The sequence below is a fragment of the Drosophila ficusphila genome, unplaced genomic scaffold (assembly GCF_018152265.1).
Source record: "Drosophila ficusphila isolate 14025-0441.05 unplaced genomic scaffold, ASM1815226v1 contig_256, whole genome shotgun sequence".
Taxonomy (NCBI): Eukaryota; Metazoa; Arthropoda; class Insecta; order Diptera; family Drosophilidae; genus Drosophila; species Drosophila ficusphila.
Window position 1 is genome coordinate 732,437 of NW_025064156.1, and position 288,358 is coordinate 1,020,794.

The 288,358-nt window shown below is 39.8% G+C and overlaps 3 protein-coding genes and 1 pseudogene across 3 annotated transcripts; 3 read left to right on the forward strand and 1 right to left on the reverse strand.

The window, feature by feature from the left end:
- Positions 1-12,552: 12,552 nt before the first annotated feature.
- On the reverse strand, positions 12,553-137,389 carry LOC108093560 (nipped-B protein). Its single transcript, XM_043207650.1, is given in 25 exon segments — positions 12,553-13,404; positions 20,593-20,760; positions 20,809-21,463; positions 21,525-21,682; positions 21,739-21,974; positions 25,109-25,396; positions 28,808-28,956; positions 41,196-41,689; positions 41,742-41,834; positions 42,909-43,103; positions 43,165-43,393; positions 43,460-43,484; positions 43,487-43,777; positions 51,223-51,454; positions 51,520-52,206; positions 78,037-78,477; positions 99,193-99,371; positions 134,840-135,004; positions 135,079-135,331; positions 135,392-135,959; positions 136,022-136,184; positions 136,240-136,358; positions 136,410-136,581; positions 136,662-136,841; positions 136,996-137,389. Coding segments are annotated over 24 exon segments (6,174 nt in total). The 5' UTR covers positions 136,729-136,841; positions 136,996-137,389; the 3' UTR covers positions 12,553-13,257.
- Positions 137,390-151,047: 13,658 nt separating this feature from the next.
- On the forward strand, positions 151,048-154,481 carry LOC122319867 (annotated as a pseudogene).
- Positions 154,482-155,226: 745 nt separating this feature from the next.
- Positions 155,227-157,248, forward strand: LOC122319868. The gene has a single exon (XM_043207662.1). The coding sequence runs from the start codon at positions 155,227-155,229 to the stop codon at positions 157,246-157,248; it is 2,022 nt and encodes a 673-aa protein (XP_043063597.1).
- A 42,221-nt stretch (positions 157,249-199,469) lies between these two features.
- LOC122319869 lies at positions 199,470-201,897 on the forward strand. Its single transcript, XM_043207663.1, has 4 exons — positions 199,470-199,547; positions 200,136-201,585; positions 201,679-201,758; positions 201,823-201,897. The coding sequence occupies exons 1-4, from the start codon at positions 199,470-199,472 to the stop codon at positions 201,895-201,897; spliced, it is 1,683 nt and encodes a 560-aa protein (XP_043063598.1).
- Positions 201,898-288,358: the final 86,461 nt, after the last annotated feature.

Here is a 288,358-nt window from a genome sequence, read left to right on the forward strand (position 1 = left end):
CAACCAAGACGATCGAATCTTTCCCGACAAAGCCGTAATTCAAGAAGACTGCTGTTCGGAGCAGAACCCCTAATTTGTAAATTTTATCCTAAATTCAAATGTCCAACTGATAATGAAACGTAACGTAAACATAAAGTTGTTTACCAACACCCGCATAATTGCAATCGCGCCTAACTTTGCTTATCTTGTTTTATCTATCTTCTTTATCATCTCATTCTTTTCGCAACTCTTAACCGAATTAAATACTTTTCGTTCGATCTCGCAAAACCCTCGCAAGCAAGTTGTCGGTCGCGATCTTGTATACGCAAAACACATAAGCATTGTACACAAGAACAAACAAAAAACACTCAGAGACACAAATATAAAACCACATCTCATTTAAATCACAAACATTGGCCTATAGTGCATATATAAGCCGTGTTAGGTCAGTGAACGCTTGCGAATTTGTTCCGTTGCATTTTCGTCTCTTGCATTCAATTTCGTGCAGTTGCATCGGCAGCTTACGGTGATAGTGACTTTCGTATACTCTTTTTGAAAATGATGGCTGAAAGTGATTCGGTTGGTGCAAGATCCGCGGCGGTACCAAGTGACTTGGACTTTTATAAAGCAAAGTCTGATGCTACCTTAAGACAGGTAGAAGCTTTAAAAAGCTACCTGGAGTCAGATGAGGCGGTCAACTTCGACGAGACTGATCTTCAAGTGCGACTTGATTTTATCGATCAAATGCAAGTGGACTTTGATAAAAGTCAAACCGCGGTCGAAAGGTTAGACTTGCAGGAGTTGTACAGTGACTCTCGGTCAAAGTTCGCAAACATCTACCTCGCGGTAAAATCGCAAATTTCGGGTGAGCTTGGCAAGCAGCGTAGATTTTCAGTCGTGAATTCTACAGCCCTTCCACATGTCGGTGGTGATTCGAGACCCGCTGCGCGTGCCACAAGGCTCCCAGAGTTCAAGTTGCCAAGGTTCAGCGGTGCCTATATCGATTGGCCTGATTTTTACGCAATGTACAACACCATTGTGGGCAATAATGATGACCTGAGCAACGTGGAAAAGTTCCAGCACCTTCGGTCATGCTTGGATGGCACAGCTTTGGACACAATTCGTTCACTGGAGCCCACGGAAGCTAACTATGAGAAGGCTAGCGAATTACTAGTTTCGAGATTTGATAACAAACTTTTGCATTTTCAGGCACACATACGGTCAATCTGCGGGATTTCAGGTGTTGAGCAAGGATCGGCAGCAAGCTTACGACGCTTAAGCGACCAGATGAATTCGCATCTGCGTGCGCTGAATACCATGGCAACGACACAGGAGATCATGGACGGTCTTCTGATCTATCTGGTAGCTTCGAAGTTGGATCGCCACACTCGAGAGAAATGGGAAGAGGGTCTGCAGGCAAACAAGCTGCTGAAGTGGAAGGATATGGCTACATTCCTGGAAAAGAGGGGCCGCATGTTGGAGAATCTTGAAAATGCTATGGTAATCCAGACACCTAGCAAACAGGTGGGAAAGCCAAACACTAACAAAAACATTCATAACGCACTCGTAGCATCATCACTAAACACCTCATCATGTAGCATGTGTGAAAGTAGAGATCACTTCATTTCTAAATGCGCTCAGTTTTTAAACCTCAGTCCCACCTTGCGATATAAGGAGGCTAAAAGGCTGCACTTATGTCTTAATTGTTTGCGCAAAGGCCATGGTATGCAACAGTGCAAGTCTGGTTCTTGCAAACGCTGCCATTCGAAGCATAATTCGTTGCTTCACATCGATTCTAATGCCATCGCCGCACCCTTTCCTCCAACTACCACTACTAACAGTAAAAATGTCGTTTCGCTCTTATCATCATCATTCTCTGAAGCTCCACCTGTTGTCTCGTCAGATAGTAAGACCGACTATGTGCTGCTTGCAACTGCCATCGTATACATCAGAAATCGATCTGGTGCATTTGTTCCCTGCAGAGCCTTGTTAGATTCTTGTGCTCAAATCAACATCGTCACTTCTCGTTTCGTTAAGCGGTTGCAGCTCACTACTCGTCAAGCTAACACATCTGTATCTGGAGTTGGTGAATCATCATTTTCATCAAACGCAACCGTCGATCTCGAAGCACACTCCAGGGATAGAAAATATCGCACAGCACTGACAGCAGTAATTAGTGGCAAAATTACAGATTATCAGCCTCATTTCGATTTAAACGCCCTAGGGTGGAACATACCACCAAATCTTGTTCTTGCTGATCCGTGGTTCTACAATAGTCAGCGTATCGATTTGTTAATAGGGGCTGGCATCTTTTACGAATTGCTTTGCGTTGGGCAAATGCGATTAGCCGAAAATCTGCCCATTTTGCAAAAGACGCGTCTTGGCTGGATCGCATCTGGAGGGATTTCGTTCTCAAACATGAAGCGTTCAGCACTTGCGGTGACCACTGAGCCCGTCATCCAATCGGAAACCGATTCCTTGCCAGACATTGTCAAACGGTTTTGGGAAATCGACAGCTACTGTGGATCTCCAATTGTCGCAACTGATGAGATGTATTGTGCGAGCAGCTGTTCCAGAATACCTTTTTTCGTCTCAGTTCAGGGCAATACTCAGTTCGTTTTCCTGCCAAAGCCAGTTTTGACATGCTCGGTGATTCTTACGGTCGTGCCTTACGTCGATTTAAGACGCTAGAGGGCAAATTGCTCAAGGATGTGGAATTGAAGTCGCAATACGCTGCATTCATCAAGGAATACATCGATCTACAGCATTTGTCGCTTGCTTCTTAGCAATCAGTAGCCTCGCAATACTACTTGCCTCATCATTGCGTGCAGAAGCCAGATAGTACAACCACAAAGTTACGAGTTGTATTCGACGGTTCAGCTAAAACGACCTCAGGTTACTCTCTAAATGATTTGTTGTTTGCAGGTCCCTCAATACAGCCCAAAATCTTCAGCACACTGCTTCGTTTTCGTTTTTTCAAAGTTGCATTATGCGGGGACATCTGCAAAATGTATCGATGTGTCCGTGTCACTAGCCCTGATAACTATTTGCAGTCTATCTTATGGCGTGACGACCCAAATCAACAGGTTAAGGCTTATACGCTCGATACGGTTACCTACGGCACTAAGCCGGCTGCATTTCTGGCAATTCGTGCTATGCAGCAGCTATCATATGATGAGGAAGCTGAGTTCCCGTTGGCAGCCAAAATAGTTCGCCGAGACTTTTATGTAGACGATCTCATTTCTGGAGGTGACTCGATCGAGGAGGCAGCTCAAATTCGTGAGCAGGTGAAGGAATTGCTATCCAAGGGTCATTTCCAATTCGAAAATAGTGTTCAAATGAGGCAGCAGCTTTAGAAGGCGAGTTAGAAATTGACCGCGAGAAAACGCTCAGGTTTCATGATGGAACTGATGTCCTCAAAGCACTCGGCTTATATTGGGATGCAAAATCGGATCACTTGCTTTTCTCGTTGTCTGGAACCATGACAGAAAGCGGTTCAACGAAAAGATCGATTTTATCGGCCGTTGCCAAGTTCTACGACCCTCTCGGATTGATAGCACCAATTGTTACAAAATTGAAAATATTTCTGCAAATTCTTTGGAAAGACAAACTGGATTGGGACGAGTCGCTTCCGCAATCTTTGCATTCCTCATGGCTGGAGCACATGAAGCAGATGTCAGCGGTCAATCATCTAAAATTTCCTCGTTTCGTTATGCAGCCCAACTCGTCGTTGGAGATACACGCTTTTTTTTTTTTTTTTTTTTAAAAGCTTTGCTCTGTTTATTGAATCTTCTCCTTACGAGACTAACAATAAGTGTATCAAATCTTATACTATAACCTAACTATCAGTCATATAGACTGGAACAGTTAAAATGGCCCTGACAAATTATGGCTGGGTTGGAAGGTCGTTACGTTTCAGGCGGGTTCTTCTGGAAACCCGAGTCAGATCCCTTGCAAGAGGATTTGGGTGTGCTGAGAGTTTTTCCTTGTATGACGCTTTTTGCTTTTCTATTTCATTTTTTACTGCGAGAATGCCAAGGTCCCTGTGGATGTTTTTGTTTCGAATATACCATGGTGCCCCAGTGATAGTTCTCAGGATCTTTGCTTGAGCGCGCTGTATGATGTCTATGTTAGTTTTGCTCGCGTTTCCCCAGAGCTGGGAGCCATACGTCCAGATTGGTTTAAGAGTGGAGTTGTAGAGCAGTACCTTGTAGTCCAGACACATGGGCGATCGGGCGTTTATAATCCAGTGGAGGCTGCTGGCTTTTAGTTTTAAATGTAGTTTCTTGCATTCGATGTGTCTACGCCATGTTAGACGTCTGTCGAGGTGGACGCCGAGATACGTCACTTCGTTGACTTGGGGGATCATTGTGCTATTCAAGTGGATCGGAGGGCATGTTTGTCTGTTGAGAGTAAACGTTACGTGCTTACACTTCTATTCGTTTATTTTGATACGTCAGTCGGATAGCCACTTCTCTACTACCGTGAGGTGGTAGGCTAATTGGGATGTTGCACGGGCTGGGCATCTGGAGCGGCTGAGGATCGCAGTATCGTCAGCGAAGGTGGATGTTAGTAGTCCCTCGCTCGTGGGAATATCCGCTGTGTAGAGGACGAATAGAGTTGGTCCAAGTGCGCTTCCTTGTGGGACTCCAGCTTCGATTTTATAGTTTTCGGATGTTGTTGTGTTGCACCTCACTGCGAAGACTCTGTTGTAGAGATACGACTCGAGTAATTTGTGAGTGTACCCGGGAAAGTGTGTTTTAATTTTATGCATAAGACCGGTGAGCCAGACGCGGTCGAATGCTTGGGATACGTCGAGGAATATCGCGCTGCAGTATTCTCTATGTTCGAAGGCTGTGCGAATCTCTGATGTTATTCTGTTTACTTGCTCGATAGTTCCATGTTTTTCTCTGAAGCCAAATTGATGGGCTGGGATAATGTTATGAGCTCCCATATATGGTAAAATGCGTGTTAGAAGGCATCGAACAGTTTCGACAGGCATGATAAAAGACTTATTGGTCTGTAAGAGGACGGAATCGTGGGATCTTTTCCGGCCTTTGGTATCATTATAATTATTGACTTTTTCCATTTTTTTGGATAGTAGCCAAGACTTATGATCCCATTGAAGAGTTTACAGATGACCTCAATAGCACAGTTTGGAAGTTCAATTATCATTTTTGGAGTTATTTGGTCACCGCCGGGAGCCTTTTTCGGTTTTAGCCTCCGGATGACTTTGGTGATCTCATTCGGTCGAAACGATGGTATTGTGGATTCGCTTTCAGTTTGGATTTCCGGTAGAACGAAAGGACTTGGGGCGGGATTCGGTTGGAAGACGCCCCTGAGATGTGAGGCAAATGTTTCGGCTCTGTCTGTGTCGCTGCGCGCCCAGCCACCTGAAGAATTTCTTATCGGGGAGACGGTTTCAGCCGGAGAGCTTAGATTTGGGTGAGCCCTCCACAAAGGATGCTTTGCACTTGTTGGAGAGAGTTTCTCGATATATCTCAGTTGTGCGTTTTCGGCATCTTGCTTCAGAACCCGGTTTAGTTTGCGGGTGGCTTCATTTAGACGTTGCTTTGAGCATGGCGATCTGCTGGTTTGCCACACCCTTCGCAGACGCCTCTTTTCCAGAACGAGCTGTTCGATTTGCAGGTTGGTTTTGAACTTCTTTATTTGCACATCATGTCGTTGTGGTGTTGAGATCCTGGCTGCTGTGACGAGTACCTCTTCCAGGGCGGCGGTAGAGCAGTCGATGTCCCCTTCGATATTGAGCTGGGTGTTAAGCTCAATGTGGGAACTGACGTACTTCCTATATTTCATCCAGTCAGTTCTGTGCGACGTCAGCCTGTAGGTGTAGTCCGTAATTTCTGGGCTTTGAAGAAGGGTTATCAACAATGGAGAGTGGTCTGATGAGAGATCGGGTAGGGCCGTGGCGCTTATTAGGTTGCGTGGGATGTTTTTTGTAACCGCGAGATCAATTAGATCTGGGATCTTTCTAGGATCTGCTGGCCAATATGTGGGGCTACCAGGAGAAACGTAGTCCAACTTATTTCTCACATTTATAAGTGCATTATAAAGTTGCCTTCCCTTGGGAGTAACGAGGCGTGATCCCCAGTGCGTATGCTTTGCGTTGTAATCTCCAGCAGCTATGAAGCGATCCCCAAGTGAGTTGTAGAAATCCATGAATTGACCTTCAGAGATTGTAAAGCGAGGTGGGCAGTAGACAGCGGCGATGCAAAGGTTGTCGTTTCCTGACTGCACTTTTATAGACGTGGCTTGCAAGTAATTTGTTGCAAACCTTTGGTGAAAATGGTGTTTGATGCGTTCTCTAATTAAGATGCCGGTGCCGCCGTGGGCTTTACCATCGGGATGATCTGTGCGGTAGAAGGTATACCCCCGTATATGGAAGTTATATTTGCTTGTGAGGTGAGTTTCAACCAGCAACATGGCGTCGATGTGATTTGCATTTAGGAATTGTGTTATTTCCAGTTTATGCCGTGAAATGCCGTTGGCATTCCACATGGATATTCTTAGATTGGTCATTTATTATTTGGACTGCTGTGATACAAGCAGCTGCATCACCATATTCTGGTTCTGGACCAGCGTTTGCATGGTCGCTTTCATAAATGACATGAACTCCATCATACTTTGTTGCATGGTAAACATCATAGTTTCCAAATTGCTTTGCGGCTGGGGTGGTACCTGTTTAGCGTTTTCTGAGTGTGGATGGAGTGGTTTTTCCATGCCCGTTCGTAGAGCATCAGCGTAGGAGATGCCGTTTGTGGTACTGAGCGGACCGAACGAAGATCTGGCTGCCTTGGCGAAAAATACGTCTGGCGTAGTTTTTGATTTAAAATACACATTTTGTGTATTTTGTTGACGCGTAGCTGTCGCTTGTCGCATGCGACTCTTCAGCTCCTTGTAGACCAGACAGCCTCTGTAGTTTGCCGTATGGTTTCCTCCGCAGTTCCCACATTTTTTTGTGTGGGGATCTTCTTTGTTAACAGAGCAGTGTGTGGAATTGTGGAAGTATCCGCAGACTACACAAACTGACCGAAGTGTGCAGTATGTCCTGGTGTGCCCAAACTCCGGGCAATTTGTACATTGCACTGGGCCGTTCCGTTTGTGTGGTTCTTCCACTGTGATCCTCCGGTGCAGTAAGAACTGCAGCTTGTAGATCGGGTGCACTTCATTTTTCCTTAGGGTTTTGCTATCTGGCTCGAGCTCGACCTTAAAGAGAGGTTGCGGCTTTTTATTTTTGTTGATAATATTGCTAACATTCTTAGCAAAGAATCCCTTGTCTTTAAGGGCTTCTAGTATCTCAGAGGGGGAGACGTCGGGTTCGATTCCTTTTAGTAGTACCTGTAGCCCTTTGCTACTTTTTAGTTGGTAGGTGTAAAAATTCTTTTTCGTTTCCTCCAGGTATTTGGAAACAGCTCGGAAGTGTTCTTCATATTTCGTCTGAACTTTGGTTTCGTGGATGTTCCCTTTAATAAGCGGAACAACATGAAAATTTTCGTTCCCGACCAGCGCAACAATTTTGTTGACCAGGGCGTTTGAGCTTTTTTCCCTAATGTAAATAGGTGGGGGCTTTGGTTTCTTTTGGGTCACTTGCTCCGGCTCAGCTTGGGTCTCACCATCTGCTAAGAGGGAAAATCTATTGCTGTTGTTTGAAATACTGGTTTTTCCTTGGCTTGGATTGTACGGTTGATCTTTGGTTTGTTACCAACCGTGTTCTGCGGACTAAGCTTACGCTTTATCTGGATGTAGCGATCCATACCGGTCTGTATGGCCGGAACCGCTTGTTGCTTATCAAAGCTTACGGTTTTTGTTGCTGTTGCAGTTTGCGATGGAGCCGTTGACACCGTTTTCGCAATATTGGTCGTTGCTTTAGTTGTTGCCGTTACTTTTGCTGAGGTAGTAGAAATTAAAGCACTGCTTGTTGATGGTGCGTCTCCCATAGAAGCCGGTGGTGGTGGGGTCTGGCATTGATAACTCCAAGATGTAGGAATTGGAATGAGTAGGGCTGGTGATAGAGAGCGGGCTCTCGTGCTTTCGACGGTCAGTAGGGCCGGGTTGCTCTTTATAGACGTTTTCTCTACTTCGGTATCGCGGGTTGAGAAATAAGCATAACAAGCGTTTCTTTGGTTTACGGAGCTTCTACGGTCATTATTTTGCTCGCCGCTCATTTATTTGAGCTTATCGCGCGTGGCAAAATTTGTGAACCCACGCGTACCCTGAGCGAATTTCGCGAAATAGAAATCTGATATTTCCGATGTATTTTTAGTTACTCGGCGGAGCGATATAAAAACACGTCTGTTGTCAATAACAGTTGATTGAAAACGCTTTTTGTGACGCAAGTTTAGCAGCGTATGGCGCCTGCGTTTACGTCAGATCTGAAACTCATGGCTGTATCTCAACTCATTTACTTTGTTCCAAATCTAGAGTTTCGCCTCTAAAAACCCTCACCATACCCAAATTGGAATTATGCGCAGCGCTATTGTTATCAGAGCTCATCTCAAACATTACCCTAACCATTTCATCTGATTGCAACTTTTATTGTTGGTCTGATTCAACCATAACGCTTTCTTGGATTCGTAAACCTCCATCAGATTTTAATATATTTGTATCCAACAGAATTGCGCAGATTCAGGATCGCACCAAGAGCATGACATGGCGTCATGTACCCACACACTGGAACCCTGCCGATATATTATCGCGTGGATGTTCACCTCTCGAGCTCTTGGAGTCTAACCTGTGGCGAGAGAGACCTCCATTTTTACGTTCGGATTCATCGTGCTGGCCAAATATAGCGCCTATTGTGGACGACTTGCCTGAACGTCTCGCATGGTTTTAGTTGTAACCGAGAAGCAGGATATCTCATACGATTGCAAATTTCAAAACTCATTTGGAAAGCTGCAGCGAGTTTTTGGATACATATACCGGTTCTGGCTTCTCAAATTCCAAAATCAAACGCGTCGCAAAGGACCACTCACAGTCGATGACGTCAAAGGTGGCACACATCTACTCATCAAAGGGATCCAGCGTGTTTTCTTCGCAGAGGACTACAAAGCATTGCGAAAGAACAAGCAGGTTGCATCAAATAGCAAGCTCTCGTCGTTGCATCCTATTCTAGATGACTCAGGATTAATTCGTGTTGGTGGTCGCTTGCAAAACTCGCTTCTGGACTACGATGCGAGACATCCCATTTTGCTGCCAAAGGATCATCCTGTAACTCAAGCAATCGTCGCTCATTTTCATCACAAGTTTTTGCACGCAGGACCGCAAAGTCTACTAGCTGCCTTGCGCCAGAGGTTTTGGCCAATTAGAGGCAGAAAAACAGTCGCAACTATCGTTAACAAATGCATCAGGTGTTTCAGACTGAAGGCGAGAATGATGGAACATATCATGGCCCCCTTGCCGGCCAGCCGAGTGGAACCATGTCGTCCTTTTACAACGACTGGAATCGACTTTTGTGGCCCATTCTTCTCGAAATCGAAAGTCAGGAATCGACCCCCTGCGAAGTGTTACGTGGCAGTTTTTATTTGCTTCGCAACTAAGGGTCTCACTTGGAGTTAGTAGAGGATTTATCAACCGCATCGTTTCTCGCCGCTCTCAAGCGTTTCACCAGCATCAGGGGCAAGCCCAACACGATCTGGTCGGACAACGCAACAAACTTTGTTGGTGCGAGAAACGAGTTGCAAGAGCTCAGGCAAATCTTCCTCGCTGATCCTCCAAATATCGAGCTTCGCAATTACCTGTTGTCTAACGGAATTAATTGGCAGTTCATACCCCCTCGCTCGCCTCATTTTGGTGGCTTGTGGGAGGCCGCAGTAAAAGCAGCCAAATATCATTTTCATAGGGTGGTTGGAAGATCGGTTTTGACTTTTCATGAACTTCGTACTCTCGTTTGCGAAGTGTCTGCCATGCTTAATTCTCGACCACTCTGCCCCATTTCAGAAAATCCTAGCGACTTGGAGGTTCTCACGCCTGGACATTTTCTTATTGGCACCGCTTTCAACGCCATAGACGAACCCGACATCACCCATCTCAGCATCAATCGGCTAAGTCGCTGGCAGCGAGTTTGCCAGATGCAGCAGGCGATTTGGCACAAGTGGAGCACTGCCTACCTATCGCTACTCCAGGAACGTGGGAAATGGCGATCAGAAAAGGCAAATTTGTCGCCCGGCAGTATAGTCATCATTAAGGACGACAATCTTCCTTCACTCCAATGGCGCATGGGCAGAGTTGAGAGCATCGTACTTGGACCAGATGGTGTGGCCCGTGTTGCAGTTATTCGAACAGCTGCAGGCATCATCCGAAGAGCTGTTGGCAAGTTAGCCGTTCTGCCCTTTGAGACCACCTCGTCTGTCAGCGTGACTCTTCCAGCGGGGGGAGCATGTTCGGAGCAGAACCCCTAATTTGTAAATTTTATCCTAAATTCAAATGTCCAACTGATAATGTAACGTAACGTAACGTAAACGTAAAGTTGTTTACCAACACCCGCATAATTGCAATCGCGCCTAACTTTGCTTATCTTGTTTTATCTATCTTCTTTATCATCTCATTCTTTTCGCAACTCTTAACCGAATTAAATACTTTTCGTTCGATCTCGCAAAACCCTCGCAAGCAAGTTGTCGGTCGCGATCTTGTATACGCAAAACACATAAGCATTGTACACAAGAACAAACAAATAACACTCAGAGACACAAATATAAAACCACATCTCATTTAAATCACAAACATTGACCTTTTTTTGGAAGTGCACAAAGCGGTAGCAACAAATTAGTTGCATTCCTCTGAACAACTACAAAATACTGCAAATGAAAGGACTGAAGGAGAACAAAACATTGCACGTGAACAGCGCCGCGTTAGTATGGGTCGACTTCGTGCTTCTCAATAAGAAGAACAAAGTGAGGCAACCCGTAACACGGCTCGGTTGACAATGCAGAATTGTCGAGCTTACAACAGAGGTCAAGAAATAGATAATTTGCGACGCAAAAGATATTTATCAAGTGCTGATTTGAATCGAGCAGTGTTTCAATACGATTGCATCACTGATTACAGCTTGCATATGTTAGGCAGAATCAGCTTAGCTAGAGATTCGTGAAAATCGATACCGGGTCACCTACGCACAACATCCACCAACTGCGTCGTTCCTCAAACTCGTTGACGCACCTTACTTGCACCCTCTGGATCTCAGCTTGTCAGTCTTAGCTTATGTGGACGTGACCGTCGTTGGGCATCTTGATTTGGCGATCTTGATCCGGATGATTCTGGCACTTCGTATTCACTGGGTTTCCACTCGCGTTGGTACGACTTTCTCCTCTAGGCGAGGGTCTTCGATATGACCATCCTCGGTGGCTGTTCCTTTCTAGAACCCGTGCTGGCCCCGTTATCCTCTCCAGCTGGCTCACGTGATCGGGTCCAAAGTACATCGAGGTCCCGTTAATTCACGGAGTCTCCTCATTGCGCGGGTCCGAAGTCCGCAGATTCAACGTTACATCGGATCAAAGTCTTCGGATTCAATGTTCGACCCGGATGCCCTTGCCGACTGGATTCCAAGGTCCGGAGCGATACCGTTATTTCCCTGTTTGGTACCTGCTATTCCGCAAGCAGCTCCTCCCGCTGTTACTATGCGGAGTTTCGCCTGCACCTGCATTTTTGGGGAGTTTTACAAACCGAGGGTTTCGCGCTGCTGCGTGACCGGAGCTCATTCCGAATGACAGTCAAGGCGAGCGAAACTTCAAGCGAACAAACCGAAGCCAAGGATCCAAAGAGTAAGTTAAGAGCAAAGAAATCATTGATAGCCCAGTCTGAGTGCATGTTATGGAATAAGTAAAAAGATCAAGAATGGGAAATAAAATCACAAAAGAAATTAAGAAAAATGCTTCTCCTTTTTGTATGTGACCACGTGCAGAAATTTGTTACTGCTGGGAATCGTGTTGCGCCAGAACTGTTTTCTCACTGCAACGCGGATGCCGAGCTGCCCACAAAAGCACAGGAAAAGGATAGCCTCCGGTATCCTCTATTTTCAGTGACCACGTGCAAAAATTTGTGTCGGGCGGGAACCGTGTTGCGCCAGAGCTGCATTTCTCAGTGCAACGCGGAGACCCAGCTGCTCACAAGGAGCACAGGAAAAGAATCGCCTTCGGCATCCTTTCCTCGGGTCACTAGTCCTTAGCTCATCAGTTTTAGTCGATAACCCAGAAGCGCCCACATTTTTTCGGAGAAAGGACCCGTCCAGACTTTCTACATTTCTAGTCACCGCGGTCCTTAAAAATTTAATAGTACGATATATTACTGATGTAGTGATTTTTCGAAAAATAAATAATAATATTAATTAGTATTTTTCATTCAAAATTTTTTTATTCGCCAGGAGGACTGGTATAACGCTCCCCTTAGACCAGACAAGCAACCGTCAGTAAATGCCAGGTTATACGTTTGGCAAGCAGACCCTGGACAGCGACAGCATAGAAATAAAGAAGAAGACTGAGACTTTCAACATTTTTTTATTTTATAGTTACCTGTTAAAAAGTTTTTTGACTTTTTTGCGATAAAGGATATGCTAAAGGCTTCGAAAACGATCATCACTTCTCTAAGGCTATTTTATTTGTGTCTTAAAAGCAATATGCCAAGATAACCCCACATACGACAGTATATTTTTATAAGCTTAAATTAAATAAATAAAACACAATTACAACAAGAAGTTCAATTTTTCTACTGAATCTAAAATGACCTTAAAATTAAAAATACACAAATTAAGAATGATTTCTTACGTTCTTACGTTAAAAATTATGTAAAATAAACTCAAGTTTATTAAATTTTTCTTAAACTAAAAAAATTCCATCAGTTTAAAAATAAATTAATTACTAGCTTTCATTTAATAAGATAAACTGTTGAGCAGATGATTTGATATATAACATTTATTGTTAAAAATTCAGTTTACTTAACTTTTTTATAAAAACAAAAATATTATTTTTACTGAAACCATAAAATATATAATATTAATTCAATTAATTACAATTTAATACAGAAAAACGACTTTATATCGGCTTACAAATTTTATTTGAATCTTAAAATATCGATAGAATATGTGTTATAAATTATTGCTAATAGTGGAACATTTTGTGTTCTCATTTTGTTATTTATTATACATACATTATTATTTTTTTTTAATTTGACTTTATACTTAAGAAAGCAAAGTTCTTTTTATATATAGATGTACCAAAACAATTCAATTATACAAAGAAATTTTTAAACTAGAAAATTATATTTTGCTCACGCAATTTCTGTGTCACTAGTCTCATCGTCGGACGACTCCAGCTTTCTTCGTTTTTTTTTGCTTCTCACATGGTTTGGTTTGCGGCCACTCGGTTTGGAAGGTGAAATGGAAACTTTTCTGACTTGGGATAAATCAATTACGTCCTAAAAACGAGTCGTTTTATTGCATTAATAATAAATAAACCCTTGTAATTTAAACAAAAAAACAGGAAAGGAAGCTAGCTTTGGTAAGCTGAAGCTTAATTACCCTTGCAGTCATCAAATATGCCAAACAATATCGAAAATATGACGATTTTTGTATTAATTTTTTATATTTTCGACAATTGTTTATATGATAGCTGTATGCTATTGTATGCTATTGGTCCGATTAGATAAAAATTTCATTCGAAATCTATTTTCCAAAAATTATAGTTGTCCGATAAAACACAACGATTTTATCATTTTTTTTATATTTTTTTTTTCTACTATGGCAGCTATACGATATAGTTTTTCGATTCTTATGACCAGGCGATGTTTTAAAAATCATGCTCCATTATTTATATATATATTTTTCAATTTTTCATATTGCATCATATTTTGATCAAATTTTATTCGAAATTCAAAAGTAGTTAAAAACACCATCTGGAAGAAATCAAGTCGATATGATCAAAAACAATGGCGTACGAGGTGTGTTCAAAAAGTACCGCGAATTTTGAATTTTCGCGGGTTACCTCGTATCGAATTTCGATTTTTTGTAGCGTTATGTTGGTCCTCATGTCTCTTACTTATGCCGACAAGCTCGGCCATTTTGAATGTTCACTTAATGGTTGACAGCTGCTTTGCTTACACGTGTTTTAGACAGAGCTCGCAAATAACAGTCGACCGTTTTTCATCTTGTGCCCTCGATGCGAGCACAACCGAAAAAGTTCATACTCTCTCGCTCTCGCTCTGAGCAAGAGACCCTTGCTGTCATCATTTGTGTTCTCTGCTGAGCGCTTTTCGATGAGCTCTTTGTATTTCGGTCTTTCAATGAGCAGTGCGTAAGGAGCAGATCGAGAAACACTCGCACAATGAGAGTCAGCAAAAGACCGATTGACCGAAAAACTCAACGCAAACGGTCTTCGCATTTACACACACACGTTCAATTCACGAAGACGATTAATATATTTCGTCCGCAAAACCGATGTTTAACGATTTGCTTGCCTATACGTGCACTGTATACCAATACATATGCAAAAGACCTTTTGCTTCACTGACAAAACGGTCTTGGAGCAACCAGAACAAAACCGAATAGATAAAAACGGTTTCAGTCTGAGCGCAACCGAACCCATTCACGAACCCATAAATCGGTCGTTCTCTGAGCCTTTTCGTAAAGAGTAGAGAAGACTGTTATTAGCAGACAACGAGAAACTCTGGTTTTAGATCGTATTCGATTTTTACCTATTCAAAAAAAATGGATCAAAGAACCTGTATCAAATTTTGTGTGAAAAACGAGGACCTAACCATATCGATTAGCTCGTGCCATTCGATTTTTATCAATGATTTGAGCATGAGACGGGTCGCCGCGAATTTCGTACCAAAATTGCTCAATTGCGACCAAAAATAGCATCGCATGAACATTGCTAATGAGATGTTTAACTCTGTCCGCGACGACCCAAATTTGCTCAAGAGGGTCATAACTGGTGACGAATCGTGGGTTTATGGTTACGACGCGGGAACCAAAGCTCAATCATCTCAATGCCGCACGAACCAAGACCAAAAAAAGCGCGCCAAGTTCGGTCGAATGTGAAAGTTTTGCTGACAGTTTTCTTCGATTGCAGGGGCGTGGTGCATCATGAGTTCTTGCCACAGGGAAGAACGGTCAATAAGGAATATTACCTGCAAGTTATGCGCAATTTGCGCGAAGCAATCCGCCAGAAACGCCCGGATTTGTGGAAGAACAAAAATTGGTTTTTGCACCACGATAACGCCCCTGCTCACACATCGTTGCTTATGCGCGACTTTTTGGCCAAAACCAACACACTAATGATGCCGCAGCCACCGTATTCCCCAGATCTGGCCCCCTGTGATTTTTTCTTGTTTCCTAAACTGAAGAGGCCCATGAAAGGACGACGTTACGCTACACTTGACGAGATAAAGACGAGATGAAGTGCTTCAAAGATTGGAAAAACCGTTGGCACAAGCGCATATCTCATGTGGATTACTTTGAAGGGGATAAAACAGATATTCATGAATAAATAAATAATTTTTGAAAAAAACACACAATTCGCGATACTTTTTGAACACACCTCGTACATATATGTAGAACAATATAACAATAAAATCAAATATGTACCTATGTATCTTGTTTTCCTTCGAACTTCGTACAAGAAAAAAATGTCAAAATACAATTTTTGCACTAACACATTTTAGTTATCGGGGCAGCAGGGTTTAGGGTGAAAAGTAAACTAATTGCATTCATAAATTATTTTTACATTGGGAATCATTTTCATACAGCTCCATACCAAAATTATATTTTAAAACTTTTTAAAATATTAGGTTTTTTCAAATTATTTGTTGTCCCACGGCCCACAATCCCGCCCACCGACCGAGGGGCGACCGCCGTGTATCGTACGGCACGATTCGCGATAAATTTTGACGCGATTTTTAAAAGAAAAAAAATTAAAAAACGAAAGGTAAGGAAAGAAAGTTAAATGTTATTTTAATTTTAAATTTAACGATCTAATTTGGTGCCAGAAATGTTAGAATTGATCTCATGCATGCGTGCTCATGCACGTCGTAATTAGATCTACAAGGATTTAAAACTAAAGGAGCATAATTTTTAGTAAATCTACTTAGTACCGAGAAATTTAGTCTACTCAGCAAGTAAGGACAGTCAATTTCACCACGTATAAGGTTATGAATAAATACAGTACCAAGCATCGTTCTACGGTTTGTAAGGGAGGGCAAGTTAATGAGGAGCAATCTATGAGAATATGAGGGTAGGAATAGGTTTGCATTCCAGTTTAGGCGGCGTAGGGTAAAAATTAAAAAGTTTTTTTGTACTGATTCTATGCGATCAGCATGTACTCCGTATTGAGGACTCCAAACGGGTGCCCCATACTCAAGGATTGGCCGGACCAACGATATAAATAAAGCCTTGGTAACATAAGGATCCTCAAATTCCTTCGACCATCGTTTAATAAATCCAAGCATTCCAAGCATGTTATTAAACATGTTCGAAATATGAGCAGAGAATTTAAGTTTGGGGTCCAATTGGACGCTAAGATCGTCAACAAGCGCTATTCTTTCCAAGGCACCACCACTTAGTGAATAGGTGACATTTTGTGGATTGACCCGACAAAACGTCATCAGCTTGCATTTAGAGCTGTTTAATTTCAGTAAATTTTCGTGACACCAGTTTTGAAAATTGTTTAGGTCTGCTTGAAGGTTTAAGTGACGGGAGTAATCATTATACTGCAGACACAGTTTTACATCGTCCGCGTACATAAATACGCGGGAATGCGCAATGATCGATGGAAGATCATTGATAAACAAGGTAAAAAGTAATGGTCCCAGATGGCTTCCTTGTGGTACACCAGAGGTAACTCTGAGGATACTACTTAAGGAATTTTTGAAAAGGACTCTTTGAGATAACTAAAGATCCAACTTAAAAGATCTGCTGGAAACCCCATCATGTCAAGTTTGCGAATCATTAGGAAGTGATTTACAGAGTCAAATGCTTTACTAAAGTTTGTGTAAATGACATCAGTTTGGAAATTATTTTTAAAGCCATCTATCACGAAGGATGTGAGCTCTAAAAGATTTGTTGTGGTAGACCTGCGTTTCATAAATCCGTGTTGGCATGGAGATATGATTGATCTACAAAGGTGCTGCAAGTGGGGGGTTACTGCACGTTCGAAAAGCTTTGGAATTTCTGACAATTTAGAAATACCTCTATAATTGCAAGCATCCGACTTGCTTCCCATTTTATGAAGGGGAATAACAAATGACAAAGTTTGTAGGGATAGGGTAAACAGTTTGAGAAGGGGTTTACACAATGCATTTGCACAGTGTTTAAGAACACGCCCAGGAATCCCGTTAGGACCTGGGGAGTAAACTGGTGTAACACGTTGAAGATCCAAAAGTAGGGAGCTTTCGTTTAAGGTGGAACGAAATATTAGGTTCGACTTAGGTATTGCGTATAAATATTGCTCACTTGAATGAGACACTGTTGAGTAAGTTGTTTGAAAGAATTGGGCAAACAGATCGGCTATTGCCTGATCAGTGTTAGCCGTCCTACTTTCAAACGAAAGCGAAGGCGGAAAGGAACATGATCTGCGCTTAGTGTTGACAAAATTATAGAACTGTTTGGGATCCCGTAAAAACTGGGACCTGCAACGGACTAAATAATTCTTGTAACACTGAGCGTTAAGCACGGTAAAAACAGACTGACAACCTGAAATTTTATATTTTTTATAAAGTCTGGACTTTAAATTCCTAAGGTGTGTCAACTTTTTGCTAAACCAAGGTGGTTTATGGGATGTTGACGGGTTATATAGCGGAACACACAAGTTAAAAAACAGTTTGATTGCCAAATAAAAAATTGTAATGGCGTCTTCCATATTATTGCAGGAATAGAGATCGGACCAGTCATTGCCAGATATAAGATGATTAAGTCTCAGAAAGTTAGCCTTGCGAAAACAATGAATTCGCTTGGCTGGCTTTATAGCGTTATTTTTAATCATTTCATACCGCTCCATACCAAAATTATATTTTAAAACTTTTTAAAACATTAGGTTTTTTTCAAATTATTTGTTGAGAATGAAAATATATATTAAGGGGGGCTTCTCATGTAACATTTCAAAAAGTAGTTGTTTTTTGGGAATTTTTTTCACTTGGAAAATGAAAACTTACACGAATAATTTTTTGCATATATTTGAAGACATGTTTAAAGTATGAGAAAAACATTTTTTGAAAATTCTAAAAAACAAAATGGCGGACTTATTCAAGGTCGCGTGTGGCTCGACGCGGCTGAGGGACTTATTGCGGTACAGTGTGGAGCCCAAAGTTTATTTTTTTTTTTACAAAAAATTTTTTTTTATTCAGAAAGGCCCCCCCGAGTGCCTGAATGTCTGCAACTTCAAAAAATTCGATTTTAAAATATTGAAATCACGTCTTGAAAAAAAGTGCCATTTTTTCGTCTTTTTTTTTGCTGAATTGGGCTAAAAAGTGTATAAAATAACTTTTTTCACAATTTCAGATATTCATGCACTCGTTCAATGTATAATCTGCAAAACACTTTTTAGAAATCAGAAATCGGTTCAGTAGTTTTTTCGTAATCGTGTACCGCGTTTTTAAAATCATAGTTTTCAGAAAAAACGATTTAAACTTTTGAGTTAGCACACAAAGCGCGCCCGAGCGCGCTCGTTCAATCACTCATTTTTTCCATAATATTGAGAGTTGAGTCATAAAACTTCGGGAAAATACTCTCAAGACGTTATTCTATCGATCTATGAAAAAAATTCGATTTTTTTTAAATTTTACATGAGAAGCCCACCTTAACGTATACATATGTGGACTGGCACATTGGCGCTACCTCTCTATAGTTTCTATACCAGGTGATGATCTTACTTATTCCGAGCCATTTCTTCCCATTTAAAAGGCAATGAAAATTTAGCTGATGTAATTCGAAAAGCTGTAGTTAGTTAGTTGTTGGCCGATGCAATGTTTTATACTTCTGACTCTAAATAATATTATATCCTATCGCATTTGGTACGACGTCCGAACTGATTGGCTATTTGTTTTCAAGTTCGCCAGAATACAAATTTTATTGCCAAATCTGACAGAGAGGCAACTATCATGCTGCGCATTCTAAATTATATCAAACTAAAGAATAAGTATAAATAAAAATAAGTTAAAATTTTAATGAACCAAAGAAAAATGCAGCTTTTTTTACGCTTGATGCTTGCATTCAAAGAACATGGTCAAGTTATCATTTCCTTGGTCGCGTTTTACAATTTTCCAAAAATCCATCTCCGGTTCTTAAAAATTTTTTATTGGTAAGGATGATGAAGCAGAAGAGTTTAAGGTGTCATAGCTACTGGGTGTTAAAAAATGAATTGGTTAAAGCACTATACATTCTAGATTTTTAAACTGCTTTTACAAAAGTTTACCAATCGAAGACAACACAGGCTTTTTCGATCTTTGTAAAATGGTCCCAATTACAAGGGCACTTCTTTATGTGCCTTGAAGTGCCTTCCTTCTATTTTTCGTGAAATAATAAAAAATTCAAAAAAAAAAAAACCGTAATATGATCAAAAACAGTGGGATATTATTTTTTATCTCTCGTATGGGATATAGCCGCCCGATCCGGCTTATATGCTGCGTGCAATAACTACGCAATTTTTGGTAAAGTTTTAGCAAGATAGCTTTAAAACTGAGAGACTAGTTTACATAGAAACAGAAAGGAGGACAGACGGACAGACGTACAGACGTATTTCGATTCAGATCGTGTTGCTGATTAAGAATATATGTACAGTAGAATCCTGTTATAACGACTCCGCTTATAGTGTCAGTCCGGTTTTTGCGACGAATACTCCATGGCTTGATTGGTCTCTTTACAGACTTATACACTTAAATCCTTCTGCTTAGTGCGTCTTCCGGGTATAACGACGAAAAATCGTCGGTCCCTTGAAGTCGCTATAAGCGGATTCTACTGTATATACTTTATGGGGTTTGAGGTGTCTCCTTCACTGCGTTGCAAACGTCTGACTGAAATTATAATACCCTCTGAAAGAGTACCTATAAAAAACATGCCAATGTGTTTAAAAAAAACGGTGAACAAATTTTTTTCCCGGTATTTTTGCGATCTCCTCTTTGTGAGCTTCCCAATATAGTCGTCTGATCTGACCCAACTTTTGGTAATGTGTTATAGAGATAGCTTTAAAGGCAGGACTAGGGTCCCATAGAAAAAGACCAAGTCCGTACAAGTCTACATCTATTTAGATGGTGATGCTGACCAAGACCTCTTTATTGGGACTGAGATATCGCCTCATTACGTTGTAAACTTCTGACTGATATTATAGTACCCTCTGCAAGAGTATAACAAGAGAAAAAATCTGGTTAAATTGGTGATAACTGCAAGGGTATATAAGCTTTGGCTCCATTATTTTTGCGATCTTTCCTATGAAGTTATATGAAATAGCAACTGCAATAGCTACAAAACCTTTGGTAGAGTTTAAGCCAAATATACTTAAAAATGAAGACTATTTTGCGTAGAAACGGCCCTTCACTCCTCTGCAAACTTTTGACTAAATTTGTAATACCTTCTGCAAGCGTTTTCTAAACTAATTGTGTGTGTGTTATACTTACCGAAGAGTTAAAAAAGCATTCATCATTGGTTGTATGAACATTTTTTGTTGAATTGGAATTAACTACACCGTCGGAAAAAGTTGAAATATTTAAAACTGATTTATCGCGGGATTCGTCAGCTTCTGAGTCTGCTTCCTCTGGGTCCAGTTTTAACATAAGTTGCTTAAACTAAAACCAAGTTAAAACACAGAAAATTAATTTTTATGTTATACCTACATCAAGGTACTTAATCACAAGGTCCAGTTTCTCCTCGCTGGAAAGTGGAAAATGGCTGTCCGTGATCGAAATCTGTTGTGACATCTGTTTTTTAATTACATCAATGGTTGTTTTCGGATTAAAGTCAGCAACGTTTTTACGTGTTACAGCCTTTTCATATAATTTTGGTTCGGATGGCGAATATCTTGCAATTTTACTATCTGTAATTCCGTACATGTCCTTTAAATGATCTTTTAGTATTAAAAGAAGCATACACGCTTGGGCGGACGTTATACATTTTTTTATTTCTGTCATATCTTCGGGCAATCGGTGAAAGAGAAGCTGTGGATCTTCTACATCATCATCATCTTCTAAAACATCTTCATCTTTGTCTTTTGGTTTTAAATGTTCTTTAAACGTAGCAAGTAAATGGGTTCCAGCCATTGAGATGAGTAGATCAATTTGATGTATAAGATATAGAGGTTCATCTTGAACTACATAGGGAAAATAAGCTAAATTATCGGCTATGTACAACATTTGTTGTAATGATGTTTTCTGGTCATCGAATTGTTTTGTAACTGTTTGCACCAATGCACGCCTTTGTGGCTTAGTAGTCCGAAGTAGAGAATAAAGAAAGTCGTTTAGAGCTGTTGTTACTTGATCTGGTCCACGACTCCTTAAATGTTAAAATTTATCCTTTAATTATGATTTCTGCATATATTATTTAAGATACTTACGCATAACCTCTTATTATTTCAAGTCTCCCTCTATTATTTATTTGTAAAACTTTTTGTAACTTAAAGCAAAGTTGTAATCCAAATTGAACTTTCATGTTTACAAATCCAGAATACGTTTTATCAATGTCTTTCAATAAAGCATCAGCTCTGTGGGCGGACTAAAAATATTGAACTTTAATATTTGTTAGGCAAAAATAAGCAATTCATTACTAACCTCCACCTTAGGATCAGTACTCAGACAAATTAAATACGGTACCATTCTAACTGGGTGAACCAATCCTTGACGAAGAACAATCTGTATAACTTTTACAGCCCACAACCGTACATTATCATCTCGATTAAGAAAGCATTCGAGAATTTCTTCTAGGTAAAGTTGAATTATTCGACTCGCCATCCCAGAGGTAACATCGTTCATTTCCTTAAGATCTTCGTGCTTTGATTGTTTTTCCCCTACAAATTTAGAACATTCAAAAATCATTAAAAAAAACAAGAAAAGAAATTAGCTTCGGGATGTCGAAGCTTATATACCCTTGAAGTCATCAAATATATCGAACAAAATACAAGAAAGCTAAATGAAATTTATTTCATTAGAAAACTCTATATGTATTTAAAAAATGTACATTTTCTGATGAAAAACAACGATGTTTTTTTTTATTAATTCTATAAAGATTTTTCCATCTTTCCTATGGCAGCTATATGATGTATTGGGTTGGCAAGAAAGTCATGTCGTTTTTTTTCAATATTTTCAAAGATGATTTATTTCTATCAAGACTTATAATTAATAAATTATGTATTGGCCGTTTTGTTCGACCACTAATGACCATCTTTCGGGCAGCTGCATAATTCCGCGCTCGAAGAACTTTTGGTCTTTTCCAGCAAAGAATCGAGACAAGTGGTTTTCGACAGCCTCATCTGAATCAAAGTTTTTACCATTCAAAGAGTTTTGAAGAGAGCGAAACAAATGGTAATCTGAAGGTGCTAAGTCCGGACTATAAGGTGGATGTGGTAGCACTTCCCAATTCAGCTCCGTTAATTTTTGCCGAGTGACCAAAGATGTGTGGGGCCTAGCGTTGTCATGGTGAAAGACTATACCCTTGCGATTAGCTAGTGCCGGCTCCTTTTCTTTAATTTTTTCCGCCAAATTGAATAGCTGGCGACAGTACACATCTGAATTGATGGTTTCATTCCGTCCCAGCAGCTCAAAGTGCACTACACCCTTCCAATTCCACCAAACGGACAGCATAACTTTCCTCTGATGGATATCGGCCTTTGATGTGGCTTGGGCTGGCTCATCTTTCTTGCTCCATGATCTTTTTCGTTGGACATTATTGTAAACAACCCACTTTTCGTCGCCAGTAATGATCCGCTTCAAAAAAGGATCGTTTTTAGTCCGTTGCAGCAGAGAATAGCAGATGTTGATACGCTTAGTTAGGTGAATTTCCTTTAAGTTATGCGGAACCCAAACATCGAGCTTGCTTACGTAGCCAAGTTTCTTCAAATGGTTTTCAACCGTTGTATGCGACACTTTGAGCTTCTCTGACATCTCCCGCGTTGAACAACGCCTGTTTTCATCCAGCAAAGCCTGAATTTGTTCGTCAAAAACGGCCGATGGTCGACCAGAACGTGGGGCGTCTTTAACTCCAAAATCTCCAAGCCTGAATTTGGCAAACCAGCGCTGACATTGGCGATCACTCATGGCATCTTTACCATACACTTCGCACAATTTTTCGCGAGCTTCGACCGCTTTTTTTCCTTTTTCGAAGTAAAAAAGCAAAATATGCCGAAAATGCTCACGTTGGTCCTCCATGTTTAATTTGCTATAGCTTCCACAAATGTTATCGAGTAATTACCAAATTTTCGTCGATAGTACCTAAGACAATAAGCTTTAAAACGATACTAAAAAGTATGAGTCGTAAATAAATTAGATTAAAAACGATTACTAAAAAAAACGACATGACTTTCTTGCCAACCCAATAATTATCCGATTTTGATAAATTTAATTCAAAATTTGATTGCAGTTAAAAATGTCTGGATGAAATCAAGTCGATATGATCAAAAACAACGGAGTAATCATTTTTTTTTTATCTCTTGTGTGGGAGCTATCCGATATAGTCGCCTGATCCGGCCCATTCCGACTTATATACTACCTGCAATAACTACACAACTTTTGGTAAAGTTTCATCAAAGAGCTTTAAAACTGAGAGACTAGTTTACATAGAAACGGACAGACGTACAGAAGTATTTCGATTGAGATCGTGATGCTGATCATGACCATATATATAGAAATTATATACATAGTGCGGCAGGCACTCGAAGTGTAACAAAATTTCACACCGCTCGTGCAACTGATGTATGGGCATCAGCTGACTGTAAGTTTGCCAAATGACAGTTAAAGGAATTGTTTACCACTTTTTGAAGGTGGTGGTCATCAAAAAACTGCAACGTCACGAATGATGGTTCAAAAGGTGAAGAAGCAACTTGAGCGAAAACTCCGATAAAGTGCCAATCAAATGGCGAAAGAACTAAAAATATCTGACCGTAGCATCCGCCGCATACTGAAAAATTATCTCATTAAGGCTCATGACCTTACACAGAAGCAAAAACAAGTCAGACTTAAGAGAGCAAAGAAGTTGCTTCGCTTGGCCGCAAGTGGGCAATTTCCGAACATTGTGTTTTCTGAGGAGAACATTTTTACAATTGAGCAATTTGTAAACACCCAAAACGATAGGGTTTACTTGACTGACTGTTCGTACGAACCACCCACCACAGGTAATGATTTGGGCCGCTGTAACCCCAGATGGGCGCTCTCCAATCGTTTTATCGAGCCTGGCGTCAATGTAAATGCAAAATATTATCAGGAAAGTATTTTGAAGGTTGCCTTGAAGCCGTGGGCAGACAAACATTTCGGTGGCAGACCATGGACATTTCAACAGGACTCAGCACCGTCTTATAAAGCCAGAGTGAACTAAGAATTGCTGGAAAACAATGTTCATAACGTCCACAAAATGGCCCTCGAATTCACCACATTTTGGAGAGCAAGGTCTGAACTAAAAAATACACCAGTCAAGTCACATTCGAGCAGCTTGCGATTCGTTCTTCGACCGTCTCAAGGCCATAGTCAAGGAAAAAGGTGGTAATATCGAGCAAAAATTAATTTTTCTTAAATTTTAGATTATTTTTACACATATTGAGCTGTGAATAAATAAAATTAACTTTCCAAACTTAATTTATAACCTTTTTTAATTGGTTGCACTTCGAGTGCCGGACCCTGTAATACCCTCTGTAGGAGTATAAAAAGTGTTACAGTCTTATGTTTTTCCTGCAATTGTCTTATATAGAACATGTTATAAAAACAATCCTTATTACAAATAATTTTGCAGCATCTTACATAATTGGGACTTTTGAATTTTTCGAAATCGTTCTCGTGAGACTTAAAGTTTTTATTTAAAAGAGGATATATTGAAATGTGTTGATCTTTAATTTTGTCTGACGGTTTCGACAATCCGCTCGAGTTTGCTTTGGTCGTTTTGCCGTTTGCTACAGGTCTCCCAAAAAATTATACCACTCTTATTGCATTTTCTTACATTCTTTTTCCTTGTTGTGCATAAACATTTCAGACTCTGTTAAGTAAATCCAAATATTTCGCATGCAGATTATTTTAAACCCGGCATCGTTTGTGTTTGCGCTTAATATATGACAATACATATTTTTAAGCTCGCATCTGGTAAGGTAGTTATCATTTAATACGCAAAAAGATCCAAGTGAGATGAGTGCCTGTTTTCGTATTTCCTGATTTGCGCAACTACAGAAGAACATCAAACAATCGAAAACGTCATCGCATATCGAAATAGGAAGTCCTCCACCTGTCTCACCTGAAAGTATAGAAACAAAATAATCCTTATTCAAACAAGAAAGTATCGACACGCCGAAGCCTACATACTTTAGCCAATAAAACGCCTACATCTGGCATTAAATGTCGTTGAAAATTATCTCTTAAGATCAGTGTATTTTATAGCTGTAATCCTACTGTAAACTATGCCTATGTAATGTGGTTATGGTTATTTCTATTATACATCTTATAATGTCGTAATACAGGTTTTGGTCCAGATTGTAAAATTTGTAGCTTGTAAAATTTGTTAAATTGTATTACAACAAGAAAAAAAGCTAGCTTTGTCGAGCAAAAGCCTATACACTTGGCTTAACACGGGGGATACGTTCCTAGAAATCCTCGTGTTAAGTGAAACATGGATTCAGTACAAACTAAGGGGTTACGTTCTCAAATTCAAAATTGGCAGCATACAAATTTTTTTTTTTTTTAAATTTGGTTTGTTTTTATTAAAGTTTCATACTTTTCCTTAAGGGGGGGGTGGGGGTAAGGTTTTAAAGGCCAAAAAAAGGGCCATGTTTGATTTTTTTTTGCGGCGAAATGAGTAAGTTTATTTTATTGAGCTTAATTACATGTTGTTGTTTAACTTTTGAAGAGTATTAGAAAAAAAAATTATTAAAAAATATTAAGAAATACGCCTGTGGCGGTTAATCTTCCGAAGCGCCCAAAGAAAAAGTTGTTTTGCGGTGAACATCATAGGGCGTTAACGGATCATCTTAAAAAAAAATGTGATATGCGTTGTAAAGATAATGAATTTACCGAGGTAATCAGAAAGAGATTTTTTTAAATTTATTTTTTGTCTATTTTTGGGAGCACTTGAAAGTGAAAAGTGCGATTTTAGCTTAAAAAATCGCTGTTAATTTATTTTTTAAAAATAGAAAAAAATTGAAAATTAAAAAAACTCTTCCTGATTACCTGCGTATTTATGTTGAGAATTTGTGTTAAAAATTTGAAAAGGATCGGTTCAGTAGATTTTGAGCTCTGATGTTCACCGACTTTCAAAATAGCGTCTTCGGCAAAATCGATTTAAAGTATTTTTAAACGTGAAAATACGTCCAAATACGGTTCTTTAAAACGCTGTAACTCCGTTAGTTTGACTTTAACTGACTCAAAATTTTTACACAATGTTCTCGACACATTGGTCATTCAGAAAAAAAAAAAAAAAAAAAAAAAAAAAAAGTAAAAAAAATTTTTTTAAAACCTTACCCCCCCCCTTAAAATTAACCAAAAGTTATTATGTATATGCCTTTAATAAATACATAACATTCATGTTTTCAAAATTAATTTATTAAAGTTGTTAAATTTAAAAAGTTGTTTCATATACAGTTCGTTTCATTTGGATAGGACACCTAGCAACTTTTATGGTTGATCGCTCGTGGCGAAGACAAAAATCTCTGTTATATTGTGATTCTAAAAAGCAGTTACATTTTTTCATTATTGCTTTCCCCACTTTTTTATTTGAGTTTTTGCACTGCTGCATTGTTTTTTGCATGTGGAAAATCGTTTCATTTGGATAGGACAGTTGTCAGTAATCACTTGTGTTCAGTGCGCAGTTTGTTTAAAACGTTTTTTTTTAATCTTGTGCTATTATTGATCAAATGAAACTAAAATAGGCCTTGAATCAGCACTCCAGGATAAAGATGGGAAAATGGATGGGGAAAATTGATGCATATTTGGATACAGGCCTTAATGTGAGCTAATTCGCCACGAAAATAAAAAAAATCGCAAAATGTTGCACACGATCTATTGGCAGATAATGAAAACTATAAATAAAATGAAGTATCTTTAAGCTTTAGACACCTTGCTGGCCTCATAATGAGCCAAACCGGCGCAGGACATGGTGGAATTTTTCACTATAAGCCGCTTATCTCGAACGTTTAACTTTGTTTTTTGGAGTCCTTTATATTTTTATTTTTTATTTTTTTCATTATCTGCCAATAAATCGTTTGCAACATTTCACGATTTTTTTTATTTTCATGGCGATTTAGCTCACATTAAGGCCTGTATCCAAATATGCATCAATTTTCCCCCATCCATTTTCCCATCTTTATCCTGGAGTGCCAATCCAAGGCCTATTTTAGTTTAATTTGATCAATAATAGCATCAGATTGGAAAAAAAAAAAAAAACGTTTTAAGCAAACTGCGCACTATACAAAAGTGATTACTGACAACTGTCCTATGCAAATGAATAGTTAATTAACAGGTTAAACTTTATAGAAACATAAAAATGTAAAAAAGTAAGCAGATCATGGTCAGTGGCTTCTATGCATATCAAATTTAAAATGCGTTAGATGGCATTTAGGTTTAATCTAGTTTGTTAAAATATTTTTTTTTTTTGTTGGCCCTTATCATAAGAAATTAGTCGTGCAATCGTGGAAGAACTAGGTTTTTAGCGTGTTAAAAGGGGGATAGGAACAAATTTGTAACCGTGTAAGACCGAGTTCGTGCTAAACGAGTCCGTGTTAAGCGAGGGCCAAGTGTATAGTCTCGCAGTCATCAAAAATGTCAAGTAAAATGTATAAGGTTTAAGGGGCACATCTAGTGTGACATTTCAAAAAATCTTTTTTTTTTCTAAAATAAAATAACATATTAAAATTTCAAATCGATATCTCAAATAGTTTTTGAGTTATAACAATTTAAAGAGCAGCCGCTCTCATAAAAGTGCACACGATCATTTTATTTTTAAACGCGTTTTTCTCGAAACAATATTTTCCGAATTTGCTGCAGTGATTACTCAATAACTAATGATCCGATCACTATCAAATTTTTTTTACATGTTCTATATATAGTTCTCCCTACAATGACCTATCGATTTTTTGATCCGATCAAAAATCAAATTTTGGCAGGCCAAAAACTACCAAAATTTTGGTTAAAATTCGATTTTTTTTTTTTTTAAACACCGCCATTTTGTCAATTTTTGATCTTTTTTATTTATCGTAGGTCATTGTATAGACAATATCATCTAGTTTAACGAGAATTTTTCATTTTTTGATTTCATCCACGGAGAGGGCCGAAATCACTGCAGCAGTTAAGGCACTTTTTTTTTTTTTTTGGGCCGTTGGAGATCGGTCCTAACTTAAAAAATATTTAATTTTTTTCTTTAAAAATTTCACTGTATATTCTTAAAACATGTATAAATATATTCTGAAAATTCTAAAATAATTGATCAAATAGTTTTTTTAATAAAAATTCCCAAAAATAACCTTTTTTAGGCCGTTACACTAGTTGTGCCCTTTAAACCAAAAAAATAATAATTTTAAAATGATGAAATTTGATCGAAAAAAAAATTATTAAATAATTATTATTATTAAATAATTATTTAGAAGCGAGAAATAACGAAAATAATTTTTAAATTGAATATCGAGGAACGAAGTAAAATTAACTATTAAATACTTACCTAACGCAATAGGAGTCTTAAAATCAAAGTAGCGCATTAATATTCCGATCGTAAACAAGCTCCGACGAAAGCTTGGTGTGTAAATATTATCGACACTGTAGTTTTTCTGTATAACTTGATTCCGAGAAACATCAAGCACACGATAAAACCTAAGGTAAATACAGAATTTAAAATTAAAAACTGTTTTAAAGGAAGGTATTTATTTTTAAAATATTGCCAAGAGCCTAAATTTTTCTACAGAATTAAAATCAGAACCTTAACAAGAAAGGACTGACTGGATGAAATACAGGAAGTACGTGAGTTCCCACATTGAGCTGACCACCCAGCTCAATATCGAAGCGGACATCGACTGGAAGAGGTACTCGTCACAGCAGCCAGGATCTCAACACCACAACAACATGACGTGCAAATAAAAAAGTTCAAAACCAAACTGCAAATTCGCCATGCTCAAAGCAACGTCTAAATAAAGCCACCCGGAAACTAAACCGGGTTCTGAAGCAAGATGAAAACGCTGAAAACGCACAACTGAGATATATTGAGAAACTCTCTCCAACTAGTGCAAAGCATCCCTTGTGGAAAGCTCACCCAAACCTAAGCTCTCCGGTTGAGCCCGTCTTCCCGATAAGAAACTCTGCAGGTGGCTGGGCGCGCAGCGCCACAGACAGAGCCGAAACATTTGCCTCACATCTAAGGGGCGTCTTCCATTCGAATCCCGCTGCAAATCCTTTTGTTCTACCGCAAATCCAAACTGAAAGTGAATCCATGATAACACCGTTTCGACCGAACGAGATCACCAAAGTCATCCAGGGGCTAAAACCGAAAAAGGCTCCTGGCGGTGACCAAATAACTCCAAAAATAATAATTGAACTTCCAAACTGTGCTATTGAGGTCATCTGTAAACTCTTCAATGGGATCATAAGTCTTGGCTACTACCCAAAAAAATGGAAAAAATCAATAATAATAATGATACCGAAGTCCGGAAAAGATCACACGATTCCGTCCTCTTACAGACCAATAAGTCTTTTGTCATGCCTGTCCAATCTGTTCGAAAAATGCCTTCTAACACGCATATTACCATATATGGGAGCTCATAACATTATCCCAGCCCATCAATTTGGCTTCAGAGAAAAACATGGAACTATCGAGCAAGTCACCAGACTAACATCAGAGATTCGCACAGCCTTCGAACATAGAGAATACTGCAGCGCGATATTCCTCGACGTATCCCAAGCATTCGACCGCGTCTGGCTCAACGGTCTCATGCATAAAATCAAAACACACTTTCCCGGATACACTCATAAATTACTTGAGTCGTATCTCTACCACAGAGTCTTCGCAGTGAGGTGCAACACAACAACATCCGAAAACCATAAAATCGAAGCTAGAGTCCCACAAGGAAGCGCACTTGGACCTACTGTACAGCGGATATTCCCACGAGCGACCGACTACTAACATCCACCTTCGCTGACGATACTGCGATCCTCAGCCGCTCCAGATGCCCAGTCCGTGGTTGCACGGACTACTAATTGGGGTGTTGATCCCAATTAGCCAACCACCTCACGGTAGTAGAGAAGTGGCTATCCGACTGGCGTATCAAAATAAATGAACAGAAGTGTAAACACATAACGTTTACTCTCAACAGACAAACATGCCCTCCGATCTACTTGAATAGCACACAGATCCCCCAAGTCAACGAAGTGACGTATCTCGGCGTCCACCTCGATAGACGCCTAACATGGCGTAGACACATCGAATGCAAGAAACTACATCTATAACTGAAAGCCAGCAGCCTCCACTGGATTATAAACGCCCGATCGCCCATGTGTCTGGACTACAAGGTACTGGTCTACAACTCCACTCTTAAACCAATATGGACGTATGGCTCCCAGCTCTGGGGAAACGCGAGCAAAATTAACATAGACATCATACAGCGCGCTCAAGCAAAGATCCTGAGAACTATCACTGGGGCACCATGGTATATTCGAAATGAAAACATCCACAGGGACCTTGGCATTCTCGCAGTAAAAGATGAAATAGAGAAGCAAAAAGCATCATAAAAGGAAAAACTCTCAGCACAACCAAATCTTCTCGCAAGGGATCTGACTCGGGTTTCCAGAAGAACCCGCCCACAACGTAACAACCTTCCAACCTAGCCATAATTTGTCAGGGCCATTTTTACTGTTTCAGTCTTTATGACTGATAGTTAGGTTATAGTATAAGATTTGATACACTTATTGTTAGTCTCGTAAGGAGAAGATTCAATAAACAAAGCTATGACGATTATTCGTTATTCGTCTATATTTTCGACGACTTTTTATATGACAGCTATATGATATAGTCGCCGACTTTTATGAAATTTAACTCGAAATTTGAGAGTCATTAGAAAACTCTATATGAAAAACAACGATTTTATAATTTTTTTTCGTTAATTTCCGTAAATTCTATATAGATTTTTTGATTTTTCATATGGTAGCTATATGATATAGTTGTCCGATTTTTATAAAAATTTTTTTTTAGATTCAAGGGCATTTAAAAAAATCTATGTGAAACACCGATCCCCTCATTTACAGGCAAGCTTTTGTATATCGAGATATGTTTCACAAAGAACATTTTCAAATTCGCTGTTGCCCAATTGGTTTCATCGCTAACAATCGAAAACGTAAAGATTGCTATAAACATTTTTCCACATCCAACGGACAAGTAGAGCGGCGTTTCCATTCTACACTAAGCGAATTAGCTAACACGGCTTGCTGACACGGTAGAACTCATTCCTCGTTACAAATAAGAGACCCGTCGACGTACTTCATTTCGGAACCGCCGAATTAAAAAAGATTTTAGAAACAAGTTGCAGAGAGCGCAGCACTAGAACAGATTACTGTCTGTTTTGATGTGGGAACAAATCTTGTAAGGAGCAACGTAAGGCTTGCCAACAAGATTATCCCCTTGTACGTTAAGACCATGTAGACATAAAGACCATAAAGACAATAATAGGGGAGAGTGGAGGTAGGTGACGCGCGATCGCGTCAAACAATTGCTGTCATTTCTATCACTAATCAAAGTTTTTGTGCGCCTTTCGCAGCTATTTGCGACCTTACGTTTTCTTGGGAAAAATTTATTGTGCTCCGCCTGTGGCATTGAACTCTAGAAAATTTTTTGTTAACTTAAATAGACGCAAATTATGTTATTTCCACGTATATCTCACGCATTTCAAAATATTCCATTAGCCTGAAAGATGGTTCAACTATCAAAAAACGTGACATATTATTTTCACAAAATACTTTAAATGCAAAGGAATGAATGCTCTTTTAGATTCCTATAAACAGCAGACCCTAACGTCGAATTGTTCAGACATAATAATGTTCAACAAAAAAAGTGGTTCACCTATCCCCACTCTCCCCTAAATAAGATCCTATTTGTACAGTACGCACAGGATTCATTCTCGTTGCAGGACCAGTGCTTTTATAACTGACGTGTGTAGAATTAACTCTTGCTCGTCTTTCACATTTCCAGTACATCCCTGTTGTAGATGCCGAGGTAGTTGTTTAAGGGGAGGTTCTTTTGTTTTTTTTCCGAAAATTAAGCAAACTTTGAGAATTGATTGCGGGAAAATGAAAAGACATACGAACTTATGCTTTCGAACTTTTGATTCGTTGTTTATTAACGATTAAAAAAAATATTCAATATTCAGGAAATTCAAAATGGCGGCTTCAAAATGGCGGATCTCGTAGACCTCTATTTTTCTGCATTGTCGAGTGTAGGGCCGCTGGTAGTGAACCGAAATTATAAATGTAAATTATTTATTAAAATTGATGGAATTTCCTAACATATGCCTTAACCTAAAAACAATCAATTTTGGTAAAAATAAACCAATTTCATGGACGTTTAAAAAAAATTGACTTTTTTTTTTTACTTTGATCTCGTTTAAAAATTAGAAATAAACAATTTTTTATGCCAATTTTAGGTATAAGGCATACAAAAAAGTATATAATATAAAAAAGTAATATAAAAAGTAATCGGATCAATAGAACGACCCCTGTGCGCGACAAGATGTTTGAAAACATGGTTCCGAGAAAAACGCGTTTAAAGTTTTTAGAGCGTACCACAGCGCGCTTGACATGGGTATGTTTGACACGCTCTAGCTCAAGAAATACGCGTCGTATCGAAATATCCCTTGGAACGTATGTATATTCTACACATTTGTAACTTTCATTTTATAAAAAAAAAAAAAAATCAATTTTAAAAAAAAAAAAAAAACAAAAGAACCTCCCCTTAAGGCCAGGTTCCTCTCAACAATTTTGAAAAAATGAAAATTTTTTTTTTCATAAATTGCTACTATATACTTGTCGAAATAGTATAAAATAAGTCCCGAAGGTCAGCAAGGCCGAGAAGTAGGTGTAAAAGAGTGAGGAGCGCTGCTGGTAGTACGGCCGCTCGAACGCCTTAAAAACTTTAAACTGATTTTTCTCCGTACCACGTTTTTTCGCATGGATGACACTCTCATTTCAAAACTATGGCCCTTATCGATTTGAACCAAACGGCATTTTACTCTTAATATGTCTGGCTGTGGCCGGTACCAGAATCAGAAATATTCATTATTTTTTAAAAAAGTTATAAACAATTATAAGTGAAAAAAAGGGTTAAAAAAATTCAAAAGTCCGCCATTTTTTTATTTTTCATGGAAAATTTTTCATTCTGGTACCGGCCATAGCTACTTCGATGCAGAACACGAAACTATTTTGGTTTTTGCATTCAGATAATTATTTTTCAAGTAATCGTGTCATCCATCAACGAATCGGACGAGTTTCAGCAGCCATTTTCAGGACCGCCATTTTGAAAAAAAAAATTTTAAAAATTTTTTTTAGTAATTTCATATACATACTTTCATATATAAAAAAATTGAATACTCAACATTTTTTGTTATGAAAATAAAATTAATTGAAAAAAGTACGTTTTTCAGAGGAACCTGGCCTTAAGGCAGGTGGTTCTCACCTTGTAGGGCCAAAAAATGGACATTTTTAAAAAAAAATTGTTTTGAGAAAACAGTTAAAGATAAAAATCTGAAATTTGTAACTTTATTTGAAAACATATTTATTTTGCGAAAAAAAATTCAAAATTGAAAAACTAAAAAAGGGGCGGGAGAGGGCGTTCCTCAGTTGCAACATTTCGGCAAAAAGGTGTCCCGCTTACGGAAGTGATTCAGCCAAAACGGGTATTCGGAAACACAAAAACCGAAAAGATTCTTAAAGTGTGCAGTACTGTGCATAAAATGAACTAGGATCAGAAAAAAAAATGAAAATTGCAAAAAAATTTCGATTTTCGCGCTTTTTTCTCACTAATTATTTTCTCAATTAAACAGTTTTCAATATTTTTGGATAATCCTAGTTCATTAGTTAAAGGAAACAATTAGGAACATTTAAAAAAATTTGATGACGATTGGTTAACCCCAACGCGTTCAATTACTTCCGTAAGGTCCGAAAACGTGGTTCTGAGATAAACGCGTTTAAAGTTTTGACTTCCAATGACCGGTGCTCGACATGTCCTCCATGTAACTTTTGTAATATTTCAAATTTGGATCTGAAATTTTTTGAGAACATTTTCGGAACATATATCTATACGATAAGCTAAAAAAAAAATCAACTTTTTTTTTGCCACCTTGTGGGGACAAAGAAATCGGTTTTTGTTTTTGCCTTATCGTGCATGTTTAAAAAAAGTGCTCCAGAAATTTCAAATCAAAATCTGGAAAAATACAAAAGTTACAGGCCTTTACATGGAACAGTGTTGATCACCGGCAGTGGTACGGTCCTGGTATCGCATATTAAACATAAGAGAAAAATTTTAATTTGACACTAAAATTGTTTAACCAAATTATTTTTACAATAATAACGCTCGATTTGTGATCAGCGACCCAAAAACCCCGGTATAAACATTTTCTTATCATTCGATTTTGACTATTTTTACGATGTTTTTTCATTGCCAAAACTTTAAATTAGGTTTTCTCTAAGCCATGTTTTTGGACCTAACGAAAGTGATTGAATGCGTTACAATAAGCCAATTGTCATACATTTTTTTTTTAATATTCATCTGAGTTTTTTCTGATAAACTAACTACGATCAGCCAAAAATATTGAACATTGTTTAATCAAAAAAATAATAAGTGAAAAAAAAAGCGAAAATCATAATTTTTTCAAAACCTCATAACTTTTGCAATTAAAATTTTTTTTCCATGATCGTTCATCAGAACATAATACGGAACTCATTAAGAAAGTGTTCGGTTTTTGTGTTTAAGGTAACGGATTTTGACGGAATTACTTTCGGTAGCGGGACACCTACACTCCGACATGCCGCCAATAATGGCCAATCAGTTTTAAAAATTGTTTTCTCTAAATAATAAAGTTGTGTTCACATCCAGAAAATTTTGAGCGTTGTATATTTAACCGTTTTCTCAACGAAAATAACAATAAGTACTGGGTGGTATTTAAATTGTATCAATGTCCGAGGTGAGGCAGGGGGAAAAATAGTTTCGCTGTAATCGGGTATGGCTGCTGAGCCTCTTGTGCTGTCTCGCTAGTAGGTTTGTGTGTGATATTAATCTTGATTTATAGTTCATTTTTTTTCTTTCGATTTCTTCCTTAACGGGTTTTATGTCCAGATCTTTATGGATGTTGACATTCCGAATTTACCAAGGGGCCCCAGTGATTGTTCTCAGAATTTTCGATTGCGCACGTTGGATGATTTCTATATTGCTACTACTTGCGTTGGCCCAAAGTTCGGAGCCATAGGTCTAGATTGGTTTTAAACAGAAGTTTTAAATCTTACTTTATAGTCTAGTTAAAGAGAGGGCGAGAGTTAATTATCCATTGGAAACTGCTGGCCAGAAGTTTTAAGCAGGTCTTCTTTACTCCATGTGGTTCTCTAGGTATGTTGCCTGTCTAGGTGGATACCAAGGTAGGTGGCTTCGCAAACTTGTGGGATCGGTGTATTATTTAAGGTTAAATGTAAACGTTATGTGCTTAGATTTTTGCTAGGTGAATTGTATGCGCCAGTCAGCTATCCACTTTTCTACAGCCACTAGGTGGTTTTGTATATTTTCTGTTGCTGTGTTTTGAGATTTTAAGCGGCAGACAATTGCAGTGTCATCAGCCAAGGTTGATATAACCGTTTGGTGCCTCGTGGGAATGTCTGATGTGTACAGGATGTACAAGATTGATCCTAGAGCGCTTCCTTGAGGAACTCCAGCTACAATATTGTGCTCCTCACTTGTAAAATTTTTACGTCCTACAGTGTAGGACAGTCTATTGGTGTCCGGGGGTCCGGACCCCCAAAATTCCAGACTTTTTCAAATTCCCTTACAGCACACGGTCTTTCAACCATATAAACTAAAAAATTTTTTGATCGGACCCCCCCAAACAAAAAAAAATTTTTGCTATTACAGAAAGATGGAATATTCCTAAAAGCAAGGTCCATTTATGTACTTGTCCACGATATTGATTCTAATATCATAAAATGGGTGCGAGACTAAGGATACAATTCAGGCACTTCAGGACTGTTGATGACATGTGGGCCAAATTTCGTGTCAATGTCATTATCAGTACTATATTTACGCTTGTCTTTTCCAAACGACCAAGAGTGCATCTGTCGATTTTTACAAGGTCTGATTAAATTGAGCAGAGAAGTGCCATCAAATTTTGTTTGCGGAATGAAATTTCATCTGCGGAAACGTTGAGGATGTTGCGGAAGGCCTTTGGTGATTCTACCATGTCCCCGAAAAATGTTTATAAGTGGTACAAAGACTTCCAACACGTCAATGAAGTGAAGGAATTAGTGCTCAAAAATCGTCGGTTGACTGTTAGAGACCTTATTAATATGATCGGAATATCAGAAGGATCTCTGAAAACTATTTTGAAAGACCATTTGGGCCTACGAAAAGTCAAATCTCGTTTGGTACCGAAAACGCTCAATTTCTTACAATTTCTTCGTGACCATTTCGACAAGAATTCGACGCATATCGTTCCGCAACCACCGTATTCTTCTGATTTGGCTCCGTGTGACTTCTGGCTATTCCCAAAACTCAAGAGATCAAAGCGGAATCGACGAGGTCGATTTGGCCTGTTTCGAGGATTTGAAAAAGCGTTGGCATAAGTGTATTTTATCGGGAGGGAATTACTTTGAAGGGGATCAAATTGATTCAGGAGAATAAATAAAGAATTTTCACTTTACAAACAAATTCACCTTACTTTTTGCCCACAGTAGTACATAATAAAGCGATGCAAAAAAAAATTTAACGGCCTAATATTGTGCCAGAAATGTTAGTATCAATTGCTTTAGGAGCTGCAGAGAGTCAGTAGTAGATACTATAGAAAACAGACTATTATAGTCAGAACAAAGTACTCTGAAAGGCTCATGTACGTTATAATTAGATATACAATGATTTAAAACTAAAGGAAAATAATTTCTAGTAAATCTAATCTAACGCATGGTCAATGGGAACTAATGGAACAATGTATTAAACTTTTCAAACCATTCGAAGAGATTACAAAAATAACCAGCTTAGGTATCTTCTGCATCTCTGAAGTGATTACACATGCAGTTACGCTATTAAAATACCTAGGAAAGGCAGAGACAGCTGATAGAGTACCAAATTTAGTTGAAAAGCGATTTAATTTGAAAGAAAACAACAAATATTTGGTCGCTACGTTTCTTTACCCACGCTTCAAAACAAGTTTTTTAGGTGTTGTTCAAGCAGAAAGAGCAAGACAAAAGATTCTTTTCGAAGCTCTGAAACTATGTTGTGAACACTGTGGCAAATGAGATGGATTTTTTTTATCGCCTAAATCGGAAAGCTGATCCTTACAAGTGGTCGTCGCAAATAAAAAACAATACCCAAAACTCTCGAAATTTGCCAAAATGTACAGTGGTGGCCGTAAGTATTTTGTCAAAATAAAAGTGAAATATACTCGAAACCTGAACTTGCTTCTTTTAACTTTTGGTATCGATGGAAAGGTAATTCAAATGCCGTTTGAATGATACCATACTTTTCTCAACTTATTCGATATTTATTGAAAAGGGCCATTTTAAACAAAAAAGTCAAAAAAAAACTTTTTCCCTCGGCTTCAAAACTAAAATTTTTGGATGCAAAAAGTTTCTTTAAACAAAAATAATAGGAACTGCAAAAAGAATTTTTCAAAAATAATTTTTCTTCTTCAAGTTCAATATCTATTAATTAAAATGTATTAGGCTTTTATCACAATGCTTTAAAATTTTCTTCTCTTAGCTCTATACTCTGGGCGACTACGTATGGAACTTGTTACGCGAGGATACCTCTGAAAAAGCCAAAAAAAAATCATGAAAAAAATTCACTTTTAAAAAATAATAGTTTATTGAAAGTAAAAAAAATAATAATATTTTGTGTTAATTATTTTCATAATAATAAGTTCATAAAATTTACCATGAAAAAAGAAATCGTATCACTTAAAAGGTGGCATAGATATTTTTGTGCATAATTTATGCACCTTAACCGAAAACAATCAAAAAAGTAACTTAAACAAAGATTTTGTTATATTTTGTCGCACAGTGTTATTTCTGTAGAGTATTTAAATTTCGGTAAAAAAAAAGTTTAAGGTCACACATCTGACCTCTTTCTCTCTTTGACTTTAAAATAAAGGTCCCATTAAAAAGATTCAAAATAACTGTTTTTCAGTTAGGAATATTTTAGGCTGAAGGTTTTTTTAACGATTCTGGAATTACAAGAAAAAATTCTTGAAAAAATCGAAGGACATCATATAGCTGCCTCAAAAAAAATAAATAAAAACCAAAAAGAAAGCTAGCTTCCGCGTGCAGAAGAAGAAGTTATAGAAGAACGATATAAAGATTTCCCCTCTGAATACGATCAAATTGAATTGAACCCACCCCAAGGGGTAGCGTGCTTGGACGAACTCTGTATATAATTTAGACAGTAGACCTTCCGACTACCTCAAAAGATGCTAATGATACTGTCATTCTAAGTCAATCTAAGTGCCCCATAAGAGCAACGCAACATTTATCAAATAATAATCGATTCTACAGTTCCCATGAGATTATAGCTGGACTAAATGCAAAGAGTTTTGATGTCAAAATGGCTAGGAAAATATTGGATAATCGAAAAAATCGTTAAAAGGTATCGCTGAAGCCGTTCTCCATTGCTACCCATCACATTGTGTCACATCATATTTCCGTTCTGGAATTTTGAAAGGTGCCTTTCACCCCGAACGACCTATCGTTGAAAAAGTCGATGAAATTATGGATAAGATTTTCCATGACCGTCACATAAGCAGCCAAAACCACGCCAAGGAAGTAAACATTAATCATTAAACTGTTTTGAACCATTCAAAGGCTGGCTACAAAAAAAAGCTTGATGTTTGGGTGCCACATGAGTTGTATGTAAAAAATTTAATGGACCTCCTAATGAAAACTTAGTGCACTCTACGCGCAGTCTACGTTGCCTGCGGGGATGCACATTCAACCGAGGCCTGCCCTATAAATAAGGAGAACAATTCTGTCAAACAATGTAGTAATTGTGGGGGAAACCACATTGCAAATTATAGAGGTTGAAGGGTGGACTAGGCCAACATATAATTTCAGCTCCAAACATTTCTCCATATATACCATCGACCACGACCTCAGGAGTTCTTTTTGCACAGCCGTTAAATTAAATCATCGAGACTTACGCCTCAGCCTCTAAGCTAACAGGTCAGCAAGCCACTGTTGATTCAGTGCGGCAACAAACACTAAACCAGAGTCCAGAAGTTACTGCCCAACATATGACATATAACAACTGCCTAATGGTGTAGAAGCAATGCTAGTAACTATAACCAACACAATGGTAGCAAACGCTGCAGAAACTTATGCGCTTTGAAAATTTCCTTCTGGAGCTATCAATCAAACAAAACACTGTTTAGATGGTTTCCTTAAAAATACGTTTCTGGAATGCGAACACCATTTCACAGCACAAATACGAGCTCTCGCAGTTCCTAAATCAGTATGAGATATTGACGCCATGCTTATACCACAGACTTTATGAAATTTTTTTCAATTCAACTTGATATTCTAAAAATCATGCTCCTGGGATAAAAAACAACGACGTTATCAATTAGTTTCCATTAATTCTATATATATTTTTCGATGTTTCCTATGGCAGCTTTATGGTACAGTTATGCGATTTTGATAAAATTTAATTCGAAATTCAATAGTGGTTAGAAAACACCATCTGAAAGAAATCAAGTCGATTTAATTAAAAACAACGGCGTGATAATGTTTTTCCCGTAATTTTTTCGACCTCTAGTATGGGAGCTATCCAATATAGTCGCCCGATCCGGCCTGTTCCGATTTATATTCTGCGTGCAATAACTACACAAATTTTTGGTGCAATTTCATCAAGATAGCTTAAAAATTAGAGACTAGTTTACATAGAAACAGACAGCCGGTCAGTCCGTGATGTTGATCAAGAATAAATATACTTTATGGGGTCTGAGGTGTCTCCTTCACTGCGTTTCAAATTTTTTGACTGAAATTATAATACCCTTCGCTCTGCAAGCATATCGACGCATTTCTGCGAATGTATCGTATGTTGAAAAATCAAATTTTACAGAAGCTTTTTCTTTATTTTTGTATTTCGGTATTTTTGTGCGATTGCAGTATTTCCATGCAAATAAAAAAAAATTTGTACGGCCATACGATAATTTCGCGCCCACATTGTAACATACGATAAAATTGAAACTTCATTTTTATCGGAACTATAGGGCTTTCAGTTATAATATTTCACAGGGTAGTAAGACATTAGGTGCCTAACAGTTTTGCATTAAAATCTCAATTTCGAAAAAAGCGACATACGATACTTTCGCGGAAATGCGTCGATATAACGACGTGATAATTTTTTCCCGTTATTTTTCGATCCCTTTGGTAGGAGCTATCCAAAATTGTCGCCCGACTCGTTCCTACTTATAAACTGCCTGCAATTACTACTCAACTTGTGGTAAAGTTTTAAAAAGATAGCTTTAAAACTGAGAGACTAGTTTGCGTAGAAAGACAGACGGATAGACGTATTTCGATTCAGATCGTGATGCTGATCAAAAAAATGTATACTTTATAGGGTCTGAGATATCTCCTTTACTGCGTTGCAAATTTCTGACTGAAATTATAATGAACTCTGCTAGGGTATAATAACCTTATGGATAATTTTTAATTAGTATTGGTTAAGTTTAATCGAAATAGATTAAAAACTATTTACATAAAAAAAAATCAAAATACTCTCTGCAAGGGTATACTAAAAAAAAATTACGTTGCACCAGAACCAATTATAATGAAATAGTTATTTTGAAAAAAGAAGACCAAGCTTTATTTAAACATATACGTACTTTTGAAAACAATCACGGATCAGTTTGAAGTTTTGTGTAATTTTATTCACAAGTGCTCCCAAGCAAGAAACACAACTAGTAACTTCAGCTTGGTTGCGCGAAACAACCAACAGCATTAAATGCTCTTCCAAAGATGCTAAGAAAGATTCACTGGCATTGTTGACCAGTGGCACTACTTTTTCAAGAATATCCGCAACGGCACATATAAATTTTGCTGCTGTAGCCGAATGACATTTTATGTTGAGATAAGGCTCTATTGTCATAGCATGCCTAACCAGAAGTTGTGGCCGCACTTTAGCTAGCAAATGCAATGTAGTAATACAACCCAACATTCGCGCATTATCAGTATCTTCAAGTTCAATAAGTCGGTCAACTAGTCCATCAGCTAATTGTTGACATGCTAATACAATTTCCTGGGGAGGTTCTGTGTTTTTTTTTACGGGCTCTTGTACGCATCCATCAGATTTTAACAAACTGTCCTTGGGTTTGAAAATCTACATAAAAAAACGTCAGTATTGTCAATATTAAAAAAAAAAAATTACTTACACTCATGAGAAGACCTTCAAGCCAAGTGGTTCCAGTATCATGAGCAGTATTTACCACATCAATTATTTGATTTATTTTCCGCTGTATGCCAATCTACATTAAAAATAAGGGTACAAATTTGTTATCATAACGACAATAATATAAGTGTATAATAAGCCTTGCACAAGTAGATTTAAAAATACCTTCGACTCTGGCCAAAACCGTTTAAGTAGGTATATCAGCATACATAAATTTTCGGACCTAGTAGTTGAGCTTCTATGTTTTTACGCAAAAAAAAAAAAAAGAAAAGATAGAACAAACAAGAAAGGGAGCTAGCTCCGACAAGCTGATGCTAATATACCCTTGCAGACTTCAAACACGTCCAAAAAATACATAAAGCCTAAACATCATCGGAGCATTGACGATTTTTCTATTAATTTTTCATATTTTCGACGATTGTTCATATGACTGATTGTCTGATAACAACCACAGTGCTATCATTTTATTTCCAGGGTTATTAAAAAACCCCATATTCTAAAAATCGTGGTCGTGGGATTAAAAACAACGATGTTCACCGACTCCGAAAAAGTCTTCGGAAAAATCGATTTGAAGTTTTTCTATTAAAATACGTACAAATTCGGTCGTTGAAAACGCTGTAACTCCGTTAGTTTGACTCTGATTGACTCAATATTACACAATATTCTTGACATATTGGTCTTTGAGAAAAAAACATTTTTTTCCCCATCCCGCTTAAGGGAGTTTCAAAACATTCAAAAAAAAAAAAAAAAAAAAAAAAAAAACAAAAAAAAAAAAAAAAAAAAAAAAACTATCCAACAGTGTGTCCCTCAAATTTCAGAAACAAATTCAAAGTATTTTTGGAGTTACAGAAAAAAAAAGTGAGCCAGCATCAAAAAAAAAACTTAAAAAAAAACTTTTTAAAAAAAGAGAGAAAGAGAAAAAGTTTGTCCAATCTTCGAAGTTTTGCTCACTGTTTTTTTTATTACCATGCCGTAGTGCATTAGGAGTTCTTACCATATTACCGTACGATCAAGAAACAGTATTATCTGGAAGTTGTGCATCGAGAAGCAATACGAAGAAAAATTTGACCATGTCAACTTATTGCAACTTGGTTGCAAATCAACTAGTCTAAACCTTTGCAAAAAACATTTTTAACACATAGGTACTGACCCTGTCATTTTTTATACATGGTGTAAACCACATTTTCATAAAAACTTCGGTAACAAGTTTTTGAATGCCTTCTTCGTCATTTACACGTCGTATCATTTTAACGCAAATTTCCGGAATTTTTCCAAAATCTGGATACTCGATACATATATCTCTTAAAATTTTAATGACCCTTTTTCGTACAGAGACACCAGTATCCTAAAAAAAAAAAAAATGATTATTTAAGGGGTAAGACAATTATGAATTTAAGACATCTTACCAGTATCCGTGTCGATAGCATGTCATAATACTGATCGATTAATTCCTGATTACTAAGTACAAATTTTCCAACCAAATCTACCGCAGCTTCTCGTACTGAAATGGCTGTGTCTAAAAATTTTTGGTTTACTCCCATTTGCATATCCTTTCGTTTCAGAACTAAAGGATCAACTTCAACAATGTTAGCAAGGCATTTCATTGCACGTGTCCTCACTGCTATTGACGGTTCGCTAGGTTAAGTAATTGAAGGAAAAAGTAATAAAGTAATAAGAACTTTTTATAATCTATATACTCACTTAACGACTAAAATAATTTTTTTAAGCATCCATCAAAGGACTGGCTGAAAGGTCTTTTGGTGGCCAGATACTGCGCTATTAGCTGGGCATTGTTATAATCTATGTACGTTTTTATGTGCTGACTTGATGAATGGTTTTGTTCGCATAAAACAGCGAATGGTTTAATTTTGTTTATTAAGTATTGTTTTCTTGCATCCAAAACTTTAAACATTTCAATATTAAGTTTTGAATCACCAATCGAGGAGTTTCCATTTTTTTTTGTTTCTTCGGTATCAATTTCTTCACACGATCCAGAATCAGATGTGTCCAAGTATTCACCTAAAAAAATATGATTTAAATTATAATGGTTGTTGTTTGTAGTACGGATTGCAAAAAACAGATTCAGCCAGTATAAATCTGTTTACAAAGTTAGTTTACAATTAAAATTATTTTTTAATTATTTAAACAAATTGTTAGGAATTTTTTGTTTGGCTGTGCCGGTAGCTTTGTTGCCGAGTTCCCGAATTGCCCGCAGTCCATCAACAATAAATGTAGATCACTGTCTACGTTTCACAATTCAGAAACCTTCTAACTTTTCTAAAGTTCTATATAGTACTTCTCAAGAGTTGTCAAATTTACCTTTAATTTTTATGCAATATATTAGATCTTAGAGTATATAGTAGATCCTTATAGAAATAACATTTTAATATGCGTTGTTGTAACGGATTGCTTAATGTCGAGCAAAATGCATTTTGACTTAACAACATCCTAGCACATCAAACACAATAACAGCAAGCACAACATTATGCAATTAACTTAACCCGCAGACGTAATGCTCCTGTGATTCTTTAACAAGCTGTATTACACAATGATTCTGCAGTTGTTTATTGTGAAAAAAAAAATTTTTTATTGTTAACAAGAAAGGAAGATAGCTTTGGCACGCCGAAGCTTATATACCCTTGCAGTCATCAAATATATTGAAAAAAAGGCTATATAGGGCTGTATAGGCTATACAATATCGAAGCTATGACGACTTTTCTATTCATTTTTCATATTTTCGACAATTGTTAATATGACAGCTATATGATATACACTGCTGGTCTTGGGTTAGACGCACTCAGTTTTTCAAACAAATTTGATTTATGTTTATTATTTTAATGATTATTGAAAAAAAGTGAATATGCAAAAACATTGGCTATTTAATACTACTTCAATTATAATATTCAAAATATTATAAAAATATAACATTAGTTGTGTTTTCAAACATTTTCTTCAAGCAACTTAAAATAAGGCACATTTTTCTTGGTCAATAGAATAGACGCACTTAGACATAATATTTAAAAAAAAAAAAAAAACGAACTTATTTTTAACTTAAATTTTTAGTTGGTGTTAATATTTGATTTATTGGAAATAAAAAAAAAATATTTCAGTAGGGGAGGGTGGTCCCATACCGACCCCCTAAAAGGCAAAGGCGATAAAGGTGAGAAAAATCAATTTTTCAGTTCAGTTCAAAAATTTACTATGTAGAGGGATCAGTTTACTATACATCTAAATGATTAGTAAGTGCGTAGGTGCTTTGAAGCGTTAGATATTCAGGCAAATATAAAACTCTACTTTTTGGTCGTACTCAAAAGTAGTGGTCCGAAACCGACCCCCTATTTCTTAACAGAAAAATTTAATAACATAAAATAGAATTTAATGATTTTGACGTTTATTAAGAAATATATTGAAGGTTCTTTCCAGAAAATAAAAATTAATGTATGAAATAAAGGGCACTGTAGTCAATTCATGAAGTCTGAGTTGTCCTCTTTCTCATAGTAAGTTTTCGCGTTGTTTTCGCGTTGTTTTTCGAAAGCCGCTCGTTGATGACTGTCTCTTCGCTTTCTTCTGATGTTTTTTTTTGTTTCTGTTACTTTTCTTTACTGAATCTTGTTTACTTTTTCATATTTTCCCTCAAAAATACGCTATGACATATTAAGCTGCCAATAAATGGGGGTCGGTTTCGGACCATCACCTAGCGGTCGGTTTCGGACCACCACGACCTTTTCTGATTAACTGCTCGGCATTAACTAAAGACGCAAAGAGCGATGTAATTCTAATTATGTGAGTGAAAGCTAGGACTATCAACGATCAGAAAAATTTACTCTCCGATTTTTATGCGGAGAAAAAAAATTTAAGCTCAAGTTCAGTAAAGCTCAAAAATAAATGTCACAGGCGTTGAAACAAAACAAACGGAAAAATTGCAGTGAAACAAAATAAGTCAAAGTGGCTATCTATCTCCAAAATGTCTGTGTTATAACAGCTTTTCACTGAAGTTACCGACAATTCGGCTAGCATCGCCATCTCTGAGAAACATGGGGGGTCGGTATGGTACGACCGGTCGGTATGGGACCACCCTCCCCTAATGAGTCCTGCCTCCTTTGTTAGCAAATAACTTCATATATCCTGTCCTTCATAGAATAATACAGGGAATCTATGTATTTTAACGAAATCTCGCTCCAAGCACGTTTAATAGCTGCAGTTAATGTTTCCTTGTCTTCGTATTGCTTTCCTCCTTCGTATACCTTCCGCGTTAGCCAGCCCCAAACATTTTCAATTACGTTAAGATCTGGAGAATATGGTGGCCAGGTCATGATCTTAACGTTTTCACTTGGAAAAAACGACTTTACTTTTTAGTTTTTACTTTTTTACTTTACTATCAGAAATGCAGACCACCTAAAGCAGGGGTGCTCAACGCCTATGCACCGAGTGCACTTTTGTTTTTGTAGAGCTCTGTGCTTATGGGTAGTGCGCCCATAAGCACCGTGCATATGGGCTTCGATTTGCATGCGAAACAAAAACAATTTTGCTTGTTTCTTCATTACATCTCTGTCCGTCGTCACGCTTATCTGATCGCAATGTATTTTGTTTTTGGTTTTTACTCGAGCACATGCACTGAAACTTATCTTTCTGTCTGCGTTGGCTTTTGATTTATTTCGTGGTGGACCATCGAAAGTGTAAGGTTAAATTTTTTGGCGGATCAAAATGAGTGATGAATTAGAGAGCAGTTATTTTAGCATAAACTTTAAATGCGAAGTACAATGCGTAATATGCTTCGTAGTTCTGGAGGTAAAAACTTTTTTTTCTCTCAGTGCACAGCTGCGCCCCAACACAAACGCGCCGCTACATATGTACACGTTTTCTTGTGGATGTGTTAGTAAACGCACTGCCATAAGACGATCTTGAGCATCCCTGACCTAAAGCGTCTAAAAATCAAGAAAAAACCTCCACTGAATGCAATACGCAAAGAAAAACGGCTTCGATTCGCGAAAGAATACATGACGTGGGAAATTCAATCTGACACTCGGCCTAATGATTGGAGTTCTGTTGTTTTTACTGATGAAAAACGTTTTAATTTAGATGGCCCCAACGACTTTCAATATTATTATCACGATATGCGAAAAGATGAGCTATATTTAAGCCGCCACCACAGCCGAGAAGGTGGAGTAATGGTGTGGGGTGCCATCACGTTTTATGGAACAATTGACTTGATTTTTATCGATCAGAAGATGAACGGCGATCACTTCAAAACATTGTTGGAGTCCGTATTTCCAAAACTAAATGATCTCTTTGGACCAATTCCTTGGATTTTTCAACAAGACAATGCTCCTATTCATAACGCTCGAGAAGTAAAGTCGTTTTTTCCAAGTGAAAACGTTAAGATCATGACCTGGCCACCATATTCTCCAGATCTTAAGGTAATTGAAAATGTTTGGGGCTGGCTAACGCGGAAGGTATACGAAGGAGGAAAGCAATACGAAGACAAGGAAACATTAACTGCAGCTATTAAACGTGCTTGGAGCGAGATTTCGTTGAAATACATAGATTCCCTGTATTATTCTATGAAGGACAGGATATATGAAGTTATTGCTAACAAAGGAGGCAGGACTCATTACTGAAATATTTTTTTTTATTTCTAATAAATCAAATATTAACACCAACTAAAAATTTAAGTTAAAAATAAGTTCGTTTTTTTTTTTTTAAATATTATGTCTAAGTGCGTCTATTCTATTGACCAAGAAAAATGTGCCTTATTTTAAGTTGCTTGAAGAAAATGTTTGAAAACACAACTAATGTTATATTTTTATAATATTTTGAATATTATAGGGGAGAGTGGTCCCATACCGACCGGTCGTACCATACCGACCCCCCCCCATGTTTCTCAGAGATGGCGATGCTAGCCGAATTTTCGGTAACTTCAGTGAAAAGCTGTTATAACACAGACATTTTGGAGATAGAAAGCCAATTTGACTTCTTTTGTTTCACTGCAATTTTTCCGTTTGTTTTGTTTCAACGCCTGTGACATTCAGTTTTTTTTCGTTACTGAACTTGAGCTTAAATATTTTTAAAGTTTTTTTTCTTCGCATAAAAATCGGAGGGTAAGGTTTTCTGATAGTTGATAGTCCTAGCTGTCATTCACGCTATTAGAATTACATCGCTCTTTGCGTCATCAGATAATGGCGAGCAGTTAATTAGAAAAGGTTGTGGTGGTCCGAAACCGACCGCGAAGTGATGGTCCGAAACCGACCCCCATTTATAGGCAGCTTAATATGTCATAGCGTATTTTTGAGGGAAAATATGAAAAAGTAAACAAGATTCAGTAAAGAAAAGTAACAGAAACAAAAAAAAAACATCAGAAGAAAGCGAAGAGACAGTCATCAACGAGCGGCTTTCGAAAAACAACGCGAAAACAACGCGAAAACTTACTATGAGAAAGAGGACAACTCAGACTTCATCAATTGACTACAGTGCCCTTTATTTCATACATTAATTTTTATTTTCTGGAAAGAACCTTCAATATATTTCTTTATAAACGTCAAAATCATTAAATTCTATTTTATGTTATTAAATTTTTCTGTTAAGAAAAAAGGGGGTCGGTTTCGGACCACTACTTTTGAGTACGACCAAAAAGTGGAGTTTTATATTTGCCTGAATATCTAACGCTTCAAAGCACCTACGCACTTACTAATCATTTAGATGTATAGTAAACTGATCCCTCTACATAGTAAATTTTTGAACTGAACTGAAAAATTGATTTTTCTCACCTTTATCGCCTTTGCCTTTTAGGGGGTCGGTATGGGACCACCCTCCCCTAATTGAAGTATTATTAAATAGCCAATGTTTTTGCATATTCACTTTTTTTCAATAATCATTAAAATAATAAACATAAATCAAATTTGTTTGAAAAACTGAGTGCGTCTAACCCAAGACCAGCAGTGTAGTCGTACGACTTGGGTGAAACTAATTCGAAATACAAGAGTCATGAGAAAACCCTAAATTCCAAAAACTATGCTTTTCTGATAAAAAACAACGATGTTATCGTTTTCTTTCCGATAATTCTATACAGATTTTTCGATCTTTCCTATGGCAGCTCTATGATATACAGTGGTGGCCACGAGTTTAGCACACTATGCAATCCCCATTTTTGAACTCCAATTTCACCTTTCCCCGAAGATTTTTCGCCGAATTTTTTTTATATACGTTTGATCTATTTATAGGACAACATGCACCGTTAATTTTGTCCCATTCGCTTTTACCGTTTTCCTTTACCAAGCCTCTGAACCTAAATACCTCAAATTCAGGCTAGATACCAGTTTAGCACACTCTTCAAATTTTTTGTTTTTGACAACAGTGGTCTCGTATTTTTTGGTTAAAGTTAACTGATAATTCTTGTTGTCATTTAGAGAGTATAAAAAGATGTGTTTGCAATCCCACCAGCTTCTAAGTGCTTAGAAGGACAGCAGGAAGTCATCCAGACTCTTAAATCAGCTGGAAAAACGATTTTAGAGATTTCTGAAGACTTAAAATGTTCCCGCAAAATGGCTTACAATGCTCTAGGACATAAAAAAAATATAGCTGCCATAGGAAAGACCGAAAAATCTATATAGAATTAACGGAAATAATATGATACCATCGTTGTGATGATTTTTGGAATATAGAGTTTTCTAACGACTCTTGAATAACAAATAAAATTTCATCAAAATCGGACGACTATATCATTTAGCTGCCATATGAACAATAGTAAAAATATAGAAAATAAATAGAAAAGTCGTCATAGCTTCGATGTTGTTTAGCCTTTGTGTATTCTGTTCGAAATATTTGATGACTGCAAGGGTATATAAGCTTCGGCTTGCCGAAGCTAGCTTCCTTTCTTGTTTCCTATTCTTTGTGCAAATGAGTAAGCGTAAGAGAACCAACTCTCTCACACCAGGTTGGCATTTGAATGTGTGTTTTTTTTCCACTCATGCCGATGTCTAGTATGTAACATTGATCAGCGTCTAAATCCTAGTCGATATTACGTTGTCAGTTCAACCGTCTGTCTTTTTCTAAGAAAACTAGGTAATCATTTGTCGCTGAGACATTATCAAAAGACGAGTAGCCATTGCAGTTAAAATATAATTCGGGATCGGTCGAAAACCTTTATAAAATGTAATATACAAAATGTCAAAGTTTGGCTCACTGATTTCTTCGATTACCATGGCGTAATACATCAGGAGTTCATACCAATATGGTCGTACGGTCAATAAAAAGTATTATCTGGAAGTTATGCGCAGTTTGAAAAAAACCATACGAGGAAAACGCCTAGAATTGCGGAAAAACAATTTCGCATCATGTCACATCACAATGCCCTTGCTCACTCATCTTTGCTTGTGTGAAATTTTTTAGACAAAAACAACAACACAATCATGCCTTAGCCACCATATTAACCGGAGTTGGCCCCATGTGAGTTTTTCTTGTACCCATTACTTTTGGGATCTAAAAAATCTAAAAAAGGACATGGATTTGAAACGATTGAAGAGATAAAAACGAAATTAATGGAGGAACTCAAGGCTTTACCGAAAAGTGCTTATGGCAAAACTAACGGAGTGATAATTTTTTTCAATCTCTCGTATGGGAGCTATCCGATATAATCCCCCGATCCGGCCCGTTCCGACTGCATGCATGTACTGCATGCAATAACCACACAACTTTTGGGAAAGTTTTAGCAAGATAGCTTTAAAACTGAGAGACTAGTTAACATAGAATCAGACAGGATTCAGGTCGTGATGCTGATCAGGAATATATATAGTTTATGGGGTCTGAGGTGTGTCCTTCACTGCGTTGCAAACTTCTGATTGAAATTATAATACCCTTTGCTCTGCAAGGGTATAAAAGGACACGAATTGAATGAATTGAGAACGTTGAAAACAGAGAAGTTTAATTAGAATGATTCGAGTTGCAAATGTAAATAAAAGGAAATAAAAACAAATTAAATGCAGTGAATTTTCTTCGAGTCCGAAAAGGCTTTATATTTATGGATTTCTTTATTTAATTTATTTCGGCTTCTTTTATTAATTGGTTGTCCATATTTTCGTCCTTGTGCTGCAGTTCTCAAAAAAGGAATGTACCGAAATCCTAAGCAACAACTCGAATGATTCAAGTATACAAAGGCATTGACAAATCTTTCATTTCACTTTTCGTTTCGTTCATTCTCTCTCATTTCGTTTGACGGCTCAAATTATGAGAGGAACACAAGCTTTTACTCATACAATGTCATTTCATTTCTAGCTTTCAACTCACTCCATTCTTCTCCATTCGAATGCATTCATTAAGACGTATGTTATGAATGTAATCATGCAGATGTTTAGTACATACATACTTTAGGAAATCAGTGGTATCTGCTTCACTGAGTTGCAAACTTGCTGTAAATATAATACCCTGTGCAAGGGTAAACAAATTATGTTTTTTAATTATGGTTAACATACCATCATTTCTATGCTTAATACGACTTGTAGTATTTCTCAAAGTCAATCCTCTTTCGCCGTCCTTTATTCGACGTCTTTGATTATTTACATCCCGATACCATTGTGCCAAGTAAAAGTGTCGGGCATAGTCCCATATTAAATTTTCTTCTTGAGCGTTTACAGCCAAAAAATCGAGCAGAATTTGCTGGAGAAACTCAATTCTGTGCTCCTCCGGATGTAGTTTATAATGAGACTTTCAAAAATATAAAAATAAGATTATTTCTAAAGTGCAATACAAAATATATATATATTACTTACATTACTCGTAATTGAATCTCCCTCTTTTTCTTGTTCTAATTTTATTGATTTTATCATTGAATCGATTATGTTAACCTTACATCGAGACTCAACAGTGTCCTTACGCAGTCGAGCGGCCACTATGCCCAAGTAATCCAATGAAACTAAGCGAATACTCTGTTCTATACCTTTATCAGACACATAGCGAACTAGCATCGTTCCCAAAAGTGAAAGCAACAGTTCAGATGCGGGCCATTCGGGTTTGTTGACGGTGGCAAGTAAATCATGGATAAAATTTTCGAAAAGAGGTCGAAAATCAGTTTCATTAGACCGTGATTTGCATTTGTTTAAAAAGGTGGTTAAGAAATGCCCGCCAATACTGACAGCAACATCATACTTTTGGAGAACAAGTATATCCTGATTTGGTTGTAATATTTGTTTAGCAACACTTGGAAGTTCGTTGTCAATAGCAACATTAAGTTGAGTCTTATTACTTAGTTTTCCGTTATCACAAAGTGTGTCTGGTAAAATTGTAGCGCATTGAATCAATTGAAGCACAAGTGCTGTAACCATTTGAATATTTCCTCCGTTATTTGTTAGTTTGTATGGACGAAGATTTTTTTTGGATGAAGGTAAACGATCAATCGATGTCAAAATATCTCCTAAAATGCTGTTCCGAATTTTATCGTACCTTTCCTTGCGAAATATCTGAAAAGTAAAAAACATTTCTTCTGAAATATATTTATTTAAAAGTTGTAATTATAATATTAAATTTCTCATTTTTCCAATGGCAGAAATAAGATAAGTTTTTATATTTTCGACGATTGTTCATAACATATGACAGCTATATGATATAGTCGTCCAATTTTTATGAAATTTAATTCGAAATTCAATAGATCGATCATTAGTTAACTCTATATTCCAAAAATTATGCTTGTTTGATAAAAAAAAAAACAAGGTGTTATCATTTATATATAATACTTTTTGGGGTTTGAGGTGTCTCCTTCACTACGTTGCAAACTTCTGACTGAAATTATAATACCCTCTGAAAGGGTATAGACACAGCCAAAAATCGCTGCGCTGAAGCTCGTCTGCAGTTAAAAAAGATCATGCCATTTGGTGTAACCCAGAAACCCTTTACACCTTCATCAGCAGAGTGGACTATGTTATTTCACTCTATCTAACTAAACGACCAAGAGTGCATCTGTCGATTTTTTCAAGGTCTGATTAAATTGAGCAGAGAAGTGCCATCAAATTTTGTTTGCGGAATGAAATTTCGGCTGCGGAGACGTTGAGGATTTTGCGGAAGGCCTTTGGTGATTCTACCATGTCCCAGAAAAATGTTTATAAGTGGTACAAAGACTTCAAAGAAGGTCGGGAACGTGTTGTTGACTTGGAGCGCTCCGGACGACCATCGACGTCAACAGATGACCAACACGTCAATGAAGTAAAGGAATTAGTGCTCAAAAATCGTCGGTTGACTGTTAGAGACCTTATTAATATGATCGGAATATCAGAAGGATCTCTGAAAACCATTTTGAAAGACCATTTGGGCCTACGAAAAGTCAAATCTCGTTTGGTACCGAAAACGCTCAATTTCTTACAATTTCTTCGTGACCATTTCGACAAGAATTCGACGCATATCGTTCCGCAACCACCGTATTCTCCTGATTTGGCTCCGTGTGACTTCTGGCTATTCCCAAAACTCAAGAGATCAAAGCGGAATCGACGAGGTCGATTTGGACTGTTTCGAGGATTTGAAAAAGCGTTGGCATAAGTGTATTTTATCGGGAGGGGATTACTTTGAAGGGGATGAAATTGATTCAGGAGTATAAATAAAGAATTTTCACTTTACAAACAAATTCACCTTACATTTTGCCCACAGTAGTAAGTTTCAAATCCTCAAACAGCACGAAGGCTTAATAGAAATACATACCCTTAACCACAAGAACCCTCCAAATCTAAAATACTAACTTCCCTGTTACCAAAAGACTATGACAACCCATCCAAATAAAGGACGAACAGAATCAAAATAAATCAAAATCAAACAAAAATTTTTAATCATAGCGTCGGGCAACACCAATACATAGAAATAGCTTAAAAAGGTTGCACATACAAATGCCTTATAGACACTGGATCCACTTTTAATAATATGTTTTGAAATCCAATGGCTCTATTACATTGAAAAATTTGATTATATTACCCAGCAATTTTATTTTTTTTTAAACAAATGAACCATTTTTCCATATGTACTATACATAACTTTTCTAATACAGTTTCATTCCGAGTTTCAAAGAGTAAAGACGTGCGACAGACTTAATCTCCAACCAACAGCTTATCAGCTTGCGATCTATATTCAGATCAATCATCCGACTCGTGACTACCTCGTATCAACAACAAAAAAAAAAAAAGAAACAGATCAATAAGTAAGGAAAACTAACTCTCTGTGGCGCCCGAGCATAACGTTACCACGATGTCGCGACCACCCGACCTATTCCGGACAACGAACAGCACAATAACAACAGAACCAAAATATATTACCATCAGTAGAAAAGACAAGAAAACCTTTGAAAAGGTTTCTCCATTCGTTATTAAAAAAGTTGTAGACTTCGCCTGTAACGGAGCAGTCGAAACATGCAAAAAAAACAAGAGCAGGAACTCTCCTTATTAAAACGAAAAACACACTACAAGCCCAGACATTACTCAAACTAAATATCTTTCACGACTTCCCAGTCAGTGTAGAAGAACACAAAACGCTAAACACTTCTAAAGAAGTGATTTACTCCAATGACCTACGAAACATGGAAGAAAATGAAATCTTGGAAGAATTAAAACCACAAAACGTAGTTCAAGTTCGTAAAATTCTGAGGAAAAATAAAAATGAAATCACAGAAACCGGCTTAATCGGTAAGTACGATTTGGGACAATTACGATACCAAACAAATTATGGATAAGTTATGACGTCGATAATGTAAAACAATACGTCCCACCTCCATTGAGAAGTTACAACTGTCTCAAATTTGGACATCCCACTGCTTACTGCAAATCCGATAAAATATGCGCCAACTGCTCCGAAAAAAAAACACACAGAAGAGAACGAACCATGTACAAACACACAGACCTGCATCAATTGCAAATACGAGGAAGACGAGATCAAACATCACAACGCAATGGACAAAACCTGCCCCGCCTTCTTTAAACAAAAGGCACTAACTGCCATAAAGACGTTCGAAAAAGTCGACCACAAGACAGCCCGTTTCATCTACAACACTCGCTACATCCACCCACAAACTCCTTACTCTCTGAAAGCTGCGCTTCCACCCAAACCACACACTTCGGAAACAACAACAAATTCAACACCGAACACAAGGAAAATTATCAGCTACGTAGACTCTTTGGAACTCATGGACACCACGGCATCGACATCAAAACAATTCACACACTCTGAAACCGGTGAAAATTTAAAACTAAAAATATACTCAGCTAAAGAAAATAAACTAGGCATTCCCCTTAAATCAAAAGAAACAAGAAAGGAAGCTAGCTTCGGCAAGCTGAAGCCTATATACCCTTGCAGTCATCAAATATGTCGAAAAAAATACATAAAGGCTAAACAACATCGAAGCTAAGACGATTTTTCTATTCATTATACCCTTGCAGACAGACGGACCGACGTACAGATATATTTTGATTCAGATCGTGGTGCTGAGCAAGAATATGTATAAAATTCGATTTTTTTTTTTAACGCCGCCATTTTGTCAATTTTTGATATATTTTTTTTATCGTAGTTGATGGTATAGACAATATCATCTAGTTTAACGAGAATTCATTTTTTGATTTCATCCACGGAGAGGGCCGGAATCCATGCAGCAGTTAAGGCCCTTTTTTTAGCGCCGTAGGAGATCGACTTTAACTTAAAAAATATTTAATTTTTTTCTTTAAAAATTTCACAGTATATTCTTAAAACATGTATAAATATATTCTGAAAATTTGGAAATAATTGATCAAGTAGGTTTTTTTTAATAAAAATTCCCAAAAACCACCAAATTTCGCGCTTCGCTTGTGAAGTCAAATATAATCGTATCTGGCAATGCTGTATATCGATTAAAAGGTATTGGCAGGCGTCACCTTTAAAACAAGAAAGGAAGCTAGCTTCGGCAAGCCGAGATTATACCTATACCCTTGCAGTCATCAAATATGTCGAAAAAAAATACATAAAGGCTAAACAACATCGAAGCTAAGACGATTTTTCTATTCATTTTCCATATTTTCGACTATAGATCATATGGGAGCTATATGATATAGTTGTCCGATTTTGATCAAATTTAATTCGTAATTCAAGAGTCGTTAGAAAACTTTATATTCCAAAAATCATGCTTATCTAATAAAAAACAACGATGTTATCATTATATTTCCGTTATTCCCATTAGATTTTTCGATCTTTCCTATGGCAGCTATAAGATATAGTCGTCCGATTTTTATGAAACTTTTTTCTCAATATAAGGGTTGTTAAAAAACTTGATATTCAAAAAATCATGCTCGTGGGATAACAAACAACGATGTTATCAATTTATTTCCATTAATTCTATATATATTTTTCGATGTTTCCTATGGCAGCTTTATGGTACAGTTATCCGATTTTGATAAAATTTAATCCGAAATTTAATAACAGTTCGAAAACTTCATCTTGAAGAAATCAAGTCGATCTAATCAAAAACAACGGGGTGAGAATTTTTTATATCATTCTCTCGAATGGGAGCTATCCGATATAGTCGGCCGATCCGGCCCGTTCCGACTTATATATTGCGTGCAATAACTAACCCTTTTGGGAAAGTTTCAGCAAGATAGCTTTAAAACTGAGAGACTAGTTTGCGCGGAAACGGACAGACAGACGTATTCCGACTCTGCTCGTGATGATCAAGGATATATAATGGAAATGTGGGGGTTGTGGGCATAGTTTTGTTTTTGGCTTATAATTACCGAACTAGTGCATATTATTTGGACATATGGGTATCTGTGTAAAGCTAGAGACCTAAGCTTACTAATTATGAAGAAACATACTTGATTTCGTCATGCGAAAAAATTTCATATGGACTTTTGTAAAATCGTAATTTTCAGCTACAATTTTTTTTTGGGGGGTTGTGGGCACCCTGGGAAAAATGCTGCAAATGGAATAATATGGAAAAAAAAACCGCAACCAATATCAACAAAATGACAATTTATTTATTTCAAAGACAACATAGGCGTTATTCATCGTCGGAAACACAATTTTGACATGTATAATGACTGCCCCGCATGTCCACACATTTCGGATGAAAAGCTCGATCGCAGATGTCACAATTGATGGAGTTGGCTGCGGTCCTTTTCCAAGAGCCTAAGATTTCTACAAGAATGTTCTAGAGGGTTCCAAACAAATTTTGAAAACAATTTTACAAGAAATTGTAGGTAATAAAAAAATTTGCCAAAAAAAAAAACGGGTGCCCACAACCCACCCAATTTTGGTGCCCACAACCAACTTTCGCAGACATTTTAAGAAGTAATTAAAAAATGTATTTGCATAAATTTTTTGGTTCAAATCGATATTGTTCCATTTAGTATAATGCTTTGACTAAATAAAAATGCATTACACTTACCTTTTTAATCGATTCACTTTAATTGATACATCTTTGAATAAAGTTTCACCAACTTTTCCAAGCACAAAAAAAAACCAATTCGTTCATTTCAAAAAGCAAACGCGTTCGTTTACTTTGATATTTGGCATAAATCATACATAGGGTAATTGCTTTCGAATGACATTACCAACAAAAGTCAATCTTCATTTTGTGAAAATATACGTAGGGGTGCCCACAACCGACCCATGCCCACAACCCCCACTTCTCCCCTATACTTTATGAGGTCTGAGGTGTCTCCTTAACTGCGTTGCAAACTTCTGACTGAAATTATAATACCCTTTTGCTCTGCAAGGATAAAGAAAAAAAAATAAATCTTGATTACCTGCGTATTTATGTAAAGAATTTGTGTTTAAAATTTGAAAAGGATCGGTTCAGTAGAATTCCAGTTCTGATGTTCACCGACTTTCAAAATAACGTTTTCGGGAAAATCGACTAAAAGTATTTGTATAAAAAAAAAATTTGATGACAATTGGTTTATCCCAAAGTCTTCAATCACTTCCGTAAGGTCAAAAAAACGTGGTTTTGAGAAAAACGCGTTTAAAGTTATGACTTCAAAAGACCGGTGCTCGACATGTGCTCCATGGAAAGGCCTGGAACATTTTTGGAACATGTGTACGATAAGCTGAAAAATTAAATTTTTTTCCCACAATGTGAAAACCAGCCTTAATGATCGCTGCTAGATTGTTCATTGGAGTCCTCAAAGCCCACTTTGTTAATATTAGTTTGTTTGGTAATGACATACCGGTTTTACATTCAACTTTCGCGCTTCGCTTGTGAAGTCAAATATAATCGTATCTGGCAATGCTGTATATCGTTTGAAAGGTATTGGCATCACCTTTTAAATGACATACAGTTTGTTTACATGAGCTTCCACGTTTTGAAATTTTATTTCGCACAGGGAAAAACTGCTGCGGAATCTCGCAGACAGATTATTAATGTCTTAGGATATAACAAACTTTCGATTCAAACCGCCGAACAGTGGTTTAGGCGATTCCGAAGTGGCAATTTTGATACCGAGACACCCAAGCCTTCCGGACGACCAGTGACCGTTGATATGGATAAAATCATGGAAATAGTGGATCGAGATCGTCATGTGACTATTAGAACCATCGCAGAGGAGCTGCAACTAAGCACGGAAACCATCCGTAGGCATTTAAAGTCGAAAAAAAAAGTAATCCCAAAAAAACCTTTTCGACCGTGTATCAATCTGCGAATCTTTGTTGCACCGTATTAAACTCGACTCATTTCTGGATCGGTTAGTCACTGGTGATAAAAAATAGATCACATATGACAACATAAAACGTAAAAGATCCTGGTCGAAGCACGGTGAGCCGTCTCAAACGGTGGCAAAGCCAGGACTGACGGCTCAGAAGGTGTTGCTGAGTGTATGGCGGGATATCAGAGGAATTATCCATTATGAAGTGTTGCCCTATGGCCAAACCATCAATTCTGACCTCTACTCTGAACAACTGGAGCGATTGAAGATTGCACTTGAACAGAAGCAACCAGCCATGGTGAATCGTAAGGGCGTTGTGTTCCATCATGACAACGCCAGGCCCCATACATCTTTGGTGACGCGTCACAAGCTACGGGAGCTTGGTTGGGAAGTGTTAATGCATCACTTTAAAGTACGGACATTGCCCCAAGCGATTACCATTTGTTTTTGGCCATGCAATATTTTTTCGATGGACAAAAATTGAGTTCAAGGGAGGGTTGTGAAAATCGAATCGCCGAGTTTTTTTTTTGCCAGTAGGGACAAGGATTTCTTTAGGGGAGGCATATACAAGTTACCATCAAAATGGCAGAAAATAATCGAAGACAACGGTACATATAGCACTTAAATCGAACAATGCTAACTATGTTGAAATCGTCGTCAAGAATCAATAAAGAAACCGGTATGTCATTACCAAACAACCTAATATAACAAATACTCCCCAATTTACTCAAAACAAAGAAGTTGTTTGGCGGTGAACATCATAACTCGTTAACGGATTAACTCAAGGCAGGTTCTCACCTTGTGGAAAAAAAAATCAGATCAAAATTCGAAAAACTACAAGAGTTACATAGAGCACATGTCGAGTACCAGTTGTTTGAAGCCAAAACTTTAAACACGTTTATCTCGGAACCACGTTTTCGGACCTTATGGATTGGGGTTAACCACCAATCGTCATAAATTTGTATGCCCTTGCAGAGCAAAAGGTATTATAATTTCAGTCAGAAGTTTGCAACGCAGTGAAGGAGGCACCTCAGACCCTATAAAGTATATATATTCTTGATCAGCATCACGATCTGAATCGAAATCCGTCTGTACGTCGGTCTGTTTGTCTGTTTCTATGTAAACTAGTCTCTCAGTTTTGAAGCTATCGTGCTGAAACTTTCCGAAAAGTTGTGTAGTTATTGCACGCAGTATATAAGTCGGAACGAGCCGAATCGGCCGACTATATCGGATAGCTCCCATACGAGAGATTGAAAAAAAAAATCTCACTCCGATGTTTTTGATCAGATCGACTTTATTTCTTCCAGATGGCGTTTTCTAACTACTATTGAATTTCGGTTCAAATTTGATTAAAATCGGATAACTCTATCATATAGCTACCATAGGAGAGATCAAAAAATATATATAGAATTAATTGATAAGGTCATTCTTTTTCATCACACGACTATGATTTTTTGAATATCAAGTTTTTTAACTAGCCTTGATTAATAAAAAAATTTCATAAAAATCGGACAACTATATCATATAGCTGCCATAGGAAAGATCGAAAAATCTATATAGAATTAACGGAAATAAAATGATAACATCCTTATTTCTCTTCAGAAAATCATGATTTTTGGAATATAGAGTTTTCTTTTTTTATCAAAATCAGACGACTATATCATATAGCTGTCATTTGAACAATAGTCAAAAATATGGAAAATTAATAGAAAAGTCGTCGTAGCTTCGATGTTGTTTAGCCTTTGTGTATTCTGTTCGAACTATTTGATGACTGCAAGGGTATATAAGCTTCGGCTTGCCGAAGCTAGCTTCCTTTCTTGTCTTTTTCTGATCCTAGTTCATTTTATGCACAGTACTGATTGTCTTCGATTTTTACCTATTCAAAAAAATGGATCAAAGAACCTGTACTAAATTTTGTGTGAGAAACGAAATTAAGTGCGTGAATGCATTCCGAATGTTGACTGTGGCATACGGAGAAGCTACCTTGGACCGAAGCAACGAGAAGATGTGAACGACGAAAAGCGTGCCAGACGCCCGAGCACTTCAACAACAGACGAAAAAATTAATGAAGTGGAGAAAATGGTATTGGCCAATCGTCGAATCACCGTTAGAGAAGTTGCTGAGGACCTAAACATATCGATTGGCTCGTGCCATTCGATTTTTATCAATGATTTGAGCATGAGACGGGTCGCCGCGAATTTCGTACCAAAATTGCTCAATTGCGACCAAAAACAGCATCGCATGAACATTGCTAATGAGATGTTTAACTCTGTCCGCGATGACCCAAATTTGCTCAAGAGGGTCATAACTGGTGACGAATCGTGGGTTTATGGTTACGACGCGGGAACCAAAGCTCAATCATCTCAATGGAAGCTGCCGCACGAACCAAGACCAAAAAAAGCGCGCCAAGTTCGGTCGAATGTGAAAGTTTTGCTGACAGTTTTCTTCGATTGCAGGGGCGTGGTGCATCATGAGTTCTTGCCAAAGGGAAGAACGGTCAATAAGGAATATTACCTGCAAGTTATGCGCAATTTGCGCGAAGCAATCCGCCAGAAACGCCCGGATTTGTGGAAGAACAAAATTTGGCTTTTTCACCACGATAACGCCCCTGCTCACACATCGTTGCTTGTGCGCGACTTTTTGGCAAGAAACAACACACTAATGATGCCGCAGCCACCGTATTCCCCAGATCTGCCCCCCTGTGACTTTTTCTTGTTTCCCATGAAAGGATGACGTGACGCTACGCTTGACGAGATAAAGACGGCATCGAAGGAGGAGCTGAACAAGATAAAAAAAAGTAAATAACTACGTGAGCTATGTTCGAACAAAAGTAATCGGATGGCGAGTGCGCAGAAGCGGAGTGAGTACGATGGATCTATGCTTGTCGTATATACGAGCTTGAGGCCTTCGCGCTCGAATTCAGGCTCAGAATGGACGGCATAGTGGCAAATACGGAGAAGGCGTTTCCTACGTTGGTGAGTAGGTGATCGTTTTCTTAGACAGTGTGTAAACGAACCATGCAATTGCAAGAATTCTTTAGCTCTCGTGCTTCAAGCCCCAACCGACAAGGAAAAAGTGTAGGCTCGGGAAAGAGGAAGACAACACAGGCGAGGGAGGAATCCAGTAATAAGAGTCTCAAAGTGAATCAGACGGAGAAGATTGAGACCTCTACCAACAAAAGGAAAAATGTATTGATAACTTTTTCCGGAACGACGAGGCTCAACAGCCCACACGATAAGGAGGCAATAGCAGAAGAAAGGTTGGCGGAGAATTCACGACCAAACGAACATGTGACAGTACAGAAAAGTTGCGGTCATCACGAACTTAAAATATTAATATTAGGCTGCCCCGATTTTGACAGGAAATTCGTGCAACAAACCGACGCAAGTGATGTTGGTTTGGAAGCGGTCAGGAAAAGGTCATCGCTTACACCAGGGCAATTACACGAATACGGAGAAGGAGTGTTTGGCCATTATATGAACCATTAGGAAGATACGATGCTATTTGGAGGTCTGTAGATTCGAAGTAGTCACCAACCACTTAGTTCTTAAATGGTTGAATTCCATCGAAAGTCCGTCCGGTATGCTACCACAATGGGATTTAGAATGACAACAATTTCATTTCTTCATTGGACCTTTACAACGTTTGAAACAAAGATACACCATTCTTCTCGTGTTCCATGACATTTTTCCTAAGTGGGTAGAGGTGATTCCATTGCCGAAAGCCACTGCCGCCCACGTTTAGAAGGCCGACTAGGTCGGTTGGTCGTATGTGACTAAAGCACTAGCTGTGCTTAAAAGGAGTTCTTCGCAACGCAGTAGAGACCCGCAGCCCCGAGTATAAGACGTGCCAATTGAAGGGAGTCTTTAACGTGATACACACCAACCTACAACGATCTTCCCAAGAACAGACAAGACTTTATCACCTTTTAAGTCGGGAGTGGAGACCGCAACTCGGATACCGGGTATGGCTCCGCCACCACTTCCTTTCAAAGACATTCGAAGGCTGCGCTGCCAAATTACCGCCGAACTTCGATGGACCCTACGTCGTCACAAAGTTTTTTTCATCGAATCTGGTCCTTGTAAGACGCCAAAAAGAAAGAAGACCACGCACGACCAACATCGCCCAACTCAAACCCTGACCGGGCCATCCCGCATATTCCAGATCGCAACAGAACACGGCAGTTGACCATAATTATTACCACACGGTCTACCTCCAGGTCTGTCGATGAGGAAACCGAGGCGCGAGTTACACGTAGTACGGAAATATCATAAAAACTAGTGACGATTGTGAGAAGCAGAAACACTCGGACGACAAGTTGATAATACCGGTGCAGTGAGACAAGAAGGTAGGCCAGATTGAGCATCCGTTTTTGGGGCGGACGATCCTCTCTGTGTATAACATTGTGAACAGACGGTGGAGCCTCCCTTTAGAGTAACTGTTTTTGGGACAGACGATCCTCCCAGTATAGGACGTGGTAAAGTTTTGGCGGATCCTCCCTATTTATTAACCGTTGTTGGAACGGATCGGTTTAGATAGCGTAGAGGGACGGCGGATCTTTTCTACCGTGATTACGTGGTGTGTCGACGGTGCTTCGTGGTCAATTCAAAATCAATCTATCAGCTGCCGCCTCTCCCGAAGCTCTAGCCCGTGGAATTTTCCCCCTCGAACGAACGCGCGGATTCCATTCCGATACCAAATTGTTCTGTCGGCCGCGCCCTCGCCCGAAGGTCCAGTCAGTGGGGTTTTCGCTCCTATCGACCTTTGAAGACAAAAAAAAAAATACCTGTTCTTTGAATGGACAGAACTCTTTATAGCCCGCTGTCTCGGTGATTTACACGATTTTTGTCAAGGAACCCGGAGACACCGGCCACAGAGCATCCTTTCAAGAATCTCGAATTAAGTCTCATGAAAATCGGACGTCTAGCTCTTTCAGGTGTTATACTATAGGAACAATCGGTGAAAACATGGAAAAAATTAATAGAATAGTGATAATGAATATTGATGATTTCAAGGGTGTATCAGATTTGGATCTTGTTTATTTTTTAAGTTTTTCAATCGCAATTTTCCTCTCATACAGTTATAGTTTTTACAGACTTTTAGCTACAAAGTACAATTGTATAGCTAAAAAAAAACACACACTAATAGAAAATACTAGACTGGTATTTATGTTCTGCGAACATCGAACAACACAAGAGCTTCTTAGCACTGGTATTGGTTTGACTGATATTTATTCAATGGACAAAATTCAAACAAGAAACAAGATACCCTTGCAATCATTAAATATGTCGAACAAAATACATAAGGGCTAAATAACAACGAAGCTATGACGATTTTTCTATTAATTTTCTATATTTTCGACTATTATTCATATGGCAGCTACATAATTTAGTCGTCCGATTTGATGAAATTCAATTTGAAAATCAACAGTCATTAGAAAACTCTTTCTTCCAAAAATCATGATTGTCTTATAAAAACAACGATGTTATCATTTTATTTTCGTTATTTCTATATAGATATTTCAAACTTTCCTATGGCAGCTGTATGATATAGTAGTCGGATTTTAATGAAATTTTTTCTCGATTCAAGGGTAGGGTAAGATGGGGTAAAACCGCCGGTGGGTAAAACCGCCATTTGGATTTCAAATTCAAATGAAGCGCCGAAACGATTAACCGTTGATAATGTAGATTCTGATTGATAATGCGCGGTTTTTGAAGTCGGTCGGAATACTGCAGCTTTATCGTGACAATTTCTATTGCGCAATTTTTGTTTCACTCGACGGCAGCAAAAAATTTTTGTTATCAACATTGCTCAATCAAGTGTAAATGAACGGCTTGAAAAAAAAAGAGGTAAGTGTCCGCTTATAGTACGAACCTTGATACTGATGTACATGTATCAAGTTAGCCAATATTTCCAAAATTGTACAAACTAAGTAACCTTGACAAAAAATTGGCGCGTGGGAAGTTTTAAGTTCTTAAACTCTATAATATTTTACTTTTCTATAATATTGAAGCCGACGCTTTGGAAATTCACTAGGCACTTAATAATTGTGAAATTGATTGTTGAAATTGTTAAATAAAAAGTTTTTGCAAGATTTCAATGGATATAGTTTATAATTAAAAAACTTCTGAATCCACATTTTGGAAATTTTGAAATTGAAGATTTTCTTCTATTAGATATCAATATCTAAGATTTCAATATTTTATGATAATAATCTACTTGTTATTAACATTATTTGGGTACTTAACTACACTGAAACCAGAATGGCGTTTTTACCCCACTAACATAGGTGGGGTAAATCCGCCGTTTTAAACTTTTCTTCTGAACGATTACAATTGTTTTAAAATAAAAGCTACATAAAAACTTTCTAAATGAATTATGTAGCCAAGGGATTAAACTTTCAGAAATATGGGTTGGTTCATTGATCATTTTACAATATAAATGATAGCTTTACATCGTCAAATATACATTTTTGGCGGTTTTACCCCATCTTACCCTATTTAAAAAACTTGATGTTCTAAAAATCGTGCTCGTGGGATTAAAAACAACGACGTTATAATTTTTTTTTCCATTATTTATATATATATATTTAGATCTCTCATGTGGGAGCTATATGATAGAGTTATCTGATTTTGATAAAGTTTAATCCGAAATTCAATAGCAGTTAGAAAATGCCATATGGAAGAAATCAAGTTGATCTGATAAAAACAACGGCGGGAGAATTTTTTATTTCATTCTTTCGTATTGGAGCTAGCCGATATAGTCGCCCGATCCGGCCCGTTCCGACTTATCTATTGCGTGCAATAACTACACAACTTTTGGTAAATTTTTAACAAGATAGCTTTAAAACTGAGAGACTAGTTTGAAGAAACGGACAGACGAACAGACAGACGTACATACGTATTTGGATTCTGATCGTGATGCTGATCAAGAATATATATACTTTATGGGGGCTAAGGTGTCTCCTTCACTGCGTTGCAAACTTCTGACTGAAATTATAATACCCTTTTGCTCTGCAAGGGAATAATAATAAATTTAAAAAAACTCTTCCTGATTACCTCAAGAAATTCATTATCTTTACATTTATGCATTTTAATTGACATATTTGATGACTGCAAGGGTATATAAGCTTCGGATTGCCGAAGTTAGCTTCCTTTTTTGTTTATTTCTAATCTGCATTTTTAAAATAGTTTGAGGTTTTAAAAAATTTTGTTTGCATTTTTTTTTAAGGTTTTAAGGCAGTGGTCTGCTTTACAGACTTCAAAAAATCGATTTTTTTTTTGTCTTAAATCTATTCCAAAACTATCCAAGAATATGTGTTCAAAATTTTAGAGGCCAATTCGACATATTTTCGAAGCTAGATCAGTTTTAGTGGCCGAGCGTCGAGCAGGTTCGTATGCTCGGGCAGACTTTACAGCCCGTTTTCTCGAGTTTTTATTTTCACAAGTCTTGGAAAACGGTGCCGGCCATAGTAAAAAAAAATATATGTCCGATCGAAAAAAACCAAAGTGATCTAGCTTCAGTATTGAATTATCTTCTATTTGAACTAAAAAAAATGGATAAAAGTAATATTTAAATTACTTGTTTTGCAACTTAAAGTGAACTTTTTTTCCAAAAAAGTGAATTTTTTTTTCAAACTTAGAAAAAATTTGGAATTTCGTCATTTCTTCGGAATTTTTTTAGTTCATATAGAAAAGGAACTTATAAAAAGTAAAAAAAAATTTGGTTCCACTGTTTCAGATGCATCTCACGAACTCCATCACCGGCACCGATTAACAAGTGCACACTTTAGGCGCCCCAGAAAAATCGTTACAACTTCCGCTAATTTTAATTATTTGCAAAAATAAAAATTTTTTTTTTAAAGTTTAAATATAATATTATATCGTCTCAAAATTTCGTTTACCGCAATCATTTCCTTCCCTTTCAAAAAAATTGTTGAAAAAACGCTCTTTCTTCGGCTCCTAAAGCAGACCACTGCCTTAAAGGCCAAAAAAAGGGCCATGTTTGATTATTTTTTGCGGCAAAATGAGTAAGTTTATTTTTTTGAGCTTAATTGCATTTAATTTTTCAACTTTTGAAGAGTATTAGAAAAAAAAATTATTAAAAAATATTTAGAAATAAGCTTGTGGCGGTTAATCTTCCGAAGTTGTTTTGCGGTGAACATCATAGGGCGTTAACGGATCATTTTAAAAATAAAATGTGATATGCGTTGTAAAGATAATGAATTTCCCGAGGTAATCAGGAAGAGTTTTTTTTTAATTTATTTTTTGTCTACTTTTGGGAGCACTTGAAATTGAAAAGTTCGATTTTAGCTTAAAAAATCGCTGTTAATTTATTTTTTAAAAATAGAACAAAATTAAAAATTAAAAAAATCTCTTCCTGATTACCTGCGTATTTATGAAGAGAATTTGTGTTAAAAATTTGAAAAGGATCGGTTCAGCAGATTTTGAGTTCTGATGTTCACCGACTTTCAAAATAACGTATTCGGCAAAATCGATTCAAAGTATTTTTATACGTGAAAATACGTCCAAATACGGTTGTTTAAAACGCTGTAACTCCGTTAGTTTGACTTTAATTGACTTAAACCTTGTAAACAATGTTCTCGACATATTAAGCATTCAGAAAAAAAATAATAAAAATATGTAAAAAAAAATTTTTTTTTTCAACAAAAAGAAAATTTTTTTTTTGCTGAATCCTAAAGTATATCCCCTAGAGAACATTTTCCCAAATTTTTGAAGAGATCCGAATAATAGTTCGATAGGAAAACAGCGTTTTGAGGCGCGGTTCGTCACTCTTTGTAACGCAACGTAAAACTTTGAATGCGATTATCTCAAAGTCGTTTTTTTCCAAAAGTGCCTTTGCTGTGACGTGATTGCACAAGAACTATTTGATCGATCTTCTTCAATTTTTTTTTTAAATATTCGTAATGATTGTGCCGAGTTCGTCATTGAATCAGTTTTTATGCGCCAATTTCGACTTTGCAGATAAGAATTTTTTAATAAAATTTTTAGATCTCGAAAAATCAACTTTTTGGAAAAATTGTTACTGTATGCAGAAAAAACCAAATATTCTTGAAGTAATTCAATGACGAACTAGAAATAATACTAAACTAATAAAATTTTTTTTGGTTTATTGATCTCAGTTGACCCGCTGGACTTCCATCGTGGTCACCGCAAGCCGTTATAAAAAAAAAGGGTTATGAGAGAATTGCCATAACTTCGAAAGTTATTTATGTTTTTTTTAAGAACAAACGTTTGTTGTGTCTATAAAAACAAGTACTATCAATAAATAATAACCTCAGTATCATAAAATAATTGCTACACACCTGACAAAAAAATCCAAAGTTCCCTCATTTTTTTCGCTCAAAAAGGTATATAACCCCTTAAGGAGTTATATCCAGTTGCAATTTTGAAAAAATCGAAATTTTTTTTTTTTGCCTATTTTGAGTATATGTATGTATATGGGTGATTCCATATCAGATTTACAGTCGATATTGGGAAATTCGATGAGATATCTTTGTTCATGCTCTTTATCGAAAATAAATCGACACGTATTTTTTTATATGGCTCAGAAAATTTTTTTGACAAAGTTATGATTTATTTGAATTTTTGATGAACTGCCTTTTTATTGATGACAGTCGCGTTTTCCAGCCCCAATAACTCGATAACCGTACGTCGCAGAAAAAAAATCTATAGGAAGTAAAAATTTCTAGAATATTCAAGATCATCATGCACGGTCCGCGCGCTCGGTCTCAGGGCGTGCGCCGACCAACGACTCTAACGAGCGTCAATTCGTTTCACGCGCGCATAGTAAGGGTCAATGAAATGAATTTTTAATGCTATTTAATTCTATAACTCAAAATCTACTTTTGATACCATTCTGAAATTTTAGTATGTTCATCAGAAGAATTTGAAGGATTTATTGTGATAAAAAAAAAAATCAAAATTGTCCAAGTTGGAGAAAAATTAATTTGTTGTAAACATTTGAACTTTTTGTGGTGAAAAATTGTTTAAAAAAATTTTTTCACGAAAGTTTTGCAAAGAAGAAGGAAGGATGAAATTTTTACTTCCTATACATTTTTTTCTGCGACGTACGGTTATCGAGTTATTGGGGCTGGAAAACGCGACTGTCATCAAAAAAAAGGGCAGTTCATCAAAAATTCAAAAAATCATAACTTTGTCAAAAAAATTTTCTGAGCCATATAAAAAAATACGTGTCGATTTATTTTCGATTAAGAGCATGAAAAAAAAAATATCTCATCGAATTTCCCAATATCGACTGTAAATCTGATATGGAATCACCCATATATTTATATTATATACCTATGTATATATACAGTGGTGGCCGTAAATTTTGTCAAAATAAAAGTGAAATATACTCGAAACCTGAACTTGCTTCTTTTAACTTTTGGTATCAATGGAAAGGTAATTCAAATGCCGTTTGAATGATACCATACTTTTCTCAACTCATTCGATATTTATTGAAAAGGGCCATTTTAAACAAAAAAGTCAAAAAAAAACTTTTTCCCTCGGCTTCAAAACTAAAATTTTTGGATGCAAAAAGTTTCTTTAAACAAAAATAATAGGAACTGCAAAAAGAATTTTTCAAAAATAATTTTTCTTCTATTTTTAATGATTTTTTGAAAATTACTAGAAATACGCATTTCAGCCATATTTTTCTTTTTTCCATACAAACTTTTTCCGACATTGTCACCTTCAAACAAGAAAGAAAGCTAGCTTCGGCAAACCGAAGCTTATATACCCTTGCAGTCATCAAATATGTCGATCAAAATGCATAAGGGCTTAGCAACATTGAAACTATGACGATTTTTCTTTTACTTTTCCATATTTTCGACTATTGTTCGTATGGCAGCTATATGATATAGTTGTCCGATTTTGATGAAATTTTATAATGATGAAAATTATCAAGAGCAGTTAGAAAACTCTATATTCCAAAAACTATGCTTGTCTGATGAAAAACAGCGATTTTATAGTTTTATTTCCCGTATTTCTATATAGATTTTTCGATCTTTCCTAAGGCCGCTATTTTTTCTCGATTCAAGGGTTATTAAAAACCTCCATGTTTTGAAAATCACGCTCGTGGGATTAACAACGATGCTATAATTTTTTTTCAATATTTATATATACACTGACGAGCAAAACTGTAACACGATTTCATTGTTTCAACTTTAAAGGTCTATAACTTTTATTCTAATGCACGGGTTTTGAAGATCTTAGTCTGGTTTTGTAGGTTATATCATTTACTACTACTAATTAAAATTCAAAGCCATTTGATATCAGTTAAAGAAAATGACGCGCCAAACTGTAAAAAAGTCAAATGTTACAGTTTTGCACTCTGGTTATTTTTTTAAGAAATATTTTTATTAATGATTTTTTAATAGTGAGTTCACATCCCCTTTGACTTTTTTAGCTCTTCTATGCGTCTGTATACCGTCGTATCATTTCCGGGGAATACCATTCCATACGCCCTGTTGCCGCTCTCATAACTCCTTCATTCCACTTGGAGGAACTGCATATTTCTCCAGCTGCGATTTCACATGACTCCACAAGTTTTCTGTTGGATTCATGTCGGGAGATTGTGGTCGCCACTTCATAGATTGAAATTTCTGTTTTGAAATCCAATTTTTTACCAATATGGACGTGTTCTTGGGGTCGTTGTCTTACTGAAAAACGCATTTTTCGGCAGAAAGACCCAACTTTCCAAAATTCCTTTGAAAGATTTTCTTGTAAAATGGATAGATATTGCTCCTTTCACATTATTCAATCGATTAATAACAAGGAACCAACTCCATTGAAATTAATGCACCCCCAAACCATGATGAAACCGCCACCGTGCTTGATAGCGAATTGGGATACTGTAAGTCATTGCTACCAGTGTCTTAAAAAGCAAGCAATTCCAAAATACTTTTGTTTTCAAGGTTATATGGTCGGATGAAACAAAAATTAATCGCTTCGAGTCAGATGGGCGCTCTTGGTATTGGGCTAAAGATCCCACGATCCAGTCACCAAGGAATGAGTGACAAACCGCTAGCGGTTCCATCATGGTTTGGGGGTGCATTAATTTCAATGGAGTTGGTTCCTTGTTATTAATCGATTGAATAATGTGAAAGGAGCAATATCTATCCATTTTACAAGAAAATCTTTCAAAGGAATTTTGGAAAGTTGGGTCTTTCTGCCGAAAAATGCGTTTTTCAGTAAGACAACGACCCCAAGAACACGTCCATATTGGTAAAAAATTGGATTTCAAAACAGAAATTTCAATCTATGAAGTGGCGACCACAATCTCCCGACATGAATCCAACAGAAAACTTGTGGAGTCATGTGAAATCGCAGCTGGAGAAATATGCAGTTCCTCCAAGTGGAATGAAGGAGTTATGAGAGCGGCAACAGGGCGTATGGAATGGTATTCCCCCGGAAATGATACGACGGTATACAGACGCATAGAAGAGCTAAAAAGTCAAAGGGGATGTGAACTCACTATTAAAAAATCATTAATAAAAATATTTCTTAAAAAAATAACCAGAGTGCAAAACTGTAACATTTGACTTTTTTTACAGTTTGACGCGTCATTTTCTTTAACTGATATCAAATGGCTTTGAATTTTACTTAATAGTAGTAAATGATATAACCTACAAAACCAGACTAAGATCTTCGAAACCCGTGCATTAGAAAAAAGTTACAGACCTTTGAAGTGGAAACAATGAAATCGTGTTACAGTTTTGCTCGTCAGTGTATATAATTTAATCTTTTGTATGGCAGCTATATGGTGGAGTTATCCGATTTTGATAAAATTTTATACAAAATTCAATAGTGGCTAGAAAACGCCATCTAGAAGGAATCAAGTCGATCTGATCAAAAACAACGCCGTTATAATTTTATATTTCAATCTCTTGTATGGGAGCTATCCTATATAGTTGCCCCTTCCGACATATATACTGCGTGCAATAACTACACACCTTTTGGGAAAGTTTCAGCAAGATAGCTTTAAAACTGAGAGACTAGTTTGGGCAGAAACGGACAGGAGGACAGGAGGACAGACGGACAGACGTATTTCGATTCAGATCGTGATGCTGATCAAGAATATATATACTTTATGGGGTCTCAGGTGTCTCCTTCACTGCGTTGCAAACTTCTGGCCAAAATTATAATACCCTTTGCTCTGCAAGGGTATAAAAATCATAAAAAATAGAAGAAAAATTATTTTTGAAAAATTCTTTTTGCAGTTCCTATTATTTTTGTTTAAAGAAACTTTTTGCATCCAAAAATTTTAGTTTTGAAGCCGAGGGAAAAAGTTTTTTTTTTGACTTTTTTGTTTAAAATGGCCCTTTTCAATAAATATCGAATGAGTTGAGAAAAGTATGGTATCATTCAAACGGCATTTGAATTACCTTTCCATTGATACCAAAAGTAAAAAGAAGCAAGTTCAGGTTTCGAGTATATATCACTTTTATTTTGACAAAATACTTACGGCCACCACTGTATATGTACATTATATTTAAGAACATTGTCTGAAAATTTCAAAGTATTCCCTTAAATAGTTTTCGAGTAATGAGTGTATTTTTAAAGACGTCTCCCACGTAGTTCAACTAGTAGCCAAAAGTTTAAATGCGTTTTTCTCGAAACGATGTCTTCAAAGTCGGTGAGGAAAATTTCTCCGAGACGGCTTGACTGATTGACTTGAAATTTTCACAGGCTCTTCTTAGATATTTTTTTCAGGTAATGACACGGGGAATTTTGGCTCCGACAAAAATTTCTATTTTTTTAGTCACTTCAAAGTTGAAATTTTTGTGCCAAAAACGAAGTTTTATGTTTGGAAAGCCGCCATTTTGTCTAAAATCAAAATTTTGAAAATTCCCCGCGTCATTACCAGTATTTGTCTATTCTTTACGTAATCCTTTTGGTTTTTTGTATGTCTGATAATTTGGATCAGAGATGTCTTCCTCACCGCAAAACACCTTTTTTAAGGGGGGCTTCTCATGTAACATGCCAAAAAGTAGTGGTTTTTTGGGAATTTTTTTCACTTGGAAAATGAAAACTTACACGAATAATTTTTTGCATATATTTGAAGACATGTTTAAAGTATGAGAAAAACATTTTTTGAAAATTCTAAAAAACAAAATGGCGGACTTATTCAAGGTCGGGTGTGGCTCGACGCGGCTGAGGGACTTATTGCGGTACAGTGTGGAGCAAAAAGTTTTCATCTGAAAAAAACAAAACAAATTTTTTTGTATGCAGCAAGGTTCAACCGAGTGCGTGAATGTCAGCCACTTCAAAAAATTCGATTTTAAAATATTGAAATCACGTCTTGAAAAAAAAGTGTCATTTTTTCGTCTTTTTTTTTGCTGAATTGGGCTGAAAAGTGTATAAAATAACTTTTTTTTCACAATTTCAGATATTCACGCACTCGTTCAATGTATAATCTGCAAAACGCTTTTTAGAAATCAAAAATCGGTTCAGTAGTTTTTCCGTAATCGTGTACCGCGTTTTTTAAAAGATAGTTTTGAGAAAAAACGATTTAAAGTTTTGAGTTAGTGTGGGTCTTGAACTTGAGCGCGCTCGTTCAATCACTGATATTTTCCATAATATTGAGAGTTGAGTCATAAAACTTCGGGAATATACTCTCAAGACGTTATTCTATCGATTTATGAAAAAAAAAATTTCGATTTTTTTTAAATTTTACATGAGAAGCCCCCCTTAAGTGGACCCTTAGAAGATCCTCTACAGGATCGACGGAATCCAATATTTTTTTTGTTTTTTAAGGGGCACAACTAGTGTGACGGCCTAAAAAAATGGTGATTTTTGGGAATTTTTATAAAAAAAACTACTTGATCAATTTTTTTCAAATTTTCAGAACATATTTATACATGTTTTAAGAATGTAGAGTGAAATTTTTAAAAAAAAAGTTTAATATTTTTTAAGTTATAGTCGATCTCCAACGGCGCTAAAAAAAAAAAGTGCCTTAAGGGGACGTTCTCTTTGTTTTGGTCGAAATGAAGGCAAAGTTCGTCAATTTTTTGTGGGATAATGAAAAGGCGTACGAACTTCGGGTTTTGCTTTTTGAATTTGTTTATTATTCGAGATTTTTTTAAAATTTATTTGATGGTGAAATTCAAAATGGCGGCTGCAAAATGGCGGCTTTCGTCTGCCTCCGCGCGGCAAACATCGTCCCAAAATTACGAGCCTGCAGCCTCTTGTAGTCAACAGAAATAGAAAATTGTTACCATTATGTAAAGTTAATATACTTGTGCGAGGCACTAACCTAGTGGCATCAAATTGCGGCCATAAATTGACCGCGTAATGAACGTTCGAATTTTAAAGTTCGATTTTCGTACATTTTTTTTCAGTTAAACCACGTTGAAAAATTGTAAATAAATTATTGTTTTTTTCCGGAGTAGGTTAGTGCCCTAAAGAAAAGCATATACTTTCATAAAAATTTTACATGAAGCAAATCGGTTCACAGGATGAAGCTGTGGACGCGTAATTGTTTTGAAAAACATGGTTTCGAGAAAAACGCGTTTAAAGTTTTTAGAGCATACCACAGCGCGCGTGACATGGGTATGTTTGACACGCTCTAGCTCAAGAAATACGCGTCGTATCGAAATATCCCTTGGCACGTATATTCTACACATATGTAACTTTCATTTTATAAAAAAAAAAAAATCGATTTTTTGATCCAAAACAAAGAGAACGTCCCCTTAACTGCTGCAGTGATCTCCGTGGACGAAATCAAATTATGAAAAATTCTCGTTAAACTGGATAATATTTTCCATACCATGAACTACGATAAAAAAAAAATATCAAAAAACGACCAAATGGCAGCGTTTAAAAAAAAAAATCGAATTTTAACCAAAATTTTGGTCGTTTTTGGCCAGCAAAAATTCGATTTTTGATCGGATCAAAAAACCGATAGTTCATGGTACGTAGAACTATATGAAGAACATGTAAAAAAAATTTTGGTAGTGATCGGATCACTAGTTTTTGAGTTATCACTGCAGCAAATTTGGAAAATGCTGTTTCGAGAAAAACGGGTTTAAAGATAATGCACTGATGCACTGTTATGAGAGCGGCTGCTCTTTAAATTGTTATAACTGAAAAACTATTTGAGATATCGATTTGAAATTTTAATATGTTATTATACCCTTGCAGAGCAAAGGGTATTATAATTTCAGTCAGAAGTTTGCAACGCAGTGAAGGAGACACCTCAGACCCCATAAAGTACATATATTCTTGATCAGCATCACCATCTGAATCGAAATATGTATGTACGTCTGTCCGTCTGTCTGTCTGTCCGTCTGTCCTCCTGTCGGTTTCTATGTAAACTAGTCTCTCAGTTTTAAAGCTATGGTGTTGAAACTTTTCCAAAAGTTGTGTAGTTATTGCACGCAGTATATAAGTCGGAACGAACCGGATCGGCCGACTATATCGGATAGCTCCCATACAAGAGGTCAAAAAAATAAAGGATAAAAAATTATGACGCCGTTGTTTTTGATCAGATCGACTTGAATTCTTCAAGATGGCGTTTTCTAACGGTTATTAAATTTCGGATTAAATTTTATCAAAATCGGATAACCCTATCATATAGCTGCCATAGGAAAGATCAAAAAATATATATAGAAATAATGGCAAAATAATCATAAAGTTGTTGTTTTTTATTCCACGAGCATGATTTTTACAACATCGACTTTATGAACTACCCTTGAACCGAGAAAAAAATTTCATAAAAATCGGACAACTATATCATATACACAGCTGCCATATGAACAATAGTCGAAAATATGGAAAATTAATAGAAAAGTCGTCATAGCTTCGATGTTGTTAGCCTTTATGTATTTTGTTCGATATGTTTGATGACTGCAAGGGTATATAAGCTTCGGCTTGCCGAAGCTAGCTTCCTTTCTTGTTTTTAAAGGTGTAATCTACCGAAATATAAAAAAAAAAATTTTTTGGATTTTTTTTAAAACTTTACACTAGTTGTGCCCCTTAAGGGGTTATCCTACCCTGGAGGCCAAAAAAAAGGCCTATTTTCGTGAATTTTTTCAAAGCTCCTGCGATATTTTTACAATTTTTGTTTTTTGAATATGAATTTTTAATGTTTCAACTATAATCTGTAAAATTTTGAACAGTAAATATTAAAAATTGAGCGAGTGAGAACGCCTGAATGTTGACCCCATCATAAAAAGTGCCCTGGCGGTAGTCAAATTTTCTCAGCCAATTTTCATCTAAAATCATAAATTCAAAATTTTTCTTTAAGTGTATGTGTCTCACTCGTGTTTGAACGAAGGATTTTTTTTTATTAAAAATTGAATTTTTTATAACGTTTTTTATAAAAAATGACGTTTTTTGCATACATTTTGACCCTATTTCGTCCTGTAAAATATTTTCTATTTGAAAATAAAAAAAATCCTTTGTTCAAATACGAGAAAGACATGTCTAAAGGAAGTGTGCAAAAGGAGAAGTCGATCGATGCAATAGTTTTCGAAAAAATTTGACTACCGTCTTTGAATAAGTGGTTTCGAAAAACACGCGTTCAAAGTTTCAAACCCTTTGAAACACTCTGGAAAACCCGCACATTAAATTTCCCCCATTCCTACAGTTTTCCTCCGATCGACTTGAAATTTTCGGACAACATTCCTTACACTTTTTACTATTATATAAAAATGTTTGAAAAAATTAATTTTTTAAAAGGTCAGGGGTAGGATAACCCCTTGAGAGTAAGTCCGTGATGCTGATCAAGAATATATATACTTTATGAGGTCTGAGGTGTCTCCTTCGCTGCGTTGCAAACTTCTGACTGAAATTTTAATACCCTTTGCTCTGCAAGGGTATAATAACGGCGAGATAATTTTTCCTTTTATTTTTTCGATCACTTTTATGGGAGCTATCCAAAATTGTTGTCCGATCCGATTCGTTCCTACTTATAAACTGCTTGCAATAACTACACAACTTTTGGTAAAGTTTCAACAAGATAGCTATTAAACGGAGATACTAGTTTACATAGAATCAAAAAGAAGGACAGACGTACACTCTAGTTAAAATTAAATTTCATGAAAATAGGACGACATAATTGGTCAAAAATGTATAGAAAAATCGTCATATCTTCGATAAGCCTTTTTTTCTTTTTGCTCGAAAATTGCAAGGGTATACAAGCTTCATCCCGCCGATGCTAGGTTCTTTATGTTTTTTATTTTTTAAAGGGTAACAAAATTAACCCAGAATTAAATTTTTGACCAAAACTCTTGAGGAACTATATAGTATTAGAGAAAAAATGTAGATACACAACTATCAAATGCTTTTACGTAAACATATATTCAGTCGGTTTCGAAGTCGATTCCTTATGCTGCCATGCAGAACCCAAAACGTTTCAGGAAATTTAGCGCAATGGGCCGGACGAGAAGATATTCAACATCCATATCAGGCGCACAAATGGCAGAAGCGGGACAGCAGAAACTAGTAGAGCGCCGTTAATATGAGCAGTCTGTAATGGTTTGAGGAGGAATTTTGGCCACTGGCACCCCTTGTTTTTATCGATCAAGGGGTCAAAACCAAACAGAAAGTGTACCGCCGTGACATTTTGGATTCTTTTGTCTTTCCTTAGGCTGATCAGCTACCTTTCTCCTCAGATCTCAATCCGATGGATGACAGTATGTGATCTTTTTTGGAGTCCAGAGCATGTGCTGCTAAACGCCAAATAAATTTGGAGGCGCTGAAGCAATCATTGCTCCAAGAGTGGAATCGATTATCGGAAGAAGACCCGAGGCCCATTGCCCTTAGTTTTCAGAGACAGCTATTAGATAGTTGTGTATCTGATTTTTTATACACTTCCCTAAAAATGTTGTGATCAAAAATTTGAGGCCGCGATATTTCTTGTCACCCTGTATTATTTTTATTTGTTTTTTATTTTTATTTTTTTATTATAAATATTTTTTTTTATTTTATTGTTTTTATTATTTTTTATTATTATACCCTTGCAGAGCAAAGGGTACTATAATTTCAGTCAGAAATTTCAACGCAGTGAAGGAGACACCTCAGACCCCATAATATTATTATCGTATTATCTTGCTGATACTTTCCCAAAAGTTGTGTAGTTATTGCACGCAGTATATAAGTCGGAACGGGCCGGATCGGCCGACTATATCGGATAGCTCTCATACGAGAGAATGAAATAAAAAATTTTCACACCGTTATTTTTGATAAGATTGACTTGATTTCTTCCAGATGGCGTTATCTAATTACTATTTAATTTCGGGCTAAATGTTATCAAAATCGGATAACTCTATCATATTGCTGCCATAGGAAAGATAAAAAAAATCTTTATGGAAATAAAATTATAAAATCGTTGTTTTTCATCGACTAACGACTCTTGAATTACGAATTAAATTTTATCAAAATCGGACAACTATATCATATAGCTGTCATATGGCAATACTCGAAAAAATGGAAAATTAATAGAAAAAACGACATAGCTTCGATATTATTTAGCCTTTGTAAATTTTGATTAACATATTTGATGCTTGCAAGGGTATATAAGCTTCGGCTTGCCGAATCGAATTTTTTAATATTTTTACTTTTTTATGATTTGTATTTTATTATTACTTGTATTTTTTTTAACTTATGCACGCTAATAAGTACTTACTGTGGTAACGAGTTCCAAGCACACAAACTGCAACGTCTCTATGTTATCAACAAAGAACGGTTCAATAGCCAATGTCGACAATGGCAAAACAATAGTATCAACGAAAACACATTTATCGAATAGTGTTACAAAAACTTTTAAAAGCTCCACAGTTTTTGAGTAGAATAGCTGCAGACTTCTACTGTGAGCTTGATGGGACTTTATTTTTTTGCGGTTATGGGTTTTTTTTATACTTTTGACTGTATAAACCGGATCATGGAGAGGAAATATTGTTTCACGTAGTTGAAATTGTGTAAATTTTAAAATGTGTGATATATTATCCTCTTGTAAAAACTTAAGATCGCTAACTGTAGAATAAATGGTACATATCAGCAAGCAAGCATCCATTGCATTAAGTATTTTGTCAATTACTTCACCATCTACAATGCCCTCTTCATCATCCTAAAAAAAAAAAGAAATAAAAAATCATTCAATCAACATTGTTTTAAGAGGTTTTGTCATTCTAGTAACGGAAAAACGAGGTTTTTTAAGATATACGAGTAATAAACAAGATAGAAAGCTAGCTTCGGCGGGCCGAAGCTTACATACCCTTGCAGACATCAAATATGTCGAACAGAATACATAAAAGCAATAAAACAATGTCGAAGCTATGTCGATTTTTCTATTAAGGCAGGTTCTCACCTTGTGTCGAAAAAAAAAATCGATTTTTTTGGCTTTTCGTATAGATATATTTTTAAGAATTTGCTCAACAAATTTCAGATCAAAATTTGAAAAATTAGAAGAGTTACAGGCTTTTACATGGAGCACATGTCGAGCACCGGCCATTTGAAACCAAAACTTTAAACGCGTTTATCTCGGAACCACGTTTACGGACCTTACGGAAGTAATTGAAGGCGTTGGGGTTAACCAATCGTCATCAAATTTTTTTAAATGTTCCTATCCAAAAATATTGAAAACTGTTTATTTGAGAAATCGTAATTTTTTTTCTAAAGCTAATAACTTTTGCAATTTTCATTTTTTTTTCTGATCCTAGTTCATTTTATGCTCAGTACTGTACACCTTAAGAATCTTTTTGGTTTTTGTGTCTCCGATTACCCGTTTTGGCTGAATCACTTCCGTAAGCGGGACACCTTTTCGCCGACATGCTGCCACTGAGGAACGCCCCCTCCCGCCCTTTTTTATTTTTTCAATTTCGGAATTCTTTTTCGCAAAGTAAATATGTTTTCAAATAAAGTTAAAAATTCCAGCTATTTATCTTTAACCGTTTTTTCCAAACAATTTTTTTAAAAAAGTGCCATTTTTCGGCCCCACAAAGTGAGAACCTGCCTTAAATGCCTATGGACGGTTTCCGTGCTTAGTTGCAGCTCCTCTGCGATGGTTCTAATAGTCACATGACGATCTCGATCCACTATTTCCATGATTTTATCCGTATCAACGGTCACTGGTCGTCCGGAAGGCTTGGGTGTCTCGGTATCAAGATTGCCACTTCGGAATCGACTAAACCACTGTTCGGCGGTTTGAATCGAAAGTTTGTTATATCCTAAGACATTAATAATCTGTCTGCGAGATTCCGCAGCAGTTTTTCCCTGTGCGAAATAAAATTTCAAAACGTGGAAGCTCATGTAAACAAACTGTATGTCATTTAAAAGGTGATGCCAATACCTTTCAAACGATATACAGCATTGCCAGATACGATTATATTTGACTTCACAAGCGAAGCGCGAAAGTTGAATGTAAAACCGGTATGTCATTACCAAACAAACTAATATTAACAAAGTGGGCTTTGAGGACTCCAATGAACAATCTAGCAGCGATCATTAAGGCTGGTTTTCACATTGTGGGAAAAAAATTTAATTTTTCAGCTTATCGTACACATGTTCCAAAAATGTGCTCAAAAAATTTCAAATCAAAATTTTAAAAACTAGAAGAGTTACAGGCCTTTCCATGGAGCACATGTCGAGCACCGGTCTTTTGAAGTCATAACTTTAAACGCGTTTTTCTCAAAACCACGTTTTTTTGACCTTACGGAAGTGATTGAAGACTTTGGGATAAACCAATTGTCATCAAATTTTTTTATACAAATACTTTTAGTCGATTTTCCCGAAAACGTTATTTTGAAAGTCGGTGAACATCAGAACTGGAATTCTACTGAACCGATCCTTTTCAAATTTTAAACACAAATTCTTCACATAATACGCAGATAATCAAGATTTAATTTTTTTTTTTTTATTTGAAAATAATAAATTAACAGCGATTTCTTGAGCTAAAAATGCACTTTTCAAGTGCTGCAAAAAAAAAGTAAAAAAAATTTTTTTTTTTAACTCTTTCTGATTATTTTAAGAAATATATTACCTTTAAAACGCATATCACTTTTTTATACCCATGCAGAGCAAAGGGTATTATAATTTCAGTCAGAAATTTTCAACGCAGTGAAGGAGACACCTCAGACCCCATAAAGTATATATATTCTTGATCAGCATCACCATCTGAGTCGAAATATGTATGTACGTCTGTCCGTCTGGCCGTCTGTCTGTTTCTCTTTAAACTAGTCTCTCAGTTTTAAAGCTATCTTGGTGAAACTTTCCCAAAAGGTGTGTAGTTATTGCACGCAGTATATAAGTCGGAACGAGCCGGATCGGTCGACTATATCGGATAGCTCCAATACGAGAGAATGAAATAAAAAATGCTCACGCCGTTGTTTTTGATCAGATCGACTTGATTTCTTCCATGTGGCGTTTTCTAACCACTATTGAATTTCGAATTAAATTTTATCAAAATCGGATAACTCTATCATATAGCTGCCATAGGAAGGATATACATATATAAATAATGGAAAAAATTATAATATCGTTGTTTTTAATCCTATTAGCATGATTTTCAAAGTATGGATTTTTTTAATAACCCTTGAATCGAGAAAAAAATTTCATTAAAATCCGACAACGTTATGATATAGCTGCCATAGGAAAGATCGTAAAATCTATATAGAAATAAAAAGCATGATTTTTGAAATTTAGAGTTTTCTAACGACGATTTAATTTCATCAAAATCGGACGACTATATTATATAGCCGTCATTTGAACAATAGTCGAAAATATGGAAAATTAATAGAAAAATCGTCATAGCTTCGATGCTGTTTAGCCTTTATGTATTTAGTTCGACATAGAGTATTTGATGACTGCAAGGGTATATAAGCTTCGGCTTGCCGAAGTTGCCCTTTTCAATGAATATCGAATGAGTTAAGAAAATCATGGTATCATTCAAACGGCATTTAAATTACCTTTCCATTGATACCAAAAGTTAAAAGAAGCAAGTTCAAGTTTCGAGTATACAGTAGAATCCTGTTATAACGACTCCGCTTATAGTGTCCGTCCGGTTTTTTGCGACGAAAACTCCATGGCTTGATTGGTCCCTATACAGACTTATACACTTAAATCCTTCTGCTTAGTGCGTCTTCCGGGTATAACGACGAAAAATCGTCGGTCCCTTGAAAGTCGCTATAAGCGGATTCTACTGTATTTCACTTTTATTTTGTCAAAATATGTATATATGCCGACTAGAGGTGGAGAACTATCGATAGTCTGCGCCATCGATAGCGCTTGATAGTTTTCATAAACTATCGACTATCGGCGATAGCAAAGAAAATCTATCGTCGATAGTTGGCGATAGTGCAGAGTACACTCAAAAAAAATAATTTAATTAGTGTTTCTAATGATATTTATTTATATATAAAATATTTATTTATAAAGTATGACATTGGTTTTCCAATCTTTCGAATTATATGATTTTGTTTTTTTAGGCTTACCTTAACTGCTTTCTATAAATTTATATATGTTCGGCGTTTTCCTTTAATTAAATGTATACTTTTATTATTATGTATTTATCTTTGTGAAAAAGAAACGCATGTATGTATATATGCGTATGTATTTCACAACAAACCGTAATAGCAGTAATGGCATCTCACGTAGCACTTTTGTTATTGTCACACAAAATTTGGCTTTTAACTTCATAATACAAAATTACAATATAACAACAAAATAAAAATATCTTACCTATTTGAAGAAAACGATTCATTATGTTTTTAATAACAATTTATATAACTCTAAAACAATTTCGCGCAATTTCCTTTCCTTTACACTTTTAACGTAGTCATGGGAAAACCAAAATATCGAAAACAATCGACGATAGCGATTGACCACTATCGAGAGTGCGCGCAGCTATCGATTGCGTATCGATAGTGGCAAACCATCGATAGTCCCGATAGTGCCATCGAAAGTTCTCCACCTCTAAATGCCGACCAGTGTGTATAGCTGCCATAGGAGAGATCAAGTCTATGTCGGAGACAGTTCAATTTCGGCAGTCAAAGCAAACGGTTGTGCGATTCTTGTGCTCTCTCAAACCCAAAACCTTCGTTCTTCGAAAAAAAAAACCCATTCGAGTCTAACAATAGAACTCTTATCAGTAATTAGATCAGTGTCAAGTGCTCTCATCGACCAACAAACCGTCACGTGTCTAATTGAGATCGAGGATGAAGAAATATTGGATAACTTGAAGTCCCAAAAAGTGGTCGAAGTAAAGCAAATTACTAGATTCACAAACCGTCAACCAACTGGAACAGGCCTTTTCATCATCACCTTCTCATTATTGAACCGACCCGATAATATTTTTATTGGATACCGAAGAGTCACTGTACGTATCTACGTTCTACCAGTAATGCGCTGCTTCAACTGCCTACGTATTGGACACACAACCAAGTTCTGTAAAAACCCAGACTTACAATTGGAGATGGGCGAAGAATGTACAAATGACATCAGCTGCATAAATTGCAAAAAAAAAAGAAAGTACAAACCACCATCCAAGAGATAGGACATGTCCCGTCCTCATCTCTTACAAGGAATTACAGGCCATCAAAGCCAACCAGAAAATCGACAACCGCGCAGCCTGGGCTATAAAGTAAGACACCAACACGACGGATCCCTCTACTCGACGGTGGCAAGTCCCAACCATGGACAACCACAACAAAACTCTTTGAAACCGCCACCAACCCCAACCAAAACATCGTCTGCGACTGAATCTACTAAAATGTCTAAAAGGGAAAAAAGATTAGTCAAACAAGACTACATGTTAACAAGGTCTAAAATAAAAAGTATTGCGAATAATACTGTCAACCCTCATTAACTAAATCCAAGATAACCCTACCGTAAACCTAATTTAAATATATTTGTATATATATTTGTATTCATTTACTATCATAAAATATGTCTATCTCGATACTTCAATGGAATTTGAACGGCTACTGCAAAAATTACAATGAACTCCTTATACTGATTAAAAAATACAACCCCCAAATCAACTCAATTCAAGAGAATCATTTAACAATGAAAAATTTCTTTCCCATCCCAGTAAACTTCCTAATGTATAATACTACCTCTATCATCAGCAAAGGGAGGTTCCTCTCCTGATACATACATTATGACAATAAAGTACCCGGAATTTCCCGTTCAAATTGCCAGCGTAAGAGATATTTGAAAAATTTTTTTTTTGCCAAGTTAGTAGGTCCATTCTCAATTAAGAAGCGAGATTTGAGCGGGATATGTCAACTAGTTTGTTTACAACAGCTAGTTTTGTAAGTTCACCTCAGCTGTGCTCGACGATTTTTGTAATGGATATAAAAATTGAACAACGAGTTTGTCTCAAATTTTGTGTATCCAACGGAATTTTATGCGCTGAAGCGTTGCGAATGTTACAGAAGACTTATGGTTTTATCGAAAACTCAAGCATATGAATGGTATAAAGCATTCAGTGAAGGACGAGAAGTCGTGGACGACTTGCCTAGGTCTGGACGACCATCCACCTCTAACACCGATGAAAACATCAGCAAATTGAATGCAATCGTTCTTAAAAATCGTCATGTGAGTATTAGAGAGGTAGCACAACACCTGAACATCTCTCGCGAATCCGTTCGTTTAATTTTGGTGGAAAATTTAGGCATGAGACGCGTCGCTGCACGGCTTGTTCCAAAACACCTGAATTTCTTTCAAAAAGAGTACCGTGAGAAAGTCGCTTTGGACATGCTTTATCGTGCGAATTCCGATCTCACATTTATGAATCGAATAATAACTGGTGATGAGACATGGGTGTACGAGTACGACATGCAAACAAGTCAACAATCATCAGAATGGAGGAAGAAAACCGAATCGAAACCAAAAAAACCAAAAATCGTCGAGCACAGCTGAGGTGAACTTACAAAACTAGCTGTTGTAAACAAACTAGTTGACATATCCCGCTCAAATCTCGCTTCTTAATTGAGAATGGACCTACTAACTTGGCAAAAAAAAAAATTTTTCAAATATCTCTTACGCTGGCAATTTAAACGGGAAATTCCGGGTACTTTATTGTCATAATGTAAATCGTTACAGTACAAACAAATTTGCATTGGGCAACTTTTTGACGCCATTGCCATTGAAATTGATTCGATACAAAAGTTCTCAATTGTCTCAGCGTATATTTCCCCTACTCATAAAGTTCACAAAATAAGATTTGGAAATTATGTTTTCTAACTTTACCAGCCCGCCCTGATAACTGGGGACTTCAATAGTTGGAATGGTCTTTGGGGATCGCCCAAAAACAACCACAGAAGGAACACGCTAGGGAGGTACTTGGCCAACTCCAATTTTATAATCTTGAACTTATCCTTCTGCTCACCTGAAATTAGGATCCAGTGAGATTTCAATGTTTGTGATAATCTCCAGGGTAGTGACCATTTCCCCATCCTGATTAAAATGTTTAATTACGACAAAAAACCCTGCAAATACTCTCCGAGATTCATCACCAAGCTAGCTGATTGGAATAATTATAAAAAAAACTTACAGAATACAATTGCAACCTAACACCTATAGCCACAAACACCAATCAAGAAGCTTGCAACATAAAAAAAATCATCCTTAATAGTGCATTTCATAGTATTCCCCAAACGCAACCACCAAAACACACTACAACGTCCCATGGTGGAATAAAAATTTAGACAATATTAAGAAAGCAAAAAACAGAGCATGGACAAATTTTAAAAGAAATATGAACAATGAAAACCTCGTCAAATACAAAAAAACCAACGCGAAGTAAAGAAGGGAAATTAGAGTTAGTAAAAAAACCAGCTTACAAAACATGACATCCAATATCTCTACAAACACCAAATCAGACTATATATGGAACAAAATTAAACAATTTTCCGGGATTCACAAATCAACATCAATCCACTGTGCCAAAAACGCCCAAGCAACCTCAATAATTAACCAGAAAGAAATTGCTAACGCTTTTTCGAACCACTGGTCCTCACGTTCAGAAGACACAAACTTCACGACACCCTAATAGCCAAAAATGAAACCCTTAACCAGACCCAACATGACCCCCCTCATAAAACAGCAGAGTTCATGGGACAGGACATTAACTACTTAGAATTCTCGACAGCCTTAAACAGCCTAAAAGGCCACTTTGCAGGACATGATAGAATAAATTACATAATGATTAAACAGTTAAATACAGAATACTCAACCTCTTCAATAATATCTTAAAATCATACCCCAAACGTATAAAACCAGCACAATAATCCCTATACATAAAGCGGGGAAAGATAAAACAGATATACAGTCAGCACACAATTTATTCGGACACCAGTGATTTCCAATCTTTTTCATCAATAACTCGACAAATATATAACGAATATCAAAAGTTAATATTTTATATTGAAGAACAACATTCTAAGCATAAATTTTAAAAACTATATAATAAATTTTTTGCTTTAATACTACGTAATATTTCAAAATAACCTGAAGTCTTTTTTTCTCGCACAAAATTTATTCTTACACTTCAAAGAATCGGGATAAAAACATATTTTTTAGGTGAATTTTTTTTTTTTTAAATTGGTAGGTGTTCCCAAAGCATTTATTATTGCTTTTAAACGTCGACCCATGTTTTTGACCAAATTGGCTGTCTTTATAACGCCTATTTTATCCCATTCCACCTGTAATGCGGTTCTTAAGGATTCCTTTGAGGATATACTGTGCTTCCTTATTTTATTCTCAAGTATGTCCCATACGTGTTCTATTTTGTTTAAATTTGGAGATTAGGAAATTCTTTTAAGCTGTGATGCAAAAGCCATTTTTGCACCATATAGAAAGAATGCTTCGGGTAGTTAACTTGTTAAAATAAGAATTTCTATGGTTCAAATCCAAGTTTTGAGAATAAAATTTTGGTTAAGAATATCCTTATACATAGTATTGTTTATTTTATCATTTATAAAGACCATTCTGCCGACTCCACACGAAGTTACACACCCACAAACCGCCTCCATGCTTAATAGTTGGTATTAAGTTTTTCTCTTTCAAAGCTTAATTGGCCTTTCTCCAAACTTAGGAAGGACCGACGTGTCCAAATTTGTTGTATTTTAATTTGTCACTTAAAACTACGTTCTTTCAAAACGAATCCGACTTGTTTCCGACAGTTTTTTGAATTAAAAACGTTTTTTTTTTGTCGATGGCTGAAATTAAGGTCTTTCGGCGAGGAACTCTTCCATGTAAACCAGCTTTGTACAGGTAGTTGAGGTTCGGTTGGGCAAAAATTTTTTTTTGTTTAGCTTCCTCTAGATTCTTTCCAATTTTAGTAGATGTTGTTTTTGTATTTTGCAAGACTGTAGATACGTCTTTCCGCTCCTCACTAGGTGTTAGTATCTTGGGCCTACCAGCTTTACTGAGATCTGCAGCTAAATCTCATGTGTGCAGCAATTTTTTTTATCACGCTATGTATTGTGGAAGGTGATTTGTCAATGATTCTACCGATTTCCCGAAAGATACGATTCTCCAAATGCAGTTTTAATATAAATTTTCGCAACTACAAAGACAAATCTTGACTACCTCCTATTTCGTCTAATATTATTAATAAACGTAGCGAAAATAACACAAACAGCAAAAAAATAAAAACGTTGATGACTATTCTTAACTGTTTCCTAACATAAAACAAAAAAAATCATCGAATTACGTTGCAATCAGAAATAAAAGTCAATAAATGAAAAGTGTACGAATAATTTTTGGGCCGTATTTCAGGCACTTATTTTGCATTTCTTTCACTAGATGTTAGAGCATTGTAAAAAAATATTTTTTTTTTATTCTATTCAGAAAATATCTGTTTTCATAATTCGTAAAAAAAAAGTTTTTAAAATTACGAAAGTTCTGTGAAAAATGCAGTTAAACTTTACAATAGTGAGCGTCCGAATAAATTGTGTGCTGACTGAAGAATCGTACAGACCTATCTTCTTAAATATTGCTTTCGACAACGTTGCTAATATAATAGAGAAACATAAAAACCTCAAATTCACTGCTTACGCTGATGACTTCAATATTTTAGTTGACTTAAACAAAAATAAATCCACCAAAATAAATGTAGACCCTTTACTCTCCGACATTTCTAATTGGTGTGAATTATCCGGTGGCTCCCTATCAATCAACAAATGCAACCACATCCACATTTGCAAAAAAATCAATTGCCAATGCAGAATAGAATCAACGATTTCTACCATCAAGACATCAAACGAAATTACAATCTTAGGGCTTTCATTCAACTCGAAATACCAATGGGATCCCCTTATAAAAAGACTAAAGACTTCTTTAACAAAAGCAGTCAACATTATTAAATGCCTGGGTAGTCTTAAATACAATTGGCATCCCCTCACCTTAGTCCAAATTGCCAATAGTCTATGTATCTCTAAGATGCAATATGGACTACCATTATACGGTAACGCACCCAAAACAAAACTAAGACCGATAATTACCCAAATGAACACGGCTTTGCGGGCTGCTTTAGGAGCCTTTACTACTACCCCAATAAACAACCTCTACTTCGATACAAATGTACCCCTAATGATAAATATTCAATACATGACAGCAAATCTTTTTAAAACAATCACACACTGCCAAGACACCCCCTAAAACCATTAGTGTACAAAATCATCAAGAAAAACAATAAAAAATTCAAAACATTTAGTCTCTTAAAAAGTATAAATCTTTGCGTGGATATCGGTCTCCCAATTAACCCTATAAAAAAGGGAAACAAATCATTACCCCCATGGGAACTTAAACCTACCTCGCTAGACACATAGCTTTCCAAATACATCAAATCCAACACGCCAAAAGATATTTTTCTGAGAGAATTTTCCAAAATAAAACAAGACCTCAAAAACTACACATTCTTATATACTGACGGTTTTCTAGCTAATGAAGTTATCGGCTTCGCCATAACAACAGAAACAGAAATTCTGAAAATGGGTATCCTTCCAGCGTACTCCTCAATATTTACGGTCGAAGCAGTAGCAGTACTTGACGCCATAGAAATCGGTACTCAGCGCACAGGAAAAATATGCATATGCACAGACTCGTTATCAGTTACGCAAGGAATTACCAATATCGACAACACAATTTACACCATTTCAAAGATAAGAGACCTCCTTACAAAATTCCCAAACAAAATAAAAATCAAATACAAAAACAGCTATGGCTTTTCTCTCTTTCCTGTAGCTTAAGTTTCTAATATAACCTAACAGTGTATAAATAAATAATTAGGGGAATGTTGTCAGGGTTGGGCCATATTTTGACCTATGTTCATAAGTTCTGAAGGAACGACAATTTAGAATAAGTTTGTATATTTTTGGAAAGGTACAAGCAAGAGAAAGTGTTCACCAAAAATAGAGAATAAAAAAACAAAAACAAAAAAAGTTATAGGCGTTTGAAAAAAAAAAAATGTAGTCAGCGTTGGGCCATGTAGTCAGGGTTGGGCCACCTTTAGAAAATCGTTGACAATATAGTATCGTGGTGGAATAAACTTGAATTCAGTTAAATCTGACGTTATTTTGTTCATTTATTTAATTATTTGGGGTTTTACAGTAAATATCAAATTATTCAGAGTTGTGTTTCGTTTGTAGCGAGAAACACTAAAGAAAAAGATAACAAGAAAGGAAGCTAGCTTCGGCAAGCCGAAGCTTATATACCCTTGCAGTCATCAAATATGTCGAACAAAACGCATAAAGGCTAGACAACATCGAAGCTAAGACGATTTTTCTATTCATTTTCCATGTTTTTGACTATAGATCATATGGGAGCTATACGATATAGTTGTCCGATTTTGATCAAATTTAACTCGTAATTCAAGAGTAGTAAGAAAACTATATATTCCAAAAATCATACTTGTCTGATGAAAAACAACGATGTTATCAATTTATTTCCATTAATTCTATATATAATTTTCGATCCCTCCTATGGCAGCTATATGATAGAGTTATCCGATTTTGATCAAATTTAATCCGAAATTCAATAACAGTTAGAAAACGCCATCTTGAAGAATTCAAGTCGATATGATCAAAAACAACAGAGTGAGAATTTTTTAATTCATTCTCTTGTATTGGAGCTATCCGATATAGTCGGCCGATCCAGCCCGTTCCGACTTATATACTGCGTGCAACAACTACACAACTTTTGGGAAAGTTTCAGCACGATAGCTTTAAAACTGAGAGACTAGTTTGCGCGGAAACGGACAGACGGACAGACGGACAGACGTACATACATATTTCGATTCTGCTCGTGATGCTGATCAAGAATATATATACTTTATGGGGTCTGAGGTGTCTCCTTCACTGCGTTGCAAACTTCTGACTGAAATTATAATACCCTTTTGCTCTGCAAGGGTATAAAAATGATTCATCTTCTTTCAAACCATCAAAATATTTTTTTAAGGAAATCTATTTAATTTATTTTGCATATTTTTGCTACAAAAAACTTAAATATTACAACAAAAATCGAAAATACACGAATAAAATGTAAAAATTATGATGGTCCAAGCCTGACTACAAAAGTGGCCCAACCCTGACGACATGCGGTATTAATCTATTATGGTATGACATAGCCAAACTATATCTATCAATGAAACTATATCTTAGTATTTTGTAATATAACAACTATATAACGTATTTTTATGCTCACTTTGCGGATGACATGTTGTAATCTTGTGTTCCACCTTTACGGCCAGGTTAAAAAAACTTTTTCGAGCACTTTCTTTTCACAGAACAACGACACGTAGAAAAATGAAATCCCGAAATAAGTAGTCACGTGGAAAGTTTCGAGTGACCGATAGAAGTTTCTAGACACCCACTAACAGATGGTACTAGAACGAATATTCAAAATATTGAGATGGCCCTAGCCTGACAACGGTCCAACCCTGACAACATTCCCCTAAATATCTCGGAGATGTATGAGAATAAGCAAAATGTAAATTAAACTGTAAAGCGTTAAGAAAGAGAAACAATATAGAACTGAAGAAACTAAGCAATGAGTTATTTTTGGTTCCTTTTACTTGCGTAATTGCTGAGAGCGAGGATTGAGAACGAGATGAAGTGTCGTCTCAGCCGAGTGTGGCGCTGGTGTTGGTTGTCTCTGTGAGAGAGAGAGAGAGAAATCAAAAAAGGAATGGACAATTGGAAGATGAAATATGGCATGGCACGTGCCAAGGGAAGCGGACAAAAGGGAAGCAGAGTTTCAGTTTGCTTTGAGATCGTAAACGGAGAAGTGCTTATAGTTGACCGCGACTCACTGCGCATCAGTGCCAAAATGCAAGAAGAAGAGCAGCAAATGTCTCAGCCCCTGACATCAGAAGTGGGATCGGATCAGGCCCAGCGTGATAGTGAATGGCGATCTCTGTTGGAAGCACAAAATCTACGATTTATCGAAATATTAAAAACAATTCAGCAGCGGCTGAAGCTGACGGTAGCGCATGGCGCAAAAGAGCCGATATGATTTTCACGGATCATCCCCTGGAGGACAGTGCGCTAGTTATGTCGGAGCACTAGAAGGGAGCGCTTCCCAATGGCTGGCACAGATCAGCTATGCTGGCATAACCTGGCCAAAATTCCAAGAATTATTTGTTCTCCGCTACGACGACTCTGAGACGCCGGCCGCTAAATATGCTAAATATTCTCAACGGACAGCCGAAAACAGGCGAGTGCTTGTCAGCTTATGGTAGCCGATTAGTGACGTCTCTTTTGACGAAATGGAAGTCGATGGACATCGAGGAGATACATAGCGTTTCTTTCGTGCTGGCACACACGTCGCAAATCGACACTAGATTGCAGCGTCTGCTGTTCACTGTTCGTCTGGCTTCAGATCATTCCATCGGCCCCGATCGGAAGAGATTCAAGGCACACACATCAATGAAGTGCCATTACTGTGGAATTTCCGAACACAAAATGCTAGAATGCCGGAAGAGAAAGGCAAAACAATCAAAACCAAGTCAACCGTTTGGAAAACCACTGGAGGGACGAGACAGGACTGGAGTGACTTGCTTTAAGGGGTTATATACCTTCTTTGTCGAAAAAAAGGGGAAAGTTCGGATTTTTTTTTTAGGTAAGTAGAAATTATTTAATTACACGGGTGTTTTAATTTTTTGAAAGTACACTTTATTAACAATGTTTGTGCAAAATTTCGTGGAAAAATATTAAATAGTTTTTAAGGGGTGGCTGTTTCCCTTAGAGGCCTTTTTTTTGAAGAGCCTTGCGGTGATAATTCCCCAGGTCGAACAGGTCAACCGAAACCATAAAAGTAAAAAAATTTCATTAATTTAGTGTAATTTCTTGTGCTTGAACGATCGGTTTTAAAATTTTTTTTATGCATACGGGAACGTTTTATGCTAAAAATGAACTTTTTGGTCTCTAGAAATTTCACTAAAAAATTCATTTCGGCGAAAAAAAGTTTGTGCGTGAGAAGTCGATCGTTTAAGCACAAAAAATTACACTAAATTAATGAAATTTTTTTCATTTCATTACGAACATTTGAAAAAAAATTTGAAGTAAATCGGTTCAGTAGTTTTCCGCCAATCCTTATCACCGCAAAGTCATTTTTCAAGAAACACCATTTCGAGATATTCGCGTTTAAAGTTTCAAGTTCAGTTGCGGGCCGCGAAGAGGCGCGCGTTTAGGAGCGCTGTAACTTTTTTTTTACTGCTCGAATCTCTATGAAAATTTGGGAAAATGTTCTCAAGGAGTTGTTTTTTAAGATAAAGCAATAAAAAAATTATCGTTTTTTTGAAAATAAAAAAGGTATATAACCCCTTAAGGCAAGCATTCAATTCATCTGCAGGCGCTCCACGGGGAATTACTGGCAACCTCTGCCTGAAATTGCCTGCCAACAATATCATCAAGCCGCCAAAGATGTTGTTAGATTCATGATATTGCTTCTTCGATTTTTTGAAAATAAAAAAGGTATATAACCCCTTAAATGTGGAATCGTCGGTCATATTGCATCCGCATGTATGAAGGGAGCAGCAGCATCGAGTAGCAGCATGAACGAGAAGGGAGTAGATGTCTGTACAGTGATGGAGCCAAAAGGAATTTTATATCAATTTGGTGAGGCCTTTCCATCCTTTTTTTGACTCGGGTGCCGAGTGCTCCTTATTAAAGGCAAAGCTAGGAAACCAATTTTGCTGGAAAAAAAACTTAATAATTTAGTCATTCTAAAAGGAATTGGTGCAAATACTGTACACTGTATTTTACAAATACTATCCACCATACAAATTTGTCAATTTAATTTGGAAATCATGTTTAATGTAGTTGAAGACGAATATTTGAAGCATGACATTGATGATTGTTCGTGAAATCTTGGCACTTGGCTTTGGCATAACGATGGATGCTGATAAATTTAATATTTTTAAAGCTAAACAAGTTAATTCAATTTCTGATGAAACTATTATAAATTATGATAAGCTTATAATTTAAGTGATAATGATAAGTTTAAGTTGAAGAACATTATTGATCCATACACTGAACATTTTATTATTGGAATACCGAGCAGGCGTGTCACGACTGGGGAATTAGAAATTCGTTTATTGGATGCCAATAAGACTGTGCAGAGACGCCCATACCGACTTGGCGTAGATGAAAAGTAATTAGAGATAAAATCAAAGAAATGTTTGCGGCAAACGTAATACGTCCAAGTAATTCTCCATTCGCGAGTCCAATTTTGTTAGTAAAAAAAATAAGATGGCAGTGATCGTTCGTGCGTAGATTATAGAGAGCTAAATGCAAATACAGTGGCTGACAAATATCCTTTGCCTCTAATATCAGATCAAGTAAACAGACTGCGAGTGGGTAAATACTTCTCTTGCTTAGATATGGCTAGTGGATTCTATCAGATTCCAATAGACACAGGATCCATAGAGCGAACCGCGTTTGTAACTCCTGAGGGCCAGTTTGAGTTTTTATCTATGCCATTTGGGCTGAAGAATGCCTCTTCGATTTTTCAGCTAGCTAAAGCGCGAGCACTAGGCGACTTGGCGTACTCCTATGCGATTGTTTACATTGATGATGTAGTGATAGTAGCGAGGTCAAAAGAGGAAGCATTTGTAAGATTGACAGTCGTGCTAAAGGCTCTATCGGAAGCAGGATTTTCATTTAATATAAAAAAGTGCTCTTTTCTGAAAACTGAAATAGAATATCTTGGCTACTTGGTCAAGGACGGTAGTATTGAACCAAATCCGCGAAAAATACAAGCTCTGGCTGGACGATCTCAACCAAAGAATGTCTCACAATTGAGACAATTTATAGGTTTAGCGTCGTATTTCCGTAAATTTGTCCCGCAGTTCTCTGAACAGATGAAACCGTTGTATCAGTTGACTTCTAAGAATAGTAGCTTCGTTTGGAAATCTGAGCATGAAGAAATACGTCTGAAGATTATCTCAGCACTAACTCATGATCCGGTTTTAATGATCTTTGATCCGCAATATCTTATCGAGCTGCATACCGATGCAAGTGCAAGTGGCTATGGTGCCATTCTCATGCACAAAATTGACGGTAAGCCTAAAGTGATTGAATATTTTGGCAAATGTACATCGCCACCAGAATCGAGGTATCATTCTTACGAACTAGAGACCCTCGCAGTATACAACGCTGTGAAAAGTTTCCGCCATTACCTTCACGGTCGAAAGTTTGTAGTATTTACAGACTGTAATTCATTGAAGGCAAGTCGAACCAAAGTAGAACTAACGCCGAGAGTGCACTGTTGGTGGGCATATCTACAATCATTTGACTTCACTGTAGAGTACCGCAATGGTAGTCGCATGGCGCATGGAATTCTATATCGGAAAATTGAGAGAAAAGACACGCTGTTTACCTGTAATCCCAAGAGTCTTTAAGTGGTCTGTAGTAAATCATGTCCATGAAGCAAACATGCATTTGGGGAGGCAGAAAAGGTTAGACAAGGTTCGAGCACAGTATGTACGAAAATTCGTAGAAAACTGCATAACATGCAACTTAACAAAGCCTTCAGCAGGAAAAATCAAATGAAGTTGCATCCAATTCCGAAAGTTCAAATACCTTGGCACGCTGTGCATATTGATATCAGTGGAAAGCTGAGCGGTAAAAATGACACCATGGAATATGTCATAGTACAAATAGACGCATTTACTAAATTTGTTCACTTATATCATACTTTGTACTGTATTAAGACTGTAAAGTCAACAATATCACTGTTTGGGGTACCTAACCGTATCATAGCAGATCAAGGTAGGAGTTTTGCTTGTGAAAAATTTCGTGAGTTCTTTTCAATGCACAAAATAGAATTACATTTAATAGCTACAGGTGCAAGTAGGGCGAATAGACAAGTAGAAAGGGTCATGAGCACGATGAAAAGTATGTTGACAGCGGTAGAGATAGGTGACCGTTCCTGGCAGGATGCACTTAGCGAGGTTCAGTTAGCCAAGAATTTTACGACAAACAGGGTGCAAAGTATAGCCCATTGGAATTATTGATTGGAAGAGAGGCCAGGCCAATGGGAATATTGCCAATAAATAAAGAAACTAAAATAGATTGTAAGCAAGCGAGGGCTCAGGCCAAAGAAAATATTGAAATTAATGCGAAATATGAAATGAATCGAGTTGATAAGAATAAGGCCAAAATTGTAAAACAAAAGGTTGGGGATCATGACTTGCTTAGAAGTGAAGAGCGGCATTAGACCAAATTGGATCCTAAGTTCAAAGGACCTTTTGTGATTGTCGAGTTGTTGGAAGGTGATGGAAACCTGTTGAAATCGTTGAGTAGCAAGCGTACGTATAAGTACTCACACGAGAGTTTGAGAAGACTGCCGGACGAGCCGATCGCTGATGAGACTATTGAGAAAAGTGACGGTGGTGAAAAATACACTCGTCGTGAGACATCAAACACAGGGGCTAGATCTGATCAACAACAGTCATGCCTGGTATGGATGATATTGTGTGGTGCAGTTTGGATCTGAGTAGATCGTGGCGCTAAAGGTGCAAAGCGTCACGTGAGACGGTAAGAGCCCGTAACTGTGGTTTGATAACGTGGATAGCCAAATGGGCGGGTTTGCGCAGAAGAGTACGAGCTAGTGAGAGAGAGTTATATCAGGTCAAGCCGAAAGCACAAGTGTAAAACAAGGAGTGTTTTGTCATGGCGTGTGGCGCGGTTGACTGGTGTGGCAAGTTTGAAATGACACGCTGTATGATGTAAGAGAGCAAAATAGCCTGCGAAACCGACATTTGATGACGCAATTTATAAAGTTGTGTGTGCAGACTATTTGTTTTGAGAAGAGTGATATTGAAAGATGAAAAGAGTAATAAAGCATAAATGGTACCAATCTAGTGTTACAGTACGCACACGAGGACATGTGAAAGTCAGAAGATGTATGAGAATAAGCCAAATGTACCTAAATTAAACTGTAAAGAGTTATTTTCGGTTCCTTTTACTTGCATAATTGCTGAGAGCGAGGATTGAGAACGAGATGGAGTGTCGTTTCAGCCGAGTGTGGCGCGGGTGTTGATTGTCTCTGTGAGAGAGAGAAATCAAAAAAGGAATGGACAATTGGAAGATGAAATATGGCATGGCACGTGCCAAGAGAAGCGGACAGAAGGGAAGCAGAGTTGCCTTGATTTATAAAAAAAAAAAAATCATAAAAATCGGACACCAATATAGCTGCCATAGGAAAGATCGAAAAATCTATATAGAGTTAATGGAAAACAAGAAAGGAAGCTAGCTTCGGCAAGCCGAAGCTTATATACCCTTGCAGTCATCAAATATGTCGAACAAAATGCATAAAGGCTAAACAACATCGAAGCTATAACGATTTTTCTATTAATTTTCCATATTTCCGACTATAGATCATATGGGAGCTATATGATATAGTTGTCCGATTTTGATCAAATTTAATTCGTAATATAAGAGTCGTAAGAAAACTCTATATTTCAAAAATCATACTTGTCTGATGAAAAACCACGATGTTATAATTTTATTTCCGTTATTTCTATATAGATTTTTCGATCTTTCCTATGACATAGGACATAGGAACTATAAATATAGTTGTCCGATTTTTATGAAACTTTTTTCTTAATATAAACGTTCTTAAAAAACTTTATATTCAAAAAATCATGCTCGTGGGATAAAAAACAACGATGTTATCAATTTATTTCCATTAATTCTATATATAATTTTCGATCTCTCCTATGGCAACTATACGATAGAGTTATCCGATTTTGATAAAATTTAATCCGAAATTCAATAGTAGTTAGAAAACGCCATCTGGAAGAATTCAAGTCGATCTGATCAAAAACAACGGCGTGAGCATTTTTTATTTCATTCTCTCGTATTGGAGCTATCCGATATAGTCGACCGATCCGGCTCGTTCCGACTTATATACTGCGTGCAATAACTACACACCTTTTGGGAAAGTTTCACCAAGATAGCTTTAAAACTGAGAGACTAGTTTAAAGAGAAACAGACAGACGGCCAGACGGACAGACGGACAGACGTATCAGCATCACCATCTGAGTCGAAATATGTATTCGACTCCGATGGTGATGCTGATCAAGAATATATATTTGCAAACGTTGCAAACTTCTGACTGAAATTATAATACCCTTTTGCTCTGCAAGGGTATAAAAATGATAACATCGTTATTTCTCATCAGAAAATGATTTTTGGAATATAGAGTTTTTTAACGACTCTTGAATAACAAATAAAATTTCAGCAAAATCGGACGACTATATCATTTAGCTGCCATATGAACAATAGTCAAAAATATGGAAAACTAATAGAAAAGTCGTCGTAGCTTTGATGTTGTTTAGCCTTTGTGTATTCTGTTCGAAATATTTGATGACTGCAAGGGTTTACGAAGTGTGTTCAAAAAGTATCGCGAATTTTGTGTTTGTTCAAAAATTATTTATTTTTTCATGAATATCTATTTTTTCCCCTTTAAAGTAATCCCCATGAGATATTATGCACTTGTGCCAACGGTTTTTCCAATCTTCGAAGCACTTCAAAAAAATCATTTTTGTTTAACCTGTTCAGCTCCTCCTTCGATGCCGTCTTTATCTCTTTCATGGGCCTCTTCAGTTTAGGAAACAAGGAAAAGTCACAGGGGGCCAGATCTGGGGAATACGGTGGCTGGGACATCATTAGTGTGTTGTTTTTGGCCAAAAAGTCGCGCACAAGCAACGATGTGTGAGCAGGGGCGTTATTGTGGTGCAAAAGCCAATTTTTGTTCTTCCACAAATCCGGGCGTTTCTGGCGGATTGCTTATATTATTCCTTATTGACCGTTCTTCCCTGTGGCAAGAACTCATGATGCACCACGCCCCTGCAATCGAAGAAAACTGTCAGCAAAACTTTCACATTCGTCTGTTGTTGAAGTGCTCAGGCGTCCGGCACGCTCTTAGTCGTTCACATCTTCTCGGCCTTCTGAGAACATTTTGTACCACCGATAAACGTTGCTTCGGTCCGAGGTAGCTTCTCCGTATGCCACAGTCAACATTCGGAATGCATCCACGCACTTAATTTCGTTTTTCACACAAAATTTGATACAGGTTCTTCGATCCTTTTTTTGAATAGGTTAAAATCGAAGACGATCCAAAACACGTGCAAGCAGCTTTGCTGCTTAGCTGTCAACAATTAAGTGAATATTCAAAACGGTCGAGCTTGTCGGCATAAGTAAGAGACATGAGTACCAACATAACGCCACAAAAAAAAAAAATCGAAATTCGATACGAGGTAACCCACGAAAATTCAAAATTCGCTATACTTTTTGAACACACCTCGTATAATAGACATCTGCATGAGTGGCAAAAAACACACATTCAAATGCACAATGCTCAAAATGAGTTGAGTGAATTTGAGAGCAAAGCCAACATGGTGTGAGAGGATTGGCTCACTTACGCTTACTCATTTGCACAAAGAGCAGGTAGAAGGAAACGAATTGAGTGAATTGAGAACGTTGAAAACAGAGACGTTTCATTCGAATGATTAAAGTTGCAAATGTAAATAAAAGGAAATAAAAACAAACTAAATGCAGTGAATTTTCTTCGAGTCCGAAAAGGCTTTATATTTCTGGCTTTTATTTTATTAATTTCTAAATTAACAATAACTTACAAATAATTTAAATTGGAATGCAAAAACATATTTTGTTGATATTTTCTAAATTAGTGGCTATTTGGCCACTCTTTCCCTTTTGGGAAAGTTTCAGCAAGATAGCTTTAAAACTGAGAAACTAGTTTGCGCGGAAACAGACAGACGGACAGATTGACAGACGGACAGACGTACATACATATTTCGAGAATATATATACTTTATGGGGTCGGGTCTGAGGTGTCTCCTTCACTGCGTTGCAAACTTCTGACTGAAATTATAATACCCTTTTGCTCTGCAAGGGTATAAAAAGGAAAGTATTCTTGAAGTATACCTTTTCGAAAATTAAGGACGAACTGAGGACGGTCCCGAGAAATAGCAGAACCCAAAACTCTTTACGTCCGACAAAAAGCGCTAGTAAGCATTGATTGCACATCAATCAATCACAAACAGTCAACAATCAATTATGTCAAAAAGCACTAATTAAGTAGATTTGTGCTTAACACCATTTTCACAGTTTACTGATCTCAGCTATTTGTAATTAAGTTAAATCAGTTTGTATAAGAATATCTTAAGAAAGATTTTTAGCAGAAAATTGTTGTCATAATACTAAAGAACTATTTACAGCCATAAGCAGTAACTAAGTTTGTTTAATTTTTTACGCCAATTGAGAAGAACTATAAATATCACCGTTTATAATAGAAGAAAACATATATTTACCGGTCCAGCAAAATAATTCCTTGCTAAGTAAACGTTGCGCATTGCGTAATTAATAAGAAGAGTTAACTTATTTTTAGGTATGGAGTCTAAAGCGTTCTTAGCTTTTAACTTGGCAACGTCCGTACTCATTGTATTAAGAAGTTTTGGTGAAATGCACTCAATATTCTCATCTACGTCTTCTGAAAAATATAGAAATATAAAACATGTTTATTTTCTTTTCCTTATATTGAAAAGATTTTTCTCACTTTAAAAGAGTTTTGGCTTTAGAAGTCTCCATAAGGTGGCTTTTTAAATTTAAGTATTAACATAATAAGGGTTTTAAGAATTTCGGTAGATTACACCTTTAAAAATAACATATTAATATTTAAAATCGATATCTCAAATAGTTTTTGAGTTATAACAATTTAAAGAGCAGCCGCTCTCACAAAAGTGCACACGATCATTTTATTTTTAAACGCGTTTTTCTCGAAACAGCATTTTCCGAATTTGCTGCAGTGATTACTCAATAACTAATGATCCGATCACTATCAAATTTTTTTTTACATGTTCTATATACAGTTCGTTTCATTTGGATAGGACACCTAGCAACTTTTATGGTTGATCGCTCGTGGCGAAGACAAAAATCGTTGAAAGCTAAACTTTTTTTAAAGTTATAATCTCTGTTATATTGTGATTCTAAAATGCAGTTAAATTTGTTAATTTTTGCTTTCCCCATTTTATTATTTGAGTTTTGGCACTGCTGCATGGTTTTTTGCATGCAGTGCAAATGGATATTCCATGGATTCATTTGGATAGGACAGTTGTCAGTAATCACTTGTGTTCAGTGCGCAATTTGTTTAAAACGTTTTTTTTAATCTTGTGCTATTATTGATCAAATGAAACTAAAATAGGCCTTGAATCAGCACTCCAGGATAACGATGGGAAAATGGATGGGGGAAAATTGATGCTTTTTTGGACTCAGGCCTTAAGGGGTTATATACCTTTTTTATTTTCTAAAAATCGAAAAATTTTTTATTGCTTTATCTTAAAGAACAACTCCTTGAGAACATTTTCCCAAATTTTCATAGAGATTCGAGCAGTAGAAAAAAAGTTACAGCGCTCTTAACCGCGCGCCTCGTAGCGGCCCGAAACTGAACTTGAAACTTTAAACGCGAATATCTCGAAATGGTGTTTCTTGAAAAATGACTTTGCGGTGATAACGATTGGCGAAAAACTACTAAGCCGATTTACTTCAAATTTTTTTTAAATGTTCGTAATGAAATTGTCTTGTGCTTGAACGATCGACTTTTCACGCAAAAATTTTTTTTTCGCCGAAATGAATTTTTTAGTGAAATTTCTAGAGACCAAAAAGCTCATTTTTATCATAAAACGTTCCCGTATGCATAAAAAAATAAAAAAATTTTAAATCGTTCGTTCAAGCACAAGATATTACTCTAAACTAATGAAATTTTTTTACTTTTATGGTTTCATTTGACCGGTTCGACCAGGAGCGTTATCACCGCAAGGCTCTAAAAAAAAAAGGCCTCTAAGGGAAACAGCCACCCCTTAAAAACTAATTGATATTTTTCCACGAAATTTTGCACAAACATAGTTAATAAAGTGTACTATCAAAAAATTAAAACACCCGTGTAATTAAATAATTGCTACATACCTAAAAAAAAATCCGAACTTTCCTCTTTTTCTTCGACAAAAAAGGTATATAACCCCTTAATGTGAGCCAAACCGCCACGAAAATAAAAAAAATCGCGATTATTGGCAGATAATGAAATCTAAAAAAAAAAAAAATTATAAAGGGCTCCAAAAAACAAAGTTAAACGTTCGAGATAAGCGGCTTATAGTGAAAAAAGCCTCCAATTCCACCGTGTTTTGAACCGGTTTGGCTCATTATGAGGCTAACAAGGTGTCTAAAGCCACCATTTGGCGGACTTTACACACTTGCCAAAACTTGGTGCCATCAAAAATGGCAAGTTCTCCAAGAATCACAGAGATCCATCGTCAGGCGCGGCACAATTTTGCAGAAGAAAATTTTGAAACGAATTGGCGCTCAGTAAGCTATTCTTAAAGGCGCCTGCTAGCTTTATTTTCATATTTTTTAGTGTAAAGATTATATTTGGATGGCCCTGATGGGCTCAATTAAAGTTTTTTTTTAATCGGAAAATATAATCCAAACATTAAAAAATATTAATAGACCCTTGCAGAGCATAGTTTTCAACGCAGTGAAGGGAACACCTCAGAAAACATGAAGTATATATATTCTTGATCAGCATCACGATCTGAATCAAAATAAGTCTGTACGTCTGTCCGTTTATACGCAAACGTGTCCCTCAGTTTTAAAGGTATCTTGCTGAAACTTACCCAAAAGGTGTGTAGTTATTGCACGCAGCATATAAGTCGGAACTGGCCGGATCGGCCGACTATATCGGATAGCTCCGAGAGAATGAAATAAAAAACTCTCACGACATTGTATATGTATATAAATAATGAAAATAAAATTAAAACATCGGATGGAGTTTTGAATCGAGAAAATTTTTTTATTAAAATCCGACAACGTTATCATATTTTCGACTATTGCATATATGGCAGCAATAATTGTCCAATTTTGATGAAATTTTATATGTAATTCAAGAGTCGTTAGAACCCGCTAAATTCAATCAATTCAAAAATCATGCTCGTCTGATGAAAAACAACGATGTCATAATTTTATTTCTGTTATTTCTATATAGATTTTTCTATCTTTCCTATGGCAGCTATATGATAACGTTGTCGGATTTTAATAAAAAAAATTTCTCGATTCAAAGATTATTAAAAAACTCCATCCGATGTTTTAATTTTATTTTCATTATTTATATAGGGGAGACCGGGGGGTCGTGAGACACGGGGGTCGTGAGACGCGCTTACAGCCCTGAACTAAAAAGCGCGACATCTACCAGCTGACTGTGAAACTTCTTGCTTGTTTTCAATCTTCATTTCCACATCACAAATATTCCGCTCATGCCGATTCTTTATGTCTTCCCAAATGGCAACTCCAATTTTGTGATCGAAAGTTTTGTAGACCGTTCGTTTTTGCTGTCTTTTCGCTTTGTTTTACAAGCTATTTGCGAGAGTGCATACATCCGAAACATTCCTTGGTGAGTAGCCTTTTGACACCCGGAACAAATTTTGCATAAACATTTAATGCGTCCGTTAAGCAGAAGCCATATTTAAAATATAGCTATTGGGGGGTCGTGAGACAACGTTCTCGGGGGGTTATGAGACATTCTATTACCGCGTCATCTAGGAACATAAAATTGTATTTTATAGCCTGATATAGTGTTTCTGTACACAACCAAAACGTTTAATGATAATTTTGATATTTTTGATGGATTCAGTGTTTTTGATGATCGTTTTTTCTTTCTTTAGTCATCATGGTGCGTCATAAGTATAGTCAGACTGCCAAATCTGCGATTGATGACAATGTTTTTGTGGCTGCTATAAAAGAGGTTGCTATCGAGAAAAAGCCGCTACGGTCCGTTGGTAGATCATATAATATATATAATATATATGTATATATATAATTATTAAAGATTAAAATAAAAAATGTTGATAAAATTAAGCCATTTTCATTCTTATAAATTTGTGTCTCACAACCCCCCGAACATTGCGAAAATCCATAAAAAACAACTTTTGAGCAGGCTTGCAAAACTTGAAGGTCGAACTAAAATTTCAACTAATTATACTCTTGTCTGAGTGAAATTACACTGAACTATGATTAAAAAATTTGTACGGGCAGAAAAATGGCTTTTCTATTATATTTTTTGCCAAAAAACAAAACCCGTCTCAAAACCCCCCGGTCTCCCCTACATATACAATGTCGTGAGAGTTTTTTATTTCATTCTCTCGGAGCTATCCGATATAGTCGGCCGATCCGGCCAGTTCCGACTTATATGCTGCGTGCAATAACTACACACCTTTTGGGTAAGTTTCAGCAAGATACCTTTAAAACTGAGAGACACGTTTGCGTATAAACGGACAGACGTACAGACTTATTTTGATTCAGATCGTGATGCTGATCAAGAATATATATACTTCATGTTTTCTGAGGTATCCCCTTCACTGCTGTGCAATGTTTGGATTATATTTTCCGATTAAAAAAAAACTTTAATTGAGCCCATCAGGGCCATCCAAATATAATCTATACACTAAAAAATATTAAAATAAAGCTAGCAGGCGCCTTTAAGAATAGCTTACTGAGCGCCAATTCGTTTCAAAATTTTCTTCTGCAAAAGTGTGCCGCGCCTGACGATGGATCTCTGTGATTCTTGGAGAACTTGCCATTTTTGATGGCACCAAGTTTTGGCAAGTGTGTAAAGTCCGCCAAATGGTGGCTTTAGACACCTTGTTAGCCTCATAATGAGCCAAACCGGTTCAAAACACGGTGGAATTGGAGGCTTTTTTCACTATAAGCCATATTTTCCATATTTTCGACTATTATTCATATGGCAGCTACATAATTTAGTCGTCCGATTTGATGAAATTCAATTTGAAAATCAACAGTCATTAGAAAACTCTTTCTTCCAAAAATCATGATTGTCTTATGAAAAACAACGATGTTATCATTTTATTTCCGTTATCTAATATATAAAATATATAAAAATTCTTCGCAAGAAATTTGGTCCCGTTCGGATTGGGGACGACTTTCGCATTCGGATGAACCACGAGCTGTACGAGTTGTACGACGACGTGGACGTGGTCCGGCGCATCACGATACAACGTCTGCGCTGGCTCGGCCACGTTGTGCGTATGGATAAAGAATCTCCAGCTCAGAAGGTGTTTGAAGCGAGGGTCGACGACTACGGGCGACGACGAAGGGGACGACCAAAGCTCCGATGGAAGGACCAAGTGGAGGAGAGCCTGACTGCACTGGGAATTTCCGATTGGAGGAGGCGCGCGAGGAGCAGAGGCGCCTGGAGGGAGACGCTGAGGTCGGCCAAAACCCGAATCGGGTTGTAGTGCCACCTAATAATAATAATATATAAAATTCTCGTGTCACAGTTTTTGTGACCTTACTCCTCCGAAACGGCTATACCGATTCTCATGAAATTTTGTGAGCGTATTGAGTAAGTCGTCAATTACCCAACGTCTATTTTTCATCCTCTTAAATCGTGTTCGACATATCAAAAATCGCATATAAAGTGAGTTTCTACCTTATCACACTGACAAAAACACGCTACCATAGCATTTTAAATCAATTTAAACTGGGGCAAAAATCCTTCATCATTAAGTAAAATCATTAATTCTATTTATGAGTGTTTTGTCCAGTGAGCTATGCCAAAAAAACGCAAAGCGGGTACTTTGAGCCGTGATACAAGTAGATCTCGATACATGCGAAATAGTAGATCCTAAAGAATAGCGCAATTGCATCAAGAAGAGCCAGAAGATACACGAGCTGAACGCAATGAAGTCAGAAGATTAGAACAACGACAACTACGCCGTGTCACAGTCAATAGAGGCAGAACAAATGACCATCAACGACAACAGGTACATCGAGCATTTATATATGATTCATTACTGCGTCTAGCATTCCAGTATGAGCCCGATATTGAGTATTATGCTCACTCAAAATTTCAGCTCTATAACTTTAACCATTTTCTCAAAAAAAAAATTCTACAAAAAAGTGTACTTTTTTGGGTCCATAAGGTGAGAATCTGCCTTAAGTTTACAAGTGATTATCCGTATAGACAGTGATTCCTTTGAAAGTGTTAGCCTGTTCAGAAATTTCTAGTGCAAAGATAAAACATAACACAAGCCAAAATTTTGTTAAAAAAATACAGATTGGCTCGCAGCTTATTTCAACCAGCATGTCAAAAAATCTTTAAAGCCATATATCTGGCAAACCATGAGAGCAAATATAAAAATGCAAATAGGGATTTGTAGTGTGAGTCTTTAACTTAAAATTTTTGTGAACATTTTTTTTTTTTTTCATTTTTTAAATATTTAATAACAATTTTTAAACTAAAATACTGCTGCCCAAACCATAAATCGGATATTTTACAGTCTTGGAATTGCCTACATGTGATGGAACCCCCGCCTGGGCACCAGACATAAATGTAATGAAAAATTTCTGGGCAATTCCGTAGGGGAAGGTGGGGAATCGTGGGCCACGTTTATATTTTGTTAAATATCTTAACAAATAAAATTTTTTTCCAAAATTGTAATATGGTATGTTATTCTACATTAAATTAGGTAACTTTTGACTATTACACTTTCTTACAATTCTTTTGTTTTTTCCGACTTTTCGTGGTTTAAAAAAAAATGGTGTTTTGGCGATTTTCAAAAATGGTGGGGAATCGTGGGCCACCCCCGTATTTGAATGAAAATCAAACAATTATGATGCCAAACTTTATTCAATTAGTAGAAAGGACAAGTACAGTTATTTTAATCGAGAAAATGGAGAAGGATTATGCACAATCAATCTGCTACGCAATTTGGGCACGTGACTGTCTTGGCGGAGGTAGCACATTTTGCATGGACATCTCGACCACATTCCATGCATGCAACTGAATTGTTCTTGGTCAATTTCTTTGGCATTGACTCCAAACAAAGTATGCAGAAGTCAACATCTTCATCGTCGGAAGAATCACGTCGTGCCGGTTGTGATCTAGTTCTGCGTTTGGACGCAGGTGTCTTCTTTGCTTCCTCCTCTTTTTTGCGTTTGATTGCAGCCTTCTCACGTAATTCAGTGACAAATTCAGGCGATGTTAAGATAGCACTTCTCATCGGTTTGCGACCACGATTGGACTTTTCAGCTGGTGTTCCTTTTTTCAGTGGGCCAGATTGTCGCAATTTTTGTGAAAGAGAAGCAGAAGAGCTGGTACCTGATGTGCTAGCTCCTGCTGAAGACTCAGAAGTTGTGACTTTTTCATGTGCATCACGATTTGTGACCATGATGACCCTATTTTCTTCACCATTGCCATCACATTGATCCTGACCACTTAGTTCTGAAGAAATGAAATCAATTTCAGTGAATATATTCGCATTGAATGGGAAAATTCCGCAGGGTTTAAAACCACTCTTAATGTTTTTTGGTGTGACGGCAATGTCAAGACATTGGTCAACAATCAGTGGAACGTGGTGAATATCGTAAAGTACACCGACGTTGGCTCGCTTCCAATCATCGTGCTTCTTTGCGTACACCATTTTTAAAGACCAAAAACGGAGACATCCAAAGGCTGCATTCTATGCGTACAATGTGGAGGAAAAGACAGCATTGTGATGCCATGAGCAAGGGCCTTTTCAATGACTTCAATTGACAAATGCGATGCATGATTCCTTTATTGTTTTATTTATTGATTTACAGCCTCCATTTTCCACAAAACATCATAAACACAACATACCAATGTGATTGATAACAAAAAATTTAAAAACACGGGTGGCCCACGATTCCCCACCAAAAGTGGCTCACGATTCCCCACAAGCTACTTTTTGCAAAATAACGGCGTGTAATTGACTTGTTGAAGTGTCATGCAAAATTACTTTAGTATGTTGAAAAGGAAAGGTCTAACGATAATGTGAAACATATTTACCTGTGTTTTGTCGTAGCAATTCGTCCAAAAATGATGGAAATAAAACACACAAAAAAAAGTGTTGCCGATACTTTTTTTGGGCAAGTATTGTGCAAAGCGAATAAAACGCGTGCGTTTGTGAACAACCAATGTAAAAATGATTTCAGGTTAAAAGAAAACGATGACATGTGCATTTCACTATTTATCTCAAAATACTGCCGACAGGTGGCGGTGGCTCACGTTTCCCCATGGCCCACGATTCCCCACTTTCCCCTACTAAAAAAAATCTGAAAACGCCAGTTTTCTAAAAAAAAAAAAAATCTGCTAAAAATCGCTATGGTGACAAAGTGGGCAAAAATAGTCCTATTGGGGAGAAAAAAGCTGGTGGAATCGATGTCAAAACGGCTTAAAATGTTCATTGACAACAATGGTGTACAAAACAAGTATTAATTTTTCTTGTTTTTTCATTTAAGTCAGTTCAAAAATATATTTTCTTAGCTGGTTGAAATAAGCTGCAGCAGTATTTTAAGCAGTATTTTTGTTTAAAAATTGCTATTAAATATTAGGTTGTTTGGTAATGACATACCTGTTTTTACATTCAAATTTCGCGCTTCGCTTGTGAAGTCAAATATAATCGTATCTGGCAATGCTGTATATCGTTTGAAAGGTATTGGCATCACCTTTAAAATTACATATTGTTTGTTTACATGAGCTTCCACGTTAAAAAATTACAATCGATTGAAATAAAGTTCACAAACGCAGAAATTCGAGTAATTTTGAAATTTTAGTTCGCACAGGGAAAAACTGCTGCGGAATCTCGCAGACAGATTATTGCTGTCTTAGGATATAACAAACTTTCTATTCAAACCGCCGAACAGCTAGGCGAAGTCGCAATTTTGATACCGAAACACCCAAGCCTTCCGAACGACCAGTGACCGATCGAGATCGTCATGTGACTATTAGAACCATCACAGAGGAGCTGCAACTAAGCACAGAAACCGTCCATAGGCATTTAAAGTCGAAAAATTTAACAAAAAAGCTCGATGTATGGGTGCCTCATGAGTTATCCCAAAAAAACCTTTTCGGCCGTGTATCTATCTGCGAATCTTTGTTGCACCGTAATAAACTCGACTCATTTCTGGATCGTTTAGTTACTGGTGACGAAAAATGGATCACATATGCCAACGCAAAGCGTAAAAGATCCTGGTCGAAGCAAGGCAGAGGCATATACAAGTTACGATCAAAATGGCAGAAAATCATCGGAGACAACGGTACATATAGCACATAAATCGGACAATGCTAACTATGTTAAAATCGTCGGCAAAAATCAATAAAGAAACTGGTATGTCATTACCAAACAACCTAATACTTAAAAAATGCTTAAAAAGAAAAAAAAAATGCTAAAAAAAAAAATGCTAAAAAAAAAAAATGTTAACAAAAATTTTAAGTTAAGGCTCACACTTCAAATCCCTATTTGAATTTTTAACTAAATCAATACATTTTCATACACTTGGTAATGCGAACGAAAAAAATCATTGATATTTAACAAAACCACGCGTTAATTCGAACTCACCAGCGTCTAACACTCGACAATTCAAAGTTGCAGAGAAAAAAGGGGGGAATTTTACGACAAGTTCAAACTTGCCTTTGTTTTTGTTTTGATTATGTAGTTTGAACATTTGACGAACACACTTCTTACGAATTGGTTTGTGTAGTCATTCAGTTACTGTTACTCTTTCGTTGGTACGCATATCAAAAGTTAGTGTTAGCTATGAGCCCTAGAATGTATAAATTGCTGAAAAGAAAAAGTTAATCGAAAAAGTAGAAGGTGAGAAGAAGAGTGATGTTGCAAAAGAATTTAAGATTGCTCTAAGTACTCTCTCAACAATAATAAAGCACAAGGAGAAAATTTATGATGCTCGAACTGATGGAGTACGGAAAAGAACTACTTACTAAAAGTGAATTTCCTCGTCTGGAAGAAAGCCTGGTCATTTGGCTAAGACAGTGTAGAGGACAAAAAGTGTCTATAAGCGGGGAAAACTTGTTAAAGGAAAAAGCAAAAGAGTTCGCGTCTACTCTAAGCATCAAAAACTTTGCAGCAAGTGAAGGGTGGCTTACAAATTTCAAAAAGAGAAATGGAGTTGTTTTTAAAAAAGTTTGTGGGGAAAGTGGAAGTGTTGATGATACAGTTTGTTTAGATTGGCACGGTAAATTGAAGACCTTGATTGAAAACTATGATGCCCGAGAAATTTTTTAATACTGATGAAACTGGCCTATTTTTTAAATGTTTACCGGACAAGACGCTTACTTTTAAAGATGAAAAATGTCACGGAGGAAAACATAGTAAAGAGAGGTTGACAGTTTTACTTGCAGTAAATATGGATGGATCAGACAAACTTAAACACTAAGTGATAGAAAAAGCAATGAAACCGCGATGTTTCAAAGGAGTGAAATCGTTTCCAACTGATTATCGTGCTAACAAAAAGCTTGGATGACGACAGAACTTATTAACAATTGGCTTTTAACAGTTAATGGGGACATAAAACGACAAAAGCGGAAAATTGTACTATTTTTAGACAACTGCACTGTCCACAACAGTCCTCCTACATTGTCTAACGTGGAACTCTACTTCTTTCCGCCAAATACAACTTCCAAATTGCAACCATTGGACCAAGGGATTATTCATACTTTTAAGACGTTCTATAGCAAAGAAATGGTTAAGATCGTTTTAGAAACTCTCGACAATCAGCTAACTGCAAATATCACGGTTCTGACAGCTATTTTACTAATTGACAAAGCATGGAGAGCTGTAACACCCCTAAAAATTGTCAACTGCTTCAAAAAATCCGGTTTCTTAAAAGAAAATCAAGAAAATACCCCAATACTTATAGATAATGAAGAACCAGCAATAAATCGATTAGTTGACATCAGCGGTGTGAGTGCCCTAACTCCTGCAGTAATTTCGGCCCTCTCCGTGGATGAAATCAAAAAATGAAAAATTCTCGTTAAATTAGATGATATTGTCTATACCATGTACTGCGATAAAACAAATATATCAAAAATTGACAAAATGGCGGCGTTTAAAAAAAAAAATCGAATTTTACCCAAAATTTTGGTCGGTTTTGGTCTGCCGAAATTCGATTTGTGGTCGGATAAAAAAATCGATAGTTCATGGTACGGAGAACTATATATGTATAGAACATGTAAAAAAATTTGATAGTGATCGGATCATTAGTTTTTGAGTAATCACTGCAGCAAATTCGGAAAATGTTGTTTCGAGAAAAACGCGTTTAAAGATAAAATGATCGTTTGCACTGTTATGAGAGCGGCTGCTCTTTAAATTGCTATAACTAAAAAGGTGTAGTCCGGGCCGGACTAAGGTGTCATCCGACCCGTGCCGATAGTCAGCCTGGCTGGGGGCCCGGATTAACAAATAGCCCAGTCTCTCACGGAGGGTTCAGGCAAGTGGCGACCGCCTGTCCTAACTGCGCCTTACCCGGGTATGGCGGATCTCTGCCCGGGCGGACCATACATTCTCCGCAACTCGTGGGATTAGATCATGAAGAAGATTAATACCAACAAATTACCGCAGGATATCCCTGCCTCGGCCCCCCGGCCGGCTTGCCCACCCCCCGCGGCTGTACCGAAGATCAAGCCCGCCGATAAGGCAGATGTCCTTCCAGCCAGAGGGCAACCAGGAGGCCTTGGCGACCCCTACAGGAAAGGCCTGTCGGGGTCCAAGGTCAAATGGTACCTCAGGTACCTTCAACAGGGCATGACACCTGTTGAAGCTCTGAAGAAGGCGAAGGAGCCACGACCAGTGGCACAAAACGTTGCCCCTGCCAGTAAGCGGGCAAATAGTACCCTCACCCCTCCGATGGACACCCCGAAGAGGTCCAAGTCAGAGGGCATCAAAGAGGCAGCGGCAACCACATCGAAGGCGGCGGCGACGAGGAGAGGGACGAGTTATAGGGATAGACCAACTCACCCGAGATGAGATCGTCTCTAAAGGGCACCAGCTGAACTTTAGATTCGGGACCGTCTCGGTGAGTGGTCTCAGGAAGGCGGCGAAGATGGCGGCAACAGAAGCAGCGCCCCCCGGCCCCAAAGACGGCAAAGTGGAGGTCGAGGAATCCCTCGGAAAGCCACAAGAGCCATTGGGTGCAAAGGAGGAAGCTATCGCCGATATGGACGTGGAGAGTGAGGACGAACATCTCTCACACTCCCAGGAGGTGGCACAAGAGCCCCTCCTAGAAGATATCGACGAGAAGGAGGCCGACGTCACCCTGACCGAAGGCAGTGAAGGGGAATGCCCGCCCCCTTCACAAAACATGGAGCACCCGCTCCAGTAATGGCTGCACATCGCAGCACGCAGCTAGCCCAGGTGAACTTACACCGGGCCAAGGCGGCATCCGCCGTCCTGGCCAGGTTGTTCACCTCCCAACATCTCGGGCTAGCTCTCATCCAGGAGCCTTGGTGCAATCAGGGCATTAAAGGCCTGTACACCAAGGAATCAAAGGTAATATGCGACCAACGGGGTGCACACCCAAGAGCATGCATATTAATAAGAAAAGATATCAACTATAATATCTTTTCAGAGTTCCTAACCAGTGACTGTGTCGCAGTAACGCTGAGCGGCACAGGAAAGTTACCCCTAATCATAGGATGTGACGCCAATGCACATCACGTGATATGGGGAAGCACCGACGTCAACAACAGAGGTGAGCAGCTAATAGAGTTTATTGTAAATAGTAACTTAGAAATCGCTAATGTCTAGAGTAAGAGAGGAGGTCCTAGACATAACTCTGATGAGCAGGTCTCTAGGACCACTTATCAAGAACTGTCATGTGTCGCCAGAGGAATCAATGTCGGATCACCGAATCATTAGATTTGAAGTAGACTTCAACACCGCTAGGGACGCCCCCAAAAGGAATCCCAAGAAAACAAACTGGGATTGGTTCAAGTCCTCTCTTGAGCTTAATCTCTCTAACGAACCGTCAGGTATACCCAGACATTCCTTAGAATTGGATCAGGCAGTGGATAACCTCTGCAAGAAGATAACCAATGCTTTTGAGGACAGTTGCCCTCTTGGCAGACGGAAAGCAGATAGAGACGCCCCATGGTGGAACGACAACCTGGAACGGCTCTGAATCTCCACCCGCCGGCTCTTCAACAGAGCAAAAACGAGCGAGGATAACTGGGGACATTATAAACAAAGCCTGACGCTCTACAACAAGGAGATCAGGAAGGCCAAACGGAAGAACTACAGAGACTTCTGTGAGGCAATCAGCACTGCCCATGAAGGGGCAAGATTGCACAAGGCCATGGCCAAAGTTGCACCAGAAAGTAACCTAGCCCTGAGGAAATGTGAAAATTCTTACACTTCCGACGACAGGGATAAACTAGCTTTACTCTTTAAAACACACTTCTCCGGGAGCTCACCCCTGGCGGAAGATACGTCCAACCCAATGGAGGCACCGTCCACTCCAAGACACCTCAGACCAAGCTCAGAGGACTGGGCAATTGCCAAGTCTCTGGTCTCTCCGGAGAGACTTAAATGGGCAATTGGGACCTTCCAACCATTCAAGTCGCCTGGTCTGGATGGTATCTCTCCATCATTCCTGCAGCAGGGACTGGATTTACTCCTAACCCGCTTAAGGAGACTGATGCTGAGCAGCCTTGCAATTGGACACATCCCAAATGCGTGGCGTAGAGCTAGGGTGGTCTTCATCCCCAAAGCAGGGAAGAAAGGCATCACCAACCCAAAGTCCTTCAGACCTATCAGCTTAACTTCGTTTTGCCTTAAAACGTTGGAAAAGCTGGTAGACTACCATATTAGGAGCACAGTTCTTAAGGACTGTCCGCTGCAACCCACGCAGCACGCATACAGGGCAGGTCGTTTAACAGACACTGCACTGTACCAACTTTGTCACACCCTTGAAGGGGTAGTGGACAACAAAGAAGTTGCAATCTGCGCCTTTCTGGATATAGAGGGAGCCTTTGACAATGCGTCGCATGATGCTGTCTTAGCGGCCCTCGCCAGAAGGAATATAGATGCTACAACAAGAAGGTGGATTGGAGCCTTGTTAAGCTCCAGGCAGGCAATGGCGACCATTGGCAACAGCACAATGATCGTTGCCACAAGCAGAGGATGTCCGCAAGGTGGAGTCTTGTCTCCTTTACTGTGGAGCCTACTAGTAGATGAACTACAAGGCTATGCCGATGACATAGTAATAGTAGCCAAAGGGAAATTTGAAGAAACGCTTTGCGATATTGTCCAACTCGGACTCAAGATAACGCTCGACTGGTGCAGGGAAGTTGGGCTTAACCTCAACCCCGCAAAAACAGTCATTGTTCCTTTTACAAAGAAGTACAAACTAAAGAAGATGAGACAAATCATACTACTAGGTACTCCCGTAGCAATAAGCCGGGAAGTCAAGTACCTCGGAGTTACCTTCGACAGAAGGCTAACGTTTGCAACCCATATGCAAAAGACAGTGGATAAGTGCCTCAGGGCTCTCTTCACCTGTTGGAAAATTGCAGGGAAATCTTGGGGGACCTCACCCCAAATTATCAGATGGTTATACCTCATAATTGTGAGGCCAATACTCACATATGGGGCAGTAGCCTGGGGTAAACGAGCTAGACTCGTTACCGCGCAGAAACAGCTCCAGAGGCTGCAAAGACTGGCATGTATATGTATGACAGGAGCAATGAGAACCTGCCCCACTGCGGCACTGGAAGTTCTCATGGAACTCACTCCGCTACACTGCGTAGTGGAGTTACAGCGGAAGGCCACCCTACTAAGAATCACTTCTTGTAGTAATGGCAGTGACCGCATCCTCAGTTCTAGGGATGCATCAAAACTACTAGTCGAACTTCCCCTGAGCTCACACCCCAGGGACGAAATGACAGTAGAATTCATCTTTGAAAAGAATTTCTCTGCTCATCTGAGCAACAAGAAAGAATGGACCACCATGAAGGAAGTACACTCCATGGCGGGTCACACTATAGCATGGTATACGGACGGGTCTTTAACACACCAAGGCACTGGCCTTGGAGTAGTAGGACCACGAATCAAATACCATGAATCGTTAGGCCAATACATCAGCATATTCCAAGCTGAAGTTTGCGCCATAGGACGGTGTGCAGAGCTCAATATGAAGCGTGGGTACACAAATAAGGACATTGCAATCCTCTCGGACAGTCGAGCGGCAATTACTGCACTATGCAGCAATAGAATCACCTCGAAGCTGGTTCGAGAAGTAAAAATAAAGCTGAACCTTCTGGGCAGCAACAACAGGCTGTCATTAAGATGGATTCCAGGACACAAAGACATATCCGGGAATGAACTAGCCGACAGGCTAGCAAAACTAGGAGCGGAACGACCCCTTATAGGACCCGAGCCTTACTGTGGCATAGGCAGACACACAGTCAAAGATTACCTAAGAACAGAAGAGGTACATATGAGGCAAGTCTGCTGGGAAGACACCACATAGGGGGTACAATAGATCCAGTTGGGTCGAGGTAACCTTTCCCCCCTAATAATAATAAAAAGGTGTAAAGGTGTAATCTACCGAAATATGAAAAAAAAATTTTTTTATTTTTTTAAAACTTTACACTTATTGTGCCCCTTAACACATTAACTTTTGCATCCAACACCATTCCAGAAAAAGTGAAGATTGGCTATGATATTGTCTTTACCCGACCATATATTCCAAAACCACAGAGTTAGAAGAAATGGCTAAGATTCCGACACCCAACACCAGTTTGTAAGCAAGAACACTTTACATCCGACAACTGTTCTCAAAGCAAAAACAACCGACACTAAAAATGGTTACGGGGAACCAAATTGCATTAATTGCAAAAACCAACATATGCCAACAGATAAATAAGAAGGATCCAAAATATACTAAACAGAACTTATTGCAATTAAAGTAGATCTTAAGGCAGTAGTCTGCTTTACAGACTTCAAAAAATTGATTTTTTTTTGTCTTAAATCTATTCCAAAACTATCCAAGAATATGTGTTCAAAATTTTAGAGGCCAATTCGACATATTTTCGAAGCTAGATCAGTTTTAGTGGCCGAGCGTTAAGCAGGTGCGAATGCTCGGGCAGACTTTACAGCCCGTTTTCCCGAGTTTTCATTTTCACAAGTTTTGGAAAACGGTGCCGGCCATAGTAAAAAAAAATATATGTCCGATCGAAAAAAACCAAAGTGATCTAGCTCCAGTATTAAATAATCTTCTATTTGAACTAAAAAAAAAATTAAATTACTTGTTTTGCAACTTAAGGGGTTATATCCAGTTGCGAGGCCGAAAAAATGAGCTTTTTTGTAAATTATTTCTGGAGAGGCTTTTTATTGTATATATACGTGTTGTATATGAAAAGTAAGATACTTTCTGTAGTTTCAGAATACATTTCAAAAAAAAAATATATTGGTTTCCGTCGATCCTGTAGAGGATCTTCTGAGGGTCCACTTAAAAAAGGTGTTTTGCGGTGAGGAAGATATCTCTGATCCAAATTATCAGACATACAAAAAACCAAAAGGATTACGTAAAGAATAGACAAATACTGGTAATGACGCGGGGAATTAAAAAAATTTTGATTTGAGACAAAATGGCAGCTTCACAAACATAAAACTTCGTTTTTGGCACAAAAATTTCAACTTTGAAGTGACTAAAAAAATAGAAATTTTTGTCGGAGCCAAAGTTCCCCGCGTCATTACCTGAAAAAAAAATATCTAAGAAGAGCCTGTGAAAATTTCCAGTCAATCGGTCAAGCCGTCTCGGAGAAATTTTCCTCACCGACTTTGAAGACATCGTTTCGAGAAAAACGCATTTAAAGTTTTGGCTACTAGTTGAACTACGTGGGAAACGTCTTTAAAAATACACTCATTACTCCACAACTATCTACCGGAATACTGTGAAATTTTCAGACAATATTTTTAGATATATATACATTCAAAATTGGCAAAAAAAAAATGTTTCGATTTTTTCAAAATTGCAACTGGATATAACCCCTTAAAGTGAACTTTTTTTCCAAAAAAGTGAATTTTTTTTTCAAACTTAGAAAAAAGTTGGAATTTCGTAATTTCTTCGGTATTTTTTTTAGTTCATATAAAAAAGGAACTTATAAAAACTAAAAAAAAATTTGGTTCCACTGTTTCAGATGCATCGCACGAACTCCATCACCGGCACCGATTTACAAGTGCACACTCCAGGCGTCCCAGAAAAATCGTTACAACTTCCGCTAATTTCAATTATTTGTAATAATAAAAATTGTTTTTTAAAGTTTAAATATAATATTATAATATAGGCTCAAAATTTCGCAATACCGCAATCATTTCCTTCCCTTTCAAAAAAATTGCTGAAAAAACGCTTTTTTTTCGGCTCCTAAAACAGACCACTGCCTGCCTTAAAGCAGAATGTACTCCCTTGATCAAAAAGTTCCCGACTTTGCCACCGTGTGGCGCTCCCAGTCAAACGATTTGAATAACTTTTTTTCCCCAGATCGGTAGAACTGTTGTTTATATTCCCACCAATTTTCAGCGTCATCGATTGACATTTGTCAAAGTTACGTTGTGTTGTTTACATTAACCTTTGAGCGTGTCTTCGATTTTTTTGATTTTAAAAAATGGATAGAAAACAAGAGCAACGAATTTGCATTAAATTTGGTGTTAAAAATGAAAGAGGTACTACTTTGGAAATATTGGATAAGTGTTTCGGTGACAATGCTTTGAAACTAACAACAGTTCGCGAGTGGCATGGACGGTTCAAAAGTGGCCGTAATTCCATCAACGATGATGACCATTCTGGCAGGCCATCAACTTCGAAAACGGACGAAAACATCGGCAAAATCAAAGACTGGATGGCCATAAACCGCAAATTGACTATTAGAGAGATGACAGAGGAGTCGGACATTGCTTTTGGAACCGTTCAAGATTTTGGCTAATGATTTGGGTTTCAGACGCGTCGCTGCAAAGTTGGTGCCAAATGAACTGAATTTCATACAAAAAATGCCTTAATTATCCGTGACCATTTGGCTAAATACAGCACCAATACCATCCAACAACCTCCGAATTCACCGGATTTGGCTCCCTGAGACTTTTACCTGTTCAGTCGACTTAAAAAACCGCTCCGCGGAACGCGTTACAGCAGCCGAGATGAGATCATAGAAAAATCGAAGATGGCTCTAATGGCTATACCGCGAGCTGACTTTAAAAAGTGTTTTGAGGATTGGATCAATCGCTGGCATAAGTGCGTTGCAGTCCATGGGGAGTACTTTGAAGGGGACAATATTGATTTTGATGAATAACTATGTATTTTTGATTTTATTAATAAAAATCGGGAACTTTTTGATCAAGGGAGTATTTTCCATGACACAATCTAAACCAAGAAATTCCTTTTTTGTCTACCCAAACATAATACATACTAATAAAACAATACCCAAAACAAACATAAACTAAAAGAATATCAAAACAAACAAGAAAGGAAGCTGGCTTCGGAATGCGAAGCTTATATACCCTTGCAGACTTCAAATATGACGAACAAAATACATAAAAGCTAAACAACATCGAAGCTATGACGATTTTTCTATTAATTTTTTTATATTTTCGACTTTTGTACATATGGCAGCTATATGATATAGTCGTCCGATTTTGATAAATTTTATTCGAATGCAAGAATCGTTAAAAAACGGTACATTTCAAAAATCATGAGTGGCTGATGAAAAACCTCCATGTTATCATTTTATTTTCGTTAATTCTTTATAGATTTTTCTGCTCGTGGGATAAAAAACAATGGTTGTTATTATTATTTTTTCTTTATTTAAATATATGGGTGATTCCATATCAGATTTAAAGTCGATATTGGGAAATTCGATGAGATATTTTTTTCATGCTCTTTATCGAAAATAAATCGACACGTATTTTTTTATATGGCTCAGAAAATTTTTTTGACAAAGTTATGATTTTTTGAATTTTTGATGAACTGCCTTTTTATTGATGACAGTCGCGTTTTCCAGACCCAATAACTCGATAACCGTACGTCGCAGAAAAAAAAATTTATAGGAAGTAAACATTTCATCCTTCCTTCTTCTTTGCAAAACTTTCGTGAAATAATTTTTTTAAACAATTTTTCACCACAAAAAGTTCAAATGTTTATAACAAATTAATTTTTCTCCAACTTGGACAATTTTGATTTTTTTTTTATCACAATAAATCCTTCAAATTCTTCTGATGAACATACTAAAATTTCAGAATGGTATCAAAATTAGTTTTTGAGTTATAGAATTTATTGTGATAAAAAAAAATCTGATCAAAAACAACGGCGTGATAATTTTTTTCCGTTATTTTTTCGTTCTCTCTTATGAGGGCTTTCAGATATAGTCGCCCGATCCGGCCCGTTCCGAATTATATACTGCGTGCAATAACTATGTAACTAACTAGCAAGATAGCTTTAAAGCTGACAGACTAGTTTACATAGAAACAGGCAGACGGACAGACGGTCAGACGTGCAGCTCGTGAAGCTGATCAAGAATATATATACTTTACGAGGTCTGAGGTGTCCCCTTCACTGCGTTGCAAACTTCTGACTGAAATTATAATACCCTTTGCTCTGCAAGGTTATAAAAAAGCAAAAAAAAATACCCTCCATATACATAGCACCAAAGAAGCCACGTTCTAGCAAAAACTTAAATAATTGAATAAACACAAACAATCAAACATCAATCGTTACAGGAGACTGTTAATATAATATTAATAATTAATTTATAAGAAAAAAACGAATTAAATTAAAATTAATGTACTATAATGAACTAAGCTGCAGAATGGAAAAAGTTGTACTCACATACGAGCTTTTAGTGCCTCGGATTAAAAGTAGCAACCTTCTCTTCTACTGATAAGCTTTGTAAAATGTAACTTGTAAAAATTTGGCACTGCTCGTGGGGCCAGTTCATTCTTATCTCTTGACAGCGATGGCTGCGCCAGCGCAATTAACACTTTTGAATTTTATTTTGTTCGGACAGTGGAAAATCCTCAGCTAGGTCGCTGACCGTCAGTCGCAATTTTTTTTCTTTATCTTTGCCGTGAAAAACCCCACGGATTTTCAGTGTCTTCTTTAGTGGGTGGCAAACTTTTTTGCTCTGCACGGGTTGTACCATGATGAAATAATTTTGTTCCATTATCTATTATTTATCTTACAATATTCATACATATGTATATAAATTACTGACCGTTAGTCTCGTCGAAACTAGAAATCGGCTAAACGGATGTATCTTTTCGAGACTTAGGACTTAGGCGAGACTTAGATTGCGGATATAATGTTGCCCTAGCGTTGGCTTCATCTAATATATCTGCAACTCTGCCACAAGGCTGGCGAAATTCACATCGTCTTAAAATGACCAGTAATCAAGCAAATCACCGAAACAGCAATTGGCAACATCGCCAAAAAAAAAAAGGAAAACTGCCAAGATACAAGAGTTATGCAAATGAATTGTTCGGAATAAACGCACAATGGCCCATAAGAGGTCACTGGAAAAAATGGACAGAACGTTGAAAGATCTTTGTGACAACCAGGTGATTTTCGTCATATTCTTCCAGTTATTCCCCGGTAAACTGTTGCTGATGAACTAAGTGCATGCCTTAAGTCATCGAATTTGAGGCAGTACGTAAAGAGACTTCAATTAACAGCAAACATAAATATAGGGGAATGCCGTCAAGGTTGGACAGTTGTCAGGGTCGGACACTTGCAATTTTTCTAATAAACCAACTATCGCCATCTGTGTGCGAATGTGGTATTAATTGTTATCACTGTGGGAAACTTTTCATCCCTAGCCGCATCCCATAACTGTTAATTTTCCTGTTTTGTTGATATAGTGTCGTGATAGTGAAGAAAAAAGTATTCGAGAACGCGCTAAAAAAGTGGCATAATTCAGCGGAAAATATGCCATCCGCAGGGTAAGTTTAAAAATACGTTAAGTGGTTCCCCCTTAAGGGGTTATATACCTTTTTGAGCGAAAAAAATGAGGGAACTTTGGATTTTTTTTCAGGTGTGCAGCAATTATTTTATAATACTGAGGTTATTATTTATTGATAGTACATGTTTTTATAGACACAACAAACGTTTGTTCTTAAAAAAATATAAATAACTTTCGAAGTTATGGCAATTCGCTCATAACCCTTTTTTTTTATAGCGGCTTGCGGTGACCACGATGGAAGTCCAGCGGGTCAACTGAGATCAATAAACCAAAAAATTTTTATTAGTTTAGTATTATTTCTAGTTCGTCATTGAATTACTTCAAGAATATTTGGTTTTTTCTGCATACAGTAACAATTTTTCCCAAAAGTTAATTTTTCGAGATCTAAAAATTTTATTAAAAAATTCTTATCTGCAAAATCGAAATCGACGCATAAAAACTGGTTCAATGACGAACTCGGCACAATCATTACGAATATTTAAAAAAAAAAAAATGAAGAAGATCGATCAAATAGTTCTTGTGCAATCGCGGTCACAGCAAAGGCACTTTTGGAAAAAAACGACTTTGAGATAATCGCATTCAAAGTTTTACGTTGCGTTACAAAGAGTGACGAACCGCGCCTCAAAACGCTGTTTTCCTATCGAACTATTATTCGGATCTCTTCAAAAATTTGGGAAAATGTTCTCTAGGGGATATACTTTAGGATTCAGCAAAAAAAATTTTTCTTTTTTTTGAAAAAAAAAAAAAAGGTATATAACCCCTTAAAGAAATCCTAAAAAAAAATTTGTTCTAAATAAAGCGATTTGGTAGTTATGTTGTGCGGTAGGGTTATGACTCATGTTGTCAGGGTTTGACACTTTTTGTTTTCAAGGTTGGACACCCTTGGTTTTTTCCTTTTGTCTGAATATTTTAATTTTTCCAATGTTTTTTACAGTTATTCACTACAAAACATATAAATAATTCAATGAAATAATTTTTTTTCTATATTGTGAACAAATATACCTACATATTAATTAAAGAAACAGATTAAAGTTCTAAAAATAAAGTATGAGTTGGATGAATAAATAAATTTGGTAATTAATTACTTGATTCAACAAAAAGTGAATTAGTTAGTAAATAAGTAAAAAAAAAATAAATTCTTTGAGTTATAATTTATTTTCTCCCTTTGAAGAGGTTCACGCTACAAGCGAACGACGGAAAGAGGGAAAGTCGACTTGCATAATGCTGTCCTGACCATTAAAGCAGTTAAGTTGGAGAAAGGAAAGTTAAAGGCAGTAGCAAGAGCTTATGACCTGCCTAGAACGACTTTGCGGCGATATATTGAAAAAGTAGATGAAGAATATTCGGACATTTCTACTGTTACTGACGACGATCTCGAGAAGACCCTGAAACGGCTATGTACATACGCTGCATGTTCTGTAAATCAAGTAAGGAAACTCAGGCGAAAATTATAAGTTTCATAAAATACTGATGTGAGACATGTATTTTGCAGGTGTTCACTACCGAACAGGAAAAAGCGTTGGCCGACTACATAAAAATATGCAGTGACCATTATTATGGCTTGAGTATTCTCGAACTCGGGCAGCTGGCGTATCAATTTGCGAAGAAAATTGATGTTCATTACCCTCTAACGTGGACCAAATTCGAAATGAGTGGACGCGATTGGTACTATGGATTTATGAGACGCCACGGAAAACTCGCATTGCGGACCCCAGAACTGACAAGCTTACATCGGGTGAAATCATTTTCAAAACAAAACGTGCAGCTTTTTTTCCGTAATCTGGATTTGGTTATGTCTCAGCATCCTTTTCAAGCGGCAGATACATGGAATATGGATGAAACTGGTTTTTCCACAGTGCCAACGAAAATTGGAAAGGTCATTTCATTCCGCGGTACAAGAAGAGTGGGCCAGATTTCTTCTCAGGAACGAGGATCCACAGTCACTATGGCCCTTGCAGTGAATGCAGAGGGAAATTCTATTCCACCATTTTTTCTGTTCCCTCGCCAAAAGATGCAATCTACATTTCTGGAAAATGCTTCTCCTGGGAGTCTTGGATTCGCCAATGGATCTGGGTGGATGCAGCAAGAAGATTTCACAAAATATATGAAATTCTTCATCGAAAAGACTAAAGCCTCAAAAGAAACACCTAAATTGCTGCTTCTGGACAACCACGTATCCCATCTTTCAATAGAAGCATTAGATTTGGCTATTGATAATGGCATCACTTTACTTTCGTTCCCGCCGCATTGCAGCCATCGCTTTCAGCCATTAGACGTTTCTGTTTATGGGCCAGTAAAAGCGTACTACAAGTCCCAATGTTATGCATGGCAAAAGAACAACACTGGTAAGTTTCTGGAGATTCGGCATATCCCAGGCTTAGTTCGATCCACACTGGACTTGGCACTGACACCGGGAAACATCAAATCCGGTTTCTCTGCAACAGGGATATTCCCATATAATCCAGATATTTTTACGGACTCGGACTATGTTCAAGCCGTGTTTGGTCAAAATGATCGAGTAGTTGACGAGGCTAAAAACCCTGACGAGGATTTGGAACGCAGTATTATCCACTTACCTGTTTCTAATGCTGGCGTTCGTGAAGAAATAACAAATCCTACTGAACCATTGGTCACCGCATCGACCACATTCGGTGAGTCAAGATTTCCTTCCATTTTGGACAACATTGGACCCATGCAAGCTACGCCACCAACAGGAAAGAAATCAAATAGAGGACGGCGCCCAGGGAGCAGCACAATTTTGACGTCACCAGAGAATCTTGACACGTTGCGGGAAAAACAAAAAAAGCGAAACTCTTCCACAGAAGCGACAAAAAATTCGGCTCCAACCACAGCGAAATCAACAGGCACTAATGTTCGAAAACGAGGGCGCCCACCAAAAAAAATTAAAAAAAAAGGACTCTTCTGATGAAGACGAAGATGAGGACTTTTGCATAATATGCTTACAAACAATGCCACGACACTTGAGTCGCAACAACTCTGTTGCATGTAGAGAATGTAAAAGAGACGTTCACCTCAAGTGTGCCAAAATGACAGAAAGTTATTTTGTTTGTCCTAATTGCGAATCTGATTAATTTTTTTTTCATAACCAAGTATGAAGTATGAAGTAAAATTTTTTGTTCATAATAAAAAGAGTCAAAAGACATAAAATACACCTTATCCATGGATAATGTCCTCTTTTATTGCTACTTTTCTGAAGTAGCAATTCAAGTGTCCAACCCTGACTACAGTGTCCAAGCCTGACTACATTTTTTTTTTTTTTTAAATACTCGCCATTTCTATGTTTTTCATTTCACAACATAATGCTCATTGTCAGACATACCTTTTGCCTTTACCTTTCAAACTATTTACGCAAATGATCTTAATTCTTATTAAAACGATAATTATAGGCAAGGGTCGAAAGTGTGTCCAACCCTGACGACATTCCCCTACATTTATACATATATATAACGTATTTTTGCAACAAGATGAAAATTTTATATATATTCTAAGCAGTTGAAAGAATTAGAAATAATTCACAATTGAATTGCTTGGATTGATACCCCTCAAACCTTTCAATTAAAAGTAGGATTATCTGACATCATGCTGCATGCATTATGCATGAAACAAGACTGGCTGCAAAAAAGCTTATGAATAACGTCATTGGGGCAACAATTATAATTAAAAGAAAAAAATGAGAGTATGTCTTGATTTTGCGAATACCAATGATTCCACCGGGTTCGATTTTAAACGTGTACAAAAACGGCAGTTTTTATATCTTTCAACCGTTGCGAATCTCCGTCCTTTCAGGTCCCTTTTATTTTGGAAACAAAAAAAATCTTTAGGGGCCAAGTCCGATGAGTGTGCAGAGGCATTATTGTGATGGAATAGCACAATTCTGGACGTTTTCTTCATAACTTCCAAATAATACTTTTTATTGGCCATAAGACCATATGGTAAGACCTCCTGATGCACCACCCCATAGTAATCAAAGCAAACAGTGGGCAAACCTTGACATTTGATCGAACTTGGCGTGTTTTTTTCGGTATCTTCTGGCAGCTTTCATTGGGACTATGAGGTGTGCTCAAAAATATCGTGAATTTTGAATTTCCACGGGTTACCTCGTATCGAATTTCGATTTTTTTGTGGCGTTATGTTGGTATTCATGTCTCTCACTTATGCCGACAAGCTCGGCCACTTTGAATGCTCACTTAATTGTTGACAGCTGCTTTGCTTGCACGTGTTTTGGATGCATTCCGAATGTTGACTGTGGCATACGGAGAAGCTACCTCGGACCGAAGCAACGTATATCGGTGGTACAAAATGTTCTCAGAAGGCCGAGAAGATGTGAACGACGAAGAGCGTACCGGACGCCCGAGCACTTCAACAACAGACGAAAAAATTAATGAAGTGGAGAAAATGGTATTGGCCAATCGTCGAATCACCGTTAGAGAAGTTTCTGAGGACCTAAACATATCGATTGGCTCGTGCCATTCGATTTTTATCAATGATTTGGGCATGAGACGGGTCGCCGCGAAATTCGTACCAAAATTGCTCAATTTCGACCAAAAACAGCATCGCATGAACATTGCTAATGAGATGTTAAACTCTGTCAGCGACAGAGGATTTGTGAAAGAACGAAAATTGGCTTTTGCACTACGATAACGCCCCTGCTCACACATCGTTGCTTGTGCGCGACTTTTTGGCCAAAAATTCCCCAGATCTGGCCCCTGTGACTTTTTCTTGTTTCCTAAACTGAAGAGGCCCATGAAAGGACGACGTGACGCTACGATTGACGAGATAAAGACGGCATTGAAGGAGGAACTAAACAAGATAAAAAAAGATTTTTTTAAGTGCTTCGAAGATTGGAAAAACCGTTGGCACAAGTGCATAATATCTCATGGGGATTAATTTGAAGGGGACAAAATAGATATTCATGAATAAATAAATAGTTTTTGAACAAACACAAAATTCGCGATACTTTTTGAACACACCTCGTATTAGGCTTTGGTATCATAACCTTATACCCATGATTCGCCACCAGTTATGACCCATTTGAATAAATCCGGGTCGCCGTGAGAATTCACATTCATCTTCTTTCTAGCTTTTCAGTGAGGGAACTACATCGTGAAGAAGTTTGCATTTATTTACAATGAAACAAAAAGAAATTATTTATTAAGAAAAATCTTTTCTTCTAGCTTTGTTTTGCAAGTGTCTATAACATCATCAAAGTTTAATGATCGGGACATAGCATTTTCAATTGATGCATATCAAGAACCTCTGTCGCTGCATCATTGAATTTAAGTTATGTATTTAAGTTATAAGTTGAAGATTTAAGTTATGAGCACACAATGAACATATACGGCATTTGGCTTGACATCTTCTATGAGTTTTTGAACTCGACCATAAGTCCCTTTCATTGTGTTAGCACCATCATATACTTACATGTCTTCGACACATATTTAGCGGAATATTTTTGTCATTAATTGATTCAATAATTTGCTTGAACATTGCTACGGCAGATTGATCCTTAACTTCATGGAATCCTAAAAACGTCTCTTTAATGAGAAGTGCCTTTGGGATCCCATTATCATCTTTTTCAATCATACAATAGAGGAAAAGTTCTCACATTTGGTCGATTTTTGAAATATCTTGAGTTGTATCGAATATGATAGAATGGTGCGCCATTGATTTCGTTTATGAGTGCATTTTCTACTTTAAGAACCAGTACAGAAATTATCTCATTTTGTATTTTTGGACTTAAGCATTTTATCTGGCCCTTTGGTTTACTTAACAATTCTTGTAAATTCGGATCGTATTTTCCTAATAACTGGACAATACTCAAAAAGTTTATTTTGGAGTTTGGATCACTGCTATCTGCCTTTTCTCTGTGGCCACGAAATGCCAAGATACACGTTGAAAGCGTTAGAAAAAAAGGAAAAGATTTTTCTTTTTTGATCATGGACTCTTGTTCTTCATCGAGTGTCCCATGTAACCGCCCCTGTTGATACGTGAGACAAGAATCCAGATGAATTTTCGATGTCTGGTGTCTTTATATAGCATTTACAAAATGTTTCCAATCAACATGGCCCTCAATCCAAAAGATCTATTGTTACTATCTTTTAAGAAATTTTCAATCACGTACGTTTTCACTTGATCAGTCAGCTCTTTAAAATTATCCTTATCAGTAACGTATTGCGAAGATAGAAGAGGTATTTAAGCGGGGCTGCTCATGTAAAATTTAAAAAAAAAAATCGATTTTTTTTCATGGATCGATAGAATAACGTCTTGAGAGTATATTCCCGAAGTTTTATGACTCAACTCTCAATATTATGGAAAATATGAGTGATTGAACGAGCGCGCTCAAGTTCAAGACCTACACTAACTCAAAACTTTAAATCGTTTTTTCTCAAAACTATGATTTTAAAAACGCGGTAAACGATTACGAAAAAACTACTGAACCGATTTTTGATTTCTAAAAAGTGTTTTGCAGATTATACATTGAACGAGTGCATGAATATCTGAAATTGTGAAAAAAGTTATTTTATACACTTTTTAGCCCAATTCAGCAAAAAAAAGACGAAAAAATGGAACTTTTTTTTCAAGACGTGATTTCAATATTTTAAAATCGAATTTTTTGAAGTTGCAGACATTCATGCACTCGGGAAGACCTTTCTGAATAAAAAAATTTTTTTGTATGTTTCCGATGAAAACTTTGGGCTCCACACTGTACCGCAATAAGTCCCTCAGCCGCGTCGAGCCACACGCTACCTTGAATAAGTCCGCCATTTTGTTTTTTAGAATTTTCAAAAAATGTTTTTCTCATACTTTAAACATGTCTTCAAATATATGCAAAAAATTATTCGTGTAAGTTTTCATTTTCCAAGTAAAAAAATTCCCAAAAAACAACTACTTTTTGACATGTTACATAAGAAGCCCCCCTTAAGGGGTTATATACCTTTTTCAGACTCAAAAAATCGAAAAAAATTTTATGATTTTTTTTTGATGTACATACTTTCAACAATTTTTCTGCAAAATTTTGTAGAGATCGGGGCACTAGAACCTAAGATACAACCGTTCATAGCGCACGGTGAACATGACTACCTAATGTCCACCTTAAACTTTAAACGCGATTATCTCGGAGTCGCATTTTTGAGAAAAGGTCATTGCGGTGAGCACGATATCTCGGTAACCACTACATCGATCGATTTGAAATTTTGGGGGATTGTTTGTAGATACAATAGCTAGTTCGTGAACGAAGGAATTTTTTTTTCGACAAATTTTTCTATTTTTTTGGGGAAAAAAACTAAATTATTAGACCTCGAAAAATCGGTTTTTTTGAAAAAATAATCACTGTAACTGTAAAAAATTTTTTTTCGTAAAATCCTTCGTTCACGAACTAGGTAACACTATATACCAACGTAGTTTTTTTTCATTTTTTTTTTTAAGTTGAGCCGTTTTCTTGTTTTCATGCTCACCGCAAGCCTCTAATGAAAAAAGGACTTCTGCGGGAAGGACTATAACTTCCACAATACTCAAAATTTTCACTCGAAATTTTATACGAATTAAGTTAAGGACACGTACTTTGATAAAATTTTTATTGAATTTAAATAAAACAATGGTAACATGCTAAAAAAATAAATAAAAACCATGTATTTCTCTGGTGAAAAAAAACGAAAAATTTTTTTTAGCTGAATCCTAAAGTATATCCCCTAGAGAACATTTTCCCAAATTTTTGAAGAGATCCGAATAATAGTTCGATAGGAAAACAGCGTTTTGAGGCGCGGTTCGTCACTCTTTGTAACGCAACGTAAAACTTTGAATGCGATTATCTCAAAGTCGTTTTTTTCCAAAAGTGCCTTTGCTGTGACCGCGATTGCACAAGAACTATTTGATCGATCTTCTTCAATTTTTTTTTTTAATATTCGTAATGATTGTGCCGAGTTGACGAACTTGAAACTTGAATCAGTTTTTATGCGCCAATTTCGATTTTGCAGATAAGAATTTTTATAAAAATTTTTAGAACTCTAAAAATCAACTTTTTGGAAAAATTGTTACTGTATGCAGAAAAAACCAAATATTCTTGAAATAATTCATTGACGAACTAGAAATAATACTAAACTAATAAAAATTTTTTGGTTTATTGATTTTAGTTGACCCGCTCGACTTCCATCGTGGTCACCGCAAGCCGCTATAAAAAAAGGGTTATGAGAGAATTGCCATAACTTCGAAAGTTATTTATATTTTTTTAAGAACAAACGTTTTTTGTGTCTATAAAAACATGGTCTATCAATAAATAATAACCTCAGTATCATAAAATAATTGCTACACACCTGAAAAAAATCCAAAGTTCCCTCATTTTTTTCGCTCAAAAAGGTATATAACCCCTTAAGGCAGTGGTCTGCTTTACAGACTTCAAAAAATCGATTTTTTTTTTTGTCTTAAATCTATTCCAAAACTATCCAAGAATATGTGTTCAAAATTTTAGAGGCCAATTCGACATATTTTCGAAGCTAGATCAGTTTTAGTGGCCGAGCGTCGAGCAGGTTCGTATGCTCGGGCAGACTTTACAGCCCGTTTTCTCGAGTTTTTATTTTCACAAGGCTTGGAAAACGGTGCCGGCCATAGTAAAAAAAATATATGTCCGATCGAAAAAAACCAAAGTGATCTAGCTTCAGTATTGAATTATCTTCTATTTGAACTAAAAAAAATGGATAAAAGTACTATTTAAATTACTTGTTTTGCAACTTAAAGTGAACTTTTTTTTCCAAAAAAGCGAATTTTTTTTTCAAACTTAGAAAAAATTTGGAATTTCGTCATTTCTTCGGAATTTTTTTAGTTCATATAGAAAAGGAACTTATAAAAAGTAAAAAAAAATTTGGTTCCACTGTTTCAGATGCATCGCACGAACTCCATCACCGGCACCGATTAACAAGTGCACACTCTAGGCGCCCCAGAAAAATCGTTGCAACTTCCGCTAATTTCAATTATTTGCAATAATAAAAATTGTTTTTTAAAGTTTAAATATAATATTATATCGTCTCAAAATTTCGTTTACCGCAATCATTTCCTTCCCTTTCAAAAAAATTGTTGAAAAAACGCTCTTTTTTCGGCTCCTAAAGCAGACCACTGCCTTAAGGGGGGAAATACAATTAGAAATTTTTTTTTTTCGAAAAATTTTTTTTGGGGTAATGTACTCTAAATATGTCTGAGAATAAGCCTTTAAAAGCATAAAGCCGTCCGGTCCTTATTTTCAAAGTTATACACAATTTAGTGAGGGTGTGTCATATGGCGGACATGCACAAAAGTAAACTTTAAACGCTTCTCCTGAAAAGTCGTGTTTTCAAAGTCGCCGTGCAATGTACAGGTCAGAGATTTTATTTTAATCGAATGCGGTTTTTTGCATTATGTTTGAAATTAAATTCTCCACACCATGAATATAACAGTTTTTCATACTTGTTTGTTATAACATGTTTTTTTTACAAACAAAGTCGAAAAAAAAACGTTATTTTTGAAATTTTTTTTTAACTTCAAATTTTTTAATGGAAAAATAATTTTTTCAAATATGGAATAATTCATGGTGTACGCTGTACCTTTAAGTTTAAAGCCCAGTTGCTGTTTTTTGTTTAAGTCCTGATCCTGGACCTGGAGACTGCACGGCGCAAAGTCCTTCCCTAAAAACACGACTCCACATTATTGATCATAAATGGGCTTAATTACAATATTTTTCAAAAAACTTGACTGATTTTTATTGCTCAATAATTACCTAATAACATGCAACAAGAATCGCTAAGATTCATTTAACACCCTACTTGCAATCCACTCCCAGAGATAGCCCTCATTTCAGGCCTTCTAATTGTATTTCCCCCCTTAAGGTAAGGTAAGGTAGGTAAAATTTAATTGTCTTTGATTTTTGCTAGTAGCTTGTTGTGGTTGTTCTGGATCTGGATAGACACTAGTGTTTGGTGCAGGTGTAGCATCTGGTAAATTTTTAGTGGGGTCCCATTCTTCACTTTTGGGAAACTTATCACTCGAGTTTTCATTATTAAAGTCATCATTCTTCAAGTACTGACTAATTTTAGGTAGATTTTTATTTTTTTCTTCAGTCTCCCTCTTTCTCTTCTGTTTTACGCTCCCACTTAAATATTTTCTGGAACTAGACATTTTAATATCTAACTTTCACAATTAACTTTACTTAGCCACCATTTACAGATTGTATAAAACATCAAACACGAAAAATCAAAGATATAAGCGATCAATTGTCAAAACAAACACACAAGTATTACGCAGTCAGTAGAGCCCTCATAGAAATATCAAATCCAGGATTCCCTTATAATAGTGCGGCACGGCAGCGCCACGAAAAAAGTACTTTTACTCGGGGGCCCGTGGCATTTCCGTTATGCATTTTGCTCGACTTTTATCAACTCGTTGCAATTTTAGATATTAAAAAGTTATTTCTATAAAGATCGGACTACTACTACATGTAGCAGCCAAGAAAATTGGAAAATAATTGAATTTTCGCTTAAGGCTGGTTCTCAGCTTGGGGGGAAATTTTTGGCTTATCGTATAGATCTATGTTCCGAAAATGTTCTCAAAAAATTACAGTTCAAAATTCGAAAAATTACAAGAGTTACAAGCCATTACATAGAGCACATGTCGAGCACCGACTTTTTGAAGCCAAAACTTTAAACGCGTTTATCTCGGAACTACGTTTTCGGGCCTTACGGAAGTGATTGAAGGCGTTGGGGTTAACCAATCGTCATAAAATTTTTTTTAAATGTTCCCAATTGTTTTCTTTAACTATGAACTAGGATTATCCAAAAAAAAAATTGAAAACTGTTTATTTGAGAAAATAATTAGTGACAAAAAAAAGCGCGGAAATCGAAATTTTAATTTTTTTTTTCTGATCCTAGTTCATGTTATGCACAGTACTGTGCACTTTAAGAATCTTTTCGGTTTTTGTGTTTCCGATTACCCGTTTTGGCTGAATCACTTCCGCCAGCGGGACACCTTTTCGCCGACATGCTGCCTCTGAGGAACGCGCCCTCCCGCCCCTTTTTTTTAAATTTTTTCAATTTCGAAACTTTTTTTTGAAAAACAAATATTTTTTCAAATACAGTTAAAAATTTCCGCTTTTTATCTTTAACCGTTTTCTCAAAAAAATTTTTTTTTTTTTAAAGTGCCATTTTTCGGCCTTTAAGGTGAGAACCTGCCTTAAGGGGGTCTTCCTATGTGATGGGTTGAAAAAATCGATTTTTTTTTTTTCATAAATTGCTCCCTTAACATGTCTAGAATACGGTAGTAAAGCGATTTTAGAAAATTCGAAGTCGTTTTAAAGATACAGCAGGTAAAAGAAAGAGCGGTTCGGAGCGCTGAGTTGGCAGTTAGAAACTTTAAACGCGTTTTTCTCAAAACTGTGTTTTTCAAACTGTCCTCCATTGTATCTCAGAAACGGCTGGACCGAATTACTTGCAATTTAGAGGGCACACTCAATATATGTAAACGCATGGAATGAACTATTATCAATCGAAAATTTTCAAAACTTCAATTTTTTTATAGCAAAAAAAAAAAAAAAAAAAAAAAAAACGCCTAATTTGCAACTTTTATTTCAAATGTCTATCAAAAATCCAATCCAAAAAATTAAAACGCCGTTTATTTTTTTTTTTTCAGATAAGCCGATCAGCCGGAATCGTGGAGGAAGTGGGAGCTCTTTTTTCGAGGCGGGGTGTTCAGAGCGCTGTAACTCTAGTTTGACTGAATATTTTTAGCTGAAATTTTTTATTTATACTGTCCAATGATAAAAAAAACTTGAAGCTCTAAATATTTACTGGTCGTAGAAAAAAAATCCTAAAATATCCCTAAAAAACAGGCCGTCACATAGGAAGACCCCCTTAACTAGAAAAGTGCAATAACACAACAATTAACAATAGGGATATACACGCATTGGCACCCCAAATTTGCTATCCGATTTACTAATTTTCTTTAATTTATCTGAATAATCCTATAGCCGGTATATAATACAATCTTTCGATTTCAACTATGTACTGTATGTACTTCGTACTTCAAGAGTCGGATCAGGCGACTTTATCATAAGTTATAATAAGGATACAAAATAAGGGGAAAAATTATAACGCTGTAACTCACAAGGGATGTTTTAAATTTGTTTCACTATTTAGAATAGATTTTTATACCCTTGCAGAGCAAAGGGTATTATAATTTTAGTCAGAAGTTTGCAACGCAGTGAAGGAAACACCTCAGACCGCATAAAGTATATATATTACTATTGAATTTCGGATTAATTTTTATTAAAATCGGATAGATCTATCATATAGCTGTCATAGGAAAGACCAAAAAATATATATGTATATAAATAATGGAAAAAAAATTATTATGTCGTTTTTAATTCCATGAGCATGATTTTGAGAACCTTAAGTTTTTTAAATACGCATAAATCGAGAAAAAAAAATTCATAACAAGAAAGGAAGCTAGCTTCGGCAAGCCGAAGCTTACATACCCTTGCAGTCATCAAATATGTCGAACAAAATGCATAAAGGCTAAACAACATCGAAGCTTAGACGATTTTTCTATTCATTTTCTATATTTTCGACTTAGATCATATGGGAGCTATATGATATAGTTGTTTGATTTTGATCAAATTTAATTAGTAATTCAAGATTTGTTAGAAAACTTTATATTCCAAAAATCATGCTTATCTAATAAAACACAACGATGTTATCATTATATTTCCGTTATTTCTTTATAGATTTTTCGATCTTTCCTATGGTAGCTATAAGATATAGCTGTCCGATTTTTATGAAACTTTTTTCTCAATATTAGGGTTTTTAAAAAACTTGATATTTAAAAAATCGTGCTCGTGGGATAAAATAAAATTGATAAAATTTAATCCGAAATTCAATAGTAGTTAGAAAATGCCATATGGAAGAAATCGATCTGATAAAAAACAACGGCGTAAGATTTTTTTATTTCTTTCTCTTGTATTGGAGCTATCCGATATAGTCGGCCGATCCGGCCCGATCCGACTTATATACTGCGTGCAATAGCTACACAACTTTTGGGAAAGTTTCAGCAAGATAGCTTTAAAACTGAGAGACTAGTTTACATAGAAACAGACAGACGGACAGACAGACAGACGGACAGACTGCCAGACGTACAGACGTACAGACGTATTCCGACTCTGCTCGTGATGCTGATCAAGAATATATATACTTTATGGGGTCTAAGGTGTCTCCTTCACTGCGTTGCAAACTTCTGACTGAAATTATAATACCCTTTTGCTCTGCAAGGGTATAAAAATCGGACTACTATATCATAGGGGAGAGTGGTGATGAACCACTAGTAATATTTCACCTTCTATCAGGATTTTGTGCACCATCTTCATATGTGTTGTTTATCCAGTCGGTATCTTAACATCACACGTACGCGTGATCGCGTCACAATTGCTGTCATTTCTATCACTAATCCAAGTTTTTGTGCGCCTTTCGCAGCTATTTGCGACCTGACGTTTTCTTGGGAAAAATTTATTGTGCTCCGCCTGTGGCATTGAACTCTAGAAAATTTTTTGTTAACTTAAATAGACGCAAATTATGTTTTTTTTACGTATATCTCACGCATTTCAAAATATTCCATTAGCCTGAAAGCTGGTTTAACTATGTTTGTGGGGTGGTTCAAGTATCCCCACCCGTGGGGGTGGGTTCAAGGAAGCTAGCTTCGGCAAGCCGAAGCTTATATACCCTTGCAGTTTTAAAATATTTCGAACAAAATACATAAAGGCTAAACAACATCTAAGCTATGATGATTTTTCTATTAATTTTGCATATTTTCAACTATTGTTTAGACAGCTATATGATATAGTCGTCCGATTTCGATTAAATTTTATTTGTTATTCAAGAGTCGTTAGAAAACTCTTTATTCCAAAAATTATCTGATGAAAACCAACGATGTTATCATTTTATATCCGTTAATTCTATATAAATTTTTCGATCTTTCCTATGGCAGCTATATGACATAGTTGTCCGATTTTTGTGAAATTTTTTTTATAAATTCAAGACTGATTAGAAAACTCTATATTCCAAAAATCATGATTGTCCAATTAAAAACAACGATGTTATCATTTTATTTCCGTTAATGCTATATGGATTTTTCGATCTTCCCTATGGCAGCTATATGATATAGTTGTTCGAATTTAATGAAATTTTTTCTCGGTTCAAGGGTAGTTAAAAAGTCAATATTGTAAAAATCATGGTTGTGGAATAAAAAACAATGACGTTATAATTTTTTCCATTATTTTTATATATGTATATTTTTTTGATCTCTCCTATGGCAGCTATATGATAGAGTTATCCGATTTCGATAAAATTTAAACCGAAATTCAATAGTAGTTACAAAACGCCATCTGGAAGAAATCAAGTCGATCTGATCAAAAACAACGGAGTGAGATTTTTTTTTCAATCTCTCGTATGGGAGCTATCCGATATAGTCGGCCGATCCGGCCCGTTCCGACTTATATACTGCGTGCAATAACTACACAACTTTTGAAAAGTTTCAGCAAGATAGCTTCAAAACTGAGAGACTAGTTTACATAGAAACAGACAGACGGACAGACAGACGGACGGATTTCGATTCAGATCGTGATGCTGATCAAGAATATATATACTTTATAGGGTCTGAGGTGCCTCCTTCAATGCGTTGCAAACTTCTGATTGAAATTATAATACCCTTTGCTCTGCAAGGGTATAAAAAATAATGTTAGTGTGGCAAAAAACAACTACATTTTTATATCCTTGCAGAGCAATATCCGCACATTTTTGATCTATATTACTCCGTGCAATAACTACATAAATTTGGGTAAAGTTTCCGCGAGATAGCTTTAAAACTCAGGGTCTAGTTTACATAAAAACAGTAAGACGGACAGACGTGCACGTTTAGATCGATTCAGATGGTAATGCCTATTGAGAATATAGGGTCTAAGGTGTTTTCTTCAATGAATTGCAAACATCTGACTATAGTTTAACACAAACAATCGTTGCAAATACGATTGCAAATCAATTGCATTTATAAATATATATATATTTTTTTTTAATTTGTCGAAACCATATTACTGTTATACATACCTGAGTCAAAATTAGGAGATTCACTGTCGTCTAATATTTCAATTATTTGATCCATATTGCGCATAAATTGTTGATATGTCTGCGAACGAACCACTTCATCCTTTAAACATTTTGTGTTCAATATAGGCATAATTCTCTCGACCCGACGCATTTTCGGCTTAGAGACTATATATTTATAATGAAATATAAAAATGTACTTTTTTACATGTGTGCTTGTAGTTAAACTTTATTTTACTTACATATTTGTTCCGGTGGAATGTCTCCAATTGATATGGCCAGTTTTCGTTTTCCAGAAAATCGTTTTTCGTCGGCTTTTATAGTCGAAAACGTATCAATTGGAATGCTTTGTATGTCAGAAACAGTTCTACCAGACCCGCTCTCTGTTAGTGATACTGCAGCTATGGCCAGCATATTTTTGTTTTCATGTTGTTGCTGAGCCGGTTCTTGTAGTAACCCCATACTTCTAGCCAATTCTGGTGACTTTTGTACAAACTTTTTAATACTTTGTTGCATAAGAAGAGTATCCTCAACATTAAGACGATTTATACATACCCGAACCTGAGATTTGCCACTTGATGAAGTGGAGGTCGATGTAGCTGTTGACGCTTGATGGTTTTGTTGAAGTTCTGAACTTTGTGTAAGGCTACTTTTATTTATAACAAGTGGATTTGAACTTTCTGGCAACTGTTGCGGGTTCGAAGTGGAGGCGTTATTGGCTTGTATTGGCGATTTTTTGTTTACATATTGTAATGAAGTGTTTTGTAATTTAGTGTTTTCTGTTACAATTATTGGTTGACTTTGTAAACATATTTCATTTCGATTGTTTTCAGAATCTATATCAAAATTTAACGGCTCTAAGGCATGTGAAAAAATATCAGATATGTTTTCAGTGGGTTGACAATAGCCTGTTGATGTATTATTATATTCATACTTGGAATCCAAATTAAGATCTTTATGGTTGACTAAATATTGTTCTTGTGCCATAGATTGGGTTAGATTTGCGCCTGTGTTTAAAGTTTCAATTTTAATATTTGATGTTAAAATCTTATTCTGATTTTGTTCAGAATTTGAAAAATTTGCTTTCTTTCTTGGCTTTCCGTTAATGTTTATTGAAGGCATCCTAAAATTGAAAAGATCATTGCACTGCATTATAATGTAATGACAGAATAGTAGAATTCCTACCTCGTAAACCGATCCGCACATGTCTGCAAAAGTTGATTCTCTAATGGATCTTGTTTTAAAGTTGATAAATTAGTTGGTGTTTTACATTCCGCTTCTATGTATGAATCCAGTTGAGTTTTGCTTTTATCAAATCGAATATTTGAAATATGTTGGTCAGTAGAGACTAGAAATGGAATATTTGCAATATACGCAGGATGTACTTATTATTTAAAACCTACGAATCTTAAATGAAGTATTAAAAACCGATGGCCGAAAGTTGTAAATTCCCTGAAGTAGCTCTGGGTAAGATCCAATGTTATCTCCTTGTTCTTCAAAAGCGTAATTTGATTTTAACTCGCTGGAACACAATGATTTAGTTTCTCTATTAACTTTAAAAAAATGTACATACATGTTGTCAGAATTAGTTCTTTCGATTGCACTGACCAACTGCCGCACAAGATTTTCGTCACGAACAGAAAGTAAATTGTTTGATTCATTGGCAACCAACGTATGAAACAGGAGCGACTTATTTAAGGAAGCTGCACTCTGAAGCGAATCTGACACTGGTAGCTCGCTTAGCACTTGGTGTAGAATTTAAACGAAATATATACATACATACATAAATATATACCAATCAACATGTGGCTTAAAAATTACTTACAATCAGATGTGCTGGTTAAACCAGCCAATGTTGTTACAGGTACGGTCGGGATGTCGCGGTCCCCCATCTTTAATTTGGTTCGTTGAATTATTTTAAGTTGCAGAAATACTACTTATTTGGTATATTAATTTTTTTTTATGCGTAACACGCATACATACACATGTATAAAAGTCGACATGTCTGTATATAAAAAGTTTTTGTTATTAACATATACAAATAGTTTTGTCTTTATTTTTTGTGAAACCTCATTAATCAAAAGTTGCATGAAGACTTGCAAAAACCAATAAAATAATAACAACTTAGATAAATCTTTATATTACGCTGCACTCCTTACCAAAAGTACGATTGAGTACTTGTGTGTATTAAAAATTGCTACGTACGTAACAATTATTTATTTTTCAAAACAGTTGGTTAATTTTTAAGACTTGGCTTATTAACCTTATGAAAACATCCAAATATTTAAAATTCATTACTTTAGTTAGTTTTGCTTTTAGTTTGGATTAGTTTTCAAAAAAACATACAGAAGTTCAAAAAGTCAATAATTAAACGAAGCAGATGTTTATCACGAATGGTTACAAATTTCCAAAATTTAAAATTAAATACTTCTTAGATTGTTTTTCTTAGCAAATTGTAAAACTTGCGTGGTCTCTACTAAGTTTTATTTTATTTATTATACGAAAGACGAACTAACGAATATGGCGGATTTGCTAGTGAAGAGACTGACAGATGTAAAACATCGTTGCTTGAAATAAATGCGGTGACAAGTAGCTTTTATCTGTTAGTTTTACAGGGTTGGTTTCGATAATTGCTTATACCTTCTGCACAGCAAGTAACATTTTGTTATTTTAATTGTACATCGGTGAATATAACTTCAATATTTATAAATTTTTGTGACTGAAACTGCTTCTAATTGCTTTGCTTATTACCGTAGCAAATTAAATTCGTTAACAAAAGGAAACCTACCGAAATAAATACTTCCTTTAAAACGGCTTAATTTATCACATAAACCTGGCTATTAGATTTTATTTTTTCTCCGTCCGATTGGCGTATCGTGTGCTATAAGCAGGACAGGATTAAGGGGAGGGTTGTCTCCACCACATTTTGGGGGTCCCCACAAAAAATGCGAACAATTAGGTTTTTAAATTTTTCAAGAGTTTAAGTTGGCTAAATTAACGTGAAAGCGATTTGATATGCTTTTGATAATTTCCTAATAAATTTGTTATATGTACTCTCATAATATAAATAATTTCAGTCCACCAAAGGGCCCCCACATTCTTAATCCGGCCCTGATATTAGTCATACTGCAATGTTAATGCTGCCTACGAATAAATTTTTCATATACATACAATATATGTCATATATAAATCTTTTTCACAGTTTTTAAGGGGGACAACTAGTGTGACGGCCTAAATATAATATGGTTTTTGGGAGTTTTCATTAAAAAAAAACTACTTTATAAATTATTTCAAAATTTTCAGAATATATTTATATATGTTTTAAGAATATACAATAAAAATATTAAAGAAAAAAAATTTAATATTTTTTAAGTTACAGTCGATCTCCAACGGCGCTAAAAAAAAAATGGTCCTTAACTGTTGTAGTGATTCCGCCCTTACGTGGATGAAATTAAAAAAATCTCGTTAAACTAAATTATATTGTCTATACAATGACCTTCAATAAAATATATAAAAAATTGACAAAATGGCGGCGATTTAAAAAAAAAATCGAATTTTTACCAAGAATTTTGGTCGTTTTTGGCCTGACAAAATTCGATATTTGATCAGATAAAAATAATCAATAGGTCATTGTACGGAGAACTATATTTAGAACATGTAAAAAAAATGTGATAGTGATCGGCTCATTAATTTCTGAGTAATCACTGCAGCAAATTCGGAAAATGCGGTTTCGAGAAAACGCGTTTAAAAAAAAAAAAAAAATTTTTTTTTTAAATGTCACACTAGTTGTGCCCCTTAAACCTTGTAAAACTTACAAAAATAAATTATATATGCATGATATGGAGGTGAAAAGTGTTTGCTGTTCTGCAAGTAAATCAGCTTATTACCCTGTAGTGTGTACGCACCGCATCATATATTTTTGCATTTTTTTTTGTGCTGTTGTGTAAAGCATGCATTACAGATTATTCACACAGACATAAAGAAAACGCTTACCGCTGCCGAAAATATTCTTTAACAAAAAATACTAATATACAAAGATTTCCTAAGCCTTTCAGGAATACCGAATATCGAATGAAGATTTTATACCAATGAAAATTTGGGAGTCGAAACGACATTTTGCATTAATTGGTAGCACTTCTATTTCGCCGGGAGTACAATGAAGATGAAGCGTAAATTGGTTCATGCTGCAGTTAAGAAAAAACAGTAATTTTGATCTAAAAAATGTATTAAGTAAGTTAAGTTAACACAGTTAAGGAGTAACCCTGCAGTTCCAAAAGTGCCTTGTCGTGGATGACATGGACGACTACCCACTGATGCCAGTGTCCGAAGCACCTGGAGCCGCACTGATGTCATTTCATATAAAGTTGTTGCATGGCATTTAAGGATTTGACATGCATGTCGCTCTCGATGACCATTTTGTCCGAGTCATCGAGCGAGGCATCAATGGCTTATACGAATTTTGTATGGAGAAAATTCGTATAAGCTATTGATGCTTTCGTTGCTGACGTGGAGGCGATGTTGTCATCTATGCCAATGTCTAAAATGTCATCCCCAAATTCATATGAAAAACAATATATATATATATATTTTTTTATTTTATTAATTAATCTTATTTTGAAACATAAGAGATAAGTACATAAATAATATGAAATTAGAAAGTTTTTGTTTACCATTTATGTGGAATATTTGCAGGACATCGGCTGTTTTGCGTCCATCTAAGGTACAAAAAATATTTTTATTATTACATATTATATATGTATTACTTTTTTAATTTAAAGCAAACTTACCTTTCAAACGAATTTATCGTACATACAGGCTGAATCCTAAAAAGATTTAAATAAGTTTGTAGTAAAAGACATAATATTTTTGTAATCTTAACGACACTTACATGATTTTTAAACAATTCCGCTGCCCGTTGCGCAAATTAAGTAATTTCACAACTAACTGTCAACGCATAACGCAAAAGAATGAGCAGTTCAATTTTATTTTGCACCCTTTTAGTATACCCTTCTTTTTTGGGTATAACCGACCATAAATGACACGCGAGTTATATTATATCTATATTTGCAATCAATGTTATGTTATGGTTATCTTGGTTCAATAATTTAAATAATGTTGTACATATATATAAAATATATTATATATGTATATAACTTTATATATATATAATATTTAATATTTTAAGAACTTTAACATCAAAAGAGTATACATAAGTCGAGCGCCCCTTAGCCGTAGTTTCCATCGAAAACCAATTTTTTGTTTCTAACGGAGAATGACAACAGTGCAATTAGTTGTAAGAGTGAGAAAAAGACGGAAACTTAGGAATGTTCCTTTTCCTTTCCTACACATTGAATGCTTGAATGCCACGAGACACCAGGTGACAGCCAGAACTGCAGGGCTTATAAGTCGGCACTAATCTTGGGTGTTTTTCGGATCACCCTAGTGCCTTTATGTGCAGACTAAGCATAAGTCGCCTTTAGGGGCCGTGCCTGGTTCTTGGCATGGTGAGTTATGCTTCTTTTGCTAGTATCAGCATTTTTGTATGACAAGCAGTCGGCTTACAGCTTATAAGTTTCAGTTTGATTTTGATATGAATAAAGAGCGCATAGCTCTATTAAAACAACTCCAGCGAAACCTGTTTAATTATTAAATTGGTTATCGAGCCTGAAGGGCCGTTGATAACGGAGAGAAGTTCTCCCATCATATTTCTGCAATATTCAGAAACGGCGTTGAGCCCACCAACAGAGGAGGCCAGCGCATTGGGCGAAAACGTACGTTTTCGTTTTGGATGCTCCGGCTTTCACAAACTTTTTGTCATCGTTTCGTTATCGGTATGGTTCATTTTTCATCGTTTCTCACTGTTCAAACAGCTGACTTGTTTTTTAATTAAAAGTAAACAACGCGAAAAAATGCCTTTTAAGAAACTAAATTAATCATATTTATTAATAAAAAGCTTATTTAACTTTTCTTTACAAATATTTTTTTCTTCGTTTTCATTTTAAAAGTACAATTTTTAAGTGGTTGTTGTTGTTCCACTACAAGTACGGCAGCATTGACGTTAACTTTCGGCAATAGATTTATCGACCCCTTAGCAAAACGAAAGTTGTTGTTGCCGACGGCAAATATTTTATTTATGAATCAGAAAAAAATTATTTAAAAAATAAATACGAATTAGACTGAACTACTGATGGTGTGAAATGAACATCAATAGAGCAAGGAGTCAACTATTTTTTCCTTTTGCAATTAAGAACCGATTTGATGTAGAAAAAGGCATTTACTTTTCAAATGTCAAAAAAAACTTCCCCGTTTTTGAAAACGAAAAAGTCTTGCGATAGTGAAAACGGGAGCACCAATTCTCGTTTTTAAAAACGAAAACGAGAGAATCTTGTGAAAGTGAAAACCGGAGCCTGCCTGATAGAATGGCTGGCACCAGCCGTCCGCGAAATAATTTAGCCACTATCGACACGGACCGGGCTCACCGAAGGTGTAAGGAACTGCTTTTTCACTATTTGCTCGCTACGTAAAACGCGCGGCTAGCTCAGCTGAGTTTGTGTGTTCGTGGCACCAAATTTATTGTTACGTGATCCCGACAAAGAAATACACAGAAATTGGGTTAGATTTAGCAATAGGGAGATTAGTATAAGGTTGTCAAAAAAGTCTTGCGGTATTTTCGCTAGTTGGCGCTGAAAGCGCGTAGTTCTTGTTTTATTCGTCGCATCAGGTCATACTATACCTTTTTGGAAAGCTCATTTCACGCGTTAACACGTGTTTGATTGATTGTCTTTTCTTTTAAGTCGTTCGTTAGTTATAGCGTCGCAATCATGAAGCAAAATAAAGAGAAAATACGGCATATTTTACAGTACTACTACGATAAAGGCAAAAATGCATCTCAAGCCGCCAATAAAATTTGTGCAGTTTATGGACCCGATACAGTTTCCATTTCCACCGCACAACGATGGTTTCGACGTTTTCGTTCTGGTGTAGAGGTGGTCGAAGATGCGTCACGCTCCGGAAGGCCTGTCGTCGAAAATTGCGATAAAATCGCTGAATTGGTCGAAAGAGACTGGCATAGTAGCAGCCGTAGCATCGGTCAAGAGCTGGGCATGAGTCATCAAACCGTTATTAACCATTAAGCACAAGTCTCACTCCACCACTTTTCGGTCAGGACTTCGTCGGCCTGGCCCTCGACAGGTCCTCACTCTCGTGTGGACCGACGCCGGGTACCTTTCGCACAACTCCCTTGGATTTTCGTCGGCTGGCTCTCAGCAGGTCCTCACTCTCGTGTGACCCGACGCCGGGTACCTCTCGCACAACATCCACTGCTAAGACTCCACCAATTTCGTCGGTCTTGAGACTCGTAGACGCGCCCTATAACTTACCTTGCACCCTCGGGATCTCAGCTTAGCAGTCTCAGCTTATGTAGACGTGACCCTCGTTGGGCTTCTTGACTCGGTTATCTTGGTCCGAATATATTGGCACTTGGTATTCACTTGGGTTTCACTAGTATTGGTACGGTATCCTGCACGGCATTCACTTGACTATCCCTCCAGCGTGCGCGCGTCCTGTTGCGATGCAGCGCTCCCCTGCACTTAAAATTGTGAGAAGTTTTACAACTCCTTACAGAGGTCTGGAGTCCAAATATGTCGCCTTGACACTGTTTCTCTGATGGTTCTCTGACTCTTGCGTTAGCCGACTTTATTTCCTCCAAAAATTTCGAGTTCGTATATGTTTTCTTCGAAATCTCGTTTTCTCAAAAATTGTATTTGCACGAAAATGGTATTTTCCAAAAACTGATTATTTTCTTTCAAGAAAAATGTGGGCCTCCTCGAAAAAGGTTATGGGTCGCTTCCAAAAATGTTTGGTTCTTCACAAAAGACGTATTCTTCAAAAAATCCCGGGCCCTTTATTTTGGGACCCCAGTTTCCTTAAACAATAATAAACATTTAATACTTCTAAAGTTATCACAGTAAAAAAAAAACAACTATAGCTCATTTTCAAAATTTTCACCAAACCACTTCTACGTCGAGCTTCGCCTATCACGATCGTTTTTTCGGGTACTATTGAAAGGTTCCTTTGATCTGTTCTTCTCCCTGCCATCCCCAGCCTCTCTCTAAGATGGGTCAATGGACATCCTCAAGGCATTCTAAGAGAATCCCTAAGCCGGGATTACATGCTAACATCTTACACGCTAGATGGTTCGCCCATGGCTCAAAAGGGGGCGCTGCCCTGACCATCGCTACTTCTAAACTATCGATAGGGTCCTCCTGGGATCGACTCCAACTAAGCAGACGAAAATTTTGTTTTAGAAATGTTCAAGCATTCCTATAGCAAGTGTGAATTGTTTTGGGAATAAAAAATATTTTCTCTACCGCCCTCAAATAATAAAAAAAAATTTTGCTTTTTGGTAGTATTCTGACGTCAAAAACCCGGCTGCTTATATTAAATATAAATATTATTATTATTTAATTTTCAGAACCAAAGCCATAAATACACCTATTAATATTAAATCAAAAATAATAAATATATAAAATTCCAAACCAAAATTAATATCAGCGAAATCAAATATTCAGCCTTATGAGCTTTCAAGGCCCATATAGGAAGGTTAACGCGAAATTGAAAGTGAAAGCGAGAAGAGTGGGACCGAGAGCCCCAAGGGTATCAACCAAGTACAGGAAGAAGACATAGACATTATGCACGCAGCCAAAATATGATTCAGGCCGCATTGGCTCAACAGGAACAAAGGCTTAGAGCCGAGTTTCAAAATCAAATTAGTGCAGTTAACCAAATTATTTCCAACGTAAAGATAGTGAATTTTCTATTGAAATTTTGCTTCACGTTGTTATGGAAAAATATTTAAAGTACGATGTACTGATTTGCCGTGAAATTCTAGGTCAGGGCTTTGGCGTAACCATAGATGCCAATACGTTTGTTGTTAGGAATGTTCCTTTTCCTTTCCTACACATTGAATGCTTGAATGCCACGAGACACCAGGTGACAGCCAGAACTGCAGGGCTTATAAGTCGGCACTAATCTTGGGTGTTTTTCGGATCACCCTAGTGCCTTTATGTGCAGACTAAGCATAAGTCGCCTTTAGGGGCCGTGCCTGGTTCTTGGCATGGTGAGTTATGCTTCTTTTGCTAGTATCAGCATTTTTGTATGACAAGCAGTCGGCTTACAGCTTATAAGTTTCAGTTTGATTTTGATATGAATAAAGAGCGCATAGTTCTATTAAAACAACTCCAGCGAAACCTGTTTAATTATTAAATTGGTTATCGAGCCTGAAGGGCCGTTGATAACGGAGAGAAGTTCTCCCATCATATTTCTGCAATATTCAGAAACGGCGTTGAGCCCACCAACAGAGGAGGCCAGCGCATTGGGCGAAAACGTACGTTTTCGTTTTGGATGCTCCGGCTTTCACAAACTTTTTGTCATCGTTTCGTTATCGGTATGGTTCATTTTTCATCGTTTCTCACTGTTCAAACAGCTGACTTGTTTTTTAATTAAAAGTAAACAACGCGAAAAAATGCCTTTTAAGAAACTAAATTAATCATATTTATTAATAAAAAGCTTATTTAACTTTTCTTTACAAATATTTTTTTCTTCGTTTTCATTTTAAAAGTACAATTTTTAAGTGGTTGTTGTTGTTCCACTACAAGTACGGCAGCATTGACGTTAACTTTCGGCAATAGATTTATCGACCCCTTAGCAAAACGAAAGTTGTTGTTGCCGACGGCAAATATTTTATTTATGAATCAGAAAAAAATTATTTAAAAAATAAATACGAATTAGACTGAACTACTGATGGTGTGAAATGAACATCAATAGAGCAAGGAGTCAACTATTTTTTCCTTTTGCAATTAAGAACCGATTTGATGTAGAAAAAGGCATTTACTTTTCAAATGTCAAAAAAAACTTCCCCGTTTTTGAAAACGAAAAAGTCTTGCGATAGTGAAAACGGGAGCACCAATTCTCGTTTTTAAAAACGAAAACGAGAGAATCTTGTGAAAGTGAAAACCGGAGCCTGCCTGATAGAATGGCTGGCACCAGCCGTCCGCGAAATAATTTAGCCACTATCGACACGGACCGGGCTCACCGAAGGTGTAAGGAACTGCTTTTTCACTATTTGCTCGCTACGTAAAACGCGCGGCTAGCTCAGCTGAGTTTGTGTGTTCGTGGCACCAAATTTATTGTTACGTGATCCCGACAAAGAAATACACAGAAATTGGGTTAGATTTAGCAATAGGGAGATTAGTATAAGGTTGTCAAAAAAGTCTTGCGGTATTTTCGCTAGTTGGCGCTGAAAGCGCGTAGTTCTTGTTTTATTCGTCGCATCAGGTCATACTATACCTTTTTGGAAAGCTCATTTCACGCGTTAACACGTGTTTGATTGATTGTCTTTTCTTTTAAGTCGTTCGTTAGTTATAGCGTCGCAATCATGAAGCAAAATAAAGAGAAAATACGGCATATTTTACAGTACTACTACGATAAAGGCAAAAATGCATCTCAAGCCGCCAATAAAATTTGTGCAGTTTATGGACCCGATACAGTTTCCATTTCCACCGCACAACGATGGTTTCGACGTTTTCGTTCTGGTGTAGAGGTGGTCGAAGATGCGTCACGCTCCGGAAGGCCTGTCGTCGAAAATTGCGATAAAATCGCTGAATTGGTCGAAAGAGACTGGCATAGTAGCAGCCGTAGCATCGGTCAAGAGCTGGGCATGAGTCATCAAACCGTTATTAACCATTAAGCACAAGTCTCACTCCACCACTTTTCGGTCAGGACTTCGTCGGCCTGGCCCTCGACAGGTCCTCACTCTCGTGTGGACCGACGCCGGGTACCTTTCGCACAACTCCCTTGGATTTTCGTCGGCTGGCTCTCAGCAGGTCCTCACTCTCGTGTGACCCGACGCCGGGTACCTCTCGCACAACATCCACTGCTAAGACTCCACCAATTTCGTCGGTCTTGAGACTCGTAGACGCGCCCTATAACTTACCTTGCACCCTCGGGATCTCAGCTTAGCAGTCTCAGCTTATGTAGACGTGACCCTCGTTGGGCTTCTTGACTCGGTTATCTTGGTCCGAATATATTGGCACTTGGTATTCACTTGGGTTTCACTAGTATTGGTACGGTATCCTGCACGGCATTCACTTGACTATCCCTCCAGCGTGCGCGCGTCCTGTTGCGATGCAGCGCTCCCCTGCACTTAAAATTGTGAGAAGTTTTACAACTCCTTACAGAGGTCTGGAGTCCAAATATGTCGCCTTGACACTGTTTCTCTGATGGTTCTCTGACTCTTGCGTTAGCCGACTTTATTTCCTCCAAAAATTTCGAGTTCGTATATGTTTTCTTCGAAATCTCGTTTTCTCAAAAATTGTATTTGCACGAAAATGGTATTTTCCAAAAACTGATTATTTTCTTTCAAGAAAAATGTGGGCCTCCTCGAAAAAGGTTATGGGTCGCTTCCAAAAATGTTTGGTTCTTCACAAAAGACGTATTCTTCAAAAAATCCCGGGCCCTTTATTTTGGGACCCCAGTTTCCTTAAACAATAATAAACATTTAATACTTCTAAAGTTATCACAGTAAAAAAAAAACAACTATAGCTCATTTTCAAAATTTTCACCAAACCACTTCTACGTCGAGCTTCGCCTATCACGATCGTTTTTTCGGGTACTATTGAAAGGTTCCTTTGATCTGTTCTTCTCCCTGCCATCCCCAGCCTCTCTCTAAGATGGGTCAATGGACATCCTCAAGGCATTCTAAGAGAATCCCTAAGCCGGGATTACATGCTAACATCTTACACGCTAGATGGTTCGCCCATGGCTCAAAAGGGGGCGCTGCCCTGACCATCGCTACTTCTAAACTATCGATAGGGTCCTCCTGGGATCGACTCCAACTAAGCAGACGAAAATTTTGTTTTAGAAATGTTCAAGCATTCCTATAGCAAGTGTGAATTGTTTTGGGAATAAAAAATATTTTCTCTACCGCCCTCAAATAATAAAAAAAATTTTGCTTTTTGGTAGTATTCTGACGTCAAAAACCCGGCTGCTTATATTAAATATAAATATTATTATTATTTAATTTTCAGAACCAAAGCCATAAATACACCTATTAATATTAAATCAAAAATAATAAATATATAAAATTCCAAACCAAAATTAATATCAGCGAAATCAAATATTCAGCCTTATGAGCTTTCAAGGCCCATATAGGAAGGTTAACGCGAAATTGAAAGTGAAAGCGAGAAGAGTGGGACCGAGAGCCCCAAGGGTATCAACCAAGTACAGGAAGAAGACATAGACATTATGCACGCAGCCAAAATATGATTCAGGCCGCATTGGCTCAACAGGAACAAAGGCTTAGAGCCGAGTTTCAAAATCAAATTAGTGCAGTTAACCAAATTATTTCCAACGTAAAGATAGTGAATTTTCTATTGAAATTTTGCTTCACGTTGTTATGGAAAAATATTTAAAGTACGATGTACTGATTTGCCGTGAAATTCTAGGTCAGGGCTTTGGCGTAACCATAGATGCCAATACGTTTGTTGTTAGGAATGTTCCTTTTCCTTTCCTACACATTGAATGCTTGAATGCCACGAGACACCAGGTGACAGCCAGAACTGCAGGGCTTATAAGTCGGCACTAATCTTGGGTGTTTTTCGGATCACCCTAGTGCCTTTATGTGCAGACTAAGCATAAGTCGCCTTTAGGGGCCGTGCCTGGTTCTTGGCATGGTGAGTTATGCTTCTTTTGCTAGTATCAGCATTTTTGTATGACAAGCAGTCGGCTTACAGCTTATAAGTTTCAGTTTGATTTTGATATGAATAAAGAGCGCATAGTTCTATTAAAACAACTCCAGCGAAACCTGTTTAATTATTAAATTGGTTATCGAGCCTGAAGGGCCGTTGATAACGGAGAGAAGTTCTCCCATCATATTTCTGCAATATTCAGAAACGGCGTTGAGCCCACCAACAGAGGAGGCCAGCGCATTGGGCGAAAACGTACGTTTTCGTTTTGGATGCTCCGGCTTTCACAAACTTTTTGTCATCGTTTCGTTATCGGTATGGTTCATTTTTCATCGTTTCTCACTGTTCAAACAGCTGACTTGTTTTTTAATTAAAAGTAAACAACGCGAAAAAATGCCTTTTAAGAAACTAAATTAATCATATTTATTAATAAAAAGCTTATTTAACTTTTCTTTACAAATATTTTTTTCTTCGTTTTCATTTTAAAAGTACAATTTTTAAGTGGTTGTTGTTGTTCCACTACAAGTACGGCAGCATTGACGTTAACTTTCGGCAATAGATTTATCGACCCCTTAGCAAAACGAAAGTTGTTGTTGCCGACGGCAAATATTTTATTTATGAATCAGAAAAAAATTATTTAAAAAATAAATACGAATTAGACTGAACTACTGATGGTGTGAAATGAACATCAATAGAGCAAGGAGTCAACTATTTTTTCCTTTTGCAATTAAGAACCGATTTGATGTAGAAAAAGGCATTTACTTTTCAAATGTCAAAAAAACTTCCCCGTTTTTGAAAACGAAAAAGTCTTGCGATAGTGAAAACGGGAGCACCAATTCTCGTTTTTAAAAACGAAAACGAGAGAATCTTGTGAAAGTGAAAACCGGAGCCTGCCTGATAGAATGGCTGGCACCAGCCGTCCGCGAAATAATTTAGCCACTATCGACACGGACCGGGCTCACCGAAGGTGTAAGGAACTGCTTTTTCACTATTTGCTCGCTACGTAAAACGCGCGGCTAGCTCAGCTGAGTTTGTGTGTTCGTGGCACCAAATTTATTGTTACGTGATCCCGACAAAGAAATACACAGAAATTGGGTTAGATTTAGCAATAGGGAGATTAGTATAAGGTTGTCAAAAAAGTCTTGCGGTATTTTCGCTAGTTGGCGCTGAAAGCGCGTAGTTCTTGTTTTATTCGTCGCATCAGGTCATACTATACCTTTTTGGAAAGCTCATTTCACGCGTTAACACGTGTTTGATTGATTGTCTTTTCTTTTAAGTCGTTCGTTAGTTATAGCGTCGCAATCATGAAGCAAAATAAAGAGAAAATACGGCATATTTTACAGTACTACTACGATAAAGGCAAAAATGCATCTCAAGCCGCCAATAAAATTTGTGCAGTTTATGGACCCGATACAGTTTCCATTTCCACCGCACAACGATGGTTTCGACGTTTTCGTTCTGGTGTAGAGGTGGTCGAAGATGCGTCACGCTCCGGAAGGCCTGTCGTCGAAAATTGCGATAAAATCGCTGAATTGGTCGAAAGAGACTGGCATAGTAGCAGCCGTAGCATCGGTCAAGAGCTGGGCATGAGTCATCAAACCGTTATTAACCATTAAGCACAAGTCTCACTCCACCACTTTTCGGTCAGGACTTCGTCGGCCTGGCCCTCGACAGGTCCTCACTCTCGTGTGGACCGACGCCGGGTACCTTTCGCACAACTCCCTTGGATTTTCGTCGGCTGGCTCTCAGCAGGTCCTCACTCTCGTGTGACCCGACGCCGGGTACCTCTCGCACAACATCCACTGCTAAGACTCCACCAATTTCGTCGGTCTTGAGACTCGTAGACGCGCCCTATAACTTACCTTGCACCCTCGGGATCTCAGCTTAGCAGTCTCAGCTTATGTAGACGTGACCCTCGTTGGGCTTCTTGACTCGGTTATCTTGGTCCGAATATATTGGCACTTGGTATTCACTTGGGTTTCACTAGTATTGGTACGGTATCCTGCACGGCATTCACTTGACTATCCCTCCAGCGTGCGCGCGTCCTGTTGCGATGCAGCGCTCCCCTGCACTTAAAATTGTGAGAAGTTTTACAACTCCTTACAGAGGTCTGGAGTCCAAATATGTCGCCTTGACACTGTTTCTCTGATGGTTCTCTGACTCTTGCGTTAGCCGACTTTATTTCCTCCAAAAATTTCGAGTTCGTATATGTTTTCTTCGAAATCTCGTTTTCTCAAAAATTGTATTTGCACGAAAATGGTATTTTCCAAAAACTGATTATTTTCTTTCAAGAAAAATGTGGGCCTCCTCGAAAAAGGTTATGGGTCGCTTCCAAAAATGTTTGGTTCTTCACAAAAGACGTATTCTTCAAAAAATTCCGGGCCCTTTATTTTGGGACCCCAGTTTCCTTAAACAATAATAAACATTTATTACTTCTAAAGTTATCACAGTAAAAAAAAAAACAACTATAGCTCATTTTCAAAATTTTCACCAAACCACTTCTACGTCGAGCTTCGCCTATCACGATCGTTTTTTCGGGTACTATTGAAAGGTTCCTTTGATCTGTTCTTCTCCCTGCCATCCCCAGCCTCTCTCTAAGATGGGTCAATGGACATCCTCAAGGCATTCTAAGAGAATCCCTAAGCCGGGATTACATGCTAACATCTTACACGCTAGATGGTTCGCCCATGGCTCAAAAGGGGGCGCTGCCCTGACCATCGCTACTTCTAAACTATCGATAGGGTCCTCCTGGGATCGACTCCAACTAAGCAGACGAAAATTTTGTTTTAGAAATGTTCAAGCATTCCTATAGCAAGTGTGAATTGTTTTGGGAATAAAAAATATTTTCTCTACCGCCCTCAAATAATAAAAAAAATTTTGCTTTTTGGTAGTATTCTGACGTCAAAAACCCGGCTGCTTATATTAAATATAAATATTATTATTATTTAATTTTCAGAACCAAAGCCATAAATACACCTATTAATATTAAATCAAAAATAATAAATATATAAAATTCCAAACCAAAATTAATATCAGCGAAATCAAATATTCAGCCTTATGAGCTTTCAAGGCCCATATAGGAAGGTTAACGCGAAATTGAAAGTGAAAGCGAGAAGAGTGGGACCGAGAGCCCCAAGGGTATCAACCAAGTACAGGAAAAAGACATAGACATTATGAACGCAGCCAAAATATGATTCAGGCCGCATTGGCTCAACAGGAACAAAGGCTTAGAGCCGAGTTTCAAAATCAAATTAGTGCAGTTAACCAAATTATTTCCAACGTAAAGATAGTGAATTTTCTATTGAAATTTTGCTTCACGTTGTTATGGAAAAATATTTAAAGTACGATGTACTGATTTGCCGTGAAATTCTAGGTCAGGGCTTTGGCGTAACCATAGATGCCAATACGTTTGTTTTACACAAGATCAGCAGTTTCAATACACTGTCAAGCATTGTTGAGTTGAATATCATGGATACCGTGAATGGAGGTGTGAAATTGAGTCAGTCCGATCGAGTTGAACTTGCGGAAGTATTGAAGTCGCATGCACCAGCGTTTACAAAGGGTATACCTAATCGCCGAGTTACTACGGGTGAATTAGAAATCCGTCTGATTGATGCCAATAAAACGGTGATGACGCGTCTGTATAGATTGAGCGTTGAAAAAAAGTTAGTAGTGAGAGACAAGATACAGGAACTTAGCATCGAAAGTCATACGTTCAAGCTTTTCCCCTTTTGCAGTGATCGCTTGTGTATCGATTATCGAGAATTGAACGCTAATACCGTCTCAGATAAATACCCGTTGCCTCTAATATCGGACCAAATTGATAGACTGCGCGGCGCCAAGTATTACTCAAGTCTTGACATGGCGAGTGGTTTCTACCAGATGCAATTACATCCCGACTCGATTGAACGCACAGCATTTGTTATAACAGAATGCCAATACGAATTCGTGGCCATGCCCTTGGCTTGAAGAACGCATCCTCAGTGTTCCAGCGAGCCATAATGCGAGCCTTGGGTGAAGTTTGCAATTGTTTACATCGACGATGTTTTGATTGTTGCTAGTACAAAAGGCGAGACTTAAGGAGACTAATATATACAAATATTAAAAAGCGGTAAACCTCAGGGTACCTCATCACACTGACAAACACGCTACCATAGCATTTCAACTCAATTTTTGTGGTTTTCATTTATCATTTCCAAGTGAGTTAAATTTTTTCACATATGTACATAATTTGAAAACCTTAGTGTTCTCTGCTCAGTTAAATTCATGGACAAACGGGTATTGTGTTCACTGTGAAATTGTGAAAAAAAGAATTTTTATTCAATTTAAGTTGAACTGTGAAAATTATGTGGATCGTGCATTTGAGAATAAATTCACCACTCTGTCCATAGTCCAAAATGCTTAGAGGACGACGTGCAAACATTGGCCGCAGACATCCAAGCCAGCAACAAGTATATTCACAAAACTTAAGCGAAGAAAGACAATTGAGCACATGGAGATCATTGGCATCATTCAATCGCTTGGCATTCCAATATGATCCCACTGCGAACTACAGTGATAATAAAAATTTAGATATTGGACCAATGGCGACTATATACCGATATTGCAGTGCGTATAAGTTTAAAAGAGAAACGGCTGGATTGTGCTGCGCAAGTGGAAAAGTCAAACTGGAAAAGTGTTAAATCACCATCCTTCTATACTTCCATATATTTGAAAAATGTTGCAACATTGACTATTATGTTGTTAAATTGTGTTGACCAGCGAAGCGAACACAGGACCTCAGGAATATATAAAATTCCAAACCAAAATTAATTTCAGCCAAATCCAATATTCGGCCATTTAATATAAGTATATCATGTTGACAATAGAGTAGCCTTATGAGCTTTCAGGACCCATATAAAGAGTGTCGGGTCATCCAGCCGCAGCAGATATTTAGGATCTCTTAATGCTAGCTCTTAGCTTATCTGCATAATTACCATCGCTCTCGCTCTCTAATTATCTTTCTATTTGCTCTCTCTCGTTGCTTGTCGGCTTCTACTTTGGGTCAGCAATCGGCTGATCCGCGTCTCAATTTTTATTGTATTACCTCTTTTCGATCCCGCGGACCATTTGTAACTCTTTTTCGTCGAAAATAAAATCGCTGCTACAGAATTCGAAAACAGAATTTCTTCGTGCATAATTATTTCAACAGCTAATAAAAAAGCTTATTAGCTCAACATTTGGTGACCCCGACGTGATTTGTGCATAAAAGGGACTCAGTGCAAGTCACAAAAAAAATAATTTATTTTACCAGGCTGCATATTTTGTTTTATCTGTGTTGCAGCTACATTGTGCGTTTACCTGCCATAAACAACACAAATATTTATAAATTGATTTGTGAAAATAATAACACTCTTGGTTACACGAACTTGTACATAAGGCGATATATAGACCAGCAGCGGACCAATTTTTCGCATTCTCCTTTGCGCTCATCTTCCCGCTGAAGCCGAATTTTGCCCGCTGAGTCTGCTGCATATCTCACTTTATGTTTGTTACAAAACAATAAAATTAATTGATTTATGCAAATAATACCACTCCTGGTTACACAAGCTTTACATAAGGAGGTATATAGACCAGAAGCGGACCGATTTTCGCTGTTCCCCGTTACGCTTATCTTCCCGCTGAAGCCGAATTTTGCCCGCCGAATTTGCTGCATTTATTTTGTTGTTGTTGCTGCTTAACATGGCTTCAGAAAATTCGGTTAGCGTCACCGACAATCGCAATTCAAACAGGGTGACATTTTTTGAAGCGCAAGGCAACTTCAATGTTTAATAGAGTGGAGCGGTTAATGGAATCCCTTTCAAGTTCGGCTTTGAATTCTTTTGACGATTCTGGCCTTCATGTGAGGTTGGAACTTATCGAGGAGCTTCAAAGGGCGTTTAAAAAGGTTCTCAACGAGCTGGAAGAATTGGATTTTGAGGAAATTGGAAATGACTTGGAGGAGAGATTTGATGATGTCGTCGTAATTCTGAAGTCGACGGTTCGATCGGAGATCACAAAGCGCTCCTCGCAACTGCTTCAGCACTCAACCTTTGCTGATGGCAATACGCCCGGTCATTTCGGCCATCAGCAGCGGGAAGCTCTGCGCCGAGCGATTCCGCTTCCCGTTCTTGAACTTCCGAAATTCGCTGGAGGTTATGCGAATTGGTCAGATTTCTATTCTATGTTTACAACCATCATAGATAGTCATCCTGACCTGACCAACATTGAAAAGCTGCAACATCTACGCTCATGTCTAAGGGATTCTGCGTTGGAAACCATCCGCTCGCTGGAAATTTCGGATGGCAATTATTCTGTTGCTTTAGACTTACTGCAAAACAGATTTGATAACCGTCGTTTGGTTTTTCAGGCACACATTACTGAGATCCTGGGGCTTAAGGCAGTGCAGAGTGCTTCCGTCTCGATGCTTCGTGAGCTGTGCGACAAATTTAACGCTCATATTCGTGCTTTAAAGGGATTGGGCACGACAGAACAAATCGCGGGATGCATCATCGTCCAAGTACTGCTTCAAAAGCTAGATCCTGCGAGCCAGGCAAAATGGGAGGAGCGGTTAGAGGATCCAGCAGTCGTCAATATAATTCCGACGTGGGAATCCATGGCTTCATTTTTTGGAGCAGCGATGCAGAACATTGGAGACAATGGATTTCGCCATGGCAAGCTATGCGTCTGGCAATCAGGTGGGAAATAACCGAACGTCTAATTCTCGCAGATCTGCTTTTGTTGCCACAAATAGTAACCCTTGGTTTTGTTCGTTCTGTAATGCTTCTGGTCACTCCATCCATTATTGTCAAGATTTTAAAGCCCTGCCCCCTGCTAATCGGCTTCAAGAAGTAAAGAGGCTCTCTTTGCATAAACTGCCTTAAGATAGGGCATCAATTGAGGCAGTGCAATTCCAGCAATTGTCGGGCATTCGGAGCTAAACACCACACCCTCCTTCACTTGGGAAATTTATCCTCAGCTTCTCCTCAGGCAGGACCACAGCTTCCAGAAGCTATTGCCGCTGTCGCATCCAATACTGTCGTTGAACCCTCTGCCGTGTCTTCCTCATCCACTGCTCTTATTGCTCAAGATTTCAGTACTGACATTGTGCTCCTAGCCACTGCCACCGTTCTCATTAAAAACCGGTCTGGAGTTTTCGTTCCATGTCGAGCCCTTCTTGACTCCGGCTCTCAGCTGCATCTAATAACATCTCGCTTCGCAGATCAGCTTCAAACAAAGAAGATAAAGACTTCGGCTTCTGTTACTGGAATAGGTGATTCCAGCTTTGTTACAAATTGTCACGCAGTTAATATTACGATGCAGTCCCGAACGTCTGAGTACACGGTGAACATAACCGCAGTTATTGCTCCCAATATAACTGAGCGACAGCCTAGTTTCAATGTGGACATCGGCAGCTGGAAAATACCGCAAAACATACAATTAGCTGACCCGACGTTTTATGTCCCTCAGCGTGTGGATCTTTTGATTGGAGCCAGTTTGTTTTACGAGCTGTTGTGCGTTGGGCAAATTAAGCTCCCACCTGGCTTACCGCTTATACAAAAAACTCGCCTGGGCTGGGTTGTTTCCGGAGGATATGGCGTCTCCAATGGCTCATCGTTAATCTCGACCATGGCCTTGCCTACCATTAATAAGGATAATAGCTTGGATCGACTTGATGATCTTCTTCGTCGATTTTGGGAGGTGGAAAGCTGCGTGGAGCCAATTGCACATGCTACTAAGGAAGAACTGGACTGTGAGGCGCACTTTACAAAGCATTTCATTCGCTCTCCTGCTGGAGATTATTCTGTTCGTTTGCCTGCCAAGCTCAACCTGGAATTATTGGGTGAGTCCTACCAGCAAGCTTATCGTAGATTCCTGTCCCTAGAGAAGAAACTAGATCGTCGGCCAGCCTTGAAGTCCCAATATGCGGCTTTTATAAAGGAATACCTTGACTTGGGGCACATGTCAACAGTTGCTGGCGCAGACCTCGCTTCTTGTCGCTTCTTTTTGCCTCATCATTGCGTCATAAAGGAGGAGAGTTCCACTACAAAGCTACGCGTAGTTTTTGACGGATCTGCCGCGACTTCATCAGGCTACTCTCTTAATGATTTGCTCATGGCAGGCCCCGTAACCTTAAGTCCCTGTAGGCGTTCTGTCTTGTCTGCCATTGCACGATTTTATGATCCTCTTGGATTGGTTGGGCCGGTGATAGCAAAAGCGAAAATTTTCCTTCAGCAATTGTGCAAGGAAAGGTTATCCTGGGATGAAAGTCTTCCTGAGGCTCAGAATACGGAATGGAGTTCAATATGCAGGAGTTTCGAGCAAATCAGGCGTTTGGGTTTCCCTCGGCAAGTGCTTTCTCCAAATTCAGAGATTCAGGTCCATGGATTTTGCGATGCCAGCATGGAAGCATACGGCGCCTGTGTCTACATCGTGTGCAGTGGACAGTCGCGGTTGCTTTGTTCAAAGTCAAGGGTTGCTCCCTTGAAGACACTCACCGTGCCCAAGCTGGAGCTTTGTGGAGCCGATCTCTTATCTAAGCTTATCTCAGAGGTAGCTGGCACCAACGTATTCAAGGGACAGTATTATTGTTGGAGTGACTCTGCGGTTGCGCTGTCCTGGATCCGAGACGAGCCCTCCAGATTCAACATGTTTGTGGCAAACCGAGTTGCTGCCATTCAAGAGCGAACCGATTCGATGGAGTGGCGTTACGTTCCAACTTCTTTGAATCCGGCTGACATTCTCTCCCGAGGTGTCCTTCCCACTGAGCTGAGCGAGTCCCCTGTCTGGTTTAATGGGCCGGCATTTCTTTGCAGACCCAAGTTTGACTGGCCTTCCCCAATCCTTGCTGAGAAGTCAACGCTTGAGCTTCGCCGAAAGGTCCTGTTTATAAAATCGCCATACGTAGATATCGTAGCCTGTTCCAAATTTGCAAATTCCTTCGCGGCGCTTCAAAGAATTTTCGGATACGTCTGCAAATTTATTAATCGCATTCGGCAGCCGGATCTTAAGGTGTCGGATATCCAAAGCGGTACTCAGTTATTGCTTCGGCTGGTTCAGCGTTCTCATTTATGGGAAGACATAAAATCCTTGCAGTCTAAGGAAGTTGTAGCCCCATCTAGTTCGCTTGCGGCTCTATCTCCTTTTATCGATCATTTTGGGCTTCTTAGAGTGGATGGCCGACTAAAAAACTCGTCGCTGGATTTCAATGGCCGTCATCCAATCATATTGCCACGGAGCCATCCTGTCACAGCCGCCGTCATTACTCACTTTCATGAGCGTAATCTGCACACTGGACCTCGGGCCCTACTCGGCATAATTCGATCCCAGTATTGGCCTATTGGGGGGAGGAAGACAGTGAGCAAGGTCTTGAACAAATGCGTCAGATGCTTTCGAACGAAGCGTCGATTAGTCGAGCATGTAATGGCGGATCTCCCAAAGGAGCGATTGGATGGATCGCATGCATTTGAAGTCACTGGCATTGATTTTTGTGGGCCATTCTTTTACAAGCCGGAAGTGCGAAATAAGGCCCCAGTGAAATGCTACGTTTGCGTCTTTATCTGCTTCGCAACAAAGGCCATACACTTGGAGTTGATCAGGGATCTCTCAACAGTATCATTTCTGCATGGCCTCAAGAGATTTATATTGTAACGACCCTGTTCCGGGAGGCGGTGTAGCTCGCCGATGGCCAGGGTTCGGGACAGAATTTCCTATCTAGTTTGGCCCCTCTTCAAGATCGGTTTACCTTCTCCTTTTCCAGAATAACTCGAGGGGATAATGCGGTGCCGAGAGAGCTTTCGTATATTTCTTTACTTAGACTTAACTATAATATGGATGATGGTCGGGTGTTTTGGGGTATTTTCTTGTCGTATATTTGCTTATTCTGAATTAAGTCTACGGGGTATTATTATAGTCGGGATAGATATAGTCTGAATTGATAGTCTGGTTGATATAGCTTGGTATGATCTCTCGGCGTTCTGTCGGGCCGAGGGGTGTTGAGCCGGTGATGTTCGACGCTCCGGCGCTGCTGAAGGGCCGGGGCTACGTTGACGTCCGGCGCTGCTGGAGGACCGGGACTACGTTGGTGTCCGGCGCTACTGAAGGGCCGGGTTGACGTCGATGTCCGGCGCTGCGGAAGGGCCGGGGTTGCGTCGATGTCCGGCGCTGCGGAAGGGCCGGGGTTGCGTCGATGTCCGGCGCTGCGGAAGGGCCGGGGTTGCGTCGATGTCCGGCGCTGCGGAAGGGCCGGGGCGACGTCGGTATTCGTTGCGGCTGAAAAGCCGAGTACTCCGTGCGGCTGAAGAGCCGGCTTAATTTCGACGGCTGAAAAGCCGGGTGTTCCGTGTGGCTGAAAAGCCGGTTGGGTCTACGGCTATAGAGCCGGGTGCTCCGTCGGCTGAAGGTCCGGTTTGGTTCCTACGGCTGGGAGGCTGGATCGGTCGCTGCGGCTGAAGAGCCGGTTGGGAGTGCCGTCGATCGGCTCGGGATTCCGCTGTCGCGTCGTGCTCTGTTCGTCCGTCAGGGGAACGCTCTACTCGGGTGGGGTCATGCAGCAGGAGTCCAATGCTACTCCGCTTCGCTCCCGGGTCGGAAGCCGGGGCGTGACTTCTAGGAGGAACTCTCTGAGCTGGGCTGACTGATAAATCACACCGGACTCAGAGATCTTGACCAGGCCGAAGGTTGATTATTACTAACCAGACCGGGCGTAGGTGATCCTTCCTAGGTCGCGAGCCGAATAAAGATCCGTGCTCTGCGGAAAACCACCACCAGAAATAGAGAACAGAACACTTACCCCTTTGATGTTGCTCGATCAGACGCCTGAGCACAAGTGACTGGAATGGGGACGTGGCACTGCTTATATAGGCCCCAGATGGTACTTAGTGTGCCCAGATAGCTGGTGGGATTATCCCACGATTACCGATAGTCGTCGATCGTTATCGATCGACCAGGGCTACGTAAACAGTTATCGATATCTATCGTTTTCTCAGGGTTGCATATATAGTTATCGATAGCTTGTCTAGGGCTGCGTAAACAGTTATCGGTTGCCCGCGCATTTGAAAATAAGAGCTTATTTATTGTTTTGGTTTATTCTTTTATTTATTTATTTATTTTATTGTGGCGGCGGGCCGTCACACTCCCCCCTCTTTGGAGACCGGGGTCTGGGTTGTGTTGACCCTGATATGACCCGCTCGCCCTATGCGGATCCGGGTGGAGAGATCGCCTGAGACGACCTTGTGGGTCCCTCGGGTTCCGGGACGCCAGGCAGCCTTGAGGTATGCCACCATATCGGCGACCTTTGCCTCGTGCTCCGGGTCTTTCTTTTTGGCTCGTCATCCCAATCACTCTCCGTGTCGTCATCCTTTTGTTGTTTTTTTCTCGTTGTCCCGTTGTATCGCCGAAAGTCGTCTTGGTGTTCTCCATGGGGTCTGAGGTTTTTGCTTGTCGATCAGTTCGTTTCTCTTTGTTCCGGTGGAGGTCGCTGGGGTCGGTCGTGGAGTTGCGATGGGTCGTGCCTGGTTTGGGGTTTCGTTTCCTTGTTTTATGGTGGGTTGTTTTCGTAGTCCTAGTTCCTTGTTCCGCTGTCCTATTCCGTGGTTGTTATGGTTGCTGGTGCGTGGGTCCTGGTTCTGTGCTGTTGTCGTCGTCGTTTGTCTTGGAGGTGCCTGCCTGGCCACTGGTGCTGCTCGGGTTCGGGTTCTGATCTCGGGCCCTATTGTTTCAATGGCCGAGAGCAGTACCACCCGTCTACGGTTGGCATCCAGCTTTTCCAGCGAGGCCCGGTATTTTGCCGCTGAATTCTTGAATTTGTTCTCCATCTGTAATTTTTTGGAGATTTGTTTATGTCGGATCTCGTTTTCCTTTTTATGACTAGCTACGTTTGTGACTATGTTGCTAACTACGGCGTTCCCTTTATATGGTTTAAGTTCGCTAACGTAAGCCCTATGTCTTTTTCCAGTAGTATTATGTTTTAGGTTTGCTATCACTGCGGATATGAAACCTATAACCTTAAATGGTCCTTCGTATTTTGGCGCTAGTTTGGCCGCAAACCCTTCGGCTGCTTTGGATAATGGGTGTTGTCGTTCCCAAACGAGGTCTCCGATCTTGGGTTTCCAGTCTCTTTTTCGTAAGTTGTAGGCTCTTGCCTGGTCACATGCAGCCTTTCCCATGTTTTCTCGCGCTAGCTCCCCTGTCTCTTTTATTCTTTTCCATCGGTCCTCTCTTGTTTCTTCTACTATGCCTGATCCTGATGTGGTTTCGTTAAAGAGACTGCCTGGTAGTCGTAGTTCTCTTCCATATAGAAGATACGCTGGGCTATACCCCGTTGATTCCGATCGGCTGCTGTTTATGGCTAGCATTATTTCTGGTAGCCAATCGTCCCATCTTTTGTGTTCCGCGCCCGTGAGTTGTGCCAACATTGTTTTGATAGTCCTGTTTGCTCTTTCCGCTGGGTTCTCCTGAGGTGTGTATGGTGCTGTCAGTTGGTGTGTTATCCCCCATCTTTCTAGCTGGGATTTAAATTTTCTGCTTGTAAACTGAACCCCATTGTCTGATATTAATTTCTTTGGTGCTCCATATCGGTTCAAGATCTGTTCCCTAAGCGTCTTGATTACGCTTTCTGTGTTTGCCTTTCTTATGGCCGCCAGTTCTACCCACTTAGAAAATTTGTCGAAGAAGACCAGTAACATGTTGTGGCCGTGGCTCGATCTTGGTAATGGGCCTACAAAGTCTACGCATAGTGTCTCCCATGGTGCCTGTGCTATCTCGGTGAGCATCTTTCCTGCAGCCTGTTGCTGCGACGTTTTATACTGTTGGCATAGTTCACAGCATTGTACAAATTGTTTTATATCTCTATGCATGCCTTGCCAATAGTAGTTAGTCATAATTCGCTGTTTCGTCTTTCTTATGCCTAAGTGTCCTGCTACTGTGTCGCAATGGTTTTCTTTGAGGACTCGTTCCCTTTGTTTCTTTGCTACGCATAGTTTCCATGGCTGGGTATCCTCGTCTGTTGCCCATGATGGTAGGTTTCTGTAAAGTCTTCCTTCTATGACTGCGTAGTCTGGCCATGATGCTGGGTCTTTTTCTATTGCTAGTAGTTTTTGTTTTATCCAGTTGTCTTCTTCCATTTCTGCTCCTCGAACTTCTTCCTCTAGCATTCTGGATAGTGCGTCTGCCACTACGTTAAGTTTTCCCTTGCGGTAGCGAATCTCAAATGAGTATGGCTGCATTGCCAATGCCCATCTAGCTATCCGACCTGACGGGCTCTCAATTGAGTTCAACCATTTAAGTGCTTGGTGATCTGTTATGACCACGAAGTGGTATCCTTCTAGGTACATTCTCATTTTTTGATTCCCCAGTGGATTGCCAAGCACTCTTTTTCGGTGGCTGAGTATTTTGCTTCTGTTTTGGTAAGTCTTCTACTAGCGTATGCGATCACTTGTTCGCCGTTTTCGCCTTCCTGTGTTAGGACTGCTCCTAGCCCGTAATCACTGGCGTCGGTCTGTAGTGTGAACGTTTTTGTGAAGTCGGGACAGCTTAGGACTGGTGCCTCTGTTAGCGCACGTTTTAGGGCTTGTGCTGCTTCTTCATGTTCTGTGTTCCATTTGAATTTTTCCCCTTTCTTGACCAGGTCGTATAGAGGTTTTGCTAGCTCGGTGAAATTAGGTACGAACCTTCTGTACCACGAGGCTACTCCCAGGAAGCTGTGTACTTGTTTTGTTGTTTTTGGACTTGGCATTTTTTGGATTGCGGAAATTTTTTCTGGATCTGTGTGTATCCCTCTTGCGCTGACTATATGGCCTAGATATTTTAGTTCTTCCTTAAAAAAGTGGCATTTCTCGGTGTTGATTCGCAGGTTTGCTTTTCTGAGTCGTCTCATTACCTCCTGTAGTTTTTCCATATGTTCCTGTTTTGTTCTCCCTATCACTACGATATCGTCCAGGTATGCGAATGCAAATGGTTCCATCTCCGGTCCGATAACTGAATCTAATGCTCTTTGAAATGTGGCTGGTGCTGTGTGTAGCCCGAATGGCATTACCTTCCATTGGAATAGTCCTCGTCCTGGGACTGTGAAAGCCGTGTACTGTCTGCTGCTTTCTTCCATAGGTATTTGCCAATATCCGCTCTTTAAGTCTAATGTACTTATATATTTTGCTTCTCTGAGTTGATTCAGGATGTGATCCATCCGTGGTACCGGGTATGCGTCTCGTTCTGAGTGTTCGTTAAGTTGTCTGTAGTCGACGCACAATCGCCATTGCTTGTTTTTCTTCTCCACTATTACTACTGGGGAGCTGTATGCTGAGTGTGATGGTTCGATGAGGTCTTGTGCCAGAAGTTCGTCTATTTGTTTGTTGATGATGGACTGCATTGCTGGGTTGCGAGGGTAGTATCTCTGTTTGATGGGCCTATCGTGTTTCATGAAGATTCTGTGTTCTGCTATGTGACTGACTCCCTTGACTTGTTCCATTAAATGTAGTTCCTTCTTGAGAATCTCTTGGATCGTCTCTTCTGTGAGATCGTCCGTTGTTAGGGACCCTATACCCTGTGTACTGTCTTTTGTTGGTTTCTTTTTTTCTTGTTTCTTCTTTTTTGTTCCGATGTGTGCTGTAATACCTCCACATTGAATGGTAGCATTGCATTGTTGTAAGAAGTCGACTCCCAGGAGTAGGTTTCCAATAACTTCGTCGAGGATTAATAATATGACTGTTTTGGATAGGGTTCCTAGTTGGATCGGCACTTCTAGCGCTTCTGTTACGGTTCTGTTTGTTCCGTCTGCTAGTCTTATGGCTTCCGTTACTCGTTTTCGTGTTCCGAGTGTCGCTATTTCGTTTGCGAGTTCTCTGCCTATAAAACTTCTCGTGGCTCCGGTGTCTATCGTACCTTCTACTCTCCTGGTGCCTATTCTAACATGTGCAAGTACTCGCCTATTCCTAAATTCTATCGATGTTGCGGGTTGCCTGTCGGTCGTCTGGGCCCTGGGTACCCGCTCTGCTCCCATCGGCCTCTCTCGTTTCCCGAGTTTTCCTGTCTGCGGCAGCAGTGTATTGTCCGATTTCCGTCTTGTCCACAAACCCAGCAGAACAGCCTTGGTGGATTGTTACATCCCCGTGCTGAGTGTCCCACCATCTTGCATCTTGAGCATCTATTCCTCATGTCGAAAGTTTCTACTATTCCTCTGTTTAGTGACTGGGTTGGTTGTTGCGGTCTCCAGTAGTCTCTTGTCTGGTATTGTGTCCTTTGTGGTGCTATGTATTCTTGTCTTTCTTCTGGTTCTTCAGCTTGGAGTGCCTCGAATTCTTCTGCTAGTCGCAGGTATTCCATTAATGATCTGCATTCCCCACGTTTGGCATACCGCTTGAATTCTACGCGACTGTTCCTGTAGATCCATTCTAATTTACTGTCCTCTGTGAGTTTTGTAAACCTCATAATTTTCCGTAGTTCTCGTGCGAACTCCTTTGCTGGCTCATTTTTTCCCTGATGTCTGCGTGTTATTTGTTCCATTTTCTTTTCTTCGTGGTCTGCTGGCTTGAAGTATTCCAGAAATTCGTGTTTGAAACGTTTCCATGATGTCATCTCTTTCGGGTGGGTGTGCCACCAGTCCAAGGCTCCATCTTTTAGCAAGATTACCATTGCTCCTACTGCTTGGTCATTCTCTAGTCCGTATGCTTCTGTTAATTCCTCTATCCTGTAGATGAATTCGTCCGGGTCCCCAGTGCCGTCGAATTCTTCTCTCCAGCTACGTATGACTCCCATTGTCGTTATTTTGTCCATTGTGTTCCTTATTGGCGTTGGTGACGGCTTACTGTCTTCTTGGGTCTGGTGAATGGGTTTATTTATGTCCGTTGGTATCTGTAGTGTCAATTGGTTCCCTCGATCTATGTTCCTTTTTATGCTGCCCGATGTCTCGGGTGTCGGAGACGGGTTTCTCGTGTGCCTTTGGGATAGTTCCAGTAGTCGTCTTGTTGTTTCTTCGTCGTGGTCTTGTCTTGTGAATTCGGACATCTGTCTTCGCATATCTTCGCAAAGATTTTCGGGTTTGATGTTGAATTCCTTGAGGTATTCTTCCAGTTGAGATTTGTTTATATTTGTTATCCACCCTCTTGTTATTTTTTCTGCCATTGTGTATTTTTTATTTGGCTTGGGAAGGGGGTAAACGATCTTGGTTGTTTATAAGAGGAGGCCACTGTCTCTTGTCTGAACTGCTCGGGCGCCACTGTAACGACCCTGTTCCGGGAGGCGGTGTAGCTCGCCGATGGCCAGGGTTCGGGACAGAATTTCCTATCTAGTTTGGCCCCTCTTCAAGATCGGTTTACCTTCTCCTTTCCCAGAATAACTCGAGGGGATAATGCGGTGCCGAGAGAGCTTTCGTATATTTCTTTACTTAGACTTAACTATAATATGGATGATGGTCGGGTGTTTTGGGGTATTTTCTTGTCGTATATTTGCTTATTCTGAATTAAGTCTACGGGGTATTATTATAGTCGGGATAGATATAGTCTGAATTGATAGTCTGGTTGATATAGCTTGGTATGATCTCTCGGCGTTCTGTCGGGCCGAGGGGTGTTGAGCCGGTGATGTTCGACGCTCCGGCGCTGCTGAAGGGCCGGGGCTACGTTGACGTCCGGCGCTGCTGGAGGACCGGGACTACGTTGGTGTCCGGCGCTACTGAAGGGCCGGGTTGACGTCGATGTCCGGCGCTGCGGAAGGGCCGGGGTTGCGTCGATGTCCGGCGCTGCGGAAGGGCCGGGGTTGCGTCGATGTCCGGCGCTGCGGAAGGGCCGGGGTTGCGTCGATGTCCGGCGCTGCGGAAGGGCCGGGGCGACGTCGGTATTCGTTGCGGCTGAAAAGCCGAGTACTCCGTGCGGCTGAAGAGCCGGCTTAATTTCGACGGCTGAAAAGCCGGGTGTTCCGTGTGGCTGAAAAGCCGGTTGGGTCTACGGCTATAGAGCCGGGTGCTCCGTCGGCTGAAGGTCCGGTTTGGTTCCTACGGCTGGGAGGCTGGATCGGTCGCTGCGGCTGAAGAGCCGGTTGGGAGTGCCGTCGATCGGCTCGGGATTCCGCTGTCGCGTCGTGCTCTGTTCGTCCGTCAGGGGAACGCTCTACTCGGGTGGGGTCATGCAGCAGGAGTCCAATGCTACTCCGCTTCGCTCCCGGGTCGGAAGCCGGGGCGTGACTTCTAGGAGGAACTCTCTGAGCTGGGCTGACTGATAAATCACACCGGACTCAGAGATCTTGACCAGGCCGAAGGTTGATTATTACTAACCAGACCGGGCGTAGGTGATCCTTCCTAGGTCGCGAGCCGAATAAAGATCCGTGCTCTGCGGAAAACCACCACCAGAAATAGAGAACAGAACACTTACCCCTTTGATGTTGCTCGATCAGACGCCTGAGCACAAGTGACTGGAATGGGGACGTGGCACTGCTTATATAGGCCCCAGATGGTACTTAGTGTGCCCAGATAGCTGGTGGGATTATCCCACGATTACCGATAGTCGTCGATCGTTATCGATCGACCAGGGCTACGTAAACAGTTATCGATATCTATCGTTTTCTCGGGGTTGCATATATAGTTATCGATAGCTTGTCTAGGGCTGCGTAAACAGTTATCGGTTGCCCGCGCATTTGAAAATAAGAGCTTATTTATTGTTTTGGTTTATTCTTTTATTTATTTATTTATTTTATTGTGGCGGCGGGCCGTCACACACCAGGAGAAGACCGCGGCAGATTTGGTCGGACAATGCAACCAACTTTGTCGGTGCACGCAATGAGCTGCTTGAGTTAAGACGCTTGTTCCTCAGCGACGAGCATCAGAAAGCGACGTTGGACTTTTGCCTAGCGGAGCTTATTGCTTGGCGCTTTATTCCTCCCAGATCGCCGCATTTTGGTGGTCTCTGGGAAGCAGCGGTGAAGACGGCGAAGTACCATTTCTACCGCGCTATTGGACCTTCAGTGCTGGCCTTCGACGAGCTGCGGACTCTTCTGTGCCATATTTCGGCAGTAGTTAACTCTCGGCCTTTAGTCTCAATTTCAGAAAATCCCGCTGATCTGGATGTGCTAACGCCAGCCCACTTTCTGAATGGTGGTCCACCATCCTCATTCATCGAGCCGGATGTGACCGCCCTTAACTTCAATCGGTTGGATGGATGGCAACGTGTGGCCTATTTGCAGCAAGTCTTCTGGACCCGATGGAAGGAAGAATATCTGACGCTACTGCAGCAGCGCTCCAAATGGCGCACCCCGAAGCCTGGCCTGGTTGTAGGTGACGTGGTGCTGGTCAAGGACGAGAACTTGCCTCCGATGAAGTGGCCCCTAGCGAGAGTCGTTGAGCTTCTGTGTGGTGGAGATGGAGTTGCTCGTGTTGCAGTCCTCAAGACAGCATCAGGAGTGACAAAACGAGCAGTTAATAAGCTGTGTCTGCTGCCCCTTAAGGATGCTGTTGAAAGCCACACTTCCAACGGGGGGAGTATGTCGGGTCATCCAGCCGCAGCAGATATTTAGGATCTCTTAATGCTAGCTCTTAGCTTATCTGCATAATTACCATCGCTCTCGCTCTCTAATTATCTTTCTATTTGCTCTCTCTCGTTGCTTGTCGGCTTCTACTTTGGGTCAGCAATCGGCTGATCCGCGTCTCAATTTTTATTGTATTACCTCTTTTCGATCCCGCGGACCATTTGAAACTCTTTTTCGTCGAAAATAAAATCGCTGCTACAGAATTCGAAAACAGAATTTCTTCGTGCATAATTATTTCAACAGCTAATAAAAAAGCTTATTAGCCCAACAAAAAGATTAAACGTGAAATTGAAAGTGAAAGCGAAGAAGTTTCAAATTCAAATTAGTACAGTCCAACAGCTACAAAATCTGTGCGTAGTGGCGCCAAAAGTCGAAACATAACAGAGAAATGCTGTGAATCCAATATCAGTTCCGTGCGACATACCGTTAAACATAGTAGAGTCGATTCCAGAATTTACCGGGATACAGGATGAATACGTGGCGTACAGTCAGTCCGCCACAGACGCATATGAGTTATTTAAACTATCCGATGGCAGTTTAATTCGGGCCTAAAGAAGTCCTTAAGGGCGGTGGTGTTTCCAGCACAGCCCAAAGATATGCCAGCGGCACTGGCACTAGCTAGGGAGCCAGAGTCCAGTATTGAACGCGGCCACATATGCCAAGGCTGTCGAGCAGAGAAATCAGAATACTGACTTCTACAAAGCCAACAGCGTGAGAATCAAGGAAAATATTTAGGGTCCGACCGCGACCAAGAAAAAAATGCCCACTTTTTCAAAAGGCAAAATAAAAATCAAAATAATGCTTATTGGCGCTGACAGGACAACTGGACTGATCCGATTTATTCCCATAGTCGCACATGCGAAAATTGCTAGAGGTCGCTACTAACCATATGACCATAGGATGGCCAGGAGTTTAGTTCATAGGTACCGCACTTAAGGTTGTAGTGGGCACTCCTGACGCATCTGATCTTGAAATGCTTAAAACGCAGATAATCCTCAACACGCAAACGCAGGATAAAATCAAAAAGCTCAGAGATACTGTTAATAAAACTATTAAGGCAAAACAAAACAGTATAGTTGACACTTCACACTTATACGATGTTCTTTTGCCCAGAAATAGAATATTAATAACCGAGATAAAAAATTTAATGCTAACAGTCACAATTGCTAAAGTTAATATTATAAGCCCGGCCATTTTTAACCACGAAGATTTGAAGTCGGTATTAGTAGAGGTGCCTATCATAAGCATCTAACCTATCATATAGAGATCTAATATTAGCAAATGCTCCTATATCGTACGATGCCAAGTTTCCACTGCTTTTGACAAAATGCTCCCAATTTGTGAAGAGCTATGTCCGGCATCTTCGTCTAACAAATTTTCATGTCGGGCCACGAGCACTTGTGAGTCTCCTTCGACAGCGTATTTGGATCGTAAACGCTCAGGAGGTCTACAGTCAAATAGTTCGGTCATGTATTCGCTGCTTCAAATGCAAGCCTCGACTAATGACACAAATTATGAGAAATTTACCCGCAGATCGGCTCCGTGCTCTCCGCCCATTTACTATCTGTGGCGTTGATTTTTGTGGCCCCGTCTATACGACATTGAAAATTCGTGGAAGGCCTCCTTATAAGTCCTACATAGCGCTGTTTGTTTGTTTTGCGTCCAAAGCGGTTCATCTAGAAATTGTGTCTGACTTAACCACTAACTCCTTCCTATTGGCTTTCCAAAGGTTCGTTGGGCGCCGACCCCAGCGACGGAGAAGCCCTAACGCCCGGACACCCGCTGACAGGCGGGCCATTATTCCCCATCCCAGCACTCCGGACCCCGGACCAGGCGGGTCTCAGTTGCTTGCGGCAATGGCAACTTGTCTCGTCAGCCAGGCAAATGTTTTGGCGGCGATGGTCCCAGTACTATGTGCTGGGCCTGCGAATTCGGGGCAAGTGGCACCAGGAGCAGCCCAACATCCAGGAACGACAGCTCGTCGTCATCGCCGAGGACAACCAGCCGCCTCAACAATGGTTGATCGGGAGGATCATCGCAACGCACGCAGGAGAGGACCAGCGGAGCAGGGATTTTTAAGCGGGCCATCCACAAAATGGCGCCGCTTCCAATTTGTTGAAGCCGGATGGGCCTTCAACGGGGCCGGTGTTGGCTGAAGCAATTTTTTTTTTTTGTTATTTTTGAATTGAATTGATGTTGAATTATTGAATTGAAGTTTGAAGTCTAGTGTAAGTTAGTTTAGGGCGAAGGCGGGAGCGCAATAAAGCTTTCGTTCGCTCTTTGCGAGTTCGCTCCGTCTTCGCCAACCTTCGGTAAGCTAGGCTTAAGTATTATTGTGGAGAAATAGATTATTCGTAAAAATTGATCTGAGTCGAGCGCACGTATTTTTTCTCGATTTCGTTTTTTGCCGAAAAAAGTTAATTAGCCACCCCAAGTTTTCGGTGAATTAAATATTTAGAAAAACGCTTCTAAATTTTTCACTTCGAGAATCGGTCCACCAGCACGAGCAGCATTGCATTTCCGTGTTTTGACCGCGGTAGTGGCCCGACGAAATTGGCACACACTTTCGCCCACGGCTCTTTGGGAATTTGCGTCAACATCTTGCCTGCCGCCTTCAACTGGTTCGGCTTGTACCTCATACAGCGTCATGGTTTTTTGCAATTACCCTTATTTTTGACCCACTGGGTATGCATAGTTTCTATGCGACCACGTCCTCGTTCCCCGCCCTGTGGGGTATGTGGCGGTACATCTGATCGCCCTCCAGTTTGTAGTCCGGGTGTTTCTGCGGGTTCTGCGCCACCTTGCTCCTTATCTCCGCTATCCAATCCCGTTCCTGTTCTATTAACTTCGGGCCTGCCTTTGGTTTTCTGGTTCTCTCCTCATGGCCGGCGCATGGTCGAGCTCCTCGAATTCGTCCGCCAATGCTATCAGGGCGTCCAGGTTCTGGCACCTGTAGGGGCGTATAAACAGCCGTAGTGCCGGAGTGCTATTTTCTTTTACTCTCCCCAAGATCTCGTCCTTGCTCAGGCCCAGGGGTCGCATCAGGGTCTGCATGTCTACCATGTAGTCTTTGAAGCTCTCGCCGTAAGCTTGCTTCCTCTACTTGACCTGATCTGCTAGTTTTGACATGAACCCCCTGGGGAAGAAGAACTTTTGGAAGGTCTCCCAGAACCTGTTGTTGGCGATGAACCATTTGAGATCTCTGCCCTGAAGGAGTTCCGGCATCGCTCTCGGGATTTGATTTATATCCAGCCCCTACGTCATGGCCGACCACTCCACCTGCTCGAGGAACTCCAGCGGCTTTTCGTTCCCATCGTAGCGGAAGCTCCACTCCCTCACCTGCTTTGCAATCTTGGCATAGTCCTGTCCGGACTTGCCATTTTTCGCCCGTCGTTCGCGGCTGTTGCTCTTTCTTTCACTGTTGCTCTCCCGTCGGTCGCGGCTGCTGCTCCCGCCGACGTTCTGGATGCTGCTCATGTCCAGGCTGCGCACTAGGCCCTCGGCTCCGGTGACTTTCAGGCCGACCGACGGGTACTTGGCGTAATCTCTTTCCAGAGCCGCCAGAATTGCCAGCGCGTCTGGGTCATTCTCGGAGTGGTCGATGAATTCGGCTAGTGACCGTCTCATTTCCTCTACAAGGCCGTTTAGCTCGATGTCTAGGGCACTTGCGATTGCTGGGAAATCGTCCTTTTTAAGGTTATACAACCACGACTTCCCCATTCTAATTCTAGTTTCTGGGTTTCTTTGGTCCGAGAATCACGCTTGGGCGCCAGATGTAACGAACTGCTTTTGCACTTTCTGCTCGCTACGTAAAACGCGCGGATAGCTCTATTGAGTTTATGTGTTCGTCCCACCAAATTTATTGTTGCGTGACCCCGAAACCAAGAAATACACAGAGGGAGGTTAGATTTAGAATTAGGGTGATCGGTTTATTAATCCTTGAGTTATAAGTTAATTGATCTCGTGGTTCTGCTGTCTGGCGACTATATCGCCCTCGTTGACGCCGGTAATGGCTCCCGCGTTGACTCCTGCGGCGGCACGCCTGTTCCACCTTGCCTCGGCAGGTCCTCACTCTCGTGTGGACCGACACCAGGTACCTTTTGCACAACTCCACTGGATCTTCGTCGGCCTGGCCCTCACTCTTTCATATGAACCGACGCCGGGTACCTTTCGCACAACATCCACTTCCCAGACTCCACCAACTTCGTCGATCTTGAGACTCGTAAACGCGCCCTACAACTTACCTTGTACTCTCTGGATCTCAGCTTGGCAGTCTCAGCTTATGTAGACGTGACCGTCGTTGGGCTTCTTGACTCGGCGATCTTGATTCCGTATATCCTGGCACTTGGTATTCACTTGGGCTTCACTCGCGTTGGTACGGTCACTTGCACGACATTCACTTGACTGTCCTGTCAGTGTGCACGCGACCTCCTTTTATACGCCATCCTGGTCCCGTAATTTCCCTCCAGTTGGTGGCGTGATCGGGTCCAAAGTGCAGGACCAGTCGCGTGATCGAGTCCAAAGTGCAGGAATAGTCCCGTTAATTCACGGTCTCTCCCTTTTGTGCGGGCCCGACTTCACCGTTATACGGGTACAAAGTTCAGGACTTCACCGTTATAACGGGTACAAAGTCCGGCGCGGTACCGTTAGTTCACGGTCTCTCCTCTTTGTGCGGGTCCGAAGTCCGCAGACTCATCGTTGTTTGGGTCCAAAGTCTGCAGACTCCTGAGAGCCGTTATTTCCCGCCTTCCTCTGCATGCAGCTCCTCCCGCTGTTGCTATGCAGCTCCCGTGCACTTAAAATTGTGAGGAGTTTTACAACTCCTTACAACACGAAGCAAAGGTCGCGGATATGGTGGCGTACCTGAAAGCAGCATGGCGACACGGAACCCGAGGGACCCACAAGTTAATTTCCGGCGAGCTGTTCTCCAGAATCCGCATAGGGCGAGCCGGATACATGAGGGTCAACAAAACCCAGACCCCGGTCTCCAAAGAGGGGGGGGTGGAGTGTGATGGCCCGCCACCAAAATAAATTATAAATAAAGACATCAAATACAAAAAACAAAAACACAACAAGAAACTCATATTTCAAATGCGCGGGCAATCGATAACTATCCATGCAACCCTGGACACGCGATCAATAACTATATACGCAACCCTGATAAAGCGATATATATCGATAACTATTAACGCAGCCCTTGTCTATCGATAACGATGACTATCGGTAATCGTTGGATAATCTCACCAGCTATCTGGGCACACTAATTACCATCTGGGGCCTATATAAGCAGTGCCTCATTCCTCATTCCGGTCACTTGTGCTCAGGCGCTTGATCGAGCAACATCAAACATTTGCTTTACCCTTTCGTTTTATTCTGGAAAAAAGGGAAGGTAAACCGATCTTGAAGAAGGCCCGAACTATATAGGAGATTCTGTCTCGAACCCTGGCCATCGGCGAGCTACACCGCCTCCCGGAACCGGGTCATTACAGTGGCGCCCGAGCAGTTTAGAAAAGAGACAGTGGCCTCCTCTAATAACAAACCAAGATCGTTTACCCCCTTCCCAAGCCAAATAAAGAATACACAATGGCTGAAAAAATAACAAAGAGGGTGGATAACAAACATAAGCAAATCACAATTGGAAGAGCGTTCAACATCAAGCCTGACATCATGGAAACGTTTCAAAAATAAATTCCTGGAATACTTCAAGCCAGCAGACCACGAGGAGAAGAAAATGAAACAAATAACACGCAGGAATCAAGGAAAAAACGAACCAGCAAAGGAGTTTGCACGAGAACTGCAGAAGAAGCCGTAGTAATCCATCCGGCCTCCCAGCCGTAGAGATCAACCCGGCTCCTCAGCCGCACGGAACACCCTACACTTCATCCGTAGAAATTAACCCGACTCTTAAGCCGCATGGAGCACCCGGCTTTTCAGCCGTAGAAATCAACCCGACTCTTCAGCCGCACGGAGCAAACGGCTCTTCAGCCGTAGAGATCAACGACGTATCAACGTATCCAATGGCCCTCCAGCAGCGCCGGACATCGACGTATCCCCCAGCCCTCCAGCAGCGCCGGACATCGGCGTAGTCCCCGGCCCTCCAGCAGCGCCGGACATTGACGTTTCCCCCGGCCCTCCAGCAGCGCCGGACATCGACGTAGTCCCCGGCCCTCCAGCAGCGCCGGACATCGACGTATTCCCCGTCCCTCCATCAGCGCCGGACATCGACGTATTCCCCGGCCCCCCGGATCGGAAGAATATCTCAGAGCGTTCAACATCAAGCCTGAAACCCTTTGCGAAGATTTGCGAAGACAGATGTCTGAATTCACGAGACAAGATCACGACGAGGAAATAACAAGACGTCTACTGGAACTATCCCAAAAGCACACGAGAAACCCGTCCCAACACTCGAGGCATCAGGTAGCATAAAAAGGAACATAGATGGAGGGAACCAATTGACATTACGGATACCAACAGACATAAATAAGCCCAATAACCAGACCCAAAAAGACAGTAAGCCGTCACCAACGCCAATAAGAAATACAATCGACAAAATAACCACAGTGGGGAGTGAGGAATTCGACGGCACCGGGGGCCCGGACGAATTCATCTACAGGATAGAGGAACTAACAGAAGCATACGGACTAGAAACGGACCAAGCAGTAGGAGCAATGGTAATATTGCTAAAAGATGGAGCCTTGGACTGGTGGCACACACACCCGAAAGAAACGTTAAAAATGAATTCCTGGAATACTTTAAGCCAGCAGACGACGAGGTGAAGAAAATGGAACAAATAACACGCAGGAATCAAGGAAAAAACGAACCAGCAAAGGAGTTTGCACGAGAACTGCGGAAGATTATGAGGTTCACAAAACTCACGACAGACAACAAATTTGAATGGATTTACAAGAACCGTCGCGTAGAATTCAGGCGGAACGCAAACGATGGGAGGATTGGCTACTAGAAATAATGCCAGCCATAAACAGCAGCAGTTCGGAATCAACGGGGTATAGCCCAGCGTACCTTTTATATGGACGAGAAATACGACTACCAGGAAGTGTGTTTAACGAAAACACATCAGGTCCAGGCATAATAGAAGAATCAAGAGAGGACCGATGCAAACGAATGAAAGAGACAGGGGAGCTAGCACGAGAAAACATAGGAAAGGCTTCACGTGACCAGGCAAGAGCTTACAACCTACGAAAAAGAGACTAGAAATCCAAGATCGGAGACCTCGTATGGGAACGACAACACCCATTATCCAAGGCAGCCACAGGGATTGCGGCAAAACCAGCGCCAAAATACGAAGGACCGTTTAAAGTTATAGGTTTCATATCCGCAGTAATAGCAAACCTAAAACACAATACAACCGGAAATTGACATAGGGCATGCGTCAGCGAACTTCAACCATTTAAAGGGGACGCCGTAGTTAGCAACGTAGTCACGAACGTAGTTAGTCATAAAGAGAAAAAAGAACTCAAAAATAAAAAAAACTCCAAAAAATTACAGATGGAGAATTTTTTTTTTTAAATTACGGTATTTAATTACACTGTGCGACAAAATTTAACAAAATCTTTGTTTAAGTTACTTTTTTGATTGTTTTCGGTTAAGGGGCATAAGTTATGCACAAAAATATTTATGCCACCTTTTAAGTGATAGGGTTTCTTTTTTTATGATAAATTTTATGAAATTATTATTATGAAAATATTTAACATAAAATATTGTTTTTTTTTTACTTCCAATAAACTATTATTTTTTTTAAAAGTGACATTTTTTCTGATTTTTTTTGGCTTTTTCAGAGGTATCCTCGCGTAACAAGTTCCATACAAAGTCGCCCAGCGTATAGAGCTGGGAGAAAAAAATTTTAAAGCATTGTGATAAAAGCCTAACGGTATATTTGCTTAATACATTTTAATTAATAGATATTGAACTTGCATTAACGCTTATAACGGTGAAAAAATATTTTCCCAATATGTGATTATAAGGCTGTGAAATATGCAAAAACACGCGACGGCCCGCCGCCACAATAAATGATAAATAAATAAATAAAGACACCAAATACAAAAAACCAAAACACAATAAGAAACTCTTATTTCAAATGCGCGAGATCGAAGTGCCGCCGCGTATGGACGTGTTTTTCAATCGCTCCGTGAAATTTCCTTTTTTTAACAGCATCCAACTGCAAAAATATAGGTCACAAGTGCACCCAAAAAAACCCAGCGAAAAGAGGCTTTTGCATACAACCTATGTTTACCTTATTATAACTAACATAAACAAATAATCAATCCTCAAGCAAAAATGAGTGAGCGTTGCACTCAAACTCAGAGTGCGCGCCCTCGCTCAAGCATCAACAACGCTTACTTTACAATAAAGTCAAGCGCCGATAACAACAGTGCACATAGCACCCTCTCTGTGCAGCCTTAGAGAGCACGCTATTGCTCTCCCGCCCTTTTACAAGCAACGCCTAACAATAACAATCACAATCAAAACGGTACCACAAAAACATTAGCCGCTCTCCCTAAGGAGAAATTATCTTGCAGCGAGCAATGCACCTCACCGTTGCCCACGCTCTCTACTCTCCCGCCAACACCAACGTCAACACAACCCACAAATTTGTCAACAATGATTTCCAGTAACGTAGCACTGCCACTCTCCACAACATCTGCAACAACTACAACAACGACAGCACCCCTAACAACAACAACTACAACAAGCTACTCACCCGGATCGTCGCGTACTATTACAACAACTACCAAGCAAGTGGATAATATAATTACCGAAAGAATAGAGCCGCAACTGAATCAACAAGGCCTTTAACGGACTCATGATAGGCAGTCGCCTGGACAAGAAAACAAACACACGAACTCAAGCAAAAAACAACGGAGCAAAAACCAAAGAGCCACTCAAAAAAACACTTAAAGAGTAGCCAGTGGCAGAACCACGCTCAAACAACCGCTTTGAGGTGCTGGCACATAAGCAAAACGATGAAGCTTAAAGCGACAATGGACAGACCGGAACCTAACCGCGCAAATACCACTGCGAAAACCCAAACCTCCACCGATCTACGTACAAAATGTGGGAAATATCCACGCACTAACAACTGCACTAAATTCACTGCCCGAGACAAAGTTCGAACTAAAAGAACTCTCAACGAACGAAATAAAAATACAACCACAAGAAAGTATACACCACACAAACATCCAAAAGTTACTTAAAGACAAAAAGACCAAATTTTACACGTATAACCGAAAGACCAGAGAGGATTTAAAGTAATACTCCGCCACGTACATCATGCTACCGAAAAAAAACGAAATAATTAACGAACTAGCCGACCTTGGGCACACAGTACTAAACATCCACAACATTCAACGCAATGACACAAAAAAGCCACTCCCCCTCTTCTCAATTGAACTTAAAACGCAAGACAACAATAAAGACATATACAAAATAAGCCATTTACTACACTGCAAAGTTGCTTTTGAGCCACCGCACCAAAAACGTATAATACCGCAGTGTAAAAACTGCCAAAAATACGGACATACAAGAAACTACTGCACGAGAGATCCCATTTGCGTAAAAAGCGCTGTTAAGCACCAATCAGCCAACTGCCACCTACAAATAACCCCTGTAGCGAGAACCACACCTCCAACTATAAAGGCTGTATGGTCTACAAAGCCCTACAACTCAAAAAATATCCTAGTCTCCGGCAAAAAGAAATACCACAAATCCTAACCCCACCCGAAATTACCACAAAAACTACACCTGACTTGATCAATCCCGAAATATCATACGTAGAATCTCTACAAAAAACAAACCTACCAACAAACCTAATCAACCTACCAAACTTTCCTACACAACGATGAGCCGTTCATCCCAACAAACGCAAAGAATAACCAACAACAAGAGGACATGCAAGAGCTGAAGACACTTATGAAACAACTGATTGAACAGATTTCAATCATGATGAACATAGTTACTATACTTGTATCCAAACTTGACAAACAATAATTTGATTATCGCAATCTGGAATGCAAATGGACTATCGCGCCATATCCTAGAAATAAAGAACTTCTTACAAGAAAACCAGATTGACATAATGCTCATCTCAGAGACCCACTCCACAGACAAAACATACATCAGCATTCTTGACTATAACATATTCTACGCAATCATAATCAAAAACAAGAAAGGAAGCAATGTACCCTTGCAGTCATCAAATATGTCGAACAAAATACTTAAAGGCTAAACAACATCGAAGCTAAGACGATTTTTCTATTAATTTTCCATATTTTCGACTATAGATCTTATGAGAGCTATATGATATAGCTTTCCGATTTTGATCAAATTTAATTCTTAATTCAAGAGTCGTTAGAAAACTTTATATTCCAAAAATCATGCTTATCTGATAAAAAACAACGATATTATAATTTTATTTCCGTTATTGCTATATAGATTTTTCGATCTTTCCTATGGTACCTATAAGATATAGTTGTCCGATTTTTATGAAACTTTTTTCTCAATATAAACGTGGTTAATAAACTTGATATCAAACCGAAGTTCAATAACAGTTTGAAAACGCCATCTTGAAGAAATCAAGTCGATCTGATCAAAAACAACAGAGTAAGAATTTTTTATTTTATTCCCTTGTATTGGAGCTATCCGATATAGTCGGCCGATCCGGCCCGTTCCGACTTATATACTGCGTGCAACGACTACACAACTTTTTTTTGGCTTTTTCAGAGGTATCCTCGCGTAACAAGTTCCATACAAAGTCGCCCAGCGTATAGAGCTGGGAGAAAAAAATTTTAAAGCATTGTGATAAAAGCCTAACGGTATATTTGCTTAATACATTTTAATTAATAGATATTGAACTTGCATTAACGCTTATAACGGTGAAAAAATATTTTCCCAATATGTGATTATAAGGCTGTGAAATATGCAAAAACACGCGTTTTTGGGACATTTGAGTGTGCGTAGAAGCTGATTGGCTATTGATATTAACAAATCCACAAACTTGTATTCTTATTTTGATTAGTAGAAGTGAAAAATAAAAAAAAACCTTCTCTTAATGAGATTAACGATAAGTTTTCAAATCTTAGCCTAATACATATAATTAATTAATTAAAATTAAGTTTTTTTGGTATAACGGCCCTAGATATTATTGCTGGGTGGGGAAATCTCTTCACCGGAGTCGTGTGTGGCTAGTGTTCCACGTTAAAGACCGCGCCAGCCTGTTTGGATGAGCCTGTAGCTTGTTCGTATACTTTGCTTTTCCTTGTTTCGATTTCCTCTTTAACGGATCCCACGTTTAATTTTTGTGAATGTTTTCATTTTGTATGTACCACGGTGCACCCGTTGGAGGATAAGTTCAAAAACTCAGCGGCAAAGTATCGTGCCAGACAGGCACCACCACGGAAAACAACGACGACAAAGGCACAGAACCAGGACACATGCAAGGAAAACGAAACATACCAAGGAACAGGACAGCGGAACACGGAACAAGGAACACGAGGACAACCCACCATCAACACGGAGCACTACACGAAAACCAACCCGATCCAGTCACGACCCACCACACCCCACGACAGACCCAAGCGACTTCCACCGGCACGAAGAGGCACCAGTTAATTGACAGACAAAGACCGCAGACACCATGGAGAAAACCAAGACGACTATCGGCTATTCAAATGGACAATGAGAAACGGCTGTTTACTGCCCACCCAAATTTAATATTAGGTTGTCAAAAAAGTCTTGCGGTATTTTTATTGAATTTTCAATTGTTCATAAAATTGGTTACAATAATGCGATTCAAGTCAAATATGCGCCGTTTTGTTCGATGACGCGTTCTCAACGAGATGCCAACTTTATAATGTCCCTCTCATAGAAGCTCGCTTCCCTATTGGCAAAAAACTCGTAGAGCCAATTTTCACAGGACTCCTTTGTGGCCAACTTCAGACTACCAAGCGCGTTCGCCATGGACAGAAACAGGTGGTAATCACTTGGTGCGAGATCCGTACTATACGGTGGATGCAAAAGAACCTCCCATCCGAGCTCCCGGAGCTTCTGGCGCGTCACTAATGATGTGTGTGGCCTGGCGTTGTCCTGGTGGAAGACAATTCGGCCTCTGTTGATCAAAGATGGCCTCTTCTGCATGAGTGCTGTCTTCAAGCGGCCCAGTTGTTGGTAGTACAGGTCCGAATTGAGCGTTTGGCCATAGGGGAGCAGCTCATAGTGGATTTCTTCCTGCCAATCCCACCAAACACACAGAAGAACCTTCCTGGCCATCAATCCAGGCTTGGCCACAGTCTGGACCGCTTCACCGCTTTTCGACCACGACCATTTGCGCCTTACGTTATCGTAAGTGACCCACTTTTCATCGCCAGTCACCATACTCTTCAAAAACGGGTCGATTTTGCTGCGATTTAGAAACGATTCGCATGCGTCCATACGGTCAAAGATGTTTTTTCGCGTCAATTCGTGTGGCACCCATACATCGAGCTTCTTAGTGACTCTAAGCTTCTTCAAATGGTTAATAACGATTTGATGACTTATGCCCAGCCCTTGACCGATGCTACGGCTGCTACTATGCCGGTCTCTTTCGACCAATTCAGCGATTTTATCGCAATTTTCGACGACAGGCCTTCCGGAGCGTGGCGCATCTTCGACCACCTCTACACCAGAACGAAAACGTCGAAACCATCGTTGTGCGGTGGAAATGGAAACTGTATCGGGTCCATAAACTGCACAAATTTTATTGGCGGCTTGAGATGCATTTTTGCCTTTATCGTAGTAGTACTGTAAAATATGCCGTATTTTCTCTTTATTTTGCTCCATGATTACGACGCTATAACTAACGAACGACTTAAAACAAAAGACAATCATTCAAATACGTGTTAACGCGTGAAATACCAAAAAGGTATAGTATGACCTGATGCGACGAATAAAACAAGAACTATGCGCTTTCAGCGCCAACTAGCGAAAATACCGCAACACTTTTTTGACAACGAAAGAGCAATACCTAGACTACCTAAATTCGCTTAGGAATCGATACCTGGCGGGAGGAAACTATAACGCCAAGCATGTCATCTGGGGATCGCGTCTGACAAATGCAAAGGGAAGACAACTATACGAAGCTATCAAAGTCAATAATAGCCGTAGAATAAGTACAGGAGAACCAACTTACTGGCCATCTAACGCAAAAAAACTTCCCGACTTGATTGACTTCTGCATTACCAAAAACTTGATACACCAAAACATAATAATAAAGTCAAGCCTGGACATATCATCAGACCACTCACCAATTTTAGTAACCATAAAAACCACACCAGACCTGACAAGCAACACTCCGAGCCACAACCACAAAAAGAACTGGAACCTATTCAGGGAGATATTACTTGACAACATGGATACTATGGCCTCTCTAAAAACAAACGAAGAACTAGACTCTGCTATAATGCACTTAAACGACAACATAATTAAGGCTCTATGGCAATCGACGCCGGCTCTGATCCCCGTAATAACCAAAAGGACTCCATCACACATTAAAGACAAAATCAAACATAAACGCCAACTAAGAAAAATATGGCACCAAGCACCCAGATGACAAGACCAAGCTAAACCGTGCAATAAAAGATCTCAAACAAACGCTACAAGAGTACAACGAAAGCCAAATCAGGAGACAGCTGGAAAATCTGGGAACAACGACATCTACAAACTACTCCCTATGGAAAGCGACTAAAAAAAACTGACAAAAGCAACTATACATAAACATTCAATAAAGACAAAAAAAACTCATTGGCAAAAAAAACTCATTGAAAACATTGAAATATTAAAATTCAAAGGCAAAAAGACACCGGTCTACGACCAAATCAGTGGTAAAACACTAAAAGAGCTGCCAGACAATACGATTAGGTTTATAAGAGACATTTTTAACGCAGTTATAAGACTGAAGTTCTTCCCTTCGGCGTAGAACCCAGATTACAGCAATCCCAAAACCTCATAAAAGTACAGCTCTTGTTAGCTCATATAGACCAATCAGCCTGAAACCAATCCTATCAAAATTTTTTAAAAAATTTTACTTGACAGAATCAACTCTATTTTAATAGAAAAAAATGTGATCCCACCCCATCAATTTGGTTTTCGAAAAAAACACTCGACGGTGCAGCAAGTGCACAGAGTTATAAACAAAATATCAGAAGACTTTGACAACAAGAAAGTTTGCGTAGCAGTATACATGGACATTGCAAAGGGGTTTGACAAAGTATGGCATACAGGACTACTCCATAAGCTTCACAACATCCTACCACTTAACCTATTCACCATACTAAAAAGTTACTTGACCAACAGATATTTCTATATCAAATGCGACGATGAATGTTCAGATCTTATGCCTGTGGCAGCAGGTGTACCCCAAGGCAGCGTACTAGGAATATTAATATACCTTATATACACAGCAGACATCCCAAACCCAATGGCCCATGGTTCCATCTTTGCTACCTTTGCTGACGATACAGTGCTAATAGCTAGTGCTCTAGCTACACAGAAAAAAGAGCTGCAAACACAATTCAAGAGATCTTAAAAACGACAATGTCATGGTTTGAGAAATGGGGGATTGAAATAAACAAGAACAAAACACAACAGGTGGTATACACAAAAAAGAAAATAACTACCCCAACAAGAATAAAAATAGATGAAGAAATCCTGAAGCTTAGTACAAGCGCCAAATACCTGGGACTCACTATTGACTCAAAACTCACGTGGAAAAAACATATAATAAACAAACGAAACGAAGTAAAAATCAAATTTCGACAACTCCATTGGCTTTTGGGAAGACAATCAAACCAACAAGCTACAATAATATGACCAATCTGGACATATGGAATAGAAATACGGGGAACAGCCAGCAATTCCAACCTCATCATAATACAAAGAGCCCAGTCGCAAATATTAAGAATAATATCTAACTCAGACAGATACACAACAAATGACCACATCCACAGAGAGCTAAGCACACAGACGATCCCAGAGATAGTTAAGCAGAGTTGCATAAACCACATCCAAAAATTATTTTCGCACCAGAATCAAAGCTTAAGAGATATTCTGAGAAGAGAAGCTCAACCAAGAAGACTAAAAGGGACAACTCCCACAGCACTAGCGCATCAATAATTTTTTACCCTGGTCCCTGGTCTGTACAATGTTAGAACATTCCCTCAAATCATTGTTCCTTTTTCGTTTCCCATGGTCGTCAACGTTAAATCGGTCCCGCTCCGAGGCTTCTTCTGCTTCTTTCATTGATATTTTGTTTTGTCTATGGGTGGATTTAAAGTCCTACGCCACAACTTAGTTTGAAGAGTTATGACTCTTGGCGTTCGAATCACGTGGAGGTAGTGCGTTTGCTTGAGGAGAGCAGTGATGAAGGTCATACTGGCATTTACCAAGTTGAATGCCACCAGACACTTTGCCTTATATGCTAACTCCCATTCTTCCCATTCAAATAGATTGCTCATCATTAACTTGCCATCTCTTACTAATCGTAGAACGATGCTTGCTACTGTGTTTATTCATAAATAAATGTTTATTCATCAAGTTGACAGTCCTGACTTCTTAGGTAGACTAAATTTCTCGGTACCAAGTAGATTAACCCTTATGTTAGTAACCAACTTTACCGACGTCTTTTAGCAACCGGGTACCCGGGTACCCATAATTCTGAATATCAAAAATTTTGTTTATTTTATTAAAAAATTTTTCCAAAATATTTTTTTCTTAAAATATTAATAGTAAGTGACAATATAAGGAAAAAAAAATAGTGATGACGCTAAAAAGAAACCAGAAATAATAAATTTCTATAATAAATATAAAACTGGAGTCGACACAATGGACCAAATGGTGCGGAGATACACCAGTCAACGACGATCCTCGAGATGGCCAATGGCAATGTTTTTCAATATGTTAGACATTTCTTGACTTGCGACATATATAATTTATTCTAAAAAAATAATAAAATGATAAAAAAAACGACAGAACGTCGTCAATTTATGCGTAAGCTAAGTGAGGAACTAGCATTGCCGATGATTGAAAATCGTACCGCGAATCCACAAATAATGCGTCACTTTTCAACAAAGATTGCCATTCAAAGTATTTTAGGCCATGCATTGACAGAAACAGTCGTGGTAAATCCTGGTCCAGAGATTCCAAAAGATAAAACCGGAAGAAAAATGGTTATAGGATCTTGCTATGTCTGCAATGCTTTGCCAATAAGAAGACGGCGAAAGACACGCAAGTCTTGTGCCAATTGTCGCCAACCTGTATGTGACGAACATTCAGTAAATCGTGTCCAGTGTGTTCAATGTAATTAATTATGCATTTATAAAAATTTTATTCACTTTATTTCCTATGCTTTCCACTGTGGGTACCCGGGTACCCGGTTACTAATGAGGCGATGGCTGAAGTTTAAGCATAAAAAAATATAATAAAAAAATATATGGGTGATTCCATATCAGATTTACAGTCGATATTGGGAAATTCGATGAGATATTTTTTTCATGCTCTTTATCGAAAATAAATCGACACGTATTTTTTTATATGGCTCAGAAAATTTTTTTTGACAAAGTTATGATTTTTTGAATTTTTGATGAACTGCCCTTTTTTTGATGACAGTCGCGTTTTCCAGCCCCAATAACTCAAAAACCGTACGTCGCAGGAAAAAAATCTATAGGAAGTAAAAATTTCATCCTTCCTTCTTCTTTGCAAAACTTTCGTGAAAAAATTTTTTAAACAATTTTTCACCACAAAAAGTTCAAATGTTTATAACAAATTAATTTTTCTCCAACTTGGACCATTTTGATTTTTTTTTTTTTACAGTAAATCCTTCAAATTCTTCTGATGAACATACTAAAGTTTCAGAATGGTATCAAAATTAGTTTTTGAGTTATAGAATTTTAAAGATTATCATGCACGGTCCGCGCGCTCGGTCTCAGGGCGTGCGCCGACCAACGACTCTAACGAGCGTCAATTCGCTTCGCGCGCGCATAGTAAGGGTCAATAAAATGAATTTTTAATGCTATTTAATTCTATAACTCAAAAACTAATTTTGATACCATTCTGAAACTTTAGTATGTTCATCAGAAGAATTTGAAGGATTTACTGTGAAAAAAAAAAAAAATCAAAATGGTCCAAGTTGGAGAAAAATTAATTTGTTATAAACATTTGAACTTTTTGTGGTGAAAAATTGTTTAAAAAAATTTTTTCACGAAAGTTTTGCAAAGAAGAAGGAAGGATGAAATTTTTACTTCCTATAGATTTTTTTCCTGCGACGTACGGTTTTCGAGTTATTGGGGCTGGAAAACGCGACTGTCATCAAAAAAAGGGCAGTTCATCAAAAATTCAAAAATCATAACTTTGTCAAAAAATTTTCTGAGCCATATAAAAAATACGTGTCGATTTATTTTCGATAAAGAGCATGAAAAAAATATCTCATCGAATTTTCCAATATCGACTGTAAATCTGATATGGAATCACCCATATATAAATTAAATGAACTCGCAACTAGCTTCCTTTTAAGTTAAAAAACGACGATTTAAGAGCTTAACATGAAATATTGAACTTGCTTTAAGCTTTTCACACAGATATACCGCGGGGGGTACCCGGGTACCCGGTTACTAACATAAGGGTTAAAATATTAATAGTAAGTGACAATATAAGGAAAAAAAAATAGTGATGACGCTAAAAAGAAACCAGAAATAATAAATTTCTATAATAAATATAAAACTGGAGTCGACACAATGGACCAAATGGTGCGGAGATACACCAGTCAACGACGATCCTCGAGATGGCCAATGGCAATGTTTTTCAATATGTTAGACATTTCTTCACTTGCGACATATATAATTTATTATAAAAATAATAAAATGATAAAAAAAAAACGACAGAACGTCGTCAATTTATGCGTAAGCTAAGTGAGGAATTAGAATTGCCGATGATTGAAAATCGTACCGCGAATCCACAAATAATGCGTCACTTTTCAACAAAGATTGCCATTCAAAGTATTTTAGGCCATGCATTGACAGAAACAGTCGTGGTAAATCCTGGTCCAGAGATTCCAAAAGATAAAACCGGAAGAAAAATGGTTATAGGATCTTGCTATGTCTGCAATGCTTTGCCAATAAGAAAACGGCGAAAGACACGCAAGTCTTGTGCCAATTGTCGCCAACCTGTATGAGACGAACATTCAGTAAATCGTGTCCAGTGTGTTCAATGTAATTAATTATATTGCATGCATTTATAAAAATTTTATTCACTTTATTTCCTATGCTTTCCACTGTGGGTACCCGGGTACCCGGTTGCTAATGAGGCGATGGCTGAAGTTTAAGCATAAAAAAAAAATAATAAAAAAAATAATATAAATTAAATGAACTCGCAACTAGCTTTCTTTTAAGTTAAAAAACGACGATTTGAGAGCTTAAAATGAAATATTGAACTTGCTTTAAGCTTTTCACACAGATATACCGCGGGGGGTACCCGGGTACCCGGTTACTAACATAAGGGTTAATATAACCAGCATGAGCCTTTTGGAGTACTTTGTTCTGGCTACAATAAACTTTTTTCGATAGTATCTTCTTCTGACTCTCTGCAGCTCCTTAAGCAATTAGTACTAACATTTCTGGCACAAAATTAGATCGTTAAATTTAAAATTAAAATTAAATTCCAAATTTATTTTGTTTTTAATTTTTTTTAACATCGCATCAAAATTTCCGCGAAGTAAGTCTTGTATAATAGAGTTTTTACATTTTGTTCCAATGTCCGAAATGAACGTCTTTATTGGACCGTACTTTATTATAAAATTTTCAAATATTGATTTTGAAACAGTATTTGCACTTTTATTTGCAGTTAAAATGGCAGTTTTGCTAAATCACATATAAGTGTGACTGCATATTCGTTACCATTTTCTGATTTTGGTAGTGGACCTATAGTGTCTACTACCACCTTGTCGAAGACATTGATGGGAATGTCAGTTATTGTTAAGGAAGTTTTTGTGTATTTCGTCAGTTTTGACTGCTAACCGGTTTGACATTAACATATATCCTCCGTATGGTATCGAGTCATACCTTTCCAGAAATAATGTCTTTTGAACTTGGCTAAGGTTTTTGTAAAGCCAGTGTGACTTCCTTGTATAGCTTCGTTATGGAATGGAGACAGAATATCTTCTTTTTATACTCTTGCAGAGCAAAGGGTATTATAATTTCAGTTAGAAGTTTGCAACGCAGTGAAGGAGACACCTTAGACCCCATTAAGTATATATTGTAACGAACTGCTTTTCACTATTTGCTCGCTACGTAAAACGCGCGGCTAGCTCAGTTGAGTTTGTGTGTTCGTCCCACCAAATTTTTTGTTGCGAGATCCCGACCAAGAAGTACACAGAATTGGGTTAGATTTAGCAATAGGCAGCTTGGTTTATTGGTTCTCGTTATACAATTGATTCGATGTGAAGTGCTTCTCTCTGGCGACGATATTGCCCTCGTGGACGCCGGTGATGACTCCCACGTCGACTCCTGCGGCGGCACGCCTACCTCGCGTCCTTTGCCTTACCGAGTCTTTCGGGTACCGGTCGCGTAATAGGCTCGCTACTGGTCTTTCACAACTTGGAGGATGTTAAGCAGAACCTCACTAGCGGGGCTAAGCAGTGATGTCTGCAGTCACCACACTTCGCTCCACCCCTGGAGTTTGGTGACCTCACTCTTGTGTGGACGTGACCGTCGTTGGGCTTCTTAACTCGGCGATCTTGATCCGGTTGATTTGGCACTTGGTTTTCACAGAGTTTCCACTCGCGTTGGTACGACTTTCACTTGACTGCCCTCACAGAGTGTGCGCGTCCTCCTTTTATACGTCGACATGATCCCCTAATTTCCCTCCAGACTGATCGCGTAATAGGGTCCAAAGTGCAAGAAGGTCCCGTTAATTCACGGTCTCTTCGCTTTGTGCGGGTCCGAAGTCCGCAACTTCACTGTTATAAAGGGTTCAAAGTCCGCAGCGATACCGTTAGTTCACGGTCTTTCCTCTTTGTGCCGGTCCGAAGTCCGCAACTTCATCGTTATAACGGGTCCAAAGTCCGCAACTCTTTGTGCGGGTCCGAAGTCAGCAGACTCACCTTTCGACCCCGATGCCTTTGCCGACTGGAGTCCAAGGTCCGCAGAGCTGTTATTTCCCATTCTCCTCTGCATACTGCTCTTCCCGCTGTTGCTATGCAGAGCTCTCCTGCACTTGCAATAGTGGGGAGCTTTTCAACTCCTCACATCTCCCCCTTTCTTCGGAAACTTTTAACATTTTGGCCTCCGGAATGTCCTATGCTCCGTTTCCAAATTTTTCCTTCCTTCCACATCCTGATGCGGGAGCCCTTTCTCCCTGGATATCAGCGGGATGGTCTCAGCTTATTGGAACCTATTTGGTCGTTCGGCATTTTGAAGGTGGCATCTTGACCCTCATAACTCCTTGCGAAGGAGGTCCTTGTTTTTTACGGCCGTTGCAGCTTTTGAATGCCACTCCTCCGTAGATCTCCTCATCCTGTCACGGCTGAGCGCTCCTCTGATCTCAGCAGCAACGGTCTCGGTTGACTTGTCTGTTGTTGGGCTTCTTGACTATGCAACCTCACGCAACTTCTTCTGCTTTTTTCGAATTTGAAACGTTTCCTGCCTGACATCTTCCCTCGCATTATCGATCAATCATGGCGTTGCCATGGCGGCCTTCCACCCCGGCCTGACGCAGCTGCTGCTGTTGTTGATGTTGGCGCTGCTGTTGTCGCTGATGGTGCTGCAGTTGTTGTTGCTGCTCTTACGGCTGCTGCTGTTGGTTCCTGCAACTGAAGTCGCTGCCTCTGCTGCTGCTGTTGTGGCCATTTTTTTCCCCCATGGTTTGTGTACCCTACCCTAACCCGCTGTCGCTCGCGCTCCAATGTACCCTTCTTTAATCCGCTTATCGCGCTGCTGCCGCTCGCGCTCCAACGTACCCTTTTCTAACCCATTTATCGCTCTCCTGGCGCTCGCGTTCCATCTTTACGTGTGTGTGGGAGCCAATACATCGATTCTCCGTATCGCACGTACATTGTGCCCCCCAATATGACGGTCACTACTTATTATTTCTCCTCGGTTGTGCCTGGCTTCAGCTCACTTATGTGAGTCCTTTTCTCCTTGCCACTCAGGTTGTGCCTTAAGTTGCAAATGATCGGGAATATACAATTTGTGATTGTAAAGCCGTCCACCGCTTTGGACAGGTTGTGCTCCTTGGCCCAGACCTTATCGCCAATCCGACCGTGTGCTCATCGTACAGAGCCTTTGGAAGCCTGGGTTTTCTACCCTGGGTGATAAATGCTGACGAGTATCCGGTGGACTCCGCCACGCTGGCTATTTTTCATTCCACGTCCTCTGGTCGGCTCCCGCAAACTGAGCGATCATTGTCTTCATCGTCCTGTTCGCCCTCTTCGTCGGTTTCTCTTGCGGTGTGTATGAAGCAGTTAATTGGTGCCGCACACTCAACTCTTGCAGGAATTATTTTAAAGACCTACTGGTGAACTTCACACCATTGTCCGTAAATAGGTCCTAGGGGACGCCGTATCTTGACACGATTCTCTTCCTTATCGTCTTTTGCAGCGATTCTGTGGTCACCTTCCACATGAGCAATATCTCGGTCCACTTGGAGAATCGGTCCAGCAGCACGAGCATTCACATTCCCGTGTTTTGACCGTGGCAGTGGCCCGACGAAATCGGCGCACAATATTGCCCTTGGCTTCTCGAGAATCTGCATTAATATCTTGACGTCGGTCAGCAGCTGCTTCAGTTTGTACCTCATACAGCTTTTACAGTTCCGTACATAGGCCCAGATGTCTCTGTGAATGCCCGGCCAGTGGTACCTCGCAGCCACCCTTGCTGTCGTTTTCTGCCGTTTTCTCCAATAACCCTCTTCCTCGATCTTCTGGGTATGCACAATTTCCATGCAACCACGTCCTCGTTTCCTGTTCTGTAGGGAATATAGCGATACATCCAGCATGTAGTCCGGATATTTCTGCGGGTTTTGCGCCACCGTGCTCCTCATCTTCGCTATCCAGTCACTCTTCGGTTCCTTATCCTTTGGGCCTGTCCTCGTTGTCTTTATTCGGCGGCATTTCGCTGGCAACGGCTGCCTGGACAGGGCGTCCGCCACGACATTCAGCAGGCCTTTCCTGTAGGATATCTCAAAGCCGTACTTTTGGAGTTCCAGTGCCCACCTTGCAATCCTTCCTGATGCCCTCTGTGCTATTTAGCCATTTGTGATTCGTAATTACTTTAATATGGTATCCCTCTAGGTATAGGTGCAATTTCATTATGGCCCACACAACTGCCAAGCATGCTTTCTCCGTTGAGGAGTTATTCCTTTCCGCTCCACTCAGGGAGCAACTTGAATATGATATTACTCTCTCGCCGTAGTTGCCCATAGTTGCTCGCGTCTGTCTGCAGGACGAACGTCTTTGTGAAGTCAGGGCACGAAAGGATTGGGTCTGCGACAAGCCTGGCTTTGACCGCTTTGAATGTCTACAGGTGGTCGCCACTCCTAGGTACTGTCTCAGTTCCTTAACGTTAGCTAGGAGTTCCAGCAACGCTATCGCCGCTACCTTCTCCGGATCAGTTCCAATTCCTTTGTCCGTTGGTCCGCGATGCCCTAATGACTGTAGCTCGTTCCTGAGGAATTTGCACTTGTCCACGTTCACCTTAAGGTTTGCTGCACGCATTCTTCGGAACACTTCCCATGACGATGATGTCGTCCTGGTACGCGAAGGCGTCCGGCATCATACCGGGCCCTATGACCTGGTCGAGTGCCCATTGAAATGTTGCCGACGCTGAATGCAGTCCGAATGGCATCACTTTCCATTGGAACAATCAATTTCCTGGGATGGTGAAAACGGTGTACTGCCGGCTCTTCTCCTCCAATGGTATCTACCAGTATCGGTCCTTGAGATCCAGGCTACTTATATATTTTGCCTCTTTTAACTGATCTAGAATGTAGTTAATCATAGGCATTGGGTACGCATCCTTTATCGACTTCCCGTTTATCTGCCGCAAAGCTACGCACAGACTCCATTTTCCCGTCTTCTTCTTCACCATGACGATTGAAGGCTGTATGGGCTTCGCGACGGGTCGATGCATCTTTTCTTCAGCAGCTCGTCTACCTTCCTGTTAATTTTCCCGCATCTTTGGGTAGTACCGCTGCTTCACTGCCTGGTCGTCTTTCAGCGTAATCTTACAGACGGCTACGTCCGCTTGACTCCTCCAGGGCTCTTAATTCCTTCCTCAGGAACTCGGCGATGTCCTCTTCCGAGAGGGGTTCTGGCGTTTGTACAACCGCCACCGACCGTTTCTACTCCAGCATTCTTTGACTGTGGTTTCTTGCTAGTATCGCCACTTCAAGTCTGCGCACTTCACCTAAGCCCAATTATCTTGAGGAAATTCCATGCCAGCACGTGGGCGTCTATCACCCGTGGGAGGATCAGCAACTGCATCAACACATTCCTCTTCCCGAGACCAACTTATATCTCCAGCTGTGATTTGATGCTCCCGCATCGTCCGTTTTCTTTGCACACCTGCCTTCTTGTAGGTACGACCTAACCGCCGGCCTGCAGCCTGTCCGCCAACTCATCGCTTATAAAGCTGGTGGCTGGGGTCGCTAGGATTTTCCCGCTCGTGCGCAGCAATCTCCGTTTCTGATGCCAATTTTTCCACACCTCCAGCAGAAAGCGATCCGTCTGTTGCGACACTCCTACGCCCAGTGGTTTTGACTTCCATATCTGCGGCATGCTTGAAATGGGTTGGTCACATATCCCGGCCGTGCGTTACGCTCGTCGGATCCCTCCTGCCAGAGCCTAGACTTTGCTGCCTGCTCCCTCCTCATGGCCGGCGCATGATATCGGACCCTAGGGACGTTCTCTTGTTCAAACCACTCCCTTTGCAGGTCGAGCTCCTCAAACTTTACCGCCAACGCCTTCAGGGCCCCTCCCAGAACCTATTGTTGGCGATGAACCATTTGAGGGCTCTGTCCTGTAGGAGTTCCGGCATCGCCCTTGGAATTTGGTTTATGTCCAGACCGTATGTCACGGCCGACCACTCCACCTGCTCGAGGAACTATAGAGGCTTCTCGTTTTCATCGTAACGGAAGCTCCGTTCCCTGACCTGCTTCGCGACTTTGGCATAGTCCTGTCCGGCTCTGCCGTTGTCCGTTCGTCGTTCGTAGCTGTTTTCCTGCCGCTCGCGTCTGTTCTCCCGTCGTTCGCGGTTGTTGTTCCTGCCGGCGTTTTGCATGCTGCTCACGTCCAGGCTTCGCACCAGGCCTTAGGCTCCGGTAACTTTCACGCCGATCGACGGGTATTTAGCATAATCCCTTTCTAGGGCACCAGAACTACTGTTGCCTCTGTTCTCCTAGACAAGGCCATCTAGCTTTATGCCTAGGGCACATGCTATAGCCGGGAAATCGTCATTTTTAAGGTTATATAACTACAATTTTCCCATACTAACTCTGTTTTTCTGTGGTACGAGAATCACGCTTGAGCGCCAGATGTATTGAACTGTAAAACGCGCGGCTAGCTCAGAGCTGAGTTTGTGTGTTTTTCCCACAAAATTTATTGTTACGTGATCCCGACCAAGAAGTACACAGAATTGGGTTTGATTTAGCAATATTGGTATATTGGTATATTGGTTCTCGTTATCGAATTGATTCGATGTGCAGTGCTGCTCTCTGGTCACAATATTGACCTCGTGGCCGGTGATGACACTCGCGCCTTTCACAACTTGGAGGATGTCTGCAGTCACCACTCTTCGCTCCACCCCTGGAGTTTGGTCGGGGCTTCGTAATTTCAATCCAGACTGATCGAATGATCGGGTCCAAAGTGCATCTAGGTCCCGTAAATTCACGGTCTCTCCACTTTGTGCGGGTCCGAAGTCCGCAACTTCACCGTTATAACGGGTCCAAAGTCCGCAACTTCACCGTTAAAAGGGTTCAAAGTCCGCAGCGGTACCATTTGTTCACGGTCTCTCCTCTTTGTACGGGTCCGTTGGGTCCAAAGTCTGCAAACTCACCGTTTGATCCCGATGCCCTTGCCGACTGGAGTCCAAGGTCCGCAGAGCTGTTATCTCCCATCCTCCTCTGCGTGCAGCTCCTCCCACTGCAGCGCGCTGTAGCTATGCAGAGTTCTCCTGGAATATATTCTTGATGAGCATCACGATCTAATTCCGTCTGTCTGTTTCTATGTAACCTTGTCTCTCAGTTGTCAAGCTATTTTATTAAAAAAAACTACTTGATCAATTATTTTAAAATTTTCAGAATATATTTATACATGTTTTAAGAATATACAGTGAAATTTTTAAAGAAAAAAATTGAATATTTTGTAGGTTAGAGCCGATCTCCAACGGCGCTAAAAAAAAAGTGCCTTAACTGCTGCAGTGATTCCGGCCCTCTCCGTGGATGAAATCAAAAAATGAAAAATTCTCGTTAAACTAGATGATATTGTCTATACAATGACCTACAATAAATAAAAAATATCAAAAAATGACAAAATGGCGGTGTTAAAAAAAAAAAAATCGAATTTTACCCAAAATTTTGGTCGTTGATCGGATCAAAAAATCGATAGGTCATTGTAGGGAGAACTATATAGAGAACATGTAAAAAAAATTTGATAGTGATCGGATCATTAGGTGTTGAGTTATTACTGCAGCAAATTCGGAAAATGCTGTTTCGAGAAAAACGCGTTTAAGGATAAAATGATCGTATTCACTGTTATACGAGCGGCTGCTCTTAAAATTGCTATAACTCAAAAACTGTTTGAGATATCGATTTGAAATTTTAATATGTTATTTTTAAAGGTGTAATCTAGCGAAATATGAAAGAAAAAAATTTTTTTTGAAATGTCACACTAGTTGTGCCCCTTAACGACTATCGATTTTCGAATCAAATTTTATTAAAATGGAATAGCTATATGATAAAGCTGCCATAGAAAAGATATAAAATATATATATATACATAAAGAATAAAAAAATTACGTCGTTGTTTTTTATCCCACGTTCATGATTTTTAGAACATCAAGTCATAAAAATCGGACAAGCAGCTACCATAGGAAAAACCGAAAAATCTAAATAGAATTAAAGGAATTAAAATTTTCATCAGAAAATCATGATTTCTGGATTATAGAATTTTCTTACGAATTTTGAATTTAGAATTAAATTTTATTAAAGTCGGACTACTATATCATATAGCTGCCATATGAACCGTCTTCGAATATAAAGAAACTTCGAAGAGGAATTGACATCCACATATTTGATAACTACAAGAGTATATAAGCTTCGGCTTGCCGAATTTAGCTGCCTTTCTTTTTCATTATTTATTAGAGTCACCGGGTAGCGCTACTCTCTGCACTTCTGTCTATTAAAAAAAGTTCTTTGCCTGTTGCAATATTACTAAAGCCCATGAATCTATTTGAACTGAGATTGAGGGTGTCTTATGGTTTTTAATGTTGTTGGGAGTTTCCCGAAGTGTTCTGGGCTACCCTGACATTGTTATTATTATCCGTGTTATTTCCTCCATTTAGACGACTGTTACTTCTGTAACTGTTTTATCCTCTGTTGATGTTGTTATGGTAGTAGTTGAATTGCAGTTACAATCTATACTAATATTATAAAGAGGTAAAATTTGTTTGTTTGTTTGTTTGTTTGTTTGTTTGTTTGTTTGTTTGTTTGCAGGGAATAGGCTCCGGAACTACTGGTCCGATTTAAAAAATTCTTTCGCCGATAGAAAGCTATATTATCGTGGAGTTAAATAGGCTATAATTTATTTTGAAAAAAATTAGGGATCCGTAAGAAAATTGCAATATTGTCGCATAGAAAGTGAGTTGCTACCTCATCACACTGACAAACACGCTCCCATAGCATTTTAACTCAATTTTTGTGTTCACTGTGAAATTGTGAAAAAAAAAGAATTTTTATTCAATTTAAGTTGAACTGTGAAAATTATGTGGATCGTGCATTTGAGGATAAATTCACCACTCTGTCCATAGTCAAAAATGCTTAGAGGACGACGTGCAAACATTGGCCGCAGACATCCAAGCCAGCAGCCAGTATATTCACAAAACTTAAGCGAAGAAAGACAAATGAGCACATGGAGATCATTGGCATCATTCAATCGCTTGGCATTCCAATATGATCCCACTACGAACTACAGTGATAATGAAAATTTAGATATTAGACCAATGGCGACTATATACCGATATTGCAGTGCGTTAAAGTTTAAAAGAGAAACGGCTGGATTGTGCTGCGCAAGTGGAAAAGTCAAACTGGAAAAGTGTTAAATCACCATCTTTCTATACTTCCATATATTTGAAAAATGTTGCAACATGGATTATTATGTTGTTAAATTGTGTTGACCAGCGAAGCGGACACAGGACCTCTAGTTATTTATATTTTAATTGTTATTATAACCACGGCCATTGCCTCTGCCACGATAACTAACTCTCTTGTAATTAGCGCGGTAAGCTTGACCTCTCTGAATGTAGAAAATGGTACTAGCAGTGCTAGTCATTTCTTTGCTACAATTAATATTTTTGCTTATGGCATCGTTCATTGTTGATAATGTACCAGCTTCCAGAATAGTTTTAAGTCTACCATGTTCTGTGAGGAGTTGTGAAACTCCCCTCTATTGCAAGTGCGGGGAAAACTCTGCATATCAACAGCGGGAGGAGCTGCATGCCGAGGAAAAAGGGAAATAATGGCACAGCGGACTTGGACCCGTTGTAACGGTACTTCTGCGGACTGTAGACCCGTTTTAACAGTAAAGCTGCGGACTTCAGACCCGCAAAAAGAGGTGAGACCGTGAACCAACGGTACCTCTGCGAACTGTGGACCCGTTATAACGGTGAAGTTGTGGTCTTTGGACCCGCACAAAACGGAGAGACCGTGAACTAACGGGACCTATTGTACTTTGGACCCGATCAGGCGGTCAGTTTGGAGGGAAATTACGGGACCAAGTCTCCCTATAAAAGGAGGACGCACGCAAGCTGGAGGACAGTCAAGGGAAAGTCGTGCAAGTGATCGTACCAACGCGAATGGAAACCCAATGAATACCAAGTGTCAAGCTGAGATTCAGTGGGTGCAAGGTAAAGGCGCGTCTACGAGTCTGAGGAACGAAGAAGTTGGTGGAGTCTTGGCAGTGGATGTTGTGCGTAGGTAAGCCGGTATCGATTTTCACGAGAGTGGAAATTTGCTGAGGTGCCATGCCGACGAAGAGCCAGTGAAGTTGTGCGTGGCAACCGGGCGTCGGTCCACACGAGAGTTAGGACCTGCTGCGGGTGCCGGGCCGACGAAGTCCCGACCGAACTCCGGGTGTGGAGTGAAGAGTGGTGACTGCAGGCATCACTGGCTTAGCTCGGCTATGAAGGTTCTGCTTAGCATCTTCCAAGTCGAGAAAGACTAGTACCGAGCCTATTACGCGACCGGTACCCAAAAGACTCGGTGAGGCAGAGGACGCGAGGTAGGCGTGCCACCGCAGGAGTCGACGCGGAAGTCGATATGAAGATTCAGGTAATGTTCGAAAATTACCGCATGTGAGATGTATTTTATATATGCCCTCTGGGCTGCTGCTTCGTCCACGATGATGTAAGGCTTTTGCTCAATTACACTTGTCTTTGGTGTCAGAATCAGTTTGTTCTTAATCTGATAATTCAGATTGAATAAGAACGGCAGGGATGGTGAGGTTGTTTAGGTCTTTATCTTCTATTTCGGGGCTAGTAGAATTAGAGTCTTCTTTGTTTCGTAACCTCTTATAAATCGTAATGCGATGCGAAAATTTTTGTAGTTAAAGCACCGTTGGATTTTGCAGACAGCTATGCCGCCTTCATGTCGCAATTTTGAGTTTTGTGTTTCTCTCGCTGTTTTCGTTTAGTTTGCTGATTTTTTTCGGAGAGTAACATCGTTCTGTGAAAATGTCAAAAAAACTTATTTTTATAATTTAACTAGAGGTCCTGTGTCCGCTTCGCTGGTCAACACAATTTAACAACATAATAGTCAATGTTGCAACATTTTTCAAATATATGGAAGTATAGAAAGATGGTGATTTAACACTTTTCCAGTTTGACTTTTCCACTTGCGCAGCACAATCCAGCCGTTTCTCTTTTAAACTTTAACGCTCTGCAATATCGGTATATTGTCGCCATTGGTCCAATATCTACATTTTCATTATCTCTGTAGTTCGCAGTGGGGTCATATTGGAATGCCAAGCGATTGAATGATGCCAATGATCTCCTTGAGCTCATTTATCTTTCTTCGCTTAAGTTTTGTGAATATACTTGTTGCTGGCTTGGATGTCTGCGGCCAATGTTTGCACGTCGTCCTCTAAGCATTTTGGACTATGGACAGAGTGGTGAATTTATCCTCAAATGCACGATCCACATAATTTTCACAGTTCAACTTAAATTGAATAAAAATTCTCCAAAACTCCACGATAATGTAGCTTTCTATCGGTGAAAGAATTTTTAAATCGGACCAGTAGTTCCGGAGCCTATTCGCTGCAAACAAACAAACAAATTTTACCTCTTTATAATATTAGTATAGATACAGTCGAGTCCCGATAATTCGAAACGGCAAGGGGATCATTTTTTTTTTTTTTAAATTAGACGGGAATTCGATTTATCGAGGTTTCTATTTAACGGGGCTCAAAAATGAAAGAGTCGTATAAACGGGGTTTTTACATTTCACATCATGTTAACATATCGACGCAATTCCGCAAATGTATCGTATGTTGAAAAATCAAATTTTACAGGAGAAGCTTTTTCTTTATTTTTGTATTTCGGTATTTTTGTGCGATTGCAGTATTTCCATGCAAATAAAAAACAATTTGTATGGACATACGATAATTTCGCGCGCACATTGCATACGATAAAATTGAAACTTAATTTTTATCGAAACTATAGGGCATTCAGTTATAATATTTCACAGGGTAGTGAGACATTAGGTGCCTAACAATTTTGCATTAAAATCTCAATTTCGAAAAAAAGCGGCATACGATACTTTCGCGGAAATGCGTCGATATGTATTTAAATTTATTAAAATTAAACAAACATTATAAGTATGTATGTACATTCATTTGTACGTTTTTCAAATAAAAGGAAAATTAAACAATAACATAAAATTATAACAGAGAGAGAAACACAAAATTCATAATGCATAGCAACATAAAGGCGGCATAGCTGTGTGTGCAAAATCTAACGGTGCTTTAACTACAAAAAATTTCGCATCACATTACGATTTATAAGAGGTTATGAAACAAAATTACGATTTATAAGAGGTTCAGTATTCTTTGCGTTGCGCCAAATACGAATAAACGAGTTTTTTTTCAAGGGGACAGAATTTTTTACGATTTATCGCGATTTTCGATTTAGCGGGGTACGAATTATCGGGATTCGACTGTACATCGAAGTGTTGGAGAAGCGATTGCTACCCTATTTGGAGCAAAAAAGGGAACAACAGCTTTTATTTCAACAAGATAATGCTCCAATACACGTGAGTCGCTAGATCAGGCGCTTCTGGGAGGCGTGTTCTGTCAAGGAACTGAACTGGACACCATGTTCCACTGATCTTAATCCCATAGAAAACATATGGGGGATCATGATCCGCAAAATTATAAACAAGGGTATAAAAATTAAAGGCGGACAGCTAAAACGAGCTATAAATTAAGATTACTATTCATTGGACGCCAATTTATTCAAAAAGTTAGCTGATGTAATGAAAAATGGAATTACAGTATAATTCGCTTAACTGCATCGAGTCGATTGCAGTGATTTTGGAGGCAGCTATCTTAAAAAGGCAGCTAACGTAATTTTTATAAACTGTCTAAAATAGAATGAATTTGATCCATTTAAATGATTTTTAATTATACGGTTTATTGTTGATCTGTCACACTTGTATTTCGTGCAGAGAACACTTTTATCAACTTTTTCGCCTACAGCCGTAATAATTTGGAGCTTTTCTTTTAAAGTTAAGCCAACCAAGCGCTTCACTTTACCCATTTTTACGATTAGGAATGATTTATGCACACAAATGGCACGATCAAAACAAACGAAAAACGGACATGCGCAAAGAGATGCAAGCGTTGCCATATGCACAAAAAAAAGATACATGATTAAAACTCATAAATTTATTGTTTCCAAATTCGAATCCTAGATGGCGCAGTTAAGTTGGATGATATTCATAGAATAAGACAGTTAAATTCTGCCGAAACGAGGCACTTAAGTGCGAAAGGCAGCTAACTTGAATGCAGCAAACGTAATTAATTTCATACAAATGAGACCATAAATGCAGAAAAAAATAGAAATAAGGCAGTTATCTTGACGATGCAGCTAAGCATCGAGGCAGTTAAGCGAATTATACTGTATTTAATTGTTTAAAGGCAATACCAAGTGGACTAACTAGGTTTTAAAGGCCTAAAAAGGGCCATGTTTGATTTTTTTTTGCGGCGAAATGAGTAAGTTTATTTTTTTGAGCTTAATTACATTTAATTGTTCAACTTTTGAAGAGTATTAGAAAAAAAAAATTATTAAAAAATATTTTGAAATAAGCCTGTGGCGGTTAATCTTCCGAAGCGCCCAAAAAAAAGTTGTTTTGCGGTGAACATCATAGGGCGTTAACGGAACATCTAAAAAAAAAAACGTGATATGCGTTGTGTTCGAGCATCTATTAAGAGTTTTTCGTAGGAGACAAAGAGTGTGCTTAATGCAGTTTTCTACGCTCCAGAGACGTCCCAGCAGCACAAAAGACGAATGCCAAAATCCGACAAACCACTCTTTGGCAAGCGGTGTTCGGTGCTGGTCGGCCTGTGTCTTTGATTTTTATACCTTGAAGAACCCTAAAATTTTGATATAACTTAACCTTTGTAATTAAATTAGTTATTTTTGATATCTAGTGAAATTTGTTAAATAAACTTAATCTTGAAGTTACTTCGGTTGTACCTATTTTTTCTCTTGTCGAATGAAAGTCCCCAGAGCGGTAGACGCTCAGCATTGACAATTTAGCATTTGTCGCAACATTTTTGGTGGCCTATGAGGGGAACCATTTGATCATAACTTCGTGATTACATTTGAAATTAATTTTCAACAGTTATCTGCCCATAAATTGGCAAAAGTGGTTCTTTGTGTGTTCATAAAAATCTAAAAGTTCAGTGCCAGCACGCACCCAAAAAGAGTCAGCCAAATACCAAACCTAATTGGTACATAGACGCCGTTCTTAAGTTACCGGCGTCTCTTTCTATACTTTGTGCTTTCGTATGATCGGCCAAGTGCAACGGCCACATACCCGTACATATATACGTCACGTCGCTGGACCGCTAGAAGCGCAGCTGCAGTGATTCGCTAAATATCGGCGTCTCTCTTTCAACATTTGCCTCGTTGGATGATCGGCCGAGTGCAACGACCACATACACCCACGTCACTTCGCTGGACCGCTGGAAGCGCAGCTGCAGTGACAAGCAAATCACCGCCTTGCTTTCGCCTTTGTCGCTCTACTCTGCCTGGCGGACGACAACAACAACAAACGTTAAACGCTAACGACTGCGAAACACAAGGTGTTCTTGCACAGAAAGGGTGAGTGTTTTGTTATTTGCATGCTTGTATGTTGGTCATAGATTGAGTGCAATTATCTCTGAGTCAAATGGAGAAAAACGAAAGTGAACTAGAAGTCTCATTGGAGAGAGCGGGTTATGAAGATCTCAGTGCTCTTCAATTTGATATTCTTACACGATTAACACAGCTGCATACGAATTTTAAAAAAGATAGTGCAGCTCGAAAAACCAAAGCTTATTTTCAACTCCGTCGCGATAAATTAGAAGAACTTTCTAGACAATTTAATAAAAATCACCAATTGATTGTTATTTCCAAATGTCCGCGTACGCATGCGTATTTTAAAAATGCAATTGAAGATAAGTTTGAGTAAAGTTATACCACGGTTTTTTGTGCTATTTTGGATGCCTACGATGCCCTGCTGACAACAACAAATACTGATACAACAGTTGGAGCTCCGAGCCATAATTCTACGGTGGTCTCTACAGCAGTGTCCTCAGTTCAGCTCCCTAAGTTACCGGTTCCCACTTTTTCTGGCAAACATACAGATTGGCCAGCATTTTTTGATGTATTTTCACAGCTTATAAATGAGAATACGGCACTTTCTAGCATTCAAAAATTCCATTTTCTTAAGCAAGCTTTGCCAGGTGATTGCGATCAGGATGTCCAGCAAATGGATTTGACGGAAGCAAACTATTCAGTGGCCTGGAATCTCATGGTTAGGAGGTATAATAACCCAAGGTTGTTATTTATGCACCATATGAATGCCCTATATGACTTGCCTGTCATCGTCAAGGAATGTTCAACGGAATTCAAGCACCTACTCAACGTCACCAATGTGTGTATAAACGAATTCAAGCGTCTCAAAATCGCAATCTCAACTTGTGACCATTGGATAGTGCATCATCTCGCGATGAAACTCCCATCAACTACTCTCCAAGCCTGGGAGCATCACCTGGGCAGCTCAGGAGAAATTCCAACCTTTTCGATGTTCGAAAATTTTCTAAACAATCGCCTTGTCAGCATCGAAATGATAGAAAGTCGCAAAGGGAACCCATCAGCAAAACCCACATCGGTCCAAAATGCATCGCATAAACCGTCATACAAGCTTCCGAACAACTCTAACAACAATAACATACATAAACGCGGCAGCTACCATACCACGAGCGGTACCAATTCCGCAATGCGTTGCACTCATTGTAGTGGCAACCACATTTTAAGGCCTTGTCCAGAGTTCTTGTCTAAAGATTGTTTTGCTCGAAAACTGATAGCGGAAAACACCAAGGTTTGTCTGAATTGTTTAAGCCCTTCACATAATTGGTCTCAGTGCAGTAGTACAAAGAATTGTTCTCAGTGTGGTCAACGGCACCACACTCTTTTACATTTTCCTAGTCAGCCTAATAATGCTAGATCTAATGTTCCACAGCATCAGTCAACGAGGGATTCATCCTCATCGGCAAGCTCAATTCAAGCCAACACAACTCAGCTCGTGAGTGCAATGGCCTCGTATAAGTCACCCACAGTGATTCTAGCGACGGCACTGGTTCGACTACACAACAACATCACTGTTCAGTCTATGATAGTACGCGCTTTAATTGATCACGGCTCCGAGGGAACTCTTGTTACGGAAAATGTCGTCCAAGCCCTTGGACTAAAGCGATTCTCTGTTTCTGCTGAAATCACGGGAGTTGGCGAAAACTCAACAAATAAGTGGAAGCATCGCACGGGGTTTACATTAAGCTCATGTATACACCCTCAGTTCCAAATGTCAGTGGATACGGCGTTTGTGCTTCGCTCTTTAACATCGCCTCTGCCAAAGATGAATATCCACCTGCAAAACTGGTCGCATATCCAAGGACTCGAATTGGCAGGTCCTACTTTTACGCGATCCGGTCGAATCGACTTGCTGATTGGCGTGGATGTCATACCTCAGCTCATGCTGTCTGAAGTTCGGAAGGGAGCTCAGGATCAACCAATAACTCAGCGCACGCAACTGGGTTGGATTGTATTTGGTAAGACAAACCAAATACTTTCCCATGCCATATCCATTCGATGCCATCAGACAAATTTGGAGTCTTTGGTCAATAAGTTTTTTGAACTAGAGAAAATTCCCGAAACTCGACAGTTGACAGCAGAAGAACAATGGTGCGAGGATCATTTCAAACGCACGCATACACGTCAATCCAATGGGAAATATATGGTTCGGCTCCAATTCAAGACGCAGTTCGATTCCTCGCAAGTTCTTGGGAAATCTCGGCAAATAGCCCTTGATCGCTTCCATATGTTGGAGCGCAAGTTTCAAAAACAACCAGCATTACATCAGCAATATTCAGCCGTCATCCAAGAGTATTTTGATCTCAACCAGATCATCGAAGCTGCAAGCACTGAGGAGCAACATCGGACTCAAACGCCATTGGGGCAGGTCGGTTTTGCGGCATGCACTCTGCCTCATCACGCTGTACTAAAGGAGGAGAGTACCACCACCAAATTACGCGTGGTCGCGTTTTTTTGGCGAAACGAACAGGATCAAATTCAGGAATATTGTTTAACTACAGTGACCTTTGGAACTGCGTCGGCTCCATATACGGCCATCAGGATTATGCATCAACTAGCTCAGGATGAAAGTGTGAGATATCCATTGGCACAACATGTACTGCAAAAGGAAATATATGTTGACGACGTTCAAAGTGGTCATGACACCGTGGATGGAGCCATCAAAATTCGAGAGGATCTAATTGCTGCACTTCAATCCGCTGGCATGTGTCTCAGGAAATGGGCATCTAATCATCCTGACTTGCTGGTTAACATTGCGCAAGAACATATGTCGAATTCAACCATTTTAGAAGTCGACAATCATGATTCAATAAAAACACTTGGTTTGTATTGGCATCCTAAAAGAGATGTTTATGGCTTTCATATAAAATTCAAAATTAGTCAAGAATTTACTAAACGAGCATTACTTTCCACAGTGGCCCGGTTGTACGATCCATTAGGATTTATTGTGCCAGTTATCACAACTGCCAAAGCAATTTTGAAGGACGTCTGGAGTGTTCGTATTGAACGTACTGCTGGAGTTTCCTCGCCATTAGAGTGGGACGAAACACTTCCTCTAGATTTACGAGAACGCTGGAACGATTATATCACGAGATTACCAGATGTCGAGGCAATCCAAGTACCTCGGTGGTTAAATGTTCAACGTAGCAGTCTAAAATCTCTTCAACTCCATGTATTTAGTGACGGATCGACCATTGCATATGCTGCGTGTGCGTATCTCAGAGTTCAATGGATGGATGATACTGTATATACCCATTTACTTACTGCACGTAGTCGCGTTACACCCCCCACGAAGCCAATGACAATTCCGAGAGTGGAGCTTTCTGGTGCCCTGTTAGCCACCCAGCTGGCAAAGTGGTGCTGCCAACAGCTACATTTACAAGACCAAGCAATATCGCTTCATTTTTGGTCCGATGCAATGATCATACTGTACTGGATTAATGGAGATCCAATGCGCTTGAAGACTTTTGCTGCCAACCGAGTGGGACAAATTTTGGAATCAAGCGTACCGTCGCAGTGGCGACACGTGCCCACTGATACGAACCCCGCAGATTGCGCCACCTGTGGTCTTACCCCAACGCAGCTGGCAAATCACGATTTGTGGTGGTGTGGCCCACCATGGCTACAGCTACCGGATACGGAATGGCCAACTAATCGCTTGGATCCACCGGAGGATAACGTTGCCAGAGCTGAGAAGTGAGATCTTAAAAAATCAACACTCACTTGTACCACTTCGATTGATGAATCAATCATCACCTCATTTTCTTCCTATAACAGACTCATCTTTGTTGTGGCCTATATGCTACGCCTTGTACACAATTCTAAATCTGCATTGGCATTGCGTCAAACAGGCCCAATAAAGACACAGGAGTTTCAAGATGCCATGCTTCAAGTCGTTCGACTGGTGCAGCGGGAAGCGTTTCCATCTGAGATTTCTGGATTACAATCAAATAAATCCTTATCTGGCTCTAATAAACTTCATCAGTTATGTCCTTTTGTAGATCAGCAGAGTATCTTGCGGGTGCGAGGGAGATTAAAGAAATCTTTCCACATCTCTGCTAACCAACGCACTCCGATCATTCTACCCAAGTCACATCACTTCACTGAGCTTGTGATCCGAAATGCTCATCATAATACACTACATGGAGGAATGGATCTCACGATAGCGACTATTCAACAGATTTTCTGGATTGTAAACGGAAAACAAGCAGTGAAACGAGTCCTACGTAAATGTGTTCCCTGTTTCAAACATCGTCCAAAACCAGCATCGCAGTTAATGGCAGATTTGCCATTTCATCGGGTAAACCCCCCAAAACGAGCATTTAAAGCTACTGGCGTGGACTACACTGGCGCTCTGGAAATTAAGGCATCTCGGTTTCGTGGACATCATACCAACAATGTATATATCGCTGTTTTCGTTTGTTTAGCAACCAAAGCAATCCATTTGGAGGCCGTCACAGGATTGTCTACCCAGCATTTCCTATGGGCTTTTCAGCGTTTTATTGGACGCCGCGGATTTTGCAGGCATATGTACAGCGACTGCGGCACAAATTTTATGGGTGCGGACAAATCGCTTCAATTGTGGAAGAAGGACTTTGTTAAAGAAATGACAAAGACTGTGCTGCCTGAATTAACATCTCGCAACATTCAGTGGCATTTCAATCCTCCACACAGCCCTAATTTCGGAGGCTTGTGGGAAGCGAACGTGAAAGCAGTCAAGAGGCATCTATTCCGTACTTTCCAGGGTGTTAATATAACCTACGAGAAGTTGAACACAGTTCTTGTGCAAATAGAGGCATGTTTAAACTCTCGACCCTTGTGCCCGTTGACGTCAAATATGGAGGATCACTCGGCTTTGACTCCGGCTCACTTTTTGATCGGTGATTCCATGATGTCTCTACCAAATCCCACCACAGCGGATAAATCTTTGGAGGTGCAGTTTTTTGAAGGCCAACGACTGGTAAGGCAGTTTTGGAAGCGTTGGATCGCAGACTGGTTGTCACATTTACAAGCTCGCCCAAAATGGTGGCAAGTAAAACCCAATCTAAAGGTAAATGATATAGTCATCATAAAGGATGATCGATTCCCCCCGGCAGAATGGAAACTTGGACGAATTATAGAACTGCATCCTGGATCAGACAACCTCGTACGTGTGGCTTCCGTTAAAACCTCGTCAGGAATATATAAGCGATCGCTTTCAAAACTATGCCTTCTGCCTTAAGATAGCAGCTCAGTAGCTAAAGGTCCCGATTCTACAAATTAACAACAATTATTTTGCACATCTTTGATCCAACACATGTATGCTCTAACAAACACTTGTCTTTTCACAGCCTTTAATTGTCATCAAAGGAAAGGCACTGGAGTTTATACTGGGATCACTTTGAGCACTTATTAAAAGAATTTAGTGTGAGACAAAGAGTGTGCTAAATGCAGTTTTTGCACTCTCGAGATGTTCCAGCAGCACAAATGAGGAATGCCAAATTTATTTATTATTAGGGGGGGAAAGGTTACCTCGACCCAACTGGATCTATTGTACCCCCTATCTGAGCTTAGAGCTCACCCATCAACCCGGCTCCTTCGATAAGGTTGAGGAGCTTTATCGGGTCGATGCTTCCAGAGGTCCCAAGTGTAAGGAACCTGGACCCGAGGGTTCTGCTCCTCAGGCTACTTAGTGCTGGGCAATCTGATATTATGTGTATTGAGGTTTCGTCCTCGTTATCACAGAATCTGCATGTTTTTCTGTTTGCAATCCCTATATTAAATAGGTGTCTCCTTAGTTTGCAGTGTCCGGTTAGTAAGCCGGTAACTATCCTAAGTGATCTCTTCCCTAGTAGTATAAGTTTCTTAAACCTCTTCATGTCATAATTGACGATGAGGGTTTTGGCTTGTCTTTGGCCTGTGGTGTCTACCCAGCAGTCTTGCCTCATATGTACCTCTTCTGTTCTTAGGTAATCTTTGACTGTGTGTCTGCCTATGCCACAGTAAGGCTCGGGTCCTATAAGGGGTCTTTCCGCCCCTAGTTTTGCTATCCTGTCGGCTAGTTCATTCCCGGATATGTCTTTGTGTCCTGGAATCCATCTTAATGACAGCCTGTTGTTGCTGCCCAGAAGGTTCAGCTTTGTCCTTACTTCTCGAACCAGCTTCGAGGTGATTCTATTACTGCATAGTGCAGTAATTGCCGCTCGACTGTCCGAGAGGATCGCAATGTCCTTGTTTGTGTACCCACGCTTCATATTGAGCTCTGCACACCGTCCTATGGCGCAAACTTCAGCTTGGAATATGCTGGTGTATTGGCCTAACGATTCATGGTATTTGATTCGTGGTCCTACTACTCCAAGGCCAGTGCCTTGGTGTGTTAAAGACCCGTCCGTATACCATGCTATAGTGTGACTCGCCATGGAGTGTACTTCCTTCATGGTGGTCCATTCTTTCTTGTTGCTCAGATGAGCAGAGAAATTCTTTTCAAAGATGAATTCTACTGTCATTTCGTCCCTGGGGTGTGAGCTCAGGGGAAGTTCGACTAGTAGTTTTGCTGCATCCCTAGAACTAAGGATGCGGTCACTGCCATTCCCACAAGAAGTGATTCTTAGTAGGGTGGCCTTCCGCTGTAACTCTACTACGCAGTGTAGCGGAGTGAGTTCCATGAGAACTTCCAGTGCCGCAGTGGGGCAGGTTCTCATTGCTCCTGTCATACATATGCATGCCAGTCTTTGCAGCCTTTGGAGCTGTTTCTGTGCGGTAACGAGCCTTGCTCGTTTACCCCAGGCTACTGACCCATATGTGAGTATTGGCCTCACAATTATAAGGTATAACCATCTGATAATTTGGGGTGAGGTCCCCCAAGATTTCCCTGCAATTTTCCGACAGGTGAAGAGAGCCCTGAGGCACTTATCCACTGTCTTTTGCATATGGGTTGCAAACGTTAGCCTTCTGTCGAAGGTAACTCCGAGGTACTTAACTTCCCGGCTTATTGCTACGGGAGTACCTAGTAGTATGATTTGTCTCATCTTCTTCAGTTTGTACTTCTTTGTAAAAGGAACAATGACTGTTTTTGCGGGGTTGAGGTTAAGCCCAACTTCCCTGCACCAGTCGAGCGTTATCTTGAGTCCGAGTTGGACAATATCGCAAAGCGTTTCTTCAAATTTCCCTTTGGCTACTATTACTATGTCATCGGCATAGCCCTGACATTGTATTCCTCTGTCGGCGAGTTTCTTTAGTAGTTCATCTACTAGTAGGCTCCACAGTAAAGGAGACAAGACTCCACCTTGCGGACATCCTCTGCTTGTGGCAACGGTCATTGTGCTGTTGCCAATGGTCGCCATTGCCTGCCTGGAGCTTAACAAGGCTCCAATCCACCTTCTTGTTGTCGCGTCTATATTCCTTCTGGCGAGGGCCGCTGAGACAGCATCATGCGACGCATTGTCAAAGGCTCCCTCTATATCCAAAAAGGCGCAGATTGCAACTTCTTTGTTGTCTACTACCCCTTCAAGGGTGTGACAAAGTTGGTACAGTGCAGTGTCTGTTAAACGACCTGCCCTGTATGCGTGCTGCGTGGGTTGCAGCGGACAGTCCTTAAGAACTGTGCTCCTAATATGGTAGTCTACCAGCTTTTAAGTCAAAACGAGGTTAAGCTGATAGGTCTGAAGGACTTTGGGTTGGTGATGTCTTTCTTCCCTGCTTTGGGGATGAAGACCACCCTAGCTCTACGCCACGCATTTGGGATGTGACCAATTGCTAGGCTGCTTAGCATCAGTCTCCTTAAGCGGGTTAGGAGTAAATCCAGTCCCTGCTGCAGGAATGATGGAGAGATACCATCCAGACCAGGTGACTTAAATGGCTGGAAGGTCCCAATTGCCCATTTAAGTCTCTCCGGAGAGACTAGAGACTTGGCAATTGCCCAGTCCTCAGCGCTTGGTCTGAAGTGTCTTGGAGTGGACGATGCCTCCATTGGGTTGAACGTATCTTCCGCCAGGGGTGAGCTCCCGGGGAAGTGTGTTTTAAAGAGTAAAGCTAGTTTATCCCTGTCGTCGGAAGTGTAAGCGTTGTCACATTTCCTCAGGGCTAGGTTACTTTCTGGTGCAACTTTGGCCATAGCCTTGTGCAATCTTGCCCCTTCATGGGCTGTGCTGATTGCCTCACAGAAGTCTCTGTAGTTCTTCCGTTTGGCCTTCCTGATCTCTTTGTTGTAGAGCGTCAGGCTGTGTCTATATTTTCTCCAGTTATCCTCGCTCGTTTTTGCTCTGTTGAAGAGCCGGCGGGTGGAGATTCTGAGCCGTTCCAGGTTGTCGTTCCACCATGGGGCGTCTCTATCTGCTTTCCGTCTGCCAAGAGGGCAACTGTCCTCAAAAGCATTGGTTATCTTCTTTCAGAGGTTATCCACTGCCTGATCTAATTCTAAGGAATGTCTGGGTATACCTGACGGTTCGTTAGAGAGATTGAGCTCAAGAGAGGACTTGAACCGATCCCAGTTAGTCTTCTTGGGATTCCTTTTGGGGGCGTCCCTAGCGGTGTTGAAGTCTAATTCAAATCTAATGATTCGGTGATCCGACATTGATTCCTCTGGCGACACATGCCAGTTCTTAATGAGTGGTCCTAGAGACCTGCTCATCAGGGTTAAGTCTAGGACCTCTTCTCTTACTCTAGTAATGAATGTCGGTGTGGACCCGACATTACCGATTTCTAGGTTACTATTTACTATAAATTCTATAAGCTGCTCACCTCTGTTGTTGACGTCGGTGCTTCCCCATATCACGTGATGCGCATTGGCGTCACACCCGATGATTAGGGGCATCTTCTTCCTCCTGCAGCATTCCACGAGTCCGATGATTTCCGGTGGTGGGCATGCTGCATCCCCAGCAAAATACGCCGATGCTATGGCGATCGCTGGTAGTCTTCCTGCGCCGCTCACAGTTACTGCGACACAGTCCCTGCTTAGGAACTCTGAAAAGATATTATAGTTGATATCTTTTCTTATTAATATGCATGCTCTGGGGTGTGCACCCCGTTGGTCGCATATTACCTTTGATTCCTTGGTGTACAGGCCTTTAATGCCCTGATTGCACCAAGGCTCCTGAATGAGAGCTAGCCCGAGATGTTGGGAGGTGAACAACCTGGCCAGGACGGCTGATGCCGCCTTGGCTCGGTGTAGGTTCACCTGGGCTAGCCTCGTGCTGCTGTGTGCAGCCATCATTGGAGCGGATGCTCCATCTTTGGTGAAGGGGGCGGGTGTTCCCCTTCACTACCATCCGTCAGAGTGACGTCGGCCTCCATATCGTCGTTACTGTCGGAGGGCGTAGGATGCTCCTTATCCTCATTCCTCTCAACTGTAACGGCGCTAGGGTCCTCCTCTGTGCCCATAGGCTCCTGTGGCTCGTCGAGGGATTCATCGACCTCCACTTTGCCATCTGGGGGACCAGAGGGCGCTCCTTCCGTTGCGGCCACCTTTGCTGCCTTTCTCAGCCCACTCACCGAGACGGTACCGAACCTAAAGTTGAGCTGATGCCCTCTAGCTACGATCTCGTCTCGGGTGAGCTGGTCGATCCCGATGACAAGGAGTGCTCCGCCTCCATCGTTCCTCCGGGAGACCACTCTCCAGGCGTCCGTCTCCAGCCTGTTCTGGCGCCCGAGCAACATGAGGAGTTCCTCATTCTCTCTTTCCGCGCTTCTGGGGCAGAAGACCGTGACGTTATATGCCGCGGGGATATCTTCTCCCACCTTGGTTTCTAGGGGCACGCCCTTCCACGTCCTGAGCAAGGGCACAACGGCCCTCAGCCAGTCCGCTGAGTCCTGATCCAGGCAATCGATTATGAGGTATCCTACCCTGAAGTGGATGCCCCTAAATGCAACTGCCGTGTCCCATGCCGACGTGATTATGTCGTCCATGATGGCCTCCTCCAACTCGGACAGTTCATCGTGGCTCAAGTGCACCTGTGGGAACTCCGCAGGTAGCACCGCCACTCTGACCCTCTTGGCAGCCTCCGCATAGGAGGTGTGTGTGCCAGTAAGAGGGGCTGTGGAGCTGGAGGGTGGCTGCTTCATCCGTGCTGCCGCCGCCTTTGAGGTGCAAGGCTCCTCAAGCTTTGGGCAGGAGGGAGTTGCCTTGACCTCATTGGTGCCCTCTGACTTCGACCTTTTTGGGGTGTCTGTCGGAGGGGTGAGGGTGCTGTTACCCCGCTTGCTGGCAGGTGCACTACTTGGGGCCGCTGGTCGTGGCTCCTTTGCCTTCCTCAATGCCTCGTCAGGTGACATGCCCTGCTTGAGGTATCTGAGGTACCATTTCGCTTTGGACCCCGGCAGGCCTCTCCTGTTGGGGTCGTCTATGCCTCCAGGTTGTCCTCTGGCTGGGAGGACATCCTTCTTCGCGGCAGGCCTGGTCCTCTGTCCAGCCGCGGGGGTGGGCGAGCCAGCCGGGATGGTCCTGCTGGTCGCGCACATTCCCGGACTGGAACAGTAGACTGTTGTGGGGGATGTCCCACATCTTGCGTCCGAGACGCACTCCTGGCGGTGGCTGCGCTCCTGGGTGGGGATGGTCCCACCTGTGGTCGCTCCCCGTCGAGGAGTTGATGTTCGAAGTGTCTTGCGACACTCGAGGCAGGGATGTCCTGCGGTATCTTTTTTGTATTGATATTCTTCCTCATAGTGGATCCCACGAGTTGCGGAGAAAGTAAGGTCCACCCGGGCAGAGATCCGCCATACCCGGGTAAGGCGCGGTTAGGACAGGCGGTCGCCACTTGCCTGAACCCTCCGTGAGAGACTGGGCTAGTTGTTAATCCGGGCCCCCAGCCAGGCTGACTATCGGCACGGGTCGGATGACACCTTAGTCCGGCACCGGAGTGAGATTGCGGGAAGGGAAGTTGGTAGGTAATTGTGAGGGGAGAGGGGTGTGTGAGGCTACAATTTAAAGACGGCCAAACAAGCGTCTTATCAGTACACCGACTCCGGTGTACCCGCTGTTTGTCCGGGGTTGCTTATTCGACTGCGCTTATTCACAACTAACCTTGCGAAGAAGGCCGTTCGCTATCCGCAACCTGCGACCCGCCTGGTGGCCTCAGCTAAGCCCCCCCTTGAACATCTCACTAGTTCGCGAGGAACAGGTTGCCAAATTACAACAAACCACTCTTTGGTAAACGGTGTTCGGTGCTGGTCGACTCGTGTCTTTTGATTTTTATACTTATTGAAGAACCCTAAAATTTTGATATAACCAAAGACTATAGAATATCAAGATGTTGCATTTTTTTTTTTTTTTTTTATAATAGCTTTGCTTTTATTTATTGAATCTACTCTTAATTTTGAGACTAACAATAAGTTGGCGAATCTTAACATTAAAATTTAACTAAAAGTATACTAAGACTGCATTCTGGTTGCGCGTCCCTCAGGTCGTTCGCTGGGTGGGTAAGTCGTTGCGACGAAGGCGTGATTGGTTGCTCAACCTTGTTAGACCTCTCGCCAGGTGGTTAGGGTGCACCGATAGCTTGGTTAAGTACTTTGCCTTCTGTTCAGCGATCACTTCTTTGACTGGTAGGATGTTTAAGTCGCGGTGTATGTTTTCGTTGCGAACGTACCACGGTGCCCCGGTGATAGTTCTCAAGATCTTCGACTGAACTCTTTGAATTATGTCAATGTTTCTATTGCTGGCGTTCCCCCATAACTGGGAGCCGTACATCCATATAGGTTTTAGGACCGAGTTGTACAGCAGGACTTTATATTCAAGGCTAAGAGATGACCGAGCGTTGATAAGCCAATGAAGGCTGCTGGCTTTTAGCTTTAGGTGTGTTCTTTTGGCTTCAATGTGCCGGCGCCATGTGAGTCTTCTGTCGAGATGTACTCCTAGGTATATTACTTCGTTTGCTTGTGGGAGTAGGGTGTTGTTTAATGTAATCGGCGGGCAGTTTTGCCTGTTCAGAGTGAACGTAACATGCTTGCATTTTAGTTCGTTAACTTTAATTCGCCAATCTGACAGCCATTTTTCAACATCGACCAAATGAAGGGCTAGCTGCGCAGTTGCTTGAATCGGGCATTTTGAGCGGCTAAGAATAGCTGTGTCATCGGCAAACGTGGATGTTGTTAGACGTGTGCTTGTCGGGATGTCTGCTGTGTACAGGACATATAAAATTGGTCCTAGCACGCTACCTTGAGGAACTCCAGCTCCAACAGTGTAATCGTCAGATATAGCAGTGTTGCACCTCACGACAAATTTTCTGTCGAAAAGGTTAGACTCTGAAATCTTGTGGGTGCTGTAGGGGAGCATTGTCTTGATCTTGTACATTAGACCTTCTAGCCAGACTCTATCAAATGCTTGAGAGACATCTAAAAATATGGCAGTACAGTACTCCCGTTTTTCGAACGCGTTCCGAATTTCGGATGTTATCCGGTTGACCTGCTCAATTGTTCCATGCTTTTCACGAAACCCAAATTGGTGTGACGGGATTCCTTCCTGGATTCTCAGGTATGTGTTTATCCGAGTCATTAGGCATTTTTCAAAGAGTTTGGATAGGCAAGAGAGTAGGCTTATAGGTCTATACGACGTGGGGATAGTGTGGTCTTTCCCTGGCTTTGCTATCATTATTATAATTGACTTTTTCCATCTCACTGGAAAGTGGCCAAGTTTTGCGATGGCATTAAATAGCTGGGTGAGAGTGCAAACAGCGCAGTATGGGAGCTCAATGATCATTTTGGGAGTTATGAGGTCGCATTCCGGGTATTTTTTCGGATTCAGTTGTCTTTTGATGATGTTAACGATTTCGTTTGGGCGAAACTCGATTGGCTCATGTTGAGGCTGGGGTTCATATGATAGAGTCGGCAAAGTAAACGCATTGGTGGCAGGATTTGGTTGGAAGACATTTTTAAGGTGTTTGGCAAAAGTGCTGGCTCTGTCTGCGTCGCTGCGCGCCCACCCGCCTGTGGAATTTCTAATTGGCATCACGGTTTCTTTCGGTGAGCTCATAGTTGGGTGAGCTCTCCATAGTGAGTGTTTTGTACTGTTAGTTGACAATTGCTCTATGTAGCGGCGGTGGACATACGATTCTTCTTGCTGTAGAGCTTGATCAAGTTGACGTGAGGCTTGTTTTAAGCGTTACTTAGCAGATGGCGATCTGTGACATTGCCATTCTCGGCGTAAGCGTCGCTTTTCGAGGACGAGCTGTTCGATTTGTAGATTTGTCTTCTTTTGAATGTATTGTGTGTTTGTAGTTTGAGGTGTTGAAACTCGAGCTGCAGAGACGAGTACAGACTCCAGTGAATTAACAAAACAGTCTACGTTGGCTTCGTCGCTGAGGTGAGGACTCAGCTCGATGTGTGAGCTAATATACTTCCTGTACTTAACCCAATTGGTTTTATGTGAGGTCAGTTTTGATGAGTGATCCCATGTTCCTGGGTGTCGGAGTAGAGTAAAGAGGACAGGCGAGTGGTCAGATGAAAGATCCGAAGGGCATTCGGCGCTTATCATATTTTTAGGAATGTTTTTGGTAATCGCAAAGTCTATTAAATCGGGAAGTTTCTTTGGGTCTGCCGGCCAGTATGTTGGAGTGCCAGAAGAAACATAGTCTAGCTTGTTCTTAGCTTTGATAATTGCATTATAGAGCTGCTTCCCTTTTGGGGTCACGAGGCGAGATCCCCAGTGTGTGTGCTTGGCATTGTAGTCTCCTGCTGCTATGAAGTGGTCTCCGAGTGAGTTGAAAAACTGCATAAACTCATCTTCGGCTATGGTGAAGCGTGGGGGGCAGTATTTAGGTGTATATTTATTGATGTGGCCTGTATGTAGTTTTTAGCAAATTTCGTATGGTAATGGTGCTTAATACGGCTTCTGATTAAAATTCCAGTCCCGCCATGTGCTTTACCATCTGGATGATTTGTTCCATAGAATGTATATCCTCGTAGTTGGAAATTGTATTTGTTTGTAAGATGTGTTTCTGAAAGCAGCATTACGTCGATTTGATTGTCTAGAAGGAATTGCGCTAACTCGAGTTTGTGCTGCGAAACGCCGTTAACGTTCCACGTAGATATTCATAGGGAAGTCATTATTTGGATTGTTGTGAAACCAGCATTTGTATAAGTAGATTTTGGTTTCGCATTAGATCTTGCATAGTTGTACGCATAAACGACATAAACTCCGTAAGGCTTTGTTGTAGACTGCATATCAAAGATTCAAAGTTACTTTTTGGCTGCTCCGGCGGTTGATGCTGCTGAGCCGTGTTCGGTTCTTGGTGTGCTGATTGCGGCAGTGAGATTTTTGGGGCTGGGGTAGCCAGTCCTGATTTTAAGGCGCTTGCGTATGTGACATTTTTGGCGGAGTTTATGGGTCCTAGTGAGGATCTGGCTGCAGTCGAGAAGAAGACTTCAGGGTTTGACCCGGAGCCTATGAACTGATTATTTTGGGTGCGGGCAGTAGATCCCCTCTGGTGGATGCGACTTTTCAGCTCCTTATAAACTGGGCAACCTCTATAGTTAGCAGTGTGATTTCCACCGCAGTTGCCGCACTTTTTCGAGTTCTGGTCATCTTTGCTCGCTGGGCAGTGTGCGGAGTCATGAAGCTCACCACAAACTACGCACACCGGGCGCAGTTTACAGTAAGACCTTGTATGGCCATATTCTTGGCAGTTCGCACATTGTACCGGGCCATTGCGTTTGTGCGGCTCCTCAACTGTAATTCTGCGGTGCAGCAGGAACTGAAGATTGTATATAGGGTGCACTTCGTATTTCTTTAGGGGCTTAATTTGTGGCTCGAGCTCAACCTTAAAGAGTGGCTGTGGCTTTCTATCCCTGTTAAGGATATTGAAGACTGTCTTGGCGTTAAATCCCTTCTCTTGTAGCGCCTTTGTTATCTCTGCAGGCGATACTTCGGGCTCTATGCCGTTAAGTACGACTTGCAGGCCCTTGCTGCTTTTTAGCTGATACGTGTAAATTTCTTTTTTTTGTCGGTGAGGTATTTCGATAATACTCTGTAATTATCTTCAGACTTCGTTTGAACTTTTCCTGGATATTGCCCTTTACGAGTGGTATTATGTGGAAGTTGTCCTTGCCAATAAGCTCTATAATTTTGTTGACAAGAACGTTGGTACTTTTTTCTCGTATGTAAATTGGCGGGGGCTTAGGCTTCCTTTTTTCGACTTCTGTAGATTCGGCGTTATCCTCATAGTCTGCCAAGATTTTAAATCGGTTTGAATTCGTGGGCGTTTCTATTGCAGCTATGTTAGCATTGCCACGGGTTATTTTCCGTTGAGAGTTAAGGGGGCTCAGCTTCCTTTTGATTTGGATGTACCGATCCATACCAGTCTGCACAGCCGGCTTATTATTTTCCTTGTTATTGTTCTCTTTTTCGGGCAGCGCAGCGGCAGAAGTATTAATGTTTGCGCTGCTAACTGATGACGTCGTTAAACGCGCTGTCGTTACAGTTGCGGTTGTTGTTGTTGTTACGGTTGACGTTGTCAAAGAAATTGCGGTGCTAGTTACTGCGCTCTTTGGCTGCAGAGTCATCGATGGTAGCGATGGGGAGCAAGATCGCGCTCTTTCGCTCTCTACGTTTAAGAATTCGGTCAAGTTTGGGGTAATTGACCGTGTTTGTGTTGAGCTTGCATTACTTTCGGTTGCTTTGAAAGTGAAGTAAGCGTTGTTTCTTTGTACTGAGAGCCGTCTCTCGTCTTGCTCACGTTGACGTTGTGTGCGAACGTCGTTTAGACTCATTGCAATCGAGGTTGAGATTGTTCGAGTTTTAAGTGTTATGTTTTATATTAATTAATTAATTAATCAATATAAACATTAGCGATTTCATCGCTAAAAGCGTCTTTTCGCGTTGTTGTTGATTTTCGAAACCAGTCACTGCACTTTTTGATATTATTATACTTTTTTTTTTTTTTCCCGGAGCACAATAAATACACGTCTGCATGCGACGACGATTCGATGTTGCATGACCTCAAAAAAATCGTTCTATGGTGGGTCTTGATATGGAGACCCACATGACTTTGCACTTTTAAAGGCAGCTAAGACTATATACTCAATTAGTTCGCCGCGTTTCATGAAGCCCGGTGGTGTTGTGGTAGATGCTATGCCTCGTGTACATGAAGGCCCGGGTTCGTATCCCCGCCGAGCCCCCAGCCATATCATAAATTGTTTTTTTTTTTTTTTTTTTTGTGTAAATTAATTAATTATTTTATTTTTACATTTTTTTTCAATTTTTTGCTTTTATAATTTTTTTTTTGCGTTCATGCAAGTGGTGAACAGCCTGATACAATTATACAAGGTAGTCCACTCGGCAAAATCCATAGTCCCCTAATTTAACTTTGTCAAGTAAGTGTGAGTGAAACGGCTACATTGTGCTTCAGTTTGACAAGCAGGCACGCACTGAAAATAAGGGACCAAAACCGAACGACTCCGGCAAGCCGAGTGGACTACCTTGTATAATTGTATCATGGTGAGCAGCAAAATACCCTAACACGCGTATGTACATTCGCATGTGTGAAAATTTAACGACACAATTATCTGAATAAGGAACATTATTAATATTGCACCTAAGAATTCTTTAATTTAATTATTATAAACGAAAAATTATGATTTAAATGAAAATAAAAGAAAATAAAATATTAATGCTTTACAAGTCTGATATACCCTTCTACTATTGTAAAGTTTATAAAGCCCGATAAACTGAAAATTGTCAGCTATGAACAAATTCCCACTTTGGGAACACGACGAATATTAAAAACGAAGACGAAAGCCGAAAGCAGCAGTGCGTCGTGTTTCTATTTTTAGATTTTCCCTTTTCACAACGACCGACCGCATCATGAAGCTCGAAACAGAAACGAAAAATTTTTTGTATGGGATGCAACATCTTGATATTCTATAGTCTTTGATATAACTTAACCTTCGTAATTAAATTAGTTGTTTTTGATATCTAGTGAAATTTGTTAAATAAACTTAATCTTGAAGTTACTTCGGTTGTACTTATTTTTTCTCTTGTCGAATGAAAGTCCCCAGAGCGGTAGACGCTCAGCATTGACAATTTAGCATTTGTCACAACACGTTGTAAAGATAATGAATTTCCCGAGGTAATCAGGAAGAGTTTTTTTAAATATATTTTTTGTCTATTTTTGGAAGCACTTGAAAGTGAAAAGTGTGATTTTAGCTTAAAAAATCGCTCTTAATTTATTTTTTAAAAATAGAAAAAAATTAAAAATTAAAAATCTCTTCCTGATTACCTTCGTATTTATGCTGAGAATTTGTGTTAAAAATTTGAAAAGGATCGGTTCAGTAGATTTTGAGTTCTGATGTTCACCGACTTTCAAAATAACATCTTCGGCAAAATCGATTCAAAGTATTTTTATACGTGAAAATACGTCCAAATACGGTTGTTTAAAACGCTGTAACTCCGTTAGTTTGACCTTAATTGACTCAAAATTTGTACACAATGTTCTCGACATATTAATCATTCAGAAAAAAAAAAAAAAAAAAAAATGTAAAAAATTTTTTTAAAACCTTACCCCCCCTTAACATAATAACTAAAAAACTATTGTAAACTGCCCTGCGAGGCAACTCTCTTAAATTCTCTTGCCCTGCGAGGCAATTCGCTTTGTTCTTCGATTATCATTTATCACTTCTTACTTCTTCGTCAAGCTCATGCAGCTGCATTGCATCGGCATTGCCGAAAATAGTTATTAGTCGTCGCTAAGTCTTTGCTAGTTAACAGTCGTTGCTAGTTGTCGTCGTTATCAAGTCGTTGATAGATCGTTGCATTTAACGCTCAAACCAATTTCGGGTTTGTCTGCGCATTTTTTCGTATTATTTTGTCGCCGCCCTTGTGCCGCTAAATAAACTCTATTGTATTCAATAAACATACTTAAGTGAATTTGAAATAAACTTGTTATAATTTCCGTTGGAGCTAATTAAATAACCTATATAAAACAAATTAAAATCTTTGTGTTATCTTGCCAAAAAATTGTTAGTGAAAAAGCTCGCTAACTCAACATTTTGGAAGCCCCGGCGAGATGATCACAAATATTCAAAGTGAATTAATTATAAATTAATACAAGCTGCATAACGGTGTAATTCGGAGGTCGTTGGACGTGTGACATTTTGCCCTCTGTGCAATTATCGCTTGCGGTATTATCGTGTGTTTTTTCTTCCTTTTGTGCTACGTTTGTTTGGTTGAATACAGGGTGTCTTGCCTTAAGTGAAACATGTCGGTCGAAGGCAAAACCCTTTCGCTCCAAACTCAAGCTACCTTTTTAAGCTTAAAGCCGAATCAATTTGGCAACGTGCTGAAACAATAAATAAGCAATTAACAGTGGAAATGCTTAGAGGCATGTGTGACAATGATCTTAGTGTGCGAGGAGACCTTGTTAACAAACTAAGTGATTGTTTTTGCCTGGCTTATGACAACTTAGAAAAGGAAGACTATAATGAAATCGGTAGCCCATTACGCGTTATTTTCGAGGAACTTATAGCCACCCTAAAAGTCCGCATCCGTGCAGAAATTCGCAAACGCAATTCGACTGTGCCTTTATCGTCAACATTTCGTGCAGAAAATCCATTTTCGTCTCATTCGATTTTTGTAGCTCAAAAATCTCGATTGCCGAATCTTAAACTCCCAACATTTAGTGGAGTCTACACTCAATGGGCCGATTTCCATGCCATATTTTCGAAGATCATCGACAAGGATCCTGGCCTTTCCAACATCGAAAGACTGCAGCATCGCCGCTCCTGCCTCAAGGATGCGGCCCTTGACACCATAAAATCACTGGAAATCTCTGACAGCAACTACAGAATCGCTCTTGATGTATTAAATAATAGATTTAATAACAAACGCATTGTTTTTCAGGCACATGTTGCACAAATCTTTGGCCTAAAGACGATCGAAGCTGGGTCAGTTGGCAAGTTAAGAGAACTTCCTGATAGGCTTATCAGTCACATGCGGGCTCTGTAAGCATTGGGCGATCAAGAGCAAATTGCAAATTGCTTCATTGTGTAAGCCTTGGTGCAAAAGCTGGATCCACCTACCCAAGCCAAGTGGGAGGAATCGTGCTCTGTTGACAAAATACCATCGTGGGAGGAGTTTTCAAAGTTCCTGGAAAGACGTTGCCAGACTTTAGAGAATGTGGAGCTTGCCATGGCTCCCCATTCATCCAGCAACTCATCTGGAAGGCATAATCGTTCTAACAAGGCCCTACTAGCTGCCAGTCCATCACGATGCCGATTCTGCAGCGATACTGGCCACTCTGTATATACGTGCACGAGATTTGGTAATTTTTCCCCAGCACTAAGGCTAAAGGAAGTAAGGAAGATGTCCCTGTGCATAAATTGCCTTAAAGACGGGCATTAATTGCGCTCGTGCAATTCTAGCAGCTGCAGGAAATGTGGATCCAACAATCATACATTGTTTCATTTGGGAGACGCACCAACGTCATCTGCAATGCCATCGCCAACTCAGCCTGCGCTGGCCCCAGTCAATATGGCTCAAGGTTCTTCAAATCCGTACTCACTCGCTTGCACGCTGCCCTCTGACTCAGCTTCTTCCTCTTTCGAAGGACCTCAAGTTTGCAACTCTGTGCTCTTGGCAACCGCTAATGTTTTTATTAAAAACAGAGCTGGTAGTCCAATACCTTGTCGTGCCATACCCGACTCAGGCTCGCAAGTTCACATTATAACATCCACATTCGTGCACCTCCTTCAGCTCAAAAGGATTAAATCTGCTGCTGCTGTATCTGGTCTTGGAGATTTTAGCTTCAGAACTACAGCCTGAGAAAAAATCCGAACTTTCCTCTTTTTCTTCGACAAAGAAGCTATATAACCCCTTAATTCTATATATATTTTGCCATCTCTCCTATGGATGCTATATGATAGAGTTATCCGATTTTGATAAAATTTAATCCGAAACTCAATAACAGTTAGAAAACCCCATCTTGAAGAATTCAACTCGATCTGATAAAAAACAACGGCGTGAGAATTTTTAATTTCATTCTCTCGTATGGGAGCTATCCGATATAGTCGGCCGATCCGGCTCGTTCCGACTTATATACTGCGTGCAATAACTACACAACTTTTGGGAAAGTTTCAGCAAGATAACTTCAAAACTGAGAGACTAGTTTACATAGAAACAGACAGACGGACAGACAGACAGACGGACTGACGGACAGAAGTACAGACGTATTCGGACTCTGCTCGTGATGCTGATCAAGAATATATATACTTTATGGGGTCTGAGGTGTCTCCTTCACTGCGTTGCAAACTTCTGACTGAAATTATAATACCCTTTTGCTCTGCAAGGGTATAAAAATTATAATGCCGTTGTTTTTAATGCCACGAGCATGATTTTTGGAACATAAGGTTTTTTAAATACTCTTAAGTTGAGAAAAAAAATTTCATAAAAATCGGAGTATCATATAACTGCCATAGGAAAGATCGAAAAATCTATATTGAAATAACGGAAATAAAATTATAACATCGTTGGTTTTTATTAGATAAGCATGATTTTTGGAATATAAAGTTTTCTAACGACTCTTGAATTACGAATTAAATTTGATCAAAATCGGACAACTATATCATATAGCTTCCATATGATCTATAGTCGAAAATATGGAAAATGAATAGAAAAATCGTCTTAGCTTCGATGTTGCTTAGCCTTTATTTTTTTCGACATATTTGACGACTGCAAGGGTATATAAGCTTCGGCTTGCCGAAGCTAGCTTCCTTTCTTGTTTTTTATTGCAATGTTGTCATTCTCCGTTAGAAACAAAAATTTGGGTTTCGATGGGAAATATGGCTGAGGGGCGCTTGACTTATGTATACTCTTTTGATGCTAAAGTTCTTCATATATTAGGTATAATATATATATATATATATATATATATATATATATATATAAAGGTGCGCCATCTCGAGCTTCGGTATGAAAATATTAAATAACTTTGGAAAAAAACAAAAATTCATGGAAAATGTTTTACATTTATTTAGATTGATCCTTTACAATTCATTTGAGTTAGTTTTTGAACACAATATCGACTAAGTGACTTCCTTTGTTCTTGATGGCAAAAAGTGTCCTTTTTCGAGCATTTTCCATTACTTTCTTGAGCAATCGGCCAATATATTGGCCATTTCGGTGCGAATACTCTCCTTGAGCTCTGTGATGGTCTAGGGCTTGCTTATGGATACCCCACAAAAAGAAATCCGGCGGGGTCAAGTCCGGCCAGTCGATATCGCCTCTTTTTGACACAACGCATCCAGGAATTTTGCTGCAAAAACTGCATGGTTTCGTTTGCTGTGTGACATGGGGCCCCGTCCTGCTGTAACCAGAAATTTTCTAGACCCTTCAAAAACTAACTCAAATGAATTGTAAAGGATCAATCTAAATAAACGTAAAACATTTTCCATGCATTTTTGTTTTTTTTCCAAAGTTATTCAATATTTTCATACCGAAGCTCGAGATGGCGCACCCTGTATATATATAAACTTATATATATATAATCTAGTTTTTATATATACATTATTATGTAAATTATTGAACCAAGGTAACCATGACATAACATTAATTATAAATATGGAAATAATATATGTAACTCGCGTGTTATTTATGGTCGGCTATAACCCAAAAAAGAAGGGTAGGGTAAGATGGGGTAAAACCGCCGGTGGGTAAAACCGCCATTTGGATTTCAAATTCAAATGAAGCGCCGAAACGATTAACCGTTGATAATGTAGATTCTGATTGATAATGCGCGGTTTTTGCAGTCGGTCGGAATACTGCAGCTTTTTCGTGACAATTTCTATTGCCCCTTTTTTGTTTCACTCGACGGCAGCAAAAAATTTTTGTTATCAACATTGCTCAATCAAGTGTAAATGAACGGCTTGAAAAAAAGTGGTAAGTGTCCGCTTATAGTGCGAACCTTGATACTGATGTACATGTATCAAGTTAGCCAATATTTCCAAAATTGTACAAACTAAGTAACCTCGAAAAAAAATTGGCGCGTGGGGAAAAAACGCCACGAAAAGGTATTGCTCAGAAGTTTTAATTTTTTAAACTCTATAATATTTTACTTTTCTATAATATTGAAGCCGACACCTTGGAAATTCAATAGGCACTTAATAATTGTGAAATTGATTGTTGAAATTGTTAAATAAAAGTTTTTGCAACATTTCAAAACTTCTGAATCCACATGATGGAAATTTTGAAATTGAAGATTTTCTTCTATTAGGTATCAATATCTAAGATTTCAATAATTTATGATAATAATTAACTTGTTATTGACATTATTTGCGTACTTAACTACACTGAAACCAGAATGGCGTTTTTACCCCACTAGTTGGGGTAAAACCGCCGTTTTAAACTTTTTTTTGAACGATCACAATTGTTTTAAAATAAAAGCTACATAAAAACTTTTTAAATGAATTATGTAGCCAAGGGATTAAACTTTCAGAAATATGGGTTGGTTCATTGATCATTTTATAAATGATAGCTTGACATCGTCAAATATACATTTTTGGCGGTTTTACCCCATCTTACCCTATACTAAAACGAAAAAAAACGGAGCAAAGGGTGAAAATTGAAATTGGCCTGCGTAATTATTTTGCGTAGTGCGTTGACGATTGGTTGTGAAATTACTTAATTTGTGCAACGGGCAACGGAGAGTGTTTAAAAATCATGTAAGTGTCGATAAGATTATAAAAATAGTATGTTTTTTTAAACTAAAAACCTATTTAAATATTCTTAAATATTTTCCAGATTCAGCCATATGTCCGATATATTCGTTTGAAAGGTAAGTTTGCTTTTAAATCAAAAAAGTCATATATAATATGTAATAATAAAAATATTTTTTATACCATTTCAAGGGAGACGGACGCAAAACAGGCGCTGCCCTGCGAATATTCGTCAGAAGCCATTTTAATTTGAAACCACATATGAATGGTAAACAAAAACTTTCGAATTTCTTATTATTTATCAACTTATCTCTTATGTTATTGTTCAGGCCTCTCCCGCTCTCCCTCTCCCTGAGCTTCTCCCCACACCGCATTCTCCCTCTCCCGGAGCTTTGAGCATGTCGCGCTCGGCCGTCCAGGCTCTCCACTCCCCGAGCGCAAGAAGTCTCCGCTGCGCCTCCAAGCGCCTAGCTTAGAATAGCATAGGTTAGTTCCAAATACGTCAACGCATGGAATAAACGCCCGGCCGGTCCGCGCCATAACCGAAGTTTTAAAGTCTTTACTTTTCGCGATCGCCGAGTGTGTTTTTCTCGCCCCCACAGCCTACACCGCCAGCTGTCGCTGATCACAGGAGTTTGCTGCCTTCAAGTCGGACGTCCCCAACACAACATTTTTTGATCCAATCGAGCCAGATTGACCCAGCGCCCGAAATTGCTCAGGATAAGTACGAAGATCTATATTAATTTGCCGGTCTGCAGTCAGCCACTCGAAAACACTGTTTCGTTTGACTTTCTGCATGATTTTTTCTAAAAATCCAAGTCCGATTTAATCCGAAAACGGTAATTATTAAGATCTCTTCCATTTTCCGTTTTTCTTTGATCGTGCCGCCATATTCTTCCAATTCCTCTTTGGCCCGAACATCAAAGTAAAACCGTACACATATGTACATACAAGTATACATCAAAGAGCAAAAATTTCCAAACTTTAATAAAAAGTGAAAATTCCAAAATATAACGAAAAGTGTAAAGTGCGCAAAATGTTCCAAGTGAACAGTGAAAAAATAATTTCTGTGAAAAAATTCCAAGTGTTCTGCCGAAAAAGGGCCCCCAATTTCAAAGTGTTTTTTTTCACTGTACTCCTACGCTAAATATTTTGCACACCTTTTCTTCTAACAACAATAACAATAATTTAAATAAATTTTCCGCCACAAATACAAACATATATCACATACATATACATAGGGGGACGGTGGCCCAGCAGGTAGAGCGCTGGCCTCCGATCCGGAAGGCCCGGCTTCGAGTCGAGCCCCAGGCTCCCCGAGAAAAAGAAACGGTCTCTTTTTCCAAATCTCCACCACTTCTATGCTCTATCGCTCACTTAACATTAGTAACAAATTTCGGCTCCCCGGACCCGCACACCCCCTCGTCCACGTTACTATGGACCCAACAATAAAACTTTCGTCACTCCTAGATGGCGCCAGGTGGCAACCCCACCGCTAGGATAAGTCGCTACTGGCTTATCACCGGTACGATCGAAAGTCTATGATAATGAATCCTCTGCAAGAAATTGTAGAGGCTCTAAGCTCCCGGGTGGAGTAAAAGAATGTAAAAAATACATATATATATATCATATATTCCATATATATCTCCAAATATATTCCATATATCCATACATCATATTTTCTACTTCCCACAGCGAAAATATACCAACATTAAAAGTTTTCCGTCGGCCTCTGTGTAAATAAAAATAAATAATAAAAATCCACCAATAAATTATTTCTGAGCTGTAATAAACAAATTCCAATTCCAACAACAACACAAAATTAATACTACAATCAAATTAAATTAAAAATACCAAAATACTTGGGAATTAATTAATTTATTATTTGATTTGGTTTTTTTGTCCAGTTACATAAAATAATTTTTTAAAAAAATTGTATTTCTTTGTCTGGTTCCATAAAATTTAAGTGTGAACGTCACTCCGTACGGCACACCATTGTTGATCGCTCATAAAATAAATATTTGCAAATAAATTATTTTTTTGAATAACGGGGTTTTTTTTTGGCAATTAATAATCGCTCCTGTTCAGGTTAAATATACCCCGTTTCCACTGGGCATATATCTCTTTTCTATTTATCGTCGCTTCCATAGACCGTTTCCTTTTTAGCGAAACAAATTCCGCTAAATACCAATTTTTTCGAGAGTGCAATTAAAATACCAAAGGTCTAAAATTTGTTTTTTACGCCCAGCACACTCGTTCTTCAACAAAGGTTTCGTTTTTTGGCATGTCCTGTGAAGGTGTGAATAAGAAATCTCCCATTCCACCAACAAAAGCTCCGAAGATTGTTGTCAAGCCGCCCACACCTAAACTTCCCAATAAGACTCCCTCTCCCCAAGGAAGGCTCACTCGTTCCGAGACAAAAATGGCGCTAGCTGCGTCCGATCTTGCGCTGTATCAGTTCATTGAGCTTTCAGATCGACTCAGTGAATTCGAAGCGAGATGCAACACTTCGTCGCCGACTCCCCAGAGCATGTCCATGCAAAATATCCGACGCGAAGAGGAGCATTGTGGGAGCGCATCAAAAAAGAGTACGATGAGTGCAATGTACGCCTGATTTCAGCCGGAGACAGTGCAGCTGACAGCTTGCCAATTCTCCGAGCGAAATACAATTATTGCTACGGCGTCTACGAAAGGTGTGGTGCGAACATAGAAGATCTTATTGCTCAAGCTCCACGAACCCCCCAAACACAAGCTGATCCGTCCCAGACCTACGTTCCTTCAGGTTGTCATACCGAGGTCTTCACCGGCGATTATCTTCGCTGGCCGACGTTTAGGGACCTTTTCACGGCGATTTACATTAACAATCCAAGATTTACGCCGGTCGAGAAATTGTTCCACCTGAACTCTAAAACGAGTGGAGAAGCACACACAATTGTGGCAAAGTCGCCTTTAACTAACGATGGTTTTCGCTCAGCCTGGGATAACCTAACTAAGCGTTTCGAAAACAAACGGTTGTTAGTAAACAGTCATTTGAAAATACTGTTCAATGTGCAGTCCATCACTCAGGAATCTGGGCCAGCTTTGCGAGAGCTTCAAGACACCATCCAGAGTTGCCTTACCCTTTTGGAAACGAGCGATATTAGCACCGACAATTGGGATTGCCTATTGGTTTATAGGGTCTCCGCCAAACTTCCAAAGTTAACATTTTCCCTCTGGGAGCAGTCGCTCCACAACAAGGTCGATGTTCCCACTTGGCAGGAGTTAAATAATTTCCTCACTGAGCGTCACAGGACACTAGAGGCCATAGATGACGTCCGTCCGTCAGGCTCTAGTCAGCCTCAGCCCAGAGCAGCAGGCTCGAATTCCACGGCACGTAGCTATGAAGCTAGAGTAGTACCCAGAGGTAAAGGGTGCGACTTGTGCAATAGAGAAAACCATGCAGTGCGGACATGCGCACGGTTTCTCCGGATGTCTGTCGATGAGCGGTCCGCATATATCAAAGGCAAGAAGCTGTGTCTGAACTGCTTCGCACGAGGACATCAGCTACGGGACTGTGACAGCACTCATAGTTGCTTCACATTCCACGGCCGCCATCACACGCTACTGCATCGAGGTAACGCGTCTCCAACGCCCTCGACTCCAACTTCCGCGCCCAGATCAAGACCAACTACGACCGCTCCAGCGACTACCAGTGCCGCAACCTCCACGGTGCGAAATTATTTTGCCACGGGTCATAGATCCGTCTTGTTGGGCACCGCCGTTATTGACATTTGCCATTTGGGATCAACCTTCAAAGCTCGTGTCTTGATCGACTCTGGATCGGAGGCAACATTCATGACTGAGAGGCTGTTCAACTTGATTAAGTTGCCTCATCTGCTCATTCGTGCCCAAGTCTCCGGCTTAAGCCAAACACTGGCAGCAAAATCCAAAAGACTCTGCCAGTTTTCAATTCGATCTCCGACCAGGCCTGGCCTGCAGCTAGACGCGACTGCCTGTGTCCTTCCACAATTAGCTGGTCAACTTCCGTCCTGCTCAATTCCGCAGCATTTTCTACGGGAGCTTCCCGATTTTTCTTTGGCGGACCCGAAATTCTATGAGAGTGCACAGATAGATGTGTTAATCGGGACTGATCTGCTGCCTTCCATACTCCTAAGCAAACACCCGAGCAAACATCTGTGGCTCTCTTCTTGGTCAAGATACTACAATCACCTGTACCAGTCTAGACTTCGAACAGTGAAGACGTGCTATCGCCAGTGCCTCCCGCGTACCCGTGGTTACAAAAACAATTTCCTACCAATTTTGGTAAAAACAAACCAAAGCTCAAAGAAGACGCTGCAAAAAACCAACAACAATAGTTACAGGCAAACCGCTATATCTTCCCAAGTGCTCTGTGCAGCGGGCATTAGCCCCAAGCGCAACAACAATGTCCCGGCCTCCCGACTTGAACTTCACCGCACGGTGTGACAACTCCATCATAACCGAGCCAAAATTTCTCATGATCTCCAGAACCGACAACATCACGTTTGAAAAAGTCTCTCCGTTCGTCATCAAGAAAGTTATTGACTTTACTTGCGGTGGCGAGGTGGAGTCATGTACTAAAACCAGAAATGGTAAATTATTGGTCAAAACCAAGACTGCATACCAAGTACGTAGACTATTAAACCTAACGAAATTCCACGATTTTGATGTAGCCGTAACCGAGCATGTATCTTTAAATACCTCAAAGGGCGTAATTTACTCCAACGAATTACGAAACATTGAGGAAAAAGAAATATTACAAGAGCTTAAATCTCAAAATGTTATCAACGTCGAGAAAATCCTACATTTTAAAAACAACATGCTCCAGGAAACCGGCCTTATAATAACTACTTTTGCATCAAGCACCCTACCAGAAACAATGATGATAGGATACGAGAGAGTCAAAATTCGACCCCATGTACCTCGCCCACTAAAATGTCGCAACTGCCTCAAATTCGGTCATCCGACAAAAGCATGTAGAAGCCCCAAAGCCTGTACTAACTGCTCTGCCGAATACCACACCCCAGACGACCAACAATGCAATAAGCCCAAATTCTGTATTAATTGCAAATATGACAACAGCGACCAAGCCAACCATAGCCCTCTAGACAAATCTTGCCCAGCTTTCATAAAACAAAAGGAAATAACTACCATCAAAACTCTTCAGAAAGTGGACCATAAAACTGCAACAGGAATTTACAATATGCGACACATCCATCAACCGACCCCATACTCCCAGATTGCATCCCAACACCCTTCAGCAACAGCAAGCCAAGCACAGTTGACGAACACGAACGCCCAAAGGACTTCTCTCCAAGCAACCACGCATACCAACCAGAGTCGTAAGATTAAGGAGTATAGCGACTTAATCGATACACAACCCAGCACCTCATCCAAGTTAATCAACCAAAGAGCAAAGATTCTCGACGAAGAAATGGAAACCGAACAAATACTTGACACGACAACGACCCACCCGAAGAAGAAAATTACAGAGTCTGATCGGAGACTCAGGAGCCAAACAAAAGACAAATCCAGCTCAGTTTCTAAACCTCCTCTTAAAGCCAAAGATAAATCGGAAAAAATTAAACCAGCCAATCACACGAACCTTGCGAGCGAATTAAACAAGTTAGCAAACACCAATAGCTCGGAAGAAGAACTGTAAAGTATTATTTTTGTTTGTTTTTGACTGTTTTTCGTTTTCGTACTATCTTCCACTACTGTACTTCTTGTAATTAATGTTCTTAATTTTACAATGGAATTGTAACGGTTACATGAACAATTACGACCAAATACAACTAATAATAAAACAGTACAACCCAAAGGCAATATGCCTTCAAGAAACGCATCTGCAATCCATCCACAACATCCCCATTCCCCTAAACTTCAAACTGATACACAATAACTCCTCAACTAAAGCGCAAGGTGGAGTTGGAATTTTAATCCACAACTCGATACAATATGAACCCCTTAACCTTAATAATGACTTTGATTCCGTTGGAATAATCCTGGTCTCCAAATATAAAATAAATCTGATATCGACCTATATTGCCCCGAATAAAAAAATCTGTGATACGAATCTTGTCAGCATGTATGGTAATCCCAAGGATAGCACCATCATAACTGGCGATTTCAATAGCTGGCATCAGAGCTGGGGATCCCCCAGAAACAACATAAAGGGCAATACAATATTCAGATTTATTAGCCAAGCAAATTTAATAACCTTAAACGATGGATCTCCAACCCATTTCTCAACGCATCACTCATTGACTCACGTGGACCTTACGATAATAACCCCCAACTTAGCCACACATGCGAAATGGAAAACAGACAAGGATCTCTTTGGAAGTGACCACTTTCCGATTCACATTAACTTGTTTGAAAATGAACGCTCCGAAAACTACATAAAACGTCCCAAGTTCAAGGTTGAATCAGCAAACTGGCCGCTCTTCACATCGCTCTCAGAAAAGTTCCATAACGAAAAACCTATTTCCAACAATGTCAACCAAGAAGCAGCTAACATTATAAAAATTATAAGGCAAAGCGCGAACTTAGCTATACCCCAAACATCACCTAATGGCAATAGGCCCAAAACGGTGCCATGGTGGAACAAAAGTCTGGAAGAACTCAAAGTCAACAAAAATAAAGCATGGAACCAATTACAAAGGAACGTAAATACGGAGAACATAATACAATTTAAAAGAAACAAGGCCCTATTCAGGAGGGAATTAAAACAAGCAAAACGACAATCCCTTTTAAATTTCACGGCAGAAATTAACCCCAGCTCATCTTCCTCAAAGATTTGGGCAAATATCAACACATTCTGTGGTAGGAAAATTAGACACGAAATTCACTGCATATCCTCCCCCTCAACCCCATCCCTAAAAATCATTGATAAGCAATCCATAGCCCAACTTTTTGCCTCCCATTGGTCAGAAACATCTTCCGACTCGAACTTCAGTGACTCTTTTCGAAGAAACAAAGAAAAATAAATTCCGAAAATTTCATTTATAGTACTTCGTCGAAAGCTCTCATGCTAGAAAAAGAAATCACGTTAATTGAATTCAAAGCAGCTCTAAATGCACTTAAAGGAAAGACCCCAGGACTTGACAGAATTTCTTACCCGATGTTAAAAAATCTCAGCAAACCATGTACAATTCGCTTGATCAACCTATACAATAACATCCTTAACAGCCATATCCCTCAGCAATTCAAAATCAGTTCTATTTTACCAATATATAAACCTAACTCACCTAAAACTTCAGTAAACTCGTATCGCCCAATTTCCCTTAACCCTTGCATATCCAAGCTTCTAGACAAGATCATCGCAAACCGACTTTGGTGGATTGCTGTCAACAGCAATCTTCTGGATAGTCGACAGCTTGGCTTTCGAAAGGGCATGTCAGTATCTGAGTGTCTAACACTGTTAGACTACCAGACTACGACATCCCTATCTACGAGAAGTCATTTATCGGTGATAAGTCTTGATTTCGAGAAAGCCTACGACAGAATAGGTATTCATGCCATAATTGATGAACTATTAAGATGGAAAATTGGTCCCAAAGTATTAAATTACATAAAGAACTTCCTCACCAGTCGCAAAATTAAAGTTCAAATCAACAATCATTTTTCTGAAAGTCGTCCACTTCACAATGGGATACCTCAAGGATCTCCATTGTCAGTTATACTCTTTTTAATTGCCTACAACAAACTTTGCCGCACTATTGAGGTACACAAAGGGTTCCAATTCGCTTCTTATGCGGATGACTTTACTATTGTAAAAGAGTTAGTAGAAAAGGTAAATCAATTAATATCAATCCACTTTTTAATGATATTTTAAGTTGGTGCGAGTACTCAGGATCAAAACTCTCCGTACAGAAATGTAAACACCTACATATTTGCAGAAAGCATAAATGCAATTTTCGTATCATGTCTCAAGCTTACCCCCTTGTGCAAGTGAACTCCCTCAAGATCCTTGGGCTAACAATAACAAATAGGTATAGGTGGAAAGAACATGTAGATTCTCTGGTAGTTCAAATCACTAAAAGCCTAAACATTATAAAATGGTTAGGGAACCAAAAATACAACTGCGATGTCAGGAGCCTAATTAACACTATTAATTCCCTTATAATGACCAAGATAGACTACTGTCTTCCATTTTACGGTAACTGCCCCCCCTCGTATCTAAAGAAAATAAAGTATATCTACCACTCAGCCATCAGAGTAGCTTTCGGAGCTCTTCGATCAACGCCAATTAAGAATCTTCTCTTTGAGTCTGAAATATTTCCAATTGAGTTGAGACACGACCTGACCACTGCAAAAATTTATAAGTCATTTTCATATATATCCCATACTCCACTCCAAAACATTCTAAAAAAAATAAAAAAATCGAAAAGAAAACCTAAAGTTATATCAGTCATACAAAAAGCTATGAAATTCGCCTATGAATATGAAATCCTTTCCCCCCCTCCAAAATTGATCAAACAAAAAATCCCTCCATGGTTCTTTGAGGAAGACTCAGTTAACCTATCCTTACACTCCTCTTTAAAAACAACAACATCTCCAGCAGTATTTCGAAGAAAATTTATGTCTATCAAAGAATTGTACGAAGACTATTTGTTCATCTACACTGACGGCTCAAAATCAGATCAAGGCGTTACTTATGGCGTCACTACCGATACCCACATCATAAAAACTGCTATATTACCAACCCACAGCTCGGTATTCACGGCGGAAGTGGCAGCCATTTATGCTGCTTGTCAATATGCTGAGAGACAAAAGCGGAAATTCGTCATCTGTTCTGACTCATTATCATCGCTACAATCAATCCGTAATATAAACAACACATCCTTTTATACCGCTAAAATCAGAGACATGCTGAACCATCACTATCCTAAGATTTTGCTATTGTGGATACCAGGTCACACAAACATAACTGGCAACGATATGGCAGATTTTGCTGCCAAGGGTGCACATTCCCTCCCAAAAATCCTAGAGACCAATTACAACTTTAAGGATACACAGAGGCTGATGAAAAATATTGCCTCAAGATTACTCTTATCGATATGGTATTCGACATCCGAGCACTACAAATCCATGAACCCTAATAAATTATCCCTAAAAGATTATAACTTCAATACAGAACATAACATCAGCCGTCTAGACATGATTAAATTCATTAGAATAAGGTTCGGACACACAAGATTAACAAAAGAACACCTATTTAACAAACAACCTCCCCCACAATGTCAACGCTGTAACTCAAATATAACGATACGTCACATCCTATTAGAGTGTCCTCTCTACATAGAGGAAAGAAATAAAACTCCATCCTCAAACCCAGCAGATCTCCTAGTACCCAACACCAAAAACATACTCTCCACCATGAAATTTTTTAAAAGAATAAAACTGTACAGTGAAATTTAATGCTAGTTTAAGATATATTAATAAAATGTAAATAATTAATATGTATAGCTTAAGGCCTAGTTGCTATAGCTTAAGTATGGGTTAGAGGTAATTTGCAATTGCCCCATAACCCGAGCATAAATAAATAAATAAAATACTACAATCAAATTAAATTAAAAATACCAAAATACTTGGGAATTAATTAATTTATTATTTGATTTGGTTTTTTTGTCCAGTTACATAAAATAATTTTTAAAAAAATTGTATTTCTTTGTCTGGTTCCATAAAATTTAAGTGTGAACGTCACTCCGTACGGCACACCATTGTTGATCGCTCATAAAATAAATATTTGCAAATAAATTATTTTTTTGAATAACGGGTTTTTTTTTGGCAATTAATAATCGCTCCTGTTCAGGTTAAATATACCCCGTTTCCACTGGGCATATATCTCTTTTCTATTTATCGTCGCTTCCATAGACCGTTTCCTTTTTAGCGAAACAAATTCCGCTAAATACCAATTTTTCGAGAGTGCAATTAAAATACCAAAGGTCTAAAATTTGTTTTTTACGCCCAGCACACTCGTTCTTCAACAAAGGTTTCGTTTTTTGGCATGTCCTGTGAAGGTGTGAATAAGAAATCTCCCATTCCACCAACAAAAGCTCCGAAGATTGTTGTCAAGCCGCCCACACCTAAACTTTCCAATAAGACTCCCTCTCCCCAAGGAAGGCTCACTCGTTCCGAGACAAAAATGGCGCTAGCTGCGTCCGATCTTGCGCTGTATCAGTTCATTGAGCTTTCAGATCGACTCAGTGAATTCGAAGCGAGATGCAACACTTCGTCGCCGACTCCCCAGAGCATGTCCATGCAAAATATCCGACGCGAAGAGGAGCATTGTGGGAGCGCATCAAAAAGAGTACGATGAGTGCAATGTACGCCTGATTTCAGCCGGAGACAGTGCAGCTGACAGCTTGCCAATTCTCCGAGCGAAATACAATTATTGCTACGGCGTCTACGAAAGGTGTGGTGCGAACATAGAAGATCTTATTGCTCAAGCTCCACGAACCCCCCAAACACAAGCTGATCCGTCCCAGACCTACGTTCCTTCAGGTTGTCATACCGAGGTCTTCACCGGCGATTATCTTCGCTGGCCGACGTTTAGGGACCTTTTCACGGCGATTTACATTAACAATCCAAGATTGACGCCGGTCGAGAAATTGTTCCACCTGAACTCTAAAACGAGTGGAGAAGCACACACAATTGTGGCAAAGTCGCCTTTAACTAACGATGGTTTTCGCTCAGCCTGGGATAACCTAACTAAGCGTTTCGAAAACAAACGGTTGTTAGTAAACAGTCATTTGAAAATACTGTTCAATGTGCAGTCCATCACTCAGGAATCTGGGCCAGCTTTGCGAGAGCTTCAAGACACCATCCAGAGTTGCCTTACCCTTTTGGAAACGAGCGATATTAGCACCGACAATTGGGATTGCCTATTGGTTTATAGGGTCTCCGCCAAACTTCCAAAGTTAACACTTTCCCTCTGGGAGCAGTCGCTCCACAACAAGGTCGATGTTCCCACTTGGCAGGAGTTAAATAATTTCCTCACTGAGCGTCACAGGACACTAGAGGCCATAGATGACGTCCGTCCGTCAGGCTCTAGTCAGCCTCAGCCCAGAGCAGCAGGCTCGAATTCCACGGCACGTAGCTATGAAGCTTGAGTAGTACCCAGAGGTAAAGGGTGCGACTTGTGCAATAGAGAAAACCATGCAGTGCGGACATGCGCACGGTTTCTCCGGATGTCTGTCGATGAGCGGTCCGCATATATCAAAGGCAAGAAGCTGTGTCTGAACTGCTTCGCACGAGGACATCAGCTACGGGACTGTGACAGCACTCATAGTTGCTTCACATTCCACGGCCGCCATCACACGCTACTGCATCGAGGTAACGCGTCTCCAACGCCCTCGACTCCAACTTCCGCGCCCAGATCAAGACCAACTACGACCGCTCCAGCGACTACCAGTGCCGCAACCTCCACGGTGCAAAATTATTTTGCCACGGGTCATAGATCCGTCTTGTTGGGCACCGCCGTTATTGACATTTGCCATTTGGGATCAACCTTCAAAGCTCGTGTCTTGATCGACTCTGGATCGGAGGCAACATTCATGACTGAGAGGCTGTTCAACTTGATTAAGTTGCCTCATCTGCTCATTCGTGCCCAAGTCTCCGGCTTAAGCCAAACACTGGCAGCAAAATCCAAAAGACTCTGCCAGTTTTCAATTCGATCTCCGACCAGGCCTGGTCTGCAGCTAGACGCGACTGCCTGTGTCCTTCCACAATTAGCTGGTCAACTTCCGTCCTGCTCAATTCCGCAGCATTTTCTACGGGAGCTTCCCGATTTTTCTTTGGCGGACCCGAAATTCTATGAGAGTGCACAGATAGATGTGTTAATCGGGACTGATCTGCTGCCTTCCATACTCCTAAGCAAACACCCGAGCAAACATCTGTGGCTCTCTTCTTGGTCAAGAGACTTTATTCGGATGGATCCTTACCGGACCAGTACCAGCTGCTAGGCAAGAGCAAATTTCCGATTTCTCCACTCGAATCTCCCATATATTCAATTCAAACCTGGATCAACTTCTCACCAAGTTTTGGGAGGTGGAGGATCTGCCAATAAAAATGGCAAAAGATTCCGATTTGGCTTGTGAGGAAAATTTCCTGCGGACAACCACGAGAGACGATAGTGGAAAATATATCGTAAGCCTTCCATTCCGTGATCCGGAGAACGTAAAGTCCGCCCTGGGACACTCCAGATCCTTCGCGTTGGCTCAATTCTTAAGAAACGAGCAGCGTTTGAAAAGGGACAGCCAACAGAAAATTAAGTACGATACCGTTATTCAAGAATATCTCGATCTCAACCACATGAAAGAGGTCTATCCTACCCATGATTCTGCGAGTTATTATCTTCCGCATCATGCCGTGCTCAAGCCGGAAAGTACGACCACCAAGCTTCGTGTGGTGTTCAATGCCTCGAGCCCTTCAGACAATGGGGTCAGTCTAAATGATATCCTTCATGCTGGCCCGGTCTTACAGTCCGATCTGAGCATTCAAATTCTGAAGTGGCGATATTTCCGATACGTTTACAGTGCCGATATCGAGAAAATGTATCGACAGATCTGGGTAGACCCGAAGCATACCCCGTTCCAACGCATTTTATTCCGAAACAGCGAGGGGTACATTCGAGATTTTGAATTAAAGACGGTAACTTTCGGGATTAATTGTGCGCCCTTCCTGGCGATACGAGTCCTACAACAGCTGGCGACTGACGCGCAGCTCACCCATCCGAGAGCGAGCAAGGTCATTCGTAGTGCAATGTATGTGGACGATGTCCTTTCGGGAGCTGACTCTGCTGAAGATGCTCAGCTCACAATAAAAGAGTTACAGAGTGCCCTAGACTCCGCGGGCTTTCCGTTAAGGAAATGGACATCCAACAACAAAGAAGTGTTAGCTCATATCCAAGCCATATTGAACCGGTGGCAACACTTGAAAGCTCTCCATCAGCAATTCCGCGCGCGATGGAAGGATGAATACCTTAAAGAGCTCCACAAGCTTTTTTTTTTTTTTTTTTTACTTTTATAAATGTGGAAATGTTATTCAGTGATTAGCACACTGCTACCAAATTGGCAGCTTAATCTAATCTTTATATACAATATAATACAAAACTATGTCTAAGAGTTAATTAGGGCAGGAAATAAGTTAAAGTTTTTTTTTTTTTTAATAATAATGCGGGTGGTCAATTAGCTAAGTCAAAATCCGGTCCAGTAGGTCTTGAGGGTGATGCCGTTTGAGTCTTCTTTTGACTCGGTTGCTGGGTTCGGCGCTGTTAATAGCTGCGGAGCCAAGTTTTTGGCTAGGCTGTTCGGGTGTTCATTAAGCCTTTCCATATATTTTCGAGCCAATTCCTGCAGTTTGTCACCAAGTTTGGGTACTTTGAGGTCTCGTTCGATGTCTCTGGTTCTCATATACCACGGAGCTCCGGAGATCCTCGAAGTGTCTTCGCTTGCAGAATCCGGATTTTATTCAGGTTAGATCTTGCAGCGATGCCATAAATCTGGAGTCCGTAGAAGAGTATTGGCGCTAATATGGACTTGTAAATTGGGACCTTGCAGCCAAGTGCGAGCTTATTGCGTGGAGCAAGAAGCCAAGCCATCCGAGCAACTTTAGCTCTGAAAGCATGTTGAATACACGTTATGTGATTGCTAAATGTTAGTTTTTTGTCCAAAGTGACACCGAGGTACTGGTAAGCAGAAACGGCTCTGATTGGGCTACCGTTGAGGTTGACTCCAGGGCAGCTACTCCGGAGATTGGTTAATGTCACATTGGCACATTTGTCTGCGTTTACTCGTATGTTCCAGTCCATGGCCCATTGGTGAAATGCGTCCAGATACTCCTGTAAAGCAAATGTGGCAGCCATAATGCTTTTGCTTTTTGTTATTACAGCTGTGTCATCAGCGTAGGTCGAAATTAGCACATCTTGCTCTTCAACTTCAGAGATTGGAGTTTGCGTGGGCATATCTGAAGTATAGATTGAGTATAGAGTAGGACCGAGTACGCTACCTTGGGGAACACCGGCAGAGATCGGTTTGGTGGACGACTTGAACCCATCTGCAGATACGTGGAAAGTGCGTTCTTCCAGAAAGCTTTTTACGAGCTGGAATAGCTGCGGCGTAAACAGTCTTTTAGCTTTGTACAGGAGTCCAGGGTGCCACACTCTGTCGAAAGCCTGCTGGATGTCAAGGAAGGCAGCAACTGCATATTCCTTCTTCTCTAACGCCTCTAAAGCAAAGTTGACAACTCTGTGCAACTGCTATGGAGTTCCATGTTCAAGACGAAAGCCGAACTGGAATTGCGGAATCGCACTGGTGACATTCTCGTAGGTGAGTAGCCTATTCAGGATCAGCCTTTCCATGATTTTTCCCAGGGATGGTAGAAGACTAATCGGCCTGTAAGAGTCCACGTCAGTCGGCGATTTACCTGGTTTTGGGATCATAATTATATTTGCTGATTTCCACGCTTTCGGAAAGTATCCAACAGTTAGTACGCTTTTGAATAGCGACACCAGGAACTCCAAGGCCTGATCAGGTAACAGTCGAATCGTCCTGTTGTCTAAGAGGTCTTCACCGGGAGTTTTCTTTGGTGAAAGTTTCCCCACAAGGTCTTTCACCTCTGTAAGTGAGACAGGGCTAGCAGGCAGGCTCATTTGAAATGGGGATTCCAGAAACTCTACAACTGTTTGTCGTATGCTTACAGGCGAATAATCGTAAGGCTTGAAACGTTCTTCTAGGTTGTTCGCGAAGGCTTCAGTTTTCTCTTGACTCGTACGGCACCAGCCACCTGATGGGTTTCCAATAGCTGTTTTTGTGGTGGGCTGAGCCTTGTACCGTTTCGTGATACGCCACAGCGAGTAATTAGAGCTAGCATCTGTGTCCAGGTTTTCCAAAAAGCTGTCTAAAGATTCCTGTTTTCTTCTTGCGAGCGCCTTACTTAGACAGTTAGCCAGCCGATTGTGTATTTGATGGATACGGGCGTCTCCTGTTCTTGCATATTCTCTTCTAACTCTTCGCTTCAGATTGAGAAGTGCCGCGATTCTGGGAGGTAGTTTGAGATGTCTAGAGGTCTCTGTATTTTGGCGATCTCTGCATGCAGCTGTATCAGCAGCCTGGTTTATCCAGCGCATGAATAGGCTGATGGCATTGTCAATATCAGAAGGTTCCTCAATGTGTAAGTTTACTTCGCTCAGCTGCTCTAGGTAGGTTTTAAAAGCGTTTATATTAGCACCTCTGGCAAGGAGTCGTGGACGTTGTGGTTTTTTTTACAGGTGTGGCGTGTAGTATGGTCAGGATTGGAGTGTGGTCCGAGGAGAGGTCATGAAGCGTCTTAACTTGTAGTCTGTCTGAAGCGTATCCATTGGTTAGATCCGCCAACTCGCAGAGCGCTCGCGTCTCCACCGCGCTCAGCATCCTCGACACCAGAGCCCTCGACTCGCGCAGCTCGCGCTGCTCCGAGGCTGGCAACCCTCCTTCAACACCACGTCGTCAACGTCCTTCCAACGGCTTTGGTCACCCTGGAGGCGGGTCCGAAGATCGTGGACACCGTGGCGCTCATCGACCCCTGCTCGCCTCAAAGCTGTATCGACGCCACCCTGGCGTCCAGCCTATGTCTGCCGACCACCAATGTCGGAAAGGAAAGGGTGTGCACGGCGATCCTCCGATCGAAAGTCGTCGAGGGAGCTTCGTTGGAAGTCGTCCTCAAGATCGAACCCGGCGTCGGCGTCCGCACCCCCATCCGAGCGATCGACTCATCTGTCGTCGGCCGCTACAAGGACCTTCCGCTGGCCGACAAGCGGTTTTATCTGCAGGCGTCGATTTCCATGGTCCTGGGTGCGGATGTCTACGCCAAGGTCATCCAACCAGGATTCCACCTGGTCGCCGAGGGATTGCCAGTAGCCCAGAAGACCATCTTTGGCTGGATCCTGTCCGGCGCCTGCAACCTGGGCTAGTTATGTTGCAACGCCAGCGGTTGCAAGGGGGGCGGAATGTTCAGGCCTCTCCCGCTCTCCCTCTCCCTGAGCTTCTCCCCACTCCGTATTCTCCCTCTCCCGGAGCTTTGAGCATGTCGCGCTCGGCCGTCCAGGCTTCCCACTCCCCGAGCGCAAGAAGTCTCCGCTGCGCCTCCAAGCGCCTAGCTTAGAATAGCATAGGTTAGTTCCAAATACGTCAACGCATGGAATAAACGCCCGGCCGGTCCGCGCCATAACCGAAGTTTTAAAGTCTTTACTTTTCGCGATCGCCGAGTGTGTTTTGTAACGAACTGCTTTTATATGTCTCCGCTCGCTACGTAACGTGCGGCTAGCTCAGTTGAGTTTGTGTGTTCGTCCCACCAAATTTATTGTTGCGTGACCCGAGACCAAAGAAGAACACAGAGATAGGTTAGCTTTAGAATATATGTTGGGTTTATTGTTTGTGGCTTTACAGCTTGGTATTGACTCGTGGATCTGCTGCCTGACGATTCGCTCTCCCTTGTTGACGCCGGTAACGGCTCCCGCGTCGACTCTACGGCGGCACGCCTGTCGCGCGTCCTCTGCCTTGCCGAGTCTTTTGGGCACCGGCCGCGTACTAGGCTCGCTACGAGCCTCTCACAACCTTGGAGGATGTTAGGCAGAACCTCCCTAGCGGGGCTAAGCAGTGATGCCTGCAGTCACCACTCTTCGCTCCACCCCGGAGTTCGGTCGGGACTTCGTCGGCCTGGCCCTCAGCAGGTCCTCACTCTCGTGTGGACCGACACCGGGTACCTTTCGCACAACTCCACTGGATCTTCGTCGGCCTGGCCCTCAGCAGGTCCTCAATCTTTCATGGGGTACCGACGCTGGGTACCTTTCGCACAACATCCACTGCCAAGACTCCACCAACTTCGTCGATTTCGAGACTCGTAGACGCACCCTACAACTTACCTTTTACCCTCGGAATCTCAGCTAGGCAGTCTCAGCTTACGTAGACGTGACCGTCGTTGGGCTTCTTGACTCGGCGATCTTGATTCCGGATTAAATGGCACTTGGTATTCTCCTTGGGGTTTCACTCGCGTTGGTACGATCTCGTTGCACGACTTCACTTGACTGTCCCGACTGCCTGCACGCGTCCTCCTTTTATACGCCATCCATGTCCCGCTATTTCCCTCCATCCAAAGTGCAGGACAAGTGGCGTGATCGGGTCCAAAGTGCAGGACAAGTCCCCGCCAACTTCACCGTTATAACGGGTACAAAGTCCAGAACTTCACCGTTATAACGGGTACAAAGTCCAGAACGGTACCGTTAGTTCACGGTCTCTCCTCTTTGCGCGGGTCCGAAGTCCGCAGACTCACCGTTATTGGGTCCAAAGTCTGCAGACTCACCGCAGCATTGAGTCCAAAGTCCCTTGAGCCGTTATTTCCCTTTTCTTCCGCACGCAGCGCATCCCGCTGTTGCTATGCGGCTCTCCTGCATTCAAACTTGTAAGGAGTTTTACAAACCCTTACAGTTTTTTCTCGCCCCCACAGCCTACACCGCCAGCCGTCGCTGATCACAGGAGTTTGCTGCCTTCAAGTCGGACGTCCCCAACACAACAGTTATAAAATAAGATATTTTAATAAAATTAAAAAAGAAATAAATATATATATATTGTTTTTCATATGAATTTGGGGATGACATTTTTAGACATTGACATTAATGATTTCACTAAGGGTATCCTCCCAAAAGCCATCGATGAAATTGTCTCCCCCACGTCACCAACGAAATCATCAATGGCTTATACGAATTTTCTCCATACAAAATTCGTATAAGCCACCGATGACTCGTTCGATTAAACGGACAAAATTGTCATCCAGAGCGTCATACATACGAAAACCGGCGATCCCATACAAATGTCTATATGAAATGTCATCGGATAGCCACCAGTGGATGCTTTCCCTGTCATCGGTGGGTCGTCGTCCATTTCATCGACGAAAAGCCACTTTTGGAACTGCAGGGAGTCACACATACATACAGAGATGAGCACACTTCCAAGTGCCGGCACGCTGCATAGAAAAATGCACAATATGTTTTCAGGTTAAACACGAAGTTGTACGGGATGCAGCACAAATCCAATACACAAAAACACTTAGTTGGTTTTTATTTTTCGGTGCACACTTTTACGAATCTCCTTGTCAAAGCCGGTATGTTTTGACAAAACGTGTCTTTTTTTTAGGTTATGTGTCTTTGGCACAAAGTATGTATGAGATTACTTACAGGCACAAATTCGCTTTAAATCGCACTTAAGTGGGTATTTTAATGTTTTTGGTTACTCCGTCGACTGCGCCAGTTTTGTTAACAGTGGTATGTTAACATTAAATAAAATGAATTTTATGTTCTTTGTCTTTTTTAATAATTTTTGTCATTTATTTTCTCTTTTCGATCTTGTCTCGTTCACGTCTCATTTCAAAGTGTGTTCAAAAGCTTTTTTACAATCAAGAGAGCTTTAGAGTTTTATGCATAGATCTATGTACATACTTATAATCTCTCACTGTTAGATGTAGGCGAAGAGAGAGAGAGAGAGAGAGAGCAAGAACTTCGACTACATAACTCGCGCAGGGGTGATGAGAAAGCACTGGCGATAGATTGCGCCAGAGCAGCTTCCTCAGCGCAATGCGGCCACCCAGTTGATCGCAGGGAGCACAGGAAAAGGATCGCCTCCGTCATCCTTACCTCGGGTACGTAGCCCCTTAGCACCCACAGTTTTTAGGCGGTAGCCCAGAGGCGCCCCACGTAGAGGGAGCGGCCACGCCGTCCGAAAGTCACGCTAATCAGAGAGAAAGGCTCCGTGCCAAACTAACATACTTCGGGTCACCGTGCTGCGCCAGAGCGGCTTACTCAATGCGCCGCGGGTACCCCGCCCTTTCCCCTTGCGTTAGTAAATTACTCGGCAACTCAGCTCATTTACGCTCCCACCATTTTATTCTACAAATGTATCTGTAGAGGACCCTGGACGGACTGAGTTATATTTCGGCCTGAGAAAAAGGTCCTTACAATATATATAATAATAATATACATATTAATTTATACCCTTGCAGAGCAAAGGGTAATATAATTTCAGTCAGAAGTTTGCAACGCAGTGAAGGAGACACCTCAGAGCCCATAAAGTATATGTCGGCGGCAAGGGTACGTTATCCATGTTGATACTTTTGATGATTGACGCAGCTGCACAGCGAGTTCCGATCGGTTGGAATACCCAAGATCAACTAACTCTTGGTATCTTACCATCGAACCTCACCCAGCAGCAGAGCGTCTCTGCCTCTGCTGCTGTGCTTTCGCTCAATATCAACGAGTAAAGCAGAAGCAGGGAATTCCCCGAATTCCCAAATTACCAGAATGCTACATTTACTAGGAATCACACTGCGACACGGCCTTCCTGACCTAATACACGTCCTCGTGTGCTACATCCTCCACCCATGTCCAAGTCACATACCAGACTCTTTTAATTATGGTATCTCTTGGTTTTAATAACATTATTTTCTCTTACAATTTACAAATTTACAGAGCCGCTTACACAAACATTAACTGACAATTTTTCGTATCTAGGAAACACAATTCCCTTTTGTTTACAAACATAGTACTTTTCAACTTCATGATCTTATTCATATCATTTAATTCTAATCAGAATTTTCCAATAATTCAGATTTTACATAACTTAGATTTGTCTCTTAGTTTCTCAATTTAATTTGGTGTGCACACTTACACCCAATCACCTTGACCCCCGCCATAACACTTCTCACCCCTGTGAGACAGCTGTTATGGTGCGGTCCTCAATTCCCCTCTTGGGACACAGGCGCACGCTTACTAACGCCGTCTATTAGTTCGTTCCCCTCTTGGGAATCGCCATCACTTAGGCCATCAAATTCTTCGTTTAATTCGTTAATTATTTGTCAGCTTGGTAGCGCTCTTAGCCACTCATGTGAATATTTGTACGTTCGCTTATTAACTAATGATTTTAGTTCTAAAGACCGTCTAAAACTTTGATTACCTCAAATGGACCTTTAAATTTGGGGTCGAGCTTTGTCTGATGCCGTTTTTCGTTTTTCAGCCAAACATGATGACCTACATTATGCTTCATAATCTTTGCCTTATTTTTGTCAAATCTTTGTTTGTCATATCTTGCATTATTTTCCATGTTTTCCTTGGCTTGAATTCTAATCTGTTCTCTATCTACATCATTGTCTTCTTCGTTTATCGACAATAAACCAAAAGATCTAGCTTCTTTGCCTATTAATAGCTCTAAAGCGCTAAACTTGGTGACTCGATTTGCAGTACAATTCATGGCCAGTTGTACTTCAGCCAATGCCTCCTGCCATGATCTCTGACTCGTGTCAACTGCTGTCAGCATTGTCTTAAGGGTGCTCATCACGCGTTCAACCTGTCCATTTGCCTTACTAGCTTCGGTAGCGATCAAATGCAGCTGAATCTTTTGAGCGGAACAGAAATTGCGAAAGCCTGAGCTAGCAAAACAACGACCTTGATCCGCTATTATTCTAGTTGGCAATCCAAATAGCGCCACAACCGATTTCACAGCTTTAATACAGCTTTCGGTGTCTATATTCAGTGTGTGGTAAAAATAAACAAACTTGGTGCATGCATCTATTAAAACAATGACGTATTCCTTCAAGTCGTTATTGCCACTCATTTTACCCGTTATGTCGATGTGTACTGTGTGCCATGGTATCTCTATCTTAGGAATTGGATGTAATTCTGCCTGGACCTTTCCATTTGGGGGTTTTGCTAGTTTGCACGTGATACAATTTTCCACAAATCTACGTACATACTTGGTCATATTCTCGAACCAGTCTTACCTTATCTAATGTTTTTTCCCATCCCAAATGCATAACAGATTCGTGTACGTGGTTGATCACTGCCCACCTAAACGCCCTTGGAATTACCGGCAAGCACCTTGTTTTACCATTCCTCTGAATAGGAAACTATGCAATATACCCTTTCTTAATTCAAATGTTTTATTTAAATTTTCCGGTAACTCGTTATTGCGTAACTTGTATGAAATATTGATTATTTCAGGATCGCTGCTGTTCGGACACCAACCAATTGTCGGTCACTTCAGTAAGATTAATACGCTTCTCAATTATTTTATCCGCACACTTATTTCCTTCTGACAGTGGATTTCGGGAAAGGAAATCGACATGAGCCATTCGCTCCCCTTTTCACTATTCAAGATCGAAATCAAATGACTGTAAAAACCCCCATCATCTATGCACTCTTGGTGTTAATTCCATTTTGGTGCGACTGGCCTTTAAAGAGTTACAATCAGTGTAAACGACAAATTTACGACCTTGTAAATAATGCCTAAAATGCTTCATAGCATTGACAACTGCTAAAGTCTCGAGTTCGTACGAGTGGTATTTTGCTTCTGCCGGAGAAGTACATTTGCTATAATACTCCACTACATAGGATTTATTTTCGATTTTATGTAACAATATTGCCCCGTAACCAATGGAGCTGGCATATGTGCGCAATTCTATTGGATATTGTGGATCAAATATAGTTAATACTGGGGCCTGTGTCAATACACCTATTATTTTCAAACGTATTTGTTCATGTTCTGACATCCAGAAAAAATTAGCATTATTCTTTGAAGTAAGCGTATACAATTTTTTTAATATTTCGGAAAATTTTGGAATGAATTGTCGAAAGTAAGAAGCTAAACCAATGGACTGTCGTAATTGAGTAACAGTTTCCGGATGTGGCAACCCTATCAATGCCTGGATCTTTCGTGCATTTGGCCGAATTTCTCCATTCGTTATTTCAAACCCAAGGTACTCGTTTTTAGTTTTAAGAAACGAACATTTCGTTATATTAAATGAGAATCCGGCTTTACTTAAGGTGTCCAACACTATATCTAGTCGTTCTAACGCTTCATCTTTCGTTTTAGCTACTACCATAACATCGTCAATGTAAACAATTGCGAGTGTGTGTGCTAACGGACTCAGGGCTTTTATTATTGCACGCTGAAATACAGAAGGTGAGTTCTTCAGACCAAAGGGCATGGTTAAGAATTCGTACTGTCCATCAGGTGTAACGAAGGCCGTTCGCTCAATTGAATCTGGGTGTACAGGGATTTGGTAAAATCCACTTGCCATACACGAGAAGTACCTTGCACAACGAAGACGAGCTATTTGATCCGAAATAAGAAGCAAAGGATATTTATCGGCAATTGTATTGTCGTTTAAAACGCGGTAATCTACACAAAGACGATCTGTGCCATTTTTCTTCTTAACCAGCATCATGGGACTTGCGAATGGTGAGCAGCTGGGACGAATAATTTTTGATGTAAGCAATTCATCAATTTTGCACCGAACGTGCTTCCTCTCATCTTCGCTAAGCCTATAAGGTCGGCGTTGCACAGTCTTTTGTGGATCTATTAGCCTAATTTCTAATTGACCTGTCGTCACACGAGTCATTGGAGTTCCGTCAATAAACCTATCAGAGTGACATCTCAAAATATTGTTTAATATCGTCTTATCAGAATCGTTTAAATTGGTATCAGAATTTATGATTTCTTCATACTTCACTAGACTCAGAACATTTACTCTTTTTGTCTTATAAAAGCAAAATTTATCTGCATCAATTGATACACCAAAGCCCAGACTTAAAACTTCACGGCCAATCAACACGTCATGCTTCAAGTATTTGTCCATAACTACATGTAATAAAACTTCTAAACAATATTGTTCAATATTAATATTACTCAGAACTTGCAATGTGCTACAAGTTGAATCGTTACTTATGCCATTTAAAGTTACAATATTTTGAAATCGTTTTCCGGTGAATATATCCGCAACACTCTTCTTGACCAGTGAACATTCGGCTCCAGAACCGAAACAATATGGAATAGACTCACCGGTTAAGGTAATTGTTCCACTTGGTGGAGCTACTGTACAAACGTCAACTCGCTTCTCGTAGCTCTTGCTGTTTTCACCAGTACGATTTTTGGGGCATACAGAAGCCACATGTCCGTTTTCACCGCACTTAAAAATTTAATTTTTGATCGATCCTTCAATCCGGCCGTGCTGCTCACGCTATAACTCCTTTCTGTTGGGGCTGATGCTTTCTCCATTCGAGAGCGACATTCTGCATATTTGTGGCCAGCCTTTCCACAAAAATGGCACTTCACCTGCGACTGCATTCTTGTTTTCTTCTTATCCGGACCCGTCGAATATCCGTCCTCCTCGTTGTTGCGCTTCTTGAAAGCGTAAGCCTGTAGCTGCAGCTGCAGCTCATTACGAGTCGTCTCATTCGTTGTAAACAGCCAACGCAACAAATTATTTTCAATTTGAGCCATGTGAGTTATCGCTACTGATACGCAATCTCCTCCAAATTTTTTGCCTTCCACTTAGAGAGCAATAGGGTGACAATGCGACTGCCGTACTCAGCGAAACTCTCTCCAGTTTTGGGACGTCCGTTCAAAATGTTCATCAGTATGACAGAAGTTGTCTCGATGCCCACGAAACGTTGGATGAAGAGTTCCTTAAACTGCGGCCATGTGATGCCAGCGAAGCATATTTGGGACAGCCATTGCGATGCACTGCCTTCTAATGCTTTGCTTAACGCAATCTCAAGCGCACTGCCTTCGAGAGCATTATCCGCAAAAATTAAGTCCACTGTATGATAGTACACCAAGCTGATGCATCTGCTCCAGCGGTGTCAGGGCAAAACTTGGGTAGAGTGACGTGGAGTGCTTTCCCGTCTATTGCCGGTGCTCTTGGTTATAATTTCCATTAAATTGCGATTTTGCTCATCTAAGGCTGCCCTATATACGCTAGAGCTGTCCTCTTTTGGCGGAGCCAATCCCACTTCTGATGTCGGTGGCAAGGGTATGTCGGTCGGCGGCAAGGGTACGTTATCCATGTTGATACTTTTGATGATTGACGCAGCTGCACAGCGAGTTCCGATCGGTTGGAATACCCAAGATCAACTAACTCTTGGTATCTTACCATTGAACCTCACTCAGCAGCAGAGCGTCTCTGCTTCTGCTGCCGTGCTTTCGTTCAATATCAACGAGTAAAGCAGAAGCAGGGAATTCCCCGAATTCCCAAATTACCAGAATGCTACATTTACTAGGAATCACACTGCGACATATATATATTCTTGATCAGCATCAAGATCAGAATCCAAATATGTATGTACGTCTGTTTGTCTGTCCGTCTGTCCGTTTCTCTTCAAACTAGTCCCTGAGTTTTAAAGCTATCTGGCTGAAACTTTACCAAAAGGTGTGTAGTTATTGGACGCAGTATATAAGTCGGAACGAGCCGGATATATATTATTTATGGACCCGATACAGTTTCCATTTCCACCGCACAACGATGGTTTCAACGTTTTCGTTCTGGTGTAGAGGTGGTCGAAGATGCGCCACGCTCCGGAAGGCCTGTCGTCGAAAATTGCGATAAAATCGCTGAATTGGTCGAAAGAGACCGGCATAGTAGCAGCCGTAGCATCGGTCAAGGGCTGGGCATAAGTCATCAAATCGTTATTAACCATTTGAAGAAGCTTAGAGTCACTAAGAAGCTCGATGTATGGGTGCCACACGAATTGACGCGAAAAAACATCTTTGACCGTATGGACGCATGCGAATCGTTTCTAAATCGCAACAAAATCGACCCGTTTTTGAAGAGTATGGTGACTGGCGATGAAAAGTGGGTCACTTACGATAACGTAAGGCGCAAACGGTCGTGGTCGAAAAGCGGTGAAGCGGCCCAGACGGTGGCCAAGCCTGGATTGACGGCCAGGAAGGTTCTTCTGTGTGTTTGGTGGGATTGGCAGGAAATAATCCACTATGAGCTGCTCCCCTATGGCCAAACGCTCAATTCGGACCTGTACTACCAACAACTGGACCGCTTGAAGACAGCACTCATGCAGAAGAGGCCATCTTTGATCAACAGAGGCCGAATTGTCTTCCACCAGGCCACACACATCTTTAGTGACGCGCCAGAAGGTCTGGGAGCTCGGAAGGGAGGTTCTTTTGCATCCACCGTATAGTACGGATCTCGCACCAAGTGATTACCACCTGTTTCTGTCCATGGCGAACGCGCTTGGTAGTCTGAAGTTGGCCACAAAGGAGTCCTGTGAAAATTGGCTCTCCGAGTTTGTTGCCAATAGGGAAGCGAGCTTCTATGAGAGGGACATTATGAAGTTGGCATCTCGTTGGGAACGCGTCGTCGAACAAAACGGCGCATATTTGACTTGAATCGCATTATTGTAACCAATTTTATGAACAATTGAAAATTCAATAAAAATACCGCAAGACGTTTTTGACAACCTAATATATAGACTAGCTGACCCGGCAAACGTTGTTTTGCCACCAGAAGACTTTATAATTTCTGTACAAAATGCACTCAGTTCTAGACTTATGTATTATAAAGTCATCTGGAGAGCTGTGAACTATGAGCGAATATACAAAAAACAAAAGGCAAACATTATTTTTAAGTTATTATAATTGCATCTGGCAAAAAATGAATCAAGGTTATTATAATCACAACGTGCATTCAGTGATTGGCAAATGCGCTTCCGGAATCCTCGCCGCCCATAAAGTAGATTTGTAAGAATTTATGTGGTTTGTTTGGCATTGGTAGCTGAAAGCCCATTTAATGATAAACTTTGCCTCTAATTTTGAATGTAGAATTGTAATTTTGACCATTTGCATTAGTATTTCGAACTATTTCTGTTGCTCCGAACGATGTCATTTGAAAGCATGAATTAAATGTTCAAATTGACTTCAGGAACACGTTAGAATCTGTATCCTTGCAGAAAAGTAAGCCGTTCAATGGTTCAGGTGGTGTTTCAATTTTTGGTAGTTGCACTATTCCTGACGCGCAACACATCCCAACTGGCTCATTTTTAAATTTCAGAGCATGACAAAGCGGACATTTCTTATCCATAGCACCAATTACCACTTTTGAGTGAGCATAATACTCAATATCGGGCTCATACTGGAATGCTAGACGCAGTAATGAATCATATATAAATGCTCGATGTACCTGTTGTCGTTGTTGGTCATTAGTTCTGCGTCTATTGACTGTGAAACGGCGTGGTTGTCGTTGTTCTAATCTTCTGACTTCATTGCGTTCAGCTCGTGTATCTTCTGGCTCTTCTCTGACTTCATTGCGTTCAGTTCGTGTATCTTCTGGCTCTTCTTGATGCAATTGCGATATTCTTTTGGATCTTCGATTTCGCATGTATCGAGATCTACTTGTATCATGGCTCAAATCTCCCCCTTTGCGTTTTCTTGGCATTGCTCACTGGACAAAACACTCATAAATAGAATTAATGATTTTACTTAATGATGAATGATTTTTGCCGCAGTTTAAATTGATTTAAAATGCTATGGTAGCGTGTTTTTGTCAGTGTGATGAGGTAGTAACTCACTTTATATGCGATTTTTGGTATGTCGAACAGGATTTAAGAGGATGAAAAATAGATGTTGGTTGATTCTCAGACCTATGCAATACGCTTAGAAAATTTCATGAGAATCGGTATAGCCGTTTCGGAGGAGTATGGTAACAAAAACTGTGACACGAGAATTTTATCTATTAGATATAATATCACTTATATAATATCACTTATATTATTAATTAGCTATAGGCAACATGAGCAGAAGTACCCACGCGTACCCTGAGCGTCTTTTCGGGAAATAAAACTCGGTTATTTTCGAAGTATTTTTAGTTACTCGGCGGAGCGTTATATAAAAACACGTTTGTTCTCATTGACAGTTCACTTGCCCTGCCTCTGCCCTGTAGGAGTTCCGGCATCACCCTTGGGATTTGATTTATGTCCAATGTCATGCCACCAGCTCGAGGAATGGGGCTTCTCGTTTCCGTCACACCGGAAACTCCACTCTTTCACCTATTTCGCGACCTTGGCATAGTCCTGTTCGGCTTTACCATTGTCCGTTCGTCGTTCGCGGCTGTTTTCCTGCCGTTCGCGGCTGCTCTCTCGTCGTGTTCAGACTTGGTATCAGGCCTTCGGTCCCAGTGACTTTTACGCCGATCGACAGGTATTTCGTATACTCCCATTCTAGAGCCGCTAGGATTGCCGTTGCCTCTGTGTCGTTCGAGGATGAATTCGGCCATCTCCTCAACGAGGCCATCTAGTTGGTGGTGTTTCCCGCCTCGACTGGGTAACGGTCGTATACTAGGCTCGCTACTGGAAATTCTCTACTTCGGGATGTTAGCCACGACCTCCTGGCGGGGCTAAGCTAGCGAAGCTGCAGTCACCACTTCCACCACGCCCCGACTCCGCCAACTTCATCGTTCCTCAGGCGGCCTACACCTTACCTCGGCGATCTCGATCCGGATGACACTTGCACTTTGTTTTCCCTGGGTTTCCGCTCGCGTTAATACGATCACTTGCACGACTTTTACTTGAGTGTCTCTGGGCATGCGTGCGTCCTTCTTATACACGCCATTTCTGTTCCGTTACTGCTCGTCATGTGATCGGGTCCAAAGTGCATCGAGGTACCGTTAATTCACGGTGTCTTCTCTTCACCGTTATATCTGTCCAAAGTCCGCGCATTCATCGTTCGACACCGATGCCCTTGCGGACTGAAGTGCAAGGTCCAGAGCGATACCGTTATTTCCCTTTTTGTCACCCGCTCTTCCGCATGCAGCTGTTCCCGCTGTTGCTATGCAGAGGTTCCCTTGTACTTACATTTGTGGGGAGTTTTACAGAGTTTTACTTCAAGAGAAGTTCCTCTTGTTCTTTCTTTTCCTACCGGCCTCCTCCGTGTCGTTCTGCCGGCCCGCGTGCCAGGCTCGTGCCCTTCGCAGAGGTCATTGACCCATTTTTATTTTTGCATTTTTTTGACGTGTATTTCTTTTGTGTGTGTTTTCTACCACATAAGTGTGGCTCATCTCTGGGTCCGCCTGCGCTGCGTCTGGCGACAGACCTCCGTCCTCAACCCTTCCGGCCACGCGTCCTACTCCTCCCAGGCTGCCCCCTGGGAGAAGCTACGCTGGAGCATAGGCCTCTGTGCCTCCGGGCACGACACCTGCCGTTGTAATTTCGACGGTGGTAGGGGCAACGACGCTGCTAGCGGCGACGCTGGCGACAGTGGTGGTGTCCACCTCGGCGGTTGCGGCAGCGACGGTGACTGCGGCGGTGAAGGTAGTGATGACATTGATGGTCCGTACATAGGCCCTAATGTCTCGGTACATGCCCGACCAGTGGTACCTTGCAGCCACCCTTGCTATCTTTTTCCGCAATAACCCTTTTTCTGGGCCCGCTGGTTATACACATTTTCAACGCGACAACATCCTCCTTTCCTGCTCTGTGGGGAATGTGGCAATACATCCGATCTCCGTCCATTAGGCAGTCTTGTGCTACCTTGCTTTACATTTCCACTGTCCAGTTGCATTCTGGTTCCTTCTCTCGGGTGCAGACCTTCTTCGTCTTTACTCGGCGGCATGTCGCTGGCAATGGATGCTTCGACAGGGTGTCCGCTACGACGTACAGCTGGCTTTTTCTGTAGGATATCTCGAAGTTATACTGCTGCAGTTTCAGTGCCCACCTCGCAATCCCGCCCGACGTGCTCTGAATGCTGTTGAGTCATTTCAGAGCCATAAGATCTGTCATCACTTTAAAGTGATAGCCGGTACGGTCGTAACTTCCTGATAGCCCAAATTATTGCCAAACAATCCTTTTCCGTTGTGGAGTAATTCCTTTCCGCTCCATTCAAAATGCATCTTGAATAGGATATTACCCTCTCGCCTTGATTCGAATGTTGGGTGAGGATCGAGCCAAGCCCATAATCGCTGGCGTCTTTCTGTAGGACGATTGTTTTTGTAAAGTCGGGACACGCCAGGATTGGGTCTGCGACCAGCCTGGCTTTGACTGCTTCAATGGCTTGTTGGTGTTCGTCGGTCCATTCCCACTTCACCTTTTTCCGCAGTAGGGCGTTTAGCGGTCGGGCTAGTGTGGGAAAATCAGGTACGAAGCGTCGATACCATGATGCCACTCCGAGTTACTGCCCCAGTTCTTTACGTTAACTGGAGGCTCCAGCAATGCTATCGCCGCTACCTTCTGCGAATCAGTTCCAATGCCTTGATATGTAGTGCGATACCCAAATATTGTAATTCCTTCCTGAAGAACTTTCACTTATATGCATTTACTTTCAGGTTTGCTGACCGCAGTCTTCGGAACACTTCCTTCAGGTTTTCCTTGTGCTCTTCTAACATCCGTCGGATGAACAAGATGTCTTCTTGGTACGCTCGGGCCCTATTTGCCAGTACCCACACTTGAGATCTAGACTGCTTATATATTTTGCCTCTCCTAATTGGTCCAGGATATAAGTTATCATAAGCATTCAGTACGGATCCTTTATTTATTTCGCGTTTATTTGTCAGAAATCTACGTACAGCCTCCATTTTCCCGTCTTCTTCTTCACCATGACGATTGTAGGCTGTATGGGCTTTTTGACGGTTCGATGCACCTTTTCTTCAGCAGCTCGTCTACCTTTTCGTTAATTTCCCCTTGCATTTTTGCACTACGTTTGATGCTCCTCTTGTCGCTTCCAGGGCTTTCAATTTCACCTTTAAGAACTCGGAGATGTCCACTTTTGAGAACTGTTCCAGCGTTTGAACAACCGCCACCACCGACACTCTCTCTACCATCCTTTCTTGCCTGCGGTTTCTTGGGGGAATTGCCAATTCGAGTCTGCATTTCACCTCCGCCCCTATATTTTGAGGAAACCCCATCCCCTTCTAGGGCGTCTATCACTCGTGGAAGAATAAGCAACTCCATCAATATTTTCCTAGTGCTCTGATGCTGATGTCTGCCATCGGCGGACAGGTTTAACTCTTCGCTTATAAAGCCGTGGCACTGGTGCCCACCGTGACCTTAACTTTTGTCCTGCTTATGAGCACTGTGCCGGACAGCTGAATCTCTTTCGCCTTCAGGTCGCCCATTAATCTCGAGAGGCAGCACCTTGCGATCCCTGGCCGCCCCTCGGTGGCCCAGCACAACTCCACTAGATTTTCGTCGGCCCGGTACCTCAGGAAATTTCCGCTATCGTAATAAACCGACACCAGGTTGCCTACGCACAACATCCACGCCCTGACTCTGCCAACTTCGGCGTTCCTCAGGCTCGTAGACCCGTAGACTTGCACCCTTTGGATCCCAGCTTGGCAGTCTCAACTTACGTTGACGTGACCGTTGTTGGGCTATCTCGACGCGATCTCGATCCGGATGACACTGGCAATTTGTTTTCCCTGGGTTTTCGCTCGCGTTAATACGATCACTTGCACGACTTTCACTTGAGTGTCTCTTGGCATGCGTGTGTCCTCCTCCGCCGTCTCAGTCCCTTTTTCCTCGCCAGCCGGGTCACGTGATCGGGTTCAAAGTGCATCGAGGTATCGTTAATTCCTGGTGTCTCCTTTTTGGGCGGGTCCAAAGTTTTTTTTTTGGGAAACCATCAATATTTTTTTTTTTTTTTTTGTTTTTTCCTTTATAACTCCTCCTGGGAGCATAGGTCCTCGACTAGATTCCTCCATCTTACTCTATTTCGGGCTGTCTGTTTCGCTGTGTCCCATGTGATGTTGTATTGGGACAACTCTTGAAGGGCGGTTCGTCTCCATGTTGCTTTAGGCCTGCCTACACGCCTGCTTCCCTGTGGGTTCCACTCTAGCGCCATTCTAACTATGCTATCCTGGTCCTTTCGCAGTGCGTGGCCTATCCATCCCCATTTTTTTTCCTGATTTGGAGTCTTATTGCTGTTTCACCCGTCATATTCCAGAGGTCTATGTTGGAGATTCTGTTTGGCCAGAAAATCCCGCATATTATTCTGAGACACTTGTTGGTGAAAGCCTGCAATTGTTGGATTATTGTCTTTGTTGTGAGCCACGTCTCGCTTCCGTATAGTAGGACGGATTTTACGCATGAGTTGAAGATCCGTATCTTTGTTTTTCTTCTTATTTGGCGGCTTCTCCATATGCGGTAGAGTCTCCCGAAGGCAGACCTGGCTTTGGCTAGCCTGCTCGTCACATCTTCTGCCACGCCACCGTTGCTGGAAATTACGGTGCCAAGGTAAGGGAAAGTCTCGACGTATTCTATTGGGTTTTCGTCTATGATGATCAGGGCTAACAGAGTTATGTTTTTAAATGAAAAAATATTTATTTCCATATTTTCGCCTTTTTTCCTATAAATCCATATTTTACACAATCACTTGAATAAATCCATATTTTGAGCATTTAAGTGTCTGAAAACCTATAGAAAGATATGTTTGGCTCAAATATTATAAAATTTCTGTCGTTTGCCTTAAACAAAAAAAACAAAACATCGTTGCGTCGTTAATCAATCAAAATATGTATCATCGAATGTAACAATTGAGTGTTCATTTTCATCATAATATGATTATTGTAATGACCTGTAAACAGCCCAATAAATACAAACCAACTGCACGCAATTACTCAGATATTTACAAACAATATTTATTAGTTACTCGGTGCGACCCGCACTCTACAATAGGATATATCCAGACTGACTCAATGACAGCTAGAATGCTCTCCGCTCTCAGCAACGCTGGTAGTGACAGGTTGCCACATCCCTCCAACATTTTTCAGCTTCAGCTTCAAGTTCTGCCGCGCATCTGAAGGCTTCTCCACGGAGATATCGGGCATCGACGCTTGCGGTAACGGTGGTGGCTGTGTGCTAAGTGAGGCACCATTTCCTTGCTCGCTGCCATTCGACTGTAGAGAAGATTCGATGTCCAAATCAGAACCCCCTGAGATCTTTTTAACATGACTTATATTTCTCAAATACGTTTTACCTCCTCCCGATATCTTCACTACGCTTCCATCTATCTGAATTACCTCATAGACTGTTGTATCAAAAGTAGGAGTTAACTTGTTACGAAAAATCACGTTCTTTAACACTACTTTATCTCCCAGTTGTATTTTAGATTCCGTGGCTCTCCTAGTTCTGTCTGCCGTCTCCTTTCCCTTTTCCTTGTTAATAAAATCCCTGTCTCTCTCATAAGATTCTCCCACTTCTCCTACTATATCCTGAACTCCCGGAATCTTGTCTCTAATTATGCGGTTGAATATAAGCTCGGATGGTGGCGAGCCCGTAGTACCATGGGGAGTAACATTGTGCATTAATATAAATTTTTGAATCTCCTGCTTAAAGTTTTTATCATTTGCATAGGCTATTTTCAACCGCTTCACTAATGACCTATTCATATTTTCTACCTCGCCATTAGCTTGAGGCCAATATGGAGGAGTTGTAATAAGGTCAATTCCATTTGTCTCACAATATTTTTTAAACTCTGCACTCACATATTGCCTGCCATTGTCTGTTCTTAACTTTTTTGGATACCCCAATCTACTAAAAATTTCGGACATTTCTTCAATAAGCACCTTCGATCCTATTGACTGTACAAATTTTACTTCGATGTATCTAGAATAGTAATCGATGAGGACCAGCAAGTGCTGATTATTTGGCAACGGTCCTAACAAATCTGTGGCTACCCAGACCCATGGGCTACTCGGAAATGCATGACGTCTCATTGGGACTGGATTATCTGGTAAAGATACCAATATACAGTCACGACAATCCTTGACAAATTTTTCTGCATCCCTGTCAATTTTTGGCCACCATACTTTTGACCTTAGTCGCCTTTTCATTGCTGCTTCTCCAGGGTGTCCCTCATGAGCTAGTGTTAAAACTCTCCGTCGCAGTTGTTGGGGGATGATCAGACGACTTCCTCTTAGTAGAATACTACCAATACTCGAAAGCTCCAGGCGAAACGGATAATATGGGCTAGTCGTTGCAGAATTCCAGCGGTCATTGTCCAGGCTTGTTATGGCATCTAGTACTTCCTCGTCTCTTGTACTCATTTCGGAAATCTCGGATGTATTTAAAGATGTGGGAGTAGAAATTGAAATCATATGGAATATGTTTTCCTCTCCACTCCAATCAAATGATTTAGTTCCTAAAATGTTACATAAGCGTGAGATCGAGTCAGCAATATTTTCCTTCCCAGACTTATATATCACCCGGAAACGGTATGCCTGTAGACGTAATAACCACCTCTCAATTCTTGCTGGAGGCTTAGAAGTTGGTTTAAAAATCGTTTCCAATGGCTTATGGTCAGTTACCAACTCGAATTCCAGACCAGCAACATAGTTCGACATCTCTTAGCAAAGTGCCCGACTTTGGAACATCTGTCACATTTCGCATTTTTCGCTGGACAAAGCAAACTATTTGCATCATGATCATTTCGGCCACATCTGCCACACTCTACTTTGGTGTTGTTCCATTTAGCCGTGCGCGATTCAATCTTATTGACCATAGAGCCTGAGCATCCATTTGATGCCGTTGATGCCATTGATTGCGTCTGCTTGCTTACTTGTTCCTCAGTTAGACAAGTAGATATTACTCCATCCAAGGACTGTTCAGTTGACAGCAACTTTTTCTTCAGCTCAGCCGGTGCCCAAGAATCAATTATTTTATCCTTGATACAGATCTCTTCTATTTCTGTTTTGGAGGTTGTAAATGCCTCGAAATAAGAACACTTATACGGTTGAGTTTTTGTAGGAAACTGGTTTTATTTAGTTTTGAGTTCGACTTATATAGGGAATATTTGAAATCTATGGCCTAGGCAGAGGCCGCGTTTGCTAGCAAGGAGGGAGAGTTATCTTTGACCCCCGCACAGCAACCTTTTGGTGTGTACCAATCTTTCAAGTGGTTAATATATTTTTAGACTAAAATAGCCTGTACTTAAAAACTATGAGTGTCCGCAGCACTCACCTCTAGTATAGTTATTTATGGCTTAGGCCTGGTGCACATGCGCATAGGTCTTAATAGTGTTCGTCTGAACATTCTGCCAAGGGCCGGCAAGATTGTGTGCATATAATTTATTTGCTCCTTGTTGCAATACAAAAGTAAGTGGACTGTATTTATTTATTCGATATTATTTTGTAGCAACTACACAACTTGCAATGACCTTATTTAATGGCTTCTTTATTTTTGTACATAACAGATTTTTTATTAACGATTATTTTTTCATACGCTAAGTATGCTACTTGGTATAGCTATGGCTTGTAGTTGCCTTTGTATTTTTATTTTTCTTATAAAATAAACAGCTAATATTATTATTATTATAATCGCCAACATTAATAAAGTATGACCAGTGACATGATGAAAATCTAACTCATGTAACTTTAGCTTATGTGTCTTTAGGTAATTAATTTCGTTTGATAATTTTTTGATTTCTTCGGTATGGTTAATTAGTGGTGTACCTATTGGACTCCAAACTACTTTAGGAATTTCTTTTATTTCACTTATATGTGATAATGATATTGTCTGTTCATCTTCTAGCTGAATATTATGATGAGCAACTAATATGTCGTTATCTGTTCGCGCAGTGCAATCTGCTCTAATTGTTAAAATTCCTTGTTCTGGTAAATCAATTATTTCGAGTTTGGAATTAATGCATTGAACCCGAGCCTTGGTGCCACGCTGAACCTTAAAAAGCCAACTACTTCTTCTGTCTAACTCTACCCAGTATGACTTCTTCTCAATAATTGACTTATATCTACATTCTGACTCGCCGCTTGGTTTAAGCGGCGAGAGCTCACAACTATTGTCGTTAGCACTTCTCCAAGGCCAACTTCCTTCACAAACTCTTTTATTTGACCGCCAACTTTGGCACTTATTCAGTGTAGTCTCCGTCATTAGATGATAAGCGTCTGTTTGGTTATGCAGCACCAAACAAAACTCTCTTAAATTTGTAAATTGCTCTGCGAAGCAATGTTCTCTTTATCTGTTATCTTCATCTATGTATGTATTCGCCGCGCTTGGCCTTCAGCCGAGTGCAGCCTAAAATCAATTATGGGTCGTCAACTGTCGTTCGTCGTGGCAAGTCGTCTCAAGTTCTTGCTCGCTTGCGTTTCTGATCAAAGACTACTTCGAGTCTGCTTGATCTATTTCGAACCTTTTATCGTTTTGAAATCAGAGGCAACTCGTGCCTGCCTGATCTATTTCGTAAAAACTCAAACTAAGTGCTGTGCGACTTAATAAACATTATATTTAAATATAAAATAAACCTAAATTTGTGCGTGTTTATTAGGTCCCAATTTGGTTTGTTGGCTAGTAAAAAAGCTTATTAGCCAAACATTTTGGTGACCCCGACGTGATAGAAACATTTAGTTAATCATTTTGGAAAATATAAATGTGTCGGGTCATAAATTATGGTAGTCAGTGTATAAGGAATCAAATCAAGTGTAACGGTTCTTCTCGCTGCACTCTAACGATTATGCGTTAGTGCGCTTTAGTCTACCTTTTCACCAGGTGTTCAGAATAGTTCGGTGTGAACATCTTGCGTGAGGTTATAGGTTTGAAAAAGGGTTACGCACTAGGCGATTGTCGTGCGTGTATGCTTGAGCCACTGCGATAGACAGAGATGCCACTATGTGCACTAGAACATTGGTGACAGTGCAGTTTTTGGAGATTTTAGGGCAGTCTATAACAGGCAGTCGTGCGCTTAAGTTTATTCGCCATCTACAACCGTCTAAAGTTATCAAGAGACATGGACAAGGAGAACCTTAACCCGACATCAGAAGTGGGATCAGTGCCAACTCCTGCATTTTCTGAAGACCAGTGGCGTGCTATTGTGGAACTACAAAATCGAAATTTCGTCGAAATGTGCAAAGTCATGCAAGCGTCTGGGCGTCCACAAAATCCCGTGGTTTTGCCAAAATTTAATCCAGATTTAACTGGGACTGATGCGACTCAATGGTGTGCAACTGCAAGCATTATTATGGACGAACAGAAGATTGATGGCAGCGCACTTATCATGCTGTTAAGTAGTTGCATGCAGGGTAGTGCTTCGGCGTGGCTTGCACAGGTCTGCTATCCAGGCATCAATTGGGAGCAGTTTAAAGAACTATTTATGCAGCGTTTCGAAATTAAAGAATCGTCGGCAGCTATGTTCTTGAATTTGCTCAATAGTCGTCCAGCCCACAACGAGTGCCTTGCAGTGTACGCAAGCCGTATGGTGACGTCATTGACCACAAAATGGCGAAATATGAGCACCGAAGAAATTGCTGTGTCATCGGTACTTGCGCATATGGCCAATTTTGACAACCGTTTGCAGCGCATGGTGTTTTCGTCAAATGTACAAACAAGAAGTCAACTACAAATGGAACTGAAAGCATTTACATTTGATAAAAAGCGGAATGCAGGATGTACCGATGGCAATAGCGGTGACTGCAAACGAGCTAAAATTGTGTGTCACTTATGCAAGGAAACAGGACATAAAATGGCGGAGTGTAAATTCAAACGGTCTGGATCGGAAGACAAACAGCGTCGTGACTTGCAGAATGTAACCTGTTACCGGTGTGGACAACTTGGGCATCTTGCGAATCGGTGCACAAACAATGCCAATAAATCTGGAGCAGTTAGTGAGAAGAAATAAAATCAATGTTTTGTGCCTGAACCAAAAGGACTTTTGTCATACCAAGGTGAGATCTTTCCGATTTGCTTTGACTCTGGAACGGAATGTTCATTAATTCGAAGAAGCGTTGCCGATAAACAAGCTTTTTAATAATGTTGTTGTAATACGAGGTATTGGTGGTCCTCATATAATAAATTATTTTAGTAAAACTACTTCCCTTCAGAGTCTAGATACCATTTATATCAATAGGAAACCTTGGCAGGAGTACAATCAGTTAAACAGTTCCGCCCTTATTTGGTTGGTCGTGAGTTTGTGGTTTATACTGATTGTGATTCTCTTAAATCATCTATTTCTTTGTTAGCATACCCTATAATAGCTGATCAGGGTAGATGTTTTACTAGTGAGAAATTTTCAGAATTTCGTACATCACAAAAGGTTAAACTTCATCTTATAGCGACAGGAAGAAGCCGTGCGAACGGGCAAGTTGAACGTGTGATGAGCACACTTAAACATTTATTGTCAGCAGTTGAGTCAAGTCATCGATCTTGGCAAGATGCTCTAGGTGAGGTACAACTTGCTTTGAATTGCACAGTTAGTAGTACAACCATCGCAAGTCCCCTAGAGTTGCTTGTCAGCAAAGAGACCTGATTTCACCGTATGATACAGAGATGGAAATAGATAAAGTAAATGCTAGAGATAGGGCAATTGTAAGTGTGAACAACCGAGCCAGTTACGACAAAATTAGATTCGACAAAAATAAAGCAGCAGTTGAACGACATAAAATTGGAGATTTTGTTTTACTGAAAAATGAAGAACGTCATCAAACTAAATTGGATGCAAAGTTTAAAGTACCATTTTGGTTAGTGAAGTACTAGAAGGAGATAGATATGTCTTAAAGTCATTGCATAATAAGAGAACCTACAAATATTGTCATGAAGATTTGAGAAAGATGCCTGATGGTTATGTTCCGAGTGAATTGGAGTACCCGCCTGAGATTTGTTGAAATTGTTATAATATATCCGTGTGAGAGGATATGTTATGTGAAGATATCCGTGTGAGAGGATATGTTATGTGAAGATATCCGTGTGAGAGGATATGTTATGTGAAGATATCCGTGTGAGAGGATATGTTATGTGGAGATATCCGTGTGAGAGGATATTTTGTAATGGAGTTGCAATAGACTTCGATAAGAAAATGTTTGTGAATGGCGGAAGACCATAGTGATGGTGTTTGAGAATTCGAGTGGAAATAACCTGGCGGATGTGAAGCTTATGCGTTGTTGTTGTATGACAATATTTAATTGAAATGTATGGTTTGAAGATATGGTTTTGAGATTTGAGATAACTGCGTTATTTTGCAAGCACAAGTGAAAAACGAAAGTTGGAACATGGCGTGTGGCGCTCTTGACGGAACTATGCTCTTAATCAAAAGGAAATCATAGTCGGAATAACTAGAGTCGAATTTTGAATTGCTGAGATGCATGAATGAATAAAATGTTAAAATTAATCTGATTATGCAATGATAGTAAGAATTGAAAATTATTTGAATCGTTGAGATAGATGAAAATAAAGAAAGACTTTGAAATAAAAGGAAAATGTGTAAGACTACAGTACACGAGGACGTGTAAGTGTCAGAATGGCCGTGTCGGGTCATAAATTATGGTAGTCAGTGTATAAGGAATCAAATCAAGTGTAACGGTTCTTCTCGCTGCACTCTAACGATTATGCGTTAGTGCGCTTTAGTCTACCTTTTCACCAGGTGTTCAGAATAGTTCGGTGTGAACATCTTGCGTGAGGTTATAGGTTTGAAAAAGGGTTACGCACTAGGCGATTGTCGTGCGTGTATGCTTGAGCCACTGCGATAGACAGAGATGCCACTATGTGCACTAGAACATTGGTGACAGTGCAGTTTTTGGAGATTTTAGGGCAGTCTATAACAGGCAGTCGTGCGCTTAAGTTTATTCGCCATCTACAACCGTCTAAAGTTATCAAGAGACATGGACAAGGAGAACCTTAACCTGACAAATGTATAAAATTAACCTGCGCAAAAGGGTTGGTTTTGCACATGCGTTTATATTTATGTACACATAATTTCGCATCTCGCTCTCGCATTGTAACGGTTGTTTTCGGTTCGTACGGTATCGCTCTCTCAATCTCGCTCTCGCTCTGGCTCTCGCTTGTCAAACGGTTTTCGCAAGTTCGTTGATCTGCAGCTGATGGTTGTTTTTGGTTTTAATGCTAGCAGAAGAGAAGCCAGCATTTACTTCTCGTGGACGATTCAGGCTTGCAATTTGGCGCCAGTGCCTTCAAAACTGTCAAAGCTTCTAAACTGTGCCAACACCTCTTCGTCGCGAATTGCAATTATTTGAACTTTGTTTTATAAATAAATTTTCGGCTAAAAATGTCAACGGAAACTACTCTTGTCAACATCGACAAGGCGCAGTTTTATAAAAAGAAAATCTCGGTCAATTTTCATGCATGCGCAAAGCATTGAAAGTTCATTGACCTTCGATCGAATTTCCCTGATGGCTGAAGAAGAACTTAGTTTGCGACTGGAGTTGCTGAATAAAACCGAAGTCTCGTTTAACCTGGCTCATGGGTCTCTCGAAGAGCTTGACTACGATGAAATCGGTAGTCCGCTGCAGGATGAATTTGAGGAATTGATTTTATCCGCAAAATCAATTGTGCTCCAGGAGATTGGTAAGCGTAAGGTGGCCAGTTTGCCGTGCTTAACGTTGCGCCAGGAACCCGCCATGGATTCCGCTGCTGGTCAGCCTAACAAAAGGCTTCGTCTCCCGGAAATTAAATTGCCCGAATTAAGTGGTGGCTACACCGAATATGCCAACTTTTTCTCCATGTTTTCGACCATCATCGATCAAGATCCTGATCTTTCGCCCGTGGAAAAGCTCCAACATTTGAAGTCGTGCCTGAAAGGCTCCGCAGTGGATTCTGTTCGCTCGCTGGATATTTGCAATGATAACTATGCTGTTGCTCTGGATTTGCTCAACAAACGCTTTAACAACAAATGTCTTATTTTTCAGGCACATATCGCAGAGATTTTGGGCATGCAGAAGGTAGAGATTGCGACAGCGGCGAGGTTACGGGAGTTTTCGGACAAAATCAACACAAATTTGCGTTCATTGCAGTCGATGGGAACTGCTGAGCAAATTTCTGGATCCATCATCATCCACAGTTTGCTTCAGAAATTGGACACCTCGACTCAGGCAAAATGGGAGGAAACGGCATTAATTGATCAAGTTCCGACATGCCAACAATTTTTGGATTTTTTGGACAAGCGCTGCTTAAAATTGGAAAATGTGGAGCATGTTGCAACAATTTACGCAAGTAAACCTCAAATCGTAAAGGGCAGAAACAGTTCTAGTAATAAAAACTCGTTTCTTGCTACCAATATGACTGCCAATGGTTGTCTTTGTTGCAATAGCGCAAACCATTCAGTCTATAATTGCAATCAGTTTACTAATTTAACTCCTCAACTTCGTCTTCAGAGAGCGAAAAGACTTGGCTTATGCCTAAATTGTCTAAGAAAGGGCCATCAGATGAAAAATTGTGCGTCTAGTTCTTGTCGAGTCTGTGGATCCAAGCATCACAGCTTGTTACATTTCGAGTCACCAGGATCTTCAAATCAACCTCGTGATAATGTTGCTTGTCCTCAGGCTGCGACATCTCCAACTTTGGATACTTCGCATAGTTCCGCAAACTCATCAGCTCCCTCGCATGCTACCTCTCTGATCGCCCAAAATCCTCAAGCCGATTATGTGCTACTAGCCACTGCGATTGTAAACATTCAAAGCCGTTCTGGCACCTGGGTGCCATGTCGTGCACTTCTTGATGGTGGTGCTCAACTTCATATCATTACTTCCCGATTTGCTCATCAACTTCAGCTTCGTAGAGAAAAATCGTCTACTCTTGTCTCCGGACTTGGAGATTCTAAATTCGACTCCGATGGAGTATCGGTGCAATTTAGCTTGAAGTCCCAAACTTCAAATTATACAACCAGGATCTCTGCCTTAGTTGCTCCAACGATTACGGGAAACCAGCCTAGCCTGCCTATGAGTCCGGAGAACTGGAATATACCAGCAAACCTTCAGCTTGCCGATCCGGATTTCCACAAACCTCAAAAAATTGACTTATTAATTGGAGCAAGTCTTTTCTTTGAGCTTCTTTGTGTGGGTCAAATAAAACTCACTCCTGGTCTTCCTTTGCTGCAAAAAACCCGTCTAGGATGGGTCGTCGCAGGAGGTGGCTCAGAACACCGTGAATCATCGGCTCTTGCAGCTCAGACGTCTGTATCTTCCGTCGAAGAAGTTGAGTCGCCATTGGATGAAATACTTCGACGCTTTTAGGAAATAGAGAGTGTTCCTGATTACGCCTGCAAATTTTCCAAAGAGGAGCTCGAATGTGAGGAACATTTCAAAACCAACTTTGCTCGCTTGACTACCGGAGCATACTCTGTTCGCCTTCCGTTAAAGCATAGCTTGGATATGCTCGGAGATTCTTATGCTCACGCTTATCGTCGTTTTTTGAATTTGGAACATAAACTTCAACGTCACCCGCAGCTCAAGTCTCAATATTCGGCTTTCATTCGTGAATATTTGGACTTGAATCACATGTCACTCGTTAGCAAAGATTCGATTGGTCTTTGCCAGTATTATCTTCCCCATCATTGCGTTTTCAAAAAGGACAGCACCACAACGAAATTGCGTGTAGTTTTTGATGGGTCTGCCCGAACGTCGTCTGGATCTTCCTTGAATGACGTCCTTATGGCTGGTCCTACCATTCAGCCCAAACTATTTCGGACCCTGCTTCAATTCCGAACGTTTCCTGTGGCCCTGACTGGTGACATTTGCAAGATGTATCGTTGCGTTCGAGTTGCCGAGCCCGATAGTTTTCTGCAGTGCATTCTTTGGAGAGATTCACCAAGCCAGGAGATACAAGTTTACAGGCTGGATACAGTAACTTATGGAACCAAGCCTGCATCATTTCTATCTGTGCAGGCCATGCATCAGCTTGCTATTGATGAGGAGAATTCGTATCCCATTGGCTCCCAAAATTTTCAAGCGGGATTTTTACGTTGATGATCTGATTACTGGTGGCAACTCCGCTCAAGATGTTTTAGAGATCATGCGTCAAACCCAGGAATTGCTTGGAAAAGGGCAGTTCAAGCTGAGAAAATGGTGCTCTAATGACCCCGTTGTTCTTAAGGAAACACCCGAGCCAGAAAGGGAAACATTCCTGAAGTTCGACGATGGAAGCGACATTACCAAAACGCTGGGGCTCGCTTGGGATCCTACTTCAGACGTTCTAATGTTTTCTTTCTCTCCCATGCAGCGCATCTTAAAACCTAGCAAGAGGTCCGCTTCTATGACCCCCTCGGCCTCATCTGCCCTGTCATAACCAAAGCAAAAATCTTTTTGCAGCAGCTTTGGAAGGAGAAATTGGATTGGGATGAGAGCCTTCCCTCTGCGCTAAATTCGTCTTGGCTGAAGTTAACAGCTGATATTGCTTGCACCCAGCAAATGAAATTTCCTCGCTTAGCTGTTCAGCCTGCCGGCATCATAGAGATCCATGGTTTCAGCGATGCCAGCATAAATGCGTATGGTGGCTGTATCTACGCTGTGTCTTCATCACAAGGTCGTAGAGAGGCTCAGCTACTTTGTGCTAAGTCTCGTGTGGCTCCGCTGAAGACGCTTACGATTCCCAAATTGGAACTTTGTGCCGCTCTGCTGTTGTCTCAACTCATCCGAGAAGTCCGTGATATGAACGTTTTCTCTTGCCCGTTCTTTTGCTGGTCCGACTCGTCCGTCGTACTTTCGTGGATTAAGGATGAGCCCTCCCGGTTCCAAGTCTTCACCGCAAACCGAATTGCCTTGATACAGGAGCTGACCAACGGAATGGATTGGCGATATGGACCCACGTTTTGTAACCCAGCTGACATTTTGTCGAGGGGATCACTTCCAAGCGAGCTGCTTGAGTCATCGCTATGGTCAAGAGGTCCATCGTTCCTGTGCAATGACAGAATTCACTGGCCCGCCCCGCATTCTGCCATCACTCCGTTACCAGAAATGAGAAATTCGCTCGTGGCTCATACCACGCCTTCCAATGACATGACGTTGCAATGCAAGTTCAGCAATTCCTGGCAAAAGCTGACCCATGTATTTGCATACGTCGTTAAATTTCGACATCGCATCCGGCACTCTGGAATTACAGTCGAGCATATTCAGCTTGGAACGCAGTTGCTCCTTCGCACCATCCAGATGAACAACCTTGCAGCTGACTACAAACGACTGCAAGGTAAACTTTCAATTAAATCCTCAAGTCAAATTTTTTCTCTTGCACCGTTCATAGATGAATTTGGCATAATGCGTGTTAGTGGTCGTTTAAAGAATTCTGGATTGGCCTTTGAGTCTCAGCATCCTATTATATTACCGAGGAGTCATCCAGTAACCCACGCACTTATCATGCACTTTCATCGGCGCAAACTCCATTCGGGACCTCGATCTCTGCTTGCACACATTCGTCTGCAGTATTGGCCAATTGGAGGACGCAAAACTGTCACAACTGTTGTCAATAAATGCATTATCTGCTTCAGAGCCAAACCCCGACTGGCTGAGCATGTAATGGCTGATCTGCCAAAGAGCCGGGTATCTTCAACGTGAACGTTTATGGTCACAGGGTTGGATTTCTGTAGTCCGTTCCATTACAGGACTGGGATTCGAGGCAAGGTTCCTGTAAAAACGTATGTCTGCATCTTCATATGTTTTTCGACGAAAGCGGTGCACTTGGAACTTGTTCAGGATTTGTCGACGCAAGCATTTCTTGGAGCGTTGAAGCGCTTTATTCTAACAAGGGGCAAGCCTGCTCGAATATGGTCGGATAATGCAACCAATTTTGTTGGCGCCAAGAACGAGCTGACCGAGCTGAAACGTTTGTTCCTGTGCGACCCCCACATACGTTCCGTGCAGGAATTCTGTCTGGAGGATAACATTGAGTGGCGATTCATTCCTCCCCGTTTGCCTCACTTTGGAGGCCTCTGGGAGGCTGCAGTAAAAACGGCCAAATTCCATTTCTATCGTTCAGTTGGCCCATCGCTATTATCGTTTGACGAGCTGCGCACGCTAGTTTGCCACATTGGGGCGATAATCAACTCTAGACCTCTGCTTCCTCTTTCAGAGAACCCAGCCGACTTGGATGTGTTAACTCCGGCACACTTTCTTGGCACCGCTCCTCTGGTGTTGTTTCCAGAGCCTGATGTCACACTGTTAAATTGCAACCGATTGGATCGATGGCAGCAAATATCCTACCATCAGCAAGTTTTCTGGGCCCGTTGGCGAGAAGAATACCTAACACTTCTTCAACAGCGTGCTAAGTGGCGCACCAATCAAACCTTCCTCCACTTAAGTGGCCACTGGCTAGAGTGGTCGAGCTGATCGCCGGAGAAGACAAAGTTGTCCGTGTAGCTGCCCTAAAAACTGCAACTGGGACAATTAAACGAGCTATCCGAAGATTATGTGTGCTGCCTATCCAAGATGAAGTTGAAACCCCGTGTCTTCCAACGGGGGGAGGATGTTTGGTTATGCAGCACCAAACAAAACTCTCTTAAATTTGTAAATTGCTCTGCGAAGCAATGTTCTCTTTATCTGTTATCTTCATCTATGTATGTATTCGCCGCGCTTGGCCTTCAGCCGAGTGCAGCCTAAAATTAATTATGGGTCGTCAACTGTCGTTCGTCGTGGCAAGTCGTCTCAAGTTCTTGCTCGCTTGCGTTTCTGATCAAAGACTACTTCGAGTCTGCTTGATCTATCTCGAACCTTTTATCGTTTTGAAATCAGAGGCAACTCGTGCCTGCCTGATCTATTTCGTAAAAACTCAAACTAAGTGCTGTGCGACTTAATAAACATTATATTTAAATATAAAATAAACCTAAATTTGTGCGTGTTTATTAGGTCCCAATTTGGTTTGTTGGCTAGTAAAAAGCTTATTAGCCAAACAGCGTCTATTTCAATATTATATAGACTAAATACTGAGACTCGATATGAGCCATTATCATGCGTTCGCCAATTCTAACAGGTACTAGAACTATTCTATAAAGTAATGACGCATGTCTTCCAAACAAAGGTATTTTTGCGTTAATAATTAGCTTTCTATCCACAAATAACCCTCTAGCTGTCAGTAAGGTATAAACGTCTTTTAACTCTGTTCCTGTCCTTTTTCCTGGCAACACTAAATTCTCTGACAACATGTCTTTTATTTTAGCTATTTCAATTTTAAGCTGACTAGGTTTCAGCATGTTTGTATTGAGTCGACCATGATTGATGTCAATTAATAGGCTTATTATTCCTGATTGTATTTTTTCGCAGTCATCTATTATATTGCCTAATTGTTTCGTGATCATGAAGAAATTGATAGATTCCTTGTACACATAATAAGACTCTTTAAGTAGAGCAGTCATATTGGCAATTCTCTTATTCATGCCTTTAAAGTTAGCGTTAATATCCTCTGTCGTACTTTTTAAAATGTTAGCTGTAGAGTCGACTATGGATGTTTGATTTTTACTTAACTCGACAAGACTTTGCTGATTGCTTACTAAATTTCTCATGTTATTTTCCATTTGTACTCTATCATCTTCGTCCATAATCCCAAACAATATATGATATAAGGATCCCACAAAACTAAAGGGAGCTCGCTTATTTCTTGCCTTACCTTGACTCATAAAAAGTTGATTATTTTCTTCCAAGTCTGAGATCTTTCTTTCTGTGTTATCTAAAACTAACAGACACTGATCTTCAAAGCTGTGAAGTTTTTCGCAAATCACTCTCATTTTGGGTAATAGTTCTTTGCCTTTATTCAAGATTTCAAAGTAAGCATCCAGATTATAGTAAATTACTAAATTCCAAGAAGAGGCCACAATCTCCACATCGCCCATTGAATCAAGATATATGGCTGAGGTACCATTAATTTGTTCAATGGTGTATTTTGGTTTTGCAATACTGGATGCGTTAGAGAGTTGACAATTCAATATAAATAAAAGCATAGCCATAAGAAACCCGAATTTTGACATCTTCGATGTCCCTCTATTTTTTATTCTTGGCTCTGGGTCAGCCTCTTGTTTGTCATAAAACTTTGTTCTTTTTAAGGGGTCATTTTTCGTGACAGATCTAGTGATATCTCTATCTTGTATTTTAAGATCTACCTTTCTGATTCTTAGATCTTTCCTGACAGGGACCCTTTCCATTTTCCCTAACGGCCACTTAGCTGGATGACTATTTTTATCTTTTGATAAGAAAATTTTTCTTTCTTCAAATTTTTCACTTTTTAATACCTCCGAACTGAGGTCCTGCCGGGGGGATAAAAAACGGCGATCCATATTTTTTAATTTGATAGTGGTTGCCCCTATTGTTATTTCTCCTTTGGATTTTTTGCATCCAGAGACAATCCACCCGAAATCGGTTTTTTGCCCTAATAGACCGTTTATTTTAACCACTCCATTTTTTATGATATGAGTGTATAAATCGGCTCCAATTATTATATCAATACGGCCCGGCTTATTAAAGTCAGGGTCCGCTAAATTGTAGCTATTCCATTTTCTCTTGTCAACTTCAACTTTGTTGACTGGCAGCGCTTTCATTAATTTGGGAAGTACTCTTGCTTCACCTTTTAAAATTTTAGGCGAGTTATTACCTTTTAACAAAAGATTTACTTTGTGCTTCGAGATGCACTTTCCTGTGGAAGATACTCCACTAATCTCTGTTTGAGATTTAAATTTGGGTAATTTCAGAATCTGCGCTGATTCCTCAGAAATTATCGTGCTTTGTGACCCACTGTCAATCAAAGCTCTAAAAGTTTTAAATTCTCCATTTGAGGATTTTACTTTAATACGTGCAGTAGCTAATAATGCCTGCTCTGACGTCATGCATGTATTTACTTTTTCTGGGTTCTTTTTATAGCTCATGTGAAGCATACTATGATGATTTTTGTTACATAGCGAACATACAATTTCGCTAAGACATTTTTTATTGTAAGGGTGTTTCAAACATTTAAAACATAAAGAAGCTTTTTTAACCTTTTCCATTCTTTCTAATGGATTTAAGGCTTTAAATTTGCTACAATAAAATATGGTGTGCCCCACACCTTTGCAAATGGGGCAACAGTTAGTTAACAATTCTTTTGAACTGTTACTAAATGTATTTTTTTTAACAGGTTTTTCATCCTGAATAGAGCTTATTGAACTAAGTCGTTGCTTTAAAAATTCTATAACGTCAGACAATACTTGGAATTCTTTGGTTTTTTTAATGTGGCTTTCATATAATTGAAGAGCCTCTTTATCAAATTTTCTTAAGATAATGTGGGCAAAAATGATATCCACATCATCGGAAATTTGTGCCTTAAGTTTTATCATATGAATTGACTCATTAATAGTGTCAATAAATATACGCAATTGCTTCATTGAGTCAATGTTTAAATTATTAAGCTCAAGAAGACGATTCATTTGTTCGGAGAATATCTTCCGCTTATTTTCGTACCGCTTGGTTAATAGTTCCCAAGCGGCCTCGTAATTATCTCCAGACCCCAATAATAGGTGAGAAACTACATTTCTAGCTTCTCCCTTAAGGGAAATCTTTAGATAATTGAATTTTAGGGTAGGACTTAGATCCTCCCTTAAATGAATGAGTTCATTAAATAACTCATAAAATAGGTCCCAATCTTTGGAATCTCCAAAGAATGTGGGTACCTGAATTTTAGGTAGAGTTGGCAAATCATCAATTTTTTGACTTGTTGCCTCCACCTTTGTTGGCACACTATCTATCAATTTCTTTGTCATATTATTTGACACAGTGATCATATCAAATTCTAGCTCATCTAGAACCTCATCGTATCTCCTATCTGTGACATCAGTCATTTCGACTTGCTTTAAACTTACTACCCTGTCCCAATAAAATTTAATTTTTTCTATTCTTATTTGGAAGGTTGTAATTTTATTGTCCCTAATGTCGTCAAAGGTCTGTTTTAAATAAGCTTCTAGCTGATAAATTGCCCTATCTAGCTTACTTTCATCTAGCGTTTCCCTTTCCTGAGTACTTTGGCTATTGGACTGTTCAGCGGACTTCAAAGTTAGGTTAATGCGAGATTTAATTTTTTCAAAGCAGATCATCATTGCTTCATAATGATTATTTTTGAAGTAGTCATGATCGACTACTCCAATTTTTAACAGGGCTCGGTGATTTATGATACACTCGTCTTTAAGTGAATCAAACTTTTTAACCAATTCGGCTGACAAGAATGGGAGTTCTTGTAATTCCCTACTGGCGGTAGTTATTTCTACTTGCCTTTTAATAAGAGCAATTACTTGCGCGGACAACATGATTATTTACTTTATTTTTTTTAAAAAACAGATAGGTCGTTCTTAAGTTTAGTCTTATTTTTACTAGTTTTCTAGTATAATACTATTCTCTAATATAACTTAAAATTGACTTATCTTGCTGTTGCTTTTGTTGGTGCTGTAGCTGCTGTTGTTTTTGCTGTTGTTGTTGCTGTTGTTGTCGTTGCCGCTGCTGCTGATGCCGCTGAAGATTGTTGCTGTTGTTATCGCTGTTGATGTTGTTGCTGCCGCAGCTGATTGTTGTTGCTGATGCCAATGGTGCCGCTCACAGATGATTTTTTTTTTTTTTGACGAATTTTTGAACTTTAAAATGATGTTTTTTAACGTTTTTTGACGAATTTTTTAAAGTCACTGATGTCACTGATATTTCTTTGATAAATATATATATATGTCACTGAAAATTTTTTCACTTCCGATGTTTCACTTAGGGCCTCGGAAACGTCCAAATACAGTTGCCTGATGGCAATTTCAACTGTATTTAATTTATTTTTCCCGATTTCTCGACCACAAAAATTCTTAAAATTTTTTTTTTTCACTTTCGATGTTTATACTTAGGGCCTCGAAAACGCCCAAATACAGTTGCCGATGGCAATTTAACTGTATTTAATTTATTATTGCCGATTTCTCGACCACAAAAATGCTTTAAATTTTTGTTTTAAACAATAAGGGCTCTTTAGTATCCTTTTGCTTTTTATTTTATACTCTTGATTCTTACCACTGGTGGGGGAATACAAGAGTTACTTATTTTGCAACCTTAAGAAAGATCTTTCTTTAAGGTGCTGGTCTTACTCCTGAGTCTCTTACCACTGGTGGGGGAAAACTGCAGGGTGCCTCGATGGACCAAAATGTAAATGCCTCGAAATAAGAACACTTACACGGTTCAGTTTTTGTAGGAAACTGGTTTTATTTAGTTTTGAGTTCGACTTATATAGGGAATATTTGAAATCTATGGCCTAGGCAGAGGCCGCGTTTGCTAGCAAGGAGGGAGAGTTATCTTTGACCCCCGCACAGCAACCTTTTGGTGTGTACCAATCTTTCAAGTGGTTAATATATTTTTAGACTAAAATAGCCTGTACTTAAAAACTATGAGTGTCCGCAGCACTCACTTATAGTATAGTTATTTATGGCTTAGGCCTGGTGCACATGCGCATAGGTCTTAATAGTGTTCGTCTGAACAGAGGTACCAAAATTACACTTCCTCACCTGCTGACGCAATCGCATAAGAAATTCGGTGAAACATTCTCCATCATGCGGAGTCATGCCACGGTATTAATGTCGCTCAAATACCGAATTGCGTATTGGTGAAAAATATCCATTTAATTTTTCCACCAAAGGTGTGAAGTTATAAACAATTGACTGAAGTTGTGAGCCTCCCAAATGTAGAAGCTTATTGCGCTTTTTAAGAGTCGAGCTGATCTCTTCACTGTCCGCATATATGTTAAATGCGCGCAACCAGACCTCCCATTCGGAACGCCAGAGTGATTTATCTATGCTATTGCATAAAAATGGCTTAAGTTCGGCCATGATTTTGTTTTCCGTTTTCACTTGTACTTGCTTTACCAAATTTCTTCACTGTAACTTTGCTGACTCATCTTTAGAATGACCAGATATTATAAAAGCTGTATTGACCGCTTTCTCTTTTCTTTTCTTAGTATTTTTCTAGGCTGTATCGAAACGGCCACAAATAGGCTACATTTAAGTGGCCACTCTTTTTCTTTTGTATATGTATATATTTAGGCTACATTTAAGTGGCCACTCTTTTTATTTTATATTTGTATATATATTCTCTTTTTTTTTTTAATTTTTTTGTAGGCTGTATTAAAACTGCCATATTTAGGCTAAATTTAATTAGCCACAACTTCTTTCTTTCTCTCTTTTTTTTTAAATTATTTTCGTAGGCTGTATCAAAACTGCCACAATTAGGCTACATTTAAGTGGCCACACTCTTTTTTTTTATGTATGTATGTACCAAAATAACACACATACAGCCGAAATGAATTTAATTCTTTATCGGTCTTTTCTATTTTCTTGTTTTTGTTTTTTTTTCTCTCGTCGCCAATGTAATGACCTGTAAACAGCCCAATAAATACAAACCAACTGCACGCAATTACTCAGATATTTACAAACAATATTTATTAGTTACTCGGTGCGACCCGCACTCTACAATAGGATATATCCAGACTGACTCAATGACAGCTAGAATGCTCTCCGCTCTCAGCAACGCTGGTAGTGACAGGTTGCCACAATTATATTATAAATTTATATTATAAACACATATTGAGTAACAAACGCCGTAGTTTGGTTTTTACTAATCTGACACAACATGTCATATTGTTCTGCAATGATCTTTGAGACAAACGGCGCACTTTTGTTTGTAGCGATTTCTAATTGTTCATTGTCATAAAAAGTTAATATGATCGATATAATCGTCTACGTTTATCCATTTTTATACCTATATTTATCCCTTTTTTCGTCTATATTTATCCACTTTTTTCCATATTTGTCAACTTTTTCGTCCATATTTCGTCCATATTTCTCTATTTTTTCGTCCATAAATCCATACATATTTTTACGTTTTTAAGAACATAACTCTGTTAGCCCTGATGATGATATTTCCTTGGCTGGCGTGATTGAGGCGCATCGCTTTTGTCTTCGCCGTGTTAATTTGTAGACCCACACGGCTGGCTAGGTTCACGAGGTCATCAACTTTGGATTGAGTATCGCTTAGTTTGTGAGAGATTAGGCAAATGTCGTCTGCGTAGTCCAAGTCTTCTAGGTGTCTTGTGAAGCTCCATGTTATTCCACGCTTGTGTTTGCACACTTCTCTCATGACCTCGTCCACCACAATGATATAGAACAGTGGGGATAGTGGGCATCCTTGCTTGACCCCGGTGTTTGTTTGGAAAGGTGCACTTGTCTTCCCGTTGTGCAGTACCGCCAGGTTGGCGTCATCGTATAGCGCCTTTATTAGGGCGATGACTTTGTGCGGTACTCCTTTCCTAGCAAGCGCTCCCCATATTGCTGCTCTATTTATTGAATCGAACGCCTTCTTGAAATCGATGAACAGGAGGTACAGTGGTGCTCTCCATTCCACAGCTTGTTCGGTTATGATGCGTAGGGTGTTGGCTTGGTCTACGCAGCTCCTGTGTGGTCTGAAGCCTGCCTCTTCATCTCTTAGTGTGTGCTCGAGTTTTTCCGTCAGGCGTTCATTCAGAATTGTGGCTAGGACTTTGTAACTGGTGTTCAGTAGTGTGATCCCTCTCCAGTTGTTGCAATCACTAAGGTCTCCTTTCTTGGGTATTTTCACTATGACTCCGCATTTCCAGGAGTCGGGAATGTGTTCGCTCTCCCATGCACTCGAGAAGTGCGGATGCAATGTTTCTGCCATCAGTTGAGTGTCAACTTGGAGGATTTCGGCTGGAATGCCGTCCATCCCGGCAGCTTTGTTGTTCTTTAGCTTCTTTATTCCATTTCCGATTTCTCTCACGGAGGGTGGGGCGGATGATATTCTCCGGTTCCCATTTGCTGGCGCAACGTTTCTGTAGTCATCGCTCCTGCTAGGCATGTCGGAGTTGCTGATTTCCATGAAGTTTTGGCGCCACCTGTGGATTTGGTCGTCGTCGCTAGTGAGAAGTATTCCATTGGCATCTTCTTCTGGCTGGTTCTTCCTTCTATAGCCTCCTGAGATTTGATCAATTGTCTGGTATAGTGATCGCATGTTGTTTTCGTTTGCTGCGCGTTCTGCATTATCTGCCAGTCTATCCAGTAGGACTCTCTTATCATTTCTGGCTGCTCTCTTGACAGCTTTGCATAGTGCGCGGCGTTCGTCGCGTCTATTGCTGTCACGGTCGGCCAGTAATTTTAGTGAGTTCCTTTTGTTGATCGTATCCCACGTTGCGCTAGAGATCCAGTTGTTTCTTCTTCGTTGTTGGGTGCCAATGATGCCTTCTGCGGTGGTCCTTAGTGTATCGCACGTCTGTTCCCATGTCTGGCCTTGCTGCGGTAGTAGGTGGGTGCGTAATGTTGATGCAAGTCTGGCGCTGATGTCCGTTTCGCCAAGTAGGTGTATGTTGAGGGGGGCCGGGCGGTGGTTCCTTGAGTCGTCAGCATTTTGCGGGCGATTGCGGTCCAGCTTGATTGAGAGCTCCCCAATGATCAGCTCGTGGTCGCTGTCTATCGATGCTCCCCTCTTGTTCCTTACATCCAGTAGAGACTTCCTCCATTTTCTGCTTATACAAATGTGGTCAATTTGGTTACGTGTGTTTCCACTCGGAGATGTCCACGTGTATTTGTGGATATCTACTACCCCCAATGATTAACTGAAACATTTGGCATACTTCTACTAGTCTATCTCCATTGTTATTACGCGTGCCTATACCGTGGCCCCCAGTGGCTGACCTCGTTCTGGTAAAGTTGGGTCCTATTTTTGCATTGAAGTCGCCCATGAGAACAGTGATGTTGCCTCGAGGTATGTCAGTGAGAGTGGAAGTTAGCGCGGTATAGAAGTCGTCTTTGATGTCGTCGTTTGCGTTTTCGGTTGGGGCGTAACACTGCACGATTGTTATTGGTCTGGCCCTACATCTAAACGTCGCTTTAATGAGTCTGTCTGAAATGGGTGTCCAGGAGTGTAGCGTTTCTTTCATTCTTCTGGCTACGAATATCCCTACTCCATATCTGCTTCCCTCATTATTACCGCTGTGTAAGATTAGGTTGCCATTTGCTGATGTTGTTACCCCACTACCGCTCCATCTCATCTCGCTGATCCCCGCTATTGTGACCTGAAGTTTGTCCATTTCTCCTTCAAATTGTGCTAATCTAGACGGCTCTCTTAGAGTTCTAACGTTCCATTGTCCTATTCTTGTCCTTTTAGATACGCCTATAGTCGTCATCGAAGGGGGTCCGTTTGTGTTTGGTAATCTTGCGTTGGATTCTGTAATCGGATTGATTTCAGTCGAGCTGGTGATTAGCCAGAAGCGACCTATCCTAGTGGTGGGGCTGCCACCTATCGCCTTCTAGGAGAGGCGTGGGGGCTACACACTTTGAGCTGCCGATTTGGCGCAAGTTTGCATCGCAGCGCCATCTGGCTGGGGGATGCGAAGAGTAGACCCGTGGGGTCTGGGGAGCTTTTTCTACTGAAGTGCCATCTTGCGGCGGCGAGAATGATTAAGAAACGTGCTTTCTACTAGTGATCTTGATGTTGTTTGAGTGTGTATACTAAGTAGTAAACACGAAAGTTATATTGTTGTGTCCATAGTGGACGGGGGGTGTGCGGATCCGGGGAGCCGAAATTTGTTATTAATGTTAAGTGAGTGGTAGAGCATTGAAATAATGGAGTTTCGGAAAAAGAGACCATTTCTTTTTCTCGGGGAGCCTGGGATTCGAGTCCCGGCCTTCCGACTCGTAGTCCAGCGCTCAACCTGCTGGACCACCGAGCCCCCATCAATATGGGTACTTACATACTTTCTGTTTTTTAAGCCAATCAGTTTTGCAAATTAATAATTTTGGCCAGAAGTTTGCAACGCAGTGAAGGAGACACCTCAGACCCCATAAAGTAAAAATATTCTTGATCAGCATCACGATCTGAATCGAAATACGTCTGTACGTCTGTCCATCTTTACGTCTGTCCGTCTGTCCTCCTGTCCGTTTCTGCCCAAACTAGTCTCTCAGTTTTAAAGCTATCTTGCTGAAACTTTCCCAATAGGTGTGTAGTTATTGCACGCAGTAAATAAGTCGGAACGGTCCGGATCGGGCAACTATATAGGATAGCTTCCATACAAGAGATTGAAATTTAAAATTCTAACGCAGTTGTTTTTGATCAGATCGACTTGATTTCTTCTAGATGGCGTTTCCTGACCACTGTTGAATTCCTGATAAAATGTTATCAAAATTGGATAACTCCACCATATAGCTGCCATAAAAAAGATCAACAAATATATATATGTCAGAGTGTCGTTAGTCTTTTCCATTTTTAATCAAATTATCAGCAGCAAGTTCTGCTCGTTTACCAGGCGCTTTCTGAACTGACTTCCCAAGAGTCTACTTTCCAAATTTATACTTTCTACTCAATTCTTATACATTATTATACATTTCTTTCTAACATGTATGTCAGCGCTTAACGAACAGACCTCACTTGGCAGCAGTCTAAATCTGTCCTGCTCTGCCATCCTTTCACTCAATTTCTAACTTCCTTTTTAAGTCCCTTTTAGTCCCTGCTTCACATTAAAGAAGGCCCCCTTCACCTGTTCTGACCAAGAGAACAAAGTAGGCCCCGTTTCATTTGATCCGACACGGCCTTCCTGACGAATCACACGTCCTCGTGTGGTCAGTTCTCCACTCCTTTTGCCAATACCTTATGACTCCCTTTTTTTTAACAATCTTTCATTTTATTCACTGGACAAAAGCTTTAAAAGTGTAAATTATTTAAACAAATATCGAATCTTTCATTTTCATAAAGTTTCTTCGTTTTAACATAAATAAATTTCTTTCGTTTAGTTACTCTCCAGTAACATTAATCTTATCTATAACATCTTATCCATAAATCGTATAATATAACATTTTACATCGATTTTACATTTTCATTTAGTGTAATTCCTTTAACACCTTTCTCAATTTTATTTCGCATCTTTCTCTTGACCCCCCCCCATTACATGTCTCTTCTGTATTGTGCGGTCCTGACTCCCGCCATAACAAGTCTCTTCTGTTATGGTGTAGTCCTGACCCCCGCCATAACCCGTCTCTTCGGTTATGGTGCGGTCTTTTCTTTTTCTCTTCTTATACTTCTGTACCATCTTCTATCACGTCATCCCTATCTTCGCCTATAAGCTGATTATTTGGCAAAGCTCTTAGAGATTCGTGTGGATATTTGTAAATTCGCTTACTAGTTAAAGATTTTAACAGATATCTATCTCCATCTAGAATCTCAATGATCTCAAATGGCCCTTTAAATTGTGGATCTAGCTTCGTTTTATGGGTTTCCTCATGTTTAAGCAAGGCGACCACGTAGCCTAACTTATGTTTGGTAATTTTCGCTTTATTATTATCGTATCTGTGTTTATCATATCGTGCACTGGCTTCCATATTTTGTGTAGCTTGATTTCTTATATTTCCCCTATCTATTTCTTGTTCACCTTCTGCATCAATTGGTAAAAGCCCAAAAGGTCTATCTTCCTTTCCAATTAACAATTCTAATGGGCTAAATTTTGTTACCCTATTTGCTGTACAGTTCATTGCCAGTTGTACCTCGGCCAACGCATCCTGCCATGATCTCTGACTGGTTTCCACCGCGGTTAACATACTTTTTAAAGTGCTCATTACCCTCTCGACCTGGCCATTGGCCCTACTCGCACCAGTAGAAATTAAATGCAAATCAATATTTTGAGAAGTGCAGAACTCACGGAAACCCATACTGGTAAAACATCGACCTTGATCCGCTATAATTCGGGTAGGCACGCCAAATAATGAAACAATTGATTTTACGGCCTTAACACAGCTTTCGGTGTCTATGTTCAAGGTGTGGTAAAAATAAACAAATTTTGTAAATGAATCAATTAAAACAATGACATATTCCTTAAGGTCATTTTTCCTGTTATGTCAATGTGCACTGTGTGCCACGGTATACTTATTTTGGGAATTGAGTGTAGCTCTGCCTGTATTTTACCACAGATGGCTTTGATAATTTACATGTGATGCAATTTTCAACAAATCGACGGACATATTTGGACATGTTTTGGAACCAGTAATAACTATAAACCTTGTCCAGAGTTTTTTTTCCATCCCAGATGCATTACTGAGTCTTGGACATGGTTTATTATGGCCCCTCTTAAGGATCGGGGAATAACTGGCAGACATTTGGTTTTACCATTTCGTTGTATTTTTTTATGCAAAATACCTTTGCGCAACTCATAAGATTTATCTAAACTATCTGACAATTCATTATTTCTTGGTTTAGTTGCAATCTCGGAGGTGTCACTATCACGCTGCTTTTCCGATATCAACCAGTTATCGGTTACCTCTGTCAGATTAATTCGCTTTTCAGGTACTTTATTCTGAACAATGTTTTGATCAGACACTGGATTCCTAGATAGACAATCGACATGCGCCATTCGATCACCTTTTCTATACTCTATGTCGAAGTCAAATGATTGCAAAAATGCCCACCACCTATGTACCCTCGGCGTTAAGTCCAATTTTGAGCGAGTTGCCTTTAAGGAATTGCAATCCGTATACACAACAAATTTACGCGCCTGCAAGTAGTGGCGAAAATGTCTGATACTATTAACTACAGCTAGCGTTTCCAACTCGTAAGAATGATACTTTGATTCGGCAGGAGATGTGCATTTACTATAATATTCTACCACATGGGGTTTGTTATTAATTTTATGCAATAATATAGCACCATAGCCAATTGAACTTGCATCAGTATGCAATTCTATTATAAATTGTGGATCGAAAATAATCAACACTGGTGCCTGCGTTAATACTGTTATAATTTTAACCCGTATTTGCTCATGTTGCTGTCGCCAGACAAAATCAACGTTTTTTTTCGACGTGAGTTGATACAAAGGTTTAAGCATTTCCGAGAATTTTGGGACAAACTGTCTGAAGTATGAAGCCAGTCCTATGAACTGTCGTAACTGGGACACAGATTGTGGAGGGGGTAAATCTAACAATGCTTTTATTTTACGCGGGTTTGGCCTAATTTCTCCATTACTTATCTCAAAACCAAGGTACTCTATGCGAGTTTTAAGAAAGGAGCACTTAGTTACATTAAATGAAAATCCTGCCTTACTTAATGTTTCTAGTACAATTCGCAACCGGTCTAACGCTTCTTCTTTAGTTTCGGCTATAGCCAACACCTCAACAATATAAACGACAGCGTATGTTTGTGCCAGAGTTCCTAGTGCTTTTACTATAGCTCTCTGAAAAACAGAAGGTGAATTTTTCAAGCCAAAAGGCATGGTCAGAAACTCGTATTGACCCTCTGGTGTCACAAACGCGGTTCGCTCAATTGAATTATCGTGTACTGGAATTTGGTAGAAGCCACTAGCCATATCTAAGCACGAGAAATACTTTACACCACGAAGCCGGGCAATCTGATCTGCGATGAGGGGCAAAGGGTACCTATCAGCCACTGTATTATCATTTAATACCCTATAGTCCACGCAAAGACGGTCAGTGCCATTTTTCTTTTTTACCAACATCATAGGGCTGGCGAAAGGTGAACAACTTGGACGAATGATATTTGCTTTCAACAGTTCATCGATTTTACACCGCACAAGTTTCTTTTCTTCCTCGCCAAGCCTATAAGGACGTCTCTGCACTGTTTTTTGCGGATCTATTAATTTGATTTCCAACTGCCCTGTCGAGACCCGAGTTTTTGGTATTCCGCTTATAAACCAATCAGAGTACCATTTTAGGATATTTGTTAAAGCCAATTTATCGGATCCGTCTAAATAAGTGTCAGAATTTATAATATCTTCATAATCTGCAAAACTCACAACGTCTACCCTTTGTTTTTTATAAATGTGAAATGTATCAGCGTCAATAGTTACGCCGAAGCCCTGGCTAAGAATTTCGCGACCAACCAACACATCGTATTTCAGATACTTGTTTAAGATTACATGTAACAAAATTTCAAAGCAATATTGTTCAATATTTATATTATATAAAACTTGTTGAGAACTATAAATTTCATCTTTACTTATGCCATTTAATTTTACAACATTATTTAGTCTTTTTCCTTTAAATTTATCGGCGACGCTTTCCTTAACTAGTGAACATTCAGCACCAGAATCGAAGCAAAAAGGAACTGACTCACCGGATGTCCTTATTATGCCAGAGGGTGGAGCTACGGAGCAGATGTCCACACGCTTCTCATAAACTTGCTCGTTTCCACTTGAACGGCCTTTAGGACAAGCATTTGACTGCAGATCGATCCTTCACACTTGTCATCTTGTTGCCGCTGTAGATTTTCCCTTTACTCTGCAACTTTTCCACGTGGGCACGGCACTCTGCATATTTATGTCCCGCTTTTCCACAGTAAATGCATTTCACCACGATTGGAAATTTAAACTTCTTGCGGTCCGAGCCTGCTGCATCGTCTTCTATGCCGCGCTTCTTGAAGGAGTGTGCCTGAAGCTGTTGTTGTAGTTCGTTGCGTGTTTTAACGTTGGTGGTGAAAATCCAGTGCGCCAACTTGCTGTCAACCTGTGCCATGTGAGCCAATGTTACAGATACAGCTATTTCATCAATTTCCTTGGCTTTCCATTTGGACATCAGCATCGTTACAATACGGCTACCGTATTCGGCAGAGCCTGGTTTTGGTCGACTATTTAACACATTCAAAACCATGCCAGCAGCAGTTTCGATTCCGACGAAACGTTGCACGAATAGTTCTCTAAATTGCACCCAAGTGATTCCGGCAAAGCATATTTGTAAAAGCCATTGTGATGCGGTGCCTTCCAATGCCTTACTTAGGACTATCACCAGATTGCTACCTTGGAGAACGTTGTCGGCAAAGATGAGGTCCACCGTGCTACACCAAGATGAGGGCTCCGCTCCAGCAATGTCAGGGTTAAATTTTGGTAGACTTATGTGTGACGCTTTTTCATCCGATTGCGGCGCCCTTGGAGTCTGCATGTTTTTAATTATCTCCATTAGGTTGCGGTTTTGGAGCTCCAACGCTGACAAATACGAATCAGTGGCATGACCAGTAGGCAAAGCAGATCCCACTTCTGATGTCGGAGTGTCGTTAGTCTTTTCCATTTTTAATCAAATTATCAGCAGCAAGTTCTGCTCGTTTACCAGGCGCTATCTGAACTGACTTCCCAAGAGTCTACTTTCCAAATTTATACTTTCTACTCAATTCTTATACATTGTTAGCCATCTCTTTCTAACATGTATGTCAGCGCTTAACGAACAGACCTCACTTGGCAGCAGTCTAAATCTGTCCTGCTCTGCCATGCTTTCACTCAATTTCTAACTTCCTTTTAAATAGTCCCTGCTTCACATTAAAGAAGGCCCCGCTTCACCTGTTCTGACCAAGAGAACAAAGTAGGCCCCGTTTCATTTGATCCGACATATATAAATAATGAAAAAAATATAACGTCATTGTTTTTAATCCCACGAGCAAGATTTTTAAAACATGGAGTTTTTTAATAACCCTTGAATCGAGAAAAAAATTTCACTAAAATCCGACATAGTTATCATATAGCGGCCATAGGAAAGATCGAAAATTCTATATAGAAACTAGCTGACCCGGCAAACGTTGTTTTGCATCAGATGACTTTATAATTTCTGTACAAAATTTACTCAGTTCTAGACTTATGTATTGTAAAGTCATCTGGAGCGCTGTGAACCATGAGGGAATATAAAAATAACAAAAGGCAAATATTATTTTTAAGTTATTATAATTGCGCCTGGCATAAAATGAATAAAGGGTATTATAATCACAACGTGCATTCACGCGATTGGCAAGTGCGCTTCTAGAATCCTCGCCGCCCATAAAGTAGATTTGTAAGAATTTATTTGGTTCGTTTGGCATTGGCAGCAGTGAGCCCATTTTATGATAAACTTGGCCTCTAATTTTGAATGTAGAATTGTAATTTTGACCATTTGCATTAGTATTTCGAACTATTTCTGTTGCTCCGAACGATGTCATTTGAAAGCATGAATTAAATGTTCGAATTGACTTCAGGAACACGTTAGAATCTGGATCCGTGCCGATAAGTAAGCCGTTCAATGGTTCAGGTGGTGTTTCAATTTTTGGTAGTTGCACTATTCCTGACGCGCAACACATCCCAGCTGGCTCATTTTTGAATTTCAGAGCATGACAATGCTAACATTCCTTGTCCATTTCTAGCACCAATTATCGGTCTCATACTGGAATGCTAGACGCAGGAATGAATCAGATATAAAATTGATCGTTGTAATGTTGTCGTTGTTGGTCATTTGTAATGTAAATTGTAAATTGTATTGACTGTGAAACTGCGTGATTATCGTTGTTCTAATCTTCTGACTTCATTGCGTTCTGCTCGTGTTTCTTTAACGTTCTTTTTGATGCAATTGCGCTATTCTGACACGTACATCAGTATTTTGTTGCTGGATTTGTTCTTCGGTTCTTTCGGATCTTCTATTTCGCATGATTCGAGATCTACTTGTATCACGGCTCAAATCACCCCCTTTGCGTTTTCTTGGCATTGCTCACTGTACAAAACACTCATAAATAGAATTAATGAATTTACTTAATGATGAAAGATTTTTGCCCCAGTTTAAATTAAGTTAAAATGCTATGGTAGCGTGTGCTTGTCAGTGTGATGGGGTAGTAACTCACTTTATATGCGATTTGTGGTATGTCGAACAGGATTTAAGAGAATGAAAAATAGATGTTGGTAGTTGCACTTTTCCTGACGCGCAACACATCCCAGCTGGCTTATTTTTAAATTTCAGAGCATGACAATGCGGACATTTCTTATCCATAGCACCAATTACCACTTTTGAGTGAGCATAATACTCAATATCGGGCTCATACTGGAATGCTAGACCGCAGTAATGAATCATATATAAATACTCGAAGTACCTGTTGTTGTTGTTGGTCATTTGTTCTGCGTCTATTGACTGTGAAACGGCGTGGTTGTCGTTGTTCTAATCTTCTGTCTTCATTGCGTTCAGCTCGTGTATCTTCTGGCTCTTATCTGACTTCATTGCGTTCAGCTCGTGTACCTTCTGGCTTTTCTCTGACTTCATTGTGTTCAGTTCGTGTATCTTCTGGCTCTTCTTGATGCAATTGCGCTATTCTTTCGGATCTACTATTTCGCATGTATCGAGATCTACTTGTATCACGGCTCAAATCTCCCCCTTTGCGTTTTCTTGGCATTGCTCACTGGACAAAACACTAATAAATAGAATTAATGATTTTACTTAATAATGAATGATTTTTGCCCCAGTTTAAATTGATTTAAAATGCTATGGTAGAAACTCACTTTATATGCGATTTTTGGTATGTCGAAGACGATTTAAGAGGATGAAAAATAGACGTTGGGTAATTGTCAGACTTACTCAATACGCTCACAAAATTTCATGAGAATCGGTATAGCCGTTTCGGAGGAGTAAGGTCACAAAAACTGTGACACGAGAATTTTATATATTAGATATGTGAAATAAAATTAAACCATCGTTGTTTTTCGTCAGACATAATTTTTGGAATATAAAGTTTTCGAACTGCTCTTGAATTGCATATTAAATTTCATCAAAATCGGACAACTATATCATATAGCTGTCATACGAACAATAGTCGAAAATATGGAAAATGAACAGAAAAATCGTCATAGTTTCGATGTTGTTTAGCTCTTATGCACTTTGATCGACATATTTGAAGACTGCAAAAATATATAAGCTTCGGCTTGCAGAAGCATTACAAGGCACTTAAGTGAAGAGCAACCTATTTAGTAGGTTTTTAATTTTTTTTGTAATTTTTTCCTATAAAAAAAAAACAATCTGCTTATTTATTGCCATTAACGCGTACCGTTGCACAGTTTTGGTTGGTTTATATTTCGAAGCATGATTACTACGGATCCAACCTTTAGACGTAAATTATGCGGTGGTAAGCCAGGCACGTCCAAAGAGTTTAAAAATTCAATTGGATAGTTGGTGGCTTCATCTTCATTTGTGACGCAGTCAATAGATTTGAATGAATGCATTGTTCCAATGATCTTATTTTGAATTATGTAGTTCAGGTCGTCAACATCCTTATTCTTAGCCGCTAAAATTGCTCTCTCACTCAACCATTCCTTATTTTTGTAGTTAAAAATAATGTTTGGAAATACATTGTTAATAAGTTCCCCTTTTGATGAGACAAAATTACAAAAATTATTTGGAAATGATATTAATCCTCTCGATTCATTGACAGGTACTTGACCATTGCCGATAGTCAGCAATTGCTTCGAGAAATCTTCAGCAGATGTATCATTAAGCAATGTAACTCTCATGTTTGTTGTCAGCTGTAATTTCTTCACATAGATTTGACGATTTCAGGCAAGCGTTTATTTCGTCGGCAGCCGTAGATCTTGGAATTACTGGCAGTATTTGGCGGAAATTGCCAGACAGTAAAATCATTGCTCCTCGAAAACATCTCGAGTCATTCCGTAAATCCTTTAATGTTCGGTTAAGTGCTTCTAATGCACGTTTATGCGCCATTGTGCATTCGTCCCAGATGATGATTTTCGATTCCATTAAAACTTTGGCCATTGCTGAGTGTTTTGCAATATTACACGTTGGTTCTTCAATAATTTGAAGATTTAACGGTAATTTTAATGCTGAATGAGCCGTTCGGCATCCTTCTAACAACTTGGCTGCTATTCCAGAAGAAGCAACTGCAACAGCTATGTTGGATCTTGCCCGAACAGTTGCTAAAACTAATGACATAAGGAATGTCTTGCCAGTTCCACCAGGGGCATCTAGGAAATATAAACCACCATTTTCTTCATCGATTGCCTTCATTAATGTATCATAAACTTTCTTTTGTTGGGAATTCAACAGGGGTACATTCGTTTGAACTAATAAATTTAATTCTTGGTGATCATATTCACGTTCCCGTTCTAATTCTCGATTAAATGCCTCATTCATTTCACGATATGGCGCTGGCATTCCTAACCTGATTAATAAATTACCACACATGAGGTAACACATATCTTCGATCAAGAGTAAAGCCCGATTATGTATCTCCTCATTCATCTCAATGTCGTGATTTCTGGAACTGACACGAATTTGATGTAAAATATCTTCTGACATATTATCCTTGTATTTGTGCCACAGGTTACATGGGTTTGAGGGAGTACATGTCGAAATTATGATAGCGAATAATGTGCGTATCTGACTTGGAGATGCAGAGATAATGGCTTCAGCTATTGTCGTATCCCAATGGGTATCGTTTTCTAATAAGTTCAATTCTTTACATGCAGCACGATATGTTGGGAATATTACACCATTAACAGTTCGTAGTGTCTTAAATGATGTTGGCCCACGCACATTTACCAGCAACAACCGCAAATAGAAACATTCATCATTCTTTGGATGAACTGTATACATACGACCAAGAGCATCAGTAGAACGCACATCTGGATACCCAGGAACCGCTTCCCCTTGTTTCCGTCTTTGAAATTTTTTCGATGAAGCATTCCAAGTATAATAACGTGGCATCCGAGTAAAACAAAGTTCGTGCAAACTGATCGCTTTGGCAGATTGCAAAAAAACTGGTCAATGTAGTTGCTGGAGGTGTTTCAGCACGTTGCATAGCATTCGAAGCCGTGAAATATACTCGTTGACCATTCTCCAGATGCACCGCCAAATGCATTACAGTAGGATGTCGTTCGTGAATGGGAAATGCGAATATACGCCAAATAGCTTCATTACTGTTCACATAACGACCAACTTGATAGCGAGAAATTTCATCGTTGGTATTCGAGGATTGCAATCCAAAAACCGCCATATCACTGCCTTTCGTGACATATTTGCAAATATATTTTATGGACTTAACTGAATTGCAGTATTCAACGTTGCAATGTGTCTTGAACGTTTTAGAAATAAGTGGCGAATATGGAACAATCCAACTGTTGTCGACAACGTAATCCATTCTTTTCACTTTCGTTGTGACAGTTCGACCGTTGTCATCTGGTGATCGACGCCGATACAGCGGATAACCATCATTGCCAGTGATAGTCTCCGCCGTTAATTTCCGTGGATATCGTTTAGAGCACTTACCATTGACCATGCAAGGCGATTGGGGATTGATGGCACCACACGGTCCATGAATCATATTTGTAGTAATAACGTCATGTAGGTCTGGATCGACTTCATAATCAGGAATCTCGGCACATATAATATCAGCTTTTGCCATTCGATTGAATACATCCAGCATCGAGTATCTCCAAAGACGCGTTGTTTAACAATAAAGTTCTTCAGGGACCGAATTTTTTGCCTGAATATACGTGCTGTGATGTCGGGTCTATCATTTGATGTTTGTCCAGGAAGCAGCAATTGAGTAATTTCTATCCATTTTGGATTACAGGTAAAAGTAATAAAAAGATCTGGCCGACCGTTATGACGAACATATGTCATTGCATCTTGTGCATATTCATGCATATGACGTGGACTACCAATGTACGTCGCTGGCAGAATAGTTAGTCGTCCAATATTAACTGCATTTTCTTCAGTACTAACTGCATCACGTAAATGGATGTACTCCTCTGAACGCAGTTTGGATTGGTTCAACCTAATGAATGTTATACGTTCAGTTTCTATTTTTACATACATGTCAACGCAGTACTGCTGAAACAATCGACGAAACCGCAGCAAATAGTTGTCAGTATTTTGACGAATCATCAAACGATATGCGTAATAATTCATTGAGCTAACTTTCTTTGTAGTTTCTTCACCTGAAATTAAAAATTTTATAATTAACCATTTCAAATGCAAATTTTAAAGTCAAAGAATACAGACATTAGCCATTTTTTTTAATAAGCATTATTTTAAATCAGTGTCTTTTAGAAATAAATGAAATAAATTATGATACTAATACTCACCATTCAATGGATTAATCATTTCAATATTAAAATTATATCCTTCTTCTCCTTGCCAAAACATTAGCGGGTATTGCAACGCGTCATAAGATCGATGAGTTTCAGATATTTGTTGCAGTTGCCCAGTATCGCGACGTTTAAGCACAATATCGCGGTTTCCAAATTGTTCACCAACAATCAGGATGGCGACTTCGTCTATTGTTGGAGCATTAAATGTCCTTTCGTGTGTTTCAGATGGTCGTTTATCTGCTTTTATGACAACTTTATAGTCATCATTTGGCATGCGCTCTAAAGCACTTTTAAACAACCTGACCATCGCATGATGTTCATGAAGCAGACACTGCAAGTCTTGAAGAATTGCTCGCTTCATCCCTTCATTGATCGCTAGACGTCGATCAAGTTGTTCTTCCATGTTGCCCATGAAATATATTTGTAAAATTTTTTTTGTGTATCTTCGAAAGGTAGTAATGATCCAATTCGATGGTGAATCTGCCCTTGTATCTAAGATAAAGTAAGTTATTCTTTAACTATATTCTATGTAATACAAACAAAAAAAAAACCTTAAATGTCGGATTAAATCCTCGTTCTTCGATAATATCTGCCCCAAATTCCGTCATTTGGAAACAACCATTGTATTTTCGGGTATTTGCAAGGAAGTGGCGTGATTCTTGTGTTTCACCACAAAGCAACGAATACAATGGCTCAGGTGGCGGAGTCAACAATGGCAATTTAACTTTACCATTAAAGCAGCATAATCCAGGCGTTTCTCCGGAAAACTTCAGTGCACCACAATACTCGCAAACAACGTCCATTTGCCCAGTGCAAACGCTAGGATGCAAGCTGTAATCAGTGATGCAATCGTATTGAAACGCTGCTCGATTCAAATCAGCACTTGATAAATTTCTTCTGCGTCGCAAATGATCTATTTCTTGACCTCTGTTGTAAGCTCGACGATTCTGCATTGTCAACCGAGCCGTATAACGGATTGCCTCTCTTTGCTCTGCTGATTGAGAAGCACGAAGTCGACCCATACTAACGCGGTTCTGTTCACGTTCAATGTTTTGTTCTTCTTCAGACCTTCCATTTGCAGTATTTCGTAGTCTTCTTGCATTACGGCTTTGTCGGGAAAGATTCGATCGTCTTGGTCGCGGCATTATTAATTAAACTTCCCTTCACTTCAATTCACAAAAAGCACGAAAAACTTCACTTCACTTCAATTCACCAAAATCACAAATAACTTCAATTCACTTCAAAAAAATTGAGTTAAAATGCTATGGTAGTGTGTGCTTGTCAGTGTGATGAGGTAATAACTCAGTTTATATGCGATTTTTGGTATGTCGAACGGAATAAAAAGTACCCTAAGTCCAATTCCGGGCTCTAAGCTACCTTCCTACCAATTTTCAGCCAAATCTGTTCAGCCGTTCTTAAGTTATAAGTGGTGTAACTAACACAACTTGCTTTTATATATAAGGTATGCGGAATGAAATACGAACAAAATTAAACATGTTCGCAAAAGTTTATTAGAACTGATAGAGATAAACCAAACACACGATAACTAACGGTACTATTCCAGCTTTCATTACAATAAATTATAGCTTTCTTGAATGTGACTAGTCGCGGTAATGTCTCAGAGCACAGCAGAGCGTCGAAATTTGATTTGCACATATTGTGCAAATACCCCATCTCAGCCAAAAAATTCAATTTTTCATTACTTTTCGGCTATGGGGTTCAAGAAAACTTTTATTTATAAAGTTATTTCGGATATACAGAGTGGAAAAAAATGGAAAGAGCCCCTGGTTCCGGGAAAAAATGTGCACTACAGATGTCTCAAGTTAGAGCCAAATTAAAGGCTTAAATTGTGGGTCGCACAGCTAAATCGTATCTTGCGCTGGCAAAAAAATACAATGTAAGCGACAAAACTGTAAAAAAATATATAAAAGAAATGGGAGTGATAAAATGTTCAAAAAAAACTGTTCCTAAAGTCTCAGATGCCCAGAGAGAGGCTATTAAACAGAGGCTGCGTGCGCTTACTAGAAATTTGTTTTCTGCAAGCAGTTTTAAAGTTTGCATAATGGACGATGAGACGTATTTTACAATGGAGGGTCATGAATGGACTCCAAAATATTACTTTAAGCTTCCTAATACTCAACCACCAGAAAATATTACTCAAATAACAAAAACAAAGTTTCCTGAAAAGGTTTTATTGTGGCTGGCCATTAGTGAGAATTCAGGAGGGCTATGCGCAAAATATCCGAAAATCTAAGGAAAGCTGCTCGCTATGGTCATGAATATTTTTTTTAAATAGCTTAAGGTCTAATAAAAAAAATATAAAAAATTGAAGTTTGTCGGACATAGAATAAATTTGTTATTTGTATTGCACAATTTGTTCGTATTTCATTCCGCATACCTTATAGATAGATAGATGAATAGAAAAAATCGTAATGGCTTCGATGTTGTTTATCCTCTATGCGCTTTGTTCGACATATTTGATGACTACAAGGGTATTTAATAGTTTTGTTTCTTTTTTTTCGCTGTGTATATGAATTTTTAGAATTGTGAATTCAGCTTAGGTATGCCTA

What these genes read in the sequence shown, in the direction of transcription:
- LOC122319868 (XM_043207662.1), top strand. Translation starts at nt 155,227, where the DNA reads ATGGCCTTGCCTACCATTAATAAGGATAATAGCTTGGATCGACTTGAT.
- LOC122319869 (XM_043207663.1), top strand. Translation starts at nt 199,470, where the DNA reads ATGAATGCCCTATATGACTTGCCTGTCATCGTCAAGGAATGTTCAACG. An exon ending in TGATTCAATAAAAACACTTG is followed by an intron (nt 201,586 to 201,678) that starts GTTTGTATTGGC and finishes TACTTTCCACAG; the next exon opens with TGGCCCGGTTGTACGATCCA. An exon ending in TTTTGAAGGACGTCTGGAGT is followed by an intron (nt 201,759 to 201,822) that starts GTTCGTATTGAA and finishes CACTTCCTCTAG; the next exon opens with ATTTACGAGAACGCTGGAAC.